At 45.4% G+C, this 251,338-nt stretch overlaps 2 protein-coding genes and 1 long non-coding RNA gene across 6 annotated transcripts; 1 reads left to right on the top strand and 2 right to left on the bottom strand.

The window, feature by feature from the left end:
• Positions 1 to 20,252: 20,252 nt before the first annotated feature.
• On the bottom strand, positions 20,253 to 55,809 carry FBXL5 (F-box and leucine rich repeat protein 5). Its single transcript, XM_040419084.1, has 11 exons — positions 55,604 to 55,809; positions 42,931 to 43,146; positions 40,701 to 40,796; positions 40,375 to 40,558; positions 38,377 to 38,559; positions 36,984 to 37,109; positions 36,512 to 36,669; positions 36,353 to 36,435; positions 27,406 to 28,113; positions 21,943 to 22,091; positions 20,253 to 20,552 (listed from the first exon to the last, which is right to left on the bottom strand). Exons 1-11 carry the CDS (start codon positions 55,685 to 55,687, stop codon positions 20,476 to 20,478), a joined length of 2,064 nt encoding a protein of 687 aa, XP_040275018.1. The 5' UTR covers positions 55,688 to 55,809; the 3' UTR covers positions 20,253 to 20,475.
• A 7,106-nt stretch (positions 55,810 to 62,915) lies between these two features.
• LOC120990332 (ADP-ribosyl cyclase/cyclic ADP-ribose hydrolase 2-like) lies at positions 62,916 to 240,997 on the top strand. Of its 4 annotated transcripts, XM_040419081.1 has the most exons (10): positions 68,564 to 68,614; positions 80,754 to 80,871; positions 176,383 to 176,581; positions 187,799 to 187,928; positions 191,905 to 192,040; positions 217,489 to 217,571; positions 224,748 to 224,824; positions 226,485 to 226,577; positions 233,042 to 233,128; positions 240,810 to 240,997. In XM_040419081.1, exons 3-10 carry the CDS (start codon positions 176,415 to 176,417, stop codon positions 240,949 to 240,951), a joined length of 915 nt encoding a protein of 304 aa, XP_040275015.1. In that variant the 5' UTR covers positions 68,564 to 68,614; positions 80,754 to 80,871; positions 176,383 to 176,414; the 3' UTR covers positions 240,952 to 240,997. The 4 variants fall into 4 exon arrangements, with proteins under 4 accessions (XP_040275016.1, XP_040275015.1, XP_040275017.1 ...); XM_040419082.1 differs by lacking the exons at positions 68,564 to 68,614; positions 80,754 to 80,871 and adding an exon at positions 62,916 to 63,010; XM_040419083.1 differs by lacking the exons at positions 68,564 to 68,614; positions 217,489 to 217,571 and adding an exon at positions 224,173 to 224,210 and having other exon boundaries at positions 80,685 to 80,871.
• On the bottom strand, positions 73,491 to 81,601 carry LOC120990333. Its single transcript, XR_005776404.1, has 3 exons — positions 81,414 to 81,601; positions 81,077 to 81,183; positions 73,491 to 73,690 (listed from the first exon to the last, which is right to left on the bottom strand). It is a non-coding gene; the product is annotated as an uncharacterized LOC120990333 (long non-coding RNA).
• Positions 240,998 to 251,338: the final 10,341 nt, after the last annotated feature.

The following is a 251,338-nucleotide window of genomic DNA, read 5'->3' as shown; positions in this document are numbered from 1 at the left end:
CACACCCTGGTTTTGGGATTTCTCCTGCCTGTTGATGGTTCAGGGTGCCCTTGAGGTTGGTGTGTTTGTTGGAGGTCCAAGGCAGGGTCCCGAATGGAGAGGCACACAATACAAAGCAGGTGTTTGTGTTTGCAATAATAAGGCCAGGGAAGCTGAAGTTCATTGGAGAGACATCAGAGACCTTCATTGGATGCAGGTTCTACTGCAGGTTCTCACTGGCAATCAGTGCTTAGGTTTATGAACCGGTCATTCTGCTAGTTTGCGTGATTTCCTGCCCTGAGTTTTATTAGTGTGGTCTGAAATTGTTTATGGAGGTGGTAAAAAAATCTGTCTTATTTCAAGAGATCTCGACTTTTGCCTAATGTTTGAATCTCCAAACATGTTCTTTTGTTGGGGGGCGTCATAGTGGGCCACCAGGAGTTGGAAGGCAACAATAGTAACTTATTGCTCTGGGATGGGGCACATCTTAACCCAACAGGGTTAGACACTGTTTTTTGTCTGATTTACAGGACAGTCTGGAAGAGGCCTGTATTGGGTAGGTGGGGCTGGTAGGAGGACAGTGTAGGTGTACACTGCCTCCTCCATGGAGGGTTTTTCATGACCTCAGGTAAAAGAGAAGAGGTCTACATGCCCACTACCTCAGCAGTTTCAGCATTTGGGCTAAGTTGAGAGTTCTCAAGGCTCAATGGCTAAGTTGGGTATGGAATGTCTACATTAAAGGGGTTCTGCAGTTCTTTTAAACTGATGATCTATCCTCTGGATAAATCATCAGCATCTGATCGGCGGGGGTTGGACACCCGGGACCCCTGCTGATCAGCTCTTTGATAATGCAGGAGCGCCGCGGCCTTCTCACTGTTTACCGCAGGCCCAGTGACATGACGACAAGTATCACTAGCCTGGGCGGGGCTAAGCTCCATTCAAGTAAACAGAGCTGAGCCCCGACCAGGCCAGTTATACTAGTTGTGACGTCACTGGTCCTGCTGTAAACAGCATCATGTTAACGCTAAAAGTTAAAGTAACAATTGTTTGGGGAACGCACTAAAGTCCTTGCTGGACAGGTTCCACCACGTTGCAGAGTTTGGCTGGAATGAGGGCAGTCTATGATTCAGAGCAGATGGACGGGTAATTACTGAGAGGTTGGGTGTGTGTATGATTGGCTTCTTTATCTAAATATCAGCTACCTGCATGTCATCATATAAGAATTAACAAAACCCAAGTCAAAGTTGGCAAGAATGTCAGATATCTTTACTAATAGGATACGACATAGCAAGTAAATGAATGGTGTATACACAGATTACCCCAAACCTTTAAACTACCTAATATTGTGTGTCACTCTTGTGCCACCAAAATGGCTTTATCTGATTGGTGGGGGTCTGACATGCGGACCCGACGCTGATCAGCTGTCTGAGAAGGCATCAGCACCGCGGCCTTCTCACAGTTTTTCCTAGGCCAGTGACGACATGTTCATCGTTCACATGGCCTAGGAAAAACCAGCCCCATAGAAGTGAATAGGGCTGAGCATGACACCAAGTACAGCTGCCACCAAATGTATGGCAGTGAGCAGCAAGAAGGTCGCGGTGCTCACAGAAGTGCTGGTGCCTTCTCAAACAGCTGATCAGCGGGGGTTCTGGGTGTTGGACCTCCACTGCTGACCTATCCAGATAGGTCATCAGTATTAAAATTTTGGAAGACACTTTTAACCTGTGAAGGCATGAACTTCACAAGATCTCTGAAGGTGTCCTGTGGTATCTGGCACCAAGATGTAAGTAGTTCCTTAAAGGGGTTGTCCCACGAAAAATATTCTACAGTTTTCAGACCAGTACCTGGATCTGAACACTTTTCTAATTGCATGTAATTAAAAATTTAGCATAGCCATTGAGTTATTCAGTAAAATGTATCTGTATATCGCCACCTGCTGTTTGTTATTTTTCTTTGACCGGCTCACTGAGATGGTCGCACATGCTCAGTCAGTTTCATCCTTCAACTGCCTCCTGAGTTGTGATAGGGACAACATGGACCCCCCTTCCCCCACACTTTGCTGCAGCAGAAAAGACCCTCCCCTTGAGCTGTCAGCTTGATATAAATCTACCAGAGAAATTAATGGGGAGATCTCTGCATCCATGTGAGGTACAGGGCTGGTTCTAGCTTTGTTAGAAATATTGTCATATATCACCCAAAAATTGAACCACAATCTTCACGAAGTGAAAATCGAAAAAACTTTATTGACAATGTATAATAAGTACATGCATAGTAACAAGAGGCAGCACAAAGGTGGAACACAAGGATGAGGAAAAGGACCCAAGAGGTGGCTGAGAGGGAAAAGGATAATGCAAATGAAAAGCACCAAGACGCCTGTAAGCAGTAAGCCTCTATACTATGTACTTATTATACATCGTCAATAAAGTTTTTTCGATTTTCACTTCGTGAAGATTGTGGTTCAATTTTTGGGTGATATTGGTGGCTCCACGTTTTGTGAGTCAATATTTTCGTGATTTATTTCTGTCCGGTAATAATTGGGTGGCCAGAAATATTGTCATGTAAGGTTATGCACATAGCAAGGAATAATGCAAGTCACCCGTACATACTAAATGATAAAACACTGGGTAACACTGACATGGAAAAGGACCTAGGAATTTTAATAAACAGAAAACTAAGCTGTAGGAACCAGTGTCAGGCAGCTGCTGCCAAGGCCAATAAGATAATGGTTTGTATCAAAAGGGGCATAGATGCCCGTGATGAGAACATAGTCCTACCACTTTACTAATCACTAGTCAGACCACACATGGAGTACTGTGTACAGTTCTGGGCTCCTGTGAACAAGGCAGACATAGCAGAGCTGGAGAGGGTTCAGAGGAGGGCAACTAAAGTAATAACTGGAATGGGTGGACTACAGTATCCTGAAAGATTATCAAAATTAGGGTTATTCACTTTAGAAAAAAGACGACTGAAGGGAGATCTAATTACTATGTATAAATATATCCGGGGTCAGTACAGAGATCTATCCCATCATCTATTTATCCCCAGGACTGTGACTGTGACGAGGGGACATCCTCTGCGTCTGGAGGAAAGAAGGTTTCTACACAAACAGAGAAGAGGATTCTTTACGGTAAGAGCAGTGAGGCTGGGTTCACACTTGAGCGTTTTACAGCGCGTTCAAACGCGCTGTAAAACGCTCAACACATGAAAACCAATGCTTCCCTATGGCCCTGGTTCTCACTTGAGCGTTTTACAGCGCGTTTGAACGCGCTGAAAAACGCCCTACGCTCAAACAAGTTCTTGAGCTTCTTTGGGGCGTTTTGACGCGCGTTTGTGGCCATAGGACACTGCAGTCAATCACACAAACGCAAAAAACGCGCATAAAAACGCGCGTTAAACGCGCATATAAAATGCGCTCAGGTCTGAACCCAGCCTGAGACTATGGAGCTCTCTGCCTGAGGAGGTGGTGATGGTGAGTACAATAAAGGAATTCAAGAGGGGCCTGGATGTATTTCTGGAGCTTAATAATATTACAGGCTATAGCTACTAGAGAGGGGTCGTTGATCCAGGGAGATATTCTGATTGCCTGATTGGAATCGGGAAGGAATTTTTTACCCCTTAAGTGCGAAAAATTGGCTTCTACCTCACAGGTTTTTTTTGCCTTCCTCTGGATCAACTTGCAGGATGACAGGCCGAACTGGATGGACAATTGTCTTTTTTCGGCCTTATGTACTATGTTACTATATGATCATACCTTCCAACCGTCTTGGATCCGGCAGGACAGTTCCGGCAGCTGTTTCTGCTTCCATAGGAAGCGGACGGAGACAGTTGCCTGTATTATGATGAAGCAGAGTGTCGGCATCCACTCTAAAGTGGCCAGACGTCCGGTTTTAGGCCGGACAGTCAGGTTTTCAGGCTCCCTGTCCTCCGTCCGGCGCAGTGCCTGGACGGACACAGGGATGTCCTCCTTTTCAGTAGCTCACGTCTCAGACAGCAGAATTGTGCTGTCTGAGCGTAAGCTGCAGCAACTGACCGAGGCTTCTCTCACCCCCAGTCAGTCACTAGAGCCGCAGACATGGCTCCCTGTGGCTGACTGAGGGGGAGAGAAGCACCCCGGCTGCCCCCGCTCACCTTCCATTCACAAAGTTCTTCCCTCTCCTCCCCCGTGTTTTTCCAGCCGATGGTGGGGGCGTGGCTTTGTGGTTTGGAGGCGTAGTTTGGGTCATTGTGGGAGTGGTTTGGGGGTGTTATGGGTGTGGTTTGGGCCGGTCCAGATTTCTAGGGTGAAGCCAGTGGCCACCCTAATCCGCTCCCCTCTTCATCATTCCTCCCCCCTTCCGGCTCTCCACACCTCTCATCTGTGTGGGGGGGGGGATGGCCGGGAGTCAGACAAGGCTCCGCCTCCTCCACAGACCAGAGCAGCCGATGTCCTGCTGCTAAGAACAAGGTAAGTATGTGGTGTTTTTTTTTATTTTTATTTTTTTACTTTCTGTGAGGGGCACATAACAGTAATATGCCCTGTTATGTGCCCTCAGTAATATGCCCTGAGGGCACATAACTGGGCATATTACTGGGGACACAGCTGGACATATTACTGGGGGAACAGCACTGGGTATATTACTGGGGGCACAGCTGGGCATATTGGGGGCACATAACTGGGCATATTACTGGGGGCACAGCTGGACATATTACTTGGGGCACAGCACTGGGCATATTACTGGGGGCACATCTGGGCATATTAATGGGGGTACATAACATGGCATATTACTGGGGGCACAACTTGGCATAATTCCATGAGGGGGCACACAGCTGGGCATAATTCTGTCAGGGGGCACAATGCGGGCATAGATACTGTTTGGTGGCATGAAGGGGGAATAATTACTATGTGGCGGCATTAAGAGAACTGGTTGGGATTAGGTGCATAGTTATGTTTTGGGCGGAGTTGGAGGCGTGGCCTGGTGTGGAAAGAATGTGTCCCTCTTTGTTCATTTAGAAAGTAGGGAGGTATGTATGATGTCTGATTTTTATTTTTTCTATTAGTCATGGGATAACCCCTTTAAATCCTGCAAGGTGGGGCCTCCATGGATTGGACTTGTTTTTCCAGGAAATCTGCTAGAGAATTTGGAGGACAAATCACCAGCTTCTACTTATGTTCCTCAAGTGATTCCAGAACACATTTTTCAGTGAGGTAACTATTCTGGTGAAAGAAGCCACTGCCATTAGGTAATACAGCTGTCAGGAGTACGCTGTCTGTATAGTATTTAGGATTTACATGTCAAAGTAAACATTCACATGAGTGAAAAGATCCACAGTATCCCAGCCCGTCACCCTGCCTCCACCAGCTTGCCTTCTTCCCATTGTTGCTAGTGGTTCCATCACTTAGACACACATGGCCAAAAACTTGGCCATATTTTCATGACTCCATGATCCACTTGTGGTGCTCAATGCAGGTGCTTTCAGCAGCTATGTAGCAAGCTGTGATGCACCGTGTGTTCTGACAACTTTCTATCACAGGCAGAAGTAACTTTTTCAGTAATTGTACTACGATAGCTCTTTAAGATCAGACCAGGTGGGCTAGCCTTCACTCCCAATATGTACATCAATGAGGCTTGGGTGGCTATGAACCAGTCACCAGTTATCCATCCTTGGACCACTTTTGCTGAGTATTATCCCACTGCATACTGAGAACACCACACAAGACCTGACAATTTGGAGATGCTGAAACTGGAAACCAAAGTAAGTACTGGTGTGGCCCGATAATTAGCCACACACATGTAATAGCGTCCTCACACCAGGTGGGGAAGAGATCTAAGAATGAGCAGAATGCTGACAGGACTGATACATGATCACTAAGTACAATATAAGGTTTATGAACATTTGGTACAGATGATACCTATCATGACAGTCAGGAGTGCAGTAAACTTAGAAGCTTTCTTTGATCAGGAGATATGACTCTGGGATCAGAGACTACAACAGGAATAAGTAGCATGCTTTAAAAAAAACTGATGGGAAGGGCGGATCAGTACTGCACATAGCACATCAGATGCCAATGTTAACAAGAGTATTGCTCTCTGTGTGTCATCCATAAATGCACCCATTCAACAGTCAAAACAAAAAAAATGTATTGTGATTTTACCCCACCAATCACCATCCTGCAAGGTGATGTGACATCACCTCTCAGGATCGCCTCTGATTGGTAGGTGGGCGGGCGGGAGATTCAAATCTTGGCAGCGCTCCTCTCCTCCTCCTTTTGTGTCCCGGAGCGGAGGAGAGAGGAGCGCTGAAGTGCACGTGTGGATCTGAGCCAGCATCATCCCATCTGTGCCCCAGCACCCATCCTTGCCCCCAGGACCCGATCTGTGCCCCAGCACCCCCCATCTGATCAGCCAGGTAATTAGGGAAAGGTTGGGCTAGGCAGAGATATAAAAGGGAAAGTTAGTGGGAAAAAAAAGTTTAATTGCATCACCTCACAGCTGTGTGACCCTAGACCCCCCAGGGGTGCTGCCGCTTTCCCCCCTGCCCCCCCCCCCCCCAACTTTTTTGGGGCGCAGGCAGTTTTTTTTTTAGCGTCCGGCCACTGTTAGCGCATCGCACACCCCACCTCTGTTCAACTTCGGACGGTTGATCAGCGGTTTCAATTTATTTATTTTTTTGCCCTTTTTTTAGTTAGTCTTTTTTTTTTTCTGTTAGTTTTAGGCATAAGTCCGCGAACACCCGTGCCCCCACACACACGCACACGAAATAAAGATTTACACACACGCATATACACACGCAGACACAAACTCCCCTATGGCCCGCCAGATGTTCTCGGCCGAGGAGGCATACGCCCAGCTTGCCTCCGAGTCCGAGAGTCCCAGTGAGGACGAGGATGACCCCACTTTCCTGTTGTCACCCGCGTCCTCCTCCTCATCTAGCGATAATGATGAGCCCCCAAGGCGGCGGAGACGCCGCCAGGCGGAGCAAGGGGACCGCCATGTTAGGGACCCTGTGGCCCACCCTAGTACGAGCAGCTCTGGGGCTCGTACTAGTTTTCCGGCCCACCAGTTAAATCCGCCAGAGCCCCCTGCCGCTGAACTTGTCTGGTATACCCCAGAGCGATTTGAGCCCGTGATTCCTGATTTTGTAGGCCAACCAGGAATCCAGATTTCCACAGTGGGCTTCACTGAATATGACTTTTTTAGTCATTTTTTCAGTGACCAACTGGTAAATCTAATGGTGGAGCAGACGAACCTGTACGCCCAACAGTTCGTTGCTCAACACCCGAGCTCCTTTTTGGCTAGGCCCGATGGCTGGACGCCGGTCAGTGCAGCCGAGATGAGGACATTTTGGGGCCTCGTGCTGCATATGGGCCTAGTCAAGAAACCTGCATTATTCAGAAAATGCAGAATGTCCCCCCCGAGGTGATCCTGCCTATGACCGCCTGTACAAAATCAGGCCTATGTACCTGGTAGGGAGGTCGCGGTTGATGAGTCTCTCATTGCGTTCAAGGGGAGACTCATTTTCCGCCAGTATGTTCCCTCAAAGCGGGCGAGGTATGGCGTGAAGCTGTACAAACTTTGTGAGAGTACCTCTGGGTACACTTACAAGTTTCGTGTGTACGAGGGGCGAGAATCCCATATTCAACCCCCAGAATGTCCCCCCACTCTGGGTGTTAGCGGGAAACTTGTGTGGGACCTTATGCACCCACTGCTAGATAAGGGTTACCACCTTTACGTGCATAACTTTTATACTAGTATCCCCTTGTTCCAGTCCCTCACCGCCAGATCCACGTCCGCTTGTGGGACCGTGCGGAAAAATCAACGCGGCTTCCCTGCCCACCCTCTCCAGGTACCTATCCCCAGGGGTGAGACCCGTGCCCTTACTACTGGAAACCTGTTGTTGGTCAGATATAAGGACAAGAGGGATGTCCTTGTACTGTCCACAATTCATGGTAACGGCATCACCCCTGTCCCTGTGCGAGGTACCGCGGCAACAGTCCTCAAGCCCGATTGTATCGTCGACTACAATCGGTATATGGGAGGAGTTGATCTCTCTGATCAAGTCCTCAAGCCATATAATGCAATGCGCAAAACCCGGGCATGGTACAAAAAAGTTGCGGTCTACCAGGGACATTCCTTCAGTTCTATGAGGCAGTCCTCAAGGCCCTGATCTTTTCAGACCGGGAAAGAGCAGGCCGGAGTACCTCGGGAACTGGAGGCGCCCAGATCGTCCCTGGCCAACACTTTCCAGGTGTGGTCCCCCATACTGAAAAGAAGGGACGGACCCTAAAAAGGTGCAGAGTGTGTCACAGGAGGGGAATACTGAAGGACACCACTACTCAATGTGACGCGTGCCCCGATCATCCGGGCCTCTGCATTATTGGTTGCTTCAGGGAGTACCACACTTCCATGGAGTACTAAATTTATATCCCAATGTAGCCACTGACAATCGGATAAAAAACTATGGTTCTCAGACTTGAGACACCAAAAAAAATTGTAAAAACTAAAATAATTTAAAAAAAGTATACAAATTCGGTATCTCCGAGTCGGTAATAATCTCCTCTATAAAAATACCCCATGACCTAACACCCCAGATTAACACGGTCCAAAAAAAAAAAGAACTTTTTTTGTCACCGTACATAACAAAAAGCTTAATAGCAAGCGATCAAAAAGTCATATAGCCCCCAAAATAATGCCAATAAAACCATCCTCTCATCCCGCAAAAAATGAGCCCCTACATAAGATAATCGGCTAAAAATAAATTAAAAAAATGACTCAGACTTTAGAGATACAAAAAATAATTTTTGTATCAAAAAGGATAAAATAGTCTAAAAGCGAAATAATTGTAAAAAAGCAGACTTATTAGGTATCGCCTCGTCCGTAAGAATCTCCTCTATAAAAATACCCCATGACCTAACCCCCCAGATTAACACGGTCAAAAATAAAAAATGGTGCCAAAACAGCTATTTTTGGCACTTTTCCATTTCAATCCGTTTTTTCCGGTGACAAAGCAAGGGTTAACAACCAAACAAAACTTAATATTTATTACCCTGATACTGCAGTTTACAGAAACGCCACATTTGTGGTCGTAAACTGCTGTATCACTAAAAGGCAGGGCACAAAAGGAAAGGACCGACATGGTTTCTGGAAGGCCGATTTTGATGGCCTTTTTTATTGACACCATGTCCCTTTTGAAGCCCCCCTGATGCACCCCTAGAGTAGAAACTCCCTAAAAGTGACCCCATCTAAGAACCTACACCCCTCAAGGTATTCAAAACTGATTTTACAAACTTTATTTACCCTTTAGGTGTTCCTCAACAGTTAATGGCAAATGGAGATGAAATTTGAGAATTTAAATTTTTGGTAACCTTGCCTCACAAAAATGTAATGTAGAGCAACCAAAAATCATATGTACCCTAAAAATAGTCCCAACAAAACCGCCACCTTATCCCGTAGTTTCAAAAATGGGGTCACTTTTAGGGAGTTTCTACTCCAGGGGTGCATCAGGGGGGTTGAAACAGGACACGGTGTAAATAAACCGGTCCATAAAAATCATCCCTCCAAAAACCACACAGCGCTCCTTTCCCTCTACGCCCCGCTGTGTACAGTAGTGTACGACCACATAAGGGGTGGTTCTGTAAACGGCAGAGTCAGGGCAATAAAGATAGTCTTGTTTGGCTGTTACCCTTGCTTTGTTAGTGGAAAAAATGGGATAAAATTAAAAATTTGGTTAAAAAATGAAATTCTCAAATTTCATCCCCATTTGCCAATAACTTGTGCAACACCTAAAGGGTTAACAAAGTTCGTAAAATCAGTTTTGAATACCTTGAGGGGTTTAGTTTCTTAGATGGGGTCACTTTTATGGAGTTTCTACTCTAGGGGTGCATCAGGGGGGCTTCAAATGGGACATGGTGTCAAAAAAACAGTCCAGCAAAATCTGCCTTCCCAAAACCATATGGCGCACCTTTCCCTCTACGCCCTACTGTGTGCCCGTACAGTAGTGTACGACCACATATGGGGTGTTTCTGTAAATGGCAGAGTCAGGGCAATAAAGATACAGTCTTGTTTGGCGTTAACCCTTGCTTTGTTAGTGGAAAAAATGGGTTAAAATGGAAAATTTGGCAAAAAAATTAAATTCTCAAATTTCATCCTCATTTGCCAATAACTCTTGTGCAACACTAAAAGGGTTAACAAAGTTCGTAAAATCAGTTTTGAATACCTTGAGGGGTGTAGTTTCTTAGATGGGGTCACTTTTATGGAGTTTCTACTCTAGGGGTGCATCAGGGGGGCTTCAAATGGGACATGGTGTCAAAAAAACAGTCCAGCAAAATCTGCCTTCCAAAAACCATATGGCGCACCTTTCCCTCTACGCCCTACTGTGTGCCCGTACAGTAGTTTACGGCCACATATGGGGTGTTTCTGCAAGCTACAGAATCAGGGCAATAGATATTGAGTTTTGTTTGGCTGTTAACCCTTGATTTGTTACTGGAAAAAATGGATTAAAATGGAAAATTTGCCAAAAAATCTAAATTCTGAAATTTTATCTCCATTTGCCATTAACTCTTGTGGAACACCTAAAGGGTTAACGATGTTTGAAAAAAAAACAACAGTTTTTGGGTGGTTTCTATTATGTAAGCCTCGCAAAGTGACTTCAGACCTGAACTGGTCCCTAAAAATTGGGTTTTTGAAAAATTTCTGAAAAATTTTAAGATTTGCTTCTAAATTTCTAAGCCTTGTAACATCCCCAAAATATAAAATATCATTCCCAAAATGATCCAAACATAAAGTAGACATATGGGGAATGTAAAGTAATAACTATTTTTGGAGGTATTACTATGTATTATAGAAGTAGAGAAATTGAAACTAGGAAATTTGCAATTTTTTTTTTTTTTTTTTGCTAAATTTGGTATTTTTTTTATAAATAAAAATGATTTTTTTTTACTTCATTTTACCACTGTCATGAAGTACAATATGTGATGAAAATACAAACTCAGAATGGCCTGGATATGTAAAAGCGTTTTAAAGTTATCACCACTTAAAGTGACACTGGTCAGATTTGCAAAAAATGGCCTGGTCCTTAAGGTGAAATAAGGCTGTGTCCTAAAGGGGTTAAGTAACTGGCCATGCAGCTCTATAGTGTAGTGGTTAACATTCTTGGCTGTAATGTAGAAGGTTGTGAGTTCGAATCCAGACAGAAAATTTTCAGAAATAGATGCGAAATTAGACTTAAATACACTGACTCGAGCACACGCGATATTTGGCCGAACGAGCATGCTCGCCCAACTCTAGTTGTTATATCAAGACTCCATGGGGAGTGTTATATGTGACTGCTTGATGCCCTGGTGGTGACACAGCTGATACTGACTTTGAGTCAGGGACATTCTGCAGCATTGGTCTGTGGGACAACAAGCAACTGGGCTACATTGGGATTGGTAAGTTTTCCCAACCTACTCAGCTAAACAGATTTTCCAACACTTGCATCATGGTTTCTCATTTAGAAATGCAGGAGACTTGGATGTGGAACAAAGGTTTCACTGCTACAACAGGATTCTTATTGGTAAGTTTTGTTTTTGGGAACGGTCCACCACATGATCTTTTGATGTTGATCCATTGAACAAGTTCAAGACTGGTCTGGATAAAAAAAAAATGTATTAATATAATATAAAAAATTACGGGTATTAGATGGGTCATCAATTCAGAAATATATTTTGATTATTATATTTGGAGTCAAGAAGGAATTTCCCTCATATTGGGCAGTTGACATCTGCTTCATTGGGTTTCTGCCTTTTTCTGGATCAAAACAGTATGATCATAAGTTGGATTTGGTAAGCTTGAAAAAAAGACAGGTCCACCAACTGTGTAACTGTATCTTGGAAGTAGGGTTGCACGATGCCTCGACATATCAATGCTACTTCGATGCACTTTTCAGTTCAATACGGACATGGTCAGTGCTTCAATACTAAGCTGCTCTATTATACAGCTTAGTAGAGGGTCTGATTGAGAGCAAGCCTGGGCAGACTGTAGATGTTTAATAAGCTGCAGGGGATGCCAGGCCGGAGAGGAGCTAAACACTAGCTCTGTCATGTCACGTATGCAGGAGAACGTCAGAATATCACGAAGAGTGGATTCATAATATTCTGACATTCTGCTTCAAACAAAACCGAAAGCTATAGGAGGAGCTAGTAAAAGTTGTAAGGCTGAAAAAAAGACAGCCGTCCATCCAGTTTAGCTTATCATGGAAAGTTGATCCAGAGGAAGGCAAAAAAAAAACATGAGGTAGAAGCCAATTTTCCTCATTTTAGGTGAAAAAATTCCAATTAGAATAACTCCCTGGATCAACGACCCCTCTCTAGTAGCTATAGCCTGTAATATTATTACACTCCAGAAATACATCCAGGCCCCTCCTGAATTTCTTTATTGTACTCACCATCACCACCTCCTCAGGCAGAGAGTTCCATAGTCTCACTGCTCTTACCGTAAAGAATCCTCTTCTATGTTTGTGTACAAACCTTCTTTCCTCCAGACGCAGAGGATGTCCCCTTGTCACAGTCCTGGGGATAAATAGATGATGGGAGAGATCTCTGTACTGACCCCGGATATATTTATACATAGTTATTAGATCTCCCCTAAGTCGTTTTTTTTTTAAATGAATAACCCTAATTTTGATTTTTCTGGGACCTGTAGTCCACCCATTACAGTTATTACTTTAGTTGCCCTCCTCTGAAGCCTCTCTAGCTCGGCTATGTCTGCCTTGTTCACTGGAGCCCAGAACTGTACACAGTACTCCATGTGTGGTCTGACTAGTGATTTGTAAAGTGGTAGGACTATGTTCTGATCACAGACATCTTTGCCCCTTTTGATGCAACCCATTATCTTATTGGCCTTGGCAGCAGCTGCCTGACGCTGGTTTCTATAGCTTAGTTTGCTGTTGACTAAAATTCCTAGGTCCTTGTTACCCAGGTCCCATGTCAGTGTTACCCAGTGTTTGACCATTTAGTATGTACAGGTGACTTGCATTATTCCTTCCCATGTGCATAACCTTACATTTGTCAGTATTAAATCCCATCTGCCACTTATCTGCCCAAACCTCCAATCTATCCAGATCCCTCTGTAGTAGTATACTGTCCTCTTCCATGTTAATTACTTTACACAGTTCGATGTCATCTTCAAAAATTGATACTTTACTGTGCAAGCATTTTACCAGATCATTAATAAATATATTGAAGAGAATAGGGCCCAATACTGACCCCTGAGGTGCTCGACTGGAGACAGTGACCCAATCTGAGTATGTACCATTAATAACCACCCTCTGTTTTCTATCACTCAGCCACCTACAGACATTTTCTCCCAGTCCGAGCATTCTCATTTTATATACTAACCTTTTATGTGGCACAGTATCAAATGGTTTGGAAAAGTCAAGATGTACATCCATTGATTCACCCCTTGTTCAGTATACAACTTACCTCCTCATAGAAACTGATTAGATTGACAGGATCGTTCCCTCATAAGCCTGTGCTGATACCACGTTATACTTCTTTTCATTGAGATACTCCAGAATAGCATCTCTTAGGTATTCTGCACTACTACGGCCTAGTATCTTTTCCACCGATTGTCTCCAGGCAGCAGCTGGTGAATGATGGGGAGGAGCTCAACGCTGGCCCCAGCTTCCTCCTTGCTCTGGTCCTGGTGTGTGGATCTGAAGCCAGTTAGAGGAAGAAGTGGTTGCCAAAAGGAACCTTCAGGAGCTGGCCGTAGGAGAAGGGTAAGGTGAAGGCTGAAGAACCAGAAGGGACAGGGCATGAGAGAAGCAGGAAAAAACTGTTGGGCAGAGAAAAGGATAGAGGTTGCAGTTGTGGGGGAGTCACTTATTAATGTGAGGTGCATGGTGGTATTACTTTTGTACATCTTTGTGCCTCACATTAATAGTAGGTGACCCAATCAAGTACCTCCTCACATAATGGACAACATAGGGTTAATGCGTGGGTACATGATAAGTAGGGATGAGCAAAGCGAGCTTCAGATAAGTCGCTTCGCTCAAGACTTTAGTTTAATGCTGTATGGAGATCCATCTCCGTACAGCATTAAAATGTATGGCCTCTGATGAAGCAAAGTCAGTTATTCCCGAAGTCTCGCGAGACTTTGGTTAATAACTTCAGTATTTGATTTTTAAACTGGAAAACCATTTTAAAACTTGGATCCAAACTCAGCTGCGGTTCTAACAGGTACCAAAGTGGAGTTCGGATCCAAGTTTTAAAATGTTTTTCTAGTTTAAAAATCAAATACCGAAGTTATTCACCGAAGTCTCGCGAGACTTTGGGAATAACTGATTTCACCTCGTGGGCGGTCATATATTTTAATGCTGTACAGAGACTAATCTCTGTAAAGCATTAAACCGATAAAACTCGTTTTGCTCATACCCAATAAGATTACTTACTATTAAATCTGAACAGCTACAGTCCATGTTTTTGGATGGGAGGAGCAGGGAGGGTTTGACTCCCCAACAATGGAATTCCCCGATCATGTTCTGTTTATAATAAGCCCACAAAGCAAAGCAAAGAGTATGTTCTTTTTTATTTTTGTTTTAACAGTTAAAAGTTTTTGTCTTAAAAAAAAAAAGAAAATCAGACTCTGAAGAATCATTTCACACCTTTTTCCATCTTTAAAGGGGTTCTGCAGTTTTTTTAAACTGATGATCTATCCTCTGGATAGATCATCAGCATCTGATCGGCAGGGCTCCGACAGCCGGGACCCCTGCCGATCAGCTGTTTGAGAAGGCAGCGGTGTAGCTGGCCAGCTAAGACCTGTGCTAGGTTGCTAGTATAGCTTATATGTGTATACAGCTAGACCTGCCAATAGCCTAGATACAGTTCCTATGTTTAGGTGTTAAAGACAAAAGCATAGTTATTTACTGTGACATCATGTTTTGGATGTCATAACTTATTTTTTGCGTTCTCAGAAGGAGAAAAAGATAATATGCCGTTACGATTCATTTTGTAGTAATGTAGAGTAAGCCCAGTGATACAGCAGAAACAGAAAGTATAGTGTTAATCTGTTGTTGCTGGGCAGAAGTCTAGACCAATCACAGCCAGCTTCTCACACAGCAAGAGTTTTCACCAATCACAGCCAGCCTCACACACAGCCTATCTGGGAAATCCCCTAGCAAGAGCTGCTAGAATCATTATTCACCAGAGACAGGAGCTAAAGAGACATTCACTCCACTGAGAGCTGAGTTTTATGGGAACAAGAGGCCAATAAAGGCATTTAAAACAAGTTATATAATGTTTATATCGTTAGCATTGTGTTTAGAACTGTATACTGAACTAGATATATATATGTGATTACTTACAGTTCCATCAATTGCAACCATACAAATTCAATTGCAAGTTTCAAATTGCAAGCATACAATTGCAAGCATTCAGATTCCATATTGCAATCCAAATTGCATTCAACCATACCAGATCATACTATTGTGTTTAGAACTATATACTGTAACACATATACACTGCCTGTCCAAAAAAAAAAGTCGCCATCTGGATTTAACCAAGCAAATAGTTATGAGCCTCCTATTGGATAATTACTGCATGGGCGATTATCTTTTAGCTGGCAACAAGTTATTTAACCCCAACTGGTGCAATGAGTTGCTTCTCATTTCTTAAACAACCATGTCGAAAGACACATCTCATGGTCGTGGAAAAGATGTTAGTCTGTTTGAGAAGGGTCAAATCAATAGCATGCATCAAGCAGAGAAAACATCTAAGGAGATTGCAGAAACTACTAAAATCGGGTTAAGAACTGTCCAACGCATTATTAAAAACTTGAAGGATAGTGGGGACCCATCGTATTGGAGGAAGAAATGTAGCGGGGAAAAAATCCTGAATGATCGTGATCAGCGATCACTTAAATGTTTGGTGAAATCAAATTGAAGAAAAACAACAGTAGAACTCAGGGCTATGTTTAATAGTGAAAGTAAGAGCATTTCCACATGCATAATGTGAAGGGAGCTCAAAGGATTGGGACTGAACAGCTGTGTAGCCGTAAGAAAACCACTAATCAGTGAGGCAAACCAGAAAAAAAAAAAAAAGGTATACATTTGCTAGGGAGCATAAAGATTGGACTCTGGAGCAATGGAAGGTCATGTGGTCTGATGAGTCCAGATTTACCCTGTTTCAGAGTGATGAGTGCATCAGGGTAAGAAGAGAGGCAGATGAAGGGATGCACCCATCATGCCTAGTGCCTACTGTACAAGCCTGTGGGGGCAGTGCTAGGATCTGGGGTTGCTGCAGTTGGTCAGGTCTATGTGCTACAAGAATGAGGTCAGCGGACTACCTGAACATACTGAATGACCAGGTTATTCCATCAATGGACTTTTTCTTCCCTGATGGCACGGGCATATTCCAAGATGACAATGCCAGGATTCATCGGGCTCAAATTGTGAAAGAGTGGTTCAAGGAGCATGAGACATCATTTTCACACACGGATTGGCGACCAGAGTCCAGACCTTTACCCCATTGAGAATCTTTGGGATGTGCTGGAAAAGGCTTTGCGCAGCAGTCAGTCAGACTCTACCATCAATAATGCAAGATCTTGGTGAAAAATTAATGCAACACTGGATGGAAATAAATCTTGTGACATTGCAGAAGCTTATCGAAACAATGCCACAGCGAATGCGTGCCGTAATCAAAGATAAAGGAGGTCCAACGAAAATATTTGGGTAGCGATTTTTTTGGGGGGATGGGCAGTGTATGTGTTTACTTACAGTTCCATCAATTGCAACCATACAAATTCAGTTGCAAGTTTCAAACTGCAAGCTACAATTGCAAGCATTCAGATTCCATATTGCAATCAACCATACCAGATCATACTCAACCAATCTGCAAATAGTCACTGCTAACTGCATACTGCAAGTGAACTATTAGCTAGACCTCAGATATACCTCTCAGAGAGATCATAAAGTGCTTAAATAACTTAAAGTGAGAGAGTACAGATACTCGAGAGAAATATATCCATTTTATGTTGAATGACAAGATTGAACAGTTGAACCACCATCTTATGCATACCGCCATTTTGTGATATCTTTTCAACACGTGTTTTGTACATGGACTATCTGCTGCAGAGGCGGCAGTGTTATATATGAAGAAAAGTTTAAGTTAATAAAGAAGTTATTTGAAGCATTTGGTGTGCTCTTTAAACCTACTGTATTCATAGAACGGCACTAGAGGAATAGACAGTCTGGTTAGACTAAAAGTCAGAGATATCAAAATTCTTCTAATGCCACAGCGCAAAAGGCTTCATAGTGCTGCGCCTGCCACAAGCGGTGCTGGCAGTAGTGCCACGGCCTTCTTGCTGTTTACCGCAGACCCAGTGACTTCACAACTAGTATCACTGGCCTGGGCGCGGCTAAGCTCCATTCAAGTGAACCCCTTTAATGTCACCTATAATCTGTACGATTCAATAGAAAAAAAAAAAACTGAAATCTTTTAGGGTGGAAAAATAAAGAACTAAAATTATGTGGTTGCATAGGTATGCACACCCTTAAAGGGGTTCTCCGGGAATTAAGAAAATACTTAGATATTACTTTATTATAAATGAATTCCCAAATACATTTCATTAGTTATAATGGCTCATTGTCTAGGGAGCAATCATCAGGAGTAATAGAATGGCCGCCGTCCTATTAGTGCAAACAAAACCTGTTCTAATCACACAGAACTGAGCTAAAGAACTGCCTCATCCTCCTCTCTGCTGGCCAAGGATTATGACCCTGAATACAGTTTAATATGATCTTCAGCTGAATCTCTTTAGGAATGGAGTTTATGAGGAGACATGAAATACAGAGAGGAGGTGGGGGTGTGCCTGATGAGCCACATCACTTGTATGCAGTCTCCATTACCACAGTCTGTCCCGTCCATCCTCTCTGTACCTCATGACATCCATTCCTACAAAGATTCAGCTGAAGATCTTATCTGTATTCTGGACCATAATCCCTGACAAGCAGAGCAGAGAGGAGGATGAGGCAGCTCTTTAGCTCAGTGTTCTGAAGTAACTTGTCCTGCTGTGTCATTAGGAGTGGTTTTATGTGTGCTAATTTGACGGTGGATGTTTTATTTCTCCTAATGATTGTTCCCTAGACAAAACTAGCCATTCTAACTAATGAAAGGTATTTGGGAATATATTTATAATAAAATAAGATTTAGGTATTTTTATTTTCTTAATTCCCGGAGAACCCCTTTAAACTAATACTTTGTTGAAGTACCCTTTGAATTCAGGACAGCATTCAGTCTTTTTGGGTAGAAGTCTATTAGCATGTCACATCTTGACTTCACAATCTTTGCAGACGTGTTGCAAATCTGTGTACAGCGCTCATCAAGTCTACCCACAGATGTTCAATTTTATTCAGGTCTGTGCCATTCTAAAAGACGATCATATTCTGGTGAAGCATCTCTTTTGTTGATGTGGAGGTATGCTTTGGGTCTTTGTCATGCTGAAAGGTTAAATTCCTTTTCAGCCTCAGCATTTTGGCAAAAGCCTGAAGATTTTGTGCCAAACTTGACTCATATTTGGAACTGTTCATAATTCCCTCCACTAAAGCCCCAGTTCCAGCTGCAGAAAAATAGCCCCAAAGCATAATGCTCCCTTCACCATGAGTATGGTGTTCTCTTGGTGATGTGCAGTGTTAGCTCTGTGCCAAACGTACCTTTTAGAATTATGGCCAAAAACCTCAACCTTGGTCTCCTCAGACCATAACACGTTTTCCCACATGGTTTTGGCAGACTTGAGGTCTTGGCAAAACAAAGCCAGGCCTGGATGTTTTTCTTTGTGAGAAAAGGCTTCCATCTTGCCAGCCTACCCCACAGTCCAGATATATGAAGAATACAGGAGATGCTGTCACGTGCAGAACACAACCAGCACTTGCCAGAAATTCCTGCAGCTCATTTAATGTTGTGGTAGGCCTCTTGGCAGTGTCCTGGACTAATTTTCTTTTCATCAATTTTTGAGGTACGTCAAGTTCTTGTATGAAATTTTTTCTACTTCTTGATGACCATCTTTACTGTGTTCCATGGTATATCTAATGACTTGGAGTTATTTTTTTTTTGTTAGTACCCTTCTCCTTATACCTTTGATATGTTGTAAGCGGTTTATGGACCATGGCTTTCAGTGTAAAATGCAACTACGAAAAGGTCAGGGGAAAAAAATCCTTCTAGAACAGCTGAACTCTATATCGGGATAATCGGAATCACATGAAATGTAGGCAGCTGTGTACCGACTACTATTTAACACATTTAAACTAATTCTGGACACACCCCCATCCCTAATTATAAGAGGGTGTTCACACTTAGGCCTCTTTCACACGAACGATATGGATTAGGTCCGCATGTGTTCAGTGAAACTCGCACCATTTTGCAAGCAAGTTCAGTCAGTTTTGTCTGCGATTGCGTCCAGTTTTTTTCCGCGTGAGTGCAATGCGTTTTGATGCGTTTTTCACGCGCGTGATAAAAAAACTGAAAGGTTTACAAAACAACATCTAGCAACCATCAGTGAAAAACACATTGCATCCGCACTTGCTTCCAGATGCAATGTGTTTTTTCACTGAAGCCCCATTCACTTCTATGGAGCCAGGGCTGCGTGAAAAACTCAGAATATGGCTACATGCACACGACCGTTGTGTGTTTTATGGTGCGCAAATCGTGGATCTGCAAACCGCGGATCCGCAAAACACAGATGGCGTCTGTGTGCATTCCACAATTTGCGGAACAGCACGGACAGCCTTTAATATAACTGCCTATTCTTGTCCGCAAAGCATGGACAAGAATAGGACAGGTTATTTATTTTTTTTGCGGACCACGGAAGTGAATGGGTCCGCATCCGAGCCGCAGTTTTGGACCAAAACAACGGTCGTGTGGATGAGGCCTATAGAACATGCTGCGTCTTTTATGCAACGCAGAACTGATGCGTGAAAAAAAAAAACAAAAAAAAAAAAACAGACCCATTGAAATTAATGGCTCAGGATTCAGTGCGGGTGCAATGCGTTCTCGTCATGCATTGTACCCGCTCGGAAAATGTGAAAGGGGCCTTATACAACCACATTATTTTAGCCTTTTGTTTTATTTCCCCCTCTCTAAAGGATTTCAGTTGGTTTTTCAATGGAATTGTACAGATTATGGGTCACATTGAAGGTGGAATTGAATTGCTCTGATTTTTTTTACACGACAAAAGCCTGGCATTATATCAGGGGGGTGTAGACTTTCTATATCCACTGTACCCATTAATTCAACCCGTGTAAATAACTCCAACAACAATGGATTTCAGACAATGAAGTTTTATTAAGCGAAAACTGTGACTACACAGGACAGCTTGCTCAAGACTATGATGTACGCTGCTCAATTTCTCAAGGAAAAACTCCATAAGGATCTCAAAACAGGAATTTTTTTTTTCTTTTTGTTTTTCCACACAGTGTGTGATAGAAAGGTAAAGTGCATGAAAGAATGGCTGCTCAGATGAATGGGAGAAGTCAGAAAAGAACTGATCATTCACCAGATCGGCAGCAGGCCCGAAAACCGCACTGCAGATTCTGGCATCCGCTGGCCGTGTCAGCATGAGGACCTGCATGAGAACACAACGGTGGTGAACAACAGAGACCATCAATAGGATTACACAAGAGGAGGAAAGTCATCATTAACAGTAAGGCTACTTTCACACTAGCGTTGTTGGATTCCGGCAGGCAGTTCCATCGCCAGAACTGCCTGCCATATCCGCAAATCTGTATGCAAACGGATAACATTTGTAGACGGATCCGGATCTGTCTCAAAAATGCATTGCAATACCGGATCCGTCTCTCTGGTTGTCATCCGGTAAAAAAGGATCTGGTATTTATCTTTTTCACATTTTTAAAGGTCGGCGCATGCGCGGACCGGAAAACTGGATCAGTTTTTCCGGAATACTTGAAGCCGGATCCGGCATTAATGCATTTCTATAGAAAATAATGCAAGTGTTCCGGAATTTTGGACTGAGAAAATACTGCAGCATGCTGCGGTATTTTCTCCGTCCAAAAACCGTACAGTGACTGAACTGAAGACATCCTGATGCATCCTGAACGGATTGCTCTCCATTCAGAATTCATTAGGATAAAACTGATCAGTTCTTTTTCCAGTATTGAGCCCCTGTGACGGAACTCAATACCGGAAAAGTTAAACGCAAGTGTGAAAGTACCCCAAGGGCTTCACACATACATAGACATGGCTATATAATAAAGGAGGGATTCTAGGACACTTTCAGGAGGCCACATTTATGTTTCTACGGCTGATAACCTGACTCACATAGGAAAAGCTGAGGCTTCCCCCATTAGGCTCCATTCACACGTCCGCAATTTCGTTCCGCATTTTGCGGAACGGAATTGCGGACCTATTTATTCCTATCGGGCAGCACAATATGCTGCCCGGACACGGAATTGCGGGTCCGCACTTCCGTTCCGCAAAAACAGCATATTCTATTAGTGACGCCAATGTGCGGTCCGCAAAATGCGGAACGCACATTGACGCTTTCCGTGTTTTGCGGATCCGCGGCTCCGTAAAACATGTTGCGGACATGTGAATGGAGCCTTAGGGTGTAATTATAATTCAAAGTGGTGTGTCCTCATAGTGGAGACCTGACCACATGGCCCAGCGGCTGCTCTTTACATCCATGTAACAGCACATTAGGTAGGTACTAGAGACGTAATGTATTAGCTACATATCTGCACTTTTAGTGGACTTTCCAGGAGTAATAAGGCACCGTGAAACGTAGTGGAACACGCTATACATGCTCTGTATACAAAATGCTCCTGTAGCCGATGATGGCCCAGTCATTTCTAGATCGTTTTTTGGATGATGCAATATAAACCCTATTTAGCGCTTACATAGACACCTCAAGAGAGGCTCCGGACAATATGAGCTCCATTAGAGGTGCAGATCATGGACTACCTAGATACAGAGGGCACCCCCACAATCCACGTTACCATTGATGTTGTCACAGTAGTAGAAGTGCTCATCATTAAGAGAGGGGCACGCTGACACCAGATCCTGTAGACCAGATCCAGTCACATTGAGACATCCAGAGAGATTTAGGTGTTCTAGGTAAGGTAACCCTCCGCCCAAGGTCAATGCCCTGTAATTACACCAAACACACAATTAGCACGGTTTCATAATGAGATCATTAATAAGAGGTGGACATTTTGTAATCTGCTGCTCTCTTCTTCTCATAAAAACAGACCTTAAAGGGGTTGTCCAGGTTCAGAGCTGAACCCGGACATATTCACATTTTCTCCCAGGCAGACCCCCTATGAGCATTTCATGCTCCGCTGCTCTCCTTTGCCCTGCGTTGAAGGCATTATTTGGAGATCCGGTGACGTACTGGGCTCTCCATAGGGACTGCTAGACGGAGGCCTCTGCCTCTCAGTGAGCCCGGTGACATCACCGGCACTAATGGGCAGGCTTTAGCACTGCCCTAGCCTGTAAAATGGCTAGGACAGCGCTAAAGGCCGCCTGTCAGAGCCGGTGACGTCACCACACTGCTGGGCGAAATCCTCTGCGCAGCAGTGTAAAAAACAAACAAAAAAGTTCTTACCCCCTGCATCAGGATGTCTTCAGTTCAGTCTTTTTGACTGATCAGGCAAAAGATAACACCGCAGCATGCTACGGTTTTATCTCCAGCCAAAAAAAAACGGAAGACTTGCCTGAATGCCGGATTTTTTTCCATAGGAATATATTAGTGCCGGATCTGTCCTTGCGCAGAACGGTAAAAATGTGAAAAAAAAACTAAACAAAATGAAACGGATCTGTTTGTCCGTATGACAAACGGACAGACGGATCCGTTCTTGCAATGCATTTGTAAGACGGATCAGGATTTTGATCAGTCTTAAAATGCAATCAGTTGGTATACGTTTTGCCGGATTCGGCAGGCAGTTCCGGCGACAGAACTGCCTGCCGGATTTCTCTGCCGCAAGTGTGAAAGTAGCCTAAAGGGGATGTCCTTTCAGAACATTTATATATGTCCACAGGATATGACATAAATGTCTGATAGATGCAGGACCCACATCTCAAGAACAGAAACACAAACCCATCACATGCTGCTCTCTATATTCACTGCTATTGAACTTGCGCGCTCGGCTATTTTCAAAAGTAGATTAGATTAATGTAGACCAAACCATCAATTTTTGCAGACCAGCAAACTCCTAATGCCTGCACCTAAGCGCAGTCTGAGGTGTAGCAGGGCGCCTCATCTCCCTCGTGGACGACCTACTAACCAAAAGAACCGTAGAAGTCGGGGTAGGCCAGGCTACAACACTGGTGACCCTTCCTACAATAGGCTATCAAGAGGTAATCTGTGGGGGTCCCAGCCAAAACAAATGTAGTGAACACCGTAGACCCTGCAGTATTTATCTGCTGCTTAGTCCAGGATTTGGGCACATTTATAATGTGTGACTTCACAAAGCCCTTACACAATCTCACTTCAGTAGCTGGGAAGCATGAAAGCTGAACATCTCTAGGAGCATTTAAAGATGTAAGGTTCATAGAAGTCGTCATTTTGATAAGTTTGTTTCAGATAGTGGCAATGTTCGCCCTATAGAAACGGACTCATGAAATTCCCCCAATGGCTCGTATGTGTAGCCGTGCGCGGTGCTGGGGTCCATAATGGGGCTGAGCTGTAGTAGCACCATCACGGCGGCAGTGCATTCATGAACACGGACACAATGAGAAATCCCTCTGCTCTGGATGGGACCCCCGAAAGGGTTGTGCAGTGGCTTAATACTGATGACCTATCCTCAGGATAGGTCATCAGTATCAGACTGGCGGGGGGTCCGACTCCCCGATGGTTTATGCAAGCGCCACTTTCACTTCTAAATGACCCATGTGCTGTCTCCTTTGCAGTGTAATTACAATATATTCACGGACGGAGCAGTTGTAATTAGGCCTTGTTCACATCTCCGTTAGGAGATCCAGCACAGAGCAACCGGATCCTCTATTTTACCACCGGATCCCCACTGACTGTAATGAGGTCTGGCAGTAATCTGGCAGCTTTCCGGCATAAATGCAGTGTTTCGGCTGGACAAAAACCGTTGCACACAATAGTTTTTTTGTCCAACTCACAGCCGGCCTTTGGGCCGGAACATAATGTAGATGTGAACAAAGTCTTGCTGAGCTGCCTCTATATAGTAGACGACACACAGGCAATTGTGTGGAAGAGGAAGCAGCGCTCGCATGGGCTACCCTTGGAGGTGCTGGGAGTCGGACCCTCGACCATCTGATGTTGACAAGCTATCCTGAGGACAGGCCATCAATATTATACCACTGCTCAACCCCTTTAATATCCTAAACAACCTTTTTCAAAATGTCATCTTTCAGTCAGCACACGATCCGCTTTTTCCTGAACTGATCAGACACATTTGCCAAGACCCTCTGCTAAAATAACGCCCGCACTGTCAGTACCGTACCCCTCTGTACATAGATGGGACATGTGCTGTACATTAACCCTGCCATGGCAGTCTAAACCAGGCATGCTCAACCTGCGGCCCTCCAGCCGTTGTAAAACTACAACTCCCACAATGCCCTGCTGTAGGCAGTTTGGGCATGCTAGGAGTTGTAGTTTTGCAACAGCTGGAGGGCCGCAGGTTAAGCATGCCTGATCTAAGCCATAAAGGCGATAGGATAAATATGTGGCACACAGAAGATTCTTTGCAATTTAAAAGGTAATTTTATTTAGCGATTTTCACTATCTAGGTCGATATCCCTTTATCTCTGACCACAGAAACTCCAAGCCGCTGAAGAAGGTCCCTATGGCCCGAAACGTCCGGTTCATATATGGATAGTGGTGACGCAGCATTTAATTTCCTATAAACTGTATCATGAACCTCTTATTATGAAAATTACTAAGTAAAATGACCTTTAAATTGCAAAGAATATTCTGTGTGCTGTATATTTCTACTATTGTTGGCACCGGGAAGAGTAAAACAGTGTGCGGTACTCCATTCTCTAATATAAACCATAAAGGCCATCACCCTAATTATATCCATATAGTCTCAATATGAAAGTCTGGTCAGGGTTCATGGTTGTAAGGTCTTACTGGTGCCTGAGGGCTGGCTGAATCTATTCCTGCCTCCTACACCCAGCGGTGGTGTAACTGGCACATGGCTGGCAGCACAATCCAGTGTTGGGGAGGATTTAGCAGGTGTCACAATGATGAGAAGAGCCTTTACAGCTTTGATTTAGAGCAGGGCAATCATCTGACTAATGCCATGAGCGTCTATCCTCCTCCTAATAAACTGTTCCAGAATGCAAGGTGTCCTACTTCACCCAAACACATGTCTCAAAGTTAAAAAGGGAGGTTTTGCTTCATATGACACAGGGTTTTCACTTTTCTAGCCATCCAGACACTTCTTGGAGTCCTTAGTCGGTGCAAGAACCTCTGAGTTAAAAGGGTTTTTCGAGACGTTTGTACTGATGACCTATCGTTTGGATAGGCCATCATTATCTGATCGGATGGGGGTCTGACACCCGATGTGGCGTGAGTGCCGAGACCCCAAACCAATTGCTAGAATGGGACGTTGCTACTGTCAAATTAAAAAGTTGCTAATTATGGCACACGCCATATTTGAGACTTAGTTTATGACTCTCCATTTCTCAAAAGTGACAAGGAAAGAAACGCTGAACTTTACGTGGAGCGTATGGACCACAAAGGGTGCACAAAAACTTCCGGTCAGGGACAATGTTTTGGTTTTGGCAGTGTTCAATTTATTCGTAAGACAACGCGTTTCGGGGTGCTAAAGTCACCTTTATCAAGTCTGAAATGGATGAGCAGGGCGAGTGCCGCGGTCATTCACAGATAAAGGGGACTTTAGCACACCGAAACGCGTTGTCTTACGAATAAATTGAACACTGCCGAAACCGAAACATTGCCCATGACCGGTTGTTTTTGTGCGCTCTTTGTGGTCCATGCACTCCACGTAAAGTTCAGCGTTTCTTTCCTTTATACCGTTACCCAAGTGGCAGGGTGGCCCCTGCCCAAGGCGAACGGATGAATCTAGGCTGCACCAAGCGTTACTCATCCATATTTGACCTTCATTGCGGTTGCGTCCAATTGATGCAACCTCAATAGGTGAGCAAACTATTTTCTTTCAGTAGAAATTTGATTTGCTGAACTTACTCACCCTATGAGCGCCTTCTCTATCCCATTGGCCACTATTTGCCAAAAGTGACAAGGGGAGAGGGCAGTGCTTAGTGGAAGGGGTGAGGCCTCCAGATGCCCAACAGAGTTACAATGGGTTATGCCAGAAACTGGCATAAATGATAGCTCAAATATACGCCAGCTCAAATGGGTCTGAGCCACAATACTGTGCTCGGATTGTCTGTTTGTACTATGACTACCGTTTGTCATGCTGGTGTTAATGACTGGTGTTTGTATTTCTGCCCTGGTGATCTGGATTTGTCTTTTAAGACCCATCTCACAAATCTGTGGCATATTGCTAGGATATCTCACCGATGTCAGATAGGTGCAGGTCCTAGAGGTAGCCGCAAAGTGAAGAAGAGCGCACCTTCCATTCAATTCTACAAGGGTTCCATAAAACCAGAGCAGGTGAGCTCAGCTATATCTGGAACTCTTCTGGAAGTGAATGGAGCATGGCCACCTCTCCAGGAGTTCCAGAAATAGTTGAGCCAGTGCTAAGCTACTATCGGCAGTCCCATAAAAGTGCACGGTGGGCGCGTATGTACTGTGTCCCCTCGTTCGCTTTGGCAGCACTGTCCTACAGACACTTATGAGTCCCAGGACCTGCACCGATCTGACATTGGTGGCAAATCGCTAGGATCTGCCACCAATGTGTGAGCTAGACCAACCTTTTAAGTAACACAAGAGTATAGACATACACTTTAAGGGGGTTCTTCAGTTATTTTAAACTGATGATCTATCCTCGGGATAGATCAGCATCTGATCGGCGGGGGTCTGACACCCGAGACACCTGCCGATCAGCTGTTTGAGAAGGCAGCGGCGCTAGCAGTAGTGCCGCGGCCTTCTCGCTGTTTACCGCAGGCCCAGTGACGTCACGACTAGTATCAATGGCCTGGGCGGGGCTAAGCTCTGTTCACTTGAATGGAGCTTAGGCCCCGCCCAGGCCATTGATACTAGTTGTTACGTCACAGGGCCTGCGATAAACAGCGAGAAGGTCACGGCACTACTGCTAGTGCCGCTGCGTTCTCAAACAGCTGATCGGCAGGTGTCCCGGGTGTCAGACCCCCGCCGATCAGATGCTGATGATCTATCCAGAAGATAGATCATCAGTTTAAACAAACTGTAAAACCCCTTTAACTTATACTTCTAATGACATATTAATTGATCACTGCAAAGCAGCCATAAATGTTCATGATGATGACAATGTTCGAGGAATCACACAGAAAATGCCACTGGAAGGAAGTAATGACCCACTGACCTGAGACCACGATCGGTGATCTGATGGCAACCGGAGAGGCTGAGTAACTGTAGCACACGTGCAGCACTGGGCTCAAATTTTGCACTCCCAGAGAAAGAGTCTCTCACCTCTGACTGAGGAGTCCTTTTGCCACTTTTGCACAGCGCAGAGGTCTCTGGGAGTGCTTGTATAGTCCTTAGTTTTGCTCCAGCAGAACAGAACGAATGACCACAATAGGAATAATCATCGGCCTGATACCGCTGCTGCCAGCTACAATTAGTCCTTGTGCCAGGCATTGGCTTCCTGCAACACCCATTAGTGAAACAATTCATATTGGAGGACATCTCCAATACACAAAGTCCATCAGTATTTCTATACTTCCAGTCGGCAGCATCTTCAATGTCACCCAGCCTCTCCGAATGGAAAATCCAGAAAGGTGACGACGGATAGCCATCACAAGGGTTAGATCGAGTCCATAAGTCTTCAGAAAGAAGTCCACACTGGCCACCGATGCTCTGCATGGTGTTAGCCCTCATTCTGTTGTTCATTTCTTTTCTCCCCCAGGCGGAGTGAGCATTTTTGTTGTTTCGGGAACATTTCAATAAATGTTTCCTGTAAGAGGGTAGCAGGCCAAGTGCAAGACTCAGCCTTTCCAGCGTTATGTCGCTGATCTTATCACATCCTGACAAGTCAATGTGATGAAGGTTCTGACAGCTGCCAAAATACCACCTAACAGAGAAAATGAAAATTATTAAAATGTGAAAAGATTTTTTTACATTAAAGAAAAACAATCCGATACTAGATCATCTGTAATCACCTATGTAACACATCTGTTATCGGTGTAAACCAGGTAGCGAAGTTAGGACATGTGCACACAGCGTTCTACTCTGATGGACATCTTGGACACAAAAACTTTATACTACACAATATGCTATTTTTGGTGATTGCCCAATTCAGGCTAGGTCCACACAAGTGTATTACGGACATATCGTGCATCGTATTTCATCATATATCCATGGCATGCTATGAGTTTGAGTCCGTAAACTTGCGGTTGGGCTGGAACTAATGCGTATGTCCGTACGAAACTTCTGTGGACCTGGCCTTAATGTAAAAAAGGGATAGCCATTAAAGAGGTCCTCTCACTTCAGCAAATGGCATTTATCGTGTAGAGAAAGTGAATACAAGGCACTTACTAATGGGATTGGCCATATTGCCTCCTTTGCTGGCTGGATTCATTTTTCCATTACATTATACACTGCTCGTGTCCAGGGGTTATGGCCACCCTTGAATCCTGCAGTTGTGGCCGTGTTTGCAAAGTATAGGAAAAAATTGCCGACCTATGTGCACTTTGGGAAAAATGAATCAAGCCAGCAAAGGAGGCAATATGGAGAATCACAATCCCTTTAAGTGCGACATCACCACCAATGTCTGACCAGCTGTCGGACCTCTTGGACCAAAAGACAACTAGAATGAAGCGGCCTTTGGCTTTTTTCCCCTCTGATACATTTCTAACTTCAAACTAATACCGAACTGGGAATTGCATCACTGTCTCATCCACACAGCTAGGTTAGTAATGGCGCTGGTCCAGAAAAAAGGAGACTTTTGTATTACTTACCAGTAAAGTCTCTTTCTCGCTCTTCCTTGGGGGACACAGGAAACCATGGGTATAGCTCTGCTCCCTAGGAGGCGTGACACTAAGCGAAAGCTGTAAGCCCCTCCTCCATCAGCTATACCCTTCAGCCTGGAGAAGAGACTGCCAGTTGCGTGTCCAAGTAGTGAAAGATAACCACCAACCGGAAAAAGAACTGTCGAGCCCCAACGGGGGCAACCAAGCCGGAACCACAACTGTAACCCAATGAAGGGCGGGTGCTGTGTCCCCCAAGGAAGAGCGAGAAAGAGACTTTACTGGTAAGTAATACAAAAGTCTCCTTTTCTCGCCCATATTCCTTGGGGGACACAGGAAACCATGGGACGTTCCAGAGCAGTCCCAGAAGGGAGGGACCAGAACAAACTCAACCAACGCCAGAGGCATCAATCAACTGCCGCCTGCAACACCAGACGGCCTAAAGCAGCGTCAGCCGACGCATGAGTATGCACCCTGTAGAACTTGGTGAAGGTGTGCAAGGAGGACCAAGTGGCCGCCTTGCAAATCTGCTCCGAAGAAGCCCGATTTCTCTGAGCCCAGGAAGCCCCGACCGCTCTAGTGGAGTGAGCGGTAACACCAAGGGGAGGAACCCTGCCCTTGGCGAGATAAGCCTCAGTAACAGCCATCTTGACAAAACGAGCGATAGCAACTTTGGATGCCGCCATCCCTCTGCGCGACCCTTCCGGGACCACAAAGAGCGAGTCAGTATGCCTGAAAGAGCTGGTTACTTCCAGGTAAATCTTGAGCGCCCTGACAACGTCCAGGCGATGAAGCTTCCTCTCCCGCGGATGGGAAGGGGAAGGACACAAAGAGGGGAGAACGATGTCCTCGTTCAGATGAAAGGCGGAGACCACCTTAGGAAGGAAGGAAGGGACCGGACGAAGAACCACCTTGTCCTGGTGGAACACTAGGAAAGGTTCCAGACAGGAGAGTGCAGCCAATTCGGACACCCTCCGAAGAGAGGTGATGGCTACAAGGAAAATAACCTTGCAGGACAGAAGTCGCAAGGAAACCGTCCGCAGAGGCTCGAAAGGAGAAGCCTGGAGCGCTGAGAGAACCAGGTTCAGGTCCCAGGGCGGTACCGGAGGGCGATACGGGGGAACCGCGTGAGCCACGCCCTGAAGGAAGGTCTTGACAGGACCAAGGGGGGCCAGTGGGCGCTGAAACAAAATGGACAGCGCAGATACCTGACCCTTCAAAGAACTAAGGCCTAGACCTTGGGCCAGTCCGCTCTGCAGGAAGGACAAAACGGTGGGGAGAGAAAAGCGGAACGGAGGAATCCCCAGATCGGCACAGAACCCCAAAAAAGTCCTCCAGGTCCTATAATAGATCCTAGAAGAGGACGGCTTACGGGCGCGGATCATGGTGCGGACGACATCCGCAGAAAAACCCCTACGTGTCAGGACGGTGGTCTCAACAACCACGCCGTCAAACGTAGGGACCCTAAACGCGGGTGGAAGATCGGTCCCTGAGAGAGAAGATCTTCCCTGGCGGGCAGTGGCCAGGGCGCGTCTGCCAGGAGCAGCATGAGGTCGGCATACCAAGACCGGCGGGGCCAGTCCGGAGCGACCAGAATCACCGAGACGCCTTCCGCCGCGATCTTCCGAAGGACCTTGGGCAGGAGAGGGATGGGAGGGAATATGTATGGGCGCGCGAAGCCTCGCCAAGGAAGAACGAGGGCGTCGGCTCCGCAAGCTCCCGGATCCCTGGCCCTGGACAGATAGGCGGGGACCTTGTGATTGAATTTTGAGGCCATGAGGTCCACGTCCGGAATGCCCCAACGAAGGCAAATGGCCTCGAATACCTCCGGGTGAAGAGACCACTCGCCGGGGTCGACGGTGGTGCGACTGAGGAAGTCCGCCGCCCAATTGTCCACCCCTGGAATAAAAATTGCAGATAGGGCCGGGACGTGGGCTTCCGCCCAACGGAGAATGCTGGTGACCTCCCGCATCGCTGCAGCGCTGCGAGTGCCCCCCTGGTGGTTTATGTACGCCACGGCCGTGGCGTTGTCTGATTGTACACGAACTGGATGACCCTTCAGCAGATGAGTCCAGTGTCGTAGAGACAGAAGGGCCGCTCTCAGTTCCAGGACATTGATCGAGAGTTTGGACTCCGATGGAGACCAAATGCCCTGGACGGATCGGGGAGGAAACACGCCTCCCCAGCCCGAGAGACTGGCATCGGTTGTAACCACCAACCAGTTGAGTGGCAGAAAGGACCTGCCCAGAAGAGGGGACTGTAACCACCAGCGGAGAGATGACCGCACCGGAGGCGACAGATGGAAGGGATGATCCAGAGTCTGCGGCGATTTGTCCCAGGAGGAGAGGATCGCCCGTTGGAGAGGACGGGAGTGAAACTGCGCAAATGGGATCGCCTCGAAGCAGGCAACCATCTGCCCCAATACCCGCATGCAGAAGCGGAAGGACGGTCGACGGTGGAGAAGGAGACCCCGAACCGCCCCACGGAGGATCAGACGTTTCTCCGAGGGAAGACGTACCTCCGCCGCTCCCGTGTCTAAAAGCATTCCCAGGAAGACGAGTTGTCTGGAGGGGGGAAGGGAGGACTTGGGGAAGTTGATGACCCAACCAAACCTCGCCAGAGTCTCTAGAGTGAGATCCACGCTGGCAACCGCTTGAGAAAGGGACGGAGCCTTGATGAGGATATCGTCCAAGTACGGTAGCAGAAAAACACCCCTGGAACGGAGTAAGGCTAAAACCGGGGCCAGGACCTTGGTGAACACCCGGGGGGCTGTTGCCAGTCCAAAGGGAAGGGCGACAAATTGGAAGTGGAGGTCCCCCACGGCGAATCGAAGGAAGCGATGGTGACACTGGGCTACCGGAACATGGAGGTAGGCATCCTGTATATCGATGGAAGACATGAAATCTCCCTGCTCCAGGGAAGCCACCGCGGAGCGGAGGGACTCCATCCGAAACCGTCGAAGGAGGAGAAAACGGTTGAGCTTTTTGAGGTCCAAAATGGGCCGCACCGAACCTCCCTTCTTGGGAACTACAAAGAGGTTCGAGTAGAACCCTTGGAATCTTTCCTCTAGAGGAACGGGGGTAATCACCCCCCTGTCCAGTAAAGCTTGAACGGCCGCGGAGAACGCGGCCGCGTCTTTCGGGTCTCGCGTGGGGCGGGAGCGAAAGAACCGATCCGGAGGGAAGGATGCAAATTCGATTTTGTATCCGGAGGACACAATTTCGAGGGCCCAGGCGTCGGAGACGTGAGCCATCCAGACGTCCTTGAAAAGGAGGAGCCGGCCCCCCACCCGGGTGGGTGGGGGCGCGCCTTCAGGCAGAGGACTGTTTTGCTGCGGGTGTGCGGGCAGCCTGCGGCTTGCGCCAGGAGGGCTGCGCCCGAAAAAACGGCTTCCTACGCTTGTCCTGGGGAGGAGCCGAAGCGGCAGCTGTGGTGGGAGCCCCAGAGGCCCTGCGGGAGGACCGAAAACGAGACGCACCAGGGCGTCCGCGGGGGGCGCCCCTGGCTTGGGGTTGAGGAAGATGGGTGCTTTTACCACCCGTGGCCTCTGAAATAAGTTCGTCTAAGCGGACCCCGAAAAGGCGGGAACCCGCAAACGGTAGCCCCGCCAAGGAACGTTTGGAGGCAGCGTCCGCTTTCCAGACCTTCAGCCAGAGCTCCCTCCTGACGGCAACTGCCAGGGCGGAGGAGCGCGCAATAAGGGCTCCCGCATCAAGGGAGGCCTCACAGACAAAATTCCCGGCCCGAATAATAAGCTGGGCCAAGGAACGTAGGTCCTGGATGGGGATGTCCGAGTCCAACTCCTGTTCCAGCTGCGTACCCCAAGCAGAGATTGCTTTCCCTGCCCAAGCAGAGGCAAAAACCGGTCTGAGGGCAGAACCGGAGGCAGCAAAAATGCCCTTGGACAGGGTCTCCATGCGACGGTCCTCCGCTGACTGAAGAGAGGACCCGTCGGGAACAGGGATGGCCGTGTTCTTTGACAGCCGGGCCACAGGGGGGTCTACCTTGGGTGGGGAAGACCAGGTGGCCACGACATCGGCTGGAAAAGGATAGCAAATGTCCAGCTTCTTTGGGTTGACAAAACGGGCGTCCGGGCGAGCCCAAGCCTTAGACACCACGGAGGAGAAATCAGAGTGGATTGGAAAGACTTTTGAGGCCTGCCTGGGTCTGATAAAGGAGACGCTAGCTGCGTCCGAGCTAGGGGGGTCATCCTGCACCTTAAAGGTGTCACGTATATCAGAGATGAGTTGACCCATCGCTGAGGCTAGCTTGGACGGCAGGGCCGAGTCCATTTCCAAATCTGAAGCCGCCAATTCACCTTCAGAGAGCGAATCCTTTGGAGAGGAGAGGCTCGTCTGGGTGCGCACGCGTGGCGGGGAGAGGGAGGCATCCGAGGAGGAGGCTCGCTCTACTCTAATACGCTTCTGAGAGTGCCTAGCTCGGGAGGGGTCACTAGGAGAAGATGAACCCGCTGCAGCGGCAGAAGCAGTGGACCCGGAGGGCGCGACAGTCAGAGTGGCGTCCTGCGGGGTAGGTGGCCTGTCTATTAGGCGGCCCACGACATGAGTGAGGCTTTCCACGGCCTGGGACAGGGATCTAGCCCAGTCAGGCGGGTCAGAGGAAGCAGGGAGCGACACAGCGGGCGACTGAGGCTGCGGTGGAGCTCGGCATGCAGTACAGTGCGGATCAGACTGCCCCCGGGGAAAGGGTTCCCTACAAGCGGTACAGGCATGGTACCATGGCTTGGCGGCTGCAGAAGGGTCTGACATGGTGGAAAGATGTTGCACTTTAAAGCAACAGTACTGTGGCACGGAGGGGGTTAAACAGTCCTACCAGACCCGATGATACAAGCGGCAGCTGTAAGGGGAACAGACTGAGGAGGCTGTGGAGGAGAGGCAGCAGCACGGAGCTGAAAGGCTTCAGGATCGCACGGCAGAGAGATGAACCCGGAAGTAGCGGAGCGCAGCAGCACGGAGCTGAATGTGTAAGGAAGCTCCGCCCCCCCTCTGCCGCGCTGAAGCCGAAGCAGAGCCGCGCGCGCGCGGCAAAATGATTTTAACCCCCAAGGATGTTGAAGTGCCGGCCATGACATGGCGCCGTTCATGCCAGGAAAACGGCTCCCACCGCGCCTAGATGTAGCAGACGGCTTGCATGTCTGCAGCCGTCCCCTGTAAGGCAGCGTTCTAGGACTTGCCCAGATAGACTGCCCTCCAACTATGCCCGGTAACGTCCCGATATGCGGGGGGGGGGGGGGGGGGGGGCGGGGGGGGGTTGTCCGTAGCAGTGGTCATGTAACAGTGGCCATGTTGGTAGCAGCGGTGGGAGGGAGGAAGGGGAGGCTGGAGCAGCCACTCTCACCATACGCTGTCTTCGCCCTCAGTCCATCCAGCGGGGTCGCCCCTTCAGCTCCTGGCACCGCGGTGGCAGGAAGCCGGGGGAGGGACTTGGCGTGCGGGCGACCCTGAGCTGGCGGGACGCAGGGGAGCGAGGCTGCCCTGGTCCACCTTGTCTTCTGTGGGGGAGGCGGCAGTGCGGAATTACCGGCACTGGCGCAACTCAACCCCGGGAGAAACAGAGGGGTCTAATGCGCCTCTGTTGTCCCTGTAGGTAGAAAAAAACCGAGTTAAAAACAACAAATACGTAAAAAATAAAAATCATAGGATAACAACCCTGCATAAGCAGGGGGTGTCTTGCCTCCTTGGACACTAAGCAAAAACTGGCAGTCTCTTCTCCAGGCTGAAGGGTATAGCTGATGGAGGAGGGGCTTACAGCTTTCGCTTAGTGTCACGCCTCCTAGGGAGCAGAGCTATACCCATGGTTTCCTGTGTCCCCCAAGGAATATGGGCGAGAAAATAAAATAAAAAGAAGAGCACCGCAGCCTCTTCGATCAAGTCACTGGTGGTGGTACCAACAACTCTGAACAGCCAACGTGTGCACATATATTAGGACTTTCTAAAAAACCTGCAGATCTGCTGTTTGCTGGTAACTTACAAAATCCCTTGTTCGCATATCATCCTTGCCCAAAAGTAACTATGATACTCTGGTGGAAGTATCGGCGCTAGGACGGCCATCCTAGCGCCGATACTTCCACCAGAGTATCATAGTTACTTTCAGGCAGGGATATTACGCGAACAAGGTCTCCTAGGTATGGGTCCTGACGAAGTACTAACAATAAGAGCACAGAAATGCGTTGAGCCACGTGTATTTGATCTTATCCTAAAACCTGGGATTGATCCACTGTACTGGCCATACTAAATGCCAGACTTTAAGCAACATTGAGACTAGGGCTGAAACGATTACTCGATTTAAATCGAGTAATTCGACACAATAAAATTTGATGCAAATTATTTGCATGGAGGATTGGTTTGTGACATGTGACCATGGAGCGGGAGTAAAGCGCTTGCTATTACTTACCGCTCCGTGGTCACCCACCAGCCCACACCGTGCTTCACTTTCTTCCCGACACATCGTCGGGTCATAGTGCGCGCTTACGTGCACTATGACCCGATGCTGTGTGACGTCAGTGCAGCGCGCAGAGAAGATGGAGGAGCTGTGGAGCAGGTAAGTACTGTCGCTGGGGACATGGCTAGGAGGGGGAGATGGTGGCACTGGGGGGTAGTTGGTGGCGCAAGCTGGTGGCAATGGGGTGAGGAAGAGCTGATGGCACTGGGCGGAACTGATGCACTTGGGCTGATCGCACAGGGGGGGAACGAAGGGTGTTGGGGACTGGTGGCAGGGGGTCTGATGAGTTTTTATAAAGGAAAACAGTCTATTAATTCATTTTTTCTTATTAGATTACTCAATTGTAAAAAATAATCAATAGAATACTCGATTACTTAAATAATCGTTTACAGCAGCCCTAATTGAGACTTATAGTTGCGAATCCTAGGGAGGTTACTAGTTAAATTCTCTGGGATAATTGTCTAAAGGCATACCAGTGGCTCCTGCGAGCTGCCTTCAGACATTCTGTTCAGCTAGAGGAGGGTCTGAGCCGTATGTCAGTGGGCTCTGACATACTTTTTAGTTCAGAAACATTCACTGTGTGGCGATTTATTACTTCATCTAGCCACACAGTGTATGCTCCTCTTGAAGCCTGTTTTTTACATATATGAAATTTGGGGCAACCCACCTGTAAGTTTTAAACCAGTAATAAAGTTTATTTATTTTATTTTAACGCTCCTATCAGGTTTAGGTTAACTTGACAATTGTGTAAGGGACGTATACAACTATACTAGCATTCCGTTAGAGACCAGTGTGTGACAGTAACTTACAGGGCTGACATGTACGTTTACTATTTGCATAGATATCCATTCTTATTTTCTACAGCATATTCCTTGAACATACCCATCAAATGCAGAGTCTGAAATATCTGTCTGTGTAAGATCCAGGTGTTCCAAATTGGGGCAAAACTCAAGCATCTGACGAATCTATAAAGGCAATACAACAATTATAGACTGCGCTTAAGCTACTGACCCATACCCCCGCCTGTGTAAATATGCGTACCATCTTACTGCTAGCTGCTGAACTGTACGCAAGGACAAGCGTTTTCACCGACTGACCAACATGGGGGAGAATATATTGGATTAAACCATGCAGTAACTCCTTTTCTTGCTGTGCCACAATTACAGAAGAAGAATAACCCTCATCATCTTCAGGTTCCTCTGTAAAAGTAAGGAACACATGATGAACAACGGTCATGAGAAACCTGTCTGCAGTACAGGGTTAAAGGGGTTTTTTGGAAATATTTTAATTCTTATTCCTCAGAATAGGTCATCAGTATCTGATCAGTGGGGGCCCGACACTCCGGACCCCCACTGATCAGCTGTTTGAGAAGGCTCTCGCAGTAGCACAGCAGCCTTTTCTCAACTCACCAAGCACAGCACTGTACATTGTATAGCGCTATGCCTTTTATTGCAGCTCAGTCCCATTCACTTCAATGGGACACACACAGGCGTTCAACAAGCCAGTTCCTTACCAGACTCATCGATGTCTGCATCTTCATCCCACTCCTGGTATGCACGACTCTCATCCTTTCTACTGGCGATCCAGTCCTCATTTGGCTCAGTGTCAAGGTGAGAAGCTGCACCGTTGTACCAGTTCCCTATAATAAGACACTTATCACAACGCGAAAAGGAAATAAGCCAGCAAATCAGGGCACAGTAAATATGCTGCAACGTACAGTGCCGTCTGTGCCACGCACATGGGCAAAAACACCACAGGTGTCTGCTACAGGACGCATCTTATGTACCTATTCAACCTGCTCAGAAGCTAAATGCAGTCAGACAACATACACTGGATGTTACAGAGTAGCAGTGACAGAACCTGATCTACTACATACATATTACTACATATGGTGAGATGGCTGTGCCATGGCTACTGCCAGGGAGATGAGCAGCTGCCAGCATCACTAGCAGTACTCCTCTTTTATGGGAACAAAGAATTGGGCGCAGAAATGTAATACGCTCGAGAAGTGCTGCCACCAGAACACTGGATCGTCAGTCAATGTCATGAAAATTGACGGGCTGAGCTGGCATTTGTCTAATGGGCATGGACAGCCTTAGACTAACACACTGTGAAAGACAGGAAAGGGAAGACTGAAAGAACGGCGGGTTTTACCCAGGTCTCTACATACCTGCAAAACAGATGAGGTGAAACAGCTTGGATATTACAACAAAGAAGCTACACAATAGTCATTTCCAAAGCCAAAGCATTAGTGCAATAAAATGCAATCTACCTGCAGACACCCGCCGCGGTTTACGAGCTTTGTCAGCACTAAAACCACGTTAAAGGGAACCCGTCACCGGGATTTTGTGCATAGAGCTGAGGACATGGGTTGCTAGATGCCCACTAGCACATCAGATACACCCAGTCCCCATAGCTCTGTGTGCTTTTAATGTGTAAAAAAGACAATTTGATACATGTGCAAATTAACCTGAGAAGAGTCCTGTATGTGAGATGAGTCAGGGACAGGACTCATCTCAGGTTAATTTGCATATGTATCAAATCGTTTTTTGACACAATAAAAGCACACAGAGCTATGGGGACTGGGTATTGCGGATGTGCTAGCGGCCATCTAGCAACCCAGTCCTCAGCTCTATACTCAAAATCCCGGTGACAGGTTCCCTTTAAGAGGCCATTCGTGAAACAGATTTAAAATCTGCACGGAAGAATGGCAGAGCAGATACCCATGCAGTTTTTTGCCTTGGAATAGGTGACGAAATCCACGTGGAAGGAAGAAAAGAGAAAAAAAAAAAAAAAAAAACCTGAACAAGCCCTAAAGCTCCAAACCTGGACGGTTGCTTTAGGTAGATTTGGTAAAGAGTATGAGATGTGAAGTGTGGCAACCCCTCAACACAGATGTGACTCACCTCTGGCCCACAGCACGGGATACAGATGTCTCCAGAGAGATCCAGCCTTGGCCAGCTGGGCCCATTTACTGTTCACTTGACTACAGCAACACAGCTCCTGCGGATTAAGGTAACTAAAAATTTTCAGCATTACCTCCGGAGGAAGATGACAAATGGATGTTGTGCTCGGCTGAGCAGCTGCCTCTGCAAGAAGAAGACCTCGTAAATAACGGAGAATGTACTGCTCCACTGACGTTATATCCTGTAGCTCTATGCTGTAATATACAACTACTTATGTATCCGAGTATAGCAGCTTACAACGCGGAAAGGGAATCTACCACCACCAGTGCCCTCTAGCTTACACGCACCCTATCCCAGACATGCTTTTGTGTGCCTTTTTAAGATCTTTATTGCCCCTGAAAACCATCTTTAAATTGGTATGCAAATAAGCAGAAAAGGGGCAGTATTCATAATGGAGTCCAGCCACTCCCTTCTGAGTCCGTGCCCCTGCTCCTCCACTCTTGCGCCTTTAAGGTCTGAGCTGTCTCGTCATCAACTGCGCTGCGCAGCCTTTCGGCGCTGCCTATAGAAGGGCCCAGTAGTATAATGAATCTCAGCGGGCGTTTCTTTTTCTCAATTCATTTGCTTTTATTCCATAGATGGATAAATTCAAGGATGCGTTTCGGCCCGTCCAGCCTTCATCAGCTCAGTATTATAATACATCTCACACACTTATATAACAGAGTTAGTCCTACACGTGTAGTGACGTCAGACGCCAAGAGGTGGAACCCAGGCGCACGTCAATCAATCATGTGACGTATATAGACAATCATGGGAAGCACGGTGGCTCAGTGGTTAGCACTGTTAGGACAACATCTGCATGGAGTTTATATTGGGCTTTTGTGGATTTCCTCCGGGTTCACCTGTTTCCTCCCACACTCCACAGACATACCGATAGGGAACTTAAGACTGTGAGCCCCATTGTGGACAGTTAGATGCCAATTGTGTAGAATGAAATGGCCGCCACTGCTCTCTTTAGTTGTTTGGCGGTGCACGTGTCAGCGGGCAGGCATCCCAGTAGTACAGCTGTAAAGGAAGGACCGGCACTCGCTGGCGAGTGCCGGTCCTTCCTTTACAGTTAGATGCTAATGTCTGTAAAGCGCTGCGGAATATAGTAGTGCTATATAAGTGCATAAAATAAATATAACAAACAAAACATATCAAAAGTAAATCACAAAATAAAATCAAAAAATTAACAATACCGACAATACTGCTAATTCAGAATTCAGTGGTTCATCGCAGGTTTCCCGTCTGCATTTGATGTATAGAAGGGCCCAGAAGTGCGCCTGCCTGAGCAGTTGCTTGATGACATTGTGAAAGGAGGAGCGGGGCTCTGACTCAGATGGGAGTGGCTCGGCTCTAGTTCGGGGCAATAAAGAACTAAAAAGGAACACAAAAGTATGTCTGGGAGGGGGTGTATGTGGGTGATAGGGCACAAGGAACAGTTTAAAACGTGTATTGGTGGTGACAGAGCCCCCTTTAAGGTTTGGAACGACACGCAGACATCTCATAACATGACAGCAGCTTGTTACAGTCCCTGCCCGCAGGGATACGTGCATGCCAGATGAATGCCCGTTATTCAGCTGCCAGTGAGGTAGGCACAGTCTGGGAGGAACACTAACTCAACCGCAGTTTCACAATGTTCCATAAACACATTGAGCAATGCTGTTGCTAAATTCAGGATTTTACTAACCGGAGGTCATGTGTAGGACAGAAAGATTTCTTTCAGTTTCGAAAAAAGCCGACAACAAGGTAGAAGGAGGGAACCGCAGAGAAGAGACACATGAGAGTTTAACATTGTGTGGTGGTGCTCTTGGGTCCATACTGTGCTATTCCACAACCAGAAAGCACCAGCTGTAATGTACGCGCCAAAATTATTCCTAATAGCTACACCACAGAAAATGTACATATTGGGCACACATTACACACACCCTGTGGTATGCCGGTGGCAGGCCTTACCCTCCTCTGACTTTTCATCCACAGAATACTTGAGCACCTTGAGCTCTTCAGCCTCAGTCCAGAGACTAAGCCCTCGGAGAAGTTCTGTGGGGTCTTTCTGGGAGCAGTGCTGGGCGATCACCATCTTTTTAATGTCCTTGAGCTCATCATAAGTGAAGTATTCCATCAACATGGGCTGAAAAACCTAAGAGAAGGCTCCTTTAGTCTACAGACATACACCTCATGCTCAAAAACCAGGGTCCACAAGTGACTGGTAACAAGGCTTGTCAAAGGGACCATTAGTGTACAGGACCCTCACACCAGGCTGCAGACCACCACTCACTCACCTCCTCCTCCTCCTTCATGTGAGGAATGAAGTCGCTGGTGAAAGCCTCCAACCTCTCCTTCAGCTGCTGCGCATAATTCAGCTGCTCGTATTCATCCTGAGAGCACAGAAAAAAGACCCAATGACACCTTATCTGCGGCCCATAAACTGTTAAATCTGTCAGCGCAGCAAAACTTTTACAATAGACGAGAGCTGTCTGCAGGCATACGGGTCATCGTGAGGAAATCTCTTCCAGGACGGGGGTGTCACAACCTCTGCACAATCTCAGACTTCCTCAAAATGTTCTAGTAACGACATTAACCCCTCACTGAAAATATGGGGGGGAATGTCATTTAATTATAGTGCATTAAAAGGATCACATGACTTTCCATCCTTCACCTGACGTTGGGGGAAAACATGAATCAAACAGGTTAAATTAATCGTGTCCCATCCTATCCTTTGGGAAGAGACCCGCAGCTGCTTACCACCTTCCCCTCCAATTCCATATTTCTTTAAGGCCTCATGCACACGACCGTATGTATTTTGCGGTCCCCAAAAAATACGGATGACATCCATGTGCATTCCGTATTTTGTGGAACAGAACAGCTGGCCGCTGATAGAACAGTCCTATCCTTGTCCGTAATGCGGACAATAACAGGACATGTTCTATTTTTTGCGGAACAAAAATACGGACATATTAACCCGGAATGCACACGGAGTAACTTCCGTTTTTCTTTTGCGGACCCATTGAAATGAATCGTTCCGTATACAGTGTGCAAAAAAAATTTAAAATACGGAACAGACACGGAAAGAAAATAGGTTCGTGTGCACGAGTCCTTAGCCAAAGGATCAACTACTGCTGATGTGAAAGCATGGATCTCCCTCTAGTGCAGGGCTCAGCAACCTCTGGCACTCCAGCTGCTGTGAAACTACAACTCCCAGCATGCAAACATGCTCAGCTGTTCTCACAACTCCCATAGAAGTGAATGGAGCACTCTGGGAGTTGTAGATTCAGAACATCTGGAGTGCCGGAGGTTGCTGATCCCTGCTCTAGTGTTTGAGAAATTACTGGGAGTCGCAGTAGCGCCGTGGCCTTCTCACAGCTTAGCCTAGGCCATGTGACATCACTTTCATCAGTCACAGAGCCTAGCTGCAGCTCACCCCTATTGAAGTGCATGGGGCTAAGCATGATATCAAGCACAGCCGCTATCCAATGGACGACGTTGTGCTTGGTGGGCAGAGAGACGGCTGCGGCACTACTGCGAGCACCAATGCCTTCTCAAACAGCTAATGATGACCTGGATAATCAAAAGAAAATCTCAGAAAACCCCTTTATTGGAAAATCTGATGCATTTGAATGTAGGGTCAGTCATGTGTGTGGCTCCTGCTACACTGACAGTCTATGGGATAGGTGAGATAGCGGAGCACTTTTACGCACACGTGTGTATATGTAGCCTGATGTTAGGGTACTTTCACACTAGCGTTTTTCTTTTCCGGCACTGAGTTCCGTCACAGGGGCTCTATACCGGAAAAGAACTGATCAGTTTTATCCGAATGCATTCTGAATGGAGAGCAATCCGTTCAGGATGTCTTCATATCTCCGTCCAAAATTCCGGAACACTTGCCGGAATGCTGGAATCTGCATTTTTTCCCATTGAAATGTATTAATGTTGGATCCAGCCCCGAGTGTTCCGGCAAAACTGATGTGGCATTGCAGTTGCTCAGACAGCAAAAAATGCGAAAAAAATATAAAAATGACGGATCCGTTTTTCCGGAAGGACCGGAAAGACGGATCCGGCATTTCAATGCATTTGTCATACGGATCAGGATCCTGATCCGTCTGACAAATGCCATCAGTTTGCATACGTTTTGACGGATCCAGCAGGCAGTTCCGGCGACGGAACTGCCTGCCGGAACCCTCTGCCGTAAGTGTAAAAAGTACCCATAGAGTCACACACACTGCTTACATCAGTTTATTGCGGCCAGATGTCAGTATATGGTCTCTACACATGACGGCCAACCAGGTTGCTGCTTTCATTTTCCAAAGGGCCTCTGAATATAGATGGAAGCGAGCTGCCCATCTATTAAAGGGGTTGACCCCTTTAACTGGTTGGACATTCGTTTGAAAAGCCGCATGTAATATAACCTGCGGTCACACCGGAAGTGGCCTTCTATATAAAAGTGAATCGTCTTCATGACACACTCCCCTCTGCTGTGCTGTACATCCCGCAGACACGCCGTGGGAAGCTTACCTTCACGTTTTTCAGCCCCTTTTCAAAGAGGACGAGCATCTCGGAGAGCTTATTGTCGGAGTGCACGTTGTACACGGTCTGGCTGCGTTGCTGTAACAGGCCGATGATGCACTCGTTCTCAATCTGCTCGTGCATTTTGAACTCCTTGAAGGTCTCGTACAGCGACTGCAGCAGAGCCCGGAAGTCATTGTTGTTAGAGAAGTTGGTCTTGGAGAGCTGCGAGAGACACAAGACATTAGAAATGAGGCTGGAAATTCACATCAGCATGTAAAAGACGAAGATATAAAAAAATAAATTGTACCAGAAAATGATAACTACATAAATGACCGATAATAGGAATCTCAGTGTGAATATCTGAATACATTTGGGAGGAAACGTGACTATAACCTACGGCCCAAATAAACGTTCTCCCGGTTTCTATTAGAAGGGCCAAGTCACCCTGAACAAGCAGTCTGATGAAAGTCCCATGGCTGATTGCATCAGCTTCACCTTCACTAGAGATGACAGCAGAATTAATCCCCGACTTAGGCTTCATGCACACGACCGTATGTATTTTGTGGTCTGCAAAAAACACAGATGACATCCGTGTGCATTCCGTATTTCACGGAACGGAACAGCTGGCCCCTAATAGAACAGTTCTATAGTTGTCCGTAATGTGGACAATAATAGGACATGTTCAATTTTTTTGCAGAACGGAAATACGGAAACGGAACGCACACGGAGTAACTTCCGTTTTTTTTGCGGACCCATTGAAGTGAATGGTTCCACCACATACGGTCCACACAAAAAAACAAAATGGAACGGACATGGAAAGAAAATAAGTTCGTGTGCAAAAGGCCTTAGGGTCCAGCTACACAGCAACCATGGTCGTGCCACAGCTGTCGAGCCCAAGGATCGCAGTGTAGCGGTGCCAGCACAGAAATAAATGGGTCACAGTGCGACCTACACTTGTGCAACCACCGCGATCCTAGAACTGCAAAAAAGTCTCCACTGCTGGACTTATTGCGATTCTGAGGTCGTGGCAAACGCGCGAGTCGCACTGTGGCCCCATTCATTTCTACGCTGCGATGACCAAGATCTCTGTGAAGCCAGATGCTCAGGTTTAGGTGGCTGTAGATAGCTTGTGGTGAACTGTGGGGTCAAAAGTGGACAACTTAGGGCTCTTTCACACCTGCGTTCTTGTCTTCCGGCATAGAGTTCCGTCGTCGGGGCTCTATGCCGGAAGAATCCTGATCAGGATTATCCTAATGCATTCTGAATGGAGAGAAATCCGTTCAGGATGCATCAGGATGTCTTCAGTTCCGGAACGGAACGTTTTTTGGCCGGAGAAAATACCGCAGCATGCTGCGCTTTTTGCTCCGGCCAAAAATCCGGAACACTTGCCGCAAGGCCGGATCCGGAATTAATGCCCATTGAAAGGCATTGATCCGGACTTAAGCTAAACGTCGTTTCGGCGCATTGCCGGAGCCGACATTTAGCTTTTTCAGAGTGGTTACCATGGCTGCCGGGACGCTAAAGTCCTGGCAGCCATGGTAAAGTGTAGTGGGGAGCGGGGGAGCAGTGTACTTACCGTCCGTGCGGCTCCCCGGGCGCTTCAGAGTGACGTCAGGGCGCCCCAAGCGCATGGATCATGTGATCACATGGATCACGTCATCCATGCGCATGGGGCGCTCTGACGTCACTCTGGAGCGCCCCGGGAGCCGCACGGACGGTAAGTATGCTGCTCCCCCGCTCCCCACTACTACTATGGCAACCAGGACTTTAATAGCGTCCTGGGTGCCATAGTAACACTGAACGCATTTGGAAGACGGTTCCGTCTTCAAATGCTTTCAGTACACTTACGTTTTTCCGGATCCGGCGTGTAATTCCGGCAAGTGGAGTACACGCCGGATCCGGACAACGCAAGTGTGAAAGAGGCCTTAGGCTACTTTCACACTTGCATTTTTCTTTTCCGGCATAGAGTTCCGTCCTAGGGGCTCTATACCGGAAAAGAACTGATCAGGCATATCCCCATGCATTCTGAATGGAGAGTAATCCGTTCAGATGCATCAGGATGTCTTCAGTTCAGTCGTTTTGACTGATCAGGCAAAAGATAAAACCGTAGCAAGCTATGGTTTTATCTCCGGCTAAAAAAACTGAAGACTTGCCTGAATGCTGGATCCGGCATTTTTTCCCATAGGAATATATTAGTGCCGGATCCGGCATTCAGAATGCCGCCCCGTCCTTCCGGTATGCGCACACTGAAAAAAAGGTGAAAAAATAAATGCTGGATCCGTTTTTGGATGGATCCGGCATTTCAATGCATTTTTTCGACTGATCAGGCATTTTAAGACTGATCAGGATCCTGATCAGTCTTAAATAATGCCATCAGTTAGCATACATTTTGCCTGATCCGGCAGGCAGTTCCGGCGACGGAACTGCTTGCCGGATCTCTCTGCCGCAAGTGTGAAAGTAGCCTTAGCAATAAATCCAGACAAGTCTGATCAATGTCCAGATGGAAAATAGCAGAGAGGAAGCATTTGTCCATCAGACCCTCAAGTCAGCGGCAGTGTAGAAATTCTGGCCCAGATTTACCAAGGTGTCTGCACAGAAAATCTGTCTAAAAAGTGGCACAATTTGGCACATCTATGGTCTCGAAACTTTTTTTTGGACACGCTCAACGTGCTAACGTTTCTCTGTGAGCCTAAAATGTGCCATTTTGAGCCAAATTTCACCACATTTCTGGTGTAAAAATCTGTCTGAAAGTAAGCCAACCAATAGCTGGTATAGAGTCAGAGAAAAGAGTCTATCCCTGTGCCCGTGATGAATCTCTAAACTGCTTTGCTAAGCTTACTCCATCTTCAGGATTGATAAATCTGGACCTGTAGGTTGCTGCTGCAGTAAGCTACCTCCCCGCCAGAGGCAAGGCTATGGGGACGGGACTATGGAGACATTTTGCCTGAGGTGTTGCAACAAAAGTACCAGGGATTTCGTTTTGCGGCAGGCGTCTGGAAACTAAAGGGCAGATATTTTATCATTAACAAGCGGAAAGTGATGATTTTGCCGGCAGATTTCTGATTAGAGGAGGGGATGTGGAGGCATCTAACCATAATCTTTCAGAAATACTTCTCCAACCAGAAAACACACAATATATCGCTCGCTGTTCGATCGACATACACTAACACATGCATCAATCATTTCTCAAATTCAAACAATTAAATAAATTCTAAAGATAATTGCTACATCTAATAGGCCCTTAACCCATAACGCCGTATATACGCAGCGTTATGGGCCCGCGGGTGTATGGAGCGGGCCTCTGCAGTGACCCTGCTCTATACGTGCGATACAGCCGGCAGCCCGCCGCACTGACAGGGAGTGGCGATTGCCACGCCCCCATCATTTAACGTGGATCGTGGCATCTGTGAGTGAAGGCAGAGGGATGCTTCTGAAGCAATCCAGGCCTGCCATTGCCTTCTCCATGCACGAGGCACAGCTCAGAATGGAGGGAGTAAAAACCCTATTCACCCTAATAGATCTCTATTAGGGTGAATAGGAGAGGGGATCAAAAGATCCCATGTACGAGGACCCTATAGGGGCTAATAGTTATATATAAAAAAAAAAATAAAAAAAAGTGAATTTTTTTTTTAAAACCTTAATATATTAAAAGTTTTAATCACCTTTGTCAATTTTACAAATAAAAATAAAATACATAAACAATAAAAAAAGAAACATATTGGGTATAGCCGTGTCCGAAAATGACAACTATTAAAATTAAAAAAAATTAAAAACACGCAATTTGCCTTTTTTTTTTGTCATTTTGTCCCCCCCCAAAATAATAATTGAATAACGGTGATCAAAATGTTGTATATACTACAAAAATTGGATCAAAAACGACAGTTCGTTACGCAAAAAATAAGCCCTTATACAGCGCTGTAGACTGAAATCTAAAAATAAGTTATGGCTGTCAGAATATAGCGATGCAAAGAAAATTTTGATTTTTCTAAAGGTTTTTTTATTTTTTTTTAAAGTAGTAAAGCAAAAAAACTGTTCCAGCTTGGTATCGCAGCATTCGTATTGAGCCGTAGGATAAGAACGTCAGGTCATTTTTAGTGCATAGTGAACGCTGAGACGTCAAAACCCCAAAAACCTTGTTGGAATTCTGTTTTTATTTTTTCAATTTTGCCACACAAAGATTCCCCCCCCCCCCCCCCCCCTGTTTTCTAATACAAGACATGGTAAATTAAATGGTGGCATTAAAAAATGCATCTTGTCCTGCCAAAAATAAGCCCTCCTACAGCTATGTGAATGGAAAAATAAAAAAAGTTATAGCTTTTGGAACATGAGGAGGAAAAATCAAAAATCATGTAAAAATCAAAATAGGTCTGGTCTTTAAGGGGTTAAAGGAGCTACTTGAGAAACCTTGGCGCGGTGCTCGGGCTCAGACACATACTAGGATATGTTGGCTAATCTCTCCATTTTAACATCAGTTTGAGGGTCTAGTAAGATCGCAGAGTGCCCCCCAGCTGATCGGCGGGAGTGTGGAGTGCCAGATCCCCGCTGATCAGCAAATGATGGGCCCGTCATGAGGATAGGCCAGCTCTTAAAAAAGGCTGGACAACCGCTCTAAGTCAGAAACGTGTCGACCTGTCCGGGTGCATTCCACAAATGCTCTGTCTGTGGCACGTGCAGAGGGGTCAGGTCACAGATATAATGGGGGGTCTAACGTTCGGTGCACAATGCGTTCCGGCAGAAGGCGCCAACAGTGGCACTAGAAGAAGTATAGAATAGAGTAGTAAAGTAGATTGTGCAGTATACATTTTTTAGGGTGCATTGGTTACTGCCCCCACTCACCTGAAGCCAGGGGTGCATTTTCTGCCTGGCTCCTGGATTACCAGCCTGATAAAGGCCCCATGGGGCGCGGCTATTTTTATTTTTCTAAGTGGATTTCCAAAAAGTGCTTAGTCAAGCAGGTGACAAGTTGCATAAGTGAAGCTAATGCAATCTACTGGAACAGCCAGACGTATCCGAGCATGAAGGCATGGACAGCCATAAAGAACAGGTCCTAACCTCGCCGCTTACGCAATGGAAAGATTAATGGGTCACGTAACAAACGTTTAGCAAAATAACTTTCTTATCTTCTCAATAATAAAAGTCACAAACTCCATCATCGCAACTAACACAAGAAGGGACAGAAAAATCCCTGGAGAGGGTGACGGAACAGCGGAGAGGACGGCGTCACCCTGTTTCTGCACCTGACCAGTGGGGTACTGGTTCACTGCTCTCAGAGGGGGTCCCAGCCATCAGACCCCCACCAATCTAACTTTCACATTTAGAATACCCATTTAATTAAATGGCAGAAATACCCATTATAAACAATGGAAGGCGATTTTGCCGTGGCCACCGAGTGCTTTTTGGGGCAGTGCCTTGGGTGCATGTGTTTATCCAACGCCAATAATCGGCCATGCTCAAAAAACCTTCTGGATAGCTCCGCATGGACAGCGCTAAAGTATCCAGGACAAAAATGGGAGACCCCTCTTTGGGTGTCAGCCGGATTATTGGGGGGAGGGGGTGGGCGCTATTTAAACGTATGCACCATGAGCTTTCCTGGAGACACAGTATGAAAGAGCCCAAGTGTGCTGCACAGACAGTACGTGTGCGGGGACACGCCAGATCCGGAGGACTGTGGACCTACTAATAACACGTCAGACGACGCACCATAAACTCAGAGGTGTGAACAGGCCTTTATAGAGACAATTAAGGGATTACAGGACGATTATAGCTCTGGTTCTTCCTTTAAAAAGTTAATAAAACATAAAGCTGCTAAGTAAGCGGAAACCTTCACCAGAGCTGGACACACCTGGAAGAAGAGAGAACATACAGCACAGCTCCTTAAAGGGGTTCTGTCACCTCTTGTTACCCTATAGAGCTGCGGACATGCACGGCTAGATCGCCGCTAGCATGTCCGCAATATACCGGTCCCATATCTCTGAGTGGTTTTATATATATATATATATATGTAAATCAGCCTGGTAAGGAGCCCAAGGGGCTGCACTAAATGTTCTGGAGCCCAGCCATGCCCCCCTGTGAAGGAGCCCAGCACCGCCTGTATCCACGAATCTCCTCCTTGCTCACAAAGTCAGATCGCCGTAACCTCCCGATGCGCGAGCTTACGCATGCGCAGGGCCGGCATAGTGTTCCTTCCCTCTGCTGGCATCAGCCTCAGGGAAGGAACTGCGCACCGCGAGATTACGGCGATCTGACGTTGTGAGCAAGGAGGAGATCCGTGGATACAGGCGGTGCTGGGCTCCTTCACAAGGGAGCGTGGCTGGGCTCCAGAACGGAGCCAAATTGCAATCAGCTGTAATTTGTGGAGAAACCTGTCAGTAAGTGCTCAATGTCCATGACAACTTTATCTCACTGTGATTTTGTAGTAAAAAGATCAGAGAGGCACCGAGCATTATCAATCATTAGCGCAGCTTGGTTCTGTTTCACGCAGCGGATTACCTGCACGGCATCTGCTCGTGTGAAAGAGCCCTTAGGGGGCTAGAACCTGGGATCTTTTGATTCCTTGTCCTATTCATCCTAGTAGAGATCTATTAAGGTGAACAGGATTTTCACACTGTCCCTGCTGAGCCGTGTCTCGTACACAGCACAGCAGGGAGCTTATCATGGCAGCCATGGTAAACAATCAGAGCCCCACGATTTCACTGTGGGGGCTCCGATCAGAAGACACAAGGAGTGGCATCCCTCTGCTTTGCCTCACAGATGCCATGATCGCCGTTCCCAGTCATTGCAGCCGAGTGCCTGCTGTATTATACAGCCAGCACCTGTCACGTATGGTATTGTGACGTACTGGATAGATATAAAGCTAGTATATGCCACCAATGTCAGATAGGTGTGGGTCCCACCTCTGGGACCCGCTCCCATCTCCAGAACAGGCCCCCCGAAAGTAAATAAGAGCTCACCACATAAGCACCCTGCATTCCAGAGCTCCAGACTAAAAAAATTACATAGGAGCCATTGGCTCCTAAACTGAAAAATTTAGGACCAAATAAAATTTCTAGTCGGCAAAATTTAAATACATATATAATTATGATATAAAACATATAAACATAGAAAGTGTCCGCAGATAAGAACCATTTGGCCCATCTAGTCTGCCCAATAAAAAAATTGCCTCATTCACACTTCAGTGTTTTGGTCAGTGATTGTGAGCCAAAACCAGGATTGGAGCCTCCACAGACTTCAGCCTCATGACCACGTCCGTGAAACACGGACCGTGTGATACCGGCCTGGATTTCTCCTGAGTTCAGGAGCGCACGGCGTCATTGGTTGCTATGACGCTGTGCGCTTCCTGCTGCCGCCGCTGTACAGTGATACACTGGTATAGATCATACCAGTATATCCCTGTACTGCGGCGGCAGCAGGAAGCGCACAGCGTCATAGCAACCAATGACGCCGTGCGCTCCTGCACTCAGGAGAAATCCAGGCCGGTATCACACATTCCGTGTTTCACGGACGTGTGCACGAGGCTTTAAGGTAAAGATCTGCTCCTGTTCTGTGTTTAGAGCTGCACCTGGTTTTGGCTCGAAAATCACTGATGGAAATCACTGACTGAACACTGACTGTGTGAATAAGGCCTCATGCACACAACCGTTTTTGCGGTCCGCTAATCGCAATTTGCGGAACGGCACGGACAGTTATTAATATAACCGCCTATTCTTGTCCGCAAAACGTGGACAAGAATAGGACAGGTTTTTTTTTTTTTGCGGAACCACGGAATGGAGCAATGGATGCGGACATCACACGGAGTGCAGTCCACATCTTTTGCGGCCCCAAATAACGTTCCGTGGCTCCATGTAAGGCCTCATGCACACAACCGTTTTTTGGGTTCATATCCGAGCTGCACTTTTTGCGGCTCGGGTGCGAACCCATTCACTTCAATGGGGCCGCAAAAGGTGCGGACAGCACTCCGTGTGCTGTCCACATCCGTTGCTCCGTTCCGAGGCCCCGCAAAAAAAAAAAATATAGCAGGTCCTATTCTTGTCCATTTTGCGGACAAGAATAAGCATGTCTACAATGGGCCGCTCGTTCCGCAAATTGCGGAAGGCACACGGGCGGCTTACGTTTTTTGCAGATCCGCGGTTTGCGGACCGCAAAAAATGGAACGGTCGTGTGCATAAGGTCTAAGTCAATGGGTCCACAACGGAAAAAAAAACTGAACACATACGGAATGTACTCCGTATGTCTTCCGCATCCGTTCCATTTTTGCGGAACCATCTATTGAAAATGTTATGCCCAGCCCAAATTTTTCAATGTAATTACTGTATATGCCATATGGAAAAACGGAATGGAACTGGAAACACTACTGAAAAAAAAAAAAAAAAACACTGAAAAACGGATCTGTTAAAAATGGACCGCAAAACACTGAAAAAGCCATACGGTCGTGTGAACAAGCCTTAAAGCATTACTGTGTCCTGTGTCCCGCATCTCTCTTCTCCTCCTCCTACAGCTGAACCTAAAAGCTTGAACTTTCATCACTGATGAAAACTATTCACATAATTCAGAATTTAGAGTTTATTGGTCCCAATAAACAGTCAAAATATTATTTATTGATCAACTTTTATTAAAGCAGTTCTCTGGACTTTTAATATTGATGACCTCTCATGATCGTGGCTGCTATGTCTATGGCAAAGCAGCAGCGCTCATGAAGAGATACGGGAGGTGGCGGGGCTGCCGGGGATCAGACCCCCGCCGATCTGATATTGATGACCTATTCTGAAGATAGGTCATCAATATTGAAAGCCCAGAGAGAGAACCCCTTTAACTCCTTCTTTGGGGAATTAAAAACTAAAACACAAACCCCTTTCCGTGCCTACCATCACCTATCTGACCTCCCAGCACTGCCGGGGGCGCATAGCATTGTATTGATTTATGATGCTATTTAACTCTTACAGTACTGGAATGTATTCGATGACACTGACATAATGCTGTCAGTGCTAGGTCTCTTGCACACAAACGTATTTTCATTCCGTGTCCGTTCCATTTTTTTGCGGACCGTACACGGAACAATTCCTTTCAATGGGTCCACAAAAAAAGGAAGGTTCTCCATGTGCATTCCGTTTCCGTATTTCCGTTCCGCAAAAAAATAGAACATGTCCTATTATTGTCCGCATTACGGATAAGGATGAGACTGTTCTATTAGGGGCCAGCTGTTCTGTTCTGAAAAATATGGAATGCATACGGACGTCATCCATATTTTTTGTGGATCCGTTTTTTGCAGACCGCAAAATACATACGGTTGTGTGCAAGAGGCCTTATCCGAAACATTTTAGAACTGTAAGGGTTACATAACATCATAAATCAATACGATGCTATGTGACCCCGGCAGTGCTGGGAGGTCAGGACGGGTGTTCTCCATGACACGCGCAGCGAGTTCAATGCATTGGACTCGCTCGTGCGAAAGGGACCTAAAAGGGAATATATAATGAAGGGAAGGTAAGCCCTTGTTTATGGTTTCCTTATGTGTCCTCCTTCCTTCCTCTCTTGTCCTTAGTTCAGCCCTTCTGTGGTATCTGCGGTGCGGGCCTGCCTCCTGTGATCCTGCCTCCGCGAAGGCACAAATCTTCAGAGCAGCGCGGTCTCCGCAAGGAGGAGGCAAGGAAGTGTGCCGTGAAAGGGGGAACAGCACAGGGGCCTCCTGATAATGCACCGGCTACGGCATGCAGCCAGGATGCGGAAGTGTTTAGGAAGGCCGAGTATTGTACTCGCGGGCTGGATGGCAGGGGATTGGCTCTTCTAACAGACGTGCCTAGCGTGGTGCGTCTGCTGAAGGAAGATTTTTTTTTTTTCCTTAAAGCTGCAGCGCGGCAGGGAGACAAGTTGCAAATGGCGATAAGACTTAAAAGTCTTATCGCCATTTGTAAATTCCTGGTCGCCATCTGGACCACTGCATTCACTTCTATGACAGAGCCCCGCCGATCACTCATCCTACTGACAGGCCATGAACTTAAATATTCTGGAAAACCCCTTTAAATGGGTTGTCAGAGAAAATTTCAAATCTTAGACACAATTCTGAATTGTGTACAATAAAAAAATAATATGATGTTCCTTAGCCTACGGTCCCACCCGTGTCATGGTATTCCGGCAGAGAGGGGGATAACCAGACACTGCCGGATCCCTGTTCACTGTAATGGAATCGGTCAGGTTTCCGGCATGGATCAAACCATTCTGTCACAAAAATACCAGTGCGCCGCGGCATCTTCCCGCACAAAGCCGCCATTCATGGCAGGAACAGGATGGATGCTACTATAGTGAATGAGGATCCGGTGGGTCCCGATGGAGTCTGGCTAAGCCACATACGGTAATTCTGGTAGTCTGCTCCCCTGCCGGAATACCATAACCTTACCCCCTTCTCCAGCATGTGACCACTCATGGGCCTCAGGGGGTCTCAGAGGACAGTGACTGGCGGCAGAGGAGCCCCTGACATGTAACATCAGCTATCTGTATAGACTGTACATTATATGGAAGAACGCCACACTAATGTACAGATCATCATATATTATACAGCGCACATAACCTAGGATAACTGGAAATGTTAGAATACATCTTATATACAGTACATCATCATGTACTATATACCATTTACATAATACATGTACATGTGATGACATCTCATTGTATGTGCCGCACATCCTATGTTAGGCTACTTTCACACTGGCGTTTCTGGCCCAAAACGGATCAGTTTTGCCCCAATGCATTCTGACTGGATAAGGATCCGTTCAGAAGGCATCTGTTTGGCTAAGTTTGGTCTCACTAAGATGCTGCTTGCAGCGTTTTGGTGTCCGCCAGACTATGCGGAGCCAAACTGATCCGTCCTGACTTACAATGTAAGTCAATGAGGACAGATCCGTTTTCACTGACACAATATGGTGCAATTGAAAACGGATCCGTCCCCCATTGACTTTCAATATAAGTCAGGACGGATCCGTTTTGACTTACTTTTTTTCGAAAGAAAAATGCAAACGGATCCGTTATTGACGGATACAAGTGTTCGCATTATCGGTGCGGATCCGTCTGTGCAGATACAAGACGGATCCGCACAAAACGCGAGTGTGAAAGTAGCCTTATACATCACCATATACTACTTTACAGAAGATTAATGTACATGTAATAATACATCTTACAGTGTATATAACTCTGCCCAATCCCTCAGGCTGATGTTAAGAGCTGAGACTTTAGCCAATTTATTCCTTTCAGGAACACATCGGAGCCCCCAGCACCACCGTCAAGGTATCTCCCTGTGGCATGGGTTCCTACCACTAGACTACCTGCGGGGTGTGAACACGGTCTGAGAGGTGCTAAGATACAACTTACAGCCAAGCTCCCACATACCTCCATAGTGACATCACTCAGGCAGAGATGATGAGGCTGTAAGCCCCGCCTATAACAGGACATGTGACACAGAATGCTACCAGCAGTACGCAATGGCACATTCTAAACATATCAAGAAAAATAACTGAAATAAAGTGGCCTAAAGGGGAGGAAATGCTCAAAAACCCCAAACACTGTGGCGAGTTTATAACCGGGGGAGCAATTCTTCCACATGTGATCCGTTGCGAATGGCAATCCCCAGCAAAACTGCATACAATGGAGGATGTCGGCAGCGGACCTTACAGCCTCATCATCTCTCCCACTGCCTGAGTGATGTCACTATGGAGGTATGTGGGAGCTTGGCTGTAAGTTGTATCTTAGCACCTCTCAGACTGTGTTCACACCCCGCAGGTAGTCTAGTGGTAGGAACCCATGCCACATGGAGATACCTTGACGGTGGTGCACGGGGGGCTCCGATGTGTTCCTGACAGGAATACATTGGCTAAAGTCTCAGCTCTTAACATCAGCTTGATGGATTAGCCAGTGTTGTCAGTCGTACATTATTGTGGTGCACCTTTTACAGTGATTCGTGTATTTTTATATTCGCATCCACACATTATCCCATCTTGTGTAGGATGCCATTGTGGTACATGTGGTCCGCTGCCGACATCCTCCATTGTATGCAGCTCTGATGGGGATTGCCGTTAGCAACGGATCACATGCAGAGGAATTGCTCCCCCGGTTATAAACACGCCACAGTGTTTGGGGTTTGTGAGCATTTCCTCCCATTTAGGTCACTTTATTTCTGTTATTTTTTGTTTTGTTTTTTACAGTGTATAATATACTATCCATCTTGTGTAATATACCACAATATATTATTATGTATAATTCAAATAGGATGAATGTACATGTAATAAAACAGGTTATGTAATATCACCATGCACATGTAATAACACCTGTACATTATACATCCATCAGCAGATACTACACATGAGAGTACTGGACATGTAATAACATCTGGTATATACTATACATATCCCCACATACTACACGTTATATACATGTACATGTAATAACACACCTGTACATTATCACCTACATGTGATGACATATTGCCCGTGCTGTACATTATGTAATACACTGTATATCCTCTACATAAGATCAGTGGATATAGTATGTGCAGTACATGATCTAGGTCATTACTGTACATACATCACGTAGATCAGCGCCTGGACACCATATGTAATGGACAGGGCCGGATAATGTATCGCACCTACACGGCCGGTCACACTCTGCGGTCTCGGGGATAACGCAGCACATTTACCTTATCGCAGTACCGTCCCACCAGCTGCTTCATCCGCCAGTGCGGCCCGGTGAACACATCCACCTCATCCGGGAAAGGAGCCATTCTCCACTCTCCATACAGCGCAGACGACGACGACAACGGGAATAACCCTCCAGCACTAACAACACCCCCTCAGTACAAGTGCGCCACTATGGCCTACCGCCACTGCGCCTGCGCGCCTCTCTCCCGGCGTCACTCCCAGAACGCTGTCTCTACTGCGCACGCGCCCCTCTCTCTCCCAGACCGCAAGGCTTTTTTTTTTTTTTTTCTGTAGGCGTTCTAGTAAACTTGCGCAATAAAAGCGGGCATGCGCAGAGTGTCTAGGTACTAATGCATGATGGGAATTGTAGTTTATAGAGCTAATTCCACCCATCCGCTCTATCACTATAGCGATGTCTGCGGGCCTCATTTATCAAAACTGTAAGGAACGCTGTCTTAGTTGCCCATAGCAACCAATCAGAGCTCACCTTTAATTTCTTAAAGTTTTCTGGAAAAAATTAAAGCTGAGCTCTCATTGGTTGCTATGGGCAACTAATGCGATTTTCCTGTCAGACAGTTTTGATAAATGAGGCTCAGTGTATCTTTCAACTTCTGAATGATGCCATTGACAGTGGAAAACCGAACATGAATGATAAATATAGATATGTAATATGAAGACGTAATTATCACTATAATCAGTATTAGCTCCCCACGTTTATTACACAGTCCACTGACCCCTTTAGGGCTGCGTCTTTTTGTGTTCATTTGCTATAAGGCTCATGCATACAACTATATGTATTTTGTGGTCCGCAAAAAATACGGATGAAGTCCATGTGACATCCGTATTGCATCCGTTTTTTTTTTTTTTTTCAGATCCATTGTAAGGGCTCAGGCACACGACCGTATGTATTTTGTGGTCCACAAAACACGAATCCGCCCAAAAAAATGATCGACATCCGTATTGCATCCATTTGTAACAATGCCTGTCCTTGTCCTCAAAACGGATACGATTTGGACATGTTCTATCTTTTTTGCGGACATACGAAACAGAATGCACAGGGAGTCATTTCTGTCTTTTTGCGGACACATTAAAGTGAATGGTTCTGCATACGGACCTGTACAAAAATGGAACGGAAACAGACATACAAAAACGGAATGGAGCCATTTCCGTTTTTTTTTTTTTGAGGACCCATTGAATTGAATGGTTCTGCATACAGGTGTGTTTACTGCCTAAATAAAGTACGCTAAAAACTGTTTATTATTTTATATATTAAAAGTCTCCACAAAAATAGGCTTGGTAGGGTGAAAGGGGATATCTCAGACTGATGCTGCTGATCCCTACTAACACTCCTACCACTAGAACTCCCAATTATAAGGAGTATATTGTGTTGGTATAATTCCTCTACCAGCAATGGGGAAAATGGACATCCAGAAATAGTGCACCTGATTGAAACAGTATATAGTGTGACAAGTCTCCTAGTAACTGGGAGAACATGCACAATACATAGTGTCAGGTTGCACTGTAAGGATGAACCAACCCTAAACTGGTGGCTTTCACATAGGAATGAACCACTAGGCTCCTATAATATCAGCGAGAGTCAGTCGCAGTTATGTTTACAGAAATATATTGCTCGACGCGTTTCTCTATCCAACTGATTGTTGGTTCATCAGGAGCAAGTCACTAAGTCCACTGCTACCGCTGAATATCACCCCCTCACACTGGGTGTACAGCAAAGCAACAGAGAACTTAGCAACATCTGACTACAAATATGCTGCACGCCACTGATGTCGTGCGTGCAGCACTCAAGAATAGATCCCCAAGTCCACTGCTGCTGCTAGATATTACCCCCTCACACTGGGTGCAGCAATTAACAGAGAAATCAGGATTGTCTAACTGAGAATATGCTGCACGCCACTGATGTCGTGCGCGCAGCAATGAGCCTCCGGCATATGTGGCCGTGACCCGCGCGTAGCGCGGACTTGTTTAAATGGAGGAAACTCCTCCCATCTGTGAAGCCAACTCACAATGAGTAACCAATCGAGAACAAGACACGTCATCTGACTGCGCACCAATCCTTCCGTCACAGCCAGATGACGCGCGATCCATCATATCGTCAATCCAGGACTAACAAAAGCCTGGCTCCGCCCACCCGTGAGCGTCACTCATAGGGGAGAGGATGAAACGATGACGAATACCTTCTCCCTTCACTGTATTGGTCAATACAACAGGAGGGAGGAATAATGAAAGGTCTGTGACGCACGCTTGAGTTCCACATTGAACGGGGACATTAAAGGTACAACGATACATGGTTATAAAGTCCAAACTCCTTGTAACTACAAAGGAGAATAGAACATATCCCCTATAGTAGGTAACAAGAAGTGACAGACATGGTTGTTGTGGAAAAATTATTGTTCGCCGTATGGTTGCCATCTATCCTATGGAGATGCGCGGATTCGTTCGCATTCGCGTTCGCATCTGCGCAGAGACTTTCGCACGATGGTCTGGTCGTCCCGACCTTTAGCTGATTTGTGCCCGGCCTGGTATTACTGCAGGATACCAGTGTCATGGCGCCGGCTGAGGGGGAAGGGATGGGGACCGTCGAGCGGGGGTTTCTTCATCCACGAGGATAAGCGCGGCAATGGAAAGGGCGCAAATATGTGTGTGAACACACGAACATAAGTTCGCGCGATCATTCACATCTTTGCCAGCCAATCACTACATACCATAACCTGTCTCCTCATTGGTCATGATTGTAAGACCGCCTTCCAGCCAATCACTACATACCATAACCTGTCTCCTCATTGGTCATGATTGTAAGACCGCCTTCCAGCCAATCACTTCATACCATAACCTGTCTCTCCATTGGTCATGGTTGTAAGACCGCCTTCCATCTTCTGGTATAAATAAACCTTGCCTAGCTGTTGGAAGCAGGCACATTATTGGAACCTACTTGAGAACATCTCTGTGATGTTATTTTGGAGGAATTGCGCACACATTGACACACACTACACCAGGGATTTCCCGATTGTACTTCTGGCGGTCGTTTTCGGTTGTGAGAACGAGACAAAGGAGCAAACGGCGACATCATGGTGATACAGAGGAATACTTGAAAATAAGCACTAGAATACCTAAATGGATAAATGAATTACCCAAAGGTATTTAAATAAGATGTTAAAGGTCTAAAGGGAAGCAATACTCATATAGTACGTAAATATCACCTATTTAACTTAGTTAATCTGGTTCTGCATACAGGCCAAAAAAAAAACGGAATGGACAAGGAAAAAAAATGTGTTTGTGTGCATGAGCCCATATGTGCAGGGAAAGCTCCCAGCGGCGCATCCATTACAAGGCCCAAAAAAACGAATATCTGGAGTGGCCCCTGTCCCTCATAAGGGCCCATGTTAAGAAACTCTGCACCGTGCAGTATATGCCAAACGCAGGCTAAGAGCCGCTCTTTTGCCACCTGTAAGAGCTTGTTCCCATCTGCGTTCTGCTGCCTATTCTCATACCTCCCAACTTTCTAAATGAACAAAGAGGGACACATCGGGCAGCGAGCAAAGAGCGCCACAGCAAATTTATTCTGCACCAGGCCGCGCCTCTAACTCCGTCCAAAACATAACTATGCACCAAATCCCAACCAGTCTTCTAATGCCCCCACATAGTAATTATTCCCCCTTCATGCCACCGAACAGTATTTATGCTAACATTGTGCCCCCTCACAGAATTATGCCCAGCTGTGCCCCTAGTTATATGCCCAGTTATGTGCCCCATCAGAGAATTATGCCCAGCTGTTCCCACAGTAATATGCCTTGTTATGTGCCCCCATTAATATGCCCAGATGTGCCCACAGTAATATGCCCAGCTGTGCCCCCAGTAATATGCCCAGTTATGTGCCCCATCACAGAATTATGCCCAGCTGTTCCCACAGTAATATGCCTTGTTATGTTCCCACAGTAATATGCCCAGCTGTGCCCACAGTAATATGCCCAGCTGTGCCCCCAGTAATATGCCCTGTTATGTGCCCCCAGTAATATGCCCTGTTACGTGCTCCTCACAGAAAGTAAAAAAAATAAACACCACATACTTACCTTGTTCCTAGCAGCAGCAGGACATCGGCTGCTCTGGCCTGTGGAGGAGGCGGAGCAAGCATCCACAAGCAAGTGCGGATGCGGTGCGATTTTCACGCACGGTTGCTAGGAGACGATCGGGATGGGGACCCGATCATTATTATTTTCCCTTATAACATGGTTATAAGGGAAAATAATAGCATTCTTATATCAGAATGCTAAATAAATTAGGGATGGAGGGGTTAAAAAATAAACAATTAAAATTAAACTCACCTTATCCACTTGTTCACGCAGCCCGGTTTGTCTTCTTTCTTCTTCTTTGAGGACCTGGGAGGAAAAGGACCTTTGGTGACGTCACTGCGCTCATCACATGGACCATGGTGGACCATGTGATGAGCGCAGTGACGTCACCAAAGGTCCTTTTCCCAAACCCGAACTTCTATGAAGAAGTCCGGGTTTGGGTCTGGGTACCAAACATGCAGATTTTTCTCACGCGCGTGCAAAACGCATTAGAAACGCTTTGCAGTCGCGCAGAAAAATCGCGCATTTTCCCGCAACGCGCCCACATCTTTTCCACCAAGTGATGAGCGCAGTGACGTCACCAAAGGTCCTTTTCTTCCCAGGTCCTCAAAGAAGAAGAAAGAAGACAAGCCGTGCTGCGCGAACAAGTGGATGAGGTGAGTTTAATTTTTAATTTTTATTTTTTAACCCCTCCATCCATGTTATGAGAGAAAATAATAAAGATTGGGTCTCCATCCCGATCGTCACCTAGCAACCATGCGTGAAAATCGCACCGCATCCGCACTTGCTTGCGATTTTCACTCAGCCCCATTCACTTCTACGGGGCCTGTGTTTCGGGAAAAACGCACAATATAGAGCATGCTGTGAGTGATGCAAGTGATGCGTGAAATCACCGCTCATGTGCACAGCCCCATTGGAGTGAATGGGTCCGGATTCAGTGCGAGTGCAATGCGTTCACCTCACGCATTGGACCCGCACGGAATTCTCGCCCGTCTGAAAGGGGCCTAAGAAGACACATAGTAGTGCCCAGAGGGGTACTTTGGTCAAGCCTCTCATTCGGGTGAAAGGAACTTTCCACGTAAAGGGGTAAACCCAAAATGTAGCTTTTTTTTTCAAAAAGCCCTATATTCTAACATGTATAAATATACATAATCGCTCTCTAGGGTTGCCGGTAATTTAGTGCCCCTGCCTTTGCCAGTCATTTATTTTCTTCCAGCAATAATAATTGCCGGTATTCCTATGTGGACTGTTACTAATAAGCGCTTCCATTGTGCAGCGCTCATTAATTCAGCCTTTAACTAACACCCACTACCCTACCCCACTTGTGTTAAGAAGAACTCTGCTCATCCATTTGATGGCGCCGCAGTGAACACTCGCTGCTGACTGGAAGCTCAGAACTGGACCTGCAAGATGTCATCACGCTGGAGCGCAGGAAAGGGTTGTATTTTTTATTTTATTTTTGAAGAGAAGGGGACGTTATTAATTTTGGGGGGTATTAATGGGGGCATTATTAATTCTGGGGGCACTAATTGGGGCATTAATACTATTGGGGGCACTAATGGGGGCATTATTCATCCTGGGGGGCGCTAATGAAGGCATTCCTATTACTGGGGGCACTATTAATTCTAGAGGCGCTAATGGGGCATTATTAATTCTGGGAGGGGGCAATAATGGGGACATTATTAATTCTGGGGGGGCAATAATGGGGACATTATTAATTCTGGGGGGGCAATAATGGGGACATTATTAATTGTGGGGGACACTAATGGGGGCATTACTATTACTGGGGGCACTAATGGGGGCATTATTCATCCTGGGGGGCGCTAATGGAGGCATTCCTATTACTGGGGGCACTATTAATTCTAGAGGCGCTAATGGGGCATTATTAATTCTGGGGGGGGGCAATAATAGGGACATTATTAATTCTGGGGGGGCAATAATGGGGACATTATTAATTCTGGGGGGCAATAATAGGGACATTATTAATTCTGGGGGGCAATAATGGGGACATTATTAATTCTGGGGGACACTAATGGGGGCATTACTATTACTAGGGGCACTAATGGGGCATTACTATAACTGGGGCATTACTATAAATGCAGCGGAACAGGGAGCACGTCCAAAACCAAGGCATGTACACCCTGCTTTAGTGCGCATGCGCCAGATATAGAAGACAGCAGCGCATGCACAAGATTTTGGCTGGCCCTGGGAGGACGTGCAGTGAATAGGATGATGTTATCTACAGCCGGCCATCTCCAATCAGGGACAGGGATGGACATCTCCATTCGAAACCAGACATTTGTGCATACATCCATAAGCCATACAGCCCTTTAAAGGGGTTGTCCAGTGGGGGGATTTTGATTTAAAAAGGGTTCAAAGTCGGATTAAAAAAATAAAATAAAACAATCAATACTCACCTTCACTGATCCGTTACTACTCCTGTTCTGACGCTTGTGACTAGCTGGGCAGGCATCTTCAGGAAGTGGAGACCAGTGGGAATTTATTTTTTTAAGCCTATTTTGAGTCCTTTCTAAATAATTTTGCCCTACTGGACATCCCCTTTAACAAAATATACAGACTCTTAATGTCCATATGAGCTCACATGGGCCCTAGGTATTTCCGTTGTTCTGATCCGATACATTTGTGAGTGGCATTTGCCATGGGATAGCCAGCCAATCCTCCACTGATCGGCCCCACCACGAACGGGGTGGTGTTGTACCTCGCTGCACCCGAGGATCCGCTCCTTTCCCTTCCCAGCTGCACCCCAACCACTTTTACTGACTTTTTCTCTTGCGATTGCTTGTTCGCTTCTCTGTTCAGCGCAGGCGCAGTTCAGATGTTTGCCGGCTGACAGATTCTATTCTGCGCCTGTGGCGAACAGTGAAGCAAACAAGTAATCGCAAGACTTTAGGGGCAGGCGTCAGTATGGCCCAGTCAGTAAAAGTGGTGGGAAGGAGAAGGAGTGGAGCCTCCGATGCAGTGAGGTGCAACGGCACCACCCTCTTTGCACCCAGGGGTTAATTAGCATAAATAAAAAAAAAAGTCAAATTTCTCCACAATGGGGCCACTGATGGATATAGGACAAACGCCACTAAAATGTATAGACTAGTGTGCATCCTGCATGTAAGAGGGTTTGATAGCGAGCAGATTCTCTTTATCATTAATTGGTCACCAGACAAGAGGATCAAAGTGCATTGATAATGGCCACAGGCGTGATTATTAACTTCAAAGCGTTGGCTGGAAAGGCGCCCTCCGAATAAAGCGCATTAAGCAAAACTAGACCTCTGCCACGAGGCCTGGGATCACAGATTCTCCAAGGTACGGGACAATCATTCTGGTCTTCTAGTCCACACCTCTTAGGATTATTAGCATTATTAGGGAAAATGGTCCCTAGTTACTGCCCTGCGACCGTAGTTTGTTATAGTAACATAGGGGCGAGACAGATAACTGAAGTTTGATACATATGAACTATGCCATGGTTTTGTACGTATCAACAGGTTTTGTATTGTATTACGTTTATTTATTATGTGGATGCATTATTGGTCTATACTGTATATATTGTGGTGAAGTGCATGGTGGGGGTGTATCTTAGTGATGAGCCGGAGGTGCCATATTCGATTTCGCGATATTTCGCGAATATTCGATTGGATATTCGTCTTATATTCGCCGAAATCGAATATCCGTCATTATTCTATTTATCGCGAATAATATGCGATTTAATTATTCGCGTATTGCGATTTTCTTTTAACTGTATAAGGCAACTTTCCTATTGGTTGGCTATTCAGAATATTCACTTTTTTTTTTTCCAATCTGTACGGTCGTTCGCATACTCCTCCCTGACAAGCGTCCCCGTCACCATGGGAACTCCTGTTGGTTAGAATATACCATCGGATCTGCGTTTTCACGATCTCAGGGAAAACTCAGATCCGATGGTATTTTCTAACCCACAGGCGTTCCCATGGTGACGGGGACGCTTGTCGGAGAGGAGTATGCGAACGACCGTACAGATTGGAAAAAAAAAAAGACGAATATTCTGAATATCGAATATATTCCCTATATTGCTATATATTTGTTTTTTTAGAATATTCGTCATTTTATTTTCCATCTGAAAACATGATTCCTCCCTGCTTAAGTTGCTTGTGGGCCAATGACTCATGGACCCACAAGAAAGAAGCAGGGAGGAATCATGTTTTCAGATGTTAAAAAATGCTGAATATTCGATATAGCGAATATATAGCACTATATTCGTAATATTCGCGAATTAGCGAAGTTGCGATATTCGCGATTAATATTCTCTATTCGAATATTCGCGCTCAACACTAGTGTATATCTCTACAGGTTCCCCTGGCCCCAGGTGAGGCCAGCTGTGATAATCACTGGGGGATAAGGCAATCCTCAGGGTGTGAGAGTGGGGGGAATTGGAAAGGAAGCCTGCAGAGGCTCGGTGTGGTCCCAGCCAGGAGGGTTGGGGGGCACCAAGGCTGAGAAAGCCTGAGTTTTGGGGAGTCCAGCGACGCCTGAAGAAAAGAGGTGTCACACGGTCAGAGTCAGGAGGACTGTTGGACCATATCCCCCCCAAGGTATTGTGTGGTCACCGTCAGGAGGACTGGTGGACCAAGACCCCAATGGGTTGCATTGGTCACAACTAGGAAGCTGTCTGGCCACATGGCTGAGTGAAGCCAAATACCACAGTGTTAGGCCTCTTGCACACGACCGTATGTATTTTGCGGTCTGCAAAAAACGGATCCACAAAAAATACGGATGACATCGGAACGGAACAGCTAGCCCCTAATAGAACAATCCTATCCTTGTCCGTGATGCGGACAATAATAGGACATGTTCTATTTTTTTGGCGGAATGGAAATACGGACACACAGAAACACGGAGTAACTTGAAATGAATAGTTCCGCATACGGTCCGCAAAAAAAAAACGGGACGGACACAGAAAGAAAATACGTTTGTATCCATGAGTTAGGGAAAACCTCTGTATGTGTGGAAGTGTGATGAGCTGCGTGACAAATAAAGCTCCGAACCCCCTGTTTGTTGAGAAGACTGTCATTGCCGACCCCCTGTGAGAGAGCGACCCCTTACAATATGCATTACCTCTTCCTGCGTATGGGTATAAATACTCCAATTTTAATTTGGAAATTTGTGAATATACTAAACATGAATTCCTATTTGTGTCTTGCGGTACTTCACTATATGGGCCGGAATTCTCTTTGTAGAAGGGGCTTATAACAAGATCTGGGGGGGATCAGGAAAGGCAGCCTAGTGAATAACTGATGTGAACAGCGCTGTTTTCCCCCACGTCATACACCTGTACTATCCTTGACTTTATTATTGTACAGATTGAAGGAGACCCGCTTTTATATGGATCCTGCAGCGCCCCTACATTATAGGACTGTACCCTCAGGTTTTTTGCTTGACTATTAGAAATCTGCTGCTCAGAGCACAGCATGTAAATGGCTGAGGTCACGACCACGCGGCGCGGTCGTAATGCATTTAGGAACAACGGCAGCTCATTTCCCAATAGAAGTCAATGGAGAAATAGGTTTTCGGAGACCGACCTGGCACTTTCCAAGTTATGATGACTGCACCTGGTGTACGTGAGTTCGTCTGCACGTAACACATGTCCTGCTGCTTGCGGCTGCTGACCGCATTGGCTATGCAGAGGATCAGCCGCTTGCAGTATATGTTTAAAGGGTTTGGCCTTTTGCTGACCAATGTGTATGGAAGATCACTATATTGTTCTTACTCATATAGTCCTTGTTGATATTCTGCACCATTTGCTATATTTCATAAGCCATGCTCCCTTACTTGGCAAGTCTTTTGTGCTGTCCAGCAGTCCATCTAGAGGTCCTGTCCATGAGATGGACGACATGCGTCGCGTTACTATTCTGTGTATGTACAGCTCATAGTCACACCTCATCTTGGATGTCACATCCACAGATTAAGGCCTCCTGCACACGACTGTTTTTTCCCCCGTTTACTGTCCGTTTTTTTGCCTTCCATATACGGTCCGTATACGGAACCATTCATTTCAATGGTTCCGCAAAAAAAACGAATGTACTCTGTATGAATTCCGTTTCCGTATTTCCGTTTTAAGATAGAACATGTCCTATTATTGCCCGCAAATCACGTTCCGTGGCTCCATTCACGTCAATGGGTCCGCAAAAAAACGGAAATGCATCCGTATGTCTTCCGTTTCCGTTCCATTTTTTGCGGAACCATCTATTGAAAATGTTATGCCCAGCCCAATTTAACTATGTAATTACTGTATACTGTATATGCCATACGGAAAAACGGAACAGAAATGGAAACACAACGGAAACAAAAAACGGAACAACGGATCCGTGAAAAACGGACCGCAAAACACTGAAAAAGCCGGTGTGCAGGAGGCCTAAGGGCTCATTCAGACGGCCGTATGCTAACCGCAAAAATGCGGATCCGTTCTTTTGCGGATTAGATGCTGACCCATTCACTTCTATGGGGCCCTTTTCTATTCCACGGTTCCGCGAAACAAATGAAACATGTCCTATACTTGTTCGTAAAAAAACAGGACATGGCCCCATTGAAGTCTATGGGTCCGCAAAAATACTGAATGCTATCCGTTTTTTTGCGGATCCGCAAAAAAACGGATAGCATTCAGTATTTTTGCGGACAGCATACGGCCGTCTGAATGAGCCCTAAGCCGGCCATACACATTAGATTTGTAAGGTGGTATCCTGGCTGGTGTCAGGGGAGACAAGGATCAGGCATGTTGGATTGAACTGCCCAATTACTTTCTTAGAGGGGAAAGCCCTTTAGAGGTCTTCTCCAGGACGTTAACATTAATTGGCTATCCTATCTATGATCGCCCTTTCTATGTTATGTTAGAGATACCATTGTTATTCAGTATATATGTGTGTCCATATAGCCCTTAATTGTAGGCTCCCTCAATAAATTAAATAAATGATAGATATTTTCCAGGATTTTGATATTGATAGCCTTTCCTCAGGATAGCTCATCAATATCACGTCGATAGGAGTCTGATTCCCGACAACCCCGCCGATGAGAGCCGGGGCTCTCCATGAGTGCCTAGGTCTCTTTATAGGCCAGTGACATCACCATACATTGGCCTAGGCACAGTGTAGTTCCATTCAAGTGAATGGGACTGAGCTGCAGTACCAAGAACAATCGCTATTCAACGCGTGGCGATATTTTTTGTAAGCCGTGAGGAGACCGCAGTGTTCATTGGAGCTCCAGTGAGTGCAGCGGCCTCTTCAAACAGCTGATTAGCGCTTGGAGTCGGACGCCTGCCAATCTGATATTGTGAGCTAAGCTGAGGATAGGCTATCAAAATCAAAATGAAAATCTCAGAAAACCCCTTTAATTAATTGGTAGGGGTGCCCCTAGAAATTTTTTTGTACTATGGGCACCCCACAGCTAAAAAGGTTAGGAAACACTGATCTAAGGAGCTGAATGACTGGGAACAGAGTCATTGCCAATCTCGACCATTGCAGGAGGATGTCTGCTCACACTCCAGCTCCTGTCCCGCTACATCACAGCGCTATAAGGCCTCTTTCACACGGGCGTCATGGTTTTGAGCCGGATAAGATGCGGGTGCATCGCGGGAAAATGCGTGATTTTTCCACGCGAGTGCAAAATATTGTAATGCGTTTTGCACGCACGCAAGAAAAATCGGCATGCTTGGTACCCAGACCTGAACCCGGACATCTTCACAGAAGTTCAGGTTTGGGTTAGGTGCTCTGTAGATTGTATTATTTTCCCTTATAACATGGTTATAAGGGAAAATAATAGCATTCTTAATACAGAATGCATAGTACAATAGGGCTGGAGGGGTTAAAAAAAATAAAAAAATTATTTAACTCACCTTAATCCACTTGTTCGCGCAGCCCAGCTTCTCTTCTTTCTTCTTTCTTCAGGACCTGGGTAAAGGACCTTTGATGCGCTCATTACATGGTCCATCACACGATCCATCACCATGGTGATGGGTCATGTGACGGACCATGTGATGAGCGTAGTGACATCACCACGGGTCCTTTTCCAACTGCACAGCATAGATGAAGACAGAAGAGATGTCGGCTGCGCGAACAAGTGGATTAAGGTGAGTTAAATTTTTTTTTATTTTTTTTAACCTCTCCATCCCTATTATACTAAGCATTCTGTATTAAGAATGCTATTATTTTCCCTTATAACCATGTTATAAGGGAAAATAATAAAGATCGGGTCCCCATCCCGATCGTCTCCTAGCAACCGTGCGTGAAAATCGCACCGCATCCGCACTTGCTTGCGGATGCTTGCGATTTTCACGCAGCCCCATTCACTTCTATGGGGCCTGCGTTGCGTGAAAAACACAAAAAAAAAAAAAAAAGCAGAGCATGCTGCTTTTTTCACGCAACGCACAAGTGATGCGTGAAAATCACCGCTCATGTGCACAGCCCCATAGAAATGAATGGGTCTGGATTCAGTGCGGGTGCAATGCGTTCACCTCACGCATTGCACCCACGCGGAAATCTCGCTCGTGTGAAAGAGGTCTAACAGTGCAGCCGTTTGCAGAAATAGTCCACTCACCAACATTTGTGTGGATCATAGGACAAGACAATGGGGGGGGGGGGGATTTATCAAAACTGGTGTAAAGAAACACTGGCTTTTTGCCAATAGCAACTGTACTGTCTTCTCTTCAGTAACCATTGCATAGTTTTTGTTACTGTGTGTTCATATGTGTGCCTACAGCGCCATCTAGTGACCTTTAGCTGTAAGCGCATTGTCTGCCTTGTTAAAAACGGTGCATATTCATTAAGTCACCTGACTTCCTGCTCGCAGGGCTTTAAGGGATAGAGACAGGCACCTTCTTCCTTTTTCCTTCACCTCTTGGAAGGAGCAGCTGCACATTGTGTGTCTTATACTAAAGCATCGTCGGTAAGCAGTGTCGGACTGGGGTACCTAGGGACCACCAGTAAAATTTATTTTGGGGGCCCACCGTACGGATACATTCAAATATAATAAATAATCTAACAAGTTTTTTTATATGAACATAACCTGGTTGAGGTGCTGTACATTGAATATATGTATGTAGTGTACTAAATCTAATGTGTTATGTGCCACTTGTGCAGGGGGTGGGAGACTAGGGGCCCACCGGGGGATTCCCCTGTACCCCTGTGGACCAGTCCGAGCCTGTCGGTAAGGGATTAATTAATGTTTTCTTATATGCTTTGTGTACATTGTGCTGTACATTCAGTTCTTGTATGTTCATTTTTTCTTATAGTTTACCTTATCTACTGCCGGTTAATAAAACCACAGATTACAGAAAGAAGTCTGTAAAGGGGGAATATTAATCACCAATATTTATGCAAATATCGATAATTAATATTCATAAATGGGAGGAGCCATCTATTGATGACTCCGCCTATTTATGCCTTTATATAATAATAACACACAATACCTTTGCTATACTTTACACTGATCACTATGCTAGCTGCATGCGCCTTACTAAACTAACTATCGCCAATAACCACACGCCACACAGATAGTTATAAACCAAACACAGTATTTATTACTAACAATACACTACGCACGTAATACTAACAATACAGCACTAAATATACAATCCTAAACTACACTACACATTCCCAATTCCACCCATCAACTAACTACACAGTTCACACATACAAGTAATATTAACAATATCCCACCCATCTGTACTCACTGTCCCTACGGGGTTAACGGTGGCACTGCAAGGGAGTGCAGGCCACAGACACTATAGATTCAGCACTGCAAGGGTTACTTGCAAGTGAGTGCTGAGGTTTACCAGGGGTACAGCAGGGATCAGGGACACAGCAGGGAGTGGGGGTAATCAGGGGTACTAATAGGGCCACAGGATCAGGGGTACAACAGGGGAATACAATAAGGCAAGGGTTTGGGGGATCACAGGATCAGGGGTACAAACAAGGATACAATAAGGCAAGGGTTTGGGGGATCAGGGTGTCCAGTAACCAGTGGCACAGGATCAGGGGTACAAACAAGGATACAATAAGGCAAGGGTTTGGGGGATCAGGGTGTCCAGTAACACGGCAAGGGTAAATCAGGGCCCAGGGTCACATCACATCAAGGACACAAATATAGGGGTTACAGGACCAGGGGTGATACTTAGGCCTTATCCAGGTGGTCATCATGGACTCCTCTCTCCTATGCGTCTCTGAATCTAGTCTGGTTGCAAGAGAGCGCACCTCTGGCCGGTTCGGGGTTTTATAGCCCAAAAGCAACCCCCTCCTCCTTCCTCAGGCATGTGACATCATAGTGTGCCTTAGTCCCCCCTCCTAGTCCCAAAAATGCTGGGAGTAATGGGCATGGCCATGGGGCAGAGGTGTGGAAAAACAGGTTCTCTGATTAGAAGGTCCCCTCACAAACGGTGCCAAAGCGTCTGATTGCTTTGGGCCTGAACAAAAGGGGACTAGATGCTAATCAGCTGTTATCCTACAGGCTATAACAACTCTGTTGATAACAGTTGGAATTGCATATATGCATATATATATCCACAGATGCTTGGGGGCTCATCTATAAACACATACAAAAGCGGGGGTATGAATGGGCAGCAATAAGCCCACATACATACTGTCATGCTGACATAAGTGTATATACATAGACACGTGTGCAAATACATACACACATATCTATATATACACACACCCTCGCATATATCTGGGGCATACAGGGGACATATATAAGGGGGCACATATATATACTAATATAAGGGGGATTATAAGGGGGCACAGCTTCCAGGGACCACATATTTCCCACAGGGGCCACCATGAGCCCCTGGGGATCACCATGGGCATCACCCCATGATGCGGTGGTTAATGTATGCATATATATACCATACATGCCCACACGTGTTTGCAGGCATGCATGGATATATATGCACACGTCTCAACCGTTCCTCAACAAAGTCTCATCTTATTAACTAGTAGAATGGTGATACTGCATATAGACCCCGGGGGTACATGTTGTGAGAACAAGACAGCAACCAATCAGATTACATTTTTCATTTTTAAAGAGGGTTATCCCATGACTAATGTAAAGAATTAAACTCCGACATATAGTACAGAATAATCTCTTTCCTTCAGGCAGCACACACAAAGGGTTAATGTTTTGCTCCTCCTGTCTAGGACAGAAGACAAATCATTAGTAAATCAGCCTAATTAACTACCCATATAAAGGTGTGCACACCCACTAGGATCCGTGTCATCTGGTTTCAAACGGAATAACGGATCCAGTATTTACATTTTTCAAAGCTCAAAAGAACCATTTTCAGATGCAAATTGTACAGTGGCTATAAAAGAGGACCGAAGGTCACATATAGAGATTTATATTCGTTTGCGCTTCGTTTGGTGGTAAAAGCAGATTTGCGTTATGGATTCAGTTCATTCTGTCATAATAGAAGTCTATGGCCTATGTGACGAATACCACACCTCGTGCCCGCTTGACGTCGCCTACGTCGAGCTCACGAGATGCGGTATGGTCATGGGTTACCAAAAACGTGACGTTACGCCCTCCAGAGGAGCAGGTAAGGTCAGGTTGGTACAGTTTACACAGACACCTCCTGTCCACGCGGGCACAGAGAGGCAACAACCTGAGAGAGCCTTTTCACTGCCGCAGTGAAAACAGCGCTGTCTCAGCCCGGGAAATCCGCCACCAGCTTTTCGTTTGATATAAGCCCGGTCCGCTAACGGAATTATATAAGGTGAGAAACCAACCCACGGTAGCTTATAACTAGGCCAAAACACGGACGTAAGGGCACCCTAGATTTAACACAATATACACAGAGAATATATACAGTGGTCTGAGGTTACAGATACAGATTATATGGGTACAACAGGGTTAGGCCTCCTGCACACGGCCGTTTTTTTTTCCCGTTTACTGGCCGTTTTTTGCGTTCCGTATACGGAACCATTCATTTCAATGGTTCCGCAAAAAAAACGGAATGTACTCCGTATACATTCCTTTCCGTATTTCCGTTTTTCCGTTCCGTTTTAACATAGAACATGTCCTATTATTGCCCGCAATTCACGTTCCGTGGCTCCATTTAAGTCAATGGGTCCGCAAAAAAAACGGAACACATACGGAAATGCATCCGTATGTCTTCCATTTCCGTTCCGTTTTTTGCTGAACCATCTATTGAAAATGTTATGCCCAGCCCAATTTTATCTATGTAATTACTGTATACTGTATATGCCATACGGAAAAACGGAACGGAAAAACGGAACAAAAATGGAAACACAACGGAAACAAAAAACAGAACAATGGATCCGTGAAAAACGGACCGCAAAACACTGAAAAAGCCATACGGTCGTGTGCAATAGGCCTTAAGCAGTGTAAAAGTCAGTTACCGGGTAGATGAAAGTTCCTTTTGGTGGTGAGGGGTTCTTTGCTGCAGTCCACATGAAGGGCCATGAGCTCAGCTAGTTCCTGGGTCCCTCTAAACACATTACACGATGTGACCCCTCTTCAGAGAAAGACGCGCCTACTTGCTGGCACAAGCCTTTTAACCTGCAGCCGGCCCCTCCCCTCCCCTCCTAGCCTCAGGGAGGGGTCCACTCCCCCTCTACTGGGCTGGCAGCAAATGACCCACAAAACCCTTTAGGATTCATAGCTCCAGACCAGAGGGTCACAGGGAGATGGTTCTGGGACCAACAGACCTGCCTGGGTTCCGGATACAAGTAGAGTCCAAACCTGGTACTGTTATGTGGTTTCTATGGGGAGATATGGATATCTCCCTTTCCTGACCTCGCCCCATCAAACAAAGACCATGGGCACATACATCATGGCCACCGGGACACAAATATGTATCGGGTTTGCGCCTGCAATGGCCGGGCGATTCATAATTCTTTATGAAATGTAGGTGCCAACATGTCTGGGAGGTAGCATTGATCTTGACAGGGCTGATACATCCTGCTGGGGGGTTTTCCTGCAGGATTTAGCTTGCTTCCAAACTGACTGATGGAGGTGTGACATTTTTCACCTGGGGCCTCCTTGAAGCCTTGACCCCTGGGGCTTTCTTCCTTGCCAGCCGACACTCAGATGGCTGGGGGGTGGGAACGTATTTTGCATGTACACTGATGAACATGCCAAGAGGTGAATCAATTGACAATCAGGGCTGGGGCTTTGAAGCAAGGCCCTCCTGTGGAGTTCACTACCTCTGCTATCTGTCAGCAAATGGGGGTGTGAGGACATGGCTGATAGTAAATATTAATCCATATTCCTCCGGTCTCCGTTATGCTGTAGTCCTCTCCTGAATAACGAAATGCTGCCTCAGAAGATAGCAAACATGATGCCGGACCACATTCAGTTTGGATTTCAGGCTCTAATACTTGTTTCTCGCTGGAGTAGACGTCTTCGAGCCAGACGGCGCCGTCGCTATTGGGTTTATCCAATCACTTCTGCCCGAATGAGAAGGGATGCATTTGAAGTTCTTTTTCCTGAACTGCGGAATTATCCTGACAAGATTTTTAAGTACCTACGGATGAGCGTCTCTAGTTTTGACGATCTGCTACAAAGGGTCTCTCATCGCATCGAAAGACAGTACACCATTTTCCATCTAAGTATTTCACCTGCGGAACAGTTAATGCTACCATAAGTTAATAATTTTTAAAAACTTTTATATTTTGCTAGTAAATGTTATTTTTGTATACTTTTTAAATAAATATTTAACGTAGCTTGTCCGGCTTCAAAGCAGAACCCAGACATATTTCCCTACCCCTTGGTACGAAAATTTTCTGTGATACTGTACTCTACCTAGCGCAGCTCTTGATTGCGCAGGCCAAAGGCTTTGGAGGCTCTGGAGTAGTATTGTTCACTGTGACTTCACTGGCTCCTATGGTCAGGCTTTACCCCTATCTTGACCATCAGAGACGTTGACTTCACTCTGAGCAAGGGTAGCCTATCGTTCTCCATGGAGAGCCCGTTCCATCACTGGATTTCCCAAAAATGTCCTTTGCCCTGTGAGAATGAACAAAGGAGAACATTAGAGCATTTAACAGTGGTATGGCCAGTTTCAGGTCCCAAACAAGGCAAACCAAATTATATAGATTGTATGTTTTTTTTAGGCGTGTTTTTACATATTTGCAAATTTTTTTTTATTTACACTCTTTTTTTTATTTTTTGTTCTGTTAGATTTCTGGCAACAGGAGAGAGTTTGACTTCCCTCCATTATCAGTTTCGGCCAGGAATATCCACAGTTTCCTTGATTGTTAAGAATACCTGCCGTGCTTTGTGGGAGCTGTTGCATGAGGAGTTTACACCTCACCCAAGTAGGCAACAGTGGATCAAAAATTCGGAAATTTTTTGGGAGATGTGCCAGTTTCTTAACTGTCTTGGGGCAGTGGACGGGAAACATATATACATATTATTAAGCCCCAAGGCACTGGTTCTGAGTACTTTAATTACAAAAAATATTTTTCCATTATATTAATGGCCATCGCTGATGCCCAGTACTGATTTGTGGCAATCGATGTTGGGGCTTATGGCCAAACCAATGATTCAATGGTCTTCAAAAATTCGGACATGGGGAGAAGGGTATACAATAGACAATTTGATTTTCCACCTCCTCAACCTCTACCAGGTACTGATGCTCCCCTCATGCCCTTCGTATTGGTTGGTGACGAAGCGTTTCAGATGTGTGGCAATCTAATTAAACCTTATTGTAGCCGTGGATCAAACCGGAGCAAGCTCATATTTAACTACCGCCTGACTAGGACCAGAAGAATAATGGAATACGCATTCGACATTATGGTGGCTAAATGGCGTATATTTTCACCAAACCAATTCAACTAAAAATAGAAAGTGTTACTTGTGTCGCTCCGCCAGCATTGGAAGATTATGTGAGGCCAGTGCAGAGAAAATTTAAGGGTTCAAAAAGAACCCATTTTTTATACCTAACGTAAAACGCCTATTAAAAAAACTCCAAAGACAAATAGATTTTAATAAATATAACATTTATTAAGAACATAATAAATTTGTTCATTAAAAATAAATAAATAAAATTATATTTACAATTGCCTAAACACAGGCCTGGGGGGACTAGAAGAGTGGGGGATGATGGGCATTGTGCCGGTTGGGACTCCTCTGTCCTGTTGCTGATCTGCCACTGTGGACAAATAAGTGTAATGAGTAGGGGAGAAGGTGAAAAAGGGTGAGAAAATAGATCGGGGGTTTGGGACTGGGATGGGGGTTGGGCATGGGAATGGGGGTTGGACTGGGGTGGGGGATGGGATTGGGAAGTGGGGTGGGGCGGCTGGTATGGGGGATGGGGATAGGTGTGGGATGGGGCGGCTGGGGGATAGGTGTGTGATGAGGGATGGGGCAGGGAAAGGATGTGGGGTGGTGTTGCACCTGCCACAAGGCGCAGTCCACTTGTCTTCAGGCCTCAAACAATTGGTCGGGCGTAAACTGTTCCATTACGGGGACTAACGAGTTCAAATACAGTTGCACCAGACTTATTTGCGACGTCAACACCGCCCCCCTCCTGAAGATGTTGCAAATTATCCTCCAATCTTGCAACTCTATTTGTAAATCCTATCAAGGACTCGTAAGCGAGCCTTGTGGGATGAGCGAATCGACTTTGGATGAAACATCCGGTCGATTCGCATAAAACATGGAAATTTAGAATGGCCGGCTGGCAGGCAGGCTGGTATGAAGGATGGCAGGCGGGAAGGCCGTCAAGCTGGCAGGCGGGCAGGCTAGCTGTATCACAGGCTGTGAGGCTGGCTTGTAATTTTTTTTTTGTTTCTAAAACATTAATACGAGAAACGTAAGTTATATTTTAGGACTACTGCAACTCCTAGCATCCCCTATGTACTTATACTACCAGCAGTCCCTATGCAAAAGTACATAGGGATTACTGGTAGGATAAGTACATAGGGGATGCTAGGAGTAGTAGTACCTAGGACTACTACTCCTAGCATCCCCTATGTACATATACTATTAGCAATCCCTATGCAAAAATACATAGGGACTGCTAGTAGTATAAGTACATAGGGGATGCTAGGAGTAGTAGTCCTAGCTACTGCAACTCCTTGCATCCCCTATGTACTTATACTACCAGCGGTCCCTATGCAAAAGTACATAGGACCTACTAGTAGTATAAGTACATAGGGGATGCTAGGAGCTGCAGTACATAGGACTACTCCTCCTAGCATCCCCTATGTACTTATACTACCTGCAGTCCCTATTCAAAAGTACATAGGGACTGCTGGTAGGATAAGTACATAGGGGATGCTAGGAGTACTAGTACCTAGGACTACTACTCCTAGCATCCCCTATGTATGTATACTACCAACAGTCCCTATGCAAAAGTACATGGGGACTGCTAGTAGTATAAGTGCATAGGAGATGCAAGGAGTAGTAGTCCTAGGTACTACTACTCCTAGCATCCCCTATGTACTTATACTACCAGCAGTCCCTATGCAAAAGTACATAGGGATTACTGGTAGGATAAGTACATAGGGGATGCTAGGAGTAGTAGTACCTAGGACTACTACTCCTAGCATCCCCTATGTACATATACTATTAGCAATCCCTATGCAAAAATACATAGGGACTGCTAGTAGTATAAGAACATAGGGGATGCTAGGAGTAGTAGTCCTAGCTACTGCAACTCCTTGCATCCCCTATCTACTTATACTACCAGCGGTCCCTATGCAAAAGTACATAGGACCTACTGGTAGTATAAGTGCATAGGGGATGCTAGGAGCTGCAGTACATAGGACTACTCCTCCTAGCATCCCCTATGTACTTATACTACCTGCAGTCCCTATTCAAAAGTACATAGGACCTACTGGTAGTACAAGTACATAGGGGATGCTAGGAGCTGCAGTACATAGGACTACTCCTCCTAGCATCCCCTATGTATGTATACTACCAACAGTCCCTATGCAAAAGTACATAGGGACTGCTAGTAGTATAAGTGCATAGGAGATGCAAGGAGTAGTAGTCCTAGGTACTACTACTCCTAGCATCCCCTATGTACTTATAACATACAGCTTCTATGTATAAGTACATAGGAGCTGCTTATATTTCATAATTTTTCTGCTGCACAACAAAAAAACAAACGCGACACGTCAATTTCCGGAACACTTGGTACCGGATCCGGCATTAATACATTTCAATGGAAATTAATGCTGGATCAGGCAAGTGCGGTAGTGTTCCGGAATTTTGGCCGGAAAAAATCCTGTAGCAAAATAACAAATAAAAAAAGTACACATATTAGGTATTGCCGCGTCCGTAAAAACCAGCTCTATAAAATATCACATGAGCTAACCCCTCAGATGAACACCGTAAAAAAAAAAAAAAATGTCAAAACAAGCAATTTTTGTCACCTTGCATCACAAAAGGTGCAACACCAAGTGTATGTCCCACAAAATGGTACCAATAAAACCGTCACCTCATCCCGCAAAAAATGAGCCCCTACATAAGAAAATCTCTCAAAAAATAAAAAAACTATAGCTCTTAGAACATGGAGACACTGAAACATCATTTTTTTGGTTTCAAAAATGCTATTATTGTGTTAAAGTGAAACAAATAAAAAAAGTATACATATTAGGTATTGCCGCGTCCGTAAAAACCAGCTCTATAAAAATATCACATGAGCTAACCCCTCAGATGAACACCGTAAAAAAAACAAAAAAAAAAACTGTGTCAAAACAAGCATTTTTTGTCACCTTGCATCACAAAAGGTGCAACACCAAGTGATCAAAAACGCGTATGTCCCACAAAATGGTACCAATAAAACAGTCACCTCATCCCGCAAAAAATGAGCCCCTACATAAGAAAATCTCTCAAAAAATAAAAAAACTATAGCTCTCAGAACATGGACACAATAAAACATAATTTTTTTGTTTCAAAAATGCTATTATTGTGTAAAACTTTAATAAATGAGAAAAAGTATACATATTAGGTATCGCCACGTCCGTAACAATCTGCTCTATAAAACTGTCACTTGACTGAACCCCTCAGGTGAACGCTGTAAAAATAAATAAATAGAAACTGTGCTAAAACAACAAATTATTTGGTCACCTTGCCCCATAAAGTGTTATAATGAATGATCAAAAAATCATATGTACCCAAAAATAGTACTAATAAAACTGGCACCTTATCCCCTAGTTTCCAAAATGGGGTCACTACTTGGGAGTTTCTACTGTAAGGGTGCATCAGGGGGCTTCAAATGGGACATGGCATCTAAAAACCATGTGGAGTTCCTTTTCTTCTGCGCCCTGCCGTGTGCCCATACAGCAGTTTATGACCACATGTGAGGTGTTTCTGTAAACCGCAGAATCTGGGTAATAAATATTGAGTTTTGTTTGGGTGTTAACCATCGATGGCACACTCTTGGCATTCTCTTGATGAGCTTCAAGAGGTAGTCCCCCGAAATGGTCTTCCAACAGTCTTGAAGGAGTTCCCAGAGATGCTTAGCACTTGTTGGCCCTTTTGCCTTCACTCTGCGGTCCAGCTCCCCCAAACCATCTCGATTGGGTTCAGGTCCGGTGACTGTGGAGGCCAGGTCATCTGGCGCAGCACCCCATCACTCTCCTTCATGGTCAAATAGCCCTTACTTTCAAAGTTTTCCCAATTTTTCGGCTGACTGACTGACCTTCATTTCTTAAAGTAATGATGGCCACTCGTTTTTCTTTACTTAACTGCTTTTTTCTTGCCATAATACAAATTCTAACAGTCTATTCAGTAGGACTATCAGCTGTGTATCCACCTGACTTCTCCTCAACGCAACTGATGGTCCCAACCCCATTTATAAGGCAAGAAATCCCACTTATTAAACCTGACAGGGCACATCTGTGAAGTGAAAACCATTTCAGGGGACTACCTCTTGAAGCTCATCAAGAGAATGCCAAGAGTGTGCAAAGCAGTAATCAAAGCAAAAGGTGGCTACTTTGAAGAACCTAGAATATGACATATTTTCAGTTGTTTCACACTTGTTTCACACATGTCAATTTGGTTGCCAAGTGTATGAGTGCTCGCTCATTACTCTATTACTACATTTGCCTTTAAGAGAGGGTGGGGTGATTCCCTCTATATGAGCTTGCAGCACCATACCTTAACTACTTGCTAGTGAGCCACCACAACCTACCACTATAATTCCACATGTGTTAATTCATAGTTTTGATGCCTTCAGTGTGAATCTACAATTTTCATAGTCATGAAAATAAAGAAAACTCTTTGAATGAGAAGGTGTGTCCAAACTTTTGTTCTGTACTGTATATATAAATGTAGTTTTATTTGAAAAATTTTACAACTGAAAGTGAAAAATGTCATTTTTTTGCAAAAAATTTGGTAAATTTCGATTAATAACAAAAAAAGTTAAAATGTCAGCAGCAATGAAATACCACCAAATGAAAGCTCTATTAGTGAGAAGAAAAGGAGTTAAAAATCATTTGGGTGGGAAGTTGTATGACCGAGCAATAAACCGTGAAAGTAGTGTAGTGCAGAATTGTAAAAAGTGGTCTGGTCTTCAAATGCTTTCAGTTCACTTGCGTTGTTACGGATCCGGCGGGCACCTCTGGCAAATGGAGTACACGACGGATCCGGTCAATGCAAGTGTGAAAGAGGCCTTAGTAAATGAACTCCTTTGGATTTACTGCCAGCAAGCAGAGATCCTGAAAATGTTACATTGATTTACAAAGTACCGTATTTTTCCCCCCATAAGACACACTTTTCCCCCCCAAAAGTGGGGGGGAAATGCCCCTGCGTCTTATGGGGCGAATGCTGCCATTTTACATCGCAGTCTGCGATGCTGCAGCATCGCAGACTGCGATGTATCAGCTGGAGGAGGGGCCGGTGTCATGCAAATGCGGCGGGGCGGTGCGGTCACTGTACTCCAGCCCCGCCGCTCACTTACTTCCTTAATGCTTAAATATTTTATAATAATAGCTTTAATTGACGTTCCGATCCCCAGCCCCATCTGTACTACCGTACTTACTAAATGTCCTGTAGCAGGCAGAGCAGGGCGGGCGGCCGGCCGTAACTCACTGACGTCACGTGCCTGCGCCACCTACTTCATTCATAAAGTAGGCGGCACAGGCACGTCACGTGACATCAGTGAGTTCCGGCCGCCCGCCCTGCTCTGCCTGCTACAGGACATTTAGTAAGTACGGTAGTACAGATGGGGCTGGGGATCGAAACGTCAATTAAAGTTATTATTATTTTAAAATGTTTAGGTATTAAGGAAGTGAGTGAGCGGTGGGGCCTGAGTACAGTGACCGCACCGGCCCCGACGCATTTGCATGACACCGGCCCATCCTCCCTCCCCCTCCCACAGGTTTAGCTTTGGTATATTAGGGCATCTGTGGATGCCACTATAATGGGGTGGGGGATATGTTAATGGCACTGTTATGGGGTGGGGAATCTGTGGGTGACACATATATAGCAGTGCCATCCACAGATTAACCCCCCATAACAGTGCCATCCACAGATCCCCCTCCATAACAGTGCCATCAACAGATCACCCCCCCCATAACAGTGTCATCCACAGATCCCCCATAACAGTGCCATCCACAGATCCACCCCCCATAACAGTGCCATCAACAGATCACCCCCCCCATAACAGTGTCATCCACAGATCCCCCATAACAGTGCCATCCACAGATCCACCCCCCATAACAGTGCCATCCACAGATCCCCTCCATAACAGTGCGTCATCCACAGATCCCCCATAATAGTGTCATGCGCAGACCACCATTAGTTCAAAACCCACCAAAAGCACACCTTTTAGTTAAAAAAATTTTTTTTCTTATTTTCCTACTCAAAAACCTAGGTGCATCTTATGGGCCGGTGTGTCTTATAGGGCGAAAATACGGTATATTAAATAAACATTGAAGAACTTTTTATTACACAATAATTAAGCTGAAGTGACGTAAAGCCTGAAAAACCTGTTCAGTTATAAGTGCCACCCGAGCTATGCTTCCTTTTCATTGCCAATAAAGCAGGTCGTAGAATCTGTCCATGTTAACTTACCTCCAAATAACTAAAAAAAGGATTGTGACATTTCTTAAAGGAACCCTGGAAATGTGTTAGTGCTACCTTTGCTGACTCCTACTCACAGGGATATCAGAGAAGTTAAGATTCAGTGACTGGGGCAGATACGCTATTTCATCAGCACAGTAACATTTAAGGTAAGTACTTTTGTTGCTACACTGTAGATATGGTGAGCTTACACATATATGTGTTTTAACTATATCTTACACAGGTCAGTTATGCCTCAGGCCCTAGAGGAGTGGGGCCGAGGATGGGAGTGGTAGAGATGCTCCTTAGGGGCAGGGCAATAGTAGATGGGTGCACCCTTTCTTTTCTCGGGGAACACCCTGTTGGGGCTCCTACCTGATGGTAGTCGGGGTGTCTTGATGTTTCGGTTTGATGTGGGTGCAAGGCAGTAGGTGCATGGTGCAATGGCCGGTGTATGCTACAGGAGTCAGTAACCAGTATATCTGTAGGAAAATAAACATCTCTCTTTACTAAAGTGCAGAATGGGAGTTGTAGTACATCCAATGGTATTAAAACACAGTTCCAAATAGTTCACAGTGCAAATCTTCCCAGATAGCGATGTATGGATTTGAGCAAGGATGGGAATTGTAGTACTCCTTCCCTCTGTCTCTCCAAAGTGTCTCTGCAGAATCTAAGGCTGGCAATATTACTCTTTGCAGTGGTGGCAACATACCTTTCTTACTGACTCCAGTGCTCAGCCATGCAGATTCTGGACCTTCTTATCCTTTCTCTCTTTCTTCCTGGAGAACTGTAAAAATGGGGAGGTCTTTCTCTCAGTAGATAATCATCAGAAATGCTGATACTCTGGAACATTTGGCCCAGTCCTGTGAGGAAGGAGCACATATCACAGAATTCCCTTGCCCTTCTAACTCTAGACTAGACTTGAGCTAGGGGCGGATCCCGAATCCAGACCTTACTTCCTGCAGGGGCTGAGTCAGGATTATTAACCCTGACTGATCCATACAAAATCTATACTGGGTACAATACAGTGCATTAACATGTTAAGTAACATTAAATAGCAAGAAGAATTTGCAAATAACCTGGTCTGGGGTACTGCAGTTACTGTACTGTATATCAATCCTGAACATATATTTCAGGAGAACGTAGTTGGCTCCAGTAAGATGTATTCATACAGAGGATAACCCTGTGACCAGAGCCATGCATACCACAGAGGCCGACATTGCATCTGCTATGGAGTCACTGGGAAAAGGGAGTCAAGCCTGGTTGGTTTCACCCCCTTGGTAAACAGGCCTAATCGGGATCAAGGTCAAGTAGCAGCATTGCATCACCTATTGTTTAAATCACATTTTTATGTTAAACATATTTTTTTAGAAAATGACCTATTGTTTAACCCCTTTACGCATTTGAACATAACTGTACGTCCAAATCGCAAGTAATTTACTGCATTTGGAAGTGCAGTCACGTCCAAACTGCTTACCGGGGCTGTGACACTATAAAGCCCACGATAATTTAGTGGCCCCCATAATGCCCCCCATATGCCCCCATTGCCTCCTGATGACCCCCTGCAGCCTGATAGTGTCACTGTAATACAGACTATACAGTGCATTGCAATAGATGACTATTGCAATGCACTGTATAGCTATCAGGCCCACTGGATCTTCAAGATAAAAAAAAAAAAGTGTAAAAGAAAAGTGAAAAATAAAACATAAATTAAAATAAAAATTAAATAAAAATTGGCTTTTCTCATATCCGTTCATTAAAAAAATGAAATAAATAAAACATCTACACAAAATTGTATTGCAGCATACGTAACGACCTGATCTATAAAAGTATCATGTTCCTAATCCCGCGAGGTGAACGCCGTAAATAATAATGTAGAAAACAATGACAGAATTGCTTTTTTGTCACCTCACCTCCACAAAAAAAAAAAGTGACAAAAAGTCATATGTACCCCAAAATAATACCAATAAAAATGACAGCCCATCCCGCAAAAAACAGGCCCTAACACAGCTATATTGGTGAAAAAATAAAAAAGTTATGGACTTTAGTATAGGACTATGCAAAATGTAATTTATTTTTAACACAGAAGTGATTTTATGCTGAAAAAGTAGTAAAACATAAAAAAACTATATAAATTTGGTATTGCCATAACGATATCAACCCACAGAATAAAATTATCATATCATATTTACCACAAGAGGAACCCCAAAAAAAATATATATAAAAAACACTGACACAATTGCCATTTTTACCTAATTTACCTCCACAAAAAAATTCTATAAAATGTGATCAAAAAGACTTATGTACCCCAAAATGATAACAATGAAAACTAAAGCCCGTCCTGCAAAAAACAAGCCCCCACACAGCTACATTGGTGAAAAAGTAAAAATGGTATGGCCCCTAAAACAATTTCAGCAAATTACATGTTAGAAAATCTCGATGCTGATCCTTCCCTTCTGAATGCTGCAGTGTCCCCAAACAGTGGTTTACGACCACGTACAAGGTGTTGCCGTATTCAGGAAAAAATGCATAACAAATTGTGGGGTGCATTTTCTCCTGGTAGCCTTTGTGAAAATAAAAAGGCCATGCATTTTTAAATTCTATGAAACGCTTGTCGGGTCAACCCATTCACTTCACCACTTTTTATTCCTTGAGGGGTGTCGTTTCCAAAATGGGGTCAATTTTGGGGGTTTTCTTTCTAGGGGTACCTCAGGGTCTCTTCAAATGTGACATATTACCTGAAAACCATTCCAGCAAAATCTGCCCTCCGATAACAATATGGTGCTCCTTTCCTTCTGAGCACTGCCATTTACCCATACAGCAGGTTACAACCACATATGGGGTTTTCTGTAAACTGCAGAATCGGGGCAATAAATATTGAGGTTTGTCTGGCGGTTAACCCTTACTGTGTAAAAGGAAAAATTTATTAAAATGGAAAATCTGCACATTTTCAAATTTCCCCTCCATTTTCCTTTAATTCTTGTGGAACACCTAAAGGGTTAACAAAATTCGTAAAATCTGTTTTGAGTAACTTGAGGGGTGTAGTTTCTACAATGGGGTCATTTATAGGTGGTTTCTACTAATTAAGTCCCACAAAGCGACTCAATAACTGAACTGGTCCTTAAAAAAGTGGGTTTTGGCAATTTTTTTAAAAATTTAAAAATTTGCTTCTACACTTCTAAGCCTTGTAAGTTCCAGAAAAAATAAAATGACATTTACAAAATGATGCAAACATAAAGTAGACATATGGGGAATGTAAAGTAATAACTATTTTATGAAGTATCACTATCTGTCTTTAACCACCTCAGCCCCCAGTGCTTAAACACCCTGAAAGACCAGACCACTTTTTACACTTCTGACCTACACTACTTTCACCGTTTATTGCTCGGTCATGCAACTTACCACCCAAATCAATTTTACCTCCTTTTCTTCTCACTAATAGAGCTTTCATTTGGTGGTATTTCATTGCTGCTGACATTTTTACTTTTTTTGTTATTAATCGAAATTTAACGATTTTTTTTGCAAAAAAATGACATTTTTCACTTTCAGTTGTAAAATTTTGCAAAAAAAACGAGATCCATATATAAATTTTGCTCTAAATTTATTGTTCTACATGTCTTTGATAAAAAAAAAATGTTTGGGTAAAAAAAAAATGGTTTGGGTAAAAGTTATAGCGTTTACAAACTATGGTACAAAAATGTGAATTTCCGCTTTTTGAAGCAGCTCTGACTTTCTGAGCACCTGTCATGTTTCCTGAGGTTCTACAATGGCCAGACAGTACAAACACCCCACAAATGACCCCATTTCGGAAAGTAGACACCCTAAGGTATTCGCTGATGGGCATAGTGAGTTCATAGAACTTTTTATTTTTTGACACAAGTTAGCGGAAAATGATGATTTTTTATTTTTTTTCTTACAAAGTCTCATATTCCACTAAGGCCTCTTTCACACTTGCGTTGTTGGGATCCGGCATGCACTTCCGTTGCCGGAGGTGCCTGCCGGATCCGGAAAAACGCAAGTGTACTGAAAGCATTTGAAGACGGAACCGTCTTCCAAATGCTTTCAGTGTTACTATGGCACCCAGGACGCTATTAAAGTCCTGGTTGCCATAGTAGGAGCGGGGAGTGGGGGAGCGGTATACTTACAGTCCGTGCGGCTCCCGGGGCGCTCCAGAATGACGTCAGAGCGCCCCATGCGCATGGATGACGTGATCCATGCGATCACGTGATCCATGCGCTTGGGGCGCCCTGACGTCACTCTGGAGCGCCCGGGGAGCCGCACGGACGGTAAGTATGCTGCTCCCCCGCTCCCCGCTACACTTTACCATGGCTGTCAGGACTTTCGCGTCCCGGCAGCCATGGTAACCACTCTGAAAAAGCTAAATGTCGGCTCCGGCAATGCGCCGAAACGACGTTTAGCTTAAGGCCGGATCCGGATCAATGCCTTCCAATGGGCATTAATTCAGGATCCGGCCTTGCGGCAAGTGTTCCGGATTTTTGGCAACAAGCGCAGCATGCTGCGGTATTTTCTCCGGCCAACAAACGTTCCGTACCGGAACTGAAGACATCCTGATGCATCCTGAACGGATTACTCTCCATTCAGAATGCATTAGGATAATCCTGATCAGGATTCTTCTGGCATAGAGCCCCGACGACGGAACTCTATGCCGGAAGACAATAACGCAGGTGTGAAAGAGCCCTAACTTGTGACAAAAAATAAAAGCTTCCATGAACTCACTATGCCCATCAGCGAATACCTTGGGATGTCTTCTTTCCAAAATGGGGTCACTTGTGGGGTAGTTATACTGCCCTGGCATTCTAGGGGCCCAAATGTGTGGTAAGGAGTTTGAAATCAAATTCTGTAAAAAATGGCCAGTGAAATCCGAAAGGTGCTCTTTGGAATATGGGCCCCTTTGCCCACCTAGGCTGCAAAAAAGTGTCACACATCTGGTATCTCCGTATTCAGGAGAAGTTGGGGAATGTGTTTTGGGGTGTCATTTTACATATACCCATGCTGGGTGAGAGAAATATCTTGGCAAAAGACAACTTTGTATAAAAAAATGGTAAAAGTTGTCTTTTGCCAAGATATTTCTCTCACCCAGCATGGGTATATGTAAAATGACACCCCAAAACACATTCCCCAACTTCTCCTGAATACGGAGATACCAGATGTGTGACACTTTTTTGCAGCCTAGGTGGGCAAAGGGGCCCATAATACAAAGAGCACCTTTCGGATTTCACTGGTCATTTTTTACAGAATTTGATTTCAAACTCCTTACCACACATTTGGGCCCCTAGAATGCCAGGGCAGTATAACTACCCCACAAGTGACCCCATTTTGGAAAGAAGACACCCCAAGGTATTCGCTGATGGGCATAGTGAGTTCATGGAAGTTTTTATTTTTTGTCACAAGTTAGAGGAATATGAGACTTTGTAAGAAAAAAAAAAATCATCATTTTCCACTAACTTGTGACAAAAAAATAAAAAGTTCTAGGAACTCGCCATGCCCCTCACGGAATACCTTGGGGTGTCTTCTTTCCAAAATGGGGTCACTTGTGGGGTAGTTATACTGCCCTGGCATTTTCCAGGGGCCCTAATGTGTGGTAAGTAGGTAAATGACCTGTGAAATCCTAAAGGTGCTCTTTGGAATGTGGGCACCTTTGCCCACCTAGGCTGCAAAAAAGTGTCACACATGTGGTATCGCCGTATTCAGGAGAAGTTGGGGAATGTGTTTTGGGGTGTCATTTTACATATACCCATGCTGGGTGAGAGAAATATCTTGGCAAAAGACAACTTTTACCATTTTTTTATACAAAGTTGGCATTTGACCAAGATATTTCTCTCACCCAGCATGGGTATATGTAAAATGACACCCCAAAACACATTCCCCAACTTCTCCTGAGTACGGCGATACCAGATGTGTGACACTTTTTTGCAGCCTAGATGCGCAAAGGTGCCCAAATTCCTTTTAGGAGGGCATTTTTAGACATTTGGATACCAGACTTCTTCTCACGCTTTGGGGCCCCTAGAATGCCAGGGCAGTATAAATAACCCACATGTGACCCCATTTTGGAAAGAAGACACCCCAAGGTATTTTGGTATTTTTGGCACAAGTTAGCGGAAATTTATATTTTTTTCTCACAAAGTCTCCCTTTCCGCTAACTTGGGACAAAAATTTCAATCTTTCATGGACTCAATATGCCCCTCACGGAATACCTTGGGGTGTCTTCTTTCCGAAATGGGGTCACATGTGGGGTATTTATACTGCCCTGGCATTCTAGGGGCCCTAAAGCGTGAGAAGAAGTCTGGAATATAAATGTCTAAAAAATTTTACGCATTTGGATTCCGTGAGGGGTATGGGGAGTTCAAGTTAGTGGAATATGAGACTTTGTAAGAAAAAAAAAAAATAATTCCACTAACTTGGGCCAAAAAAATGTCTGAATGGAGCCTTACAGAGGGGTGATCAATGACAGGGGGGTGATCAATGACAGGGGGGGTGATCAATGACAGGGGGGTGATCAGAGAGTCTATATGGGGTGATCACCCCCCTGTCATTGATCACCCCCCTGTAAGGCTCCATTCAGATGTCCGTATGTGTTTTGCGGATCCGATCCATGTATCCGTGGATCCGTAAAAATCATACGGACATCTGAATGCAGCCTGACAGGGGGGTGATCAATGACAGGGGGGTGATCAGGGAGTCTATATGGGGTGATCACCCCCCCTGGAAGGCTCCAGGGAGACGCCTGTATGTGTTTTGCGGATCCGATCCATCTATCAGTGGATCCGTAAAAATCATGCGGACGTCTGAATGGAGCTTTACAGGGGGTTGATCAATGACAGGGGTGTAATCAATGACAGGGGGGTGATCAGGGAGTCTATATGGGGTGATCACCACAGTCATTGATCACGCCCCTGTAAGGCTCCATTCAGACGTCCGTATGCGTTTTGCGGATCCGATCCATCTATCAGTGGATCCGTAAAAATCATGTGGACATCTGAATGGAGCTTTACAGGGGGTTGATCAATGACAGGGGGGTAATCAATGACAGGGGGGTGATCAGGGAGTCTATATGGGGTGATCACCACAGTCATTGATCACGCCCCTGTAAGGCTCCATTCAGACGTCCGTATGCGTTTTGCGGATCCGATCCATCTATTAGTGGATCCGTAAAAATCATGCGGACATCTGAATGGAGCTTTACAGGGGGTTGATCAATGACAGGGGGGTAATCAATGACAGGGGGGTGATCAGGGAGTCTATATGGGGTGATCACCACAGTCATTGATCACGCCCCTGTAAGGCTCCATTCAGACGTCCGTATGCGTTTTGCGGATCCGATCCATCTATCAGTGGATCCGTAAAAATCATGCGGACATCTGAATGGAGCTTTACAGGGGGTTGATCAATGACAGGGGGGTAATCAATGACAGGGGGGTGATCAGGAAGTCTATATGGGGTGATCACCACAGTCATTGATCACGCCCCTGTAAGGCTCCATTCAGACGTCCGTATGCGTTTTGCGGATCCGATCCATCTATCAGTGGATCCGTAAAAATCATGCGGACATCTGAATGGAGCTTTACAGGGGGTTGATCAATGACAGGGGGGTAATCAATGACAGGGGGGTGATCAGGGAGTCTATATGGGGTGATCACCACAGTCATTGATCACGCCCCTGTAAGGCTCCATTCAGACGTCCGTATGCGTTTTGCGGATCCGATCCATCTATCAGTGGATCCGTAAAAATCATGCGGACATCTGAATGGAGCTTTACAGGGGGTTGATCAATGACAGGGGGGTAATCAATGACAGGGGGGTGATCAGGGAGTCTATATGGGGTGATCACCACAGTCATTGATCACGCCCCTGTAAGGCTCCATTCAGACGTCCGTATGCGTTTTGCGGATCCGATCCATCTATCAGGGTGATCAGGGGTGATCAAGGGTGAATAAGGGGTTAATAAGTGACAGGGGGGGGGGTGTAGTGTAGTGGTGCTTGGTGCAACATATTACTAAGCTACCTGTGTCCTCTGGTGGTCGATCCAAACAAAGGGGACCACCAGAGGACCAGGTAGCAGGTATATTAGACGCTGTTATCAAAACAGCGTCTAATATACCTGTTAGGGGTGTTAGCGCAATTCATGCGCTTCTCCTTCTTCTTTGTGTGGTGCCAAATCAATTAGAAGAATAAGTATGTGCATGCCATACAGCTTTATAATGAGACCAGACAAACTAGGTGGTTTCATGAAAGCATCTTCTCATCTTCCTTGAGCCCTGGTGGAAGAGCAGGCGAGCGCCTTTTATTCACAGTACATTCACTTAAATAGCAGACATGACATCACAAAAGCGGTGTTCCTTAAGAAGAGACTATTGGCTCCTTAACCTGATAGGAGTGGTTTCACTGAGTCTATAGGTGTATTTGAAGACTGTAATGTAATCCCCTCTTCCCCCTCCATTATTGACCTTCTCATACATACACTGCGTGCAGAATTATTAGGCAAATGAGTATTTTGACCACATCATCCTCTTTATGCATGTTGTCTTACTCCAAGCTGTATAGGCTCGAAAGCCTACTACCAATTAAGCATATTAGATGACGTGCATCTCTGTAATGAGAAGGGGTGTGGTCTAATGACATCAACACCCTATATTAGGTGTGCATAATTATTAGGCAACTTCCTTTCCTTTGGCAAAATGGGTCAAAAGAAGGACTTGACAGGCTCAGAAAAGTCAAAAATAGTGAGATATCTTGCAGAGGGATGCAGCACTCTTAAAATTGCAAAGCTTCTGAAGCGTGATCATCGAACAATCAAGCGTTTCATTCAAAATAGTCAACAGGGTCGCAAGAAGCGTGTGGAAAAACCAAGGCGCAAAATAACTGCCCATGAACTGAGAAAAGTCAAGCGTGCAGCTGCCAAGATGCCACTTGCCACCAGTTTGGCCATATTTCAGAGCTGCAACATCACTGGAGTGCCCAAAAGCACAAGGTGTGCAATACTCAGAGACATGGCCAAGGTAAGAAAGGCTGAAAGACGACCACCACTGAACAAGACACACAAGCTGAAACGTCAAGACTGGGCCAAGAAATATCTCAAGACTGATTTTTCTAAGGTTTTATGGACTGATGAAATGAGAGTGAGTCTTGATGGGCCAGATGGATGGGCCCGTGGCTGGATTGGTAAAGGGCAGAGAGCTCCAGTCCGACTCAGACGCCAGCAAGGTGGAGGTGGAGTACTGGTTTGGGCTGGTATTATCAAAGATGAGCTTGTGGGGCCTTTTCGGGTTGAGGATGGAGTCAAGCTCAACTCCCAGTCCTACTGCCAGTTTCTGGAAGACACCTTCTTCAAGCAGTGGTACAGGAAGAAGTCTGCATCCTTCAAGAAAAACATGATTTTCATGCAGGACAATGCTCCATCACACGCGTCCAAGTACTCCACAGCGTGGCTGGCAAGAAAGGGTATAAAAGAAGAAAATCTAATGACATGGCCTCCTTGTTCACCTGATCTGAACCCCATTGAGAACCTGTGGTCCATCATCAAATATGAGATTTACAAGGAGGGAAAACAGTACACCTCTCTGAACAGTGTCTGGGAGGCTGTGGTTGCTGCTGCACGCAATGTTGATGGTGAACAGATCAAAACACTGACAGAATCCATGGATGGCAGGCTTTTGAGTGTCCTTGCAAAGAAAGGTGGCTATATTGGTCACTGATTTGTTTTTGTTTTGTTTTTGAATGTCAGAAATGTATATTTGTGAATGTTGAGATGTTATATTGGTTTCACTGGTAAAAATAAATAATTGAAATGGGTATATATTTGTTTTTTGTTAAGTTGCCTAATAATTATGCACAGTAATAGTCACCTGCACACACAGATATCCCCCTAAAATAGCTAAAACTAAAAACAAACTAAAAACTACTTCCAAAAATATTCAGCTTTGATATTAATGAGTTTTTTGGGTTCATTGAGAACTTGGTTGTTGTTCAATAATAAAATTAATCCTCAAAAATACAACTTGCCTAATAATTCTGCACTCCCTGTATGGTTAGCGGCCATCTAGTGGAGACAAATGTGTACTACATGGAGAAATCAAATCTTGTCTCTCACAAATCCCTCCTTTTGCGGGCAATAGACCAGAGGTGAACAGGCAAAGTGAGGTACTCTCCCAACGCCCTAAACAGCGAAGAGCTGGACTTTCCTTATTGCTTCACCAGGTCCCCTCAACTCCCTTTCGGGTTTGCCTTCACCTTGTCCTATTTACCCCGCAACCATCAACAAGGTTTTATTTACTTAAGGATGGAATAATCTTTGTCTTTGACAGGGGCACAGCACATATACATAGTGTGGGCATGGATGTATTATACATTTTTCAAAAACAATTTTCCTAAAATGTAGAACTATATGACAGTCTGTTAAAACCAAATTCTAATAACATTGTAGTCGCTGAACCAGTTCCCAAAACATTATTCTGGCCATGATATTAATTTCAGAATTTTTCCCGTCAGTTCATTTGATAAAGTTCATCAGTTTCTTCAGATCCTTGGTGATCCTTCCATCAGTTTCTTCAGATCCTTGGTGATCCTTCCATCAGGGGCAGTGTTGTCCGGAATGTAGATGCAGCAGTTCTTGTAGACCCCTCCTTTTTCTGCTGTCAAGGACCAGTCGGTTCTGTAGAGTCATCACTGGAAAAGAGCTCAGTTGTTCCACCATTCTCTGCACAGCATCACAGATATAATTCACAAATCTCTGTTGATGACAATAGATATGTTAATCCAATCAAAAAAAATTATTATTATTATTTTTATTTTTACTAATCATGGGAGTTAATGACTCAAATCCTGCAACTATCTGACTTTTTGCTTTAAATTCATCAGAAACTCTTCTACAGATTCCTATGGCATCCATGTATCCATGTATAAACGTGAGTCAAAAGATGTAGGCAGTGACCTCCTTTGTCGTGACCGGACATTGTTTTCTGATTTGATCCCACTCAGGAGGTGAGAATAGAACAAATGGCATCAGTACCCGATCAGGACTTGATCAGGGTACATTGGCCACTTCATTCCACCTACATCCTGGGTCGGAGTTTCAAATCTCCACACAATCACCAGATATCTGCGTTTTGATAATTTTGGTTGATAAACCAACTGTCAGAGTAAACGTTAGAGTCACTAATTGTCTTCTTCAGCTGAATTATGTAAGAACAATATCCTGGAGGGAAAACACCAAAGGGCTTTCCTGTATAAATCCTGTCTCTAAGGTCAGTTTGTCATTATATTTTAAATTTGGCCAAATATTTAATGTCAATTATAGGTAAGGATGTAGGAGCCACAGATGCTACTGAACTTTGAGGTTTCTCTCTTACCAACATTCTAGATTTTCCTAGGGGATCTTGGTCACTTACACATGCTCCTAACACATATATCCCCAAATCCTGTTGGATAGGATTTCTAATGGACAGGAACAGAGGATTACACTCATCATGTTTACAACTGTTTGGTGGGGTTCCCTTCAGGATAGTCATCCTTTGCGACAAACCTTCACCTTTACTGACTCTAGAGGTAGTTTCCACTAGTTTATATTCACAACACTTCAGATTAGTACTCCATTCTGTTAATTTCCAATATCCACAGTTGGTATGGTCATATTTAAATACAATTACCATAGACTGGGTCAGTCCCCGTCACACAGATGTACTTATCAGACCAAAACCAAGTGTCCTATCTGTCTTACAGTCCACTATACTGCAAAAGTGTCACGGGTTCCGAAGGTGCACTCGGTCCCCCATTGCCCGCAGAACTGTTGCTTAGCTTTTGGAATGAGGTTCTGTGTTTGACCTCATTCCCAGGGCGGCTTTACTAGCTGGGTGGCTCCTTGCTCCTAAGTCTGCCTTGAGCGCCGAGCTGATCACTCGGTGCTCGACTGGTTGGTCTGTCGGTCATGTGACGCTGGCCACGTCACATGACCCTCACTCCCCACTATAAATACAGGCAGCCTGCTGGCTACAGGTTGCCTGTTAATTTCTAGGTTCCTGGCTATTTGTTGGACTGCTGAATACTTACCTGATCCTGTTCCTTGACCATCCTTTTGCCTGATCCTCCTGTACTGCGCATCCATCCTGGTATTGTGACCTCGGCTCCCACCTGACTACTCTCTTAGGACTCCTCTTGTACTTCTCTGCTCTCCTGGTATTTATGACCCCGGCTTCTCCTGACAATTCTCTGCTTGCTCCATTTGTACTTTGCAGCTTTCCTGGTATTGACTCACGTCCTGTTGTTTGTCTGTCTGTCATCCCTGCACTTACTCCAAGTTAGGGATTGCCGTCCAGTTGTCCCCTGTCATTAGGACTCGCGAGGCAAGTAGGCAGGGCCAGGGGTAAGGGTGGAGCGCAGTGGTCACTTCCCTCCCCCCTGTGTGTGTGTGTACACGACCGTTACAGATTAACAGGCCCAATAACCACTGTATTATGAATCCTCTGGTGACCCTGACTGACTATGTCTCTAATCTGACGCAGATGGTGCAGGAGTTAGGGGAAAAACTCAGCTCTTTTGAGTTAGGGCAAGGCTCTTCCACTCCTCAGGCCTCCAGTCCGCATTTTGAGCCCCAGATTAAGCTCCCAGAAACCTTTTCTGGAGACCGGAAGAAGTTTCTCTCTTTTAAGGAGAGTTGCAAACTTTACTTCCGTTTGCGCCCCGTGTCCTCTGGCCCCGAGAGTCAACGCGTGGGCATTATCATTTCCCGATTACAGGGTGATCCCCAGGACTGGGCGTTCTCTTTACCTGCTGGCGCCAGTTGTTTATATTCTGTGGAGGGGTTCTTTCAGGCCCTAGGTACCCTCTATGATGAACCAGACAGGGCTCTAGTAGCCGAGACGGCTCTAAAGGCACTGGTTCAGGGCAATTTACCAGCGGAGGATTATTACACCCAATTCAGAAGGTGGTGTGTCCCCTCAGGATGGAACGAACCAGCCCTGAAGAGTCAGTTCAGGTCAGGTCTGTCTGATAAATTAAAGGATCTTCTGGTCAGTTATCAACTTCCAGAGACCTTAGAGGAGATGATGACCCTTGTTGTCCGACTTGACCGACGGGTTAGAGAGAGACGACAGGAACAACAGTTCTCTTCCCAGATGGTGGTCCAGCCAGAGGCCTATCCCAGAGACAATGCTGAGGTCTCCACCGAGGAACCCATGCAGGTTGGCATGACCCGAGGGAATCTTCGCCGCAGACGTGGAGAATGCTTTTACTGTGGAGATTCTGACCATTGGATCAACCAGTGTCCTAAGAAGGTCCTCTCTGTCAAGTCTCCTAAGGCAAGGCAACCTAAAGACCAGGTACACCCTGAATTTTCTAAATGTAAGCTTTCGGTACCCATTACGATTTCTCTGGGAGTAGATAAATGGCCGGGTAAGGCCTTTATTGATTCTGGCTCAGCGGCTAGCTTTATTGACTCTGAGTATGCTGTTAGATTGGGTTTTCCTATGTTTGCCTTACCAACTCCTATCCATGTCATGGCTATTGATGCTACTCCTCTTATTGGTGGTACGGTGAGCTTATGTACCTCGGAGATTTCTCTAACCGTGGGTGTGTGCCACTCAGAGAGATGTTCGCTTCTAGTCCTGGAGAACCTACCTGCTGAGGTGGTACTAGGGTTGCCTTGGCTCCGACTACATAACCCCACTATAGATTGGTCCAATGGGGAGTTGGTGAGATGGGGGCCTAAGTGTGACTCGTGCCTGTCCGTGGTACAGGCTGGGGTCTCAGTAAAGTCTGATACTTTACCCTCTGTTGTTAGAGAATATTCTGATGTATTCTCATCACCAACCCCGGAGGTTCTACCCCCCATAGACCTTATGATTGTACCATAGAGCTAGTAGAGGGGGCCAAGTTTCCTAAAGGACGAATTTATAATCTTTCTATGCCCGAACGCAAGGCCATGGAAGATTATATTAAGGAGAGCCTTGGTAAAGGGCATATTAGACCTTCTGTCTCTCCTATGGGGGCGGGGTTTTTCTTCGTTAAGAAAAAAGATGGTGGTCTTAGGCCATGTATCGATTACCGGAGATTAAATAAAATCACTGTCCAGAATAGATACTCCCTCCCATTGATTCCGGATTTATTTAACCAGGTCCTGGGGGCAACCTGGTTTTCCAAAATTGACCTGAAAGGGGCATACAATCTAATCCGAATCAAGGAGGAAAACGAATGGAAGACGGCGTTCAATACTCCGGTAGGACACTTTGAATATCACGTGATGCCTTTTGGACTCAGCAATGCCCCAGCTGTGTTCCAAAACTTCATGAATGACATTCTTAGGGAGTTCTTAGGTAAATTTGTTATTGTCTATCTTGACGACATTTTGATATTCTCTCCTGACTTCGAATCCCATGTGTCTCATGTTAGACAAGTATTAGAGGTGTTGAGGGAGAATCAGCTATCCGCTAAACAAGAGAAATGTGTCTTTGGTGTGCAGGAGATTCTGTTTCTAGGGCATGTTCTGACTCCTCACGCCTTCAAGATGGATCCTGGTAAGGTACTAGCAATTAAGGAATGGGTAAGACCTTCATCCTTAAAGGCCTTACAACGGTTCTTAGGTTTCGCCAATTACTATCGTAAATTTATTATGAATTTTTCCGTAATTGCTAAACCGTTGACCGACCTTACTAAGAAAGGGGCGGATTTGGAGAATTGGTCTACTGAGGCCATTTCTTCATTTGAAAAATAAAAAAAGGCATTCAGTAGCGCTCCCATTCTGATCCAGCCTGATCAGGAGAAACCTTTTATTGTGGAGGTGGATGCGTCCGAGGACGGCGCAGGAGCAGTCCTTTCACAAGGTCCTGCCAGCCTCACTAATCTGAGACCATGTGCCTTCTTCTCCAGGAAATTCTCTCCCACGGAGAGAAACTACGACATAGGGAATAGGGAGCTGCTGGCCATTAAATGGGCATTTGAGGAGTGGAGGCATTTTCTGGAGGGGGCAAGGCATTGTGTAACTGTTGTCACTGACCATAAAAACCTTATGTTTCTCGAGTCTGCTAAGAGGTTGAATCCCCGTCAAGCCAGATGGGCTCTGTTTTTTACTCGTTTTGATTTTTCCATCACGTTCAGGCCGGGAAGTAAAAATGTGAAGGCGGACGCATTATCTCGGAGCTTCCAGGCTTTTCAACCTACTGAGGTACCACCTGAATCCATCCTACCAGCAAAAATCTTCTTAGCAGCTCTTACCCAGGATATCTCGGCTCGCATTAGGTAGGAACAACATCTGGCACCGGTATCCACCCCAACAGATAAGTTGTTTGTTCCCGTACAATTTCGTCTCCAGCTGTTTGGTGAGTGTCACGATTCTGCCTTTTGTGGACATCCGGGTGTTGAGGGCACTAAGGATCTGGTTTCTAGATCTTATTGGTGGCCCACTCTAACTAGGGATGTCAAGTCCTATGTGTCAGCCTGTGAGGTTTGTGCCAGGTCCAAGACACCTAGGACTCGCCCTGCTGGTAACCTACGACCCCTACCCATTCCCAGTAGACCCTGGTCCCATATCTCGATGGACTTTATAACTGACCTACCGCTGGCGGAGGGTAAGACTGTAGTGTGGGTAGTGGTGGATAGGTTTAGCAAGATGGTCCATTTCATTCCCCTGTCTAAACTCCCGAATGCCAAAACCCTGGCGTCTATTTTTGTGAAAGAAATTGTTCGATTGCATGGTATCCCGGAAAATATTGTTTCGGACAGGGGTGTGCAGTTTGTGTCCAAATTCTGGAGGGCCTTCTGTCAAAGATGTAAAATTTCGTTGTCTTTTTCTTCTGCCTACCATCCTGAGAGTAATGGGCAGACTGAACGCCTTAATCAGTCTGTGGAACAATTCCTGAGGTTGTATGTTGCTGATGACCAGCAATTATGGGTCAAATTCCTTCCGTTGGCTGAATTTGCTCTGAATAACCGTGTCAATTCTTCTGCTGGGGTCTCCCCTTTCTTTTGTAACCATGGTTTTCATCCCCGTTTTCATTCTGGGTCGTCCGTCTCCTCCTCTAACCCTGAAGCTGATAAACTCTCCTCCGAACTGTGCACAGTTTGGGCCCGGGTTCAATCGAACCTAGAAAAGGCTCAATGTTCTCAAAAACTCAAGGCCGATAGGAGACGTTCAAGGGGGGTAAACTTTCAGGTTGGGGATAAAGTATGGTTGTCCTCCAAGAATCTATCTCTCAAGGTAACTTCTAAAAAATTTGCTCCTCGTTTTATTGGACCATATAAGATCACGGAAGTGATTAACCCGGTATCTTTTAGGTTGGAGCTGCCTGAGTCATTCCACATTCATAATGTGTTCCATAAATCTCTGCTTAAAAAATATTTTGAACCGGTAGTACCATCAAAAGCCTCGCCTCCGCCAGTTCTTGTTAATGATGCTGTCGAGTATGTGGTGTCTAAAATAGTGGATGTCAGGAAGGTGCGTAATTCCTTGCAGTACCTGATTCACTGGAAGGGGTATGGACCTGAAGAGAGATCTTGGGTACCTGCCAGGGAGGTTCATGCTCCTAGACTTGTTCGTAAATTTAATTTAGAACACCCTGAAAAGCCATCGCCTGAAGTCTTGGGTCCGGTGGCCCCTCGTAAAAGGGGGGGTACTGTCACGGGGTTCCGAAGGTGCACTCGGTCCCCCATTGCCCGCAGAACTGTTGCTTAGCTTTTGGAATGAGGTTCTGTGTTTGACCTCATTCCCAGGGCGGCTTTACTAGCTGGGTGGCTCCTTGCTCCTAAGTCTGCCTTGAGCGCCGAGCTGATCACTCGGTGCTCGACTGGTTGGTCTGTCGGTCATGTGACGCTGGCCACGTCACATGACCCTCACTCCCCACTATAAATACAGGCAGCCTGCTGGCTACAGGTTGCCTGTTAATTTCTAGGTTCCTGGCTATTTGTTGGACTGCTGAATACTTACCTGATCCTGTTCCTTGACCATCCTTTTGCCTGATCCTCCTGTAGTGCGCATCCGTCCTGGTATTGTACTTCTCTGCTCTCCTGGTATTTATGACCCCGGCTTCTCCTGACAATTCTCTGCTTGCTCCATTTGTACTTTGCAGCTTTCCTGGTATTGACTCGGTCCGTTCACGTCCTGTTGTTTGTCTGTCTGTCATCCCTGCACTTACTCCAAGTTAGGGATTGCCGTCCAGTTGTCCCCTGTCATTAGGACTCGCGAGGCAAGTAGGCAGGGCCAGGGGTAAGGGTGGAGCGCAGTGGTCACTTCCCTCCCCCCTGTGTGTGTGTGTGTGTACGCGACCGTTACAAAAAGTCAACTTAGTTGTTCCTGACTCATCTTGATAATATAACACCGTTGGAATTTGATTTGACTGTGATTTCCCCTTTGTACAATATGGGACAAACAATAAGGCATGAAACAACATTATGGCTCTTACAGTCCTGGCACTTGATTGCAATAAGATCAGTTTCTCCTTGCAATTCGACAGCAGTGGCGGCGGTTATCAGGACTTGATGTAGGTCTTCAAACCGTAGCTCTAGGACTTTCCACCCGTCTCTTGTTTCACCACTATCCAATCTCCTGATTGTGAAGAATGAATCGCTTCTATACAGTCTGGATTCTAGGAAACAACTAAAACTTGGAAATACACATTAGACAATAACTTGAGCAACAGACAACATCATTTTGGAAAACTACTATGCTGCATCTGGAACTATTGGGGAAATAGACACCTAATCCAGGAGCATTCCCAAAGAGTACTTCATAAGGACTTAGGCCTATCTTCCGGTTAGATGTATATCGGAGGAAGAAAAACCCCAGGGATAGGTACTCTCACCTCAGTCAGTATCTTTTAGCTGTAGCCTTTGCTACAGGCCAAATCTCCGAATATCCTGGAAAGAGATCAATATAGACACAGACATATTCACACTGTTCCACCTTTGTTCTGAATGTAGTCAACCCGCAGTCTCTGAAATGGGTAAGATGACCTTGGCATATGCCTTCCTGGAACTCCCATAGTTCTCCCATCATTATTACAGCATTCACCTAGTGGCAGCATTGTTGAACCAAGGAGTCATCCACCACAGAACCCAATCACACCTTCTCTCTCTCGATTTGCCCATGTTCTAAATCCATCCTCTTTACGTAGAGTGTCCTCTGAAGGAAGAGTTTATTACCAACTCTCCAGAGTCCTATCATCACTTCTACCTTTATCCTTTGATGTTTCCTTTCAGCCTCTGTAGCCTTTATCTGAAAAAGGCAAACTTTTTGGAAGTCCACTGGCCTTAAGCCATCCTATATCACACAGATTTCCACTTAGGGTAGACTTCAGGTAATAATGTAACCTCTACCTTCTCAGGCAGTATCAGGGCATCAAACATCTTTCATACACTCAGCATTCATTATTGATGGGCTTAGCCATGGATCCAACAAAATCTCTGCTTCACTAGATTAGACCATAATAATGAGTGATACCGAAGGCATACCTGGATGTTAGCAGTCTTACCCTCAGCCATCTTACCAACCTCAGCGAGTGTCTTCAGCTCTGTCTCCTGCACTACCATTGCTGGACGGAGTGGTTCTTTCTTGACAACATCAGATTAAGTAGGAACAGCATATCCTGTCCGAGGTGATCCATCTTCCAGGAACCTGAAATGATCTACCAGAAACTCAAAAATGTGGTTATTAATTGGATGGAGACATTAAATTTGAATTTGAATATTTATATTTTTATTTACTACTCCCAGAAAGCACTTTTTATTTTTATTTACAGAGGTGGGAAAAAGTATTTGTATTTACTACTCCCAACCTCCCCCCTTCCAGATGCAGCAGAGTGATCGGATCTAATTTTGCACACCCTTAAGACGGTGATTAATTGGTGAGAGGAGTAGGAATTGCATTACTAGATGCTCCTACACATGTGATACTACCCTCAGTCATGAGAGATCATGGAACATGTTTGCTATAAGGCAATGTAATTAGATCCTAAGGACTGTATAAATAATAGGGATCCAGCATTTGATTCTGGGTTGTTAATTTCCTATGGGTGTTTCATTTGAAGGGGCTGAACATTTGTCTTCCTCCCACAGGCGAGGAAGTGGGCAAGTACATACAAAGTCTTCCCCCCCCCCCCTTGTGGGGAGGACTGATAGGCAGCCACGCCCGCCTTAGGTCTTTGTTCGATTTAACTTTAACAATATGACAAAATAGGGACAAAATGAACTTCTCTCTAGCCTAGCCAACACTAGACCTTTCTAGATGATTCTCAAGATCATACACAAAGGCAGTACTTAGGATTTTCTCATGCATAGATAAAATAAGCTCAAAAATCCAAATCCACCCAACTTTCCTGGAGTCTAGTGAAAACTTTCTCCACACTCTCTGTCCTGATGACAATGTGACTGACTGATGACCTAAACACTTCATCACAGACTCACTGATCTTCACTATGCATTAAATCCCCAGCTCTACATTGGACTCAATTTTCCAAATCTCATAAATAATATGAGAAAACTCTCCATATTTTAACTAATTTTCTATAAAGCAGCATAAGTAAGTCCTCTGAATTGGGAATTCTATTCATCATGGCAAAATTGATGTTACTGCTGGGTGTAATATATGTCATACATCATATAATGATGCAGATATCCCTACACTTTCACTCATACCTGAATAAGGACTTAGAATGGGTGCAATCTAGATTGAGTAGACTGGCCTGGAATATTTCTAGTAGGCATCATAGGGGCAATTACTGCAGGTACATTTTTAACTGATGGGACATACAATTGGGAAGGGTTATTTTCAGACATCACTCGATATAATCCAGTGTTGGAACTATGATAGGATTATGTAAAGTCTTTGAGATCCACAAAACACACAACATGTTACTTGCACACACACTCATCCCCCATAAGGCCTAAGGAAAGAGTTTTTGGGGGGTGGGGAAGGGCTAGAGGGAGCAGAAGGCACAGTGGGTGGTGCTGATTAGCACATTCCAGCACCTGGTGTAGAGGAGGGGTTGACAGAAAAAGCAATAGGTAGTCTTTGATGGACCACAAGACCCAGGATTACTTAGTTACAACACATGTGGTGGGGGGAAGGGAATGCCGCATGGCCAACTCTCTTTGTTCCCTTACCACACCCAAATCCTCCATTTTACTATAGCAATATTGTCCATTCTTCTCAATTACTTTCAACTTTCCATCTACAGTTTTCCACAAACTTTAATTTAATCTATCTCCTACTGCATTTGCAAACTCTAGGGGGAACTTTTACACAAAACTGCATATTTACGGATAATACCGGAAATCGCTGCTACTTAATATGACAGAATACTTTCAACTTTTATTCCTAACTGAAACTTTTCCTTTCTTTTTCTCTCATCAACTGAGCCGCTGTTAATATCTCTTTTCACTCTGTCCTGCAACATTAGAATTTCCCATTATTGTAGTTGCACAAAGCTCTAACAATTGCTACTTATCAAACCCGCAAACTTAAGCGCAGTTGCACAAAGATCAAACGGAATCCGATTACTATAAGTAATCGCCACCGAACCCACAAACTTAAGCGCAGTTGCACAAAGCTCAAATGAAATAATAGTATTGAACCCACAATCTCTCAAAGTGAAGACCCCTCGTCAATTCACCGGGATACAAAATCTTAATAACTTCCAATTGCCTATGGCAATTGGTATTAACCCTTTCCTCAAATTCTCGTCAGAATATTGGGCTGGGAACCAATTCTACGTCACAGGATATCCGGCTCAGCTGTCTAACAACTTCCGTTTAGTTTCCAGCATGTTCTACCACACAAAGAAGGAATATTTCAACAGGTTCTTTCTAACGGACAGATCAGCTATAATTTGAACCCTTTTATCGCGATAACACCAATTCAACTCTTGAGAACCCACAAAAACGGAAGTTACAGAGGAGATTTGTAAGAAATAAAGCTTTCTTACCTTGCCGGCATGTGATCTCGTCTGATGGTTCCGTTTAAGTCGATCTCGTGGCGTTTGAATCGGAAGTTACGCAAGCTATCTGCCCCACGTTGGGCGCCATTTTGTTAGCGCAATTCATGCGCTTCTCCTTCTTCTTTGTGTGGTGCCAAATCAATTAGAAGAATAAGTATGTGCATGCCATACAGCTTTATAATGAGACCAGACAAACTAGGTGGTTTCATGAAAGCATCTTCTCATCTTCCTTGAGCCCTGGTGGAAGAGCAGGCGAGCGCCTTTTATTCACAGTGCATTCACTTAAATAGCAGACATGACATCACAAAAGGGGTGTTCCTTAAGAAGAGACTATTGGCTCCTTAACCTGATAGGAGTGGTTTCACTGAGTCTATAGGTGTATTTGAAGACTGTAATGTAATCCCCTCTTCCCCCTCCATTATTGACCTTCTAATACATATGGTTTGCAGCCATCTAGTGGAGACAAATGTGTACTACATGGAGAAATCAAATCTTGTCTCTCACAGGGGTTAAAAAAAACACATCTCCAGCCTGCCAGCGAACGATCGCCGCTGGCAGGCTGGAGATCAACTCTCTTACCTTCCGTTCCTGTGAGCACGCATGCCTGTGTGCGCGCGTTCACAGGAAATCTCGCGTCTCGCGAGATGACGCGTATATGCGTGACTGTGTGCAGCGCTGCCACCTCCGGAACGCGAATCTACGTTAGGCGGTCCGGAGGTAGTTAAAAGAGGAGAAATTCTAATTTTGAAAATAGCTAATTTTTCAAAATTTTCTGCAAATTTTGGGCTTGTTTAGGCATAAAGGTAAAACGTATCAACTCAAATTCACCACTAACATGAAGTATGATGTGTCACGAGAAAACAATCTCAAAATGGCTTGGATAAGTAAAATCGTTCTAAAGTTATTACCACATAAACTGACACATGTCAGATTTGAAAAATGGGGCTCCAGCATTTGGTCCAAACTGGCTGTCGCTTGAACGGGTTAAATCATGCTTTTATGTTATATATACAGTACAGACCAAAAGTTTGGACACACCTTCTCATTCAAAGAGTTTTCTTTATTTTCATGACTATGAAGGCATCAAAACTATGAATTAACACATGTGGAATTATATACATAACAAACAAGTGTGAAACAACTGAAAATATGTCATATTCTAGGTTCTTCAAAGTAGCCACCTTTTGCTTTGATTACTGCTTTGCACACTCTTGGCATTCTCTTGATGAGCTTCAAGAGGTAGTCCCCTGAAATGGTCTTCCAACAGTCTTGAAGGAGTTCCCAGAGATGCTTAGCACTTGTTGGCCCTTTTGCCTTCACTCTGCGGTCCAGCTCACCCCAAACCATCTCGATTGGGTTCAGGTCCGGTGACTGTGGAGGCCAGGTCATCTGGCACAGCACCCCATTACTCTCCTTCATGGTCAAATAGCCCTTACTTTCAAAGTTTTCCCAATTTTTCGGCTGACTGACTGACCTTCATTTCTTAAAGTAATGATGGCCACTCGTTTTTCTTTACTTAGTTGCTTTTTTATTGCCATAATACCAATTCTAACAGTCTATTCAGTAGGACTATCAGCTGTGTATCCACCTGACTTCTCCTCACCGCAACTGATGGTCCAAACCCTATTTATAAGGCAAGAAATCCCACTTATTAAACCTGACAGGGCACACCTGTGAAGTGAAAACCATTTCAGGGGACTACCTCTTGAAGCTCATCAAGAGAATGCCAAGAGTGTGCAAAGCAGTAATCAAAGCAAAAGGTGGCTACTTTGAAGAACCTAGAATATGACATATTTTCAGTTGTTTCACACTTGTTTGTTATGTATATAATTCCACATGTGTTAATTCATAGTTTTGATGCCTTCAGTGTGAATCTACAATTTTCATAGTCATGAAAATAAAGAAAACTCTTTGAATGAGAAGGTGTGTCCAAACTTTTGGTCTGTACTGTATATATTGTGGGGTTTCGCTCTGGTAGATAGGGTAAGCGGGCGCAGTACAGAGGCAAAATACAAGTTCTTAACTCAAAACCTCAGTGTTTATTCAAACTTGAGGGAATTGCACAAAACAGCACGTAACTTTGCAGTCTTGGTGTTAATTCACACACAATGGAAAGTTCATATAACACAAGTCAACTTGCTGGCAGTTCTGCCTCCAATAGTCCACAGCAGGCTTTAGGGGGCCTGTTTCCCCAGCATGCGGCTCTCAACCCTCCAGCACAGCATAAAGCCTCAGATCCCAAAAACAGAGAGATCTCTGCTGAGCCCAGCTGCCTATTTAAGGACAGCCAGGTGCTGCCAAAACCCGGAGTGGCACTTAATCTCCGGTTCGGTATTTGACCTCACCTGGCTGGAAACCAGCCTAGCTGCACATGCTGGGAGGAAAATACCTGCCTTGCCAGACACAACCCCTCACTGTGTCACAATATATATTGGAATTTTTTGTGTTTTTATTTTAATTTTCTATGTCACTATGTGTATTTAAAAATGACCTAAAATTGTGCAGTTTTCATACTGGCCACTAGGGCTGATACTACATTCTGACTTCCTGTTTTCTATAGGTACATTTTAAGTAGCTATTCCTTATCACAGGCACCCTCCTGACCTCTGCACAGGTCACAGAACATGCCTAGATAATCTTCCATAGAAGTCAATGGGGTATTCTCCTGTCCTTTGAGTCTATGGCACATGTGGCTTCTCTCAAAGTACATTTTTGAAGAAGTTTTGACATATTTTAGGCCTAGTGGCCAATGCGAGAACAGCATGATTGTGGGATTTAAAAAACATATAATATATAGATAGGGACATGGAAATAAAAAATTTAAAAAAACATTCTAAAAAAAAATGTTGACCATAAAAACTTCGCCCTTTAACTGTAAATTTATACTGTTTTATACCTTTTGTACTTTGTACAGAAATGAGACTTGTGAAGGACAAGCAAAAATTCAGAAATTTACATTTTTCCATGTACCATCACTGATCGCAATATTTTATACGAGAACCCCATACTGATCAAGTATGCTGCATGAGAAAAAGGAAGAAGGGCTTGTCTAAACTCTCAGTAGGTCATTTATACTAATACTGCCATGCGGTTTAGAAATCCCAACATTATGCTGGATCAGCAAAAACAATATTTAGGCCCCTTTCACACGGGCGTTGCGGATTGGGGCCGGGTGCGTTCAGGGAAAATGGTGCGATTTTGACACTAAAACAAGTCGGTTTTCACTGCGATTGCATTCCATGTTTGTGGTTTTTCCACGCGGGTGCAAAACATTGTAATGCGTTTTGCACGTTCGTGAGAAAAATCGGCATGTTTGGTACCCAGACCCGAACCCGGACTTCTTCACAGAAGTTCAGGTTTGGGTTAGGTGTTGTGTAGATTTTATTATTTTCCCTTATAACATGGTTATAAGGGAAAATAATAGCATTCTGAATACAGTACAATACGGCTGGAGGGGTTAAAAAAAAATAAAAGATAATATAACTTACCTTAATCCACTTGATCGCGCAGCCCGGCTTCTCTTCTGTCTTCTTCTTTGCTGTGCACAGGATCTTTAACCATGGTGATGGATCATGTGACGGACCATGTGATGAGCGCAGTGACATCATCAAAGGTCCTTTTCCTGTGCACAGCAAAGAAGAAGACAGAAGAGAAGCCGGGCTGCGCGATCAAGTGGATTAAGGTGAGTTATATTATTTTTTATTTTTTTTAACACCCCTCCATCACTAATTTACTTAGCATTCTGTATTCAGAATGCTATTATTTTCCCTTATAACTATGTTATAAGGGAAAATAATAATAATCGGGTCCCCATCCCGATTATCTCCTAGCAACTGTGCGTGAAAATCGCACCGCATCCGCACTTGTTTGCGGATGCGATTTTCACGCAGCCCCATTCACTTCTATGTATGAATATAGAACATGCGTGAAAATCACCGCTCGTGTGCACAGCCCCATAGAAATGAATGGGTCCGGATTCAGTTCGGGTGCAATGCGTTCACGTCACGCATTGCACCCGCGTGGAAAACTCGCTCGTGTGAAAGGGGCTTTAGTCAGTAGGTGTGCGAAGATGATTTGTATAGTTGGTCAAAGCTGGTATAAGCCAGTGATATGAGCACTGCTAGTGTAAGACAGATTTAGAGATGAGAAAAGTTATGGAAAATTTGATTTGCCTGCTTCACCGAATTTCACAAAGAAATTCGTTTTGTGGCACTGCTCCCAGTCATTGAACCTCTCAGATGCTGCATTCATTGCTGATCCCGGCAATATACAATGCAAATAAAAGGAAAAAAATAAAAGGAAAAATTGCTAAGCAAAAGAGTGTTCACTGCCCCCTAACAGTCTTTTTATGATCCCTTGTCATTATGTGGCAAAAATATATTTAAAAAAAATATGGAAAAAAATAAATAAAAGAAAATACTAATAAAAGAAAAAAAAAAAAAAGTGCAAAATAGAGTGTTCATTGTCCCTCAACAGTCTTTTTGTGACCTCTTGGGGGAGATATTATGTGGCAAAAATATATTTAAATAATAAGTAATAAACCAATTATAAAAAAAATAATACAATAAAATATTATTAAAATACAAATAAAAGTAATAAATAAAAAAGAGTGAAAAATTCACAAAAAGTGTCAGTGTCCCCCAAAGGTCTTTTTATGACCTCTTGGGGGATATTATTTGTAGCAGAAATCTATAAAAAAAATTAAGTTAAAAAAAGATGAAAAATAATAAAATACATAAAAGAAAAAACACCCACACCAACCAAAACCGTTGCCATTATCGCCCCATTCATGTGAAACTAACTATACAGTCAGGTCCATAAATATTGGGACATGGACACAATTCTAAAATTCTTGGCTCTATACACCACCACAATGGATTTGAAATGAAACGAACAAGATGTGCTTTAACTGCAGACTGTCAGCTTTAATTTGAGGGTATTTACATTCAAATCAGGTGAACGGTGTAGGAATTACAACAGTTTTCATTTGTGCCTCCCACTTGTTAAGGCACCAAAAGTAATGGGACAATTGTCATCTCAGCTCTACCATGGCCAGGTGTGTGTGTTATTCCCTCATTATTCCAATTACAATGAGCAGATAAAAGGTCCAGAGTTCATTCCAAGTGTGCTATTTGCATTTGGAATCTGTTGCTGTCAACTCTCAAGTTGAGATCCAAAGAGCTGTCACTATCAGTGAAGCAAGCCATCATTAGGCTGAAAAAAATAAACAAACCCATCAGAGAGATAGCAAAAACATTAGGCGTGGCCAAAACAACTGTTTGGAACATTCTTAAAAAGAAGGAACGCATTGTTGAGCTCAGCAACACCAAAAGACCCGGAAGACTAAGTAAAACAACTGTGGTGGATGACCGAAGAATTCTTTCCCTGGTGAAGAAAACACCCTTTACAACAGTTGGCCAGATCAAGAACACTCTCCAGGAGGTAGGTATAAGTGTGTAAAAGTCAACAATCAAGAGAAGACTTCACCAGAGTGAATACAGAGGGTTCACAACAAGATGTAAACCATTGGTGAGCCTCAAAAACAGGAAGGCCAGATTAGAGTTTGCCAAATGACTAAAAAAGCCTTCACAGTTCTGGAACAACATCCTATGGACAGATGAGACCAAGATCAACTTGTACCAGAGTGATGGGAAGAGAAGAGTATGGAGAAGGAAAGGAACTGCTCATGATCCTAAGCATACCACCTCATCAGTGAAGCATGGTGGTGGTAGTGTCATGACGTGGACATGTATGGCTGCCAATGGAACTGGTTCTCTTGTATTTATTGATGATGTGACTGCTGACAAAAGCAGCAGGATGAATTCTGAAGTGTTTCGGGCAATATTATCTGCTCATATTCAGCCAAATGCTTCAGAACTCATTGGACGGCGCTTCACAGTGCAGATGGACAATGACCCAAAGCATACTGCGAAAGCAACCAAAGAGTTTTTTAAGGGAAAGAAGTGGAATGCTATGCAATGGCCAAGTCAATCACCTGACCTGAATCCGATTGAGCATGCATTTCACTTGCTGAAGACAAAACTGAAGGGAAAATGTGCCAAGAACAAGCAGGAACAGAAGACAGTTGCAGTAGAGGCCGGGCAGAGCATCACCAGGGATGAAACCCAGCGTCTTGCGATGTCTATGCGTTCCAGACTTCAGGCTGTAATTGACTGCAAAGCATTTGCAACCAAGTATTAAAAAGTGAAAGTTTGATTTATGATTATTATTCTGTCCCATTACTTTTGGTCCCTTAACAAGTGGGAGGCACATATGCAAACTGTTGTAATTCCTACACTGTTCACCTGATTTGGATGTAAATTCCCTCAGATTAAAGCTGACAGTCTGCAGTTAAAGCAGATCTTGTTCATTTCATTTCAAATCCATTGTGGTGATGTATAGAGCCAAAGAAATTATATTTGTGTCGATGTCCCAATATTTATGGACCTGACTGTACATATAAATATAACAAAACGACCGACACAAAATAGGGAACTAATTATAATAATTTATTTTGGTGTCAGTTTGCATATTTAAAGAATAAGGAGCTATAGTTTGAAAAAGAATACTATTTAAAAATGTTTTGTGCAGTAAAACAAAAACAAAAAATTATAAGGCCCTATCTGTCAAGTGAGAAATTGCTGCAAAAATTATTTTGGTAGTCCCAACACATAAAAAAGTTACAACCGTTCGAACCACCAGGTGCACAAAAACACAAAAAAAGTGTGTTTTCAGGCCTGGTTATTAAAGTGTTAACCAATAAGCGCTTTCCCCACTAGTAAGAGAAAGTGCTTACTGGTTATTGCAGGGCGCCTGTAACTGTCAGGAGGCGGTAATAACCAGGGAGCACGGCCTCTGCAGTGAGGGAAATCACTTATTTATGAACAAGTTCCTTCAGCGTGGCCCCTAAACCAGAAGATGCATACTTACCTGCTCCATTCCGCCCTGCCCCCGCTGCCTCTCTGCTCCATGCCGCCCTGCCCCCACTGCATCCATCTTCCGGTTCCTGCACTTTTACACCTGTCCGTGCATGACCATGGTCACATACACCGCTCCAGTCAATAACTGGCTGCAGCAGTGACACGCTGCTTGTGGCCACATCACCGCTGAAGCCAGTGATTGGCTGCAGAGGTACATGTGACCATGGCCATGCACTGACAGGTGTAATCAGTGCCGGGAGCAGGTAAGTATAACTCTTCAGTTTAAGGGGCCATGCTGCAAGAACATGTTAAAAATTCTTTTTTACTGGGAAATCCCTTTAAGCCAGGGTGGATTAGCCATAGATTTCACAGGGAAACTTCCCAGGGGGCTGCCTGGGCCCTCCTCACGGCCAGCCAGTGAGAGTTTTCGGGGGTGTATTTTGTGCTCATGGGGGCAGTATTGTGTGATGAACTATGGGGCGGTGTAATGTCCCACAATGTGGTATTGCTGGCCCGGACTTCCATCAATTTTGTACTACAAAACGGGCCACTGTTAGTATTTTTCTAGGGCCAGCAGCGAGATATTCAGGTCAATTATTGGAAACACGTCTTCATAGGGACACTCACTCATAATAACTGGCGGTATAATTGTGCCGCACATCTCTCTGTGTGATGTGCTACTGATAGTCAATGTAACTAAATGAAGGAGGAATGACTGTGATAGCGATCATTCCTCCCCAGTCACTTTACATCGGCCTGTGTACATTGCGGCCCCTTGAAATAGAGCGATGTGACAATGCGGCCCTCAGACCAAAAAAGGTTGTGCACCCCTGATGTAGAGGCTCATTTGCATATATTAAAACTTCATTTTTCTCAGCAATGTGGGCACATATGAACATGGGACCAACACAGATGTCTTCATCTGCTAAGCGCACATGTAACAGGTCAGCCAGTTTAAAAGGTACAAAACTGCTGCCAGATGCCCTTTAAGGGAGTGACCACTGCAGCAGAGCTGACTTTTCCAGTACTCGGCTACGATCAGGCAGACAAATTGCCCCCCCGCCCCTTCCCCATGTAATACATGGACATTTACAAGTTTTAAGTGGTAGCAGCATCTCCATTCTGACCCAAAGATGGGACCCCGAGCATACACAGAGCTTGTCTTCATAACTCAAACCCTTTATAGGAACACTAAACCTAGAAATGATTCCTAAATGTAAACAATAAATATAGTTGCCCCCACTGTTTGTCAGTCTGAAGCATTTTCTGCATGATCCCGAAACAGCCAGTCTTGTAAAAAAAAAAAAACGCAGAGAATATAGAGAATAATGTCCTGCTCGTTTCTTCCATCTTCAGCTGGTGCCAGCTGACGGGTGGGGCTTAGGAGGAGGGTCCTAATTTTTTTTGTTCTACTGCAGACAGAGCCGAAGGAGAAGGCTTCTGCTGCAGCCAGTTGTCTTATAGCCAGACACAGAACAGAGAGGAGGAAGAGGGACATGGTTTATCTCCCGGAACACAGAGATTTATTTCTATTCTTTGTAATATGAGACAAAATTGGATTAAAACAAAGGAAGAAATTAGAGGGTTGACCCTTTATGATGGCAGCTTTAACTTTGTACATTGTGTTTGTTACCCTTTTTTGCTTGTATGCTGCACTCTGGGATGTGGTCATGTAACTATGCCCATGGTCCTGTGATGTGCTTTCCTCCAACGTTATGCCCATGCATTAGAAGAATCTATTTCTGGCTAGCACATCATCCAGGAAACTGCTAACCCAGCCTTGACGTATGGGCAGGGAGAACGCGGTTCACGTCCACTAATGGGCAGACTGTTTACAAAGACAGGGATGTGAGCGCCGGTCATCGCCCTGTGTAAAACACAAGACAGTGTCCTCAGGTACAATGTCATGCTAAAGATCTGAGGACACTATCTCGTGTCTACAATGCATAATGACCAGCACTGGAGCTTGAATCATGACAGCAGGGAAGCAGAAGAACTTTAAGCGCCTGCGCTTTACAGTGACTATCACCTATTTGTGCAAGCGCTTGATGTTGCCTGCAGCTGAAATGAGGCATTGCAGTTTCACTGAACTCTGCCTCCGAAATGCCCACTGTAATGAGCGATATGTATGTTCCTCAGGGGTGTAGCTATAGGAGATGCAGAGGTAGCAGTCGCTAATGGGCCAAGAAGCCTGAGGGGGCCCAAAGACCCTTGTGCCGCATAAGACGACACCAGTATTATAGAAAGTGCATGCTGGTTGAGTTACAGCTCTGGCTGGAGGGAAGGGGTTAGGTCAAGAATTTGTCATGAGGAGGGTGCTGTTTAATTTTTGCCTCAGGCAGTATGACAGCTATGTGCTTCCCTGCCCCTGGCCACAAAGCATTGAGGGAAGGGGGGCCCAAGCTGAACTCTGGCACCAGGGCCCATGAGCCTTTAGCTACGCCACTGATGCCCCTATACATGTTGCTGTCTTGTCATTGCATACAGTCCACCATCTTCTCATGCATTAGTATAATGTCAGAGGAAATTAGGGGACGGGACCACGGCATGGTCATATCACCGAAACCCAGAGCGCTGCATAGAAGCAAAAAAGGCAATGAAGGTAATTTACAAAGTTAAAGCTACCATCATAAACAGTCAATTTAAATCATGCATCTGCAAATCCCTTTAAGGGGGGCAGTGCTGAGATATTTTATTTTTTTTTGTGTATTGTGTTTAGTGTTCTTTTAAGTGGATGAATGGTGGTGCGGTTTAATGTGGAAGAAGGAGGGGAAGCAAGATATTTCTAGAGCAGATTTGAGAGACACTGCAGTCTTTATTGAAAATGCTTTTGCTTGCTGGTCAACAAAAAAGTCTAACCTTTATATTTTGAAGACAATCGAAAAGGATGAGATGACCCACTTGATAGGGTATTATCTACCATTAGGCACACGAAGGCACGTGTCTTGTGTGCTTGGAAGATGAGGGAGTGGGTTGATGCCCAATGGGCCGCCAAACCTTCCTGAAAAGTCGCTGGCTGTGGATATAATGATCTGGTGCCCCTAAAGTTAATTGACGCTGGGAGCACCAAGTACATGATGGCCACGAGTCCCACTGTTTCGCTGTCTGTAGGACAGCAATGCAGTTGAATATTGTCACTGTGCACAGGAGCTGATAGTTCCCTGCCCCGCCATTCACCCTCATAGGTTTCAGGCCTACTAGGTAGGCATAAGGCCTATGATGCAGTAAATTCTGGCGCAATGATGTCATTGCAGCCACCTGTGTAGGGACAATGCACAGTGATGTCAGACCGACTGCTCGTCTGCGTCCCAGCATTCCAGCCCGTAGGCCTGCATCGCAGACAGAGTGGAGCGGAACTTGGTGAGTAGTGAGTAGACTTGCTGAGGGACATTACTGCTAGAGGAGGCATTGTGGGGAACATTGTTACTGGGGGGTACTAGGGGTCATTACAACTAGAGGTGGCATTGTAGTGGGCATTACTACTGTGGGAGACATTACTATTGGAAGAGGCACTTTGGGGGACTTGTAGGTAAGGTCTGTTACAGATTTTACATTAGGGCCCAGGAGATTAGGTTACACTTCTGCCTTGACTCATTGCTTCTGCAGTCCATCCCCACCCTCTATAGCAAAGATCCTCCCTATAAGGCTGCCCCTTAAACACTGCCCTCCTGTAGCGTCCACCAATACTGTGCCCGCTGGTGCCCATGTGCCCACATTACTGTACTGACAGTGCTGACAATGCCCCCCAATTACTGTATTGCCAGAATAAAAAAGCCAAAGGACATGGCTACAGTACTAGAAAATGAAGGGACCCCAAAAAAACTTGAGACATTAAACCCCAGACCAGTCCCCAAAATTAATACAGACCTCCTGACAGACCCCAAAATTAATACAGACCCCAGATTAACCCCACATTCATACAAACCAGAGATAAGAATGCACATTTATACAGACCACAAATTCATACAGACCCCAGGATCAGAGCCCAAATTCATGTGGCACTCTATAACCTCCTTCCCTTAAATACAGACCTCAGATCAGATCCCAAATTAGTGTGGCTCCCTATAACCACCACCCCACCATCCCTTAAATCAGATCTCAGATCAGATCCCAAATTTCTGTGGCCTCCTAAATCATCTGACCACTGCAGACCTCAGATCAGATCCCAAAATTCAAACGGCCCCCTAAACTCCCTTCCCTCAGATCCCTGTAGACATCAAATACCCCAATATTTATGTGCCCTTCGCATTTAGATCAGACCCCAAAATTCATGTGCCCCTCCTCACTTAGATCCCTGCAAAATGCAGATCAGAGCCCAAAATGCATGCCCCCCTCTCAGATCAGACAATATTATGTGACCCCCACATAATGTGCCATCCCTCCAACAGATCCCTGCAGACCTCAGAGAGATCCCTGGAGAACTCAGATCAGACTCCCCCACGCCCCCCCAAGATCCCTGCAGACCTCAGATCAGACAATAAAAAATAAAACAACATACCTCTCCAGCTCTGCACAGCTCCTCCACTCTGCAGCTTGGCTCTTCTTGCCGCTCTGCACTGTGACCTGACGTCTGCACAGCATCAGGTGAGAGTCATGTCTGACCTGACTGTCTGTCTGATGGCAGTAATACACTCATGGCTCCCTGGCTCACAGCTGCTGTGTAATCATTAGTAACGATTACAAAGTTATTTTTATTTATTTTTTTTACTGACAAAATTGCGTCTCCCCCTCCACCCCCATTTGGGTAGTGAGGTGGCGCCCTATATGGGCCCCTACCTTCATCTACCCGTCGTTCTGGCCCTGGTAGAGCTGGTTCGCTGCTGTGATCCACATTACACCTCCTAATCCCCCTCCTACATATCTTTATTAGAGACAACTGGAGGAGGAGGAGGAAGAGGGCAGAATGTGGCAGCTTGCGCTGGTCACCACAGAGGGGCAGCTTCTGGGGAGGCATATTGTGCTGCTGGGGTAGTATTTTGTCCTGCACTGTGCTGTTTGGTTCTGCTGGGGCAGTATATTGTGCTGCACTGTGGTATTCAGTTCTGCTGGGGCAGTATATTGTGCTGCACTGCCAGATTTGGTTTAGCTGGAGTAGCATATTGTGCTTCACTGTGGTTTTTGGTTCTGCTTTCGTAGCATATTGTGCTGCACTGTGTTATCTGGTTCTGCTGGGGCAGTATATTGTGCCGCACTGTGATATTTGGTTCTGCTGGGGCAGTATATTGTGCTGCACTGTGATATTTGGTTCTGCTGGGGCAGTATATTGTGCTGCACTTTGGTATTTGGTTCTGCTAGGGCAGTATATTGTGCTGCACTGTGGTATTTGGTTCTGCTGAGGCAGTATATTGTGCTGCACTATGGTATTTAGTTCTGCTGGGGCAGTATATTGTACTGCACTGTGATATTTGGTTCTGCTGGGGCAGTATATTGCGCTGCACTTTGGTATTTAGTTCTGCTGGGGCAGTATATTGTGCTGCACTTTGGTATTTGGTTCTGCTGCGGCAGTATATTGTACTGCACTGTGATATTTGGTTCTGCTGGGGCAGTATATTGCGCTGCACTTTGGTATTTGGTTCTGCTGGGGCAGTATATTGTACTGCACTGTGGTATTTGGTTCTGCTGGGGCAGTATATTGTGTTGCACTGTGATATTTGGTTCAGCTGTAGAACCAAATACCAAAGTGTGGCACCATATACTGCCCCTCTAAGGTGAGTTGACCCCACCGTCTGTCAATTTGGAGCCGTCTACAACATAAGGTCACTTTAAATTTCCAGGTCCTCCTGTGCCCACCCCTTCCTTCAGCGGTGCCCCAGACAGCCACTATTCTGTCTACCACTCACTTCATTTTGGCCCTGATATGGAGTATTTAAAGTTGGTCCCTAGTGGGACACCAGCTATAAATAAAGCCCTGCCACTTGGTGACAAAAAAATTATCCCCATGAAAACTAGTACGCCCGACAGCTCAGGGAACATGTCCTTTCTGCTAAAGCTCTCTCCATGTCACAGCTCAGGTGACGTGTCCTTTCCAATGCTGCTCTCCTCCCCTGTAAATGTCACAGCTTCTAACAGTAGATAGGACTGGTGAAGGTTAAAAGATGGAACTGAGCATGTGCGACCACCTCATTAGGTGGAGGCGCACATTACTATACGGATTAAACACTAGGGGCACCATTATAATGAAGTAAAGTTAGTATATTACAACAGGATCATTTTTGTAACAGAATGTAACTTAAAAAAGTAACTGGCTTTCATGGTGAATTATATTAGCATAACATTTATGGTGGCACAACCCCTTTAATTTCCAAGAAAAAATAGACATACAGTGGATATAAAAAGTCTACACACCCCTGTTAAAATGTCAGGTTTCTGTGCTGTAAAAAAAATGAGACAAGAAAACTTTTTCCACCTTTTAATGTGACCTATAAACTGTACAACTCAATTAAAAAACAAACTGAAATCTTTTAGGTGGAGGAAAGAAAAAAAACAACTAAAATAATGTGGTTGCATAAGTGTGCACACCCTCTGGGGATGTAAGCTGTGTTCAGAATTAAGCAATCACATACAGAATCCTGTTAGATAGGAGTCAGCATACACCTGCCATCATTTAAAGTGCCTCTGATTAACCCCAAATAAAGTTCAGCTGCTCTGGTTGGTCTTTCCTGAAATTTTCTTAGTCGCATCCCACAGCAAAAGCCATGGTCCACAGAGAGCTTCCAAAGCATCAGAGGGATCTCATTGTTAAAAGGTATCAGTCAGGATTAGATATACCATGGAACACAGTGAAGACAGTCATCATCAAGTCGAGAAAATATGGCACAACAGTGACATCACCAAGAACTGGACGTCCCTCCAAAATTGATGAAAAGACTAGAAGAAAACTGGTCTGGGAGGCCACCAAGAGGCCTACAGCAAGATTAAAGGAATATCTGGCAAGTACTGGCTGTGTGGTCCATGTGACAACAATCTCCCGTATTCTTCATATGTCTGGGCTATGGGGTAGAGTGGCAAGACTAAAGCCTTTTCTTACGAAGAAAAACATCCAAGCCAGGCTACATTTTACAAAAACACATCTGAAGTCTCCCAAAAGAATGCGGTAGAAGGTGTTATGGTCTGATGAAACTAAGGTTGAACTTTTTGGCCATAATTCCAAAAGATATGTTTGGCCCAAAACACTGTGAACACTGCACATCACCAAAAGAACACCATACCCACAGTGAAGCATGGTGGTGGCAGCATCATGCTTTGGGGCTGTTTTTCTTCAGCTGGAACTGGGGCCTTAGTTAAGCTAGAGGGAATTATGAACAGTTCCAAATACCAGTCAATATTGGCACAAAACCTTCAGGCTTTTGCTAGAAAGCTGAACATGAAGAGGAACTTCATCTTTCAGGATGACAACGACCCAAAGCATACATCCAAATCAACAAAGGAATGGCTTCACCAGAAGAAGATTCAAGTTTTGGAATGGCCCAGCCAGAGCCCAGACCTGAATCCGATTGAAAATCTGTGGGGTGATCTGAAGAGGGCTGTGCCCAGGAGATGCCCTCGCAATCTGACACATTTAGAGTGTTTTTGAAAAGAAGAGTGGGCAAATCTTGCCAAGTCAAAATGTGCCATGCTGATAGACTCATACCCAAAAAGACTGAGTGCTGTAATAAAATCAAAGGGTGCTTCAACAAAGTATTAGTTTAAGGGTGTGCACACTTATGCAACCATATTATTTTATTTTTATTTGTTTTCTTCCCTCCACCTAAAAGATTTCAGTTTGTTTTTCAATTGAGTTGTACAGTTTATAGGTTACATTAAAGGTGGAAAAAGTTCTGAAATGATTTATCTTTGTCTCATTTTTTTACATCACAGAAACCTGACATTTTAACAGGGGTGTGTAGACTTTTTATATCCACTGTATAGTTCACTGCTTAGTTTTTATTTTAGGTTGGATGTACTGTATGCTTTCTGATGCTGCTTCTTGAGCAGGGCCTACATTTGGACAAGTGGTAATGTAGTAGTTTATTATTTTCAATGTTTTTTTTTACCACGTTTGAGGGATACGCCAGGTAACATCATTTATCTTGCCAGCTTCTTGAATACATGTGAGATCTCGTTTCTTCTAAGTGAACTTGAAGGGTCCTCAGATTACAGACTGCAGCTTTGTCAGTAATTTGTAGGCCTTCCCTGCTGCATTTATAGTTTTATACCTTAATTCTGCTTCATGATCATGGGTGATGTGCACGAAATCATTTTATTTAGACGAACAAGAACTAACATGTCAACTAAAGAAAATCCTCCCTAAAACTCCATACAACATCAAGTCTGTCATTATCATCCAGGTAATTGTTAGAAGGATGAAGGCTACCAAGCAGATGATATGTAGTCTTGGCTGTAAGACTGCTGGTGACCGCTATGGTTACACACGGAAGTGATGGGTGATATCTCAAGTGCAGCTTCAGAACAAATAATAGGATTAGCGACATTCCTGGGGATTAACCTCAGTTGAACTGCTGCCTATTCAGACGTTTGTGACCTTTGCTGGTAAAACAAGTGATTTTATTACCCAAACCAACAAAGTTTATTATGTTTAGTTTTAGTTTATGTTTTAGTCTCAATTCCAGATGATAACATTGAGAGGAGCATCGTAACTGATACAAAACAAATTCTACAATGACTTGTCCGGATATTCCCGCCTGGGAGACGGGAAAAATATGTTTAGATCGCTAGTGCCAGACTGGATGCTTACGGAAAGGGTGGGTGTTACATTCTTCAGGATGTGGGTGACGCTTCTTCGGAAATTCCTGGATTAGGGCCTACATTTTAGGCACATAGCCTAATAAGGCACTTGGTATTTTTTTATTATGCCATTATGTCTACATGTTTCTTCGTTATGCTGTTAGATTATTTTATAACAGATGCAACAGAGTTGGTGACGGTGATGATGTGAGAGAAGCAATGTCCAAAAATAGCTGTGATAGCGTTCGAAAAGCGTTATAGGTGCAGTGCCTCTTCTATTTTCCATCCCCACCTTCTCCATTACTTTCAATGCTATAACTTGATGTCCCGACGTATTTTGTGCACTCTCCATGTGGTTGTGTTTGTCCATCTATTTATTTGTTTTATCAACTTCAATAAAGATACAGGGAGTGCAGAATTATTAGGCAAGTTGTATTTTTGAGGATTCATTTTATTATTGAACAACAACCATGTTCTCAATGAACCCAAAAAACTCATTAATATCAAAGCTGAATATTTTTGGAAGTAGTTTTTAGTTTGTTTTTAGTTTTAGCTATTTTAGGGGGATATCTGTGTGTGCAGGTGACTATTACTGTGCATAATTATTAGGCAACTTAACAAAAAACAAATATATACCCATTTCAATTATTTATTTTTACCAGTGAAACCAATATAACATCTCAACATTCACAAATATACATTTCTGACATTCAAAAACAAAACAAAAACAAATCAGTGACCAATATAGCCACCTTTCTTTGCAAGGACACTCAAAAGCCTGCCATCCATGGATTCTGTCAGTGTTTTGATCTGTTCACCATCAACATTGCGTGCAGCAGCAACCACAGCCTCCCAGACACTGTTCAGAGAGGTGTACTGTTTTCCCTCCTTGTAAATCTCTGTCACGGAACCATGAACCAGACGTACAACAAGAGATAAGTGAAAATAAGAAGGCTTTATTGAAAATAAAGCTGTAAAGCAAAAGTCCAAACGAATGCTGAAACCGAAGCAGAGTCTTTGAGAGGCCAGAGATCAGAAACCAGAAGGGTAGTCAGACGAAGCCAGGATCAGGAACCAGCAGGGTAGTCAGACGAAGCCAGGATCAGGAACCAGCAGGGTAGTCAGACGAAGCCAGGATCAGGAACCAGAAGCAGCAGCAGTCTTAGAAGCATGTGAACACAGGAGGACCAAGCAAGGAACTGAAGCCACAGACCTCCTATATATATGAGCTAGGCATCCAGCTCCTCCCAGTGGGAAGGAGGAGCCGCAGGGTGGAAGGCTACAAGAAACCCAGAAACCAAGATGGCCGCCAGCACATGTCAAACGAAGGAGAACAGCAAGAAGGTAAGACCATGACAATACCTCCCCCTCAAAGGCCCCTCCTCCGCGGAGCAAAAAACGGTTTCTGAGGGAAGCGTGCGTGGAAGGCTCGGAGCAAGGCAGGAGCATGGACATCTGCGGAGGAAACCCAGGAACGCTCCTCTGGACCATAACCACGCCAATGGACCAAAAACTGCACCCGACCGCGGACCAGGCGTGAGTCCAGGATATTGCTCACCTCATACTCCTCATGATTGCCCACTCGGACCGGACGAGGCCGAGGAACCGAGGAAGTGAAACGATTACACACCAGTGGCTTCAACAGGGAGACATGAAACACGTTAGAGATCCGCATGCCAGGAGGAAGCGCAAGGGCATAGGCTACCGGGTTTACCCTGCGAAGCACTCGGAAGGGACCAACAAAGCGAGGCGCCAGCTTGGGAGTGGGCACTCGAAGGTTGAGGTTGCGGGTGGACAACCATACACGGTCTCCGACCTGGTAGGAAGGAGCAGGCGCTCGTCTGCGATCAGCCTGGAGTCTCTGGCGCTGCGCAGAGGCCTCAAGGGACTTCTGGATCTGTACCCAAGAAGCACGTAGGACGGAAAGGTGATCCTCCACAGCCGGAATATCCTGGGGAGAGAATACCTCCGGTAACACGGCAGGTTGGAACCCATAATTGGCCATGAAGGGAGACGTCCCAGAGGAAGAGTTCACCGCCGTGTTCCTGGCAAACTCAGCCCAAGGCAGAAGGTCAACCCAATTGTCTTGGTGATCGGAGACATAGCAACGAAGGAATTGCTCCAAGGCCTGATTGGATCGTTCTGCGGCCCCATTGGACTGAGGGTGGTAGGCCGAGGAGAAGGAGAGATGAACCCCCAACTGGGAGCAAAAGGCGCGCCAGAACCTGGACACAAACTGAATCCCCCGATCTGACACAATCTCCTTGGGCAAACCGTGCAACCGGAAGACCTCCCTGGCAAAAATCGTGGCCAACTCTTGTGCAGAGGGTAACTTCTTGAGAGGAACACAGTGGCACATTTTGGAAAACCGATCCACAATCATGAGAATGACCGTATGGCCTCGGGATGCAGGGAGGTCCACAATGAAATCCATCCCCAGGTGTGACCATGGGCGCTCCCCGGTGGCTATGGGTTGCAGAAGGCCCAACGGAAGGTGCCGAGGGGACTTACTCTGGGCACAAACGGAGCATGCCGCTACATATGCGGCGATGTCGGAACGTAGGGAAGGCCACCAGAACAGACGTGAAACAGCCCAGGACAGCTGATTCTTTCCAGGATGCCCCGCGGTCTTGGAGTTATGGTAGGTTCGCAACAACCGAGTGCGCAACTCCTCAGGCACAAAACATCTGCCGTTGGGTCTCCCAGAGGGAGCACCAGATTGAGCCGCCAAAATCTGCTCACCCAGGGGAGAGGTCAGGCTGGTGCGAATGGCGGCCAGGATCTGATTCGGAGGTATGACCGAAGTCGGAATCGACTCCTCCCTGGACAGCTCGGAGTACTGCCGTGATAGGGCATCCGCCCTGATGTTCTTGGAACCGGGTAGGTAGGAGACCACGTAATTAAAACGTGACAAGAACAGAGCCCATCTGGCCTGACGTGGTGTCAATCTCTTGGCCTCAGAAAGGTAGGTCAGATTCTTATGGTCCGTAAGAATGAGAACCGGAACCACCGAACCCTCGAGCAAGTGCCTCCATTCTTTAAGGGCCTGCACGATGGCCAATAACTCCCTGTCACCAATCTGATAGTTGCACTCCGCGGAAGACAGTTTCCGGGAGTAAAACCCACAAGGAAGCAGAGGACCCTCTGGTGTTCTACGCTGAGACAGAAGGGCGCCTACTCCCGTCTCAGACGCGTCCACCTCGAGGACAAAGGGCAACCCAGGGTTGGGATGCGACACAATCGGAGCCGACACAAAAGCGGACTTTAGGGCCTCAAAAGCTCGGATGGCCTCGAGCGGCCAGACCTGGGAATTACTGCCCTTCCTGGTCAGATCCGTGAGAGGCTTGGCCAGCATGGAAAAGTCCCTGATGAACTTCCGATAATAATTGGCGAAGCCCAAAAAGCGCTGCAGGGAACGAAGACCACTGGGCTGGGGCCACTGTAAGACAGCCGAAACCTTCTCAGGATCCATGGAGAACCCCTCAGCGGAAATGATGTAACCTAAGAAGGTTACCTGGGATCGGTGAAATTCGCATTTCTCAAGCTTACCGAACAGCTTGTTCTCTCGTAACCGTTGCAACACTCGTCTGACATCCAGAATGTGGGCCTCCATGGATTCAGAATATACCAAGATGTCATCCAAATAGACCACCACACACTGCTGCAACAGGTCACGGAAAACATCGTTGATGAATTCCTGAAAGACTGCGGGCGCATTGCACAACCCAAAGGGCATAACCAAGGATTCATAATGACCGGTCCTGGTGTTAAACGCGGTCTTCCACTCATCGCCCGCCTTGATCCTTACCAGGTTATATGCCGCCCTCAGGTCGAGTTTGGTAAAGACCGTGGCCCCTTTAAGGCGATCGAACAGCTCGGAAATCAAGGGTATCGGGTAAGCGTTCTTGATCGTGATGCGATTGAGACCCCTGTAATCGATGCAAGGCCTCAACTCACCGCCCTTCTTTTTCACAAAGAAAAATCCAGCCCCTGCCGGGGACGAGGATTTGCGAATGTGTCCGCGTGAAAGCGCCTCCCTCACGTACTCCTCCATGGCCTCATTCTCCGCTACCGACAGTGGATAGACTTTGCCATGAGGAGGAACGGCACCAGGTTGTAACTCTATGGCACAATCGTATGGGCGGTGCGGAGGTAGGGCAACCGCGCGCACCTTATCGAATACATCCCAGTACTCCTCGTATTCAGGAGGCAACAGAGAGTCCGAGGAAGTACACAGCAACTTGACAGACCCATGGATGCAACTAGCCCCACACTGCGGTGACCATGAGAGGATCTCGGCCGATCTCCAATCGAAAGTCGGATTATGCTTCTGGAGCCAGGGGTACCCCAAGACCACCGAGTAGTGTGGAGACGAAATAACCTGGAGGCAGACCGACTCTCTGTGAACGGCACCAATGGCTATCCCCACTGGAAGGGTCTCATGAGTCACGTGTGACGACAGAAGGGGTCTGCCGTCTATCGCCTCAAGAGCCAGTGGGGAACCTCGAGCCTGCAGAGGAATGGAATTGGCGGCAGCGAACACACTATCAATGAACAAACCACCAGCACCAGAGTCCACCAACGCCTGGGTCGTCACCGAGCCCCCGACCCAGGAGAGGACAACAGTGATCAGTGGTTTGTCAACACGGGAAACCGGGGACGAGGAGACTCCACCCAAGATCTGCCCCCGACAGGATCTCAGGTACGAGCGTTTCCCGGACGGTTCGGACATGCCAACCGAAAATGCCCACCGAGACCACAGTACATGCATCGACCCTCGCGTCTCCGGAGTACCCTCTCCCCCTCGGACAGGCGAGCAAACCCCAGCTGCATGGGTTCACCCCCAGACAAGTCATCCCCAGGAGGCGTGGGAGGAGAGGGAGGCACGGGTGGGACAGCAAACGTAGGCGCCAATCTGTTAGAAGACCTCCGCAGGCTCTCCTTAAAGGAAGGTCTCTCCCTGAGTCTGGTGTCAATCAAAATCAGGAAAGAAATAAGAGACTCGAGCTCCACTGGTAGGTCCTTAGCTGCAACCTCATCCTTCAAGGCATCCGAGAGACCATGAGAGAAAGCAGCGACCAGAGCCTCATTATTCCAGCCCACCTCTGCTGCCAGGGTACGAAACTCAATGGCGTATTCAGCTACGGATCGTGAACCCTGTCTGATGGACATAAGGAGCTTCGCGGCAGAGGCAGCACGAGCCGGCACATCGAATACCTTCCGAAGAGAAGCAACAAAACCGGAAAACTCGGCAACCACCGGATTGTTGTTCTCCCATAAAGGGCTGGCCCAGGCCAAGGCCTTGTCCGAGAGCAGCGAGATCAAGAAGCCCACCTTTGATCTCTCAGTAGGAAAGGCATGTGGCAGCAACTCGAAATAAATGCCCACCTGGTTAAGGAAACCTCGGCACTGAGTTGGCTCTCCCCCAAAGCGCTGTGGAAGAGGGGCAGAACCGGTCATACCCCGAAACACCGCAGGCGCAACAACAGGTGTCGGGGTAGACTCTGGCGCAACAACCGGAGCGGCATTAGGAGCGACAACCGACCCATCGGCAACGGGAGCGAAATGAGCCGTGCGTTCAAGCAGGGTTTGCAACGCCACAGCGAACCGACCCAACAGGTGATCCTGCTGATCAAGTCTGGCAACCAGCATGGGTAGCGAGGATGGCCCTGTACCGTCAGAACTCATGGCTTGGTCCTAATGTCACGGAACCATGAACCAGACGTACAACAAGAGATAAGTGAAAATAAGAAGGCTTTATTGAAAATAAAGCTGTAAAGCAAAAGTCCAAACGAATGCTGAAACCGAAGCAGAGTCTTTGAGAGGCCAGAGATCAGGAACCAGAAGGGTAGTCAGACGAAGCCAGGATCAGGAACCAGCAGGGTAGTCAGACGAAGCCAGGATCAGGAACTAGCAGGGTAGTCAGACGAAGCCAGGATCAGGAACCAGAAGCAGCAGCAGTCTTAGAAGCATGTGAACACAGGAGGACCAAGCAAGGAACTGAAGCCACAGACCTCCTATATATATGAGCTAGGCATCCAGCTCCTCCCAGTGGGAAGGAGGAGCCGCAGGGTGGAAGGCTACAAGAAACCCAGAAACCAAGATGGCCGCCAGCACATGTCAAACGAAGGAGAACAGCAAGAAGGTAAGACCATGACAATCTCACATTTGATGATGGACCACAGGTTCTCAATGGGGTTCAGATCAGGTGAACAAGGAGGCCATGTCATTAGATTTTCTTCTTTTATACCCTTTCTTGCCAGCCACGCTGTGGAGTACTTGGACGCGTGTGATGGAGCATTGTTCTGCATGAAAATCATGTTTTTCTTGAAGGATGCAGACTTCTTCCTGTACCACTGCTTGAAGAAGGTGTCTTCCAGAAACTGGCAGTAGGACTGGGAGTTGAGCTTGACTCCATCCTCAACCCGAAAAGGCCCCACAAGCTCATCTTTGATGATACCAGCCCAAACCAGTACTCCACCTCCACCTTGCTGGCGTCTGAGTCGGACTGGAGCTCTCTGCCCTTTACCAATCCAGCCACAGGTCCATCCATCTGGCCCATCAATACTCACTCTCATTTCATCAGTCCATAAAACCTTAGAAAAATCAGTCTTGAGATATTTCTTGGCCCAGTCTTGACGTTTCAGCTTGTGTGTCTTGTTCAGTGGTGGTCGTCTTTCAGCCTTTCTTACCTTGGCCATGTCTCTGAGTATTGCACACCTTGTGCTTTTGGGCACTCCAGTGATGTTGCAGCTCTGAAATATGCCCAAACTGGTGGCAAGTGGCATCTTGGCAGCTGCACGCTTGACTTTTCTCAGTTCATGGGCAGTTATTTTGCACCTTGGTTTTTCCACACGCTTCTTGCGACCCTGTTGACTATTTTGAATGAAACGCTTGATTGTTCGATGATCACGCTTCAGAAGCTTTGCAATTTTAAGAGTGCTGCATCCCTCTGCAAGATATCTCACTATTTTTGACTTTTCTGAGCCTGTCAAGTCCTTCTTTTGACCCATTTTGCCAAAGGAAAGGGTAAGTTGCCTAATAATTATGCACACCTAATATAGGGTGTTGATGTCATTAGACCACACCCCTTCTCATTACAGAGATGCACATCACCTAATATGCTTAATTGGTAGTAGGCTTTCGAGCCTATACAGCTTGGAGTAAGACAACATGCATAAAGAGGATGATGTGGTCAAAATACTCATTTGCCTAATAATTCTGCACTCCCTGTATGTTTTTGGATAAATATTTGTGTATTATATTTGTGTATATGCTGAGTGCCTGGGCTTGTCCCATCTAGGAGCTATTCATTTTTGACACTTGCGTTCTATTCAGGTTGTACGACCGTATTCCAGTTTTGTGTTTTTTTGTTTATTGGTATCCAGATTATAAGCCTGCCACATGCACCATAATTTGTGACTGTTTGAGCATCTCCAGACTTTTTATAGTGGTGAGAAAATGAGGCTGGGGAAAAATGAGGGGCGGTGCCTCCAGCTGCCACCCGATTTACTATATTTTACCTCAGAGGCTAGATCCCTGCAAACGGCAGATCAGACCCCAAAATTCATGCCCCCCACTCATATCAGACCCCAATATCATCTGCCCCCCCATATTCAAATGATGTGCCATCCCTCCCACAGATCTTTGCAGACCTTATATCAGACCCCCCCAGATCCCTGCAGACCTCAAATCAGACACCCCCCCACCCCCAGATCCCTGCAGACCTCAGAACAGACTCTCCCACCCCAAGATCCCTGCAGACTACAAAACTGAATTTCCCGTCATCAGACAAAAAAAAACAAAACTGTGATGTTAGATCAGACCCCCCCCCCCACTCAGATCCCTGTAGATCTCAGATCAGACTCCCCCCCCCCCAAATCCCTGCAGACCTCAAAACAGACTCACCCACCCCAAGATTCCTGCAGACCACAGAACAAAATTTTCTTCAGATCCTTGCAGACCTCAGACTCTCCCAATCAGATCCCTGCAGACCTCATACCCCTTCCACCAGATCCCTGCAGACCTCAGATCAGACAAAAACATAAATAAACAACTTGCCTCTCCAGCTACGGAGAGCTCCTCCACTCTGCAGCTTGGCTCTTCTTGAGGCGCGGCTTAGCGGGAGGGGTGTTGCCTCCAGCTGCCACCAGATTTACTGTCCTTTACCTCAGAACAGGGGCGTAGCTATAGGGGGTGCAGTGGTAGCAGTCGCTACCGGGCCAAGGAGCCTGAAGGGGCCCAAAACTGGCATTTTAAAACACTGGCATTTTAAAAAGTGCCGGTCAAGTTACCCCTCTGGCTGGAGGGAAGGGGTTAGGCCAAGAATTTGGCATGTCAGGGGTGAGGGTGAGGTTTTTGCCTCCGGCAGTACGAAGGCTATGTGCTTCCGTGTCCCTGGCCACAAAGCACTGAGGGAAGGGGGGGCCCAAGCTGAACTCTAGCACAAGGGCCCATGACCCCATAGCTACGCCCCTGCCTCAGAAGCTCGTATACATTATAGCTGAACCTGTACCAGCTTGTAGAGGGCATCAATTTCAGTTTATGGGGCATGGAAAGCCAGAAGCTGCACCAAATTTTGCACATTTTACGCCAGTCTTAGCATGAGTCCCATATACATGTAAACTTCAGTCTTCAGAAGTATTAAAAGCATCTCTAAACCCTAACTCCATTTCCGTGGGTGTTGGTCTGGTCACTTCAGGTCAGTAGTTCAACCATTAGCAGAGTTTCCAGACCTGTGTGTTATAACCAGGCCTCACAAGGCATCCAGTGATTAGAACTACCGTATATACTGTATGCTTATACTGTAGAGTATATAGTAAATGCATCCATTAGGTGATAAAACTTTATGCACAGAGTATTTATTCCTCTGTATAATACCACTAATCACCTTATATGACTTTGGCTTTCAGAAGGTGTCTTTGAGGTGAAAGTCTTGATGCTCTTGTGCAAGGGTCAGCAAGCTTCGGCACGCCAGCTGCTGGGAAACTACAATTACCAGCGTGCTCCATTCATTTCTATGCGAGTTCAGAGAAGAGAAGATTAAGTAGGGATGCTGGGAGTTGTAGTTTCACAACAGCTGGAGTGCTGGAGGTTGCCTACCCCTGCTCTTGTGTTTTTGAAGGCAGAAGGTTTGGAAACATGATATCTTTCTGCACTTGCTACAATCATTTGCCACATTTATTTAGACCAGCGTTTTTGACGTTGGTCTTAATAAAGCCCTGCACTGGCGATGGATCTGCTGGTGCCGGCCTCTCTATAACTTTGGCGCATCCAGCGCCAGTTCTAAATGTAAGACAGCTTCCGAGCTGTCTTACATTTAGACCATTTTCTACTCCTAAAATGTAGAAGATGGTGAATGAGACAGACCTGCGGGCTCGTCCCCTTTCCCACCCACACTTTTAGAGTTGGTGTAAGCAGGGCGTAACTAACTGTAACCCCGCTAATTTAGCTGTATTTCAGAATAGTAGTTGACCCCTATAGTTCAATTTGGCCTGAATTACTGTAAAATTACACAAATATGGAGCCAGAGCTGCAGTAATGTTTCTTCAGCAAAAAAACTAAAACAAAAAAACTTCTCCCCATTCACGTATTAACCTCTCAGGGGAAAAAAGTAAATGACAGAACAGGAAGGATGTACAGTTATGCTGATATATCCTGAAATCATAGCATTTTATAATAAGGATTACATTATGAAAATCTGTGTACCTTTAAACTGGAAGCCCTAGATAAGAAAGTAACCTAACATTCTCTACAGAATTGGTGGATTCTTCAAACAACTAATATCTGGTGGACCTTCCCTCTCAGCCTATATTCTAAAAGTGCTATATTTTTACAAACGCTATCAAATGCTTGTGAACACGCTTAAAGGGGTTGTCCAGGTTCAGAGGTTAACCTGGACATACCCATATTTTCACCCAGGCAACCCCCCTGACAAGAGCATTGGAGCATTTCATGCGCCGATGCTCTCCCTTGCAGGATTGCGCAGGGCAAGGGCTTTTTTATTTACAATAACACACTGCCGGGCGGAGGCTTCCGCCTATCAGTGTGTTCGGTGACATTACCGGCTCTGATGGGCCATCTTTTGCGCTGCCCTAGCCGTTTTACAGGCTAGGGCAGCGCTAAAGCCCGCCCATCAGTGCCGGTGATGTCACCGGGCTCACTGCTGGGCAGAAGCCTCCGCCTGGCAGCCCTAAGGAGAGCCCGGTATGTCACCGGATCTCCTTAAAATGCCTTTGCCCTGCTCGATTCAGTGCATCGGGGCATGAAATACTCTGATGCTCTTGTCAGGGGGGCTGCCTGGGTGAAAATATGTGTATGTCCGGGTTCAGCTCTGAACCCGGACAACCCCTTTAAAGGGAGGTAACCTGTCACCTTGAACATGGTGTCTGAGCATCAGGCAGGACGTTATAAAGCAGGATTTGCTTTGAAGTCCAGGAGGCGGTCCTATGAGTGCCTGACAGCTCTCTCTCTATACACAGTCATAGACTGTATATACCAATCGGCTCAGCTCCTTCTTTATAACATGGTGCCTATAGCTTACATTGCATATTCATGGTCACAGGTTCTCTTTAAAGGGTATCTGTCAGCAGTTTTGTATCTATGACACTGGCTGACCTGTTACATGTGCGCTTGGCATCTGAAGACATCTGTGTTGGTCCCATGTTCATATGTGCCCACATTGCTGAGAAAAATGATGTCTTAATTTATGCAAATGAGCCTCTAGGAGCAATGGGGGCCTCTATCATAGGGCAAGGTGATCCGCCGAACCGCGTCTATTAACCCCTCAGGTGCCGCACCTGAGGGGTTAATTGCTGCAGATCACCTTGCTCTGTCATAGAGGCCAGTGCCGCCTACATTTGTATTAATGGTTTAATTATCGTCATTGGTGGCACAGTGCGCCCCCCCAACCCCACTATTATAATTATTGGTGGCAGCGTCCACAGGGTCCCCTCCCCTCCTCCTCACTGCTCTTATAATTGGTGGCAGTGGCACCTGCGTCACAGTGGGGAGGGAGAGACTTCCTCCTTCTCCACTGTGCCGGCTCAGGAGAACATGGTGAGCGCTTAGGGCAGCGCATGCCATGTTTTCAGCGCAGTAGGCTCCCCCATGAGCAGTGGGCCCCGGCATTTGCCTGGGTATGCCGGGTGCTGACGCCGGCCCTGAGCGAGCCTATGAGGAGGATAAGAGTGGTAGTGGCTTTGGCTGACAAAGTCAATCACAGTGGCTATCCTCACACTGTTGCTCCCTAGGGCCTTGCAGTGAAAGGAGGGGTTACCGTTTCTTACTTTTGGGCATACCCTGATTCTGGTGCTCCTGCCTGATGGTAAATTGGGTGCCCTTGATGTTAGTTGTCTGGATGGGTGAAAGGTAAGGCATGTACAGTACAATGGCAAATGGTGCAGGAGTCAGGAAACCAGGCCAGAGATAGAAAAAGAAATGTCTCTCTTTACTGTACTGCAAAATGAGAGTTGTAGTACATCCATGTAGCGGTCAGAGGAGGGAGAGACCGCACAGCAGGATTCAATTACAGTACAGTGGACAAGGAGACTGAAGCAAAAGCCGGCTTTATTAAGGAGCAAAATGAAACTGCCGGAAAACCTGAGTAACAATACAGTACCACCGCACCAGAGGCACAATGGGTCAATGACAGGAATGGTATGAACAGGTGAACATAAAACAACAACAGTGGTAATGAGATTTTTCATAGACACAGAATAAGCTAAACAGCAAACAGTCAGCTTGCAGGCTACTCTCACTACCAATTTCCTATCTAGCCCTGCTACCCAGGGGACGCTTATGCAGCGCACTGACTAAGTCCCTGACTCTATAACCTATCACAGCTAAGCACCGGTGCCACTCACAGTTCTGCAGATTCTCTTGGATCCAATAAGATGCAGTCTGGCTCCAAGTCCGGTCGCTTGCTTGTCTGTCTTTCTCTCTCTGGTCACAACAGATGCAGCTCTCCACCTCTGGCAGGAAGGATCCAGCTGGTCTCTACACACGGTCCCACTTCTTCTGGAACACACAGTGAAGTCCTCTGTGTGCAGCTCCACAGCTATCAGGAAAATCTCAGCTAATATAGCCTCCTGCTGCTACAGGCTTTTACTGTTATCTCTCAGCAGTCCATCTCTCCCTGTTATCTCAGCAAGGCCCCCAGCAACTTCTGCAACAGCCCGGGAAAAACTTATTAACTCTTTCTAAGCCTCTGGCCAGCACAACTCAGGTTCCTGTTTAGTCACAGTGGACTTTGGTAGCCGGAGGGAAACATGATAGTCTGCATAGATATACGTGCTGAAAATGCTGCTGGTTGATTCAGGGCTGCCTCTTACATCCAACTATAGCAATTCTCTCCCTGATTGATGTATGGATTCAGACAAGAATAGGCATTGTGGATGGATGTATGGGTTTAGACAAGAATAGTAGTTATGGATGGATGTATTGATTTAGACAAGAATAGGAGTTATGGCCCTTTTTGTACACTATCTTGCTAAAGTCTCTCTCAGTAGAATCTATGGCGGATAATAGAACGCTGGCAATGGTGGCTGTAGTGTCCACTGTGGAATACAGGGTTTGAAGGCACTTCTGGCCAGGACATGTCCAGGTGTGAAGGATATTTTAACGGTATTCCCGTTACAGCAGCAAAGTCTCAATGGCTGTAGTCGCAGATTACTTTGCTGACTCTATGCTTGGCATGCAGGTTCCAAGTCCTCCCTTCCATCCTCCATTCCTCCCTCCCTTCCTTCCTTCATTCTAGTTTTCTTGGGCCTGAGAAGAGGAAGCATAAGACTTGGCTAACTGTAGATATGGTCCAAGACATGTTAAATAGGGTAAATGTGAACAAGTCTCCGGGTCCAGATGGATTACACCCAAGAGTGCTTAAAGAGCTCAGTTCAGTCATTGCTGTGCCCCTGTTTATAATTTTTTAAGATTCTCTAGGGACCGGTACAGTGCCATGTGATTGGCGCTAGGCAAACGTGGTGCCCATATTCAAAAAAGGATCAAGGTCCTTCACAGGTAATTATAGACCAGTTAGTTTAACTTCTGTTGTGGGAAAAATGTTTGAAGGACTCTTAAGGGACTATATACAGGAGTATGTGACTGTAAATAATATTATAAGTGATAACCAGCATGGGTTTACCAAGGACAGAAGTTGTCAGACTAACCTGATTCGTTTCTATGAGGAGGTGAGTAGTAGTGATGAGCGGGAGGTGCCATATTCGGTTTCGCGATATTTCGCGAATATTCGCATGAATATTCGTGTTATTTATCTTGATAGTATAAGGCAACGTTCCTATGCTAATGACTATGGCTAGGCTAATATGTGTATATTACGAAATTTCGTAATATTGCTCTAACTTCGTCTCTTAGAATATTACGAATATTCTAAAATACGAAGTTAGAGCAATATTAAGAACATTTTCAAAAGTCGAAATTGCGATGCGAGTAATATAACACGAAATAGTCGCATGAAGATTTAAACTTAGCACTGCTATATTCCATATTCTAGCCTAATATGGAATATAGCTGTGTTAAGTTAGCACTGCTATATTCCATATTAGGCTAGAATATGGAATATAGCTGTGCTAAGTTGAAATCTTCATGCGACTATTTCGTGTTATATTACTCGCATCGCAATTTCGACTTTTGCAAATGTTCTTAATATTGCTCTAACTTCGTCTTTTAGAATATTCGTAATATTCTAAAAGATGAAGTTAGAGCAATATTACGAAATTTCGTAAAATACACATAGATTGTATTTAAGCTAATATACTGCTATAGTAATAATTTTTAATAGTGTACATATTTTACAAAACTTAAGTTCAGAAGAGGCAAAAAAAATTACAGGAAAAAAAAGGGATTATAGCACTATATTAGCTAAATTACAATCTATATGTGTATTTTACGAAATTTCGTAATATTGCTCTAACTTCGTCTTTTAGAATATTCGTAATATTCTAAGAGACGAAGTTAGAGCAATATTACGAAATTTCTAAAAGACGAAGTTAGAGCAATATTAAGAACATTTGAAAAAGTCGAAATTGCGATGCGACTAATATAACACGAAATATTCGCATGAAGATTTCAACTTAGCACAGCTATACTCCATATTCTAGCCTAATATGGAATATAGCAGTGCTAACTTAGCACAGCTATATTCCATATTAGGCTAGAATATGGAGTATAGCAGTGCTAAGTTGAAATCTTCATGCGAATATTTCGTGTTATATTACTCGCATCGCAATTGCGACTATTGCGAAATTTCGTAAAATACACATATAGATTAGATTGTAATTTAGCTAATATGGAATATAGCAGTAAGTTGAAAACGCCACTGACTGGAGCAGCCAGGAAGCCAGGAATCCAAAGGACAGGTAAGAACAACTTTAGGGAAGTGGGAAAGAAAAAAATATAATAAAAAAAAAAAACGAATATTCTATTTCGCGAATATATAGAACGATATTCTAAATATTCGGGAAATCTCGAAATTGCGATATTCGAGAAAAAAATTCGCAATTCGAATATTCGCGCTCAACACTAGTGAGTAGTAGCCTGGACAGAGGGGCAGCTGTGGATGTAGTTTTTCTGGATTTTGCAAAGGCTTTTGATACTGTCCCTCATAGACGTTTAATAGGTAAAGTAAGGTCTATTGGCTTGGAAAGTATAGTTTGTAATTGGATTTAAAACTGGCTGAAGGACCGTGTCCAGAGTTGTGGTCAATGATTCCTATTCAGAATGGTCCCGGGTTATAAGTTGTGTACCCCAAGGTTCAGTGCTGGGCCCCTTATTATTTAATTTATTTATTAATGATATTGAGGGAGAGAAATAATAGCACCATTTCTATTTTTCCAGATGATACTAAGTTATGTAGAACTGTACAGTCTATGGAAGATGTCCATAAACTACAAGCTGACTTGAACACTCTGAGTGATTGGGCATCAACTTGGCAAATGAGGTTCAATGTGGACAAATGTAAAGTTCTGCATCTTGGTAGTAATAATCTCCGTGCTTCATATGTCCTAGGTAATGTAACACTGGGAGAGTCACTTATAGAGAAAGATTTGGGTGTCCTTGTGGATGGTAGATTAAAATACAGCATACAATGTCAATCAGCTGCTTCTAAGGCCACCAGGATATTGTCATGCATTAAATGAGGCATGGAGTCGCTGGGCAGGGATGTAGTACTACCACTTTACAAAGCGTTGGTGCGGCCTCCTCTGGAATATGCAGTTCAGTTCTGGGCACCAGTCCATAGAAAGGACGCTCTGCAGCTGGAAAAAGTACAGAGGAGAGCGACTAAACTGATAAGGGGCATGGAGGGTCTTAGTTATGAAGAAAGATTAAAACAAATTGAATTTATTTAGTCTTGAGAAGAGACATCTAAGGGGGACTTGATTAACCTGTACAAGTATATAAATGGACCATACAAAAAATACGGTGTAAACCTGTTCCATGTAAAATGCACTCAAAAGACAAGGGGGCACTGCCTCCGACTGGAGAAGAAAAAGTTCAGTCTCCGGAAGCGTCAAAGATTTTTTACTGTAAGAACGGTGAAGCTGTGGAATAGACTTTCTCAGGACGTGGTCACAGCAGGAACAGGGGACAGTTTTAAAAAGGGTTTATATGAATTTTTAAAAGTAAACAACATTAGTGCTTATGAAAACGTGTAGAAATCTCAATTCCTTCTGGTATTCGCGTCCCCACCTATCCCTTGGTTGAACTTGATGGACTTATGTCTATTTTCAACCGTATTAACTATGTAAAAAATTAACTATGTAAGACACAGCTTCCTGTCTGAACACTCACGATACACGCTGTAGAGCTAGGGGTGGACTTAGCCACCATTATTAACCTTTTGGCTGTGCCATCCATACATGGCTATACTAGCAATACATGACATATAAATACATAGTATAACATTACATGACAGTAGAAAAAAATCCAGCAGCAGGCTCAGGATAAAATCCAATTTCTTTATTTCTTCATTATAAAAACCATAGGCTGACCAGACATGGTCATGATTAAGACGTACAGTCGAAACGCGTAGATCTTGCCTGTCTGGTCAGCCTATAGATTTTATAATGAAGAAATAAAGATATTGGATTTTATCCTGAGCCTGCTGCTGGATTTTTTTCTACTGTTTTGATTGATTCCTGGTCCGGGATCCGTGCATGGCGAAGGAGGACGGTGGGTGAGCTGAAATCCCTTTTTTTTCTAACATTACATGACATAACATTAAAGAACAAATCCCTTAGAAATACCTCGGGCTCTGGGGTACTGCACATGAATAGCAGTGCTGCCTTTCTTTAAGAACAGCCTCTTATATTGTACTTCAGTGAATCACAGATTTGTTCTGTCCGTGTTTTCAATGGACAGCACATGTACCCATTTACTTTTAGGCCTTGTTCACATTTCCATTTTTCACGGAAATGTGTTACCCACTCCATGGACAGCACATGTACCCATTGATTTTTTTCATCTGTTTGTTCATACATTAGTGATTTTCCACTGACCGTGAATCATTGGTAAAATCACAGAGACATGCACTTTGGTCCGTGATGCTAACCAAACACACACCCATGGAAGTCTATGGGTCTGTGAAAAAAACACTGATGGCATCCATGTTGTGTCATTGTGTCATGGACCATTTAGCTGAGTAGCATCCATGGAATACAGGTGACAAATTGAGGGTGAAAAAAGAACACACAAACCAAACGTGGATTCATCACGGAAATCTTCACTGATAAAACACAGATTTTCCATGGACGTAAAACGGACACCGAAATATGAAGGCTTTATAGTCAAACATAGTGGAAAGACATCTGATAAGTGGAAAAACAGGCGTTTTTCTTTAACAAAAAAATTCTAAATTTACTGTCTTTACATATTCCAGTGATATTCCAATGATTTATGGGGAAAAAGCAGGTACGTTTTACCCCTCACAGAAGTGTGGACTTTGCTGCATATTCTTTATGGAACCTTCCCCAAAGTAGTCTTACAGCAACATCTTAATGAACCTTGGAGTGGTACAGGATATCGTGGCAGTCTCAAAGTCGTACATCGCAGACAGGTTAGGGCAGGCAGAGTACATGTACATGTTAGGTAGGAACATTTTTCAGCAGAACAAGCCAGATCATAAAGGGAGGGTAAATAGCCACAAGTAAGTGAGTATGTCACCAACGTGACAGGAAATCCATGCGTGCCTAGACCAGCAAATGGCAGCAAAGATTAACAGCAACTGTACCTGGAGCGGCAGCCATGGGGCACATGGCTGCCAAACAAAGAACACAGATTCCAGCTAAGGAACTACAGTGCCTTGAAAAAGTATTCATACCCCTTAAACTTTTTCACATTTTTTTCACATTACACCCACAAACGTAAATGTATTTTTTGGGGGATGTTATGTGATAGACCAGGGATCAGCAACCTTTGACACTCCAGCTGCTGTGAAACTTCATCTCCCAGCATGCAAACATGCTCGACTGCTCTTCTAACTCCCATACAAGTGAGTGAAGCATTCTGGGAGTTGTAATTTCTAAACAGCTGGAGTGCCGGAGGTTGCTGATCCCTGTGATAGACCAACACAAAGGAGCAAGTATGTGTGAAGGGAAAAGAAAATGATACATGGTTTTCAAAAATTTTAATAAATAGAAATCTGTAAAGTGTGGCTTGCAAATGTATTTAGCCCTCCTGGGTCAATACTTTGTAGGACCTCCTTTTGCTGCAATTACATCGTCTTTTGGAGTATGTCTCTACCAGCTTTGCACATCTAGAGGCTGAAATTTTTGCCCATTCTTCTATGCAAAATAGCTCAAGCTCAGTCAGATTGGACGGAGAGCATCTGTGAACAGCAATTTGCAGGCCTTGCCACAGGTTCTTAATGGGATTTAAAGAAGTTGTCCCACTTCAGCAAGTGGCATTTATCATGTACAGAATGTTAATACAAGGCACTTACTAATATATTGTGATTGTCCATATTGTCTCCTTTGTTGGCTAGCCAAATTTTTCCATTCAATTATACACTTCGTGTTTCCATGGTTACAACTGTCCTGCAATCCAGCATCGGTGGCCGTGCTTGCACACTATAGAAAAAAGCACTGACCTCTCTGGTGGCTGGGACCATAGGAGCACACATAAGGCCAGCGCTTTTTCCTATAGTGTGCAAGCACGACCACCACTGTTCATAACTATGGAAACGAGCAGTGTATAATGTGATGGAAAAATGAGTCTAGCCAGCAAAGGAAGCAAAATGGACAATCACAATCAATTATTAACTGCCTTGTTTTAACTTTCTCTACATGGTCAATACCATTTGCTGAAGTGAGACAATCCCTTTAAGTCTGGACTTTGACAGGGCCATTCTAACACATAAATATGCTTTGATCTAACCCATTCTATTGTAGCTCTGGCTGTATGTTTAGGGTCTTTGTCCTGCTAGATGATGAATCTCCGCCCCAGTCTCAAGTGTTTTGCAGCATCTAACAGGTTTTCCTCCAGTATTGCCCTGTATTTAGCTCTATCCATCTTCCCATCAACTCTGACCAGCTTCTTTGTCCCTGCCGGAGAGAAGCATCCCCACAGCATTATGCTGCCACCACCATGTTTCATGGTGGGGATAGTGTGCAACATCACAATGCAACAGCACTCTACAAACCAAATAAAGTACAAAGGTATATTATATTGCAAAAGCTATGCTAATAACTTAGAGATGCTTTGCAAATACATTTTGTACAAAATCATTTGAGCCCGTCTGCCGCACGCCAAGGCGATCTCTATAAGACGGGTCCTAACACTAAACTCACCTGTTGGGTGCGATAACAGCGACCATGAAACTCAGGAAGTGTAGGTCCCACATTGTACTTTATTTGGTTTGTAGAGTGCTGTTGCATTGTGTTGTTGTATATGTATTTTCAGTCATAGCGACGTGCACCTGACCCCCCCCTCTTTATTTTTTGGGGATAGTGTGCAACATGCCGCCCCCCCCCCCCCCCCCCCAGAGCTGATCGGGTCTCAGTGTTAGGAATGCTGAGTGGTGATGTGGCCTGATAGTTTTGTGTCACGGTGCTGCTACCTGGAAACTGTCTCTCCGTAGAAACAAAGGTGTTGTAGTTGGTGGAATAATCCGAGTCCAGACTTGGTAAAGTTCAATGGTTTTACTTGAATAAACTTGAGATAAACTTGCGTCATCCAAACAATACTTGATCTTTCTCTTGGCTCCAGCAGGCTAAGGGTGAACTGGCAGGTGAACTTGAATACTTTGCTTTATCTTTCTCTGCTGTGGTAATCTCTGGCTTCAGTCTGGTTACTGGACTTTCTAGCAGTTCGGGTACCTTTGTGTGGGGTGCCTTTGGCTGTTGACCCCCTCGTAATAGTCCATCCATGAACTGCCTGGATCCCTGGTGCTCTACGAGCTGCTTCCCCTGAAAGGCTCACTGCGCCATGTCTCATCTCCTTCCAACTCTCAGCTTGACTATAGCTTCCTGCAACCTCTCCTCTTGTAGGAAGCAGGACTAGCACACTTCTGCCCAAAAGTGTGGAGAATGGAATGGTAAGTTCCATTCTATCTAAAGATCTCTCTCTGACAGATACACTGCCACCAGCTGGACAACCAGGCACATTACATTGTAATACAATACATAAGTTACATAGCAATATTATTAAGGCACAGTATCAGAGGACCTGGAAATAAATACAGAGATGACATTCTTTGGTAGCTATTAAGACAGTAGCTTGGTGTAGAAATGGTAATGCCCCCTATGGGGTGCTACAAGTGTGTTTAGGGCGATGTGCAATATTTTCCACCACACATAGCGTTTTGCACTTAGGCCAAAAAGTTAAACTTTGGTCTCATCTCACCAGAGCACTATCTTTAACATGTTTGCTGTGTGCCCTATGTGGCTTGTGGTAAACTGCAAATAGGACTTCTTATGGCTTGCTTTCAAAAATGGTTTTCTTCTTGCCACTCTTCCATAAAGGCCAGATTTGTTGAGTACACGACTAATAGTTGTCCTGGATTTCTGAAGATCCTCCACAGTTACCAGGGGCAGTTTGGCTGCTTCTCTAATTAGCACTCTCCTTGCCTGGGCTGTCAGTTTAGGTGGACAGCCATGTTTTGGTAGGTTTGCAGTTGTGCCATACTCCTTCCATTTTTGGATGATGGATTGAACAGTGCTCCATGAAATGTTTATGGATATATATTTTTTCTAACCTAACCCTGCTTTACACTTCTCCACAACTTTATCCCTGACCTGTCTGGTGTGTTCCCTGGTCTTTATGATGCTGTTTGATCGCTAATGTTTTATAACAAACCTCTGAGTCCTTCACAGAACAGCTGTAGTTATACTGAGAATACATTACACACAGGTGGACTCTATTTACTAATTAGGTGGGTTCTGAAGGCAATTGGTCACACTGAATTTTATTTAGGGGTATCAGAGTACAGGGGGCTGAATACAAATGCACGCCGCACTTTTCAGATTTTTTACTTATTAAACATTTTGAAAACCATGTACCATTTTTGTTTTCACTTCACGCATTCTTGATAAAATCCCAATAAAATATATTTAAGTTTGTGGGTATAACATGAAAAAATTTAGAACGGTTCAAGGGGTATAAATAATTTTTCAAGGCACTGTAAGTATAATTAGCCAGTCACTGCAAGCGGCACTGTTGCATGTTTATTATTACTATAATTAAAGTAAAGCAAACAAAAGTTTAGAAAAAAACATTAAAACAGTAGAAAGACAAGTAGATGTGGCGAAGATAAAACATGAAACTAAATTGCAGCAGGTGTCTTCGGTATCTGCAGCCCAATGTTAGCCCACAGGAAATGTTTTAATGGCGCTTGGTCAGGGAGACTCGACTACAACTACACTTTCTAATGCAGAGATAAGCAACCTCCGGCACCCCAGCTGTTCTGAAACTACAACTCCTAGAATCCTCCTTTCACTTCTATGAGGCTTACAAGAACAGCCAAGAAAGTGTGCATGGTGGGAGTTGCAGTATTTAAAGTAAATGCGTCATCAGAAAATGACCTATTTAACCACCTCCCGACCGCCTAACGCACGGATGCATGAAAGTAAAATTGAGGCACACAATTTTTGGTATTTGCAATTCAGGCGATTTATTCTTTGTATCATATAGTGATATCATCCATTTGCCCAATCTGTTTCATGATAGGAACATTTTCATAAACCGGACGTTTCGGTCGCACAGGACCTTCATCTGCGGTTTTATCTATAACATAATAATCAACATGAGCTGGATCATAGCAACTGTAACGATCTAGTTAAGTGCATATATACATATATAGTTTAATAAGTCTTAAGGGTATAGCAGAAAATATAGGATAGTCATGTATTGAATTTGGGGTATACGGAGTGTATATGTAGGACTGCTTGAAATGTAGGTGCCTTATAATACACGTCTGTGGGATTACAAATGCCCAATCAAGGCAGTGCCACATATATCTGCATATGTCCCCCAACTTCACATAAAACGTATTGGGAATTCAGCGTGCCGCCACCTGGTAAAGATGAGTAACCGGATTTGATTCCAGCCACATCATAGTCCCAGTAAACATTCTGTTGGTTGCATGAGTAAAATACAGCAGGACGTCATGAAGCATATATACAATATATAATGTACAGTGCATTGGCTTGTGCCCCTAGCTGCCCGTTCTGGAGTCTTGCAAAGTAGGTCGCTATAGAATATCAAGAAACCTGAAAGGAAAAAGTCTTGTTAAAGTCATTAAGTTCTAAACGATACCTGTTCAGACGGGTGTATGAGCTTGTGGGGCGCTGGATGCGTGGCGTCTTGATCGCGTGGCCGCTATTTAAGAGTGTATGGGGCTCGTGGTAATTCCGGTCATGTGATCGGAAGTCTGGGGCAGGCGCGTGCGTTCCAACTGAGACGTCACGTGAGCGCTGCGTTCCACTGTGGTGTTCATGGTGGTTCCGGTCATGTGATCGGAAGACTGGGGCAGGCGTGTGCGTTCCAACTGTGATGTCACATGAGCGCTGCGTTCCACTGTGGTGTTATAGGCATAGCGCTGATGCTCGTCTAGGGGGCCAATGTTTGTGGTGTTTATACATGGATGCTGCATAAAAGTTCTATGTCGAAGGACCCTGGTCTAAAGGGAGGAAGGGAAGGTGTGGCCGGAATAATGTAGATTAGTCAAAATGAATATATGATGGGAATTATAAATGGCAGTATGTGATATATATATAAAGATTATATAATAAAAGCTAATACTCTATAATAGGTGGGATAACAGGAAAATTATAACCAGGGACAGGTAGTGAGATGGAGGGGGGGAGAGAGAAGAGAAAGAGGGGGAGGGGGGAGGGAAGGAGGGGGGAGTATCTCACCCACACCCGTTGCAGACAAAAATTATTCTCAGCGAGTCTGTGGAAGAAAGGAATAATATTTAGAACATCTTCTTAACGTTAACACAATAAAGGTAGGTATTGAACACAACTTAAGTATTGATAAGGAAGTTCAAGTATTTATAAAAAAATCACATTCACGATTCAGACCATTGGGTGAAAGTGTCCCCAATCTGTGAATCCAAAAAGCCTCCCTTTGTTTCAGAAGGAGGGTCCGATTGCCACCCCTCCTGGGTCGATCCACTTGTTCCAAAATTTGGAACCGGAGTTGTGAAATTTGATGTTTTCTGTCCGAGAAATGGTGTGGTATAGGTAAAAAATTGTGTCCAAGTCTGATGGTTGATTTGTGCTTGCTTATTCTGTCTCGCACATGTTGAATGGTCTCCCCAACATATGCGAGACCGCACGGGCATTTTATCAGGTACACCACATAACTCGATTCACAGGTATAGAATCCTTGTATTGCAAAGGTCTGTCCGGTACGTGGATGCGTGACATACTCTCCTTTAGTTACATTAGAGCACTGTGCGCAGTGCAGACAGGGATATGTGCCATGTCGTTTGCTCCGTAAATGAGTCTGTATTGAAGGTTTAATAAGGCTTCCCACATCCGCCTTGACCAATTTGTCCCTGATGTTGGGGGGTCTCTTATAACAGGTTAACAGGGGCCGTTTGAATTCTTCTATCTCAGGGTAGGATTTAGTCAATAAGGGCCAATGTTGTTTAAAGGCCTGTTGTATCTTTGGCATAAGGGGGTGATATGTGGTTATGCATGCAACCCTCTTTTGGTTAGTGGGACGTGGCCCACGGGTCTCCTTGAGGCTGTTTAATGCCCTTTTTAGAATGTTCTCAGGATAACCCCTATTGGAAAATTTTTGGTCATTGTGTCAAGGCGCTTGACTTTAATTGTGTCATCGGTAACAATCCGGTCAACCCGTGTATATTGGGAACGTGGTAGGGAGTCTTTTGTTGCCCGTGGATGGCAGCTCTCATAATGCAGAAGGCTGTTACGGTCAGTAGGTTTACTGTAAAGGTCTATTGTTAGTGCCCCTGTTTGGTCAATTTTTACGAGTGTATCAAGAAAACTGATCTCCTTTTTACTGGTGTGTGAGGTAAAGCCTAGCTCACTGTATACCTGATTGAGGTTCTCTACAAAATTGTGTATAGTGGATGTTGGTCCTCTCCAGATACAAAAGATATCGTCTATAAAGCGGTACCATACTTCTGCGTACTGGCGGAATAGGGGATTTGTATAGACGAAGTCCTCCTCAAATGTTGTCATAAAGGCATTAGCATAAGGCGGGGCCACATTGGACCCCATAGCGGTGCCCCTTCTCTGGCCATAATAAGTGTCACCGAAAAGAAAAAAGTTTTTCTTGAGTATTATATCAAGTAGCGTGAGGCAAAATTCTTGCTGTGTGGCAGTTAAATTGGAATTATTCTGTAGAAGTCTTGCTGTGGCTTCTATGCCCTTATCGTGTGCTATAGATGTATATAGGCTATTTACATCTAAAGTGAGTAGGGTACTGTCTGGTGTAAGTGTTATTTCTTTCAGTTTTTTAATGAAGTCGGAGGTGTCCAATATAAAAGATCTAGATGTTTTGATGAGTGGTGTGAGAATTTTTTCCATATAAATGGCTAGAGGGGAGAGTACGGAATTGGTTGATGCAACGATTGGACGTCCTGGAGGGTTAATGAGGCTTTTGTGGATTTTTGGTAACGTATAGAATACTGGTGTAATAGGATTGTGTTCAATCAAAAAATTGGCTGTTTTGCCATCTATAGTCCCTAACTTGGAGTATGATTCTATTGTATTAGTAATCAATACCTGTATCTGCATGGTGGGATCTCTCGGAAGTATTTCGTAAGTTTCGGTATCTGAGAGTTGTCTCATGATCTCTGTCATGTAGTCTCTCTTGTCCATGACAACTAGGGCTCCCCCTTTGTCTGCGGGTTTTACAATGATATTTTTATTGTGTTGCAGTGTTTCAACAGCTGACTTCTCACTAGGGGACATGTTGTTTGTATGTTTAAACTGGCCCTGCGTATTCTCCATTAGTATATTTTGTACTGATTTTTGAGATAAAGAGATGTATGTTTCCACTGGATGTTTGTTTTTGGGCGGCATATAGGAACTCTTGTTCCTCAGGCCTAGTTTGTCAACGGATAGGGGTCCCGGTAGGGTAGTGATGTCAGGTTGTGGCAAAGGGGTTTCCTCAAAATGAGCTTTGAGTCTTAATGTTCGATAAAACCTCTGTAGTTCTTGTTCCAATATAAAGGTGTTTAATTTTGGTGTAGGGCAAAATGACAATCCCTTTTGTAGGACAGAGATCTGCTCAGGTAGTAGGGTAGTGGATGAAATGTTAATAACTAAATTGTCTTCCTTACCTGGGATCGTGTCTGTATCCGTTCGTCCAGATCTCCTGCCGCCCCTCCTGGTCTTCCGTTTCTTGATCTGCCTCGGCGGTTGCCTAAAAAACGGGAAGGATATCGCTGGTTGCCGGATCTGTCACTGTCGGAGTTTGATGAACCGGAGTAGTGCGGGTTTCGGTAGCCTCTGAAGCCTTGATTTTGTTGGTTCCCTTTCCACCGATACACTGTGTCCAATCTGTAATCTTCCGCGTCACGGATAAACTTCTGCCTTTTATTCTGTTCTGTATTCTTCTTATATTCTTGCAACTGTTTTTCAATTCTTTCTTTTGAATTTGTCAGGTCTTCCTCGGGGGTGGTGGAGGTTAGTTGCGTCTCAGTACTCTCAATTTTTTTGGTTAGCTCTCCGATTGCGGACTGTAGTTCTTCTATCGTTAAGAGGATGAGGTCAAAGGAACATTTGTTCAATATATTTTCAAAGCGCTCGCAGAATTCCTTCTTGTCTGAAAAGAGTGTCGGTCTCAGGCGTGATCGCAGGCCTCTTGGAATACGGTTATTCTTGTAGTATTCAGTTAATGTACTACAATGTAACTCCCACCCAATGAGACGTCTACGGTCACGTTCGTATTCACGAATTTTCATCTCGTGATTGGGTATATGTAGGAATTCATTGGGTAAGTGAACCCCAGATACAATACTTTCAGCTGTGTTTGTATCATAGGAGAATACATTTGTCATATTTGGACGTAGATGACGCACGGATGCGTCCGGAAGGTGGTTGATTCATTCCTCCTGGACGCATCCGTGCGTCATCTCGCGAGACGCGAGATTTCCTGTGAACGCGCGCACACAGGCGCGCGCGCTCACAGGAACGGAAGGTAAGCGAGTGGATCTCCAGCCTGCCAGCGGCGATCGTTCGCTGGCAGGCTGGAGATGCGATTTTTTTTAACCCCTAACGGGTATATTAGACGCTGTTTTGATAACAGCGTCTAATATACCTGCTACCTGGTCCTCTGGTGGTCCCTTTTGTTTGGATCGACCACCAGAGGACACAGGTAGCTCAGTAATATGTTGCACCAAGCACCACTACACTACACCCCCCCCTGTCACTTATTAACCCCTTATTCACCCTTGATCACCCCTGATCACCCTATATAGACTCCCTGATCACCCCCCTGTCATTGATCACCCCCCTGTCATTGATCACCCCCCTGTAAGGCTCCATTCAGAGGTCCGTATGAATTTTACGGATCCACTGATAGATGGATCGGATCCGCAAAACGCATACGGACGTCTGAATGGAGCCTTACAGGGGAGTGATCAATGACGGAGGTGATCACCCCATATAGACTCCCTGATCACCCCCCTGTCATTGATCACCCCCCTGTCATTGATCACCCCCCTGTAAGGCTCCATTCAGAGGTCCGTATGAATTTTATGGATCCACTGATAGATGGTTCGGATCCGCAAAACGCATACGGACGTCTGAATGGAGCCTTACAGGGGAGTGTTCAATGACGGAGGTGATCACCCCATATAGACTCCCTGATCACCCCCCTGTCATTGATCACCCCCCTGTAAGGCTCCATTCAGAGGTCCGTATGAATTTTACGGATCCACCGATAGATGGATCGGATCCGCAAAACGCATACGGACGTCTGAATGGAGCCTTACAGGGGAGTGATCAATGACGGAGGTGATCACCCCATATAGACTCCCTGATCACCCCCCTGTCATTGATCACCCCCCTGTAAGGCTCCATTCAGAGGTCCGTATGAATTTTACGGATCCACTGATAGATGGATCGGATCCGAAAAACGCATACGGACGTCTGAATGGAGCCTTACAGGGGAGTGATCAATGACGGAGGTGATCACCCCATATAGACTCCCTGATCACCCCCCTGTCATTGATCACCCCCCTGTCATTGATCACCCCCATGTAAGGCTCCATTCAGACGTCCGTATGAATTTTACGGATCCACTGATAGATGGATTGGATCCGCAAAACACATACGGACGTCTGAATGGAGCCTTACAGGGGAGTGATCAATGACGGAGTGATCAATGACGGAGGTGATCACCCCATATAGACTCCCTGATCACCCCCCTGTCATTGATCACCCCCCTGTCATTGATCACCCCCCTGTAAGGCTGCATTCAGATGTCCGTATGATTTTTACGGATCCACTGATACATGGATCGGATCCGCAAAACGCATACGGACATCTGAATGGAGCCTTACAGGGGAGTGATCACCCCATATAGACTCCCTGATCACCCCCCTGTCATTGATCACCCCCCTGTCATTGATCACCCCCCTGTAAGGCTGCATTCAGATGTCCGTATGATTTTTACGGATCCACTGATACATGGATCGGATCCGCAAAACACATACGGACATCTGAATGGAGCCTTACAGGGGAGTGATCACCCCATATAGACTCCCTGATCACCCCCCTGTCATTGATCACCCCCCTGTCATTGATCACCCCCCTGTAAGGCTGCATTCAGATGTCCGTATGATTTTTACGGATCCACTGATACATGGATCGGATCCGCAAAACACATACGGACATCTGAATGGAGCCTTATAGGGGGGTGATCAATGACAGGAGGGTGATCACCCCATATAGACTCCCTGATCACCCCCCTGTCATTGATCACCCCCCTGTAAGGCTCCATTCAGACATTTTTTTGGCCCAAGTTAGCGGAAATTATTATTTTTTTTCTTACAAAGTCTCATATTCCACTAACTTGTGTCAAAAAATAAAATCTCACATGAACTCACCATACCCCTCACGGAATCCAAATGCGTAAAAATTTTTAGACATTTATATTCCAGACTTCTTCTCACGCTTTAGGGCCCCTAGAATGCCATGGCAGTATAAATACCCCACATGTGACCCCATTTCGGAAAGAAGACACCCCAAGGTATTCTGTGAGGGGCATATTGAGTCCATGAAAGATTGAAATATTTGTCCCAAGTTAGCGGAAAGGGAGACTTTGTGAGAAAAGAAAAAATATCAATTTCCGCTAACTTGTGCCAAAAAAAATAAATTTCTATGAACTCGCCATGCCCCTCATTGAATACCTTGGGGTGTCTTCTTTCCAAAATGGGGTCACATGTGGGGTATTTATACTGCCCTGGCATTCTAGGGGCCTTAAAGCGTGAGAAGAAGTCTGGGATCTAAAAATGCCCTCATAAAAGGAATGTGGGCCCCTTTGCGCATCTAGGCTGCAAAAAAGTGTCACACATCTGGTATCGCTGTACTCAGGAGAAGTTGGGCAATGTGTTTTGGGGTGTCATTTTACATATACCCATGCTGGGTGAGATAAATATCGTGGTCAAATGCCAACTTTGTATAAAAAAATGGGAAAAGTTGTCTTTTGCCGAGATATTTCTCTCACCCAGCATGAGTATATGTAAAAAGACACCCCAAAACACATTGCCCGACTTCTCCTGAATACGGCGATACCACATGTGTGACACTTTTTTGCAGCCTAGGTGGGCAAAGGGGCCCACATTCCAAAGAGCACCTTTCGGATTTCACAGGTCATTTACCTACTTACCACACATTAGGGCCCCTAGAATGCCAGGGCAGTATAACTACCCCACAAGTGACCCCATTTTGGAAAGAAGACACCCCAAGGTATTCCGTGAGGGGCATGGCGAGTTCCTAGAATTTTATATTTTTTGTCACAAGTTAGCGGAAAATGATGATTTTTTATTTTTTTATTTTTTTCTTACAAAGTCTCATATTCCACTAACTTGTGACAAAAAATTAAAACTTCCATAAACTCACTATGCCCATCAGCGAATACCTTGGGGTGTCTTCTTTCCAAAATGGGGTCACTTGTGGGGTAGTTATACTGCCCTGGAATTCTAGGGGCCCAAATGTGTGGTAAGTTGTTTGAAATCAAAATCTGTAAAAATTGGCCGGTGAAATCCAAAAGGCTGCAAAAAAGTGTCACACATGTGGTATCTCCGTACTCAGGAGAAGTTGGGGAATGTGTTTTGGGGTGTCATTTTACATATACCCATGCTGGGTGAGAGAAATATCTTGGCAAAAGACAACTTTTCCCTTTTTTTTATACAAAGTTGGCATTTGACCAAGATATTTATCTCACCCAGCATGGGTATATGTAAAATGACACCCCAAAACACATTCCCCAACTTCTCCTGAGTACGGCGATACCAGATGTGTGACACTTTTTTGCAGCCTAGGTGGGCAAAGGGGCCCATATTCCAAAGAGCACCTTTCGGATTTCACCGGCCAATTTTTACAGATTTTGATTTCAAACAACTTACCACACATTTGGGCCCCTAGAATGCCAGGGCAGTATAAATACCCCACAAGTGACCCCATTTTGGAAAGAAGACACCCCAAGGTATTCGCTGATGGGCATAGTGAGTTCATGGAAGTTTTTATTTTTTGTCACAAGTTAGTGGAATATGAGACTTTGTAAGAAATTTTTTTTTTTTAAAAATCATCATTTTCCACTAACTTGTGACAAAAAATAAAAAGTTCTATGAACTCACTATGCCCATCAGCGAATACCTTAGGGTGTCTACTTTCCGAAATGGGGTCATTTGTGGGGTGTTTGTACTGTCTGGGCATTGTAGAACCTCAGGAAACATGACAGGTGCTCAGAAAGTCAGAGCTGCTTCAAAAAGCGGAAATTCACATTTTTGTACCATAGTTTGTAAACGCTATAACTTTTACCCAAACCATTTTTTTTTTTTACCCAAACATTTTTTTTTTTATCAAAGGCATGTAGAACAATAAATTTAGAGAAAAATTTATATCTGGATCTCGTTTTTTTTGCAAAATTTTACACCTGAAAGTGAAAAATGACATTTTTTTGCAAAAAAATCGTTAAATTTCGATTAATAACAAAAAAAGTAAAAATGTCAGCAGCAATGAAATACCACTAAATGAAAGCTCTATTAGTGAGAAGAAAAGGAGGTAAAATTCATTTGGGTGGTAAGTTGCATGACCGAGCAATAAACTGTGAAAGTAGTGTAGGTCAGAAGTGTAAAAAGTGGCCTGGTCATTAAGGGTGTTTAAGCTAAGGGGGCTGAGGTGGTTAAATCACGTTTTTATGTTTAACATATTTTTTAAGACGCTCTGTCAGCATGGTCAACCCTATTAAACCAGGCATACTGCCTGGTAGGGTTCATCATGCTTTTGTCTGTATGCTAAACATCTTCAGAGATATCTGTGTTTTTTTATTCATATGCAAATGAGCAAGTTGAAGAACCAGGGATGGGGCTGAATTCTTTGAGCACTGCTTTGTAACACCCCCTGTGCTCTGCACATACCCCTCTCCCCTTCATTGAAAAGGCTAGACATCAGCATGCTGAGGGCAGAACTATGTCCTACATCTGTGTCCTAGCATGTACATATCATATACACTACTTACTGTAGCCTTACCACATCCATATTGAGATATGCTCAGAAAGCTAATATACATATCCAGGAAGTTATTCTGATTGCAAGATTGGAGTCGGGAAGGAATTTTTTTCCCCTAAAGTGGGGAAAATTGGCTTCTATCTCAGACTTTTTTGTTTTGCCTTCCTCTGGATCAACTTACAGGATAACAGGCTGAACTGGATGGACAGATGTATTTTTCAGCCTTATAAACTATGTTACTATGTTACATACTTTTGCTGGTTAAATAGGGTTGATCATGCTGACAGAGCCTCTTTAAATAATTTTTGATTATGTTATTTTCCATGTCAATATCTGTATTTAAACAAAAAACATAAAATCCTGCAGTTTTGCTTATTGGCCACTATGCCTAATAATAGGCGCCGCTTCTTGGTCTGGATAGATCACTTTACTGCAGTTATCTGCTTATCTGTCATTCTAATCTTGCCTGTAATTATATCACCTCTGTGCATAGATAAGACAGGATCTACCATTCACAATAGGTGGTTGTACAGGTCACGGAGCATGCCTAGAAAACTCTCTCATAGATGTCAATAGGGTCCCCTCCTGACCATTGTGTCTATGGCCCATGGGGATGCCATAAAACAATTTTCCTAATTCTTTCAAAATGCTGTTAAGAACAGCTCAGGCAAGATGGCAGCCCCCATAGTCCATACTTACCAACGTTTAGGTTGGTAAAATCAGGGCATTCAAAACCCCGTCCCCGGAAATGCCCAGACTCCACATGAGGATGCCTACTTATACTTATAGGCGAGATTATCATTATCCACCCATTTTCAAGAGCCTGAAAAGTACTGGTTGGTGCAAGTACTATCTAATGATTTTTGTGATTTTCATATGACATGTGAAAAATATACCATGATTAACTGGACTGCTGTGGAACAGACACCAATGTGTCTACACCTTACTGCGCATGGTAACTATCTTTAGATTAAATGCTGAGGACTCCCTTGTGGTGCAGAAATTCTGACTGATTTACATTGTGCATATCTTCCTTTAACCTTTTCAGGACCCTGACATTTTTCACCTAAAGGACCAGGCCGGTTTCTTAGAAATTTGACATTTGTCACTGTATATGGTAATAACTTTGGAATGCCTTTACTTATCCAAGCCATTCTGAGATTGTTTTCTTGTGACACATTGTACTTCATGATAGTGGTAAATTTCAGTCAATATATATATATTTTTTTAAAAATCCCAAATTTACCCAAAAACTGGAAAAATGCACAACTTTCCAGATTTCAATTACTCTGCTTTTAATACAGATAGTGATACCTCATATAATAGTTATTACTTTACATTTTCCATATGTCTACTTTATGTTTGGATCATTTTGTGAATGCCATTTTATTTTTTGGGGACGTTAGAAGGCTTCGAAGTTTAGAAGCAAATCTTGACATTTTTCCGAAAATTTCCAAAACCCCCTTTTTTAAGGATCAGTTATTAAGTTACTGTGGGGCTTACATAATAGAAACTACACCCCTCAAGGTATTCAAAACTGATTTTACTAACTTTGTTAACCCTTTAGGGTGTTCCACAAGAATTAAAGGAAAATGTAGATGTCACGAGGGTATCAAGAGCCACGTCTGACTCCGTTATACCCGGGGTCAGGAAGTCGCAGCGGGTGGCTGCGCGCTCTATATCTAAAGATCATGGTGTTTCTTAGTTATTGTTTTCTGTGTTTGCCTTGCTATCCTTTTTGTCTCTCTCAGGGATCCGTAGCTTCTCCTCCTCAGCTGTTTCGTGTCTGCCACTCCCTACCTCCTTATATTCTCCCCTCACACTTCTCTAGTTGCCAGTTATAGAGCTTCCTGCCTGGACATCTATACTGACCCACTGGAGTGGTTAATCCTGGTTGTTGTTCCTGTGTGCTACCCTCCGGATCCCTGTTTGGTTTACTGTTGTCTCCTGTTGTCGCCCACCTGGGAATATATGTTGAGTCTGTGTTGTCTGTCCTCCCCTTGGTGTTTTCCCTTAGAGTTAGTGGTGCGGACTAGTGTTCCCATCGCCCTGTTCACTACCTAGGGCTCAGCTCAGGGAAAGCCAGGGCTTTAGGCACGTGATCGGCGTACGGGTGAGGAACCCGTCTAGGGACGTCAGGGCAGCCAGGTGCCAGCCGCCAGGTGAGTCAGGGGTCACCATCTTCCCTCTCACTTGGGCAGGGCCTTCCTCGTTCCCTCCCTCTGTGTCACGTATGTGATAGCCACGCCGACCGTGATATTATAACTGGCCCTTACTTTTTGCAAAATAAAAAATAAAAAAAATAAAAATTTATTTTTTATTTTTTGTTTGTTGTTTTTTTTTCTCTCTCTACTTAGAATCCAATATGGATCCTATTGATGCCTTGGCAGAACAGCTTCAAAGCCTGTCTTTGGAGGTGGCAGGATTGAAGGCGTCTGTTCTCCAACAACAGCAGCAAATGCAGCAGACCGCACCCCCAGCGGTTGCTATGGGTAACCAGGTTGTCACTGAACCCAAGGTTGCTCTTCCCGACAGATTTTCTGGGGGAAGGGACAAATTTGCAACGTTCCGTGAGGCCTGCAAATTATATTTTAAGTTGCGCCCTTACTCCTCAGGTCATGAAGAACAGCGGGTTGGGATTGTCATTTCCCTGCTTCAGGGGGATCCGCAATCCTGAGCGTTCGCGTTACCCCCTGGTTCTCAGGCTCTTCGGTCAGTGGAGGGATTTTTTGGGGCTTTGGGTCTCATATATGATGACCCTGACCGAGTCGCCCTGGCTGAGTCGAAGTTACGGAGACTCCTACAGGGAGATCGGTCAGCAGAGGAATATTGCTCAGAGTTCCGTAGGTGGGCTACGGATACTCAGTGGAACGACCCGGCTCTCAGGAGTCAGTTCTGCTCTGGGTTATCTGAAAGGGTTAAGGATGCACTGGCGCTGTATGAGACCCCCCTTTCCCTTGATGCTGTTATGTCCCTCTCTATCAGAATAGATAGACGTCTTAGGGAGAGATCGAAAATTCCGGAGCAATTGGTTACCTCTCCCAAGCAACAGTCAGCCTGTACTGACTTAGATGAGCCTATGCAGCTAGGCGGAACTTCTCGTCAGGTCCGTCCTCCCGAGATTCGCCGTAGGAAGGGGGCTTGTTTTTTCTGTGGGGGGAGGGGTCATTTCATTAATGTCTGTCCCTCCTTTCTCAAAAACAAAAGACCGTCGGAAAACTACTAACCCCGGGCTGTGCGGAGGATGTCAGCCGGGGGGTATACGTTTCCTCCATACGAACATCTCAATTTGTGTTACCAGCGGTCATTGTTTTTGGTGTTAAGACGGAGTCTATTTCTGTTTTTCTAGACAGTGGAGCAGGGGTAAACTTGATTGATGCCCATTTTGCCCGCACTATGGGTTTGTCTCTCTGTACGCTGCAGAGACCTATTCCCGTATTCGCTATAGATTCTGCTCCTCTGTCTCAGAGAAACCTCACCCACATTGTTCGTAATTTACACCTTCGGGTAGGGGACCACCATAATGAGTGTCTTTCATGTTACGTTCTGGAGGGCCTTCCCTCTCCGGTGGTATTGGGTCTTCCCTGGTTGGTAGCGCACAATCCAGTGGTGGATTGGCAGGCCAGGGAGATATTGGAGTGGAGTGAGCATTGCAGAGAGAATTGCTTAAATAACAATTGCTTAATCGCCTCCATAGCTTCCCTACCTACATTTATTTCGGACTTTGAGGACGTTTTTTCTGAAAAGGGTTGTCAGAAACTACCACCTCATCGTCCTTTTGATTGCCCGGTTAACCTGATTCCCGGGGCAAAATTACTCAAGTCCAGGTTGTATAATCTTTCGGGTCCCGAGAGACAAGCCATGAAAGATTATATCTCCGAGAGTCTGGCTAAGGGACACATCAGACTCTCTTCTTCACCCGTGGCTGCAGGGTTTTTCTTTGTTAAAAAGAAAGATGGGGGCCTGCGTCCTTGCTTAGATTTCCGTGAGTTAAACCAGATAACCATCCGTGACCCATACCCTCTTCCTCTCATTCCTGACCTTTTTAATCAGATTGCGGGTGCTAAGTGGTTCTCCAAACTTGATCTTAGGGGGGCCTACAATCTGATTCGTATCAGGGAAGGGGATGAGTGGAAGACAGCTTTTAACACCCCTGAGGGGCATTATGAAAATCTTGTTATGCCTTTCGGTCTGACCAATGCCCCTGCTGTCTTCCAACATTTCGTTAATGATATTTTTAGTCATCTCATCGGCAGGTTTGTAGTCATATACCTAGATGATATCTTAATTTATTCGGCTGATCTGAAAACACATGAGGTGCATGTCAGGCAAGTACTGCAGGTCCTACGGACGAATAAATTATATGCGAAAATTGAAAAATGTGTCTTCGCTGTATCTATTATCTGCTTCAGGTTTCCGCATGGATCCTGGGAAGGTCCAGGCAATTTTAGATTGGGATCTTCCTGAGAACCTTAAAGCCCTACAACGGTTTTTGGGTTTCGCTAATTTCTATAGAAAGTTCATAAAAAATTATTCAGTGATCGTTAAACCCCTTACCGACATGACTAGGAAGGGGACGGATTTTTCCAAATGGTCTGACGCCGCTAAAGATGCATTTTCCTCTCTAAAGGAGAGGTTTACCTCGGCACCTGTTCTAATTCAACCTGATGTCCCCCAGCCTTTTATTGTCGAGGTAGATGCGTCAGAGGTGGGAGTGGGAGCTGTATTGTCTCAGGGTCCGTCTCCTGGCAAATGGCGTCCTTGCGCTTTCTTTTCCAAAAAATTATCTTCTGCGGAGAAGAATTATGATATTGGAAATAGGGAACTGTTGGCGATTAAACTGGCGCTTGAAGAGTGGCGTCACTTCTTAGAGGGAGCAATCCACCCCGTCACGGTGATTACGGATCACAAGAACCTTCTGTACCTAGAATCGGCTAAACGTCTCACCCCTAGACAAGCTAGGTGGTCGCTATTCTTTACCAGATTTAACTTTGTAATCACCTATCGTCCTGGGGCAAAAAATACCAAGGCAGACGCATTATCTCGTAGTTTCCCTGGAGGGGGTAATGTTTGTGATCCGGTACCTATTTTACAAAGAGGAGTGGTTGTCTCTGCTGTACACTCTGTTCTAGAGGGAAAGGTGTTAGAGGCTTAGGGGGACGCCCCGGCCTCTTGCCCCTCAGAGAAATTGTTTGTACCGTTAAACTTGCGTCTTGAATTATTAAAAGAACATCATAATTCGGCACTTGCTGGACACCCGGGTAGTAAAGCAACCTTGGAGCTTTTATCTCGTCGTTTTTGGTGGCCAAGGTTGCGTCAGGATGTAATGGATTTCGTGTCTACTTGTTCTACTTGTGCACGCGCGAAAGTCTCTCATACACGTCCAGCAGGGTCTTTATTGCCACTTTTTATTCCCAATAGGCCATTGACACATCTGTCTATGGATTTCATCACTGACTTACCGTTGTCGGCGGGTAAAACAGTTATCTTGGTAGTAGTAGACAGGTTTAGCAAAATGGTACACTTTATTGCGCTACCCGCACTTCCTAATGCTAAAACTCTCGCTCAGGTGTTTATCAGTGAAATCGTGAAGCTTCACGGGGTCCCTTCCGATGTGGTTTCGGATCGGGGAACCCAGTTTATTTCTAAGTTTTGGAAAGCTTTTTGTTCCCGTTTGGGGGTTCACTTGTCCTTTTCCTCAGCTTTCCATCCTCAGTCGAATGGACAGACTGAGCGTACCAACCAAAACCTAGAAACATATTTAAGGTGTTTTGTGTCTGAAAACCAAGAGTTGTGGTCATCATACTTACCGTTAGCTGAGTTTGCCATAAATAATCATTGTGGTCAAGGCTCCGGGGGAAGTGTCGGGAAGAGGGTGTGCACTGGACACGGTAGGACCTAACCTTGGCTAGTGGTGTGCCTTTAGCCACGTGACGCGGGTAGCCAAAAAAGGGGGCTAACCCAGGGAGTCTGAGCTGAGTGAAGCTGGAAAAGAGGGAGGGTCGGGTGGGGCACCGTGCGATGCCGACACCAGAGGGAGGGCGTGAGCCGGCTAAATACCCTATGCCCCTCCCACAAATGCAGGCTGGAAATCCAGCCTGCTATACTTGTGGTCAAGGCTCCGGGGGAAGTGTCGGGAAGAGGGTGTGCACTGGACACGGTAGGACCTAACCTTGGCTAGTGGTGTGCCTTTAGCCACGTGACGCGGGTAGCCAAAAAAGGGGGCAAAACATGAATTTTAGGCAGTTTATTATTTGTAGATTTACAAAACCAGACTGGAAAAAGCTTTGGCAATCTCGGCCCGTGGATGAGGGATGTAACGGGAAAAACAGGAAGATTGCCATCGTCCCATCTTCCGTATGACGTGAGCGGGGACGCCATGTTTGGAGGCTGCCGATGCGGCCCCGATCCTGAAGGAGTGTCCGGAAATGGAAGCAGCGTGGATCCCCAGACCCGAAGCTATGGAACGAATGTGCCTGATGAACTGCGCGGACGTCAATGACAGCACGGGAAAAGGCAGTAGGGGGCTATCGGGAGTTCTGTCATGGAGAGTGGAGAGCAGCTGATTGAACACGGACACTGGGCACCAAGGATTGAATGACTTAAAGTATTCGATCTGTACCGGTGGACCGACTTGGGAGGTTTTGGAGGAAGGAAGAGAGAAGGTGAAGTGGTCTAAACTATGGAGGAGCTGGCTGATAACCGGCCCTGGATTCCGGGCTGAGGTGCAGCAGAATTCCCCCGGCCTGAGAAACCCATAGAAGCTGAGGTAGAGAGCGGCTTTGAGGATCGAACTTCTGAAAGGGCCAAAGGGATTACCATCTAGGGCGGCAGAAATTTTTTGGAATAATTCCCCTGTGACTGGTTGTCTGGAGGGAAGGGCAGGGGAAGAGAGCTTCTGAATGCCTCTCAAAACCGCTTTGACCGCCTGGGAGGAAAAGAAGGAGGAATGACTAGGGTGACTGATCATGTGGTGGTGCTGGATGCCCGCTAAATAAAGTCTGATGGTATTGTGGGACAGATGGAGCTCCTTGTGGCAGTATGCCAGGAAAGCCAGGACGAAGGAGACTCTGTCCCTGTCCCCCCTGGGGTGGAGGTGGGCAAACCGCCTGAAGGTGTTCCACCCTGTTAAATAGTTCCGGGCAGAATTAGCCGAGAGAGACTCGCGGATGAGACCGTGGGCTGCGGAAACGTACTCCTCTAGTCCATGATCAGGGCTTCGAACCCCGGAGGGTTGATCCCGACTCTCCGAGCTCCTGGCATGACCTGGAAAAACAAATTAAAGTTTAAACGGGACAGAGCATCAGCTGCGGTATTTTTCCTGCCCTCTATGTGCCTGCAAATGATGCGGAAGTTGTTTTGCAGGGACAGCCAGGTGAGCCTGCGAACCAGACGCATGACCTTGGGGGAGCTGGACCTACCCCTGGCGAGGATGTCAACAACCGCCTGGTTGTCAGTCATGAAGCACACTGGCCTGTTACTCCATGACTGACCCCAGACGAGAGCGGCTGCGACGATGGGGTAGACCTCGAGCAGGGGGGAAGACCTGGCGGCCTCCTGGTCTGAGGAGACCTGCGTGGGCCAAGGACCTGCAAACCATTGATCCCCGCAGATGGCCCCGAAACCGAGGGAAGCAGCAGCATCGGAGAATACCAAGGGAGAGGCCTCATTCCACTGAGGAACGAAGAGGGAGATGCCATTCCAGCTGGACAAAAACAAGGACCACATGGCCAGGTCCGCCAGCGCGTCACGCCCGAGGTGGATGAGGGCATGCTGATCTGAGGCTGCTGGGAGGAGTCTGAGTAGGCCGGCGGTGAAAGACCTGCCCTGGGGCATGATCCTGGCGGCAAAGTTGAAAGACCCCAATAAAGACTGGAGTTCCAACTTTGACACCGTGCGGGTGCCCACGAGCCTGGCCACGGAGTCCTTTAACCTGTTTAATTTGTCCAGGGGGAGGCTGGCCTCCATTCTGATAGTGTCCAGGGTGATGCCCAGAAAGGTGATTACCCTGGAGGGGCCCTCGACCTTAGCTGAAGCCACCGGAACATTGAGGCGGCTGAACAGGCTGAGGAGGCTGTCCAACCTGTCCGGGGCATGTTCGGCCTGCTCGATGAGCAAGAAGTCATCCAGATAATGGATGACCCTCGGACAGTGGGCATGATTGACCACGAGCCAATGCAGTGCTTGGGCGAACTGGTCAAAGAGCCAGGGACTGCTCTTTGACCCGAACGTCAAGCGGGTGGCAAAGTAATATTTTGCCCTCCATTTGAGGCCGTAGAACTTCCACAGATGAGGCAGGATGGGCAGCAACTTGAAGGCATCAGCAATGTCCGCTTTTGACAACCAAGCTCCTGCCCCGACCTGTAAAATGAGCTCCACGGCCTCGTCCAGGGACGAGTACTGCATAGAGAACACGTCCGACGGGACCAGGGAATTCAGGCTGGGGGTGCTGGATGCATGAGGAGCAGACAAGTCATAAATTAATCTTTTTTTATTGGACGATTTTTTGGACACCAGACCTATGGGGCTGACCCGGTACAGAGGGAAAGGGGATTCTGCAAAAGGACCGATCATAAAGCCCTTCTGTAACTCCGCCTCCAGCAGAGCCTCCACCGCCCCGGGATCCGCCAGAGAGGAGAGGAGGTTGGGGCACTCATGAGTGACCTGCGGAAGGGTGACTAGCCCGGTATGGAAACCCTCCGAGAACCCCTGTGAGAGAAACTGGACAAAACTGGGGTCATGATGTAGTTGGAGAAGGGAGAGTAACAGGTCAACGTTGACCCCGCCTAGTCATGAGCGTTTAGCCGTGCGTTGGGAACAGGAGGACTGAGGATGGGCCCTGAAACAGATGGTGCAGATGTGCAAAGCCTTGCATTTATCATAACTGCAAGAACCCAAGTTGAAGTTGTTGCATAGCTGATTCTTCCCTAAGAAGGTGATGGGACGGCCGAGTTTGTCCGTGGTGGGGTTGGGTTTCTGCGCCCCTGAGCTGGACGATGGCCTGGCAGGAGATGGGTTGGTGACATGGGGGCACCAATCAGAAGCATGGAGGACTGATTGGCAACCGACACAGGCTGGGGATTTTTGCCCGGCGAAGTGCCTGCAAAAAATCTCCATGTCCAACACCGCCCAGTTGGTGACATGCTGGTGCTGGAGGAAAGCCGCTGCCGCTTTGGCAGAGAAAGACCGGTGGTATTCGTAGAAGGCGGTACCGCCATATCTGTAACCCAGCTCGGTGACCTTGTACATGTATGTGTCCAATTCTACCCTGCGGTGGGGATGAATGGAGCACACTATGTCCCGGTACAGGCTGAAGGTCAGCATGAACTCGGGGATGGATAGCTTCTTGTTGAGGCGGACGTCTCTAGACCTCAGCACCACCGACACATCACCGCAGGCGATTGTCCGGTTTTTCGACCGTATCATGGGTGGAGATTAGGATGGCGGCCAAATTGATATCCTTCCCTGCCAGGATATCCCGCCTTTTGTTTTCTGGAACGAAGAACGCTGGGGCGATGTCGGGAGAGGCCAGACCTGTACCTGGGACGTTGGCCTGGGAAGTAGAAGGCACGGCTTCGGCCTCTGGCGGAGGAGGAGGCGTAGCCATCTTGCTCTCGACGGCCTGGAGCCTGGAGTCGATGTGTGACATCGAAGATGCCATGTTGTTGATGGTCGCATGGAGTTGGGTCAGGGAGAGCTGGATGGTCGACATGGAGACCAGATCTTCGGAGGCTCCGGGTGGTTCAGAAGCCCTGGGGGATTCAGGGAAGAGCAGATGATACAGCTCTGCCTTCCGTGCCGATGCCGAATGGCGGATCCCTTTTTTCTTCAGTTCCGCGAGCATCCTGGGGATGGTCCAATGCCTGTAAGATGCGTGGCTGGCTGCTTCCGAGACCGCTGACTCAGGGAGGGACAGTGAGTCCTCAATATCCGAGACATGCGACATGTTGCCCGAAGAAGACCGGACCCTGTGGAAGGATCTGACGTGAATTGACAACCCCTCGTGCAACCCCAAAACTAATTTTTTTATTTTTTCTTTCTTACCTGGAGCCTTAGAAAGTTTAGGATGGAAAAAAGTTAGGAAACCTGGAATCGAACAAAAACTCGGAAGCCCGCGGAGAGAGTGAACTTCCCACCCTGCGAATCTGGGATTGGTAAGTGAGGAAAAATACAAAATTTTTACTGGAACCTGCGGGGAGATGTACCCCAACATCTGCTGACAAGACGAAACTTACGTGATGATGAAACAGGAAAAAACGAACCCTGGAGGTGGCAGGCCGAAAACGCAAGAAATCCTGAACGAAATCAGGCGATGGGAGGACAACCTGAAAGAAAACACGAAAAACCGAGCGGCCTGAGCGTGTCAGGTGGTGAGGAAAAGGACCTGACGTGAACAAGTGAACGAACACGCCGGGCCCTGAACAAACCGAGAGCCGAGACGCGACTGGAAACGAGGCCCCAACTGGCTGCCAGCATGGAGTTGACCAGTGTGGCAAGCAGTGAGGAGACATGACCCGTGCGTGCTGGCAAATGGCGAGCAACGGGCCCCAAGCGTGACAGATAAAGAAACCTGAACTGACCGTGATAGGTACACCTGGGGAAGAAGAAGAAGGATGCGACAGGACAGTAAGAGGGAAAGAAAGACGTGGAGTGAGAAGGTGAGCCCAAGAAACGACCCTGAAAAAGATAAAAAGACACCAACAGGACCGACCGGACGGGACATCAACCAAACGTAACAGGAGGGAGGACCTGATGAAGGCTTGACCAGCAAGAGGACATGACGAGGGCCTGAACGTAACAGGCAGAAACCAGAAGCAGAAAACCCGAACGTATCAGGCAGACAGACATGAAAAAACGGAAAACCTGAACGTATCAGGCAGACAGTGACGAAGATGGAAACCTGAACGTATCAGGTAGACGGACATGAAAACGGAAACCTGGACGTACCAGGCAAACAGACACAACAAAAGAGACCTGAACGTATCAGGTCGACGGACATGAAAACGGAAACCTGGACGTACCAGGCAAACAGACACGAAAAAAGAAGCTTGAACGTATCAGGCAGACAGTGCCGAAGATGGAAACCTGAACGTATCAGGTAGACGGACATGAAAACGGAACCTGGACGTATCAGGCAAATAGACACGCAAAAAAGAAATGTTTTCTGGAACGAAGAACGCTGGGGCGATGTCGGGAGAGGCCAGACCTGTACCTGGGACGTTGGCCTGGGAAGTAGAAGGCACGGCTTCGGCCTCTGGCGGAGGAGGAGGCGTAGCCATCTTGCTCTCGACGGCCTGGAGCCTGGAGTCGATGTGTGACATCGAAGATGCCATGTTGTTGATGGTCGCATGGAGTTGGGTCAGGGAGAGCTGGATGGTCGACATGGAGACCAGATCTTCGGAGGCTCCGGGTGGTTCAGAAGCCCTGGGGGATTCAGGGAAGAGCAGATGATACAGCTCTGCCTTCCGTGCCGATGCCGAATGGCGGATCCCTTTTTTCTTCAGTTCCGCGAGCATCCTGGGGATGGTCCAATGCCTGTAAGATGCGTGGCTGGCTGCTTCCGAGACCGCTGACTCAGGGAGGGACAGTGAGTCCTCAATATCCGAGACATGCGACATGTTGCCCGAAGAAGACCGGACCCTGTGGAAGGATCTGACGTGAATTGACAACCCCTCGTGCAACCCCAAAACTAATTTTTTTATTTATTTTTTCTTACCTGGAGCCTTAGAAAGTTTAGGATGGAAAAAAGTTAGGAAACCTGGAATCGAACAAAAACTCGGAAGCCCGCGGAGAGAGTGAACTTCCCACCCTGCGAATCTGGGATTGGTAAGTGAGGAAAAATACAAAATTTTTACTGGAACCTGCGGGGAGATGTACCCCAACATCTGCTGACAAGACGAAACTTACGTGATGATGAAACAGGAAAAAACGAACCCTGGAGGTGGCAGGCCGAAAACGCAAGAAATCCTGAACGAAATCAGGCGATGGGAGGACAACCTGAAAGAAAACACGAAAAACCGAGCGGCCTGAGCGTGTCAGGTGGTGAGGAAAAGGACCTGACGTGAACAAGTGAACGAACACGCCGGGCCCTGAACAAACCGAGAGCCGAGACGCGACTGGAAACGAGGCCCCAACTGGCTGCCAGCATGGAGTTGACCAGTGTGGCAAGCAGTGAGGAGACATGACCCGTGCGTGCTGGCAAATGGCGAGCAACGGGCCCCAAGCGTGACAGATAAAGAAACCTGAACTGACCGTGATAGGTACACCTGGGGAAGAAGAAGAAGGATGCGACAGGACAGTAAGAGGGAAAGAAAGACGTGGAGTGAGAAGGTGAGCCCAAGAAACGACCCTGAAAAAGATAAAAAGACACCAACAGGACCGACCGGACGGGACATCAACCAAACGTAACAGGAGGGAGGACCTGATGAAGGCTTGACCAGCAAGAGGACATGACGAGGGCCTGAACGTAACAGGCAGAAACCAGAAGCAGAAAACCCGAACGTATCAGGCAGACAGACATGAAAAAACGGAAAACCTGAACGTATCAGGCAGACAGTGACGAAGATGGAAACCTGAACGTATCAGGTAGACGGACATGAAAACGGAAACCTGGACGTACCAGGCAAACAGACACAACAAAAGAGACCTGAACGTATCAGGTAGACGGACATGAAAACGGAAACCTGGACGTACCAGGCAAACAGACACGAAAAAAGAAGCTTGAACGTATCAGGCAGACAGTGCCGAAGATGGAAACCTGAACGTATCAGGTAGACGGACATGAAAACGGAACCTGGACGTATCAGGCAAATAGACACGCAAAAAAGAAACCTGAACGTATCAGGCCGAAGACACAGAGAACCTCCAGAACGTATCAGGCAGGAAGACGTGGAGCCAATCCTGGACATATCAGAAAAAACACTAGAACGGATCAGGAGGGAGTACATGATGAAAGAAAAAACCCCGGACGTATGAGGCAACCGGACCTGAGAGTATCAATTGATTGGACAGGCAGTGAGCCTGGACGTGTCGGGCGAGACCCCGAAAAGGAACCTGACGGTATCAGGCTACAGGATACGGAGAGAACCATATTAGAACAAGACAGGAAGAGAAGACCACCTGGACATCCTAGGAGGAAAACCATGGCGACCAGGTACAATAGAAAACAGGTGAGAGAAAACGGAACATATCTGCACAACCCTTTTTTTTTTTTTTTTGTCCAGGGGCGAAACCGCTGCGTGCCTAGCAACCGGCCCATGCGGCTGCTCCCGGAACGCCCGGCCGCACCGCAAGACCGAGCCGCCCGGCCATGGCATCCCCGCAACATGTCCGCCCAAGCGTATTCTGGGCTTTTCATGCAACACTTTAATGAAAAACACATGTGGGGAAAAAAGTGGTCAGGGCACCAGGAGTGGGCGTGGTATGCCTTCCATATTGGAGCCCAGGATTAGGGGTTCCCCCTGGGTGCCCCACGGTGGAGCGCAGGGAGGTTGGGAATATGGGGGGCTTCCTTATGACTGAAGCGACGTGCGGAATGCCGATGCGTTCCACCGTGGAACGCACCGGGGAAGTGGTGGAGCTCCGGGAGATGGGCGGGATGCCGATGCGTTCCACCGTGGAACGCATCGGGGAAGTCGTGGAGTGGCGTCCCCGCATCCCCGTCTGCCGCCCCCCCAAGGCCTGGACAAGGAGGAGGAATCAGCCCGGGGGGAAGGGGAGACGCGCGGGACCCCCCGCGATGCGACGGTTGGAGAAATGGCTTGTTGTGGAGGAGACTGGACGCGGGGAACCTGAAGCAGCCAGCTCCGGAGCGCCCCAGCTGAATCTTGCCCCAGCGCTGCCTGAGCGGACCGCACCAAGTGTCCCGTCTCCTGCTGCACCGCTCCCCCGCCGGCCACGCCAGGGATGCGCGCTCCCACCAGACCGGGCGCGACGGCCGCGGCCGCACGGAGTTTAGATGGCGCAGTCAGAGGAGCGCAGCAGAGGAGACGCGTCGGTGGGGGAAGCGGAGGTGGGCGGCCGGAGATGGAGTGCGGCGGCGAAGCCCGGAGTAACTTACCCAGAAGGAGCGCCGCCCGGGAGGAACGTACCGCCGCAGCGTCTGCCTCGTCAGTCTAGCCGGAACCGGAAGTCGCACTCGTATGACGTCGCCGTAACACGAGATGCACCGTGCGATGCCGACACCAGAGGGAGGGCGTGAGCCGGCTAAATACCCTATGCCCCTCCCACAAATGCAGGCTGGAAATCCAGCCTGCTATACTTATCAGGAGTCCACTGGCAAGTCACCATTCCTTGGTGCATACGGTTTTCATCCCCAATTTTGTACTTTCAAAGAGGGGGGGTCTTCTGGGGTTCCCGAAGAGGAAAGGTTTTCTTCATCTCTTTCATCGGTATGGCAGAAGGTGCAAGTTAACTTGAAAAAGATGAGTGGTAAATATAAATGCATGGCCGATAAGAAACGGTCGCCAGGTCCGGACCTAGGAGTGAATGACTATGTGTGGTTGTCTACTAGGAATATTAAGTTGAAGGTTCCTTCTTGGAAACTGGGTCCTAGGTTCATTGGTCCCTATAAAATAGTAGCCGTCATTAACCCTGTGGCTTTTCGCCTGGAGCTACCTCAGACTTTTAAGATCCATAACGTCTTCCATAAATCGTTACTCAAGAAGTATGTTCCACCTCTAGAACCATCGCCGCTGCCACCTCCTCCTGTTATTGTGGATGGTAATCTGGAGTTTCAAATAGCCAGAATTGTTGATTCTCGTCGGGTCCGCCGCTCTCTTCAGTATCTTGTGCATTGGAGGGGTTACGGTCCCGAGGAAAGAATGTGGGTTCCAGCGTCAGAGGTAAACGCCAACAGGTTAATTCAGACTTTCCATGCCTCTCATCCGGAGAGACCTGGTCCTGAGTGTCCGGAGGCCCCTCGTGAAAGGGGGGGTACTGTCACGAGGGTATCAAGAGCCACGTCTGACTCCGTTATACCCGGGGTCAGGAAGTCGCAGCGGGTGGCTGCGCGCTCTATATCTAAAGATCATGGTGTTTCTTAGTTATTGTTTTCTGTGTTTGCCTTGCTATCCTTTTTGTCTCTCTCAGGGATCCGTAGCTTCTCCTCCTTATCCTTATAGAGCTTCCTGCCTGGACATCTATACTGACCCACTGGAGTGGTTAATCCTGGTTGTTGTTCCTGTGTGCTACCCTCCGGATCCCTGTTTGGCTTATTGTTGTCTCCTGTTGTCGCCCACCTGGGAATATATGTTGAGTCTGTGTTGTCTGTCCTCCCCTTGGTGTTTTCCCTTAGAGTTAGTGGTGCGGACTAGTGTTCCCATCGCCCTGTTCACTACCTAGGGCTCAGCTCAGGGAAAGCCAGGGCTTTAGGCACGTGATCGGCGTACGGGTGAGGAACCCGTCTAGGGACGTCAGGGCAGCCAGGTGCCAGCCGCCAGGTGAGTCAGGGGTCACCATCTTCCCTCTCACTTGGGCAGGGCCTTCCTCGTTCCCTCCCTCTGTGTCACGTATGTGATAGCCACGCCGACCGTGATAGTAGATGAGATTTCAGAATTGCACTTTTTTGGCAGATTTTTCATTTTAATCAATTTTTTCCAGTAACAAAGCAAGGGTTAACAGCCAAACAAAGCTCAATATTTATTACCCTGATTCTGTAGTTTACAGAAACACCCCATTTGTGGACGTAAACTGCTGTATGGGCAAATGGCAGGGCGCAGAAGGAAAGGAGTGCCATATGTTTTTTGGAGGGCAGAAGTTGCCATGTCACATTTGAACACCCCCTGATGCACCCATAGAATAGAAACTCCCAAAAAATGACCCCCTTTTTGAAACTACGAGATAAGGTGGCAGTTTTGTTGGTACTATTTTAGGGTACATATGATTTTTGGTTGCTCTTTATTACACTTTTTGTGAGGCAGGGTAAGAAAAAAAGCTTTTTTGGCACCGTTTTTTTTTTTTTTTTTTACAATGTTCATCTGACAGGTTGGATCATGTGCTATTTTTATAGAACAGGTTGTTACGGACGCGACAATACCAAATATGACTACTTTTTTTGTTTGTTTGTTTCAGTTTTACATAATAAAGCATTTTTGAAAAAAATAATTTTTTGTGTCTCCATATTCTGAAAGCCATAGTTTATTTTTTGGGTGACTGTCTTATGTAGGGGCTAATTTTTTTTCGGGATGATATGTAGGGGCTCATTTTTTTGGGATGAGATGATGGTTTGATTGGTAATATTTTGAGGTGCGTATGACTTTTTGATCGCTTGGTATTGCACTTTTTGCCATGTAAGGTAACAAAAAATTGCTTTTTTGACACAGTTTTTATTTTTATTTTTTACGGTGTTCACCTGAGGGGTTAGGTCATGTGATATTTTTTATACAGCAGGTCATTACGGATGTGGCAATACCTAATATGACAACTTTTATATTTATTTAAGTTTTACACAATAAAATAATTTTTGAAACAAAAAAATCATGTTTTAGAGTCTCCATATTCTGAGTACCATTTTATTTTTACTTTTTGGGCGACTGTCTTAGGTGGGGTCTAATTTTTTTGCGGGATGAGATGATGGTTTGATTGGTACTATTTTGGGGAGCATATGACTTTTTTATCGCTTGGTATTACACTTTTTGTGATGTAAGGTGACAAAAAATGGCTTTTTTGACAGTTTTTATTTAATTTTTTGACACTGTTCACTTGAGGGGTTAGGTCATGTGATATTTTTATACAGCAGGTTTTTACGGGTGCGTCGATACCTAATTTGTATACTTTTCTATTTATTTAAGTTTTACACAATAAAAGACTTTTTGAAACAAGAAAATTATGTTTTAGTGTCTCCATATTCTAAGAGCCATAGTTTTTTTTTTTTTTTTGTGATTGTCTTAGATTGCGTTCAGTTTTTTGCAGGATGAGATGACATTTGATTGGTAATATTTTGGGGTGCGTATGACTTTTTAATCGCTTGGTATTACACTTTTTGTGATGTAAGGTTACAAAAAAAGGCTTTTTTGACAGTTTTTTTTTTTTTTAATGGTGTTTACCTGAGGGGTTAGGTAATGTGATATTTTAATATAGCAGGTCGTTACAGATGTGGCGATACCTAATATGTATACTTTAGTTTTTTACACAATAAAAGCATTTTTGAAAGAAAAAACTAAATCATGTTTTAGTGTTTCCATAGTCTGAGAGCCATAGTTTTTTGTATTTTTTTCCCGATTGTTTTATGTAGGGTCTCATTTTTTGCGGGATGAGGTGAAGGTTAGATTGGTACTATTTTGGGGGGCATACGCCTTTTTTGATCGCTTGGTGTTGCACTTTTTGTGATGTAAGGTGGCAAAAAAATGGTTATTTTAGCAGTTTTTATTTTAGTTTTTCTACGGCGTTCAGGTGAGGGGGTGGATCATGTGAAATTTTCATAGAGCCAGTCGTTACGGACGTGGCAATACCCAATATGTCTGGTTTTTTTTTTACAATTTTGCGTGTTTTATTTTGGGAAAGGGGCTTTTTTTTTTACTTGAAACTTTTTTTTTTTGTATTATGAAAAACACTTTTTTATTTTTGTTCCACTCTGGGACTTTAACTTCTGGGGGTCTGATCCCCTCTGCAATGCATTACAATACAACCTGAGCTATCAAATTAGCGCATATTACACCTCATTTATCATTCTCTTATGGACAGAAATGGCTCAAATTGTTGCAGACAATTAGGCTACTTTCACACTGGCGTTTTGAATTCCGTTTGTGAGATCCGTTTCAGGGCTCTCACAAACGGTTCAAAACAGATCAGTTCAGCCCCAATGCATTCTGAATGGATAGGGATTCGTTCAGAATGCATCAGTTTGGCTCCGTTCCGCCTCCATTCCGCTCTGGATGCGGACACCAAAACGCTGCTTGCAGGTGTCCGCCTGGCGATGCGGAGCCAAGCGGATCCGTCCTGACTTACAATGTAAGTCAATGTGGACGGATCCGTTTTCACTGACACAATATGGTGCAGTTGAAAACGGATCCGTCCCCCATTGACTTTCAATGTAAGTCAGGACGGATCCGTTTTGACGTAGATTTTTAAAAAAAGAATAATGCAAACGGATCCGTTCTGAACGGATACAAGCGTTTGCATTAAAGGGGCGGATACGTCTGTGCAGATACCAGACGGATCCGCACCTAACGCAGGTGTGAAAGTAGCCTTAGCTGTCTTATGTGGTGGTGCTTTGTGTAAAAAGTCGCATTTATGAAAAGTAAAAACAACTTGTGGGAATAATTGAAAGGTAAGTATTAAAACAGGATCTGCAATACATGGGCACCGTTATGTTGTAATTCCTCATCACGGATGCGGAACCTTTCATTTCAATGGGTCTGCAAATCCGGAGATGCGGAACGGTGTGGAATGGAAGCATGGAACGGAACACTACAGAAGCACTACGGAGTGCTTTCTGGGGTTCCGTTCTGTGCCTCTGCACCGCAAAAAGATAGAACATGCTCTATCTTTTTGTGGAACGGATGGATCGCGGACCCATTCAAATGAATGGGTCTTCGATTCCCATGCACCTGCCCCACGGACGATGCCCGTGCATTGCGGAACGCAATTTGCAGTCCACAGCACAGGCTTCACACGGTCGTGTGAATGAGCCCTAACCCAGCAGGGTTTTGTCAGTAAATTGACATTCAACAAAAAGAAAACGATAACAAAAACGCCCCGAGTCAAAAGTTGCAATTCACCACTGGAAAAGTTTCAAATATGCTTCAAAAAGTTTCAAATATGTTTCAAATGTCACAAGTGCAGTTTGGTAGGGTTGGCTGAAATGGTTCAGTTTGGTTTAAAAAGTCACATTTTAGCGCTATTGGTGTTAAAATGTCTCAAATCTAGAGAAATAGGTGGATAATCAAGTTTATATTTTAAAAAGTCACATTTTAAAAGTGGTGTGAGCCTTTTGATATATGAGGTGAAACAAATCACCACTTTTGATTTGTAATGTTAGTAGTTTGTTGGTGCAAATTACGCCATTATTGATAAATGTCCTCCACTGTATCTATATTGTAAAGAGTTGCAGTACCTACGTTCAGCCTCCTGATGTCACTGTTGTAGTAAATACTGTAAAAGGTTCATAGCAGTAAGGATTCCTAACCCTTGCGTTGTGTTCAAAGTTATACAATTTACCAATACACTTTCTGTAGCAGTTCCTCTGGCTGGTCAAGGTCTCCGCTTGCTGTCATTCAGTAGAAACTTTATTTTTTACTTTCAATTGATAAAATCTGTTCTGTTGACATGATGGACACAGAAGTACTAAACTCGTTGGAAGGACAGAACAGATTTTTATCCACTGGAAGTAAAAATAAATAAATAAAAGATTCTATCGGATGATGGCAAACAGAGATCCTGAAAACTGTAAGGAATGGATACAGTATGTGTACAAAAATATTTATTTAAAAAAAAAAATCCCTTTAAAGTTTTACTGTGAAACACATAAAAATTGAAGAGCTGATTGCAGGACTTGCACGGCAGCCTTCAGCCTTCGCGGACCCATTCAAGTCAATGGGACTGTGAAAAAACACGGAGGCACACAAGATTGTCGCCCGCGTCCGTTTTTTTCCTATCATTTGCATTGCAAACTTGACTTCCATTCCACACCGTTCCGCATCTCCGGATTTGCAGACCCATTGAAATGAAAGGTTCCGCATCCGTGATGAGGAATTACAACATAACGGTGCCCATGTATTGCAGATCCTGTTTTAATACTTACCTTTCAATGCTGATTAGCGTATCGCTAATCAGCTTTTGTACTTTTATATTATCTGTAAGTGATCAAAACTGATCACGGTCAGATCTATAATAGTATTAGTGTCACCTTAGCTCGCCCTCCACCCAAAACACAGTGTTTGCCCGATCAGACCTGATCGGTTGCCCACATGTGCGTTCACCCACGCCCGCCCCGCCGCAGTGACAAAAAAAAATTTGTTTTTTGATCACTGCACAATCACTTTACACGCACTGCGGCGATAAAAAAATCAGTTTTGATATTTTTTATCAACCGCAGCTGCCTCCGGTACTTCGCTAGCCTCCCCTTTGTAAGACAGGCTTGCTTTTTTTCTTGGGTAGTCTCAGGGAATACCCCTAAATTTAGTAGTCCAAAATGTCAAACAGGGGGTATTCTTCTGAAGAGGCCTACAGGATTCTGACCCAGTCGGATGAGGAGTGGGAACCCTCATCTGACGAATCTATCGGGTCAGAATATCAACCTGTAGAAAGCAGTGGCTCTCTGACCCAAAGTTCGGACGAGGAGGTGGAGGTCCCTGGCAGCACCAGGCGTACCAGGCCCCGTGTCGCTAGACCACAGGTTGTGCAGGATCCGCTTCAAGGGCAGCAGAGTGGGGCTGTCGCTGCCGGATCACGTGGTGAGGCATACACCAGCAGCGCAGCCCTTCCTGGACCTAGTACCAGCACTGCCGTACAACATGGTGACGTGGCGAGCACCAGAAGGGCAGTTGAAGCTGGTACGGTGGCACGTGCAATAGTTACCCCGTCGCAGCCACCGCGCAGACAGGCCCATAGAGCCCCTAGAATCCCTGAGGTGCTGGCAAACCCTGATTGGCAGTCACCAACTTCAGCCGCACCTGTAGTTCCCCCTTTCACCGCCCAGTCTGGAGTTCGGGTTGAGACGGCTCAGATCGGTTCGGCCCTGGGATTTTTTGAGCTGTTCTTGACTGCGGAGCTCTTGGACTTAGTCGTGGCAGAGACAAACCGGTATGCCACACAATTTATATCCGCCAACCCGGGAAGCTCTTATGCCCAGTCTTTCCGGTGGAAACCAGTCCAAGTTTCCGAACTTAAAATTTTTCTGGGCCTTCTCCTCAACATGGGTCTAACTAAAAAGCATGAATTGCGGTCATATTGGTCCACGAACCCAATTCATCACATGCCCATGTTCTCTGCTGCTATGTCCAGGACACAATTTGAGACCATCCTGCGTTTCCTGCATTTTAGCGACAACACCACCTCCCGTCCCAGAGGCCACCCAGCTTTTGACCGCCTCCACAAAATTCGGCCCCTCATAGACCATTTCAACCAGAAATTTGCAGATTTGTATACCCCCGAGCAAAACATCTGCGTAGACGAGTCCCTAATACATTTTACCGGGCGCCTTGGTTTCAAACAATACATCCCAAGCAAGCGTGCCCGGTATGGGGTCAAATTGTATAAGCTCTGTGAAAGGGCCACAGGCTATACCCACAAATTTCGGATCTATGAGGGAAAAGATCAGACCCTGGAGCCGGTCGGTTGCCCTGACTACCTGGGGAGCAGTGGGAAGACAGTCTGGGACTTGGTGTCACCCTTATTCGGCAAGGGGTACCATCTTTATGTGGACAATTTTTAAACAAGTGTGGCCCTCTTTAGGCATTTGTTTCTAGAACGGATTTGCGCCTGTGGCACCGCGCGAACTAGTCGCGTGGGCTTCCCCCAACGGCTTGTAACCACCCTCTTGCAAGGGGGGAGAGGGCTGCCTTATGTAACGAAGAACTGCTCGCGGTGAAATGGAGAGACAAGCGTGACGTTTACATGCTCTCCTCCATTCACGCAGACACGACAATCCAAATTGAAAGGGCAACCTGTGTCATTGAAAAGCCCCTCTCAGTCCACGACTATAATGCGCTCATGGAAGGGGTGGACTTCAATGACCAGATGTTGGCTCCCTATTTAGTTTCCCGCAGAACCAGACGCTGGTATAAGAAGGTGTCTGTATATTTAATTCAATTGGCTGCCTATAATAGTTTTGTTCTCTACAGTAAGGCTGGGAGAACAGGATCCTTCCTCAAATTCCAGGAAGAGATCATCGAGAACCTCCTTTATCCAGGAGGTTCCGTGGCCCCATCCACCAGTGTAGTTAGCTGTCTACACGAGCGACATTTCCCCAGTGTCGTTGCTGGTACCTCAACCCAACCGCCACCCCGAAAATAATGTCGTGTCTGTAGCAGGAGTGGAATAAGGCGTGACACCCGCTATTTCTGTCCTGACTGTCCTGACCACCCTTCCCTATGCTATGGAGAGTGTTTCCGGAAGTACCACACACAGGTACACCTAGCATAGGGATCACATCTCACCAGGACAGGCACACAGGGCTATTAGGGCCCATTCACTCACAGCTGCTGCAAACGTCTCATTTCACATGGGACAAAGTGCATAACGCACTTCGCCACATCTTTGGGCGCTTTGCGCTTTGCACATTGTCCCATGGGGAAGGAGAGGTTTGTTCTATAAAGGTAAAAAAAAAAAAAACACCAGTAAGCAAAAAGGTTAATGTTCAGTTCAAAAAGTTAAAGTTTAGATGTTCTCTTCCAAAGTTAATAAAATTATTGTGTTGCGGCCTGGTTTTTTCTTTCTTTTTTTTTTTTTTTTTTTACCTTCCAGGTGGACCAACCGATCGACTAGCTGCAGCACTGATGTGCATTCTGACAGAAGCATTGCGCTGCTGTCAGATTACACGCAAGTCGGTGTATGCGGCGCTGCAAGACGAGATTTCTCCTCTGCAGTAAAAGATACGTTTGCCGAGGCATATGAGCTGAGGAGGTGGCGGTGTTCATATACTTTGGCAAACACTTTGTATATATTTAAAAAAAAATCCCGGCAATGATTTATTCATCCACATCGATTGATGTGAATGGAGAAATCTGGTTTGCCAGGGCATACGAGCTAAGTGGGTATGGATGTTGGGCGGAGCTCCTATGTCCTGGCAGACGCCTTTCCCCTCCTTTTTCTTTTTTTGGCAGAGATTTTTTCATCCACATTGATCGATGCGAATGAAGAAATCTGTGCCGTTCATTATTTTCTTTCAGCCCAGAGGCTGAACGGAAAAAAAAAAATATCATTACCTGTATGCGCAATATAAGGAGAATAGCAGAAACTCCTAATGCTGGGCATACATGTAATGATTGCGGAGACCCTCAAATGCCAGGGCAGTAAAAACACCCCACAAATAACACCATTTTGGAAATAAGACCCCCCAATGTATTCGCTGAGGGGCATATTGAGTCCATGAAAGATTTAAATTTTTGTCCCAAGTTAGGGCTCTTTCACACCTGCGTTATTGTCTTCCGGCATAGAGTTCCGTCGTCGGGGCTCTATGCCGGAAGAATCCTGATCAGGATTATCCTAATGCATTCTGAATGGAGAGTAATCCGTTCAGGATGCATCAGGATGTCTTCAGTTCCGGTACGGAACGTTTGTTGGCCGGAGAAAATACCGCAGCATGCTGCGCTTTTTGCTCCGGCCAAAAATCCGGAACACTTGCCGCAAGGCCGGATCCGGAATTAATGCCCATTGGAAGGCATTGATCCGGATCCGGCCTTAAGCTAAACGTCGTTTCGGCGCATTGCCGGAGCCGACATTTAGCTTTTTCAGAGTGGTTACCATGGCTGCCGGGACGCTAAAGTCCTGACAGCCATGGTAAGTGTAGCGGGGAGCGGGGGAGCAGTGTACTTACCGTCCGTGCGGCTCCCCGGGCGCTCCAGAGTGACGTCAGGGCGCCCCAAGCGCATGGATCACGTGATCGCATGGATCACGTCATCCATGCGCATGGGGCGCTCTGACGTCATTCTGGAGCGCCCCGGGAGCCGCACGGACTGTAAGTATACCGCTCCCCCGCTCCCCGCTCCTACTATGGCAACCAGGACTTTAATAGCGTCCTGGGTGCCATAGTAACACTGAAAGCATTTGGAAGACGGTTCCGTCTTCAAATGCTTTCAGTACACTTGCGTTTTTCCGGATCCGGAGTGTAATTCCGGCAAGTGGAGTACACGCCGGATCCGGACAACGCAAGTGTGAAAGAGGCCTTAGCGGAAAGGGAGACTTTGTGAGAAAAAAAATCAAAAAAATCAATTTCCGCTAACTTGTGCCCAAAATTTTTTTTTCTAGGAACTCGCCATGCCCCTCATTGAATACCTTGGGGTGTCTTCTTTCCAAAATGGGGTCACATGTGGGGTATTTATACTGCCCTGGCATTTTAGGGGCCCCAAAGCGTGAGAAGAAGTCTGGTATCTAAATGTCTAAAAATGCCCTCCTAAAAGGAATGTGGGCCCCTTTGCCCACCTAGGCTGCAAAAAAGTGTCACACATGTGGTATCTCCGTATTCAGGAGAAGTTGGGGAATGTGTTTTGGGGTGTCATTTTGCATATACCCATGCTGGGTGAGATAAATATCTTGGTCAAATGCCAACTTTGTATAAAAAAATGGGAAAAGTTGTCTTTTGCCAAGATATTTTCTCTCACCCAGCATGGGAAATTCACATTTTTGTACCATAGTTTGTAAACGCTATAACTTTTACCCAAACCATTTTTTTTTTTACCCAAACATTTTTTTTTTATCAAAGACATGTAGAACAATAAATTTAGCGAAAAATTTATGTATGGATGTCGTTTTTTTGGCAAAATTTTACAACTGAAAGTGAAAAATTTCATTTTTTTGCAAAAAAATCATTAAATTTCAATTAATAACAAAAAAAGTAAAAATGTCAGCAGCAATGAAATACCACCAAATGAAAGCTCTATTAGTGAGAAGAAAAGGAGGTAAAATTCATTTGGGTGGTAAGTTGCATGACCGAGCAATAAACGGTGAAAGTAGTGTAAGTCAGAAGTGTAAAAAGTGGCCTGGTCTTTCAGGGTGTTTAAGCACTGGGGACTGAGGTGGTTAAGTAGCAAACTAGGCTGCATTCTCAAAGGGGTTATCCCATGACTAATGTTAAAAATGAAAATCAGACATCATATAGTACATGACGACCTCTTTCTACCAAAGCTAGATCCAGCCCTGTACCTCACATTGATCCAGAGATCTCCCCATTCATTGCTCTAGTAGATTTATATCAAGCTGACAGCTCAATGGGAGTGTCTTTTCTACCACAGCTCAGGGGGCGTGTCTCAGCTCTACCTATCACAGCTCAGGAGGCGTGTCTCAGCTCTACCTATCACAGCTTAGGAGGCAGTTCAAGGATGAAACTGAGCATGTGCGGCCATCTCAGTGAGCAGGTCAAAAATATAGGGAAAAAAACAAACAGCAAGTGGCGCTATACAGATATATTTAATTGAATAACTCAGTGACTATACTAAATTTGTAATTAAGCTAAACCTACAAAAATTTCCAGTCTGCATAATTATCATCAAAAATACAAAATAACACAAGGAAATAATTAGAAAGGTTTAAAAACAACAGTGCAGGTAAGATGGCTACATCACTGGAGGGGACCACGTGGGCAATATCATATATCAGTAAATTATCAAAACACCAGAAATAAAGTGCAAGTGCAAATACTGGCTAATTTGACATTGGAAAAACTAGAGGTGGGACGACAAATCTGTTGAATCCACGAATCCCGACCTATTTAGTAAAATTCGAATCCGACGAATCCCGACAGCGGGGACCGGTGCAGTCCCTGTATTCTAATGCACCGGCCCCGCTCACTGTTGTATAATCTTATTCTTATCTAACCTGTAGGCATTGTTAAAATATAATAATCATTTGTAATCCAACTGTATTACTTACAGTTAAGTTCCGGAGGAGGGAGGAGGCAGGTCGGGAGGACGGGCAGGCGGCGTGTCACTCACTACGTCATGTGCCTGCGCCGCCTGCTTTATTCATAAAGTGGGCGGCGCAGGTGCATGACGTAGTGAGTGACGCGTCGCCCGCCTGTCCCCCCGGCCTGCCTCCTGCCTGATGTGTAATTAACATACACAACTGTTGGCGGTTTTGTTTGGTTTTATGGTAAATCTTTAGTTACATGCAGTTATAAATGTGTTCAGATCCAGGTGCTGGTTTGAAAACTGTAGAATATTTTTGGTGGGATAACCCCTTTAAGGGTTAAATAGTGAAGGAGGTAATGGAAAAGTTGTTAGTGGTCTTGGGAAGTAAAGAAATTCATGGTGAAGTCTCAAGTTGCTCCTAGAGGACTAGTAAAGTGGGGTCCTGAACTTTAAAGAATACGATTATACAACAGTGAGCGGGGCCGGTGCATTAGAATACAGGGACTGCACCGGTCCCCACTGTCATTACTAATCCAGATGCCTGCCCCCAGCCCCTGTATTGGGGGTCATTCACACTGCAGGGACACTGTTATGGGGGGGATCTGTGGATGGCACATAGCATAAGATGCATATGTGTCATCCACAGATTCCCCCCCATAACAGTGCCATCCAGAGATCCCCATAAGTGCTGTCCAGAGATCCCCATAACAATGCCATCCAGAGATCCCCCATAACAGTGCCACCCAGAGATCCCCCATAACAGTGCCATCCAGAGATCCCCATAACAGTGCCATCCAGAGATCCCCCATAACAGTGCCATCCAGAGATCCCCCATAACAGTGCCATCCAGAGATCTCCCATAACAGTGCCATCCAGAGATCCCCCATAACAGCGCCATCCACAGATCCCCCCCATAACAGTGCCATCCACAGATCCCCCCCATAGCAGTGTCATCCACAGATCCCCCCATAACAGTATCATCCACAGATCCCCCCCATAACAGTGCCATCCACAGATCCCCCCATAACAGTGCCATCCACAGATCCCCCCATAACAGTGCCATCCAGAGATCCCCATAACAGTGCCATCCAGAGATCCCCCATAACAGCGCCATCCACAGATCCCCCAATAACAGTGCCATCCACAGATCCCCCCCATAGCAGTGTCATCCAGAGATACCCCCCATAACAGTATCATAAACAGATCCCCCCATAACAGTGCCATCCACAGATCCCCCCCATAACAGTGCCATCCACAGATCCCCCCATAGCAGTGTCATCCACAGATCCCCCCCATAAGTGTTTGGATCACTTTGTTTCTTACACCGTTCACATAATTCTTATGTACAGGATTCGTAGGATTCGAGATTCGAAAGATTCGATAGATTCGATAGATTCGATAGATTCGAGAACCTTTTCGGATTCGGATTCGAAAAAAATTGTATTCGTCCCACCTCTAGAAAAAACTGTAAAGTTACCCATAGTGTGTCTCTATCCAGGAGGGCGCCAACCCCGACGCGCGTCTTGGCGATCCTACGTCTGGGGGTGGGATGATTGTATGATTTGTTGCCAAAGGCATTCATATATATATACTGTATATATATAATCTTACATGTTTATGCTGTTTCCCAATAGGTGAGAACAGTGACACTGGTTTCCAGTGTTCTTTTGATGTGTAATTAACATACACAACTGTTGGCGGTTTTGTTTGGTTTTATGGTAAATCTTTAGTTGCATGCAGTTACAAATTTGTTCAGATCCAGGTGCTGGTTTGAAAACTGTAGAATATTTTTGGTTGGAGAACCCCTTTAAGGGTTAAATAGTAAAGGAGCTAATGGAAAAGTTGTTAGTGGTCTTGGGAAGTAAAGGAATTCATGGTGAAGTCTCAAGTTGCTCCTAGAGGACTAGTAAAGTGGGGTCCTGAACTTTAAAGTTTGCAACCATATGTTACTGTCCCTGTAGAAATGAGGCGGGGGATGGGTGTGATAAATTCTAAGCAAAGCTGAGGTTTACTTGAGGTTCCATTTCTAGATCAATTCCTGTCCTGTGAAACTCGGAAAGGCTGTCCTACAATGAACTTAATACAGAGTGCATATATTTACAGACCTGCAGACTGCAGACATGGCCAACAGAATGTAGACTTTTAGCTCACGCACACGGCCATTTTGTACACACCCATAATAGGGCTCCCATGAAGGCTCAAGGGGCTACGGTGCCTCTTTCTGTCTTTTTTTTATATGAAAGCACACTGAGTTTTTTTTTTTTTTTGCATTCTGTATTATTCTTGGACAAAATATCTCATGATGTACTGTATGGAGTCTGTAGAGGAGGTTGTGGGTTCATACTAGGGAGCCATATGGCCCTTGCTTACCAGCCCTGTGTACACCGCTCTGCCATCATGTGCATGAGAACTAAGTCAGGAATTCACAGTCTGAAAAGGGCTAGTCTGACACACCTTCTCATTCAAAGAATTTTCTTTATTTTCATGACTATGAAGGCATCAAAACTATGAATTAACACATGTGGAATTATATACATAACAAACAAGTGTGAAACAACTGAAAATATGTCATATTCTAGGTTCTTCAAAGTAGCCACCTTTTGCTTTGATTACTGCTTTGCACACTCTTGGCATTCTCTTGATGAGCTTCAAGAGGTAGTCCCCTGAAATGGTCTTCCAACAGTCTTGAAGGAGTTCCCAGAGATGCTTAGCACTTGTTGGCCCTTTTGCCTTCACTCTGCGGTCCAGCTCACCCCAAACCATCTCGATTGGGTTCAGGTCCGGTGACTGTGGAGGCCAGGTCATCTGGCGCAGCACCCCATCACTCTCCCTGATGGTCAAATAGCCCTTACTTTCAAAGTTTTCCCAATTTTTCGGCTGACTGACTGACCTTAATTTCTTAAAGTAATGATGGCCACTCGTTTTTCTTTACTTAGCTGCTTTTTTCTTGCCATAATACAAATTCTAACAGTCTATTGAGTAGGACTATCAGCTGTGTATCCACCTGACTTCTCCTCAACGCAACTGATGGTCCCAACCCCATTTAAAGGGCAAGAAATCCTACTTATTAAACCTGATAGTGCACACCTGTGAAGTGAAAACCATTTCAGGGGACTACCTCTTGAAGCTCATCAAGAGAATGCCAAGAGTGTGCAAAGCAGTAATCAAAGCAAAAGGTGGCTACTTTGAAGAACCTAGAATATGACATATTTTCAGTTGTTTCACACTTGTTTGTTATGTATATAATTCCACATGTGTTAATTCATAGTTTTGATGCCTTCAGTGTGAATCTACAATTTTCATAGTCATGAAAATAAAGAAAACTCTTTGAATGAGAAGGTGTGTCCAAACTTTTGGTCTGTACTGTATATACATTTTATAATCACATGTAAAGCTCTATTATTGTTTCTTCTCATTTTGCAGGTGTATAAGCTGTAGGCCTCCATACACACAGCATGCAGCTCTCTTCTCCGACCCTTGAAATCCTGCTCTTTGCCATCATTTTCATCATACAGTTGAGTGGTACAAATCAATGGAAGGGGTTAGGTACAACCCCTAACCTGGAGAATATTGTAATTGGCAGGTGCTATGATTACATAGAGACGGTGAATCCTTCTGTGGGGTAAGCTCCTTGGTCCTCAATACTCAGTGTTGGCTCTGATCAGGGTTAAACTTTTGGGCATGCACTAGCGGGAACAGGGTTCTAATGGCAATGCCATTCCGTAATCAAAAACTAGTTATGCACATGGTTTATAGCACTGGGAAGAACAGTATATCCCCAAACATCCCTGGCAGCTGCTTATCACCCAGGTATAGTCTGTGAGCAGCTAAGCTCTCCAAAATGGGGGCTTCAGGAATCAAGAGCAGTATGTCTTTTTGGGAAGGTATGGTCGGTTTTGATGCCCTGGGCAGCGTGCAAATTGTATGGGTGTAAAATTAATAATACATCTGTACAGTTCCCACATACTGTTGTCATTCAGTGCCCAGGTGATGTTGACATACAGTGACTAATATCTCCATACAGCATCGAAATAATATTACCACATAATGCCCACATAATAGTGTCATATATTTGTGAAACAATATCACCTTTCCATGCATAAAACTGCCACTTAGTGTTCAAATAATAACATCATACAATGCTTAACTCCCCTCAGAAGCTGGGTTTGTGCCATCGCTTGAGTGTGCCACAACTGGCTCTCACTGCTAGGATTGCAGATAACGCCTATTATTCCCACAGTTCAACCACTCAGATGCCACAGTCAATAGCGACCGTAGCATCTGAATGGCTAGAGGGAGAAAGCTCATTTTTACCACGTAGTGAACATCGTATAAACGAAATGCTGACAACGATACATAAGAGATACTCAAACATGGTGGCTTTAAAAAAATCAAGCTAGTCCCGCAAAAAGCAAGCCTTCATACAGCTATGTGGACGGAAAAATAAAAAAGTTATGGCTTTTGTAATGCGGAGTCTTAAAAGAGTTTTCTGAGATATTTTTTTACTCATGACCCATCAGTATCTGAACAGTGGGGGTCTGCCACCGGGGAGCCCCACCGATCAGCTGTTTTGAGAAGGCACCGGTGCTCCTGTGAGCAACGCTGCCTTTTCACAGCTTACTAAGCACTTTAATGGGGTTGAGCTGTGCCTAGGTCACGTGAACGAAGAACATGTCGTTACTCGGACTAGGAAAAGCAGAGAGAAGGCAGCGGGCTCTCACAGGAGCACCGGTGCCTTCTCAAACAGCTGATCAGCAGGGGTCCCGGGTGTCAGACCCCCACCGATCAGATACTGATGACCTATCCAGAGGTGGGGTCATCAGTAAAAAATCTCTGAAAACCTCTTTAAATTTAAAACTTTAAAACTTTGAACAAGCCCCCAAATTGTCTAAAATATAAAAGGATCCTCTTCTACTTTCCTCTTTTTCCAGTGCCATTCTCTGTGCCACTATCCTCATGCCTCTTCATGGTTACAAGCTGCAGCAGTGACGGGCCGGTATACAGCACATGTACGGCATAAATATTAGGACATCCTCAGACATCATCCACAACTCCCTCCTCCGTCAGGCAAAACTCCATTCTCCGTCAGGCAAAACTCCATTCTCGGTCAGCCCAAACTCCCTCCTACCTCAGGCGTCAGCCAAAACTCACTTCTCCCTCATCCAAAACTCCCTCCTCCGTCAGGCAAAACTCCATTAGTCCTTCTCCCTCAGCCCAAACTCCCTCCTCCGTCAGCCCAAACTCCCTCCTACCTCATACGTCAGCCAAAACTCCCTCCTCCCTCATCCAAAACTTCCTCGTCCCTCAGACATCAGTCAAAAAATACCTCCTCCATCAGCCCTCAGCCCAAACTCCATCAGCTGTCAGGTGTCAGCTCTCAGCCGTCAGGGGTCAGACATCAGTTGTTATCCCTCAGCCTAAACTCCATCAGCCGTCAGGGGTCAGACATCAGGTGTCAGCCCTCAGCCTAAACTCCATCAGCTGTAGTAATAGAATGTAAAATATGTTTACAGCAAGCGCTGGCACCACAGACCATTGTTTTCACACATAATATATATATTATGGAACACTAATACCAGGCACCAGTAATGGATACAAGTGTCCTTGGTGTATAACGGAGGCACGCCGTCTTCAGCCGCTGACATACACGGGCTTCTCTCCAGCACACGTTACATCAGCAGCCGCTAGAGACTGGTTCGCCTACAAGTGAATGAGATTCCTTTCCTAACAGCAGATGGCTCCATAGTTCAGGGGGCAGAGCGCTGGCCTTGTAAACCAGGGGTTGCGAGTTCAAATCTTGCTGGCAAGTTTTTTTCTTGTCTGTTAATATTTGTACTATTGCTTGCTTGTACGTGAAACCCCAGTTGCATTGATTTGTGCCCCCAGAACAATAAAAGAACCAAATCATGACATATATGCCATCATCTACCCATCATCTCATTTATCATTCATCTCTCTATCTATCCTGAATTACTTGTAAGCAGACCTGTCATATTTATATAATAACGGAAAGCATATTTCATATGATAAATTGCGCTAAAATGTTCTTTGCTTACTAAATGGAATAAGTAATAGTACAAATATTAACAGACCAAAAAAATAATTGTGAAGGTGCCAGCAAGATTTGAACTCACAACTGCTGGCTTACAAAGCCAGCACTCTAACCCCTGAACTACGGAGTCTTCTGCTCTTAGGAAAGGAATCTCAATCACTTGTAGGCGAACCAGTCTCTAGCGGCTGCTGATGTAACGTGTGCTGGAGAGAAGCCCGTGTATGTCAGCGGCTGAACACAGCGTGCCTCCATTATACACCAAGGAAACTTGTATCCAGTACTGGTGCCTGGTATTATTGTCCATAATATATATATAATGTGTGAAGACAATGGTCTGTGGTGCCAGCGCTTGCTGTAAACATATTTTACATTCTATTACTACGGCTGATGGAGTTTAGGCTAAGGGCTGACAGCTGATGTCTGACCCCTGATGGCTGATGGAGTTTGGGCTGAGGGCTGATGGAAGAGGTATTTTTTGACTGACGTCTGAGGGACGAGTGAGTTTTGAGTTAGGGGGGAGGGATTTTTGGCTGAAGTCTGAAGGAGGAGGGAGTTTTGGCTGACGGAGGAGGGAGTTTGGTCTGAGGGAAGAGGACTGATGGAGTTTGGGCTGACGAAGGAGGGAGTTTAGTCTGACGGAGGAGGGAGTTTGGTCTGAGGGAGGAGGACTGATGGGAGTTTTGCCTGACGGAGGAGGGAGTTTTGGCTGAAGTCTGAGGGAGGAGGGAGTTTTGGATGAGGGAGGAGGGAGTTTAGTCTGACGGAGGAGGGAGTTTGGTCTGAGGGAGGAGAACTGATGGAGTTTTGACTGACGAAGGAGGGAGTTTTGCCTGACGGAGGAGGGAGTTGTGGATGATGTCTGAGGATGTCCTAATATGTATGCCGCACACATGACCTCTGCAGCCAATTACTGTCTTTAGTGGTCTACTGTATTTGGCTGCCTTAGTAACATGCCGTATACTGGCATGTCATGGCTACAGTTTGTAAAGAAGGAAAGGCAGGAGAGAGAGAGAGGTCAGTTTAGCATCTTTTTTTATTTTAGACCGTTCAGGCGTTTGTACAAAATTTTAATTATCTTCGACAATCCCTTTAAGTACCGAACTAGGCTGCATCCTTAAGGGGTTGTAGTGAAGAAATTAACGGTTGGGCAGTAAGGCCCCTTTCACAAGAGTAAGTTTTCCGTATGGGTGCAATGTGTGAATTTAACGCATCGCACCCACACTGAATCCTGACCCATTCATGTCTATGGGTCTGTGCTCGTTAACGTTGTTTTTCACGCACCATCTCTGCGTTACATGAAAATCGCAGCATCTTCTATATTCTGCGTTTTTAACACAACCCTGTTCCCTTAGAAGTGAATGGGGCTTCCGTGAAAAATGCAGTCCGGATGCAAAGCGTTTTTTAGCTGATGGATGCTAGGAGATGTTTGTAATTCTTTGGTTTTTTAACGCGCATGAAAAAGGCATCAAAACTGATAGCATCCACATGAAAAAAACGGAACCACTGAACGCAATCGCAGACAAAACTGAAATAATTTGGTCTCAAAATCGCACAAGTTTCACAGAACACATCCTGAGGCAATCCGTAACACTTGTGTGAAAGAGGCCTAAAAGGATTCATGGTAAAGTCTCAGGTTGCTCCTAGAGGACAAGTGAAGTGGGGTCCTGAACATTCCAGTTTGCAACCACCTGTTTCCATCCCTGTAGAAATGAGGCAGAGGGCAGGCATGGCCTGACTGCCATGGAGTAAGGACGCACGTCGCTTCAGCTCCTCCAGAATCCTGCTGCTATCCTGGCCATCAGTGATCCCTGCGCATCTGTCACTCCACTGATCGACTCCAGGAGGAACCAGGAGACAACGGTGATCGTGTTTGGGGTCTCTCCTGCCCCACTTAGATCGCTGCCGCTCCAGCGCAGCCTCCTGCGCCAAGCCGAGCGGAGACGCCATCTTGGAGACAAGGCCCTCCTGACACCGGCCCTTCCTGTGCCCTGATGGGGTCTATGTGACCGGGGCGAACAACCCGATCTACAGTCCGGGATCTGAGTGACCGGTGGGTGCAACCTAGAGCGCACACACAGACATTGCCCTGTTACCTGGCTGGACCATCCTCACGGGCTTCCACGTGGTCTCCTGCGCGCGCCATTCCTGAAGGGAAACCCAGCGCTTTGGAGGCATCTACTCCAGCGGCTCGGCGGTGCCCGTGTGCTTCAGGGACTCAGATCTGGAACGCTGAACCTGGGACTACTTTATATACCCTACTTGTGCAATTCTATCTATATGGGCCGTAAAACGGGCACTCCTGGCAGTATCCCTTCTCCCAAGTTAATGGTGGACGGCATGAGTCAGACGGAGGCCCAGGGGGACGGTTGCCCCTCTGAACAAGTAGAGAATAATCTAAGCAAAATAATGTCTGCGTTTACAAACTGCCAGACTGCTCTTACAGTCAAAATAGACCACGTCCAGGCTGATCTCACTTGCCTCAGGCATGATATTAACAAGATACGCGAGAGAACCGCAGAGGTGGAGAGGAGACTGGGTGATGTGGAGGATATGGCGCAGCTAGGAGATAACAATGTGAGAGTCCTTCAACAACAAGTTAAATCTCTGATAGAAAAAGTGGAAGATGCAGAGAACTGTAACAGACGAAATAACGTCCGCATCATGGGCTTCCCCGAACGGGCTGAGTGACAATCTCCAGAGGACTTTGCGGAGCACCTTATAAAGCAGACTCTGGCCCCCATTACCCTCTCTGCCAGTTTTGCGGTTGAGTGGGCGCATAGAATCCCCACCAAACCTTTACCTCCAGGGGCTCCACCTCGTCCCTTTATCCTAAAAGTCCTGAATTATAGGGACCGTGATGCCGTACTAGCGGCGGCCCGCCGGCTGAAAGACATTAGATTTGACAACACCAGAATCTCATTTTACCCGGATTTCTCCTCGGAAGTCCAGAAACAGAGGAGGCAGTTTACAGCTGTGAGAGCACGTCTGCGTGAGAAGGGCCGTGCTTATGCCATGCTATATCCAGCTCGTCTCAGAGTCCAGGACGAAGAGTCGGTGAAGTTCTTCTCCACTCCGGAAGAAGCATCGGACTGTCTCGATCGGAGGGGCTGAGTACATGCGGGTTCCCAGGATGATGGGACTCTACTTGCATTTATGGATGGCCGAATTATAGGGAGGGGCTGCAGTTGGATTAGATGTCCCAGTTAACCTCTGATTCCATTTAGTTTTATTAAGGGGTTGTGGACACTTGGTGTGGGTCCCCCCGTCTTTCCAAAAGGAAGTTAACTTACTTAAAGGGCTTCTGTCACCCCACTAAACTTTTTTTTGTGTACTTATAATCCCTATCCTGCGCTATATCTATACATTATGTTATTAATCATTTTCGTTCAGTAGATATGTCAAAAAACGTACTTTTATAATATGCTAATTAACTGTCTACCAGCAAGTAGGGCGTCTACTTCTACTTGCTGGCAGCAGCCGCAAAAAACCGCCCCCTCCTCCTGTTGATTGACAGGGCCAGCCGCGATCTCCTCCTCCGACTGGCCCTGTCAGCATTTCAAAAATCGTGCGCGCCTGTGTTGATTCGGCGCAGGCGCCGGTATTACTCTGACCTTTACAGTTCCAAAACACTCTCTTCACCTGTAGATATGCAAGCTTTTTTACAGAGCGTTCTGCTTACTCCTCTATCCCAGACGGATAGGAGTTATCTGGATGGTCCTGTGGATGTGGGGGAGGTTAAGGCGGCAATTGAGAGCATGTCAGTTGGGAAATCGCCTGGTCCGGACGGCTTTCCGTTGGAGTGGTACAAGCTAGACATAGATCTACACTGTGTCAAGCTCTTTGAATATGCTTTTGAGGCCGATAAGTTTCCCTCATCTTTTATGGAGGCGACTATCGTGGTAAATCACAAATCCGGGAAGCCCCCGGACCAGTGCAGCTCCTATAGACAGATTTCCCTTCTAAACATGGATATCAAAATTTTTGCAAAAATCTTAGCCAGACGCCTCTGAGAAGTCATCTTATCGATTATAGACCCAGATCAATCTGGCTTCATGCCGGGCAAGACAACTGATATCAACTTTAGGAGGTTGTTTACTAATTTACAGGTCAGACACGACAATGCAGGGTAGCGACCGTTGGCTTCTTTCGATAATGAGAAAGCCTTTGATTCTGTGGAGTGGCATTTTATTTGGGAGATGCTATACTGCTTGCGTTTCCCTTGGTCTTTTATCAGATGGGTCCAGTTGCTGTACCATGCCCCCAAGGCCCGAGTAAGGGTAAATGGTTGTCTGTCCCGACCTTTTAGTCTGCATAGAGGCACCAGGCAGAAGTGCCCCTTGTCGCCGCTGTTGTTTGCCCTCATTATGGAACCTCTTACCCAACTGATTAATAATAGTTTACTGATAGAGGGATGGACGATAGCAGGAATACAAGAAAAGTTATCGCTATATGCAGATGATGTTAGTGTACTTGGCAGACGCCGGCCCTTCTCTGGAGGCACTTCTGGACACGGTGGATTAGTATGGGAGATATTCGGGCCTCCGGGTGAACTGGGCTAAGTCTAGTTTGTGTTTAGTGGACGTGGGTGATAGTACAGATATATCCCCGTTGTCACCCTTGAGAGTGGTGGAAAGTTTTCCTTATTTGGGAATTTAAATTCATAGGGACCCTAGGCAGTTTTATCAACTGAACATGGTGCCTACAATGGAATACATCGTGCGTAAATTAGAAGCGTGGGAGAGCTTACCTTTGACCTTGGTGGGTAGAATAAATATTGTCAAAATGGTATTGTTGCCGAAGCTTCTTTAAATCTACAGGGCAGCTCCAGTTAAAATTCCTAAGTCACACTTCAAATCCGTAGATAGAAAGCCCTAAAGGCTCTGTATACACAAGGGGATTTGCGAATGCCAGATATGTATGTTTATTATATCGCAACTCAACTGATGTATGCGACTTGGTGGATCAGAGCAAATACAAACAACCCAGCGGTGGTACTTGAAGCAGCACTAGTGGGCTCATATGAGGCTCTGGCGAATGTGGTATATAGGGGAGGAGGAGCCCCCAGGGTAGTGTACTGTACAGAAGCCATGACTAATGTGATTGCGGCATGGACACGGTTTGTGGAAACACACATTGAGGATCCTAATGGGGAGACTTGGTCTCCATATATGCCACTGTGGCGCAGTAAGCACCTTCGAGAGCTCTTTCATTTGTCAGAGTTTGTCAGAGTTAGAATTTTGGCCTCAAAAAGGGGTAAAATACCTGACACAACTCTTTCATGGAGGGGTATTCCGCACTTTTGAAAGCCTCCAGAGTGAGTTCAAACTGCCCCAAATGAGCTTTTATGGTTAACTCCAGCTGAGATATGCCTGTGAGACCCAGTTCAAATCCTTATCTATAAAACTTGAATGTGGCCCCTGGAGTCTATTGCCAGGCGGGCGCATCCGCATAAACCAATTTCTTCCTTTTAGGCCTCATGCACACGACCATTTTTTTTAAGGTCTGCAAAAACGGGGTCCGTAGGTCCGTGATCCGTTTTTTCTTCTGTGGGTTTTCCTTGATTTTTGGAGGATCCACGGACATGAAGAAAAAGTCGCTTTGGTGTCCGCCTGGCCGTGCGGAGCCAAACGGATCCGTCCTGACTTACAATGCAAGTCAATGGGGACAGATCCGTTTGACGTTGACACAATATGGTGCAATTACAAACGGATCCGTCCCCCATTGACTTTCAATGTAAAGTCAGGAGTCCCTATTATACCATCGGATCAGAGTTTTCTCCAATCCGATGGTATATTTTAACTTGAAGCGTCCCCATCACCATGGGAACGCCTCTATGTTAGAATATACCATCGGATTTGAGTTAGATCGTGAAAACTCATATCCAACAGTATATTCTAACACATAGGGATGGGGACGCTTCAAGTTAGAATATACTACGAACTGTGTACATGACTGCTGCCTGGCAGCACCTGATCTCTTACAGGGGGCTGTGATCCGCACAATTAACCCCTCAAGTGCCGCACCTGAGGGGTTAATTGTGCGTATCATAGCCCCCTGTAAGAGATCAGGTGCTGCCAGGCAGGAGGGGGCACCCCCCCTCCCTCCCAGTTTTAAATTCATTGGTGGCCAGTGTGCCCCCCTCCCTCCCTTCCCTGTATTACTATACATTCATTGGTGGCCAGTGGGCCCCCCTCCCTCCCCTGTATTACTGTACATTCATTGGTGGCCAGTGGGCCCCCCCTCCCTCCCCTGTATTACTGTACATTCATTGGTGGCCAGTGGGCCCCCCCTCCCTCCCCTCCTAATTAAAATCCCCCCCCCCATCATTGGTGGCAGCGGAGAGTTCCGATCAGAGTCCCAGTTTAATCGCTGGGACTCCGATCGGTAACCATGTCAACCAGGACGCTACTGCAGTCCTGGTTGCCATGGTTACTTAGCAATTTTAGAAGCATTATACTTACCTTCGCTGTCTGTGACCGGCCGGGCGCTCCTCCTACTGGTAAGTGAAAGGTCTGTGCGGCGCGTTGCTTATAGCACAGACCTGTCACTTACCAGTAGGAGGAGCGCCCGGCCGGTTACAGACATCGCAGGTAAGTATAATGCTTCTAAAAATTGTCAAGTAACCATGGCAACCAGGACTGCAGTAGCGTCCTGGTTGCCATGGTTACCGATCGGAGCCCCAGCGATTAAACTGGGACTCCGATCGGAACTCTCCGCTGCCACCAATGATAGGGGGGGGGGGATTTTAATTAGGAGGGTGAGCGAGGGGGGGCCGCACTGGCCACCAATGAATGTACAGTAATACAGGGGAGGGAGGGGGGGCCCACTAACCACCAATGAATGTACAGTAATACAGGGGAGGGAGGGGGGGCCCACTGGCCACCAATGAATGTACAGTAATACAGGGGAGGGAGGGGGGCCGCACTGGCCACCAATGAATGTAATACAGGGGAGGGAGGGGGGGCACACTGGCCACCAATGAATTTAAAACTGGGGAGGGAGGGGGGTGTGCCCCCTCCTGCCTGGCAGCACCTGATCTATCACAGGGGGCTATGATACGCACAATTAACCCCTTAGGTGTGGCACCTAAGGGGTTAATTGTGCGGATCACAGCCCCCTGTAAGAGATCGGATGCTGCCAGGCAGCAGGCGGCAGTCATGTACACAGTTCTTAGTATATTCTAACTTGAAGCGTCCCCATCACTATGGGAACGCCTCTGTGTTAGAATATACTGTCGGATCTGAGTTTTCACGATCCGTCTGTTTGAAAGTAGCCTATGGCCACGGATCACGGACGCGGATGCCAATCTTGTGTGCATCCGTGTTTTTTCACGGACCCATTGACTTGAATGGGTCCATGAACCGTTGTCCGTCAAAAAAATAGGACAGGTCATATTTTTTTGACGGACAGGAAACACGGATCACGGCCAGGGATGAATAACGGTGCATTTTCCGAGTTTTCAACAGATCCATTGAAAGTCAATGGGTCCGCAGAAAATCACGGAAAACGGAACAACGGCCACGGATGCACACAACGGTCGTGAGCATGAGGCCTTATGAGGAGATTATGAAGATGCAGGACTCTCCGCTCCAGCATTCGTTTGAGCACTGGGCTGAGGATATCCCTGAATTGGAGGTGTCTCATCTGGAGGAGTTGCGATCTGTATGGCGGTCATCGGTAATGAGCGACCGCGACCAGCTTATCCAGATCAAGTGGATACACAGAGTATACCTGACCACAGTGCGCCTGTACCACATGCGTCAAATACCTGATCCTTCATGTTCGCGCTGCGGGGAACTAAGAGGGTCCTTATACCATATAATATGGCTGTGCCCTGTTATGGAGTCGTACTGGGGTGAGATATGTTGTTTCATTAACACAAAATTGGGTCTCCCGGGGATATGCGCGCCTATGATATGCCTGTTGGGCCTGGTATCCGAGGTGATTCCTACTAAATAAGGCAGGACAATGCTCCAGCTACTGATATTTTATGGTAGGAAAACAATTCTGACAGTGGTCACAACTTATAAATAAGGATCTTCAGATGTATAAACTGACGTATGCGGCCAGAGGAGTGCCCGATCGTTTCGATAAGATCTGGGAAGTATGGGTACAGCTTGAGGACAAATCCGAGTGGGACAACGGATTACTCAGACGTATGAATGAGTGAGTGAGTGTGTGTCGTAACTGGAATCCAGTGCCGTCTATATGACCTGGGGAGATCACACATTGGACTATATATATAAACGACTGTATTAATGTTTTTTGCCCATAGTCATACTATATATGCGAACAATGTACCTGCTGGACTTCTAGTATATTGGCGTATGTGCCTTTCCATGTATTTGTTTTTCCCCTTGGGGACTGTTGTATTTTACACCTTTTGCAAAAGAGATAAATAAACACTATAAAAAAAAAAAAGAAATGAGGCAGGGAGTGATAAATTCTATGTAAGGGCTCATTTAGATGGCCATGTGCTGTCCGCAAAAATGTGGATGCGTTTTTTTGCAAAACAAATAAAACATGTCTTATACTTGTCAGTGAAAATCAGGATGCGGCACCATTAAAGTCTATCGGTCCACAAAAAGACGGAATGCTATCATTTTTTTTTTTGCGGACATGCTGAACTTTTTGCAAAAAAAGGATCTGCATTTGTGCGGACAGCATACGGCCGTCTGAATGATCCCTAAAGGTGAGATTTGCTTAAGGTTGCATTTCTAGATGTATTGTGGAATAGGGACTGCATGCATATAATACAAATATCCTTATCGTTTATCTTTACTCCAGGAAGAAGAACTGTTCAGCCATATGGGAAGCCTTGAAGAGTGCATTTATCAGCAAGGACCCATGTTCTGTATTCCCATCTGATTACGAGCACTACATCAACCTCACGTTGCATGACATCCCCATGAATAAGGTTCTGTGTCTCAGGCGTTATCTATTACACTTGTTAAACAGGACCACTCACCTCTCCTGACATGTCTGATTTAGTAACTACTTACATTCCCCATGTAATAACAATTCTGGAGCATCTGTTCTTATCACTCTGTGTTGTGTCATTACTGTATAAATGAATTAATAGCAGTTTGCAATGCAGGTCCAGATGGGTGTTACCATTTGGGGTGTGTCTCTGCACCGTCTGACACTATCCAATCGGTACTGCCAGTGTCAGTCTGTGCAGGGACACACGCCCAACTGGTAACACCCAGTTGGACCTTTATTGCAAACTGCTGGTAATTTATTCATAAACTTCTAGTAGAAATAATAAAATAATCACACAACACATGAAAAGATGCTCCAGACTTGTTATTACATGGGGAATGCAATGAGTTACTAAAACAGACATGTCAGGAGAGGTGAAATGTCTTTTTAAGAGTTCACAGTGTTTACACCAGATAAACGTAGAGCAAACTTTTATTACCATGGTAACCTGTGGGCGGCCATATATTTCTACTGTAGAGGCCACTGATGGAGAAATGTGGTATTAGATGGAGATCACTAAAATTCATGTGCAGTGGGCCACAAGGTGAGTGCTGGGAGGAGGGGAGTGGTAGTGGTGGCACTCATAGGGGTGGTGGCAGTTGATGGTAGCAGTCCTCACTCCAACAATCCCTGGGGCCGTGCAGTGAATGGATGGCACACCCTTTCCTTCCCTCGGGGCACACCCTGGACACTTTGGGGCTCCTGCCTGGTGTTAGGTGTGGTGCCCTTGATGTTAGGTAGATGAGTGCCAGGCAGGAGGGCAAATAAAGAGCTGGCGGATGGATGGATGGTGGAGTCGGTGAATAAAATAAACAAAGTCAAGTTTTTTACTAAATGGATGATTGGAGTAGTGGTACATATAGCAACAACAGGCACAATTCCAAGGCATATTACAGAGTACACTTTTCCCAATAGTTGTGTATAGGCAGTAGCAATGATGGTAGTCCTTCCTGAGTCTCACTTTAAATACTCTGTGCCAGGAACCTGCGGCCCTCCAGCAGTTGGAAAACTACAAGCTCCATCGTGCCTAGACAGCCTACAGTTATCAGGGCACGCTGGAAGTTGTAGCTTTGCAACAACTGGAGGGCCGCAGTAGGGTGTTTCATTTTTCCAAAGATGTGATTTTCATATGACTTTGCTTACACCCCGAGTCCCAGTGATGTAAAAGATATATATTCAAAAAGATTGGATAATATTTAGGGGTTGCACACATTGATCACTTTTATTACTACTCTCACTCCTGTACCCAGGGCCAGTGCAAGGATTTTTGCCAACACAAGCGAAGTTACATTTTAGCTCCCCCCCTCACAGCTCACTTGGCCCTGGTCCCGTCTGCAGCAGCTGGCTTCTCCTCTGTGTGGTCCTGGTATCTTCTCTCTGCTTCAGACAATCGCTGGTTTAAGGACCGTATTTTTCACCCTCTAAGACGCACGACACACCTAGGATAATAAGACAAAAATATTTTCCATTGCACCTCAGGTTAAACCAGCAATCAGACCCCCAATGTTATTCAGACCCCCATCCATCAGCCCCCCATGTCAGCCATCATGCCCCCATGTCAGCCATCATGCCCCCATGTCAGCCGTCATGCCCCCATATCAGCCCCCCATGTCAGCCATCAAACCCCCCATGTCAGCCATCAGCCCCCCATGTCAGCCATCAGCCCCCCATGTCAGCCATCAGCCCCCCATGTCAGCCATCAGCCCCCCATGTCAGCCATCAGCCCCCCATGTCAGCCATCATGCCCCCATGTCAGCCATCATGCCCCCATGTCAGCCATCATGCCCCCATGTCAGCCATCAGCCCCCCATGTCAGCCCCCCATGTCAGCCATCAGCCCCCCATGTCAGCCATCATGCCCTTATGTCAGCCCCCATGTCAGCCAGCATGCCCCCATGTCAGCCACCATGCCCCCCCATGTCAGCCACCATGCCCCCCCATGTCAGTCACCATGCCCCCCATGTCAGTCACCATGCCCCCCCATGTCAGTCACCATGCTCCCCCATGTCAGCCACCATGCCCCCCCATGTCAGTCACCATGCCCCCCCATGTCAGTCACCATGCCCCCCCATGTCAGTCACCATGCCCCCCCATGTCAGTCACCATGCCCCCCCATGTCAGTCACCATGCCCCCCATGTCAGTCACCATGCCCCCCATGTCAGTCACCATGCCCCCCCATGTCAGTCACCATGCCCCCCCATGTCAGTCACCATGCCCCCCCATGTCATTCACCATGCCCCCCCATGTCAGTCACCATGCCCCCCCATGTCAGTCACCATGCCCCCCCATGTCAGTCACCATGCCCCCCCATGTCAGTCACCATGCCCCCCCATGTCAGTCACCATGCCCCCCCATGTCAGCCATCAGCACAAAAAATAATAATAACTTACCTCTCCTGCTCCTGGATGCCGCCGCTCCACACCACCAGCGCTCTCTCTCTTCTTCCTGGTTCTCGGCTGTCAGCTGTGAAGGCTGCGCACAGTGAGGTCACATGGTGAGCAGCCCTGCACAGCAGACAGCCAAGCGGAGGACCAGGAAGCGGTGAGTACAGATCCTTCACCACTTCCCGGTCCTCCGGTACTAATGAAGCGCTTCATTAGTATTCGCCCCATAAGACCTAGGGGCGAAAAATACGGGGTATTAAAAAAAATTAAATTTCATTTGAATTGTTTGGGATCCACAACGTGACAGATACTGCAGTGATTCTCTAAGAAGCCATGTGAACGCTCTTAAGGTGGTCAATGATACCGCAGAAAGAGGAATTGCTCTGTTAAAAAAGTTTAGCGAATCGGTCAGGGATGAACAACAAAGACAATTCTTGTTGAGGGTAGTCGAAAAGTCGTCACCAAGCTAACAAAAGAAGGGATTGCATTGTTCAAAGGTGATTAATATAACACGTTTTGCCTATCATACTACCTATTAATCTTAGTGTCTAGTTTTAATATTATTTTAAGTTTGTGATTTCTAGTTTTACCAAGAAAAGTAATTAACATTGAAAAATCGTATAGTGTGCAACCTCTAAATATTATCCAGTCTTCTTGAAACTTGACATATATATATTTTACATCACTGAGATGTGTGTAACCAAAGTCTGCAAAAATGTTACATTTTATTTTTTTCCATTACAAAATGAAACACCCTAGGCCGCAGGTTTGGCATCTCTGCTGTATGCAATCTTCCCAAATAACCACAGGTGTGCATTTCCGTTCTCATTAACTCCTTCTGCAATTACCCGGCTGCAGGATGCACAGATTAGATCAGATGGTCAGTCCGTCTTAAAGTGTGGTGGGCGCTGAAACAATATACCCGTTCCAAAAGCAGTAAAGTCTTATTGCCATAAATGAGCTATACCTTACTTTATTTCCAAGTTCCCAACCACCTTTTATAAGTGGTTCTCAACCATCTAAAAAATGTATGTTTTCATTCCCTCAGGGGTATTCTCTCCGTTAAGTTGATCTCTGGCAGCTTTCAGCCTCAGGGATAAAGAATCCCAGGATCAGGCTTTTCTCCAGGCCTACTGTATGTCTCAGGACTCAGGAGTTCACACTATACACGTTTCCTCGAGCTCTGGTGACTAGAGACTGATCCAGCCCTTCTTCCAGCAACTTAACTAGTTTTAACTCCTTACTGCCCATACATAACCATTATGGTACATAATGCATATAAAAGAATACTTTAACAACAAATTACAACATTTAACTCCTTTTAACATAAAGTTATTTTTTTTGCATTAAATTAACTCTTTGCTTTTATCTACTGGGTCACTGCACATGGACGAACATTTAAGACATGGTCTCACTGAGTCCTCCAGAGCAGGAGGTGCGAAATATAGAGTGATATTGTGTAGTGTCCTATAATATGGAGGAACATGGTGTAATATATTCATTTTTCTATTCTATGCTTATCTGCAGTCACTTTTCTGGGAAAATAACAAACAACTAGTACACAGATTCTCCGACCGTGGAAAACGCTCCATGCCTTTAGGTGACACTTTAATGGGATTTCTGGCAGATAGCGTGAACTTTTGTGGAGCAGCCAATAATTCAGGTCAGACAAGAATCAAGATAGAATACATATAATTGATGATAATACCAGAAATTGTGAAATGTCCCAATATGATTTCTGTATAAACTCTTCACCATTAGCAGATCTTTGCGTTTCTTTTGTTGGACCGCTCTGCCTCAGGATTAACAGAGATTCCACACTCGAAACCAGTCAGATAATCGCGAACATGGGAAAGCATTCGGGCCAAACAAAACCTTTCCTCCTCTCCCTTCCAGGCTTCTATGGAACACCAAGGATGCAGCCAATAGTGAAATACTGTCACATGAATTGGAGTAAAACAGGGTTTATTAGACTCACAATACACAGGTAAAAACGAGCAGTGTACAAAAGGATCAATAACCCGACCCGGGTTTTGCTCAGTTGAGCTTCGTCAGGGGTATTCATCCCACCCTTTCCAGGGCGGTCTTATAAGGGATCAGGTTGGTTGGCACCCACCTCTCCACGAAATCATGATCCAATCCATTACAACAGTGAAAGTTCGATATTTAAACATCCAACAATATATAAATACATATTCCTCAATAATATATCAAGGACATAAAAGTTTCAAATACATAAAAACAAGGCACGTTTCACATTAACTTCATATCTCTCACATATAAATGTAAAAACTTCGAACCCAATCCTAGACCACACGCATCACACTCCAGCCGGCTTCACACATTAGGCTACTTTCACACTAGCGTTTGGGGCTCCGCTTGTGAGTTCCGTTTGAAGGGGCTCACAAGCGGCCCCGAACGGATCCGTCCAGCCCTAATGCATTCTGAATGGATGCGGATCCGCTCAGAATGCATCAGTCTGGCTCCGTTTGTCCTCCGCTCCGCTCAGCAGGCGGACACCTGAACGCAGCTTGCAGCGTTCAGGTGTCCGCCTGGCCGTGCGGAGGCAAACGGATCCGTCCAGACTTACAATGTAAGTCAATGGGGACGGATCCGTTTGAAGTTGACACAGTATGGCTCAATTTTCAAACGGATCCGTCTCCCATAGACTTTCAATGTAAAGTCAAAACGGATCCGTTTGCATTATCATGAACAAAAAAATAAATAAAAAAATTTTTTTTATTTTTTTTATTTTTTTTGTTCATGGTAATGCAAACGGATCCGTTCTGAACGGATCTAAACGTTTGCATTATAGGTGCGGATCCGTCTGGGCACATACCAGACGGATCCGACCTAAACGCAGGTGTGAAAGTAGCCTTATACTGCTTCTACGTCACACCACACATGATCACATTCCTCCTATCCACCTTCTTTCTCTGATATTCATCCTGACCAATCACAAGTTACACATTCCTTGGACCGCCCCCCTCCATTCAAAAACCGGCAACTCCCCCACATCACATGATGCTACTCAGCCAATTAGATCCTTCACTCTCAAAGGTTCTACATCAACAGGGTAAACTTCCACAATCAGGTAAGACACGGTTTCAAATCAAATTCCGCATTTAAACCTCTTGGCTGCAGTGTTCCCATCCTGTATATCCACTCAACCTCCCGCTTGTTTATCTGCTTGACTCCATCCCCTCCACGCCAATAGGGTTTAACCTCTTCTACCCCCACAAAAAATAGGCCACTAGGATTTTTTTGATGCGCCGTTTTAAAGTGCACTAAAGTGCACTATGTGTTTCCAGCCCCTTCCTGATGTTCCTCACATGCTCCTGAATTCTTACTTTGAGCTTCCTTAGGGTACATCCCACGTATTGGAGGCCACAGGGGCACTCCAACAGGTAAACAACTCCTACACTCTCACAGGTAATCTGCCCTTTTATCTTCATATCTTTATTTTTTTCATTCGAGTGAACAGATTGAGTATCCATTTTCCCTTTGTCCCTTTTCCGATTTTTACATGGCAAACAAAACCCACACCAGCTAAACTTATTCCCTTTCTTTATTTTCTCTTGATGATTGGAGCTATGCACTAATTTAGTGCGAAGACAGGGAGCCTTTTTAAAAATCACAACAGGTTGCTGTGGAATGTAGCACTGGATCATTTTTCAAAGTGGACCAATTCTTCCTAATCGCATTCTTAATCAAGCCTGCTTGTGTATTAAATTGGGTTAAAAAGGAGAAACGAAAGTCTCTCGATCTTCACCTTTTCTCCTTTTTCTTTTTTCTCCTCCTCAAATACTTTATTACATTGGGCTAGTTTCTCTACCTTTTTCCATAAATCGCCCCTGCCTTAATGATCTCACTTTGTATCTTAAAATCCTCCACTTTAGTACAGTTCCGAAAACCCCTTTTTATTTGCCCTTTAGGGATATTCTTCAGCCACGGAGTGTAGTGACAGCTGGAGGTATCTATATAACCGTTAACATCTGTTTCTTTAAAGAAGGTTTTCGTTTTAAGCTGATTATTTTCAACAAAAAGTGTCAGGTCCAAAAAGTTAATCGAAATGTCACTAACTGTACTGGTAAAAGATAAATTCCACTGGTTGTCATTTAACCCTTTAATGAATTCTAACAAGCCATGCTTCTCCTCCTTCCATAGAACTACACAATCATCAATTAATCTCTTCCAAACTATTAACTGTACAACCTCCATGATTTTATTCAGTACAGGCTTGATGGTCACACTTTCCCAGAACCCCATAAAAATATTGGCGAAACTGGGGGCGAATTTCGCCCCCATCGCCGTACCAGTCCGTTGCAGATAATATTTCTCCTTATACCAAAAATAATTATAACTCAAACAAAAATCCACACAGTCAAGAATAAACCTCTCTTGCTGTCCTGTCATTAGGGGGTCATTAGTCAGTACTTGTTCAATAGATTTAAGCCCCAATTCTTTAGGAATCACAGTGTATAACGAAGCCACATCAATAGTGGCCAACCATAAGTTTGCAGGACAACTGTCAAATTCTCTGACAAAATCCAGGACACTCCCGGAGTCGTTCAAAAAGGACGGCATTAAAGAGACATACTTTTGGAGGAAAAAATCAACATATTCCCCCAAACGACTGGTGAGTGAATTAATACCAGACACAATCGGCCTACCCGGCAGATTGGTCTGGCTTTTGTGGATCTTCAGCAGAAAATATATGACAGGGGTTACTGGAAATTTATTGTTCAAATAATCAAACTCCTTCTTATTGATAATCCCATCCTTAAAACCCTTAGTCAGCAGTTGATCAAATTTTTTGGAAAAAAATTAGATCTCTCCCTTAGCTGGGTATGAGCAATGCTGCCTTCCCCCTCATGACTTCTACACGGGGCCTGATTACTTAAACAATACTTGCCAATATTCAATTTACGCACAAATTTATGTACGTCCAAAAAGGCCTCAAATTTGTTAATCCCAACAGTGGGAGCAAACTTAAGGCCCTTTCCCAAAACCTCTTTCTCGGGTTGTGTTAGGACGTGTGAGCTGAGGTTGAAGATCCCCACTATATCCCCCTGCTTTTTTTGGGGGTTGGACTTGTGTTTCTTTCCCCCTCGCTTTCCTCTGCATGACTTCTTTTCTGTGGGATACCCTGTTTCCCTGTTCCAGTTCTTTGGACACCCCTCATTGCCTGGTGGGAAAATTTAGTTTCTCTGAAGTACTACTGTATTGCGCATTCGACGATTCCCTATCTTCTATTCTATTCTATTCACTTGTTCAGTTTGCTGCGGAGGCTTTCCCGAATTCTCACAGTTTCTAGAATATGAAGGACTAGAATAATTTCTACCACCATAGTGATTATTCCGTCGGGGAGGGTAATAACCCCCTTGCTGCGGGGGGTAATAATTCCTATTTTTATTAAAATTCCTATAATGCTGTGGTCTATATTGCTCATAAGAGGGTCCGCGATGTTCATAGCTCTGATAAGTTTTCATCCACTGTGATTCCTAAAGAATTGGGGCTTAAAGCTATTGAACAAGTACTGACTAATGACCCCCTAATGACAGGACAGCAAGAGAGGTTTATTCTTGACTGTGTGGATTTTTGTTTGAGTTATAATTATTTTTGGTATAAGGAGAAATATTATCTGCAACGGACTGGTACGGCGATGGGGGCGAAATTCGCCCCCAGTTTCGCCAATATTTTTATGGGGTTCGGGGAAAGTATGACCATCAAGCCTGTACTGAATAAAATCACAGAAGTTGGAGAGTTAATAGTTTGGAAGAGATTAATCAAAAGGGTTAAAGGACAACCAGTGGAATTTATCTTTTACCAGTACAGTTAGTGACATCTCGATTAACTTATTCGACCTGACACTTTTTGTTAAAAATAATCAGCTTAAAACGAAAACCTTCTTTAGAGAAACAGATGTTAACGGTTATATAGATACCTCCAGCTGTCACTACACTTCGTGGCTGAAGAATATCCCTAAAGGGCAAATAAAAAGGGTTTTTCGGAACTGTACTAAAGTGGAGGATTTTAGGATACAAAGTGAGATCATTAAGGGGCGATTTATGGAAAAAGGATATCAGGTAGAGGAACTAGCCCAATGCAGTAAAGTATTTGAGGAGGAGAAAAAAGAAAAAGGAGAAAAGGTGAAGATCCAGAAAGATTTTCGTTTCTCCTTTTTAACCCAATTTAATACACAAGCAGGCTTGATTAAGAATGCGATTAGGAAGAATTGGTCCACTTTGAAAAATGATCCAGTGCTAGGTAAAGACATTCCACAGCAACCTGTTGTGATTTTTAAAAAGGCTCCCTGTCTTCGCACTAAACTAGTGCATAGCTCCAATCATCAAGAGAAAATAAAGAAAGGGAATAAGTTTAGCTGGTGTGGGTTTTGTTTGCCATGTAGAAATCGGAAAAGGGACAAAAGGAAAATGGATACTCAATCTGTTCACTCAAATAAAAAAAAATACAGATATGAAGATAAAAGGGCAGATTACCTGTGAGAGTGTAGGAGTTGTTTACCTGTTGGAGTGCCCCTGTGGCCTCCAATACGTGGGATGTACCCTAAGGAAGCTCAAAGTAAAAATTCAGGAGCATGTGAGGAACATCAGGAAGGGGCTTGAAGCACATAGTGTTTCAATGCACTTTAAAACGGCGCATCCAAAAAATCCTAGTGGCCTAATTTTTGTGAGGGTGGAACAGGTTAAACCCTATTGGCGTGGAGGGAATGGAGTCAAGCAGATAAAGAAGCGGGAGGTTTAGTGGATATACAGGATGGGAACACTGCAGCCAAGAGGTTTAAATGCGGAATTTGATTTGAAACCGTGTCTTACCTGATTGTGGAAGTTTACCCTGTTGATGTAGGACCTTTGAGAGTGAAGGATCTAATTGGCTGAGTAGCATCATGTGATGTGGGGGAGTTGCCGGTTTATGAATGGAGGGGGGCGGTCCAAGGAATCTGTAACTTGTGATCGGTCAGGATGAATATCAGAGAAGGTGGATAGGAGGAATGTGATCATGTGTGGTGTGACGTAGAAGCAGTATAATGAGTGAAGCCGGCTGGAGTGTGATGCGTGTGGTCTAGGATTGGTTTAGAAGTTTTTACATTTATATGTGAGAGATATGAAGTTAACGTGAAATGTGCCTTGTTTTTATGTATTTGAAACTTTTATGTACTTGATATATTATTGAGGAATATGTATTTATATATTGTTGGATGTTTTAATATCGAACTTTTAATGTTGTAATGGATTGAATCATGATTTCGTGGAGAGTCCAACCTGATCCCTTATAAGACCGCCCTGGAAAGGGCGGGATGAATATCCCTGACGAAGCTCGACTGAGCGAAACCTGTGTATTGTGATTATAATAAACCCTGTTTTACTCCAATTCATGTGACGGTATTTCACTATTGGCTGCATCCTTGGTGTTCCATAGAAGCCTGGAAGGGAAAGGAGGAAAGGTTTCGTTTGGCCTGAATGCTTTCCCATGTTTGCGATTATCTGACTGGTTTCGAGTGTGGAATCTTTGTTAATCCTGAGGCAGAGAGGTCCAACAAAAGAAACACATCTATCTGTGTGAACTGTACCCACTTCACCATTGGGACCTGCGACGCATTTAGGCAACGTACTTTTTGAGGCTGTTTTTTATTATTTAAATTAGCAGATCTTTAACTGCAGTCATTGAATGAGAACGTTTGCATGTTTACTTCCAGAAAATTAATTTACGTATGGATTAGTGTTGGGCGAGGATGCTCGGTCGAACACCATTTTGACAGACGAACACTGCGTGTGCTCGAGCGCGATGCTCGAGTCTCCTCCCCGCACGTTTGTTGGCTGCTATGCAGCTACACAATAATAAAATGGCAGCCACATTTACTACACTTTCTGGAGACTTTATGTCAGTAACTATAGGGGTTAATAATTACCTGATGTAACAGAATATCTGGAGCTGTAGTATTAGACTCAGTCCCCCATACCAGGTGCTGCTGCCACAATCACCGCTGCTTTACCGGAATACCATGATGCCTGCACAGGGGTTTTACAAGACAGGACATCAGGTCCATGCATTGAACATTGTGTATATGATGCATAGTTTTATTTGATGTTGGAATGGCAAATATAACTGATGTGGTAATGGAATAACTTTGCTCCATTGCTATACAAACTGCGCAAATATGTCAGGGCAATGAGACACATAAGTGGCAGATCTGCAGGATGGGATGGACAATTCTGGATCCTATTTTTCCATACCAGGTCAGCATCGTCCTATCAGTTCAATTAGAGAAATCTCATGTAACAGAATTGTCCTTCAGGAAACTGGAGTTATGATCCGTCAATCACATGTAGATTTGACAAAGTTGACGAGGCTGACCTAAATTCCCCATTTTAACAACATATTCATTGAAAAATAATGTTTAATATATAATTAGCTGAATAAATAGCTGTATATATATATAGTGGTGTTTCCATCAATTTCTGACCTTTTCCTATGAACCAGACCCCCTCCCCTCTTCAGAGCAGGGGGTGCCTGGTTTAATGCTCTGGTTCTCCCATTGACTTCCATTGTGATCTCTGTAGAGCACCCGAGCATCCCGTTGTGTTCTACTCGAGCACCCGAGCACTTTGCTGCTCGATCAACACTAGTCTGGATATGTGAATATACAGGCGCTCGGCATCAGACAACTGTAATGTGTTGTGCACTTGTATGATCATTACATGCCATTGCAAAATTCCTGCTCATGTGTAATACCTCAGAGTAGGGGTATTACTATTTTTTGCACTGATTTATTGTATTTCACATAATTTGGATGTAATCTTAAAGTGTGACATGCTATGTACTTGGTTTACAGTAGGTGCAGGGGAAGCAGTGCTCTGCACCAGGAATGGAACTTACCATTCAATTCCTCCCCCTTTTGGTAGAAGTGGGCTAGGCCGACTTTCTGCCAAAGGTGGGGCAGAGAGTGAGGAGCAGTCTAAAGATGGAGAGTGAGGATTGATGGGGAATGTGATCCATCTCCCATTCCTCTGGGCCATGAGGACCCCAGAGGCAGCTCATCCGTGAGGTCCACTTCTCCAGAGAGTCTGCAGAGTCTTAGGTCAAAGAAGACTAGAAAGCTACAGTAGAGTGATCAAAAATCTGAGCTATCAAGACTCCGCTGCAAAGATGGTGGGAAACACGTTAAGACACCATCACGAAAGTCAGGATAGGCATCGCTAGAAGCCTGCCTATAACGAGATGGAAAATGGGCCCTCGTTATCAAGCCACTGTTGTGTGCAGCAGTTATCAGCATCAAGTCAGCCTGCCATTATACCTCTCCCACTGGTGCCAGAAGAGAATTTGCACTAAAGCCTGCTTAAACCATCTGTATTCTCAAGTTCATGCTGCACTTAGTAAAAGAACTTTATTACGTTTGAAGTCTGGCCTCATTCGTCTTCATCAACCCTATCACTGCATTGGACCCCAGGGAGTGACGACCTGAGGTAGAACACTGTGAAACAACTACACTACATCAATGCCACTACCACTCTCATCCAATGCACTGGCTCCCACATGGGCTCGCTGCAATAATCTGGTGTCACGAACAGGATTGGGTCACTGTGCTTTACTACTATTGGCCTAAATTGATGTGAAAAACTCCTAACAGTGACTTTTTTTGCAGTATCCAAGGTTCATTTGCTGCTGAAAAGTGTGCATAGGGGTTAATCGGCCATCTTGGATTTGTGCCTCATGTACTGAGGACCTGAGGGTGCGAATGAAGTGGCCCACCTCCACACAGGAACTATCCTTTCAGCAGGAGGAATTAAAGTTCTTCATTCAAGTTCCTAGGGGGACAAGAAACTAACCGTACCCCACCAGGAGTAAAGGCTGCAGCCATCTTGGAAAAGTCAGTGCAGAGCTACAATACAGTTCCTTCACCGGACCCGGGAATTCAATGCCCAAAAGGTCTGAGTGAGGCCCTCAGAGGCAGGTCTTCTGTGAGGACCACTACTCCAGAGAGCCTGCAGGGTCTTAGGCCACAGAAGATTATCAAGCTATGGCATATTAGGGAGCAAAGTGACCGAGCATTTGAGCTATCAAGACTCCGCTACCAAAAGTGGTGGGAAACATGTTAAGACACCATCATGATAGTCAGGACAGGCATAGCTAGAGGCCTGCATCATTTAGAGGACACATACTGTCACAGATGTCAGGGTAAAGCCATAGGGAAAGGAATCCAGAGAGAGGCAGCATCAGCTAGCAAGTTTCTGAGTGTCATCCTTGCCGCATTGCCAGCCACCATACCCCATCATCTGGGAGGAGAGATTGCACGTTGTACAAACGGCTGATGAATGTGCTCCTATTCGTTTTTGCACTTAGTAAAAGGAGGGATTATTTGTTCAACCATCTCTGCCTGGTTCCTTTCATCATCTTTTTCTCTGCATCGAACCCCAGGGAGCGACGGCCTGAGATAGGACACTGTGACACAGTTAAACTACATCAGGGTCACTACCACTCCCATCCTCTACACCGGCTCCCAAAGGGGCTCACTGCACATGCAATTCATAGTACTGGCATTCTCTTATGTAGCACAGCACTGGCCCCTTCCTCAGGAATCAGTTTCCAGGTGTAGCTCATGAATCAATAGCCTTTAGAAGTGCCTTTAGCAGCAATAACTTGAATCAATCATTTTTTGTATGACTTATCAGTCATAATTATACCAGTCTCTTTGATCATCTTGGAGGAATTTTGGCCCACTCTTGTTTACAACATTGCTTCATTTCTTTGAGGTTTGTGGGAATTTAATTATGCACAGCTCTCTTAAACCTTTCCCGACATGTGCCGTATATGTATGCTGTATGTCAGGTCTTTAAAGATGGCACAGGCTGTATATGTACAACACTGATAATATACTGTATGCAGTGATATTACTGCACATTAATAATTCCTATAGTGATGTCTCATAACCTGCATAATGCAAACAATCGTTTCCCACCACATGGATGATAAGCACAGTGATGTCACAGTACAGTGATAATAAAGACAGAGACATCACACTACAGAGATAACGCAAAGTGATGTCACAGTACAGAGATAATAACTATATGATGTTACAGTACAGAGATAATAAACAAAGAGATGTCACCATACAGGGATAATAAACACAGTGATGTCACCATACAGGGATAATAAACACAGTGATGTCAGAGTACAGGTATAATAAGCACAGTGATATCACAGTGCAGGGATAATAAGCACAGTGATGTCACAGTACAGGGATAATTAACACAGTGATGTCACAGTACAGGGATAATAAACACAGTGATGTCACAGCCCCTGGATAATAAGTACAGTGATGTCACAGTACAGGGATAATAAACACAGTGATGTCACAGTACAGGGATAATAAGCACAGTGATGTCAGAGTACAGGGGTAATAAACACAGTGATGTCACAGTACAGGGATAATAAGCACAGTGATGTCACAGTACAGGAATAATAAACACAGTGATATCACAGTACAGGGATAATAAGCACAGTGATGTCACATTACAGGGATAATACACACAGTGATGTCAGAGTACAGGGATAATAAGCACAGTGATATCACAGTGCAGGGATAATAAGCACAGTGATGTCACAGTACAGGGATAATAAACACAGTGATGTCACAGTACAGGGATAATAAACACAGTGATGTCAGAGTACAGAGATAATAAACACAGTGATGTCAGAGTACAGAGATAATAAACACAGTGATGTCAGAGTACAAAGATAATAAACACAGTGATGTCACAGCACAGGGATAATAAGCACAGTGATGTCACATTACAGGGATAATAAACAGTGATGCCACAGTACAGGGATAATAAACACAGTGATGTCACAGTACAGGGATAATAAACACAGTGATGTCACAGCACAGGGATAATAAGCACAGTGATGTCACAGTACAGGGATAATAAACAGAGTGATGTCAGAGTACAGGGATAATAAGCAAAGTGATGTCACAGTACAGTGGTAATAAACACAGTGATGTCAGAGTACAGAGATAATAAACACAGTGATGTCACCATACAGGGATAATAAACACAGTGATGTCACAGTACAGGGATAATAAACACAGTGATGTCAGAGTACAGGGATAATAAGCACAGTGATGTCACAGTACAGTGGTAATAAACACAGTGATGTCACAGTACAGGGGTAATAAGCACAGTGATGTCAGAGTACAGGGGTAATAAACATAGTGATGTCACAGTACAGGGATAATATACACAGTGATGTCACAGTACAAGGATAATAAACACAGTGATGTCACAGTACAGGGATAATATACACAGTGATGTCACAGTACAAGGATAATAAACACAGTGATGTCACAGTACAGGGATAATATACACAGTGATGTCACAGTACAGGGATAATAAACACAATGATGTCACAGTACAGAGATAATAAACACAGTGATGTCACAGTATAGAGATAACGCACAGCGATGTCACAGTGCACAGATAATAATTACATGATGTCACAGTACAGAGATAATGAACACAGAGATGACACAGGACAGGAATAATAAACACATTGATGTCTCAGTACAGGTATAATACAGCAATGTCACACTACAGGGATTATGAACACAGTGATGTCACAGTACAGAGAACGCACACAGTGATGTCACAGTACAGGTATAATAATTACATGATGTCACTGTACAGAGGTAATAGACACAGTGTTTTCCCAGTATAAGGATAATAAGCACAGTGATGTCATAGCACAGAGATACTAGACACAGTGATGTCACAGTACAAGAATATTTAGGGCTACTATGTTACAATTAATTTACGTTTTTATCAGTTTTTTTGTTTCTTTTTCTTTCTGGTGTTGTCAGATAATCTAGGGTTAATACCGACTTCCAGTAGCTGTAGTATATATTTGTATGTATTAACAGTAAAAGCCTGATGAAGGTGGCGGACTGCCACCGAAACGCGTAGCTATGTTTTAGTGTTATTATGTGTTGTTAATAAACACTTAGCTTTGAAGTCATCCAAAGCAGCACGATTCCTTTTTCTTGTCTCTGTTGGAACTGTCCTGTCTTCAGTAGAAGAATAATAAACACAGTTATGCGCAGTGACCCAGTCGATTACTGCTAAAGTGTTAATATCGTAGTGAATCACTGCCAAAGTGTTTAACATGGTTAATGTACTCTCTTCTTTGTACACTGTAAATTCCAAATGGTAGCAAACAAAACTGGCAGTGTTAGTGTAGTTGCCGGGATGATGGACTTTTCTCGCAACCTGGTTGGCGGGATCAAGCAGACCTAGAGAGCTAGAGGGAGGACGTGCCTAGTGATAACTACTTAAAACAAGGCCTAGTCCAGGGAACTTTTATCCCTGATACTGAAAGATGCCAGAAAAGCAACTGAACAGAGAGAATATCCCTGAGAGAAAGAGAACGGACATTTGTAGATGGCTGAGAAACATTTAAAGACCGTGCTGGAAAGACAGTAAGGTAATGGTTTCTTTCTAGCAAAAGACTTTACTGCTGTGGAAAGGGTTAATTGCCTCCAGCGCCCACCACACTTCTGAGACGGACTGGCCATCTGGATCTAAGTTCTGCACCCAGTAGACTGGGCATTGCAGAAAGCCTGTGGTTATTTGGGAAGATTGCAAAGCATATCTAGAGTTACTCAGGGAGTACTACTACTACCATCATTGTTACTGCCTATACTACTACTCTGTTATATACCTCAGAACTGTGCCTATTGCTACTATCTGTGTACAGTCACAGAAATGAATGCACTATAACAATAGATACAAACATAACATATGGACTAAGCCCTCACTCTAATGATAAAATCTAAAACACATCTGTGCTCTGAACAAGGAGAAGTAGCGGAGGTAAGTCACACTAGTGCCGGGGACCACGTGGGACCCCACGCCGAGGCACAATACCCCACTCGCCGCATTGAACCTCCAGAACTGTAAGTAGCAGCCTGCAACTATCTATCGGAGATGGAATGATTAAAGGGCTTCTGTCACCCCATTAAACCGTTTTTTTTTTTTCTTTACTAATAATCCCTACACTGCGATCTCAGCATACATAAGCTAATTAATGATTTTCGTTCAGTGGAATTTGTTAAAAATCGATTTTTATAATATGTAAATTACCTTGCTACCAGCAAGTAAGGCGGCTACTTGCTGGTAGCAGCCGCATCCTCCGATGGTAATGACGCCCCCTCTGCTTGTTGATTGACAGGGCCAGGGAACGGAATAGTTCTCTGTTGGCCCTGCCTGTTTTGATTCAATATCTGGCGCCTGCGCCGCGGCCGTACCTCTCTTCAATCTGCGCAGGCGGCCACTCACTCGGCCACTCGCTCCTCAATGCGCCTGCGCCGGGTGTAGATGTGACGTCATCGGCGCAGGCGCATTGAGGATGGAGCGGCCGAGTGAGTGGCCGCCTCTCAGTGCGCCTGCGCAGATTGAAGAGAGGTACGGCCGCGGCGCAGGCGCCAGATATTGAATCAAAACAGGCAGGGCCAACAGAGAAAGATCCCATCCGCTGGCCCTGTCAATCAACAAGCAGAGGGGGCGTCATTACCATCGGAGGATGCGGCTGCTACCAGCAAGTAGCCGCCCTACTTGCTGGTAGCAAGGTAATTTACATATTATAAAAATCGATTTTTAACAAATTCTACTGAACGAAAATCATTAATTAGCTTATGTATGCTGAGATCGCAGTGTAGGGATTATTAGTAAAGAAAAAAAAAAAACGGTTTAATGGGCTGACAGAAGCCCTTTAAGACTCCTTGAAACAAGAACCTTTACCTGCATAAAACCCAGCTAAACATCTAAGCGCACTGTGTATGCACGCTTTTCCTTCTACCATATTGAACCTGAACGCAATTATTACTCTAAGCCTAAAGTGAATATTGATCTATACATTGAGAAACTTTGTTTTTTGAGTGATAGTGAACACTTACCTATACACTTCACCCATGTACTGAGGAATCCTAACCGGGGATTTATTACCCAGGTAAAGCGATTTCATAATCTGAGGGATCTCTTGATATATGGGGAAGTGAATTTCATGGTGGAATCATTGTATATGTCTAAGCGGTCCCTATTGCACAATTCCTGCACATTTAGATTGACTCTGAGAGGAACTACCATGCGGTTTTCTAACATAATGTGAACACTCTCCTAAACCCAATGGGAACATCTTTTTATACATTTAAAAAGTGAATTACTACAAGTTTTGTCAGGATTTTTAGATTTATACACAAAGATGAAGTTCCTCCTCCTTTTTTTATTAATAGAGGCCAGTACACTGTAAATACTTCCAGTTGTTTAAGTTTTATGTGTATTTTTTTTATTATATGTGTAGGTTTTTAGAAATAAATTGGTGTATCCACATGAGTTCAAGTGAGTGAGAGCCTGTCAAAACGTATTTTATTTTAGGTCCTGAACATAGATGCACGACTGCATAGGTAGGTATAGCGTAGGACCTGCCTGACCTGAGACCACCATGGCTCTGGGAAGGTGGGCACAGATGTGTTTTGATTGGTGTTGGATGAGCATGCTCGGCCGAACACCATTTTGACTCGAGCATCGCGATTCTCGGCACATCGCGATGTTGGCCGAACACCGCATGTGCTCGAGTCTCCTCCCCGCACGTTTGTTGCCCGCTACGCAGCCAAAAAACGTGCGGGGAAGTACTCCCACTCACTGTAATGCCGTATATAGCACCCGATGACACGTGGTTCAGGGCGAGCTGTAGCAGAAGGGACAGCTAGTGTAGGGACAGGAATTTTTTTAGGCAGGGTTTAGTGTTGAAAGGTGTTAGAGACCCAAAAGTCCTTTTAAGGACTATTGTTTTTTCTGGCTGCAATACATATTATTAGCGCAACCTGCGCTAAATTGCATGCAATTGTTTGGCCGCTGCTGACAGTGACACAACCTCTGCTACATCTGTTGTGTTACATTTGCGAATCCTAAATATCTATGACATTCTGCGCAATTGTTTGGCCGCTGGTGACAGCGACATTACCTGCGTTACATATCCTGTATAACGTTTGCGCATCCTAAATATCAGTGACATTCAGTGTAATTTTTTCTTGGCCGCTGGTGACAGCGACATTACCTGCGCTATATCTCCTGTATAACATTTGCGCATCCTAAATATCTGTGACATTCAGTGTCATTTTTTTGCTGCTGGTGACAGCGACATTACCTGCGCTACATCTCCTGTGTAACGTTTGCACATCCTAAATATCTGCGACATTCAGTGTAATTTATTTGCGCATACACTTACAAAACCTGCGCTTCTGTACGTGTGACCTACTTGCAAGCATATATACCATTTAATATGTTCAAGGCGAGCAGTAAGGGATGGGAAAGTGGACGTGCTGCTGATGGTGCACGCAGAGGCTGTGGCCCCGGGTGCGGTGAAACTGTGCCTGCTGCCAGAGCACAAGAAACACACTCATCCACGATACCTAGCTTCATGTCCCAGTTTGCAGGGCGGCGCAGGACACCACTCTCGAAGTCACACCAGTGCGACTAGGTGGTCGGTTGGATTGCAGCAGATAATGCTTCCAGTCGGTTAAGCACCATCCTGTCTTCCACAAAGTCCAGTCTCTGTAGCCAAGAGTCTGGTCAACAGAATCCTCACCCTGATCCTCCTTCCTCCCACCATTGAGAGTCTTGGCAAACAAGTGATCCCACACTCGGATCTTCCGAGGAGCTCTTTTCATCGCCATTGCTTGATTTGGGTCTCTCCCAAGCCCGCTTGAAGAGGGACATGAGGAGATCTTGTGCACTGATTCCCAAACTCTTGAGCATCCACAGTCAGAAGAAGATGACGGTGGGGAACAGCAATTAGTGTTTCACGAGGTGGATTATGAAGATGAGACACAGTTGTCAATAAGTGAGTTTCTTATTAGGTCAACAAGTCAGGAGGATGACCAGAGTGAGGAAGTGGAAGAGCAAGTGGTGGACGATGAAATCACTTCTGTGTCCCAGTGCAGCGTACAGATGTCCATACCCCAGGCCTTTGAACAAAAGAGCAAATACCCAGCCACCCACCCACAGGCCATAGCACTAAATTCGCACCTTTCCAAATTGATGGCCCTGGAAATGTTACCATTTAGGCTTTTGGACACTGAGGCTTTCCGCAGCTTGATGGCGGCGGCTGTCCCTCGTTACTCAGTCCCCAGCCGCCACTATTTTTCCTGGTGTGCCGTCCCCGCCTTACACCAGCAAGTGTCCCGTAACATCACCTGTGCCTAGTTATTGGGAAGGTCCACTTAACGCCTGACACATGGACAAGTGTTTTTGGCCAGGGACGCTACATTTCCCTGACAGCACACTGGGTGAACGTTATGGAGGCTGGGAGCGAGTCATACCCTGGGATGGCATAAGTGCTACTGACGACAAAGATTGTGGGCCCTACTTCCATCAGGATTTCCGCCACCACCTACATTGGTGGCTGCAACCCCCCCTTCTCCTCCTCCACTTCCACCTCTGAATTCTCATCTTGCAGCACCAGTCAGTAGCTGGAAGCAGTGTAGCACTGCAGTGGGGAAGCGGCAACAGGCCGTGCTGAAACTAATTTGCTCAGGTGACAAACAGCACACCGCTGCAGAGCTGTGGCAGGGAGTAAGGACCAGACTGAGCTGTGGCTCTCGCCACTCAACCTACAACCAGGCATGGTTGTGTCTGATAATGGCCGTAACTTGGTGGCAGCTTTGGAGCTCGGCAAGCTCACATACATACCATACCTAGCCCACAACTGAATGGTTCAGCGATTTCTGAGGAATCCTACTGAGGAATGTACTGAGGAATCCTAACCGGGGATTTATTACCCAGGTAAAGCGATTTCATAATCTGAGGGATCTCTTGATATATGGGGAAGTGAATTTCATGGTGAAATCATTGTATATGTCTAAGCGGTCCCTATTGCACAATTCCTGCACATTTAGATTGACTCTGAGAGGAACTACCATGCGGTTTTCTAACATAATGTGAACACTCTCCTAAACCCAATGGGAACATCTTTTTATACATTTAAAAAGTGAATTACTACAAGTTTTGTCAGGATTTTTAGATTTATACACAAAGATGAAGTTCCTCCTCCTTTTTTTATTAATAGAGGCCAGTACACTGTAAATACTTCCAGTTGTTTAAGTTTTATGTGTATTTTTTTTATTATATGTGTAGGTTTTTAGAAATAAATTGGTGTATCCACATGAGTTCAAGTGAGTGAGTGCCTGTCAAAACGTATTTTATTTTAGGTCCTGAACATAGATGCACGACTGCATAGGTAGGTATAGCGTAGGACCTGCCTGACCTGAGACCACCATGGCTCTGGGAAGGTGGGCACAGATGTGTTTTGATTGGTGTTGGATGAGCATGCTCGGCCGAACACCATTTTGACTCGAGCATCGCGATTCTCGGCACATCGCGATGTTGGCCGAACACCGCATGTACTCGAGTCTCCTCCCCGCACGTTTGTTGCCCGCTACGCAGCCAAAAAACGTGCGGGGAAGTACTCCCACTCACTGTAATGCCGTATATAGCACCCGATGACACGTGGTTCAGGGCGAGCTGTAGCAGAAGGGACAGCTAGTGTAGGGACAGGAATTTTTTTAGGCAGGGTTTAGTGTTGAAAGGTGTTAGAGACCCAAAAGTCCTTTTAAGGACTATTGTTTTTTCTGGCTGCAATACATATTATTAGCGCAACCTGCGCTAAATTGCATGCAATTGTTTGGCCGCTGCTGACAGTGACACAACCTCTGCTACATCTGTTGTGTTACATTTGCGAATCCTAAATATCTATGACATTCTGCGCAATTGTTTGGCCGCTGGTGACAGCGACATTACCTGCGTTACATATCCTGTATAACGTTTGCGCATCCTAAATATCAGTGACATTCAGTGTAATTTTTTCTTGGCCGCTGGTGACAGCGACATTACCTGCGCTATATCTCCTGTATAACATTTGCGCATCCTAAATATCTGTGACATTCAGTGTCATTTTTTTGCTGCTGGTGACAGCGACATTACCTGCGCTACATCTCCTGTGTAACGTTTGCACATCCTAAATATCTGCGACATTCAGTGTAATTTATTTGCGCATACACTTACAAAACCTGCGCTTCTGTACGTGTGACATACTTGCAAGCATATATACCATTTAATATGTTCAAGGCGAGCAGTAAGGGATGGGAAAGTGGACGTGCTGCTGATGGTGCACGCAGAGGCTGTGGCCCCGGGTGCGGTGAAACTGTGCCTGCTGCCAGAGCACAAGAAACACACTCATCCACGATACCTAGCTTCATGTCCCAGTTTGCAGGGCGGCGCAGGACACCACTCTCGAAGTCACACCAGTGCGACTAGGTGGTCGGTTGGATTGCAGCAGATAATGCTTCCAGTCGGTTAAGCACCATCCTGTCTTCCACAAAGTCCAGTCTCTGTAGCCAAGAGTCTGGTCAACAGAATCCTCACCCTGATCCTCCTTCCTCCCACCATTGAGAGTCTTGGCAAACAAGTGATCCCACACTCGGATCTTCCGAGGAGCTATTTTCATCGCCATTGCTTGATTTGGGTCTCTCCCAAGCCCGCTTGAAGAGGGACATGAGGAGATCTTGTGCACTGATTCCCAAACTCTTGAGCATCCACAGTCAGAAGAAGATGACGGTGGGGAACAGCAATTAGTGTTTCACGAGGTGGATTATGAAGATGAGACACAGTTGTCAATAAGTGAGTTTCTTATTAGGTCAACAAGTCAGGAGGATGACCAGAGTGAGGAAGTGGAAGAGCAAGTGGTGGACGATGAAATCACTTCTGTGTCCCAGTGCAGCGTACAGATGTCCATACCCCAGGCCTTTGAACAAAAGAGCAAATACCCAGCCACCCACCCACAGGCCATAGCACTAAATTCGCACCTTTCCAAATTGATGGCCCTGGAAATGTTACCATTTAGGCTTTTGGACACTGAGGCTTTCCGCAGCTTGATGGCGGCGGCTGTCCCTCGTTACTCAGTCCCCAGCCGCCACTATTTTTCCTGGTGTGCCGTCCCCGCCTTACACCAGCAAGTGTCCCGTAACATCACCTGTGCCTAGTTATTGGGAAGGTCCACTTAACGCCTGACACATGGACAAGTGTTTTTGGCCAGGGACGCTACATTTCCCTGACAGCACACTGGGTGAACGTTATGGAGGCTGGGAGCGAGTCATACCCTGGGATGGCATAAGTGCTACTGACGACAAAGATTGTGGGCCCTACTTCCATCAGGATTTCCGCCACCACCTACATTGGTGGCTGCAACCACCCCTTCTCCTTCTCCACTTCCACCTCTGAATTCTCATCTTGCAGCACCAGTCAGCCATCAGTCAGTAGCTGGAAGCAGTGTAGCACTGCAGTGGGGAAGCGGCAACAGGCCGTGCTGAAACTAATTTGCTCAGGTGACAAACAGCACACCGCTGCAGAGCTGTGGCAGGGAATAAGGGACCAGACTGAGCTGTGGCTCTCGCCACTCAACCTACAACCAGGCATGGTTGTGTCTGATAATGGCCGTAACTTGGTGGCAGCTTTGGAGCTCGGCAAACTCACATACATACCATACCTAGCCCACAACTGAATGGTTCAGCGATTTCTCAAAATCTATCCCAATTTGTCGGAGCTACTGGTGAAGGTGCGCCGTGTGTGTGCCCATTTTCGAAAGTCATCTACAGCTGCCGCCGGTCTGGCAACGCTGCAGCAGCGCTTGCAATTGCCAGCTCACCGACTGTTGTACGACGTGAGCACGCGCTGGAACTCCACCTTCCACATGTTGGCCAGGCTTTGTGAGTAGCAGAGGGTAGTAGTGGAATACCAGCTGCAACATGGTAGTCGCCTTTCCAGTCAGCTTCCGCTCTTCACAACGCTCGCTGCTCACAATGAAGGTGGACGCTTTGCATGTGGAAGAGGTGGAAATGGGGGAAGACAGTACACAGGGTGATAGCCAGACCACCCTCAGTTCATCTTCTCAGCGCGAATTGGATGATGATGATGATGAGGAGGAGGAGACGGTTGCCTCCACTACAGAGGGAAGTACCTATAGCAGGTTTATTCAATCTGTTCAGTGTGGATGGGCCGAAGAGGAGGAAGAGGATGAGTAGATTGAGAGTCATCCTCCTAACGAGGACAGCAAAGTCTTGTCTGTTGGGACTCTGACACACATGGCTGACTTTATGTTATGCTGACCCTTACGTTATATGCATTTTGGCCAACACCGATTACTGGTTGTTCACCCTTCTCGACCCTCGCTCCAAAGAGAACTTTTCATCTCTTATTCCTGTGGTGGACAGGACCAGCAAAATAGTGCAATAACAGAAGGTCCTTGTGGAAAAATTGCTCCAAAAATTTCCAGCTGACAACGCTGGCAGCAGAGTATGTACTTCCTTGGGCAACCGAGGAGGGGAGACGAGGGCAACACACAGCAGTTCCAACAGATACAGGGCAACACTCTCCAAGACCTGGGACAGTTTCATGACACCCCGACAACACCCTCACCCTGATGCGCGGCCTAGTGTCACAAGGAGGGAAATGTTTTGGCAGATGGTGAAGGAGTACGTAGCAGACCGTGTCAGCATCCTTAGTGATCCCTCTGTGCCTTACAACTATTGGTTGTCCAAGCTGGACACGTGGCACAAACTGGCTCTCTACGCCTTGGAGGTGCTGGCCTGCCCTGCCGCCAGCTTTTTGTCAGAGCGGGTATTTAGTGCTGCTGAGGGCATAATAACTGATTAGTGCATCCGCCTGTCAACTGAAAATGCTGACAGGTTGACTCTTATCAAAATGAACAAGGCCTGGATTGCCCCTGACTTCTCTACTTCACCAGAGGAAAGCGGCTGAACATAAAGGCACTTTAAATGTGGCTTTTATGGTGTACTGAATACACTGTATTCCCATGCACCCCTTCCCCCACAAAAAAGGGTATATGGTTCAATCTTCCTTTTCTAGTCCTCCTCCTCCTCCTCCATCATATCAACATGCTTATTAGGCTTCCCTCGCCCCTAATGTTTTAGAGGGTCAGCTCAGCAGCAGACCCTCACCCCTAATGTTTTAGAGGGTCATCAGCAGGCCCTCGCCCATAATGTTTTAGATGGTCAGCTCAGCAGCAGGCCCTCATCAATAATGTTTTAGATCACGGGTGTCAAACACAAGGCCCGCGGGCCGAATCCGGCCCGCCAGACCTCGTCATGTGGCCCGCGCAGCGAGCGAGCTGGCGGCGGCGGCTGGGCACAAGAAGATGAGCTCTTCCATTGTGGAAACGCTCATCTCCAGTCATCTGTATCGCCGTCCTCAGGACAGCGATACAGATGCCTGCCTGTGCTGCGGTAGGGGAGGGAGAGGCGTGTCCCTTTCCCTTCCTCTGATAGGCTGCCGGCCTAGTGCCTGCAGCCTATCAGAGGCCGCGCAGGCGACGCGATGACGTCATCGCTCTGCCTGAGCCATACAGCGTGGGACACAGGCCAGAAGAGGCCTGCATCGCATCACTGACATGGAGGTAAGTATGTGTTTTTTTTTGTTTTTTTTATTATGTACAATACTTTTACTGGCGGGGGCTGTTATTACTGGCAAAGGGGGGGCTGTTTGTTATTACTGGCAAAGGGGGGGCTGTTATTACTGGCGGGGGCTGTTATTACTGGTGGGGGCTGTTATTACTGGCAAAGGGTGGGCTGTTATTACTGGCAATGGGGGGGCTGTTATTACTGGCAAAGGGGGTGCTGTTATTACTGGCGGGGGCTGTTATTACTGGCACAGAGGGGCTGTTATTACTGACACAGAGGGGCTCTTATTACTGGCACAGAGGGGCTCTTATTACTGGGGGCTGTTATTACTGGCACAGAGGGGCTGTTATTACTGGGGGCTGTTATTACTGACACAGGGGGGCTCTTATTACTGGGGGCTGTTATTACTGGCACAGAGGGGCTCTTATTACTGGGGGCTGTTATTACTGGCACAGAGGGGCTCTTATTACTGGGGGCTGTTATTACTGGCACAGAGGGGCTCTTATTACTGGGGGCTGTTATTACTGGCACAGAGGGGCTCTTATTACTGGGGGCTGTTATTACTGACACAGAGGGGCTCTTATTACTGGGGGCTGTTATTACTGGCACAGAGGGGCTCTTATTACTGGGGGCTGTTATTACTGGCACAAAGGGGCTGTTATTACTGGGGGCTGTTATTACTGGCACAGAGGGGCTCTTATTACTGGGGGCTGTTATTACTGACACAGAGGGGCTCTTATTACTGGGGGCTGTTATTACTGGCACAGAGGGGCTCTTATTACTGGGGGCTGTTATTACTGGCACAGAGGGGCTGTTATTACTGGGGGCTGTTATTACTGGCACAGAGGGGCTCTTATTACTGGGGGCTGTTATTACTGACACAGAGGGGCTCTTATTACTGGGGGCTGTTATTACTGGCACAGAGGGGCTGTTATTACTGGGGGCTGTTATTACTGACACAGAGGGGCTCTTATTACTGGGGGCTGTTATTACTGGCACAGAGGGGCTGTTATTACTGGGGGCTGTTATTACTGGCACAGAGGGGCTCTTATTACTGGGGGCTGTTATTACTGACACAGAGGGGCTCTTATTACTGGGGGCTGTTATTACTGGCACAGCGGGGCTCTTATTACTGGGGGCTGTTATTACTGGCACAGAGGGGCTGTTATTACTGGGGGCTGTTATTACTGGAACAGAGGGGCTCTTATTACCGGGGGCTGTTATTACTGGCACAGAGGGGCTCTTATTACTGGGGGCTGTTATTACTGGGGGCTGCTATTACTGGCACAGGGGTGCTGCTATTACTGGCACTGGGGGGGCATTATGGTGGGCTTTATTTCTCCCCCATGGTATGACCCCCTAGTAGAAGCACCAGCCTCTCCCTGCTCTGCTATCCCTCTGCACCTTCTCAAAATACTTATTATGAAATCTTTCTCATTAGGATAAAACACCTCATCAGCTCCACCGAGCCCCCGGCCAAAGTGTGGAAGTGGCGTCCGAGATCCCCAAGGGCCAAGCCAAGTAACTGTAAGTTTTCCGGCCCTTTGAGGGTGACCAAACTGCTGATGCGGCCCCCGATGAATTTGAGTTTGACACCCCTGTTTTAGATGGTCAGATCAGCAGCAGGCCCTCACCCCTAATGTTTTAGATGGTCAGCTCAGCAGCAGGCCCTCACCCCTAATGTTTTAGATGGTCAGATCAGCAGCAGGCCCTCGCCTCTAATGTTTTAGATGGTCAGCTCAGCAAGCCCTTGCTCCAATAGTTTTTGAGGGTCACCAGTAGGCCATCAATCATAATTTTTCAAGGGTGTGTATGATGCCCTCCTTTATGTGTAATAAAGAGTGTATTGTAGTGCCGGTTCCTTGTAATTTTTGGCAGCCCTTTCACTTAGTGCATAGGCTTTATGAGTGTAGGAGTCCCACTACATGAACAATTGTACCACAATGTGAATGAGGCCCTCCTTCATGTGATATACAGGTTGTATCGGAGTGCCTCTTCCTTGTAATTTTTGGCAGCACTTGCACTTCATATACAAGTAAATATACAGTAAAGAATGTTTCCTAACAATTTTTCCTCTAAAATCGATTTTATCTTCGGTTTTGTGCTTATTATTGTCAGTCTGTAAAATTGGCGTACTACTCGGACAACATCATTCCCAGCAGCGACCTGGGAGACCAAGATGCATCCAGACATCCTCCCCATGCTGTTCCCGAACCATTTTAGTGGTGTTTCCATCAATTTCTGACCTTTTCCTGTAAACCAGACACCCTCCCCTCTTCAGAGCAGGGGGTGCCTGGTTTAATGCTCGGGTTCTCCTATTGACTTTCTTTGTGCTCTGGTGCTCTGTAGAGCACCCGAGCATCCCAAAGTGTTCTACTCGAGCACCCACACTAGTTTTGGTCCAAATATATTGGCTAAGAGTCTCAGATTTTATCATTAGAGTGAGGACTTAGTCCATATATTATGTTTGCATCTATTTTTATAGGGCATTAGTTTCTGTGACTTTATAAATGTAGCCATGTACATCCGCATATTTTACTATCATATCGTGCAGGATATTTTGTATCTTTTTTCCGTGATTTTTTTCCCTACCATCTGTGTACTACAACTCTCATCACCTGCTCAGTAAAGGAGGAGAGTTTATTTATTATAACCAAACAGGTCTGATCATTGACTCCACTATCCATTCGCCACCCCTTCTGTCTGCTTTCCTGCTTTGCAACCATCTACCTAACGTCAAAGGCATCCCATCTAACACCAGACAAGAGACCCAACAGGTCCAAAATGTGAGCCATGGCGTGCCCCAAGGGAAGAAAATATGCACCCTGCCATCACCGCATGTGTGGCCCAGGGAGCTCAGGAGAAAGCAGCGACCCCTACGAGGAACAGATGTAGAGCATAGGAGTGATAGTGGCCCTGCAGAAAGTTCTGTGTCATGGTGTACTCTCTCAGGCCGTTGCTCCCTGGGATTCATTGCAGTGAAAGTTATATTAGTGAAGAATGAGGCCACAGTTAAACGTAACAAAGTCTTTTTAACTAAATGCAACATAGAACTTGAAATGCAGCAGCAGCGGGGGCTTTTAGTGCAATTCTTCTCTGGCACCAGCAAGGATATGGAAGCAGGATGGTTGGAGGCAATTCTGCACATAGGTGATACTGGCCTAGTGGTTGTGTGGTGATGGGTGGCTTGGCTGTAGTCCCTCACCTTAAAGCAGTGTCTGTAGATGCAGATGTAGCAGTTTACGCTACTTTCTGGAACCTCAAAGCTTTACTTGAGGACAATTGGAGTAGTTCTCTCTGGAAATTAGATAGCAGGAGCTTTGCAGGTTGCTTCCTCTCCTCTCTGAAGTTACTCAGGAACATCCCCCTTGGCAGAATGCAGGTCCAACCCACTCCTAAAAGGGAGGAAAAGAGTGGTTAGCCCTGTTCCTTGCCAAACTTTCCTTGCTGGTAGCTACAGCCCAGGAGCAAACAGTAAATATATAACACATAATTATACAATTTGTAGTTCCCCCAGGTCTCGGGTACTACACATGTGATATTGGATCATTTTGCTCAATAAATAAATAACTTAAGTCTGTATTACACAGGCCAATTGAGCAATTGATTGTCAGGAGGGAAGCGTTTCCTCCCGGCAATCGCCTGCTAGCTAGCGGAGGAGACTGCTGATATTACATACAGCGATCTCCTCCACAGCATGGGGAGGAGTGATCGTTATGCCATCGTTCGTACCTATGCTGTTTAGTAATTTGCCAGTGGCAGATTGTAATTAGACAGCATGATTTACTGCCGGCAAATGATAATTTTCAAGCATGCTTAAAAATTACAATTGTCCATTGCTCGGTCAATTGGCGACAGTATTACACTGCAAGATGATTGAACGTTCGGCAGGTGTAATATAGCCTTCAGGCCTCTTTCACACTGGCGTGTGCGCCCCCTTGCCGTGTTGCGGCCCCCAAAATGCAGCGGATCGCGGACCCATTCACTTGAATTGGTCCGCGATCCAGCCGTTCCGCAAAAAGATAGGACGTGTTCTATCTTTTTGCGAAACAGAAGTACGGGACGAAACCCCATGGAAGCACTCTGTAGTGCTTCCGTAGGGTTCCGTTCCGTGGTTCCGTTCCGCACCATTCCGCATCTCCGGATTTGCGGACCCACTCAAGTGAATGGGTCCGCATCCGTGATGCGGAATGCCCACGAAACGGCACCCGTGTATTGCGGATCCGCAAAGGCGGTCCGCAATTTGGCAACGGGGCGCACACGCCAGTGTGAAAGAGGCCTAAGTCTAATATTTTTGACTTATCTTCATTTACTTTTGGACTTCTGTGAAAATTTTATGTGGTTTTAGGTCATATTTATGCAGAAAAATAGAAAGGGTTCATAAACTTTTATGCACCACTTTAGAGAGAGATACTGGAAATATTTACTGGAGATGTTCTATAATTTCATGAGACTTTCCTTCAGCTCAGAAAATAAACCATGGATGGTATTGGAATAATCAGCTTGTTTTATTTTACTGCAGGAATGTCAGTGATAACATGTATGTATAATGTCTCTGGCTTTAGGATTTGACTACAACTCATGCCCTACTACATCTGAGTGTGAGAACAATGCTGAGGAGTCTTTCTGGAGGTTGGCTTCTGTTACTGTAAGTGATTTCCTTTATAATTATTGAGGGATAATAGATACCCCAGAGGCAACAATGGAAACAGGGAGCAACCTTGTAACATGGCCATAGCCTTGCTATTATCTTCTCAGAGCCTGGGAGGAACATGTCCTGATCATCTCACCTACTAAGTGTCCTCTTCACCAGGCTACATAACGGTGTCCATACCAGCAATGTAATTTAACTAATGTCCCATAACTTATGCTGCTGGATGCATATTCTATGTTTCCTTGTCGTCCTTCAGCAGCAGCACCCATGGGTGGGGATTTCTAATCCTCCTGAAACATAGGACAGAAGATGTCAATTAATCAATTAATTACAGATCCTATAATAATCCCTAGCTTAGAACCTCCTACTGTGTTTTTTCTTCTTCTGTTTTTCCTGGATTGCATCCTTCCATGAAGAAGGCGGAGATGTTCGGAAGTATATTTCTTTATTATTATCAACTTCAATAAGTGTGTAGTTACTCCCTAGGTCTGTGCCTTGTAGCTGGTTTTACCTCACAGTTAGGTCTGTGGTGCCAGCTACTACATAGCTCAAATGTCTATAGTGCTGGGGCTGTCTTTACTGTTTAGCAGCTTAGGGCGCTTATCAGCTGCCAGCTCGTTCTGCCTTCCTGGCAGTGGGGTTAATCTTTTACCTCGGTGGTGGTAGTGGCTCTTTCCCTCTGGAAGTTCTGTCACGGTGCATTGAAAGTTCCTGCGTATAGCGGTTTATGTAGGGAAACAGCTATGTCATCTGCAGTTCACGGCACTCCCGTTCGGGATCTCATCAGCCCCATGGGATTATAGATCATAGTCATTAGTGCATAAAGCAATATCCCTTCACCATCAATAAACATAAATATCATAAGACATAAATAAAATAAGACACGTGGACACTTGATATGGTGGAAAGATTTGGCTACGACCAGCTTAAACCAATTAGAACATTAAAACCATGAACCATATAACTTAATAACCACAGATTAGACCAGCCATAAGCTCGGCCTAAATACCAGAATAAAACTCGTCCGCTCACCATTTCAGTGAGCGACTTTACCCCTCCTTCTAATAAAGCAGTCGTGACAATACGGTTAAAAAAGGGGGCGGGTGGGTGCAGCTCCACACTTGAGGCTTGGCTGACAGCAATATCACCGTCAGCTGCCGCAATATATACACAAATCGATCCCCCTCCCAAAAACACATCAAACAAATGCCCTAACTGTTGCTGGGCATCAACATTTAATCTGCCCAGCAATGACCCACCATAGGTTCCCTAAGTATCCAATCACTAAACCTTTACCCTCTACCCAGAGACAATGGCTAATTTTAGCCACCCTGACCACCACTTTTGGCAGCAAAATTCCAGCCAAAACCACCACCTTACAACATGGGATGATCAAAATCCCATGAGGATCCCTCCATATGGAAATTTCGGGATCCCAACATTCACAAAGGTGGTGGCAGCGGTAGTTGCAGGCCTCAGAGAAGCAGGGATAACTATAATCCCATATTTGGACGACTGGCTTTAGGATTCAGGCTTTAGGCTGGATATTCAACAGATAGAAATTCAGTATCATACCATCACAGCAGAAGCATTTCCTGGGGTTCATTCTGGACACCAAAGAGATGACTGTTTCCCTTCCAGCGAAGAGGATGAACATTCTGTGCCAGAATATACAGCTTTTGAGGCAGTTCAGACGGATATCCCTTCGTCAGATGATGAAGACACTGGTTCTTATTACAGCTGCCAGTCAAGCAATCCCATGGGCAGATTGGCACACAAGATGCTTACATTGGGAAATAAACAATTGGCTCTAAAAAATGGCAGGAAGTTTGCCCTTCCCAGTTGGACCGAGATTACTACCGATGCTTCGGCTACAGGATGTGGCGTCCATATGAGGGGTCAGAGGGCGAAAGGAACTTGGACCCCAATGGAAAGACTGTTATCCTCAAACCTCAGAGAAATGAGAGCAGTGTACAATGCCCTAACGCAGTTCAACCCCTTGGTCCAGGGACGAGCCATAAGAGTAAAATCAGACAACATGACCACCGTTGTGTATTTAAAGGGAACCTGTCATCAACCTTATGCTGACCTCACTGAGGGCAGCATAAAATAGTGACAGAAATGCTGATCTCAGCGCTGTGTCACTCATGAGCTAAAAGTAAGTGGTTGCCAAGAACCAGCATCATAATCATTGCAGCCCAGGCCTTGAAAAGAGTCAAATCTACCTGAGAAGAGTCCTGGTTATTCATAATCTCCTGCACTCTCACCCATCTGCTGATGATTGGCAGTTCTCTCCTAGAGAGAAAGGGAGAAAACTAGGTAGAAGACTGTCAGTCATCAGCAGGTGGGCAAGGAGAGCAGGAATTCATGAATAACCATGACTCTTCTCAGGTGGCCGGGACTCTTTTCCAGGCCCAGTCTGCAATGATTGTGATGTTGGTTCTCGGCAACCACTTACTTTTAACTTTTAAATGACATACCGCTGAAATCAACTCACCTGTCACTACTTTATTCTGCTGATAGTATGGACAGCATAAAGTTGATGACAGGTTCCCTTTAAATCACCAGGGGGGTACCAGATCCTTATCCCTCCTCAAAGAGGTGGAGCGGATCTTTGTATGGGCAGAGGCCAATGTTCAAGAGCTGTCTGCTGTGCACATCAGGGCAAGGAAGAATGCTGTCGCCGACAGACTAAGTCGCGACTTGCCCCTTCCGGGAGAATGGTCACTGGACTTGCAAATATTCCTTTAACTCACGAATCGTTAGGGGCATCCCCAGGTGGATTTGATGGCGACCTGAGTCAATGCGAAAGTACCTCTATTCTGCTCCCTGTTCAGGCAAGACAACCCTTGGGCCCTTTCGGTCCCTTGGGACTTTAGGCTGGCCTACATATTTCCGCCGATTCCTATGATCCCAAAGGTCTTGCAGAAAATCAAACGGGACCAGGTCTCAATGATCCTAATATGTCCATACTGGCCTAAAAAGGAATGATTTACCCCACTAATGCTGATGAGCAGGAACACCTTCTGGAGGCTCCCACAGATTGCACACCTGGTGACTCAGGACGGCAGATGTTGTCCACACCTACACCACCTACAATTGACTTCCTGGATGTTGACTGCCCCCTTTTGACAGGTCAGGGTTTGTCAGATGCGGTTATAAGAACAAACCGATCTTACCTCAGAATCAAGAAGGTGTTTGATCTCTGGTGTGGAAGAAATGGAGCATCTTCACATTCTTCTGGATTAAGTGCATCATAGGCCCGGGGCTGTCTACCCAACTTGGGCCCCTCCCTCCATTTTAGTTTAGTTATTTTTTTTTGTTTTTTGTATGAAGAGGCTGCATCACTCTCTTCCTAGGCAATATGACATCTCCAGACAAAAAAATAAAATAAAAATAATTACCCCAAATTGGCTCATAAACTAAAAAAGTTAGTCGCCAAATTTAAAATACATATAATTATAATAAAAAAGACTTGGAGGAGAATACAGCACTATATACCTCTTAAAGGGTTTCTGTCACCCCAATTTTCGCTATTAAAAAGGCTGACATTATAGATGTGAAAATTTCACCTGAATTTGATTCTGCATTTCTTTAATTTAAGTTTGCCCCCGTTTTCGTGTAATTCTCACTGCGCCAGCGCCGAATACTGAACGGGATGGCGCAGGCGCGATATTTACACGGCAGACGGAGCCAGCAGGAGAACTAACACTGGCCTGGCCCTGTCAATCAAGACAGAAGGGTGTGGAAATGAGGTGGGCGAACGGAGCCTCTAGGAGCAGGTGCAACGCCCCCCCCCCCCTGCTCCTAGAGTCTCATTTGCATATAATACAAATTTAAATTACATGAAAACGGGGGTATACTTAAATAAAAGAAAAGCAGAGTAAGGCTACTTTCACACTAGCGTTCAGGTGTCCGCTCGTGAGCTCCGTTTGAAGGGGCTCACGAGCGGTCCTGAACGCAGCTGGACGGCCCTGATGCATTCTCAATGGAGGCGGATCCACTGAGAATGCATCCGCCTGCCAGCGTTCAGCCTCCGCTCCGCTCAGTGAGCGGACACCTGAACGCTGCTTGCAGCGTTCGGGTGTCCGCCTGGCCGTGCGGAGGCGAGCGGATCCGTCCAGACTTACAATGTAAGTCAATGGGGACGGATCCGCTTGAAGATGACACCATATGGCTCAATCTTCAAGCGGATCCGTTCCCCATTGACTTTCAATGTAAAGTCTGAACGGATCCGCTCAGGCTACTTTCTGACTTAGAAATTTTTCTAAGTTATAATGCAGACGGATCCGTTCTGAACGGATGCAAACGTCTGCATTATAGGAGCGGATCCGTCTGATAAAACATCAGACGGATCCGCTCCGAACGCTAGTGTGAAAGTAGCCTTAAATTCAGGTGACATTTTCACATGTCTAATGTCAGCCTGTTTAATAGCGAAAATTGGGGTGACAGAAACTCTTTAAATCCAGGGACATCTCCTGTCATGTAGACCTTCTCTTTCCTCTTCTCCTACGTTTGACCCAGACCGCCATGACAAATTTTTTCAGCCGCATCTCGTCTCTATAGAGTTTGTAACTTAGACAAATTAAATTTCAAAATTTTTCCATCAATCTCCCCATCCTGGTGTCCCCACAGTGTCATCCTGCTGCCACCCCCAATACTGTGCCCGTGGTGCTCCCCAATGTCCCAAGTACTATATTGCTGAAAAAATAGTGACCCTAATAGACATAATTGAGGTAATTTTATCAAACTGGTGTAACGTAGAACTGGATTTCCAAAAGAGCTGTCAAAAATGAAAGGTGGAATCTGATTGGCTGCTATCGGCAACTAAGCCAGTTCTACTTTACACCAGTTTAATAAATTAACCCAAATCTCCCTATAGTGTCTATGACAGTTATAATGTCCCCTAGAGTGCCCCCAGTAATAATAACCCCCTATATTGTGCTCCAGTTAATAATCCCTATATAGTGTCCCCAGAAATAATAGAATTGCCCCTACAGTGCCTCCCCAATGGCAACGCTGCCCCATATAGTAATTTCCCCCACATAGTAATCCCCCATAGTAATTTGTCCACCACACAGTAATTTTCTCCACATAGTAGTTTGCCCCACACAGTAATTTCCCCTACACTGCAACACACAATAATTTCTCCCACACTTCCCCCACACAGTAGTTTCCCCCACACAGTAGTTTCCCCCACACAGTAGTTTCCCCCACACTGCACCATATAGTAATTTTCCCCTACATAGTAATCCCACCATAATATTTTTCCCCCACATAGTAATTTGCCCCCATACTGCAATTTCCCCGCAATGTACTGTCTTTTCACATGTCCTCCTCTATGCACATAAAATACAAATAAATAAATAAATAAAAGCTAAATACTCAGCTATGTCCAGGCGCACAATGGCAGGTGTGCACACTTCACTGTGCTGCGTACCGGCGCAGGCGTGCGTGATGACGTCATCACGCATGCCTGCGCCAGGATTTCACTACCGCATAGGCCTCAGGCCTACTAGGCCTGAAGCCTATGGTAGTGATCGGCGGCGGGGCAGGGAACTATGCGCTCCTGTGCCCCGCCGCAGTATGTGGGCTGCCGGCCCGAACGCCACTATTGTAATCCGCCATTGGTTAGGCATGCAGTTATCCAAAGAACCGCTAATACAGAGGTTTGATAAAGCAGTTAGAAGAATCAGACCTCAGGTCATCGACCCGATTCCGAAGTGGGACCTGTGTGTTCTGGATCAGTTATGCAATGTTGCTTTTGAACCGCTGCAGGACTCCGATTTAAAGTTTCTGTCCATAAAAGTAGTACTAAGAACTCTGCCAGTTTTTCAGCCTAAGGTTCCATCTTTCGTTAAGCTGAATCAACAGATTGAATTGATGATTTTTTATTATTTTTTCCCGGACCAGTCTTCGGAGGAAGAGACTAGACTTCACTCTCTGGAGGTGGGCAGAGCCTTAAAGATATATGTCTAAAGAACGAATGCGTTCAGAAAGACGGACCACCTGTTTGTTTCTCATTCAAGAAAGAAAAAAGGGGAAAAGCTGACAAAAGCCTCCTTGTCCAGATGGATAAGGAAGGCTATCACTGTTTGTTATGAGCACAAGGGTCTTGAAGTGCCTAAACCTTTAAAGGCTCATTCGACTCGTGCGATGGCTACGCCATGGACTGTGAAAAATTTGGTCCCCATAGACCAGATCTGTAAAACAGCATCATGGAGCTCGTCCAATACGTTTGTGAAGCACTACAGACTGGATATGTGGCAGATGGGAGAGACGGCTTTTGGCAGAGCGGTTATAAAGTCTGCGGTGTAATGAGAGCCCTCCCTTAGGATTCATTGCTAAATCCCCGTGGGTGCTGCTGCTGAAGGACGACAAGGAAAGTGTCATTTTTCTTACCGTAAATTCTCTTTCTTTTAGTCCCAAGCAGCAGCACATAATTACCCGCCCAATAAAACAATTCTTGAAAACCGACCGGAGTAGTTTATTGTCTCTTAGGTTACTTAGAATAGGCGTAGGAGGTTCTAAGCTAGGGAGTATTATAGGATCTGCAATTAATTGATTAACTGACGTCTCCTGTCCTATGTTTCAGGGGGATTAGAAATCCCTGTGGGTGCTACTGAATTTACGGTAAGAAAAATTACACTTTATTCAATTTGAGAATCCTGTTTATTATTTTTCCAAAGGCATAATTATTTGTAAAACTAGTTTTTTTTGCTGCACTCCCTAGATTAAGTCATTAAATATGTCTGTTTTAGAAAATACTTGTATTTTCCATGAAACACCAGTTGTTAAAACATTGCTTTGTGTTCTTCCTCTGTTATACCACTTGGAAATATATGACTGCATAGAAAACCGGATGTTACTATTCCCCTTATCATGAGGGCGTGTCCCTATGTAGTCTGACCCTGTCAGCACCGATTACAGGGTGGTAAGAAATCAGGGACACGTCCCTTTCACATGGGGAATGGTACCATCCAGTTGTACATTTATTCACTTGTCTGTGGAGGGATTGGCACAATGTGGGGTTACACAAGGAGATTCTCCAGAACTGCTGTTTCAGGGATAATACAAGTATTTGCACAAACACAGATGTGTCAGAGGAGGTGTTGGGTCCTCTTAAGAAAATCAGATATGTTCCCTTTCTATGTCTTCTTTCTGTTTTAGTATGCTAAGCACAGCTATGGTGAAATACAGATCATGCTGAATGGATCCACACCAGAAGGAGGATTCCCACAGTCCAGGTAAGAACTTGTAGGATGATACATACATATACACTTAAAGGAGTAGACATGATCAGCCATGTATGTGATTTACCCCATTAAAAGGGTTTTTAGGCTTTTGATATTGATGACCTATCCTCAGGATAGGCTATCGGTAATCAGGTTGGCGGGGGTCTGACACCTCGAACCCTGACAATCAGATGTTACCACCCTACAGCATGGCAGCTACCGGCTTTATCCACTACACAATGAATGGAGGGGTGCACCTCCTGGGCTGGACCTACAGGGTAATAGCTGATAGGAGGCAGGATTCACATTTTTGTTTCATTATTTATATTTTTTTTACTAGCACAAACTGCAAATAAAATACCTTTTCATAATGTCCCCTTTCCATAAGGTCATTTTGATATAGAGGATATATGAGCTATGGTCACTAGGGGTGGGGCTTGAAGCTGTAATGTGGCATTCATTTTTTATTTTGTCTTTATTTTTTTTATTTTACACTTTGTGCCTCCCCAAAGACCTTTGTGCCCCCCCCCTTCCGCAAAGACCTTTGGAGGGCACTTACTATTGCACATTGTCTATTTACTGCTGATATCCCCTGTAACTGGGACTGTCCTATTAGCTCCAGTTACAGGAGGAATACTGTATACCCCCCAGAGGCTTTACAAAGTTGGTCAGCCTCTCTGCAGAGATGATCTGGATCTGCTAAGACCCTTCAGCCCATGCAGCTATTCAGCCCCCGTGATCACATGATCGCTAGGACCGGAGCTGGAAGTGGCTGCACTGCCGCTTCTTGATATCTTTACACAATGCTCCTCATTGACAGTAGAAAATCCTTCCTGCCTTCTCTATGAGGAGCCCTGCTGTCACTGACAGTGGTATCCCCGCTCTCGCAGGTGTATGATCAGCATGCAGTTGCCATCTCTAAAAGGACATTCAGAAATAGAGATAAGCACAGATAGTCTGGTCTGGAAGCGGTTAAGGCTACTTTCACACTAGCGGCACGGACCTCCGTCGGGTGAACAGCCTGTCGGATCCGTCCTGCCGCTAGTGACCGTGTACCCCGGACTGCCGCTCCGATCCCATTGACTAGTTCCGGCAGAGGCACGGCAGCGCATGGCGAGAGGCTGCCGGAATAAAATTACGACATGTCCGCCATTTATTCCGGCAGCCTCTGCAGAACTCCGCCCCCGCCCCCATTGAGTGGCAGTCCAGGGGCACACGGTCACTAGCGGCAGGATGGATCCGACAGGCTGTTCACCCAACGGAACAGCCTGCTGGAGGTCCATGCCGCTAGTGTGAAAGTAGCCTAAGGGAACTCACAGCTGTCTCTGGGAGTCCCACAGAAGTGAAAGAAGGTGGTGGTCACGCATGTGCACTACTGCTCCATTTACACAGGGGGCCTCCGTTCTACTGATTGGTAAGGGCCCAGTGTTCGGACCTCCCGCGATCATACATTTATTTATCATCTATCCTGCCTTCTATGAATGGGTAAAAGGGTGCTGTTATGTTTGGTATTTGAAGAGAGAATACTGGTTGAGGGAACTCTGGTGAACCGTTCACATTTTATGTTATGGGGAAATACTTACATGAAATTGTACAATCAAATCATGATGTTTCCATTATTTTGTTATTAAACTCACAACATTTTATATCATTTTCTCTATACCCCACCAAGTTTTTTAGCTGATTTTGAAATTCCAAATTTTCAAAAAGACAAGGTTTCCAGCATTAACATCTGGGTGATGGACGAAATTGATGGCATGGATGTGTGAGTATGAACAAATCTTCAGGGTTTTCAGAATTCTTAGATATTACTCTTGAAGGGGTTATCCAAGATCAATAATGCCCCCCCCCCCATATGCCGGGCCCCTCACAGGTTGTACTTACATGCTCTCCTGTGCCCGCGTCGCTTCTCATGCCCGCATGGCCTCTGCTGCATCTCCCCGTTGTGCGGATGAAAACATCCGGCATTGAGGGGCAGCCAATTGCAGGCCGCGGCAGGAACGAGCCTCCCTAGCATCACCTGCGATGCTATGGAGGCTTGTTCCCATCGCAGCCTGCTATTGGCTAACGCCCCCCCCCTCCGTTGTCAGATGTTTTCATCCACGCAATGGGGAGATACAGCGGCGGCTGTGCTGACATCAGTAGTGACGCGGGTTTCGGGAAGCGAGGTAAATACAGTCTGTGTGAGGGGACCAGGCAAAATATAGGCCTTGGATAACCCCTTTAAAAATCAATCCCTTCTTATTAGAAGGGGAATCTAGCTGTAATCTAACACAAGACTAGGCAATTGCTGAACTTGCTTATTAGTAAATCTGTGATTTTCTTCATTAAAAATGGAACTTTCAAAAAATGTACTCCACTTGTTCAGTTAACACACCCTTGCCTTCTTTTAAGACAGGGGTATGTTAAGATTGTGTAGTATTAGGTCAGTGTTCCCTGTATGAATCCCCTTATGGCAACCTCTACTCTCTGATTCAGGAAAAATGGTAGAGGTTGGCAAAAATATTGTGCCCCATGCTGCAGGGCACTGACATCATTATTGCCTGCGGCTGCCTGCTCTGTGTGCTTGTGCAGAGCCTAGACACCCCGATGCTGCAATCGATTGTCGGGAGGAAAGCGTTCCCTCCCGGCAGTCGCAGATAGCAGAGGACGCCACTGCTATTACAAACAGCCAGCTCCTCCGCAGCATGGGGAGGAGTGATCGCTATGCCATCGCTCGTCCCCATACAGGACTCTGGTGTGCCGGCGGCAGATTGTGATTACACAGCACGATATGCCTCCGGCACATCTAGATCTTTCTGCATGCTGAAAGATCTGAATTGCCTGATGAACGAGCAATCAGGTAATCGGAAGCAGCATTAGACTGCCAGATGATCGCTAACAAGCATTCATAGGAACGTTCGTTAGCGACTATCAGGCCTGTCTAAGGCTACTTCCACACTAGCGTTTTTGCTGGGTCCGGCAGGGTTAAGCAATAACGCTTTCGTTACTGATAATACAACCGTCTGCATCCGTTATGAACCGATCCGGTTGTATTATCTTTCACATAGCCAAGACGGATCCATCAAGAACTCCATTGAAAGTCAATGGGGGACTGATCCGTTTTCTATTGTGCCAGATTGTGTCTGAGAAAACAGATCCGTCCCCATTGACTTGCATTGTGGGTCATGATGGATCCGTTTTGCTCCGCATCCCAGGACGGAAAGCAAACCGCAGCATGCTGAGGTTTACTCTCCGGTATGAGAACGGAACAGAATGCATTTTGGAGCATTCCGTTCTGTTCAGTTACGTTTTGTCCCCATTGACAATGAATGGGGACAAAACGGAAGCGTTTTTTTCCGGTATTGAGACCCTATGATGGATCTCAATATTAACGCTAGTGTGAAAGTAGCCTACTATACCCTTTAGGCTCCACATTAACTGATTTCTAAGTACACAGCATTGTCAGAGGGTGCTCACAAGGGAACTACTGCTCTGAAATGAACATGTGGGGGACAAGACTGAAAAATGAAAATTTGTTTATTGATAAAAATTGGGTGTATTTTGTTATAAAGTTATATTCTACGGGGCACGGAATACAATATTTAGATACTGTAGATTGATAAATAAGATTGATCGATGGACAGACAGATAGATATAAATAAAGCAGGTCCATCACCCATTGGAGTGCTGCCTCATTTTCTTGTACTTACAGTGCACTTCTCTATAGACGTTTATCCACAGATTTGCAATGATGTTCAGATCAGGGGACTGTGAGGACCAAGGTAAAAGCCTCAGCTTGCGCCTTTTGAGGTAGTTTCAGGTTGCCATGTCCTCAGTTTGAAATGTAATTAAGGCTACTTTCACATCTCTGTTTTCCTTTCTGTTTTTGAGATCTGGCAGACGATCTCAAAACCGGAGAAAAACGCTTCAGTTTTCTCCCTATTCATTGTCAATGGAGACAAAACTGAACAAACCGGAAAATGGTGTATCAGAATGCATTGCTTTCTGGCTTGTTGAAAAGAACACTTCTCTAACCATTCAGCGTGGATCGATCATGCTTTGGGGTTGTGTTGCAGCCAATGGCACGGGGGACATTTCAAGGAAAGAGGAAAGAATGGATTCAATGAAATTCCAGCAAATTCTGGAAGCGAACACAACACCAACTATAAAAAAGCTGAAGTTGAAAATAGGATGGCTTCTACAAATGGATAATAATCCTAAACACACCTCAAAATCCACAATAGACTACCTCAAAAGGTGAAAACTGAAGGTTTTACCATGGCCCTCACAGTCTCCTGATTTGAACATCATTGAAAACCTGTGGATAAACCTCAAAGGGAGAAGTGCATGCAACACGACCCAGGAATCTCACAGAACTGGAAGACTTTTGCAAGGAAGAACGGATAAAAATTCCTCAAACACGAATTGAAAGATTGTTGGCTGGCTACAAAAAGCGCTTACAAGCTGTGCTATCAAAGGGGGTGCTACTAGGTACTAAACATGCAGGGTGCCCAAGCTTTTGCTTCTGGCCCTTTTCCATATTTGTTATTTTGAAACTGTAAAAGATGAAAATAAATCTTTAACTTTATTCTTTTGGCGCTCATTTCATCTTCAACTTGCTCAACTGTGCACAGTAACAGTAATTTTGAACAGGGGTGGCCAAACTTCAGCATGCCATTGTAGATAGGTAGGTAGACAGAAAAAAATGAGATCAATATATAGTTATTAGATTTTGATTATGTTTACCACTATAGTTCTGGCAATTGCACTTTATAAGACTACAAGTTTTTTTTGTCAGAACTTGTATTCACACTGTACAGGTGAAACAGGTGTATACAGGTGAAACTCTGAAAATTAGAATATCGTGCAAAGTTCATTTATTTCAGTAATGCAACTTAAAAGGTGAAACTAACAGATGAGACTCATTACATGCAAAGCGAGATATTTCAAGCCTTTATTTGTTATAATTTGGATGATTATGGCTTATAGCTTATGAAACCCCAAAGTCACAATTTTGAGATACCCTTTGCTCAGGGGGTATGGATTAATTAGCTGACTAGAGTGTGACACTTTGAGCCTAGAACATTGAACCTTTTCACAAAATTCTAATTTTAAGCTGCATTAATGCAATTCCTTTTAATTAGTATTACTGAAATAAATGGACTTTTGCACAATATTCTAATTTTTCGAGTTTCACCTGTATATAAATGTTGCAGGGCACATGAGTCATTGCTTGACAAAGGCTCCGTTTTTTCCCCACTAAAGTCGCTGCCTCTTTTTCTACTCTGATTTTGAGGATCTCGGTCGAGGATCGACAGGGGGATTTCACCTGATCTATTATCTAAGGAGTGCTGCTTATTATTCTCATAGATAGATAGATAAATAATCAGAACTACAACAAAAAAATAATAGATTTGCCGGACTTGGCACATAAGTGACCAGAACAGAGCGGAACAGACTCCATTGACTATAATGGGATCTGTTTCGATTCAGGATCCTGTCTCTTTACTAGATAGTCCTGCATAGAAGGCTTTTTTGTTCAGTCTTTTTGACAGAATCTGTGACAGAAGCCCCAAACGGAGCCTCCAATGCAAATATGAACAAAGCCTTAAAATTATGTAGGCCTACATATTATAAATTTGAATTACTGAAACTTTCATACTCCTCCATTGCTAAGAATACTCCTCAAAAATGGTAAGAGGAGTATGTTTATACTTCTGGGAAAAATGTAGTGGGACCTCTGCTTGAGGAAAGGGAAATTTATAAAGAAAGGGAAATGGGTGAGGTTATTTTCAAATATCTCCTTTATTAACCCCTTAACGCATTATGCCGTGCATGGTTGACAGATTACTGGGAGGGGCTGGAGAAGATCCAGTGGTCATGGTCCATATGGGAACCAATGACAAAGTTAGAGGTAGATGGAGAGTCCTTAAAAATTATTTCAGGGATTTAGGTCAAAAGCTTAGGGCAAGGACCTCAAAGGTAGTATTTTCCGAAATACTGCCTGTACCACGAGCCACACAAGAAAGGCAGTGGGAGATTAGGGAGATTAACAAGTGGCTCAAGAACTGGTGTAGGAATGAGGGGTTTGGGTTCCTGGAGAACTGGGCCGACTTCTCTATCGGCTACAAGCTCTATCGTAGGGACGGGCTGCACCTCAATGGGGAAGGGGCAGCTGTGCTGGGGAGAAAGATGGCTAGAAGGTTGGAGGAGTGTTTAAACTAGGGACTGGGGGGAGGGAAATTACATTATAGGAGGGGAAGATAGTGCAGATAGAGACCGGGGGCAAGGTAGTGGGACTGTGGGAGGAATGGAAGGAGGGACTAGAACAACAGTTCAGAAGGAAAGGTGTAGGGTAAAAAATATACATAAACCTCTCAAATGTATGTATACTAATGCCAGAAGCCTGACTAATAAAACTGGGGAGCTGGAATTAGTGATGTGTGAGGAGGACTATGACATAGTGGGAGTAACTGAGACATGGCTGGATGATAGCTATGACTGGGCAGTTAATGTACAAGGTTACAATCTGTTTAGAAAGGATCGACAAAACCAGAGAGGGTGAGGGGTTTGCCTTTATGTAAAGTCCTGTCTAAATCCCACAGTCCGAGAAGATACAGTTGCAAGAAAAAGTATATGAACCCTTTGGAATGATATGGATTTCTGCACAAATTGGTCATAAAATGTGATCTGATCTTCATCTAATTTAAATTTTGAAAATTACACATTTTTCCAAATTTTCTGTAAATTTGGGATTTTTTCATAAATAAAGGTGAAACATATTGACTCAAATTTACCACTAAAGTGAAGTACAATGTGTCACGAGAAAACAATCTCAGAATGGCTTGGATAAGTAAAAGTGTTCCAAAGTTATTACCACATAAAGTTAAACATGTCAGATTTGCAAAGGTCAGTCTGGTCACGAAGGTGCAAAATGGCCCAGTCATTAAGGGGTTAATATACTTAATTATTTAAAAATGATCTCAAATCCAGCACTATATCCTAGCAGTAAGAGGGATGATGGAATAGATCATACACCCCCTGGATGGCAGATAAGACTGATGGTCCCCTTTCAATCAACCAAACCAAGTTGTAGACAGTCGGGGCATGCTAGGAGTTGTACTTTTGCAACAGCTGGAGACCCGCAGGTTGCCCATCCCTGACCTAAACTGTTAGGGTACATTCACATGACCGTATGTTTTTTATGGTCTGCATAGCGCAGATATACAAAATATGGATGCCATTCGTGTGACATCCGTGTAGAATCTGTTTTTTGCTGAACCATTGACTTCAATGAAGAATAGGACATCTAATTGTGACTAGCTGCATCTATTGTATCATTTCTTAATTTACCATATCAGCGGCTGTTGTGTGTTAGGCTGAGTTCACATCAGCATTCAGCCTCTCTGTTCTGCTGCTCCGTTATAGGAACAGAAGAACGGGAAGGACGGATTTGGTACATAAGAGAGCCAAACGGAGCCTACGGACCCCATAGACCAGGGCCGCTCAACCTGTGGCCCTCCAGCTGTTGCAAAACTACAACTCCCAGCATGCGGACAGCCTACAGCTATCAGCCTACAGCAGGGCATGGTGAGAGTTGTAGTTTTACAACAGCTGGAGGACCGCAGGTTGAGCGTCCCTGACAGACTATAATGGGGTCCGTTAGGTTTCTACTCAGAGGAAGATCTTTGAAGCAGAGACAAAAGTTGTGGATGCAGGATCAGAAGAACGGAAAAATAATGGTGATGTGAACTCCCGCTAACTAGTTTCACCACGGACTTTGAAGTGGTGCCTCATTTTTGGGAGATAGATACAGGTGAAACTTGAAAAATTTGAATATTGTGCAAAATTCCATTTATTTCAGTAATACAAATTAAAAGGAATTGCATTAAAGCAGCTTAAAATTAGAATTTTGTGAAAAGGGTCAATATTCTAGGATCAAAGTGTCACACTCTAGTCAGCTAATTAATCCATACCCCCTGAGCAAAGGGGACCTGAGAGTGTGACTTTGGGGGTTTCATAAGCTGTAAGCCATAGTCATCCAAATTATAACAAATAAAGGCTTGAAATATCTCGCTTTGCATGTAATGAGTCTCATATATTAGTTTCACCTTTTGCTGAAATAAATGAACTTTGCACGATATTCAAATTTTTCGAGTTTCACCTGTAGATTCATATACAGATAGATTAGATAGATCAAATCTTATAAAAGGTAATATTCTGTGTATCTGCTGGCTGTGTTTTCAGGGATTCCTGTGGAAAGAACAGCACTGCTATATTGGAGTCTGTTTTGGCACGCAGGGGTTTTTCATACAAGTGTTATGACAATTATCGGTAAGTAAGAATACAATGGGTATACCCCCACAAAAATGTCAGTGTCTCAATAACTTGTCATGTGGCCTTGAGCATCAATTACAGCTTGACAACGACCTCTCCTGCTGTTCACAAGTCGACATATTGTCTGCTGAGGCATGGCATCCCACTCTTCTTGAAGGGCGGCCCTCAGGTCATTGAGGTTCTGAAGTACAGAGTTACGAGCCTCTATCGAGAACGGAGCCCCGCAAGTGAAGGAGGGCACACTGCGCATGAGCAGACTCCCTCCATACATTTTCTATGAGGACGGCGAAAATAGATGAGCCCTGGCTCGGTTATTTCCGTCAGTCCCATAGAAATGAATGGAAGCGGGGGCCGCGGCTTGGTGGTGGCCGGACTGGAGTCCTCTAGCCACCACCTTGCAGGGCTTCGTTCTCGATATAGATGGGACGACCCGCACCTATAAAACAATGGGGCATATCCTAGCAATATGCCCCCATTGTCTATGATGAGACAACCCCTTTAAGGTTAGAGTGCATTTTAGGTTCATCCTGAAATTTCACCTACAAGCCAAATATCCAAAACTTTTTGTGAGGTGTGTGTGTGTGTGTGTGTAATATATATATATATATATATATATATATAGTGGGATGCGAAAGTTTGGGCAACCTTGTTAATCGTCATGATTTTCCTGTATAAATCGTTGGTTGTTACGATAAAAAATGTCAGTTAAATATATCATATAGGAGACACACACAGTGATATTTGAGAAGTGAAATTAAGTTTATTGGATTTACAGAAAGTGTGCTATAATTGTTTGAACAAAATTAGGCAGGTGCATAAATTTGGGCACCACAAAAAAGAAATGAAATTACAGCCTCTAAACGCTTCCTGTAGGTTCCAATGAGAGTCTGGATTCTGGTTGAAGGTATTTTGGACCATTCCTCTTTACAAAACATCTTTAGTTCATTCAGGTTTGATGGCTTCCGAGCATGGACAGCTCTCTTTAAGTCACACCACAGATTTTCAATTATATTCAGGTCTGGGGACTGAGATGGCCATTCCAGAACGTTGTACTTGTTCCTCTGCATAAATGCCTTAGTGGATTTTGAGCAGTGTTTAGGGTCGTTGTCTTGTTGAAAGATCCAGCCCCGGCGCAGCTTCAGCTTTGTCACTGATTCCTGGACATTGGTCTCCAGAATCTGCTGATACTGAGTGGAATCCATGCGTCCCTCAACTTTGACAAGATTCCCAGTCCCTGCACTGGCCACACAGCCCCACAGCATGATGGAACCACCACCATATTTTACTGTAGGTAGCAGGTGTTTTCCTCCAGGCATAAAGCCCCTTGTTATGGCCAAATAACTCCATTTTAGTTTCATCAGTCCACAGCACCTTATTCCAAAATGAAGCTGGCTTGTCCAAATGTGCTTTAGCCCACCTCAAGCGGCACTTTTTGTGCTGTGGGCGGAGAAAAGGCTTCCTCTGCATCACTCTCGCATAAAGCATCTCCTTGTGTAAAGTGCGCCGAATGGTTGAACGATGCACAGTGACTCCATCTGCAGCAAGATGATGTTGTAGGTCTTTGGTGCTGGTCTGTGGGTTGACTCTGACTGTTCTCACCATTCGTCGCTTCTGTCTATACGAGATTTTTCTTGGTCTGCCACTTCGAGCCTTAACTTGAACTGAGCCTGTGGTCTTCCATTTCCTCAATATGTTCCTAACTGTGGAAACAGACAGCTGAAATCTCTGAGACAGCTTTCTGTATCCTTCCCCTAAACCATGATGGTGAACAATCTTTGTCTTCAGGTCATTTGAGAGTTGTTTTGAGACCCCCATGTTGCTACTCTTCAGAGAAAATTAAAAGAGGAGGGAAACTTACAATTGACCCCCTTAAATACTCTCTCATAATTGGATTCACCTGTGTATGTAGGTCAGGGGTCACTGAGCTTACCAAGCCAATTTGAGTTCCAATAATTAGTTCTAAAGGTTTTGGAATCAATAAAATGACAACAGTGCCCAAATTTATGCACCTGCCTAATTTTGTTTAAACAATTATAGCACACTTTCTGTAAATCCAATAAACTTCATTTCACTTCTCAAATATCACTGTGTGTGTCTCCTATATGATATATTTAACTGACATTTTTTATTGTAACAACCAACGATTTATACAGGAAAATCATGACGATTAACAAGGTTGCCCAAACTTTCGCATCCCACTGTGTATATATATATATATATATATATATATATATATATATATATATAGCCAGATCCACACACCATTGATGCAATTCAAATTTACAAAAAATAAAAATATATTCAAGTGGTTTACCAGGACATACTTATTGATGTAACTCCAACTCCAACACCAGCTTTTGCCTAAACAGAATTTTACTAACACGTGGTAATAAACACAACCACAAATGCTGAGAACATAAAATAAATTTACATACACCCAGCCCGAAGGCTGAGACCCCGATGTTGCACAGCACGGCGCCCTCCGATGGATGCCGTAGGAAATTTTACGGTAATTTACCTACTGGCGGACACAACTAAAACTGCCTCGCTATACCTTTTATTACCCTAAGGCCTCATGCACACGACAGGTTTTTTTTGCGGTCCGCAAAAACGGGTTCCGTAGTTCCGTGATCCGTGTCCGTTTTTTCTTCCGTGGGTCTTCCTTGATTTTTGGAGGATCCACGGACATGACAGAAAAAGTCATTTTGGTGTCCACCTGGCCGCGCGGAGCCAAACGGATCCGTCCTGACTTACAATGCAAGTCAATGGGGACGGATCCGTTTGACGTTGACACAATATGGTGCAATTGCAAACGGATCTGTCCCCCATTGACTTTCAATGTAAAGTCAGGAGTCCCTATTATACCATCGGATCACAGTTTTCTCCAATCCGATGATATATTTTAACTTGAAGCGTCCCTATCACCATGGGAACGCCTCTACAGGGAGTGCAGAATTATTAGGCAAGTTGTATTTTTGAGGATTAATTTTATTATTGAACAACAACCATGTTCTCAATGAACCCAAAAAACTCATTAATATCAAAGCTGAATATTTTTGGAAGTAGTTTTTAGTTTGTTTTTAGTTTTAGCTATTTTAGGGGGATATCTGTGTGTGCAGGTGACTATTACTGTACATAATTATTAGGCAACTTAACAAAAAACAAATATATACCCATTTCAATTATTTATTTTTACCAGTGAAACCAATATAACATCTCAACATTCACAAATATACATTTCTGACATTCAAAAACAAAACAAAAACAAATCAGTGACCAATATAGCCACCTTTCTTTGCAAGGACACTTAAAAGCCTGCCATCCATGGATTCTGTCAGTGTTTTGATCTGTTCACCATCAACATTGCGTGCAGCAGCAACCACAGCCTTCCAGACACTGTTCAGAGAGGTGTACTGTTTTCCCTCCTTGTAAATCTCACATTTGATGATGGACCACAGGTGCTCAATAGGGTTCAGATCAGGTGAACAAGGAGGCCATGTCATTAGATTTTCTTCTTTTATACCCTTTCTTGCCAGCCACGCTGTGGAGTACTTGGACGCGTGTGATGGAGCATTGTCCTGCATGAAAATCATGTTTTTCTTGAAGGATGCAGACTTCTTTCTGTACCACTGCTTGAAGAAGGTGTCTTCCAGAAACTGGCAGTAGGACTGGGAGTTGAGCTTGACTCCATCCTCAACCCGAAAAGGCCCCACAAGCTCATCTTTGATGATACCAGCCCAAACCAGTACTCCACCTCCACCTTGCTGGCGTCTGAGTCGGACTGGAGCTCTCTGCCCTTTACCAATCCAGCCACGGGCCCATCCATCTGGCCCATCAAGACTCACTCTCATTTCATCAGTCCATAAAACCTTAGAAAAATCAGTCTTGAGATATTTCTTGGCCCAGTCTTGACGTTTCAGCTTGTGTGTCTTGTTCAGTGGTGGTCGTCTTTCAGCCTTTCTTACCTTGGCCATGTCTCTGAGTATTGCACACCTTGTGCTTTTGGGCACTCCAGTGATGTTGCAGCTCTGAAATATGGCCAAACTGGTGGCAAGTGGCATCTTGGCAGCTGCACGCTTGACTTTTCTCAGTTCATGGGCAGTTATTTTGTGCCTTGGTTTTTCCACACGCTTATGCGACCCTGTTGACTATTTTGAATGAAACGCTTGATTGTTCGATGATCACGCTTCAGAAGCTTTGCAATTTTAAGAGTGCTGCATCCCTCTGCAAGATATCTCACTATTTTTGACTTTTCTGAGTCTGTCAAGTCCTTCTTTTGACCCATTTTGCCAAAGGAAAGGAAGTTGCCTAATAATTATGCACACCTAATATAGGGTGTTGATGTCATTAGACCACACCCCTTCTCATTACAGAGATGCACATCACCTAATATGCTTAATTGGTAGTAGGCTTTCGAGCCTATACACCTTGGAGTAAGACAACATGCATAAAGAGGATGATGTGGTCAAAATACTCATTTGCCTAATAATTCTGCACGCAGTGTATGTTGGAATATACCATCGGATTTGAGTTAGATTGTGAAACTCAGATCCGACAGTATATTCTAACACAGAGGCGTTCCCATAGTGATGGGGACGCTTCAAGTTACAATATACTGAGAACTGTGTAATAACTGCCCCCTGCTGCCTGGCAGCACCCGATCTCTTAAAGGGGGCTGTGATCAGCACAATTAACCCCTCAGGTGCCGCACCTGAGGGGTTAATTGTGCGTATCATAGCCCCCTGTAAGAGATCAGATGCTGCCAGGCAGGAGGGGGCAGACCCCCTCCCTCCCCAGTTTTAAATTCATTGGTGGCCAGTGCGGCCCCCCCTCCCTCCCCTGTATTTAACTCATTGGTGGCCAGTGCGGCCCCCCCTCCCTCCCTCCCCAGTATTATATTCATTGGTGGCCAGTGTGGCCTCCCCTCTCCCCCCCTAATTAAAATCACCTTCCCCCATCATTGGTGGCCAGTGTGGCCTCCCCTCTCCCCCCCCCTAATTAAAATCACCTTCCCCCATCATTGGTTTCCAGTGCCGCCTCCCCTCTCCCCCCCCTAATTAAAATCACCTTCCCCCATCATTGGTGGCAGCGGAGAGTTCCGATCGGAGTCCCAGTTTAATCGCTGGGGCTCCGATCGGTTACCATGGCAGCCAAGACGCTACTGCAGTCCTGGCTGCCATGGTTACTTAGCAATAGAAGCATTATACTTCCCTGCGATGTCTGTGACCGTCCGGGTGCTCCTCCTACTGGTAAGTGACAGGTCTGTGTGGCGCATTGCTTATAGCACAGACCTGTCACTTACCAGTAGGAGGAGCGCCCGGCCGGTCACAGACATCGCAGGTAAGTATAATGCTTCTATTGCTAAGTAACCATGGCAGCCAGGACTGCAGTAGCGTCTTGGCTGCCATGGTAACCGATCGGAGCCCCTGGGATTAAACTGGGACTCCGATCGGAACTCTCCGCTGCCACCAATGATGGGGGAAGGTGATTTTAATTAGGGGGGGTAGAGGGGAGGCCGCACTGGCCACCAATGAATATAATACTGGGGAGGGAGGGGGGCCGCACTGGCCATCAATGAGTTAAATACAGGGGAGGGAGGGAGGGGGGGCCGCACTGGCCACCAATGAATTTAAAACTGGGGAGGGAGGGGGTCTGCGGCACCTGAGGGGTTAATTGTGTGGATCACAGCCCCCTGTAAGAGATCGGGTGCTGCCAGGCAGCAGGGGGCAGTCATGTACACAGTTCGTAGTATATTCTAACTTGAAGCGTCCCCATCACTATGGGAACGCCTCTGTGTTAGAATATACTGTCGGATCTGAGTTTTCACGAAGTGAAAACTCAGATCTAAAAAGCTTTTATGCAGACGGATCAGCGGATCCGTCTGTGTGAAAGTAGCCTACGGACACGGATGACAATCTTGTGTGCATCCGTGTTTTTTCACGGACCCATTGACTTGAATGGGTCCGTGAACCGTTGTCCGTCAAAAAAATAGGACAGGTCATATTTTTTTGACGGACAGGAAACACGGATCACGGACGCGGATGTACAACGGTGCATTTTCCGAGTTTTCAACTGACCCATTGAAAGTCAATGGGTCCGCAGAAAATCACGGAAAACGGAACAACGGACACGGATACACACAACGGTCGTGTGCATAAGGCCTAAAGCAAACACAAACAATTGTTTGGGTGCTTAGTACGGGCTAGCCTGCGGTGCAACACAACAGTTTACAATCTTACTGTGCTCCATAATATTCCCCCTCCCATAACTAGTCCGGTAGAACCTGCCTGAGTATTACTCCTGAGCAAAATGCTGAACTTGATTGAGTTCATGGGGGTGTTGATTAGCTCTCAAATGTGCAATGTCCCTTTAGGTAATGGAGTCCTTGTAGTAACAGTAGCAACACTTTAGGCCTGATACAAAGCATAGACCCTAACTAGCTAACAACAGGCCTGGTCTCAGTCTCTAGGCACCAACACTGACGTGCGTGTATGATCTTACCGACCCTGGTATGCTCCTTATCCACTGATAACTCTGAACTGAACAACCAGTCTTTCCAGCAAACATGAGGTCCCGCAGGGTATGCAGCTTTGTTCCTCATTTCTTATCAGCCTTCCTGGAAACAATCCTCCTTTCCCTGGACAGGATCTGGGTCTTGGACAACGATCAGCTTCACTTAGCTGCAGCTGTGGTCACTGAGGGGTCCTCTCACTCCTGGATCCATCTGATTTTCTGCTCACACACAGTTCCTCAGTCTTAGCTAGCTTCTAAGATGGCTGCTGCTTCTTCTAGCAAGTTCTCAAACCCCACATCCTTTGAATATTCAAATATCTGCAGTCTATTAGCTGTGTTTAAGAAACAGCGGCATCTTGTGGCCAAACAGCAGAGTATCAGTCCTGATCATTTAACTTAATCCACACACAAACAGTGTTCAAACAATGAGAGCTGTTTCTCAATTTCACAAATAGGCAAACAGGACAAGACCCAAGTTCTTTCAATAGATCAGGGTCCCCCAGGTATATTTATGGCATATCCTGTAGGATGCAAATATCAGGTGGTGAAAAGGTTTCACTTAAGTTTGAGTCCTGGTGCTGGTCCTTTTGTGCCACTTTACAGATGGCATTGGGCTTAGGAACTCACAATATAATCTTACTATGTAAAGGGGTTTTCTGGTACTTAGATATTTATGAATTATCCTCAGGTCATCAATATCTGATCAGTGGGGGTCCAACACCCATCACCACCACTGATCAGTTGTTATGGGCAGCCTCTGGAGTCGGAAACTATACAGTGCAACCAAGGCTTTGTCTGTGTAGTTTTTGGCATACTCAGCTCCCATACACTTGAATAGGAGGTGAGCTGCAGTACCTCGGCACAGCCACTACACCATAGATGGAACCTTCTGGTTCGATCCCTGATACAGTTTCCGCCACCAGCCCAAACAGCTAACAGGTGGAATTACTAAGGGTGTAATTCCCCCATGATCTGATATTGATTACCTTTCCTGTGAAGTCAGGACCTCAGTAGTCTTAGATTTATCGACCAAGTAAAATTTTGTTTTTATAAGTGATCCATTTTTTTAAATTACAAAACAACCATGAAGAAAGCAATAAGCTTATTAGACAGAATATAATAACACATTTTACTGCATTGTAACCTGTGTCCATCTTCCCCACAGACCTGTTCACATCCTGCAATGTGTGGATTTTCCTGGTTGGCCAAGTTGTACTACTGATAGTAGCAGTGGATTTACATCATCGTGGATCACAATGGTTCCTGTCTGGTTTACTGTGATTATTAATTATGAAATTATACATTGATTGTATAAACAAGATACTTGCACTCCATAATATATTCTGACTTTTTTTTCTGACTCTAGAAGGAGTGACAAAATAGAAATTTGTCTTGTATTTCTCTACGCACCTTATTGATGGTGGTGCCCCTTTATTGATGACCAGTGCCCCTGCATAGGCCTGTACTGCTCTCTACTCCCATAACAAGAGCTTAAAGGGGTTGTTCAGTGGGTATAATTTGTAGGAAAATTCTTAGAGTGGGTTAAAAAAATGTAATAAAAGCAATGATCCCCAGCCACTCCCATTCCAATGTGTACTGGATCCCTGCTGGTCTTTTCTTCTTGGTCAACCTTGATACCCAGGAAATGCCCCCCTAGCCAATCTCTGGCTGAGGAGGGTCACTGTTGCAGTCAGTGATTGGCTAAGCAAGCACTTCCTGTGATTTCCTGCAGGTCGAGCTGGGACCAGAAAGTAGGGATCTTGGAAAGAGCTGGAATGGGAGCAGTGGGGATCAGTGAGGTTAGAATTTCTTTTTTAAATATTTTAACCCACTCTGTGCCCATTCCCTGCTAGACAAAACCTTTGACATCTGAGCAGCAAGCAACATCCTCCTATGCCAGGGAATTTCATCAAGTAGATGTGATCTGTGATTGATAAAGTTATCAGGACTAGTATGTGGCATTATAGGATACGGTCAGGAATCTGGGACTATATCACTCCGTTCTGGACACTTGTTTGTCATGTGACAAGGGATCTATTGGTTGCATGAAAGAGGCCAACGAGCAGCATGTGAATTTATCTTGGCAGGGAGTTTAAAAACAGAAACTGCAGTGTCCCACTGCAAGTGTTGATGTCACTGGATTCTGTGCACTGTGTCCCCCAGAGGCTGTATATGGAGAGAGCAGGAGGTTCCTAACCACTGTTGCTAGGCAGGGCTGGCACCACCCCTTCCTCTCTAGAAGGAACTAAGGCAGTTTATTGTAAGTTGTGGATGTGTATGCAGCAAAGACCAGAGCTTATCAGGAAAACTCCCTTCCCCGGTGGATTAAAAACAGACATAATATGTGTCAGCCCTTAAGAGAAAGTTACTGAATGCATTCCAAAATTTCAGCGGCTATATAAGAAGGATTGCAGAGCGTTTGTCAGAGAAAGGTAACACACCTACATTGCGGCTACAGACTTCTCTGCGTACTGGTGGGAGTAATAAGCTTCAGGTTCCCATCATACCAAAAGGACAAACAGGCCATCTGTTCAGGGACTGCATGCTACTGGAATATATCAAAAGGAGATAGAGAAAATTGCACCCTTGGGCCATGAAAGGACAGATTATACACCCTGATTGAAAAGAGAGAGAGAACAGCCTCCTATACACAGCTGCAGGAAATTGCATATGCCAACTGAAAAGACTGCATTTAATTGGACCAGTGCCTGTGTGAACCATCTATTGGGACTGCAAGTACATTGCTGTAAATAATTGTGTGCACCAATACCTGCATTGCTGTCACATGATTCAGGGACCATTGCACCTTGAAAACTCATCTACATTGCGGACACCCCACCTAACAGGCAGAAACCCCAAAACCAGAGTGTGTCCTGAAGGGAAGAAAAGGTGAGCCCTTCCTATCGCTGCACAGCCCAGGGAGAAACATAGTAAAGACTGTCTCCGTGAGTACAACTACTCCCATCCTCTCTGCCTCCAATGCAGCTTGCTGCAAGAGAAACACAGAGTCATAGTACTAGTTGAAGTAGCACATATCTAAATTGGGAATAGCTACAACATACAGTCAGAATAGCTTCAATGTCCTTCAGATAGGACAAAAACTCCAGATATGCCCCCTTAGTGCCCCCCCCCCCCCACGGTAGAATGCCCCCTCAGTGCCCCCCACAGTACAATGCACATTTAGTGAACCCGCACACAGCAGAATGCCCCTTGTATTGTTAATAAAATTAAAAACTAACAATCACCTAGCCCCTTTCCCCTGTGAATGGAGCTCATCCTGCTCTCCCCAACAGCAGTCGCAATGAAGTGACGTCATCTCGCCCCTCTGTGCTGAGCACAGGAACGTATGGACTGGGGAATGATTATCTTTAGGACTCGGAGAGAGTTTAAAGCTGGTATGCCGATGAAATCCAAGACTGTCCAACCAGATCTGGGATGGTTAGGAGATATGGTATTAGTAGAAACAGTAGTAGTAGTAGTATACTCCTCTGTAGAATTAAAGGGGATAACCACTTTGTAAAAATGTTTGCAAATCGCTACTAATCAATTTCTTGTATGACATACATCTGTATGCCATACGATAAGTAACCCCCATTGCACAGGAGAACGCCCCAGGCTACTCATCTGTGGGCTATGTCAACATCAGCACTTGCATCCTTAAAGAGGACCTTTCATCTGGCAAAAAATTGTGAACTAAGTGTCATGACATATACAGCGGTGCCCAGGGATCTCACTGCACTTACTATTATCCCTGGGCGCCGCTCCGTTCTCCTGCTATGCCCTCCGGTATGTTCGATCACTTGGTTATAGTAGGCGCAGACTTCGGGGACTTGGTTATAGTAGGCGGAGTCTGCCCTTGTTCTCCTGGGCGTCTCCTTCTCCCAGGCTGTAGCACTGGCCAATCGCAGCGCAGAGCTCACAGCAGGAGGACACAGCGGGCGAACGGAGCGGCACCCAGGGAAAATAGTAAGTGCAGTGAGATCCCTGGGCGCCGCTGTACAGATCATGACACTTAGTTCACAATTTTTTGCCAGATGAAAGATCCTCTTTAACCCCTTAAGGACGCAGGGCGTATCGGTACGCCCTATTTCCCGAGTCCTTAAGGACTCAGGGCGTACCGGTACGTCCTAACTTGAAATCAGTATTCCGGCGCCCCAGGGGTTAATCAGAACGGGATTTCAGCTGAAATCCTTCAGCCGGCATCCTGTGACAACGCCAGGGGGGGTCATGTGACCCCCCCCCGTGTCGGCGATCGCAGCAAACCGCAGGTCAATTCAGACCTGCGGTTTGCTGCGCTTTTTGCAGTTTCTGATTCCCGCGGTCCCTGACCGCGGGGATCAGAAACTTTTGAGTACCTATAATCAATATTTTTCACCCCCCCCCTGCACGACTTGATGCTGCCGGCGGGTGGTGCGGGGGGGGGGGGGGGTCGCATGCGGTGGGGGCGTTGCGGGAGGCGGGCGGTGCGGCAGGCGGGATCGCGATCCCCCGCCCGCCTCCCCATGAATGATCGTTGGCTTCTAGTGGGTATACCAGGGTGCCAGCACATTGCTGGCACCCTGGTATAAACGGCTGACATCTGTGCAGATGTCAGCCGTTTAACCCTTTCCATACCGCGGTCCGTACGGACCGCTGTATGGAAAAAGTTAACTGTCATCGGTCAGGGAGCTCCCTCCCTCTCCATCGGGGGGCTGCTGTGCCTTTGCAGCCCCCCGATGGAGAGGGAGAGAGCCCCCAGAGAGCCCCCCTCAGCCCTGTGCTTACCCTTCCCCGTCTGCGAAGTTGTGGCAGACGGGGAAGGTTCCCATGGCAACAGGACGCCTGCTCAGGCGTCCTGCTGTCCATGGTGCTGAACAGATCTGTGCTAAAAGCATAGATCTGTTCAGTGTAAGTAAAATACAGTACAGAACAATATATATTGTACTGTACTGTATTATATAGACATCAGACCCACTGGATCTTCCAGAACCAAGTGGGTCTGGGTCAAAAAAAAGTAAAAAAAAGTGAAAAAAGTTAAGATAAAAAAAAAAACATTCATCACTGAATAAAAATAAAAAAAATAAAATACACTACACATATTAGGTATCGCCGCGTCCGTAACGACCTGATCTATAAAACGGTCATGTTACTTTCCCCGCACGGTGGACACCATAAAAATAAAAAAATAAAAACTATGAGAAAATTGAAATTTTGCCCACCTTACTTCCCAAAAAAGGTAATAAAAGTGATCAAAAAAGTCACATGTACGCCAAAATAGTACCAATCAAACCGTCATCTCATCCCGCAAAAATCATACCCTACCCAAGATAATCGCCCAAAAACTGAAAAAACTATGGCTCTCAGACTAAAGAAACACTAAAACATGATTTTTTTTGTTTCAAAAATGAAATCATTGTGTAAAACTTACATAAATAAAAATAAAGTATACATATTAGGTATCGCCGCGTCCGTATCGACCGGCTCTATAAAAATATCACATGATCTAACCCCTCAGGTGACCACCGTAAAAAATAAAAAATAAAAACGGTGTAAAAAAAGCCATTGTTTGTCATCTTACGTCACAAAAAGTGTAATAGCAAGCGATCAAAAAGTCATATGCACCCCAAAATAGTGCCAATCAAACCATCATCTCATCCCGCAAAAAATGAGACCCTACTCAAGATAATCGCCCAAAAACTGAAAAAACTATGGCTCTTAGACTATGGAGACACTAAAACTTTTTTTAGTTTTAAAAATGAAGTTATTGTATAAAACTTACATAAATAAAAAAAATTGTATACATATTAGGTATCGCCGCGTCCGCGACAACCTGCTCTATAAAATTACCACATGATCTAACCTGTCAGATGAATGTTGTAAATAACAAAAAAAAAAAACGTGCCAAAAAAGCTATTTCTTGTTACCTTGCCGCACAAAAAGTGTAATATAGAGCAACCAAAAATCATATGTACCCTAAACTAGTACCAACAAAGCTGCCACCTTATTCCGTACTTTCTAAAATGGGGTCACTTTTTTGGAGTTTCTACTCTAGGGGTGCATCAGGGGGGCTTCAAATGGGACATGGTGTAAAAAAAAACAGTCCAGCAAAATCTGCCTTCCAAAAACCGTATGGCATTCCTTTCCTTCTGCGCCCTGCTGTGTGCCCGTACAGCGGTTTACGAACACATATGGGGTGTTTCTGTAAACTACAGAATCAGGGCCATAAATAATGAGTTTTGTTTGGCTGTTAACCCTTGCTTTGTAACTGGAAAAAAAATATTAAAATGGAAAATCTGCCTAAAAAGTGAAATTTTGAAATTGTATCTCTATTTTCCATTAAATCTTGTGCAACACCTAAAGGGTTAACAAAGTTTGTAAAATCAGTTTTGAATACCTTGAGGGGTGTAGTTTCTTAGATGGGGTCACTTTTATGGAGTTTCTACTCTAGGGGTGCATCAGGGGGGCTTCAAATGGGACATGGTGTCAAAAAAACAGTCCAGCAAAATCTGCCTTCCAAAAACCATACGGCGCACCTTTCACTCTACGCCCCGCTGTGTGGTCGTACAGTAGTTTACGGCCACATATGGGGTGTTTCTGTAAACGGCAGAGTCAGGGCAATAAAGATACAGTCTTGTTTGGCTGTTAACCCTTGCTTTGTTAGTGGAAAAAAATGGGTTAAAATGGAAAATTAGGCAAAAAAATGAAATTCTCAAATTTCATCCCCATTTGCCAATAACTCTTGTGCAACACCTAAAGGGTTAACAAAGTTTGTAAAATCAGTTTTGAATACCTTGAGGGGTGTAGTTTCTTAGATGGGGTCACTTTTATGGAGTTTATACTCTAGGGGTGCATCAGGGGGGCTTCAAATGGGACATGGTGTCAAAAAAACAGTCCAGCAAAATCAGCCCTCCAAAAACCAAACGGTGCACCTTTCACTCTACGCCCTACTGTGTGCCCGTACAGTAGTTTACGACCACATATGGGGTGTTTCTGTAAACGGCAGAGTCAGGGCAATAAAGATACAGTCTTGTTTAGCTGTTAACCCTTGCTTTGTTAGTGGAAAAAATGGGTTAAAATGGAAAATTAGGCAAAAAAATGAAATTCTCAAATTTCATCCCCATTTGCCAATAACTCTTGTGCAATACCTAAAGGGTTAACAAAGCTTGTAAAATCAGTTTTGAATACCTTGAGGGGTGTAGTTCATAGAATGGGGTCATTTTTGGGCGGTTTCTATTATGTAAGCCTCGCAAAGTGACTTCAGACCTGTAGTGGTCCCTAAAAATTTGGTTTTTGTAAATTTCTGAAAAATTTCAAGATTTGCTTCTAAACTTCTAAGCCTTGTAACATCCCCAAAAAATAAAATATCAATCCCAAAATGCTACAAACATGAAGTAGACATATGGGGAATGTAAAGTCATCAACATTTTTGGGGGTATTACTATGTATTACAGAAGTAGAGAAACTGAAACTTTGAAATTTCCAAATTTTAAAAATTTTTTGGTAAATATGGTATTTTTTTATGCAAAAAAATTAACTTTTTTGACCCAATTTTAGTAGTGTCATGAAGTACAATATGTGACGAAAAAACAATCTCAGAACGGCCTGGATAAGTCAAAGCGTTTTAAAGTTATCAGCACTTAAAGTGACACTGGTCAGATTTGCAAAAAATGGCCAAGTCCTTAAGGTGAAATAGGGCTGAGTCCTTAAGGGGTTAAGGTGCAAGATGGTGGCAGTGACTTGATTTAAGCACATCACCATGTTCTATGTTTCTCCTGGATGGTCTGCACATGCGCTGAAAAGCTCATCTATTGTTGTAAGATAGGGAATTCATTGTCCAGGGCTGCAGTATTTTCTCGCCTCACCTAATGAATGGCAGGATATTTGGTATTCCTGACATGCACAGTGAAAGCACTGTCTGTTCCTATGTGCAAACTGAATACTAATCCTCTAGTTCATGTAGAACAAGATTTTGAGGTTTTACCTTTGATAAACTGGCATGCAGCCCGATAACCTACAGTACGATGTTGGAAGGTATATGTACTTTTGTGTAAGATTCCTGATGCATACCTCTGACATAAAAAAAAAAAAGAGAAGTAAACGTAGCAGGCAAATGTGCCGCAGGATAACATACGGAATCCGTATGCCTCCATGCCCAACTGTACCTAATCTTGTATCCAGGCTAGAGGTGGCAGGGGTACTAGAGCCTCTCTCAATTGTACAGTTTTCTCCCAAAAATGTATCCTTTCAAACTTATATTGTAATCACTTAGATAAAGTGTATTCCGAAAGTTTGCAGATCCATTCACTTTTTTTCACAATCAATCTGCATTAAATATCCCATAGTGAAAAAATTATTTTATACGTTTTTGCAAATTTATTATAAAGGAAAACCTAAAATTTCACATGGACATACGTGTTCAGACCCTTTGAAATAACACTTGAAATGTATCTCTAGGTTCCTCCCATTTCTCTTAATCAGCTTTGAGATGTTCCTACACCTTGATTGGAGCCACCTATGGTAAATTCATTTCACCGGACATGATTTGTAAAGATACAGCCCTGTCTATATAAGGCTAGTTTCACATCTGCGGCGTGTATTCAGGCAGGCTGTTCTGGCAGAGAACAGCCTGTTGGAATTTTCCAGATCCGACACTGGCAAATGCAAACAAAATGCCCGCCTACTCCATTAAGTATAATGGGGTCTGGTGGAGATCCGGCCACATTCTGGCAAAAATGTGGAGAATTGGCCAGACACAAACAGCTGCCTGCCACAGTTTATGTCCGGCCAATTCCCAGCATTCTCTGCTGGATCAGGCTGCCGGATCTCCGTGCCACAAATGTGAAACTAGCCTCAGATCCAAAGCCAAGTCATCAGGAGGAAATAACTGCCTGTAGAGCTCATAGACAGGATTGTGTGAAGACACAGATCTGGAGAAAGGTAAAAAAAAAATCTAAATATGGAAAATTGGAGGTAGTAACTTACTTAAAACTGAACGCTTGGGGTGGGTCATTTAAATAGATTCCCAGCTGTGGTGCCTGCTCCCTTCTAGAGAGGGCACCATCTTTAAAGACCTGACCTCTGCCGTGGCAGACGTTGGGAAGGGGTTAAAGGCGGGAATAGTGAGTGGGTGGGTTATGTTGGGTTTTAGATTGTGAGGGGAAGACAAAAAAAAATCACCATTGGTCCTCACATTTCATAGTTTGTTCTTACGCTAATATGTTTTTTTTTTTTGCTTGTTTGAAGTCAGAATGAAGGGCTCAAATACAGTCCACTTGGATCTCTTTAAGGGGCTTTCTGGGCTTTTAAAAAAATCTGTCCACCTTCTGCCCAGTTTGGCCAGTACTTACCTCTCCATCTGGCCACCGATTCCAGTGTCTCCAATGCACTCACACAGCCTGCAGGCTCTTCTGCTCACGTCCCGACCAGATGTGTTCATGAGTTTTCCTGTTCAGTTGCATATAGTTTTTTAAAGCCTGATGAACCCCTTTAAGAAGTTTTCTCCTGAGATTTTTTGTTGTAATACACCTTTGTATGTGACCCAAAAAAATTCCACATACATTTACATGTCATGTTTTATCTAAAAAATAAGAATGCAAAGAAGTGTAAAAGAAAAATAAAGTTTTTTAAGAAAATCATTGCCAGTGGGCACAATAACCAGACTGTCAGTATAACAGTATAAAGTAGAGTTTAGGCTCCTTTCACATCACCGTTTCTCCTTTCCGTTCTCATGCAGGACTTTCGTCTCCGCTCAAAAATCATATTCTGAGCGGACACCGAACGGACCCCATTATAGTCTTTGGGGTCTTTAGGCTCAGTTACGCTCAGTTAGGTCTCAGTTATCTGCAGAATCCGTCCTTTCCGTTCTCCTGCTCCTCAACGGAGCCGGAGAACGCAAAGGAGAAACGGTGATGTGAAAGGAGCCTTAGGCTACTTTCACACTTGCGGCAGGACGGATCCGACAGGCTGTTCACCATGTCGGATCCGTCCTTCCGCTATTTCGCCGTGCCGCCGGACCGCCGCACCGTCCCCATTGACTATAATGGGGACAGGGGCGGAGCTCCGGCGCAGCACTGCGGTGCACGGCGAAAGCCGCCGGACTAAAAAGTCGGACATGCAGGACTTTAAGTCCGGCGGCTTTTGCCGTGCACGGCGATGGGGGCGGTGCGGTGGCACGGCGAAATAGCGGAAGGACGGATCCGACATGGTGAACAGCCTGTCGGATCCGTCCTGCCGCAAGTGTGAAAGTAGCCTTAAAAAAACCATATGATTTGTATTATGTTACAGTACACAATGTGGATAAATATTAGAGTAATACTGGATTTCCTTATACTAACATGATCACAGTCATCACATGGCTTTTATAAGTAAAATCTCTGGGGGAGATTTATCAAACTGGTGTAAAGTAGAACTGGCTTAGTTCCCCACAGCAACCAATCAGATTCCACCTTTTATTTCTCAGAGTTCCTTTGGTGGAATCTGATTGGTTGCTGTGGGGAACTAAGCCAGTTTTCCTTTACACCAGTTTGATAAATCTCCCCTTTACTGTTTAATAAGGTGATATACGTGTATACAGTGAATTTGCCGATGCGAATATGTGTGTGGGGCAAATCTACAGCGTTTCACACTACCAGCAAAGTGGAGGAGATTTCCCCCCCTTGCAATGCATACTCTAGGCTAAAATCTGAGGCAAAATTCACAACAAATCTGGCAATTGTCTTTCAAACAAACTTCGGCCATATCGATGAAGTTTTACAAGTACAGGTCCTTCTAAAAAAATTAGCATATTGTGATAAAGCTCATTATTTTCTGTAATGTACTGATAAACATTAGACTTTCATATATTTTAGATTCATTACACACAACTGAAGTAGTTCAAGCCTTTTCTTGTTTTAATATTGATGATTTTGGCATACAGCTCATGAAAACCCAAAATTCCTATCTCCAAAAAATAGCATATTTCATCCGACCAATAAAAGAAAAGTGTTTTTAATACAAAAAAAGTCAACCTTCAAATAATTAAGTTCAGTTATGCACTCAATACTTGGTCGGGAATCCTTTTGCAGAAATGACTGCTTCAATGCGGCGTGGCATGGAGGCAATCAGCCTGTGGCACTGCTGAGGTGTTATGGAGGCCCAGGATGCTTCGATAGCGGCCTTAAGCTCATCCAGAGTGTTGGGTCTTGCGTCTCTCAACTTTCTCTTCCCAATATCCCACAGATTCTCTATGGGGTTCAGGTCAGGAGAGTTGGCAGGCCAATTGAGCACAGTAATACCATGGTCAGTAAACCATTTACCAGTGGTTTTGGCACTGTGAGCAGGTGCCAGGTCGTGCTGAAAAATGAAATCTTCATCTCCATAAAGCTTTTCAGCAGATGGAAGCATGAAGTGCTCCAAAATCTCCTCATAGCTAGCTGCATTGTCCCTGCCCTTGATAAAACACAGTGGACCAACACCAGCAGCTGACATGGCACCCCAGACCATCACTGACTGTGGGTACTTGACACTGGACTTCAAGCATTTTGGCATTTCCCTCTCCCCAGTCTTCCTCCAGACTCAGTCCACTGCTTCCGCAGGTCCACCAAGGTCTGGAATCGGTCCTTCTCCACAATCTTCCTCAGGGTCCGGTCACCTCTTCTCGTTGTGCAGCGTTTTCTGCCACACTTTTTCCTTCCCACAGACTTCCCACTGAGGTGCCTTGATACAGCACTCTGGGAA

Source organism: Bufo bufo, chromosome 2, assembly GCF_905171765.1.
Source record: "Bufo bufo chromosome 2, aBufBuf1.1, whole genome shotgun sequence".
NCBI lineage: Eukaryota > Metazoa > Chordata > Amphibia > Anura > Bufonidae > Bufo > Bufo bufo.
Note: the sequence above shows the minus strand (reverse complement) of the source record. Positions and strands in the feature narration are given on the sequence as shown.

Excerpts from the sequence above, each read along its gene's own strand:
- FBXL5 (XM_040419084.1), bottom strand. The coding sequence starts at position 55,687 with ATGGCTCCTTTCCCGGATGAGGTGGATGTGTTCACCGGGCCGCACTGG. Across the intron at positions 38,560-40,374 it reads GGATGAAAAGTCAGAGGAGG|AGGCAGCTGCTCAGCCGAGC; the intron begins GTAAGGCCTGCC and ends TTCTTCTTGCAG. Across the intron at positions 28,114-36,352 it reads TCAGACTCTGCATTTGATGG|GTGGTATTTTGGCAGCTGTC; the intron begins GTATGTTCAAGG and ends TTTCTCTGTTAG.
- LOC120990332 (XM_040419082.1), top strand. The coding sequence starts at position 176,415 with ATGCAGCTCTCTTCTCCGACCCTTGAAATCCTGCTCTTTGCCATCATT. Across the intron at positions 176,582-187,798 it reads ACGGTGAATCCTTCTGTGGG|GAAGAAGAACTGTTCAGCCA; the intron begins GTAAGCTCCTTG and ends TCTTTACTCCAG. Across the intron at positions 233,129-240,809 it reads AAGTGTTATGACAATTATCG|ACCTGTTCACATCCTGCAAT; the intron begins GTAAGTAAGAAT and ends TCTTCCCCACAG.